This window comes from Thunnus maccoyii, chromosome 5 (assembly GCF_910596095.1).
Source record: "Thunnus maccoyii chromosome 5, fThuMac1.1, whole genome shotgun sequence".
In the NCBI taxonomy this organism is placed as follows: Eukaryota; Metazoa; Chordata; class Actinopteri; order Scombriformes; family Scombridae; genus Thunnus; species Thunnus maccoyii.
In genome coordinates, this window is record NC_056537.1 from 5,812,618 (window position 1) to 6,100,975 (window position 288,358).

At 40.3% G+C, this 288,358-nt stretch overlaps 6 protein-coding genes across 14 annotated transcripts in view; 1 reads left to right on the forward strand and 5 right to left on the reverse strand.

Annotated features, from left to right (window-relative positions):
- Window positions 1-15,884, forward strand: part of wnt2 (wingless-type MMTV integration site family member 2) — a 26,210-nt gene extending 10,326 nt beyond the window's left edge. For all 4 annotated transcript variants that reach the window (XM_042411128.1, XM_042411130.1, XM_042411131.1 and 1 more), the window contains one exon: window positions 11,541-15,884. In XM_042411128.1, coding sequence (XP_042267062.1) covers window positions 11,541-11,746 — 206 coding nt within the window. In that variant the 3' untranslated portion in view covers window positions 11,747-15,884. The remainder of the gene's footprint in view (window positions 1-11,540) is intronic.
- A 92-nt stretch (window positions 15,885-15,976) lies between these two features.
- On the reverse strand, window positions 15,977-80,978 carry LOC121896970 (suppressor of tumorigenicity 7 protein homolog). Of its 6 annotated transcripts, none has more exons than XM_042411119.1 (17): window positions 80,512-80,978; window positions 78,370-78,440; window positions 61,961-61,996; window positions 38,882-38,964; window positions 36,218-36,377; window positions 32,307-32,361; window positions 31,446-31,561; window positions 31,137-31,212; window positions 29,073-29,227; window positions 28,760-28,857; window positions 28,313-28,442; window positions 26,122-26,194; window positions 24,889-24,991; window positions 23,001-23,151; window positions 22,776-22,868; window positions 20,687-20,826; window positions 15,977-16,435 (listed from the first exon to the last, which is right to left on the reverse strand). In XM_042411119.1, exons 2-17 carry the CDS (start codon window positions 78,410-78,412, stop codon window positions 16,340-16,342), a joined length of 1,608 nt encoding a protein of 535 aa, XP_042267053.1. In that variant the 5' UTR covers window positions 78,413-78,440; window positions 80,512-80,978; the 3' UTR covers window positions 15,977-16,339. The 6 variants fall into 6 exon arrangements, with proteins under 6 accessions (XP_042267053.1, XP_042267052.1, XP_042267055.1 ...); XM_042411118.1 differs by having other exon boundaries at window positions 20,687-20,829; window positions 80,512-80,977; XM_042411121.1 differs by having other exon boundaries at window positions 28,313-28,427; window positions 80,512-80,973.
- A 1,375-nt stretch (window positions 80,979-82,353) lies between these two features.
- On the reverse strand, window positions 82,354-103,061 carry LOC121897709 (F-actin-capping protein subunit alpha-2). The gene is made up of 10 exons (XM_042412399.1): window positions 102,957-103,061; window positions 91,157-91,220; window positions 89,517-89,568; window positions 88,957-89,020; window positions 87,258-87,464; window positions 86,166-86,245; window positions 84,872-84,950; window positions 84,636-84,707; window positions 84,231-84,293; window positions 82,354-83,559 (listed from the first exon to the last, which is right to left on the reverse strand). The coding sequence occupies exons 1-10, from the start codon at window positions 102,993-102,995 to the stop codon at window positions 83,419-83,421; spliced, it is 861 nt and encodes a 286-aa protein (XP_042268333.1). The 5' UTR covers window positions 102,996-103,061; the 3' UTR covers window positions 82,354-83,418.
- Window positions 103,062-117,253: 14,192 nt separating this feature from the next.
- On the reverse strand, window positions 117,254-192,495 carry met (MET proto-oncogene, receptor tyrosine kinase). The gene is made up of 21 exons (XM_042412408.1): window positions 192,181-192,495; window positions 189,311-190,520; window positions 164,976-165,179; window positions 155,788-155,916; window positions 155,095-155,271; window positions 153,109-153,266; window positions 152,361-152,475; window positions 152,090-152,226; window positions 151,460-151,624; window positions 150,933-151,032; window positions 137,696-137,905; window positions 133,956-134,105; window positions 129,117-129,270; window positions 128,099-128,233; window positions 126,544-126,810; window positions 123,611-123,691; window positions 121,991-122,172; window positions 121,654-121,763; window positions 121,209-121,374; window positions 120,967-121,103; window positions 117,254-118,229 (listed from the first exon to the last, which is right to left on the reverse strand). Exons 2-21 carry the CDS (start codon window positions 190,517-190,519, stop codon window positions 117,923-117,925), a joined length of 4,293 nt encoding a protein of 1,430 aa, XP_042268342.1. The 5' UTR covers window position 190,520; window positions 192,181-192,495; the 3' UTR covers window positions 117,254-117,922.
- A 12,782-nt stretch (window positions 192,496-205,277) lies between these two features.
- cav1 (caveolin 1) lies at window positions 205,278-217,091 on the reverse strand. The gene is made up of 3 exons (XM_042413011.1): window positions 216,758-217,091; window positions 215,624-215,791; window positions 205,278-207,544 (listed from the first exon to the last, which is right to left on the reverse strand). The coding sequence occupies exons 1-3, from the start codon at window positions 216,791-216,793 to the stop codon at window positions 207,203-207,205; spliced, it is 546 nt and encodes a 181-aa protein (XP_042268945.1). The 5' UTR covers window positions 216,794-217,091; the 3' UTR covers window positions 205,278-207,202.
- A 3,060-nt stretch (window positions 217,092-220,151) lies between these two features.
- On the reverse strand, window positions 220,152-226,227 carry cav2 (caveolin 2). The gene is made up of 3 exons (XM_042413086.1): window positions 226,076-226,227; window positions 225,636-225,823; window positions 220,152-223,253 (listed from the first exon to the last, which is right to left on the reverse strand). The coding sequence occupies exons 1-3, from the start codon at window positions 226,223-226,225 to the stop codon at window positions 223,103-223,105; spliced, it is 489 nt and encodes a 162-aa protein (XP_042269020.1). The 5' UTR covers window positions 226,226-226,227; the 3' UTR covers window positions 220,152-223,102.
- Between the last annotated feature and the right edge of the window lie 62,131 nt (window positions 226,228-288,358).

Consider the following 288,358-nt stretch of genomic DNA (forward strand, 5'->3'; position numbering starts at 1 on the left):
TGTTTGCTTGAATTACACCTCCAATACCTCCAGCAGGTTCAACTTTCTTGGCATCTCAAACCTGCCCAACTTTTACTTTGGCTTTTCACTGACATGCGACAGAACTGGTTCCAATATGATTTATCAACTTTCAGTGTTTCTGTGTTTCAGTGCCAAATAGGTTCAGAGTCAAAGGGGCTTAATTTTTTTCATATTTTGTTTTATCTAATTCCAATAGGGATAAATAAGATCTTGAAAGATAATTCTTCAAACTGTCCTAAATGTAAAAGCAAAGAAGGAACATTTATGCTCATCTTTTTTGGCAGTGTGAAAAATGAAGTAGTTTTTGGAAAAACTACAGTATTCATGCTTTCACTTAATCAGTGTAAGATACTGAGGTCAAGGCAAAGCAAGTTTATTTGTATAGCACATTTCAACAACAAGGCCATTCAAAGTGCTTTATATAAAACATTAAAAGCATTAAGACAAAGTGCAAAAGAGACACATTATAAAAGGGCATTTAAACATAATTTAAAATAGTTATTAAAGAGTTAAGAGAATAGAAAATAATAATAAGCTAAAATTGAATAAGACAGATACGATTTGAGGATAAAAGTTACAGTGCAGGGCAAGAAATTAATCAAAAGCCTCAAATTTGGTTTAATAAAAGGCAGCCGCAAACAGCAAAGTCTTCAGCCTTGATATAAAAGAACTGAGAGTTGAAGCAGACCAGCAGTTTTCCAGGAGTTTGTTCCAGATATGTGGAGCAAATAAACTGAACGCTGCTTTTTCATGTTTAGTTTTTACTCTGTGGACAGAAAGCAGGTCTGTCCCAGACCACCTGAGAGGTCTGGATGGTTCATAATGTAGCAGCAGATCAGAGATGTATTTTGGTCCTAAAGCATTCAGTGGTTTATAAACCAACAGCAGTATTTTAAAACCAGTTCTTTGTCAGACAGGAAGCCAGTGTAAAGATCTGAGAACTGGAGTTATATGATCTACTTTCTGGGTCTTAGTGAGAACTCAAGCAGCAGCGTCCTGAATCAGCTGCAGCTGTCTGATTGATTCCTTAGGGAGGCCTGTGAAGACAGCGTTAAAGTAGTAAAGTCTACTAGAGATAAGTTTTTCCAAATCCTGCTGAGACATAAATCCTTTAATTCTTGATATATTCTTCAGGTGATAGTAGGTTGACGTTGTAGTTGTGTTAATGTGGCTGTTGAAATTCAGGTCTGAGTCCATGACTACACCAAGATTTCTGGCTTGGTTTGTGGTTTTTAACATTATTGATTGAAGCTAAGTGCTGACTTTTAAATGTTCTTCCTTGGCTACAAAAACAATTACTTCACTTTTATCTTCATTTAACTGAAGAAAATTCTGGCACATCCATCCAGATCGTTGATTCGTTCACTGCACTCACTCAGTGCTTGTATTGGACCATAGTCCCCTGGTGATACGGTTATGTAAATTTGTGTGTCATCTGCATAATTATGATAACACATTTTGTTGTTTTCCATGATCTGAGCCAGTGGGAGCATGTAGATGTTGAACATAAGAGGCCCCAGAATGGAGCCTTGGGGAACTCTGCATGTCTTTTTTTTTTATCCGCTCAAATGTGTAATTACCTACAGACACAAAGTAGTTCCTGTCCTTTAAGTAAGATTCAAACCAGTTTAGTACTGTGCCAGAAAGTCCCACCTAGTTTTCCAGTCGGTCTTGTTATATGTTGTTGTCGACCGCTGCCATGCAGCACTGAGAGCCAGTAATACTAAGACTGTAATTCTGCCACTGCATATGTTTTAGTGGATGGATAAAGTTGTGTCATGGTATTTAAATTGATTTTAAGTAGACACAGGGATGACACACATCCTGTCTAATTTCATGAATTTTGTCAGTGAAGATGTAGGTAAATTCATCAATTCATATATATAGACTGATGACAAATTAAAGGAAAAACCGGTACAGGTCTGAATGCTAGACCCCTACAGGGAGGGGATCTGGTGGCTCTGTTGTGCTGTGGGGGGGCATTTTGCTGGCATGGTTTGGGTCCATTTGTCTCCTTAGGGGGAAGGGTCACTACAAATCAATACAAAGTTGTTCTGAGTCATCACCTTTATCCTATGATGAAACATTTCTATCCTGATGGGAGCGGTGTCTTCCAGGATGACAGTGCATAGGGGTCACTGAATGGTTTGATGAGTATGAAAATGATGTGAATCATATGCTATGGCCTTCGCAGTTGGGGGGGGGGGGGGGGGTTGTAAAGGATGTTGTAACTGTGACGATTGTGTCAAAACCAGCTGAGGACTTAGTAACTACTAGTAGTAGTTAGTAATAGTGGAGGTGGATACTGAGGGGGGTTTAGGGGAGAAAATGGGAGTAGGTCAGGGGATAAGTTTGGTCCCTGCAGTGACCAGCTCTTTCATCTGGTCAGCGAACTCCAAGAGGGGGGAATAGGAGGAGGGGAGAGGAGGGTGACCTGGATGTGGTTTGGGGGAGGGGGTGAAGAAGGTGAATCCCCACAGGCGGTTGTTGGTGAGGGGGGTGGAGACTCCTCTTCCTCTTGGCTCTGATAACTCTCATGTTTAAAGCTGTCTTCAGACGGGGGCTGAGGGGGCTCTCTTTCAAGGTTTCTGCCGCATTGTGTTATGTCTTCTTGTTTTGATTCCTCTTGTCCTTGGCAGAGGGAACAGATGGGTGATGCAGGAAGTAAAATAGGTGAGAGATAAACAATTTTACTCCTGACTTGTTAAGGCAAAGTCTATCTGCCTTAAAAAGATGTCTGCAGTCCCAGAAAAAGTTGAAATTGACAATAAAATGTGGTGAATGGACGGTACATGCAGTTAAGAGCCATGTGTTTAGTGCCAACAGTCTGCTGAATCTCTCAACTCCTTTTCTTACTGGCGGTAGAGGGCCACTGATAAACACCTCAGCAAGAGCTGACTGTGTTCAACAGATCAATAAAGTCTTGTTTCAGCACTTCAGATTGTTGTTTCACAACATCATTGGTCCCTATGTGCACCATGATGGTTTTCACAGTTGGATGTGCAGCCATGATACGCAGGATTCTCTCAGTCATGTCAGAGACCATGTCCTTTGGAAAGCAGAGTACTTTGGTGTTTTTACTGCACATGCTTCTTACATCCTTTACAGCAAAGTCACCCACAATCAGAGTTTAAGTCCCAGTCGTTAGCTTTCCCTGTAGCCTCTTACTTTCTGATTTACTCTCAGTCCTTACCCTGCTGTGTGAAGACAAGAGGTTATCCAGGTCATCAGACGGAGATCCAGGGTCCTGCAGCAGTGGAGCAAATCTGTTCTCCAGTTGTACACTCGGTTGTTGGGGAGGTTTGCTGCTAATTCTCCCTTTCGCAGCTGTCCACGGCTGTGTCCTACTAAGAACAGGGGTTGAAGAGGCGCTCTGCCTGGATGATAACGCAGGCCAGCCTGTTGCATCACAAACCTCAGGACGCTGGGCTCTGCCTGTTACTCGTCCTCCCATTTCCCAGTAAAATGATTTATACTTAGGCTTTGCACCAAGAAGAGTTCCAGGGAGGACTATCACTTGTAGATTTATTACCCTGCACACAGCCCTCCTGTTTCTTGGTAGTCTTGTCGGTGGTAATGAGCCGTGTGTTAGCATGATCTTGTCCACTGTTTTGAGTCCATGGTGAAGTGGTGTCCTTCCCACATAGTCCATTCACTTCTACGTTCACTTCTAACCGGTGAATTTTGGTTTCCAGCGCTGCGATATTCCGTAGAAGTTTGTGGAAGTCATCGGTGGAGAAGGGAGGCATCTTGCTGCTCATCAGCTTTAGCTAAGTACCACATTCCCAGTCACTGCAGTACAGGCTTGTGCTATCGGTAGGCCACGCTCACGTTGTACTGAGGAGGTCATAAAAATGTTGAAATATGGCAATAGCCTACTATAGCTACAAAGAATTACAGTCCCAGTGATTTATAAGTATCCAGCAGCCGCTGCTTGTAATTTCTCGCAGAAAAAAAAACCACGAATATCATCAGAAGAATGCAAGCAGAGGCGAGAGCGAGCAGCAAAGCGTCTGCACTGTAAGAAAGCAGGAAGCCGTTCTCGCCTCGAGCCGTTCTCGTAGCCAATATTCAACTGTGTCTTTTAACCTCCAAGCCTGATCTCTTTCTAGATCTTTCACAGAAAATACAGGATACAAAATTTTGATTGTTCACTTTGCAAAGAAATGTATCAATGTATCATGATCAAGTATCACAATTATTACCATTAGAGAAGTTTTATTAGTCATTTTGGGACATTTTGTAAAACCTTTAGTTATGAGGACTTTTCATTATCCAAGTACATATTTCTTCTTTGTTGTTTTTTGAAAGAATGAAATGAATGAGTGTTGCTGACTATCTGGGAATCTTGCAAGCTGTATGTTGGCGTCTTTGTCTCAGACATAGAGAGATGACGCTGCCTTGCTTTTTGTTTGTTTGGGGGGGGGGTTTGTGTGTGCGAGTGGATTTGTATGGAGGTTTTGATTTGTGTCTCTTGACATGTGAAGGGTAAAAGTGTGACCTATTGACAATAAAGCAAAAAAAAAGGGGGGAGAAGATGGAAAAGAATTTAAATGTCATCCGTAGCCGAAGCCAACACAATTCACCTCCCAGCTCGAAGGCTGCTGTTGTTTACAGCATTAGACCAAAGCACTGGTAGACTTTCAACAGGAGCTCATAACAGTCAGGGCTTTCTGTCAGTCATTACTAATTACTTTCTGACATTATTACCTATTATTCACCGAAGAGTGTTATCTCATTTAGAGCTGCAATGATTAGTTGCTTAGAAAACTAATCGCCGACTATTTTGATAAGTCTGGTTCCAGCTTCTTAAATGTGAATATTTTCTGGTTTCTTTAGTCTTCTATGACAGTAAACTAAATATCAAACACATTTTATTAAAAGAATAAAATACATTAAGAGGACGAAGATTTGTTTCTGAGCTATTCTGATATACAATATCAACTGTGAATTCATTCTTGTCCTGACCTGTAGGGTGAAACAGTTGATAGAATGATATAATATTCTATCTATTTTCTTTATCACTGCATCATTACGGTGCAAATAATTAGATCTGGTGCCAAACAACATACTATAGGACTTCAGATATCTTTAGGTTGTGGACTGTTGGTTGGAACAATACAAGACATTTAAAACCGTCACCTTCAGGCTTTAGGAAACAGACATTTTATAGACTAAATGACTAATCGCTTAACTGAGAAAATGTTTGACAGATTAATTGTGTGTTAGTAAGTGAGCTTCTGTTTAACAACTGGATTGTGATTGGTCCAGCTCTTTCTGTTGTGTTAGCTTTTTGCGTTTTCAGCAATGTATCAAACTGAGCTACTAACATCAAACAGTAGATCTCGAAGTGATCCTGCAGCTCCGATACTAGTCTGTAAAACTCTCCCCGCTCTTTACACTTTCTTCTCTCGTCAGTAGTGACAGAATCATTATAGCTTGAGCGCTGTACAGAGGGGGGGGGGGGGGTGGATTTGTCTACGATTAAATAACACGCAATAAATTATATATGTAAGTCTCGGAACAAGACAGTGAGTGTGAGAATGAAAATGTTTGTGTATGAAAACTGTGTGTGAGAAAGAAAAGATGAAGAAAAGGTGCATGAGAGTGTGTGTGTGTGTGTGTGTGTGTGTGTGTGTGTGTGTGTGTGTGTGTGTGTGTGTGTTCCAGTGGAGGTGGATGCCTCTCAGGCAGCAGATGATCCGTGGCGATCGGGTGTCAGCCAGTTTAAGACCCATTACACACTTCTGTAGGCTGAAACCTTAGAGCACCACACATCGCTATAAATCACCACCAATGAAAACACACACACACACACACTTACACTCGAGGGTATGCTTGCCCAGCAAGGTGAGGCATATTTCGGGGGGTAGGTAGGATCACACGATACAATACAACACAAACGCACACACAAGGGCAGTTTACAGTGTGTCCTGTGCATATGTGAGACGCTTCTCTGTGGTCTAATGTCGACTTTTTCCTTCTGACTACGATGAAATGTCTCTTTGAAACTCCAGTAATCAGTAAAAGCCTCCAGACAGCACAAACATTGTGCTGTCTGACTAAAAGCGCCGTGTTGGCTAACATACAATAAACATACAATAACCCTCTGTCAGTTCAAACATCATGTTTATTGTCATTTTCCCATAAGAACTTTGTGCCACCAACATTTTTAGTAGAGCCACCGAAATTCTGAGGTCAAAAAGTTATTTTTTTGGATGAACTAAAGCTCAGAAACTAGATTGATGAATAGAGTCGACACAGAAAATAACACAGCAACTATTTTAGCTTTTATCAGGCAAGAAAGCCAAGCATTTCCTGGCTTCAGTATCTCAGATGTTTGTCTTCAGGTTCTTGACTGTTGATTTGGACAAAACAAATCAGAACAGGACTCTGGTGACTCGTGTTGTGCATCAGAGCTAAAAATCATAGTTGTATTTGTGAACTTGACCGTATTATCTTCTGATTACGGCTGCAGCTAGCGATTATCTTCGTTATCAATTAATCTGTTGACTATTTTCTCGATTGGTCGTCTATAAAATGTCAGAAAATTGTGAAAAATGCTGATCACTGTCTCCAGAATTTCATCTCTTTGTCCCAAACAAAAGTCCACAACCCAAAGATATTTAGTTTATGATCATTAAAGACTAAATAAACTGGAAAATATTCACATTTGACAAGCTGGAATCAGAGAATTTGGACAAAAAACAACGTTTAATCTATCATCAAAACTGTTTCTGTCGCTCAACTGATCGATTAATCGACTAATCGTCAGGGCTTTACTTCTGATATCTTCTCATCATCACTAACTTAATGTCACATCAGGTTCACGTTGTGTGTCTTTAATCCAACAAGTCAAGGTTTCAGTGTCTCACTCGAGGACTTTTTCGGAGTCAAAGGACACGTTTGATGTTGTAGAGAATCAAACCTGGGAGCTTTCAGTCACAGGACAGTCTGTCACGACATGCATTCTGTGTGCAGTTCGAATTTTCAGGCACCGTCATGGTCTTTTAGGTACTGAGAGAGTTTTATGACCTTTTAAGAGTCAATTAAACCTGCTCAGATATATTCAGAAGACACATGGTTTTCATTCGGAGTCTAGATGTCGGATAAAATAGTTTATTCATTTGACAACACTAGAGTCTAGTGAAGAACAAAAGTCTAGTCAGTCAAAACTAGACTTTTTGTTACTTTTGCAACCCCAAAAATTCACTTTATATTGTACTTGAACGCAGCTCATCACTCCAGCTGACGCTTGATATTGTGCTTTTTATTCTAGCTGCACAGTGCATATCCTCGTTTTCTTGTATTACTTAATTTAAGCAACATTCGATCCCTGTTTGCAACCAAGCTGAAGTATATCTAAAGTATTTTAACTTTTCAACAAAACTGAGCAGTTTAAACCTTTTGAGAGATCCTTTGATCTCTACTGAAATCATTTTCTGTCTAACCTCTCGATGGACCTCTGGAGGTCTCAGGGCCCCTTTTGGGAACAAGTAGAGGCTTCCCAGCAGACATGAAGGCGTTATGGGTTGTGTACATGTAAGCAGGAAGAGGTAACACACACACACACACACACACACACACACACACACACACACACACACACACACACACACACAGGGTCTCATGAGAACTTTACTTGCTCCCTCTCTAAGGACCGGCTCCTCTGGGACACACACAGAGTCAGACATGTAAACCGGCTCTGGATGGTGACACATAACTGTATGTTGAATCACCGTCAGACGCACAAACACACGATACAAACAAGCTCCCATGAAGCTCAATCATTTTGGAAACACACACACTTTGAGCGATCGACTCTCTTTTCTCTCTCTCTCTCCCCCATCACACACACACACATTGAGAAAGCACTTAAAGACATGCAAACTTGCCCTCAATCATTCTGGAAACACACAAACTGAATCCATTCTCACAGACAGATGGAGACACACACACACACACACACACACACACACTCGCAGGCCCAGAGCCCACAGAGATAGTGAGACGGCCCCTCTGTGCCTCTTTAAAGTGTGAAATCAATTTCCCTCGGCCCCGGCGAGGCTCAGGTGCTAAACTCATCTCTCGGCGCCCCCTCATCTTAATTCAATAAGCAGACGCACAGAGAGAGAGAGAGAGAGAGAGAGAGAGAGAGAGAGAGAGAGAGGGCTGCGAGGAAGACTCTGGCCGTGATGTCACCCCTAGCATCGCGGCATACCTCGGATGACAGGCGGGCACGCTGCCAGAGAGGGGGCGGGGCTTCGGGTCATGCCCAGACATATTACCTGGCGAGGGAGAGACGGTGCAGAGACGGTGCACACACACCGAGCGAAGCAGAATGTAAACATTAGCAAATTCCAGAACAATGTTCAAGACGGTTCTTGAAGCCAGTTCATAATTTTTTTTCGAAACCTTTATTTATACAGGAGAAGTCATCTGAACACACACACACACACACACACATGTTCTCCTTCAGTAACACTTTGTGCCTCACAGTCAGACAGTAACAGTCAGTCACACCTGCACCGTCCTCTGCTGTCTCAACAACATCTGCACCACAGCAGCCCAGAGGTTTAAAACACTCCAGGACGAGTTTAATCAAGTTTTATAATTCAAACATCTTCAAGATGATAACAAAACTAGGCAACAAAGTGAGATAAGCGAGTTATCTGAGGCTGCAAGGGTTTTCATCTGTCAAGTCTATCATAACATTTTTCAAATTCATTGTTTTTAATCAATTAGTTACCCATCGTTGTCAGACTAACACTTTAAAACCAGACATATGACGTTTACAGTTGTATAAAAAAAAAGAGAAAAACAGTAAATCTTTTCATTTGAGCAGCTGGTTACAGATTTTTTGCGTAATAAATGACAAACAATTAAATGATCGTCAAAATTGTGGTGGACTGGGGCGTGTAGGTGGTCTGGTGGTTTAGGAGGCTCCTCAGACTGTTGTCACAACTCTCTACAACTTGAATTCTGAACACTACAGAAAACGAACAGCTGGAAATCAACACATCCATTGTTACAGCTTCTACTGGATGGTATTCACAGCTAGCTGCGTAGTCGCTAACTAGCTGCGATCACTCGTCAAAACAATATCACGTCATAAACGGCTGCACCGGAGCTCGTAATAACACAACAAGTCTCTGAAGCTGCAGATTTTAAGCAGATATGATCAGAGCATCTGGGCTCCATCACAGCTACGGGGCTTGAAGTGTAACAATACACTGTCAGTGTCGGTAGTCGTGTCAGAGAGGTGCTGAATCGTGTTTTTGTTCTAATCACAGAATGATTCATTCTTAAACTCGACACAACAAGTTGCGTTTTTTTCCGCTGATCACGGAATAATTATCTGGAAATCTTGACGCGATAACCCAAACTGTCTTTGTTATGATCATTAGATCAAAACATGTGGTAAATATCTGTAACGAGGGGACGCGCAACATCTGTTCAGGCTGCTCATGTTTGACATGAGCAGATAACACATTGATATTATTGCTGAAAAAGTCCCAGTAACCCCAGTAAACATTCCTGTGGATGACTGGAGCATCTCTGACAGACTGATACACAACAACAGCAACAGCTGCAACTGACAATTATTTTCTCAATTGACTGATCAATCATTTGGTCCATAAAATGTCAGAAAACAGTGGAAAATGTCTGTCGCAGTTTCCCACAGTCTGAGCTGATGTCATTGGTGGCTTCAATTAGCTTTTTTTTTTTTGGTCCAAAATCCAAAAATATTACATTTGCACTATTATAAGACATGGAAAAGCTGCACATTCTCACATTTTAAGAAACTGGACCCATTAAAAGTTTATATGACCCATTTAAATTTATATGATGGATGAGTTAAACGATGAATGATTGTCAAACAACTTATTATTTTAGCTTTCTTTCTTTCTTTCTTAGGATCCTCAGTATGGTTATATAAAAGGTTGTTTTTTTTAAGATCAGAGATAGTTCTTATATGATGACGAGAAAACATCAAATGACCTCTGCAGGCTTCTGTAGTTTTATGATGAATTAAGATGCAGCAGTTCCCTCCTGCACAGCTCACACCTGAAACACCTGAAACAGACGTCTGAGTGTGTCTGTGGAGACACAAGGTGTGTGTGTGTGTGTGTGTGGGCAAGATTCAGTAGAAAAAGTGAGATTGTGTGTTATCAGTGAGGCCAGTCTACCTATAAAGTGTATGAGGAGATTGTGTCTGTGTGTGTGTGTGTGTGTGTGTGTGTGTGTGTGTGTGTGTGTGTGTGTGTGTCGGCGATGAATGTCTCCTATAAAATGAACAGCTGATGAAGAGTGGGAGTGCAGGCTGACGGCTCCTATCATCAATCTCTCATCTCTCCTTCGTCCAGCGTTCATCATCTTACCCTCCTCCTCCTCCCCCCTCCACCTCTGTCTCATCTTCAGTGCACTGCCAGCGTTATACTCTTCTCCCATTGGCTCCTGATAACCAATTAAACTCCACAGATTGGCGAGTCACATTCCTGTAAAGCCTAATGATGCTATAAACCGTTTTATGTATAAAATGCCTCTAAATCATACTGTGACAATGACTCTCTCACATTGTTTTAGTCCGGAATAATTATCAGTGTAGGCGTCAAACTGTTCCACCAGTTCATCTCATTTCGGAAGGAAAACACTGAAATGTGTTTTTTTGCATTTAGTAAACAAATGTAACGTCGGTTCAGTCGGTGCAGCGAAGCGGGAAATGAACAGCGAGATAAATCCTGCTGCTGCAGTAAAGTGATTTAACCTCAAGAAGCAATTAAGTTCATCTGATCTCAAACTGAGCGCAGTGTGTGTGGAAAACAGAAGCTTTGATTGCATAAGATGTTTACATTCTGTTGAACAAAGTGATCATAATGCTTTTGTTTTGAAGTCTCTGCTGAGACGATGTGAACAATGTTTTATTATTAAATTGTCTCTCTCACTTTATTTATTATCATTATTCTCCACCTTATATCAACCTCGGATCACTCAAGTATGCATGAGGTTTGCAGGTTTGAGTTTATATGTGTGTGGGGGAAATGGCACATGCATGGTTTTTGTGCACATTGAAGTTCACCTACATCACAATAAAAAGCATGTTATCCCATAAATACCCCCACTGGTGCTCAGCCATGCAGACAGTTTTAGTTTTATTCCTCCAGACTGATGCTGAAATGTTTTGATTTGATTGAATTTCATTGAAAAAATGACATTTTAAAGAAAGTAAACAAGGATAGATGAAGTGTTCTGTTGACTCTGGATGATCATCAGACTTTTCTACAGTCAGTTTTATTATTGATAAGTTTCTGTTGAGTTTTTATAATGTAGTTTTCCAGCTTTGAGTACAACAAATCAAACATATCAAATCAAACAATCTGTAGATGCTATTAGAGGTGAGTCTGGAGATAGTTGTGATTTTGGTGAATTGACCCTTTAATTTTCAACTCAAAACCTCTCTCTCTCTCTCTTTCTCTCTCTCTCTCTCTCTCTCTCTCTCTCTCTCTCTCTCTCTCCAGGGTCGATGGGGACGGGCGGGCGGGTGTGTAACCGGACGTCTCGCGGCGTGGACGGATGCGAGGTGATGTGCTGCGGTCGAGGTTACGACACGTCGCGGGTCAGCCGGACCACCAAGTGCGAATGCAAGTTCCACTGGTGCTGCGCCGTGCACTGCCGCGACTGCCACCAGCAGGTCGACGTGCACACCTGTAAGGGCCAGACGTGACATCACCGCGCACCGCCAACCGACCGACCGCTCAACGTTTAAACCAGCGGTTACGCTGCGTGACAAAACTACTGCTTCTGTACTGGTTCTCAACTGGTCTGTACATGTTTACCATCAGTCCACCGAGCTGTAAGTGATGATCTAAAGGATGTTTCAACTCCGTCTTTGGTGCTAATCACCTGTTACTTCAGCAACTGTCCTTCCCAAAGATCACCTGTCAATCTGACAGTACGTAGTCGGGTTTGTTGTTGAAGTTTCTGTAGGAAGTGCTCCTTTCTTTGTTCGGCCATGTTGTCTCTTTACTGCTTGTGTTAAGTGCTCAGCTGCTCTTCTTCCTTTTATTCCAAACAACAGAAGAAGGTAAAAACACATCACTCGCGCTCTTGAAATAGCTTCCAGACTTCAGATTATTAGAGCAGAAAATATAGAAGCTTTCATCAGCTGGTTTTAGGTTAAATAATTAACAGTAGTGAGCTGTACATGTATTTTAAAAAATATATCAATCAACACACAAACTAATTCATACAAACGTCTATTTTCTACACAGAAACCTGGTTTTTAAAAAGGCAGACGGGCTCAGTGAGATTATAAAAGTTCCCTCCGGATGAGATTTCCTTTCATTTTTTTTATCTTAAAACCCACTTCAGACTCCTGCTGAACTCACCCCACCAAAAATAATCTGGTGAACTACTGCTAATCTGACAGGAGATACACTGATAAAGTATCTTAATTTATCTAATCTGTTGTACTGTCGTCAAATCTGTCAGCAGAGAGAAAGATCTTGCCTTGTATCCAGTGCAGCGTGAGAGTTTCATACCGTTAAAACAGTTGAATGAAAAGCAGAAGTTAAACTCATAACAGATTGTAAATCTAGTCGGACATCATTGGTTTGGCAGATTTTCAGCTTGTTTTGTTGACTGTAGGGGGTTTTCCACTTATAACGGCACCTTCCATAAATCCTAAATTCATTTCACCTGTCTACCAAGCTTTTTTTTCCCAGCAACCTGTTCACAAACATCAAGTTCTCTGATATCGTGCGACATATGTTTTCAATTTCACAGCGTGACATGATTTGAACTCCTCACGAAAGCGAATAGATTAGTTTTTTTTGTCACGTCGGGGTCTGAAGAAGCAGAATTTTTTTTGCACACCTGCAGTTAAACAGGTGCGTCGGAGAAAAGACGGTGTGCAGACAATAATAGAACAAAGAACTCCTGCACGCTGTCTTCTGTGCTCGCAATTAAAGGAGGTTTATTGGGAACGTTTCGGTGCACAGACTGGAAATCTGATCGGAAATCACCTGATGAAAGTCTGTGTACTGAAACGTTCCCAATAAGTAATTCTCATTGCAAGTACAGAAGAAAAATATATATATATATATTTTTGGCAGGCATAAAAGTAATTATTTTCTTCATAACTTCTGCTTCTCAGTAATTTACAAGTAAATTGGATCATCGCTTTTATCTCATGAAACCGGCTTTTAACGTATAAACTAATTTTCACGTTCAGTGGGCTTCAGGTTCTCCACAAGGGGGAGCTGTTCAGTCAGTTCGAACTGCAGGTGTGGACTCGATGGTGTCGCCTCCTACAGGCAGAAAAAAGTAGCTTCAACACTTGTTAGAATTACAGGCAATTAGTGTTGAATAACGGGGGGATTTTGTAGCCGTGCTAGCAGCTTGACTCAAGTTATGGCAAAATCAGTCGGTCTGAAATATCTCAACAACTATTGGATGGATTTGCCATCATGCAGCCAGTATAAACAGCTGTTTATGTTACAAACAGACCTGAGATGATTACTGACAAACCGGGGGAGTGTGTTAATTAAAGAAAGGCTCATATGTTCAGAGTAAACGTTTCTTTCTCAATTAACAATAAAATAACCTGCACTCAGCAGATAATAGAAATCTATATGTTTATGGGTTAGAAGGGGTTAAAACTATAAAACTCACCTGCAGGTGGCACAAGTGTTAAAATTTCACCAGCTGTAGGAGACACGAACGTGTCAGCGGCTCGTTTGTTGTCGACGCTGCAGCTGCTTTTACTTACCTGTAGGTGGCGCAGGTCGCTCTGCAGTCGGGTGACATCAGTTGCAGCTGGTTTTAAATCCACTTGTCTTCTAAACTGTCGCTGTAAATTAAAAGCTTCTAAATTAACTAACAGAGTTAAAGTCGGTAAATTTGGACGTTGTGACCCTTTAAATTTCCAGCTTTGCATTTTAAAATCTGCTCGTCACACATGCAAACAATCAGAGCGATGGCTTCAGATTCACTGGTTAATTGTCGCTTCCTTAATCAGCACATTATTATGTCTGAGTTATGTAAGAGTTAGACATTTAGTTCACACTCATTTCAAGTTAAACACCCACTTTTCACCAGTACAAACTACTGTTCTGTCTCATCCGAAGGTGTAAATCCTCTGTTATTCATCCTGTCATTTCATTGTATTTATTTACTCTCAAGTGTGTAAAAATGTCTGAAGTGTATTTGTGAAGAGACGAGTGTTTCAGGATAACCTGAGTCTGTAAGTTGCACCTGAACGATCTGACGTAAAAACACGACCTGAACATCTGCACTCAGAAATAAATGACTTCACTAAAACCACCGTGCATCAATATTTAAAACACACACACAAAAAAAGTCACATTGGTTGTTTTTAACACTCTGCAGAGTTCAGAATATGCATTAAACCAGAGAGGGGTTTGTTTGTTTGTTTGTTTGTTTATGTAAATATGTGGTTGTGTAAATTAAAAAATCAGATGTATAGTGTATTAACTGTGTAACCGATAATTAACACACTTCATTTCCTCCCGCTGTGCCAGCCAATCACAGAACCGCATTTACTGTAGACGACCTTAAGCGGCTCATCACTAATCACAGCGGGTACACAAACAAGTTTAGCATCTGTTTAAAGTCAAATCAGGTTTATTACAACTTGAGTCTTATTTTTTTTTGTTCTTTTCAGTAATAATAACGTTGTTCTCACCGAGTTAATTTCATGGAAAAGCTGAAAACATCACCTAACTGCTCGTGTTTGTTGCAGCGTCGTGTTTACATGAACTATTAACCTGGTGAGAACAGATTACTGTAGGAATGATGGTCGAAACCACGTAAATAAGACACAAGTTATAATAATCCAGTTAAGTATTTCTTTTACTACAAATCATATATACTTCACTTTTTTGTGTGTGTATGGAGGCTGTAAGTTTTAGATTTATGGATGTATTTAAGCAACTGTCCGGGCTGCTTTCATTCATTTCTGTACAGCATGAAAACATCAAGTCTGCTTTTATTTGTTCCACTTATTTGATGGCGTAATTATTAGAGCTGCAACAATTAGTCAGTTGATTGGTTGATGGACAGAAAGTTAATCTGCAATTATTCTGATAATCAAATGCATTTTTTAAGCAAATATGCCAAACATTTGTTGGGTTTAGCTTCTCAAATGTGCCGATTTGATGCTTTTATTTCTCATACGTGATCGTAAACTGAATATATTTTGGTTGTGACTGTTGTTCGGACCAAATAAGAACCGTAAATCTTGACTTTTGGAAATTATAACAGGCATTTTCACTATTTTCTGACATTTTACGGACAACAATTAATCGAGAAAACAATCGTTAGTTGCAGCCCAGATAATGATGATGTCCTTTAACTGCAGATATATTTGAAAAGTCTATAGTGTGATACATCACAACAATAAAGCAGCTTTGACAAAAATAAACGCAGACTTGATGTTCAATATGATGGATTACACAACTCAAGTTAAAAAAAAATGTGTATGGAGATGAGTAGAAACTGATGGATCATAACAGCAGGAAAATGTTGAGAAGTGTACATGTTTTGTAGTAAACAAAACCCACTGGTATGCTCCTTTTTAAAGAAATCATAATATAATAATCAGTGGAGATTTTTAATAAAGTAGTTGCTGTTTCCGTCAGCATCAGTTTAATGAAGCATTAAATCAGCATCTGGAAAAACTTCTTCTTCTACCTGTGGATCGAGACGTTAGTTTGAGGATGAAAACACAAGTGAGGAGTTCAAATAATTCCTCCTCAGATAAACAATAAAAACCTACCGGGTTGTGTTTTGTGGTTTAAAAACAAGAACAACAACAAAAAAAAACCCAACCAGTGTTTGAAAAGCTCAGCGGCTCCAGATGACGGTCGGCTGTTAAACTGCATCGCTGCCCGTTTCTGAATCAAAATGGCGGGAAGAAGCTGGCTTGCAGCAATACACAAAAAGTCCTTTATTGTATTTTTTTGTCTTTTCACTTTTTTAATGATGGCAATTGATCACCTCTTTTTGTACAACAAAAGAACAGCTTTAAATAATTGAAAACCCAAAAAAATGCAAACATATCAAATAAAGTCAAAACCAATTCTGAATTCCGTTGTTTTTGCCTTTTTGTTTCATGCCTCCTCCCGTCGTCTGTTCTCAGTTTGGTTTGAACTCGTTAATCTTGGCACAAAGGTGTGTCAGTCCAGTCCAACGCAGCGTTCTGGGTTTCAGTTCAGCTGTTTCTGTCTGGATGGAGGTCGGCTCCTGGTACACGGGGTCTTGATTCTGGTCCGGTTCGGTTCGGTTCGGTTGGGGGTCAGATGCGGGTGAGTTGGTGCCAGAGGCTGGACGGCAGGATGCTCTCCACCTTCTCCATGATGAAGTTCAGAGGAGCGAACAGCGTGCTGAGGAACTGAAAGGAGACGGAGAATTAGAAAACACGACACTTTGATGTGTTCCTTCAGGTTACGGCTCACATCAGCAGGACGACTGACAGCTGAGCAGCTTCCTGTCCCGCAGGTTACCAAACACAGTTCATGACTTTTATATAAAAAAATACAAAAGCATCATTTCCTTCATCAGAATGACTCTTGAACTTTCAATGTTTTAGCTGATTTCAACATCCCTCAACATTAATTGAAATAGGTAGATATTAACTAATCAAGTAATTCATTTACAAAAAGTACAAAAATGGCCAAAACAGGTTCCCAGAGCCCAAACTGATGTCTTTAAGTTGCTAATTTTGTCTGAACAACTGTCCAAAATCAAAATTATAAAACATTTATAATGAAATAAAACAGAAAAGCAGAAACTGTAAGAATTTATTCTTGACTTCCTAACTCATCTTTCGACTGTAACACATCGTCCTCGTTTGTCTTAACAGCAGAAAAAAAAGACTCAACAGAAAAGACGACAGATGAAGATCATGTAATAGGGTTGAAAACTCTGGAAAAAGTTACTAACTGGACTCGTAGTTGAGATGACTATGAAACCATTTCTAAATCTCAGGAATTGACTTTAATGCTTCGCTTTTAAACGGACACAAACACTTTAGCTGCTACTGAGTCTGCTCGTCAATACGTCCATCTCCATGACAACTGAACAAACTCCCTACGCTAACCAAGACCCTGTGATACACCAGAAAAAGCTCATAAGTGGACCTTGAGTTAGTGAACAGTGAACCATAACTCGTTGATTAATTGACTAATTGTTTTATGTTGTAATTATTAATTAGTAATTTTTGAATTATTTGAAAAACAAAATGGTTTTATTGCCCTTTCTGTCCTCCGACATCAACATCTACACCTGAAATTCAAAAAGGTAATATCTTTAAAAAATAAAAAAGTCAATGTTGGCACTTAAAAATGTATTTTTAACTCCCAAAAAAGATTTGTGACCAAACATTTTTCCAGACAATGGAGCATAACTTTGCGCCTGCAGCCTCGACTCAGAGGACAGTACAGCAGACTGGTCCTCAGACTGGTGTTTTGGCAACAACCAGTGGAGAGGCTGAGGGGTGATAGGGGCTCCACCAGAGCCATGTCAGGTCATGGAGGTTCCCACTTTGTCAGATGGCAGATAAAAGCCATCACAGGTTTGTTAAAGAGAGAGAGAGGAGTCTCTTTTTAAAACACTATCTGTGTCGCCCGTCCTCTACCTGCATGATCCGCCTGCTAGTCGGGAGTTTGAGCGCTGACGTCTGCCTCGCACATCGCATCACACATCTCTGCTCCGGCTTCAAAGAGGACTTCAAAGTAAAAGGTGTGTGTTCTGTGTGTTTGAACTGTGTGGGCGGCAGCGAGCGATCGTCCCAAAAAAACAAAGTGTGATCCCCGCAGCAGCCAATGAGAGATCACGAGACAATACACTTAGCAATAACTCAGCTAAGTCAGAGCCAATTTAAACATACGGTGATTGATGTATTGTGCTGTTAGTCGAGGTAATCAGTGACATGTTGTCTTTTCATGAACAGACACTGGTTGGGATGTGTTTACACGTCAGTGAAAACCTCACCAGCAGTACAGATATGCTCAGTCAGGCTCTGCCCATCAGCAGCAGACACATCCTGAACCACTAAATGTCCACTTAAAGTCAGATAAAAGTTCATTAATTGATTAGTTGATTGACTGAAAATTAATAAGCAACTATTTTGATAATCAAATAATTGTTTTAATCATTTGTTAAGCAAAAACACTAGAAGTTTTCTGGTGGCAGCTTCCTGAATGTGACAGTTTGAAGCTTTTCTGTGTCATAAAACATGATAGTAAACTGAATATCTTCAGATTTGGACCATTGATCAGATAAAAACAAGACATTTCACAACATCACCATGAGCGCTAAGACATTATAACGGGTATTTTTACTTATTTTCTGACATTTTCTGGATTAATCAAGAAAATAATTATCAGATTAAGTGATAATGAAAATAAACGTTAGTTGCAGCCCAAGCTGAGACATCGAGATGTTGACAGGGATCAATGAATCAGATTAAATCTATTGACTGATATCAGGAAATGAATCTATGTGTAATAAATCTATGTAATGTCCCCAAAAGTGATCTAAGTAAATGTGTGTGTGTGTGTGTGTGTGTGGTCCAGGTATTCCTCACGTTGTGGGGACTCACCTCCCTTATGGGGACAAAAAGCGAGTCCCCTTAACGTAAATCATTAATTTTGGGGTGAAGACTTGGATTAAAGTTAGTTTAGAGTTATGTTAAGGTTAGGGTAGGTCTCCAAGAAATGAATGTAAGTCAATGTAATGTCCTCTGAAGTCATGGAAATGCGACTGTGTGTGTGTGTGTGTGTGTGTGTGTTCTCAGCAGGTAGATGGTATCTGCTGATAGTGTCACATCAGGCAGGAGAGATGAGCTCACCCACATTCCAGGGGAGCAGCACAGCGCTGCGGGGCCGCAGGGTGCAGGGAGGGGCAGGGAGGGGGGGGGGGGAGGCAGCGCCCTCCGCTGGCTGCTATGAATATAGGAGGAGGAGGGGCTGACAGCTGGTGGGGATGTGGTGGCTCATCTCTGCGTTTAGTACCGAGAATGCGAGACGATATTTAACATCTGCAGGTTCTTTTGGAATTCCTCGACTTTAAAGGGAAACTCCACCGATTACACACATCAAAGTCTGTTTCCAGGTGTTGGGGAGTAACTACTGCATGTGTGGAAAAAAGGAGTTTAAAGCCTTTTGTGGTTCCAGAGGGAGCTGCGTAAAATCTGATAAACTGTGATGTCACTAGAGTCAGTGTCAGTTGGGAATGAAGACTAAAAGTTTGACAATGAAAAAGATCCGGGGTGTGGATGTGCTTTAAGCTAGCATCTCCAGGCTACATTACCTGCTACTAGCATAACAAACCCAAATCTCTGACCAAACTGTCAACAGTTGAGTTGCACTGTGGGTAATGTAGGCCCTTGGGAGTACTCTTTTGATAAATCTCTTTTGCAAGGTTGCAAGTATTTAATAAAACACGTCTATTTACTTCACAACAGCACAGTTATCACCTGCTGCGAAACACGTGTTCACATTGTGGTGCAGCACGACGTGCACCAGGCAAAACTGTCTAAATGACTTTCAAATATACACCATGAGTGGCTGCAGGAGCCGACCAGCTCACCAACCTCAATCATAAGTAGAGCTGGAATGATTAACTGATTAGCTGATCGACAGAAAATTACCCGTCAGCTTTTTTGATTATCAATTTGAGTCATTTTTTAAGAAAAACTTTCCAAATTCTCCGATTCCAGCTTCTTAAATATGAATATTTTCTGGTTTCTTTAGTCTTGTATGATAGTAAACTACCATTATTGGACATTTTATAGACCAAACTAATCGTTTCATCAACAAAAATAATCGGCAGATTAATTGATGATGAAGATAATCATTGCTTGCAGTCCTGCACTTGTCTGGTGGCTGATTTAGTTGATGCTCTTAAAGCCAGTGCATCAAATTAAACAAATTACCTTCATGGTTGTCAAATATTAAACACGACCAGTAGTCCAAGAATGGACAAGGATTATTTTTTAAAAGTAGAAGTGAAATCATCCAATGAGAAACAAGATTAAAAGTCCAGCTAGTGACCCCTAGAGGCTGTAACGTCTCTATATGTTCCACAATATAAAAACATTTATTATACTGAATATAATGATTTTTGCATTCCTGGAGCCCTGACAGATGTGGGGTTGAAGATATATAGATTATCTCAGCTAGACGAAAGGTCATGGGGTCATTAAAATCAAATCAGTTTATTATCTTGGAGAAAATTTCACAGCAGTCTGTCTGTCAGGTTATGATGGGAACGGCACAAGCAGAGAGGTCAAAGGGTCATTGGATACATTATTCTATCCAGCAGATTTTATGGAAATCAAGCTATTAACTTGCAGGATTCCTTGTCATTTACCAAAGTGTGGCTTAATGGGAAAGTTTCATGTTAGAGAAAAGGTCGGAGGGGTCGCCGAAACTCAATCAGAGTTATTATCTGAGGACCAGAAACATCCACAGCAAACTTAGACAGTAGTCATGAAATCCTGCAGCAAATATGAGAGATATGAACTTGTATCTTCGTCTGTAACTTTCCAAACAAGGGAAACAAGTTATGGTGTTTGCGGTTGTGTGTGTGTGTGTGTGTGTGTGTGTGTATGTGTGTGTGTGTGTGTGTGTGTACTCACAGCTTTAGCAAACACTCCCATGAGTTCGGGGAACTGGTGTGTGAGCAGAGCCAGCATAGCGGTGAAGGAGCAGAGACCGGCTGTGAAGAGGATGAAGAAGGGCAGCTCCTTCTTCGGGTAGACTGACACCTCGTGAAACACTGCTTCCACGTGGGACACGGACACACACACACACACACACACACACACGCACACACACAGAGCACAAAGTTAGTTTTGAGTATTTTTTTTACACACACACATCTCAAAGTGTCCACTACTGGTTGCAGGTCAGTTAGTTTTATAACCATTTATTTGATAAAAACATTCTCGCAGTTTACTGTCCAGAAATTTAAATGTTTTTTTTAGATTGTACCTGCAATCACAGTAAATTAAATATTTCACAGAATGTTTTTTTTTTTTAACACTTAATTATTAATTTTTCCCCAATTCAATAAAATAAAACAGCATGAACAACAACAACAACAACAGATAAAAACTGAAAAATAAATGCAATACAACTTGACAACTGCATACTCCTCATGATGCAGGTGATATGAAGTCAATTTGAATATTTTAATATATAATATTTCTATCACAGATACATAAGCATGGGAGTGTATTGCAAAAACTCAAGGATCAATGCAAAGATCAGTATAACTAGAGTATCTCTACGACAGGATCCATCAGCAAAAAATAAAACAACAGAACAATACAGGAAACATGAATGTTTCTCTTAATAAAAATAAAAGTCAGGATTTCAACTCATATATGACACTAGCAATCAAGATGTTAGATTATCAACATAATCAATGACGGGAAGATTCTACAATGAAGCAAAACTATAGCATTTAACTGAGTAATGCAATGTTCTGTTAAAGGTTCACCAAATATGGACGTATATGGATCTGGATCTATTGTTTTGTTAGAGATATATGTGAAGGCTTCAGATATTAAGGTCCAGCAAAAAAAAATTTTTTAGCAAACTGAAAAAAGAATAAACTACCTAAACCTCTGACAGACATCTGGCACCTTCATGACTCCCAAACGCCAGACAGAGACGTATGTTTTTATTAACCAGCCGAACAAAAATCATCTTTATTTTTTAAAGAGTTAAAGATAGTAATTACAGACTAAATTTGAGCCTAAATGTAGTAACATAATAAACTCCACGTGGCTCAGCTAATAGCTGCTGTGTTAAAGGGAAGATTTTGAAGGCAGCAGTGTGTCTTTATGTCAACAGCAGACTGACGTACAGACATGTCTGATCAGGTTACTGCTAACATACAGCTCTATAAAGTCTGAACTGAAGGATCTCACATACATCAAACATGTGACACACATCGCTCCTGTTAGAGGAAAAACACTGCTGCTGCATCGGTTTTTAATACTTAAATCTACAAATTTACATGAATGTGTCTGAGGTTGTTTTAATAAGTTAAAAACCATTTTTTTAATGTTTACATCCACCCAGCTGCTCAAGCATGTATACATCCACAGACACACACTTCTCTGTGCATATTCAAACATGCTCACACTCACACACACACAGACACACACACACACAGAGCAAAGTGCGTTGCTGCCGGTGGCTGGAGGCCAACTTAATCAACTGAAGGTTTGTGTGTGTGAGGACAGACGAGCTGCTGAGCAGACAGCACGACGACACACACTCTTCGCTTACTCGAACTCACGAGAACCAGCGCTCCCTTCAGGAATTTGTCTCATCATCACAAATTATTAATGACAAATTCAACCGCTCGATCTTTTGTGCCAGACTTAAAAAATCAGCATAATTATTCTAAATGAAAAGTCTTAGAGAGACGGGAGCTAAAACGATCTGTTTCACAGAGAGGATGAACTCAGGGTCAGTATAAGATAAATAAGGAGGTTTTTTTTAACTGTGAATGATTCAAAGATATTCCAGTAGAGCTCCAGAATAAAAATATAGACCCTGAAATGTGCACAATACATCCCCTTTAAGACTAAAATCCAAACTGTATATTTGCTGCTGTGAAACAGAAAATAAAACAGATTTTAACAGTGTATACATTGGGGTGTATATATATATATATTAGTGTGTGTGTGTGTGTGTCAGGGCGTCTCTTACTGGGTAGCAGCTCTCTGTCTGCTGTCTCTGTGCAGATGGGGTAGGGATAGAACAGGTGACCCTTCTCCAGAGGATATGGGATCATTCTGAACGCTACAAAAACACACACAGAGAGAGAAGTGGTTTAAACAAAGACAGCTGATGACTCCTTTAAAATTGATTTGGAATGGCCGATGTGTGTGTGTGTGTGTGTGTGTGTGTGTGTGTGTGTGTGTGTGTACTCACTTCCTTCCCAGGTGCAGTGTAGCAGGTTGAGCGCCCCCTCCACCCTTTTCCAGTGCTGCAGGTGGAAGAAGGCGTAGGCGATGGCCTCGCTGTCGCCTCGCTTCAGGATGTGTTCTGGAGGAAGAATCAGACTCTTCATCTCCAGCAGATACTGAGGAGGAGACGAGAAGGAAGAGAGACAGTCAGACAATCACAGAAAAAGGAAAAGAGGACTGGATATAGAAACAGCTTTTAGTGATGGTAGTCCGTCTGAATTTAGAACAAATGGTCAATAAAACACAGCTTAGTAATGAAAAGAAAGCACACACGACCACAAGCTGCTTCACAGCAACAGTCTGAAACATTTTCTGATTAGACTTGAGCTCATAATCTGTACAATTACTGCACCAACCTCATCTGAATTCTGTTTCACTTCCCTCACAATTGGATTTAGTTTGTTACACTTCATCAGGATTTTTTTATTACTGTGAAATGTCAGTCTGATATTAAATAGCTGCAAACAGTAAGCGACTTTTTTTCTCTTTTCTATCTTACAGAAAAAAAATTATAGCTACTCTTTTGTATTCAGCATATAAAAAGGTTTTAGAGTTCAAAAGAGAAACAAAATGCATCAGAGAAGTGATCATTTTATCAAAGGCAAATGTCACAAATGCAACTCCATATCGATGTTTATTTTACTTTTATTCTGTAAAGAGAAGAAACTGGTCCAAAAACACAAACAGGAAACTCGCAGTCAATCAAAGTTTCATATAAATAGTCACTTTACTCACACAGATGATCATATATTCAGTTGCTCTGCTATGTTTTTCAATGATCAGCTGCATTTTACGGCTCACTATGAGCTGACATGTATCTGAGCTGTGTTAAGTTGCTGCTGATGCAAACTGAAAATTCCAGGTCACTGTTACTTCACAATAAAATCTTTCCACCAGTGAACCAAAAGGAGACTTTTAATTAAATTAGGGCTGGGTGATATATCAAATTAATTCAATTAATTTGAATTTTTGTGTTTTGCAAAATGTGCAAAATGTCTAAATTGTGAAGATGAAGTCATTGCAACATGCACAAAAAGTTTACTTTTAGTTAAAAAGTAACAGAGATGACAGCTGCTACATCGGCCGTTTTTAGTCCAGTAAACAGTTACACTACATGTTCACCTGCTGCAGTTTACAGGTCTGTCATGACTCCAGGTGGTGAGCTTTCTCTGGTTATCTTGCAATGAATTTAACGGAGGGACGGACTGAGAATGACTCTGCACACTGATCTGTGCTGTAGGTTTGTGTTAGTTGACGAGGTCTCATCTCTGGTTACTTTATTCAGTCTGTCGCTAACGCTAGTTAGCAGACAGCTAGCTGTCTAAAAACATATGATTGTTTCAAGTCTGCATTTTGCAGGCAAACAGCAACTGATAAAAATTGTGAATTAAGATTTTATTTTTTGGTTATATCTCGCAGCCCTAATTGAATTTATAGGAAGTGTTAAGTGTTTATCACAGAGTTGGTGATGCTTAGTGAGCAGTGCTATTCTTCAATAAAAACAGGTTGATAGAGAAAGGTATTTGGAGCTATTCATTTGAAGGATCACTTCAAATGAAAAACACTGCAGAGAATAATAGTGAAAGCAGAAACAGCCACAGTGAGACGTTAGATGAAGAGCTGCAGACAAACAGACTCTTACTGCGCTTTCAGCAAACGATAACAGTCATCAAGGTAAACAACTTATTTGACCTCGCCTTGCTGCGCTGTACGCTGCGCCAGCACAGCTTTAGTTCAAGCGTATCCTCATCATCACAATCAAAAGACAGACTTATACTGCGACCATGTGATCAGCAGTGTGATTTCACAGCAGGTGTGTGTGTGTGTGTTTGCAGTGTCGGTCTAAGTCTCACTTTGGGGACGTGAGGGTTGAACTCCACCGCTCTGTGGATGGCTTCTACTGCATTCATCTCTGCTGTGCTCAGCCCTCGCCTGGACGCTGCCTCTGGAGAGAACCTGCACACGCACACACACACACACACACACACACACACACCCACGCTAGTCAGTAATCTCACATCACCAGGTGATCAAAGTGATTTTAAAAATGACTCATTGAAATCCAAACTGCTCACTTATCACTATCCAGCTGCTCTACATAAGAACATCAAATAAATCCCTTACACGCAACAGAGTGTCGGTTTCTCAAGAATAAGATGAAACGTGTGTTTTGATTACAGTTGGATTATTATACATGTGAGAACCAGAGCAGGAAAACGCACCAGTAAATCACCAGTCGCTGCTTTTTATAAATGTTTTAACCCTTAATTACTGTTCAGGTCAAATTTGTCAGCAATAAAAACACCTTAAACATCGTTCATTTAGCCTGAAATTGTATAATTTTTCCTAAAGTGACCCAGAATATACAAAATTTTGGAGCAGCTTGACACATTTTTGAAAATAGAAAGTGTTTCAGGTTAAATTTGACCCGTATTTATTCAAAAATAATTCAAAAATGTTGTTGCTGTTCTTCACATTCAATAAAATGAAGTGAAATCATCATAGCTGTTATCCTGTTTTATGTCACATAGAACCAATATATGACATGATTGTGAATGTTTTTTTCTCCATAAACAAATTACTAATCAGCAGTTTATTAATGACTGATGAGGTACTGAATGAATAAAAAAGATATTTGAAATTTGGCATAAAGATACTGTGAATGGTCAGAACATGAACTGTAAATGAACATAAAAAGAACATACAGATAAAGTGATAAACAGATCCTCAGCGTGTGCATCTATTTACGTGTATAAACAAGCAACAGTGTTTTCTATGATTTTATCTGTGTAGCAGCAGCAGCAGCGTGATTGTATTATTTATTTTACTGTCATAAATAAGTCTACAAGATAGACACACTCACTTCTCACAATAACACTGATCAACCCTCCAGGCAGCCCTGTTCTAAAGAGCAAAATTACTGTTAACACACTGTTACTACATCATCGCTCAGCCCTGTTCTCTCATTCATGCAGATCGGGTCCCCGGGCTATTTTCAGCTCTATTTTAGAATCTTAAATAGCAGCAGAGGTACAGTATGTCAAGCCCTTGTTTGAGCATTGTAGCCGATGGAAAGCGATACTCACTTGTCCGATACCGCCCTGGCTTTGAGCAAGGCTGCTGTGTAGCATATTGTTGCAGATTTGGGTAAGCTAATATCTGTGGAGGAGACACAAAGCAGACATGAGGAGAGGGGTGTTTAAGAAAACCTAGTTTGGAATTACAGTCACAGGTGATAGTTAAAGAGGGGAGGGCTGCACTCGAGAAGGCTGCAGCCGCCCAGAAGGTGTTTGTGAATGAAGATAATGAGTTTGGGGTTTCATAGCTACGGGGTGTCAGCTTGATTGTTACTGGCTCTTATTTTTCTAAAAAAGGTTGAGTCTGATCTGCTTTATTTCAACGATTTAACTTGTAAAGATAACACCAACACGGAGCATTAACAGATAAATCTAGACTTTACCAAAGTGGAAACATCTGTTGTGTAAAATGCATCTGTTTAGGTCAAGGTTGTTTGTAGCTACTTACATACTGTATATTAGGGATGTGCAGAGGGCCCAGTATTTGTATTTGTATCTGTATTTGTTGAGGCAGCAAAATTATTTGTATTTGTATTGGAATAAAAGTGGAGAGAGGCTTAAAACTCCTGTTTTTGTTTTTATTACGCTTTTAATTTTAGGAAATAAAAAGTGTCAGTAACTCCAGGAGTGATGTCCAAATTAGGAAATGTGCGTCATGTAGCGGGTGGATGTGACTCCCCTCGTTGAGACCTGCTGATAGACGGAGCAGAGGAGCAGAGGAGCAAAGGAGGGAGACTGAGATGAGAGATGTAACCGACCTGCGCACCGAAAACAAATAATTTTTAAAATATTTGTATGAAACAAATATTTGTAAGAAACCCACTATTTGTGCTTTGCTGAATAATGTACATGTATTCGGGCACACCCCTACTGCATAGACACACTATCATCAGAACTACATCCTGTGTGTTAGTGCAGAGCTTCTCAAAGTAACTCCTGGACATTTCAGGTCATTTTATATCAATGTGATCTGTATTGCTATTAAAATGATTTTAATAACATTTTAAAAACAACTTCTGCTATGGATATAGGTCTGTATTATTAATTTCTCAATTAAAAAACAAAAATAAAGTTTCTCACTACACTAAGACTATTTAAGAACCTAAACTGAGTTTCTGATTTAGGACATTCATACTTGCATTGTTAAATCACTAAAAGCCTCTTTTACTGCATTGTAGTGTTGTTTTTTTTAATACCTCTCATTTATGTGGCTTTGTAGTGTTTTTTATTATATAATTTTTTATGATATAATTTCTATGATATACCTTTTATGATGGAATTTTTAATGATGTTTTATTTTTTATCACTTTTTAATTGTTTTTTTTTTTTTTAATTTATATTGTTCTACGATGCATCTTTCTGCTCCTTCTATACACAGCACTTTATAAAGCCTCTATGCCATATCTAATAGGCACATTTTCGGATGAACCCCTTAGTTGCACCTTTCTAGTTAATGGACCAAATATGGTGTCACCCATGTCCTTTCTTGGACACTCCCCTTGCCTCTTGGACAACAATTGGCCTGAAACCACATAACCATATATCCAAGCCATCCTTGTAGATGTCCCATTGGCTGATATGTGTCTATTTGTATATGATTGGTTGTCTTTTATGTTTTTTTTACCTTTTTTCATACCCAACTTACTTTATTTAAATGGTGTTTGTAATGTGTTTTATGATGACCCTGATGAAGGCCACAAGCCGAAACGTGTCGGTCAACTAATAAAGTTGTTCCTCATACTACAAGTGTTGCGGGAGTTCTCATCTTTCTACACTTCACAATATAAAGCATTTACAATAATAATAACTTAATGTGTATAACAACTTTCATACAAGAAATGCAGCTCAAAGTGCTTTTACAACAAAAGGTAAAGTTCTCTGTTTGTGGTCATATATCAATGACTTTGATGCTGTTGAACTGTATTGGATTATACTGATAGGTGTTTGTAATATTTTATCCATCCGATTTGTATGAATTAGGGTAGACAAAATATTAGAAACACCTCTCACAATACAATACAGCTCAACAGAACCACAAAATGACTATAAAATAAATCAACACCTCTCTAAAACAGATTAAGTTAAAACTGAACATTACAGATTTATTGCAGAGTTGTTGTATTATACTGTAGTTGAACCTATTAAAGATGCAAGTGAGTGTGAATAAAAGCGTTATAAACTCTGAGAGTGCGTCTCTCACCGTCGTACTTGGCCAGAACGGCCTGGACGTCGGCGTAGTTCTGGAGCTCTAGCAGTGACTCCAGCAGGTTCTCGTGGATGTTGAACATACTGAGGAGAGGGAACTCCTTCATTAACTGGAAAACACACAACTGTTGTTACATGTAATACCGGACAGGGGGCGACACATGCACAGTCAGCACACAGAGCTTTGGGTCATCACTATGCACTTATATTGACAAGTGTAAACCTTGTGATCTGAATGAATGTCGGGAAGAGTGTTAAAATCAAGTCTTTCATGTGTCTCTCTGTGATTTTCTCACTCCGGTAACCAAACTTGAAGCCTTTTGATGTTGTTAGAAATCAAAGAGCAACTTCCTGTCAATCCTCTGAGTGTGTGTATGTGTGTGTGTGTGTGTGTGTGTGTGTGTGTGTGTGTGTGTCTTCTACTAGCGGGCTGCGTACTTACATCTCTCATCATTTTAACTGCTTCTCTTGTTCGGCCAAGCTTTCTGGAGCACATGGCCAGTCTCCTCTTTATGTACACCAACACATTGGTGTCCCTTCCTAATGGAGATACATAAAAACGTAATTTAAACACATACAAATCACCGTTAGCTCGGTTGTTTTCCTTATAATAAAACTGGGAGTATGTTGAACCAGTCACAAGTCACATTTAAAATGATCCTTATTGGCTTGGGAGGTGAGCTAAAGCCACCAGGAAACAAGTATATTATTATTATTATGATGTGATTATTAGCTAGTGAGTGGATTATACTCACTGTGCTGGGCTTCATATTGTGTACCGTGGTGTTGGAGCTGCTGGCTTCGGCGGTAGCAGCCCTCTCCAGCTTTTAGAGCCTGTTTAAACAAACGCTCGGCCTCCATGATGGTGGTGGCCTCCTCCTCTGCCAGCAGGATGTATGCTGTTGCACAACTACAGGAGGAGAAATAAAGGGAAAGAAGATGAAGAAAAGAATGGTATAAAAAAAGACAGGAAGGATGACAATGAAAGAGACAAAAGAGGGGAGAGAAATACAACACTGTATTTATAATTTGCCACTTTATCTTTGAACGTGCGTCTATTTATTTCCTTTTTTTTGTAACCAGTGAATTACAAACTCACTCATCCTTATGGATGAATTCATTAATTTACCGGCTCAAAGTACAGGGAGCCTTGTTTGTCTACACAGCATGGCATCTGTGCACTATCAAACTGCTTTTACGCCTCATGTATTCGTAAGCAGCATCTGACACATCAATGAAGAAGAAATTTTCCTCTGAGTCAAGCTGCTGTCACGGCCTTGATGTGAGCTGAGAGCAACATACAAAACTGCCACAATACCTCTGCTCTGCCTTTCTAGTTGCAGACGTGTCTAAAAATAAATTCACGCTGCCTTGAAAACAAGTAAAGTTGTCTCCCCCCCCCCCATGAATGATGCAGGTACCCAGAGGGCCACTTAGTCCCATCATCCCTCCCACCTCCTCCCATCCTCATCAAAGTCAGACCAGAGGTGTAGCAGGTACAAGTTTGCAGTAGTGACCTCTGGGATAGAAGTTTGGGAATAAACATGCTGCCAAAACCCTTCTGTTCATCCTAAAATAAAGTGTTTGATTGAAAAAGAAACTGCAAAGATAAACCAAACAAATGTGATGACTATAATTTCAGACTTGAATCTGGACACCAGCAGTAAACGTGTTTGGTGATAAGGAGGCATTAGCATTTAATTATAGCCGCTCCACCAGTAAGTGATGTACCATGCCTCCAAGTTTTGTCAGAATTGCACCAGATGTCTACCAATAGGACATTAATTTGGTGGCAGTAGCCTCACAGTCAGACCTTGTGACCTCCAGACGACCTGAATCCCAAATCAGCAGAGAAAATCTGGCTGGTTAAAATAAAAGTTCCCCTCCAGACATGTTTTAAGACATTTAAAACTCCTCTGCTTGGAATAATAAATTGTGATATGTCAAAAAAAAAAGTTCAATTATCTCATTAAAAATGCTTAAAATGACATCTCCTCCTTCTCTCTTCATTGAAAAATACAGAATCTATAATTATGCAAATATTGTTGAATCAAAAATTTATCTGGATACAAAGTGTTTCTGGTCCTCGGGTTCAACAGGCCCACCATGTTTCTACAGTAGCCCTGAACGGACAAACCAAACACTGGCTCTAGAGAGGACCTTTCGTATTTTTTGCGAGTTTCACAGCCACCGCAAGTTCTCCTACATGCTTGGAAGGGGAGGAGAGTATTCAGTTGGTTGCAATCTGCAGCCTCACTGCTAGATGCCACTAAATCCTACATACTGGTCCTTTAAGGCAGATTAAAAAGATCCCCTTAAAAACGTCTATTGTTGCACCCTTGAGCGCGGTGTATGAGCCCCGTTTTTCCCAGTTAAAACATACATGAGCAAACTGAACTTCATGCGTGTAAAGCAGTTCATAACTGGAAAATGAACCTAAAAATCAATCTGTGTTTTCTGGATGAATAAAAGCTTTAAAAGGAAAAATAAATATTTGATGGGCGTTTTCAATACCTTGAACGGATTCATATTTTATTAATTCATTTCCTGCTCAGCTTGGTTTTCCGAATTTAACACGTCATCTGCTCCAGGGCTGCCCGACCGGTCTATTAGATATCATCGTAATGTTTCATTAACACTGCCGTTAGCCCGGATGATTTAACAGACACATTTATTTTAAATTGTACTTTGGTTTTCTTATATTATCACCTTCACTGTTTTAAAAGACCACTAACACTTCTAGCTGTTTTTCTCAAAGGACACAGTTGTAAATAGACTGTTACATTAGAGAAATGGGGACAAAGGACAGATGAACGTACTCTTCGAGCTCCAGAGCTTCATGTGCAGCAGAGATGCGAGCCTGTGGGTTCCTCTCTCTCCACGCCTTCTGCATAACTGCCGCCACACAAACACACACAGAGAGATAAAGTTAAGGATCAACATGCATGTGTTGTATATTCTTTACATACTGGGTGCTAAATAATAATTACTTGATCTTAACACAAACAACAAATTTTCAGGCAATAATCTGTTTTTGGAGTTTTTAATTCGACTAGATTGTTCAGTTTTATTTCCTTTGACTTGATAAACAGTCTGTTGTCTTTTTGCCTGGATGTGTGTTTACTTACTAGCATCAGCAGGCCGGAGGTGGTCTGAGTCGCAGGTAAAGAAGGTCTGGTGGTCTTGTGCTGACAGATTCATGTCGTAGTACGTTAGCGGTTCTCGACCCGTTACCCACGTATACCTGAACACCGGAACAGAGACATTTTTATAATAAGTTACTGACTAAGTGTTCAAATACACCTTATAACAGGAAATATTACATCGCCAACGAAAGAAACAGCAGGAGGGAGAAAAACCTGAGAATCTTTACTTGCTCAGATGTTCGTAAGATGTTAGATGGTCATTTAATAGTAAGAGTGCTGACTTAATTGTACTTGATTCTACTTGTCTGAAGGTTAGAGCTGATAGGACAATTACAACACAAGAGACATGACAAAAGTGGAGGATGACTCATTAGGAGGAACAAGAGGCAGACACATCAAAGAGAGAATAAAAGAAGATTGACAGAGAGAATACAGACTGGTGGGAACAAATCATACGGGACAAAAGAAAGAAAAAAAGATATCAGAGAAAGGGCAAAATAGACAAAAAACAGGGAGACAAAGGAGGAAGCTGATCAGAAAAGACATGACCAGAGGCGAAAAAAATGAATGAAACGAGAGGAAGGAGAGGAAGAAATGCCAAAAGAGATGACAGAAAGAGCTGGAGCTGAAGGAAAATAAATAATATTTCAAACAGAGGCAGAAGAAGACAGAAGAGAGAACATGAGGATGACTTATTAGAAAAACAAACAAGAGAGAGAAGACACAGAGATCAGAGAGAGGAAAGAAAAAAAGGAAAGACAGCGAAGGCGAGAAGCTCCAGTATTCCTGGAGGCAAACCGAAGCTCCGAACCGACTGCAGGTAGCTCCGCTGCCGTCACTCACCGATTATATTCAGCTCCTCGAAATAAATTCAGCGGATTTCTCCAGACTTTACATTCTGCAGAAGGGGAGACACACAGAGAGAGAGAGAGAGAACAATACAGATGATGAGTGTCAAGGGTAACGTCGACGCTGAGCTTCCTCGGAGCACTTCAAAAGGACTCGAGCGAGCGTTCTGCCATCCGCCCCGCAGCTCCCTGACTGGCACATCGACCTCTCTGAGATCCCGGCTGACAGGACAAAAAAGGCCTTAAAACTCTTCAATGACCAAACATGCTTCTACAGAAACTCTCACTGCTGTCAGGAAAACAGTCAGGAGCCCGTGTATCAGCACAGAAGAGATTAATGTAGGGACGCGGGATTTAACGATATATGAGGGTTTTGAAATGTCTCAAGAATATTTTGGACTTAAGTCACCTATAGAAGAGCTCGGATTTTATAATTTAAGATCAGTTTACTCATAATTAATATGCGTCAGCCTATGAAAACAGTTATGTATGTATGTATAAATAATAGGGATGTGCAGAGATCCCAGTATTTGTATTTGTATCTGTATTTGTTGAGGCAGCAAAATTATTTGTATCTGTATTTGTATTCGAATAAAAGTGGAAATAGGCTTAAAAATCCTGTTTTTGTTTCTCTGACACTTTACAGTAAGTGTTTCTTTTTTCAATCCATCTCCTGCAAACTTTACTGAAGTGCTATAATAAAATTGCTGAAGTATCCCTTTAAAATAGTGACTAATAGGGATGCAACTACTTAATCCATCAGTTTGTTTTTTGTTTTGTCTTAAACACATAATCAGACACATAAACAAGTGAAATATCTAGTTTTACAACCCGACTTTAAACCACGGTAACCGATTTGCATTCTGCTATTATTATTCTTCTTATTATGACTACGACTATATCTTAATCCTTGCTCGGTTTGTCTTGTTTTATTTATGTATTATGTTAATTTTCCTCCGTCTGTCCTCGTGTGTTTTATCTGTTCCCATCATCGTTGTATCTGTAAAAATCACTATTTTGTGTTTTGTTTTCTTACCAATAAAACAAAAAATTATATCTAAAATTTATTATGTATCCATTATTTTATATTTTCATTGTTTCACCCATAAACTGTAAAATAAATAACGAAAAACGGCCGAAGATGATGTTTTCAAAGTGCTTGTTTTGTTCATCCTACAAACCTCAGTTCCTGTTTTTATTAAGTCTTTTATTTATAAAAGTCATTTATTGTTTTATATGTAGACGAGGGTGAAGATTGAGGTGGTGGTGGTGGTTTTGGGGGGATATTGTTGTTTTTTTTGCTTTTATTGCATAAAGCACTTTGTATTTGTATTAAAAGTGCTATTTAAATAAAGTCTGATTGTTTCTATTCACAATTAAATAATAATATGAATCAGAAACATTTTAAACATTTTAGAGGCTGGAGCCTTGATATAATGACCAGCTAATAGGTCCAGCACTGGTCACCATCATGGCATCATGGATATGTGCACACCTACTGAATTCACACAGTAGTTCATTCTTTCATTTCGGATGCAAAGCTGTGAATAATCACAATCAGGAGACGTCACCTGAAACGGTCTGTGTTTGACTTCTGCTGTGACAAAGAAAAAAAAAGAAAAACGCTGCATCTCAAGCTTCAATGGAGACATTTACACAGAGAAGATTATTAGCGAGAAAACTGTGTGTTAGCACAGTCAAAATAATTACACTGCATTTCTTCTCTCCATCACTGGCTCGCTGATTTCATACAGAACACATAATCCTTCTTAACTCCGAGTTGTTTGGCTGAAAACAAAAGCGAACTGCGTCACGTCTCCACAGAAAAGTTCAACAATATGATCCTTTGAGAGGTCTTTAATATGTTTCTTTAACATAACAAATGCTGCTGTAAAAAAAAAAAAAAGCTGGCTGATTCATTTAATATATGCCTCATTATGGATGCATATGCAGGATAAATGTTTTTCCTGTATCATCCGCGATGGAACCAAAGGAATTATTCAGCACGGAGACGTCTCCTCTTTTGAAATGAATGAATTTCCATGGGGGAGCAAATACACATTCAACGGATTAACCATGATCAAAGCCTTACTGATGTAGAAGGGAAGCCAAAAAGTCGCTAAGCAGAGCTCACTCCCAGTAACTGTGGAGAATAATGCTGAACAGACTTGAATTTCTTAGATCTTCTTCTATTTTAGATCAACAGGTACAATGTTAGGGGTTGTGGGTTTGATTCCCTGTGTGAATTAAGCTGGTGAAGCTCTTCTTTAAACATACTTCTATGTCCTCATCATGCCTCAATCTATAATGCTGAGTCCATTTCTCCTTTTAAATCTACACTTAAGACCCATCTTTTTAGCCAAGTTTTTCGTTTTTTTGCTTTTTTCTGTATGTAAAGTGTCTTTAGGTTACGCGAAAGGCACTTAAAATCTTATTTATTATTATTATATTTTGGTGAAAGTAGGTCTGCAATCGTAATCAATTAATCTGCTGATTATTTTCTCTGACTAATCAATTGTTTGGTCTGTAAAATGCTTGGATACAGTGAAAAACACGTCACAATTTAAGATCACAAAAAAAACCAGAGAAAAACAGCAAATCACCACAAGTGAGAAGCTTTTAAACATTTTTGTTTAAAAGTAAATAAAACGATTAATCGGTTAACAAAATACTTGCTGGTTATTTTTCTGTCAGTCGATTAATCGTTGCAGCTTTATGTGAAAGAGCTTTTTTAAAAACTTGATTTAACTTGTCTTTTTATTGATCTTACCCTATTTTTTATTCCAAAAAACAGAGAAACCCATATTTACATAGAATACTGCATGTACTGGAATATATATACACTTACAGTACAGCTAAAAAGCTACAAACATTGAAATTGAGTATAAAAAGACAATATGACACCAAATTATAATTCATAAATACAATGTTTGTAAGGTTGTAATAATAAGTTTGTGTAATAAGTTGTCATTTGACCATCAGAGAAAACCTACAGCTGCTCCATAGACGGTAAAATATGAAGCGACTCCTCAATGAAATGTGAAGCACCCACAGTGAATTTACTAAGACGGGAACATTTTTTTCTGATTCACAGCAGGAAGCCGCACATTCAAACAAAACTCATTTGGTAGAAATATCTGAAATAATTGCTCTGCGTGGCCTCAAAGACTCATCAGGTGGCATTCATTCATGTCTGGATGCTTTGTATTGCAGTTTAATGTGTCAGTAGTACCAACATTTTTTGAATAACAACTTTATAAAAACCCCTATGAGTAAAAAAACAACAAATGTAAATGCCTTTTCCAAAACTACACAATAAAATCAGCCCTTTTCAACCTCTTCCAGCAGCTGAAAAATTGCTTTGACATTTTACAACATTTTGGCTTCTCGGCTCTCCTTTTTTTGAAGTTAACACAGCAGAACCGAACTGACGTGCTCTGTAGTACTGAGAGAGTGACCTGCGGAGGGATGAAATCTAGAGTGGAAAAGCTGAAGTGAGCAGGGGAATCCCAGCCAGCCCTGAGAAGCAGTTAAATAAAGAGATGGTGGCGGTGATGGTGATGATGATGACGACCATCACCACACTCATGGTGAGCATAATACTCATTCTTCTGTTTATGTTGTTACGTCGTGTCTGTGTTGTTCTTGCCTTTCGTGTGTTGTGTTGTTGCGAAAAACTGTTTTTGTTCGACTGACGGCATCCAAACATATGTTTATGGGACAAATTTAGTGTTGTTCCAAGCTTACAACATAACAGAAAGTTGTCTATTTCACAACCACGCAATTTCAAATAACCTTGTGCTGCAGATGACCTGCTGGCAAAGTGTAAGACACAATTAAACTGTGTGTACATGAACATATTTTTGATGCTGCAAACAGATGCACATCCCATCAATCAGCTCTTACCAGATACACTCTGTCGATTGGAGTCGGCCTCCCCATTACTGGTGTTTGAGTTGCTGGGGGAGCTGCTGTCCACTCCGCCCAGCAGGGGGCGCAGGTGGCTCACAGACACCTGCTCTATGAAGGACGTCCCATATTTCCTGAAATACCACCATTCAAAGATCTGCAAGAGAGGGGGGGGGGAGAGAGAGAGAGAGTGAGAGAGAGAGAGAGAGAGAGAGAGAGAGAGAGAGACGGAGGGAAACTTTAATTTAACGGTTCATATTACTTTCATTTAGTAAAAAGACACACTTTCAACCAGAGAGGAGGAACTAATCAGTGAAATCTGCTGTTTGGTCGGTCGGTCTGAGAGCCACTCAGGTGGTAGAACGGGTCGTCCATTAGATCCTGAACTACAGACTGCTCCTGACAAGCCGGCAGTCTGTGTGTGTGTGTGTGTGTGTGTGTGTGTGTGTGTGTGTGTGTGTGCATGGGTAAATGAGAGGCACTGTAAAACGCTCTGTTTTGCTCTCAGGCTAAAAGCACTGTAGACTGTAAGTGCAGTCCATTTACCTTTAAGCCTTGCCCCCCTGTGCTGGGATCCAGCAGCACTCTCCTTTAAGCATTCGTCAAACAAATTTGTATAGACTAGTTTCAAACCCATCGTCTTCCCTGTCGCTCCACTGGAAATACGACTATTTCAACAATATGAGAAGGTTTGAATCATCAGACCAGCTGTGGAGTTTCTGTAACACATAAAGAAATAATCTCCACATCCTTAACAACCACCATTAAGTTGCTTCTTTAATAAGGCACAGCCAGCTGCTCAGGTGGAGCTGCTCAGTGGATAAAAGCAGAGGACTGTAAGTATTAATGGAATTAATAAAGCCAGAGTGTTGCTCAAAGTGTCCGGTAAAAAGACAGATCACTGACGAGAGCGCTAAGTGTGCAGGCAGCCACCTGGTAAAGCTATTATACCGTCAGCCTCTGCCTGAGGGAGCGACTGATATTCAACTTTTGATGGACTTAGCTAGAACTCTTCTGCGGAAAAAATACCTAATTGGGACATAAACATCTATTCCAATTACAGAGAAACGACCAGTATCTCTCCAACGAAACCAATTGGCTTCCACATTCCTTAATCATTTCACAGAGCATGTGCAAAGCTTAACACCATTTCTAAGCAGCCTACGCATATTGGCCAATAGCCCGCAGGGAAGAGAGAGAGTGAGTTAATTAAGAGAGGAGCTATTTAAAATACAGACCAACCACTGTGGCACAGTTGGCTGTCTGTGAAGAACTTGAAAGAGAGATAAAATACCTGAATAAATAGGAATAGCCGCTGCTAAGAGTTTCATTACTTTGGTTCCCTGCTCTGATGATTTTGTCACAGTCTTGACGTAAGCAGGGACGACGTTCTTTACAAATCTGTGTATTGAGAGATAGTTGCAACACAACCTCGTCTCAGAAGATATCCAACATTTTCCACAGTTTCAGTCAGAGCGTCAATGGCTTGAACATTATTAGATTACTTTGTCTAGAAAATATTAGTAAATAGTGTCTTGTATTGTCTGACCAACAGTCCAAAACACTAAAATATTCAGTTTACTATCATGTATGACAAAGAAAAGCAAAATATCTCTACATTTAAGAAGCTGAAACCACATTTTTATTTTCTTTTTTGGCATTTTTGCTTAAAAGAGATAAAATACTTGAATCTTATATTTGCACGTCTGTGATCTTTGATCTAATACGGCGCGTTACATTGATGCAACTTGTATAATAATTACTATTATTATGAATAATTACACACTGCATATACTGTTTACTCCTGGTCATTATTTTGTTTTTCATTTCACTCTCTTCAATCTAAAATTTAAACCTGTAGCAGCTCTTCTCGCTTAGAATATATTTTACACATTTTTTGGGACTTAACTTTGTGTGTATTTTATGACTGTTATGCACCACAACAGCAAAGCAAATTCCTTGTATGTGCAAACCTACTTGGAAATAAACCTGATTCTGACCATGATTCTAATAAAAAATACCACTATAAGATCAAATTAGTGAGGTGTTTCTCCTCTACAGATGTCTATTATCCACATTCCAGACAAACCCTTCCCACCCTTTCCACTGTTTTCTCAGTAGATAAGCAGTAAAAACACCGAAAGTGTGTTGCATGGTGTGAAAAGACAGGAGGATATACTGCACAATGACAGCACTGGAGGCTGCCATTTCTTTGCACCTCATCTTATGAAGGACTAAGTGCACCTTGTGGCCTCTGAACCTGTTATTATTGTTCTAGCGAATCACATCCTGGGCTCATAAAGTCACCTCTGAAAATTATTCTTTGCCTTTTTAACATTATGGATGAGTAAGTCAAGTAAGAGTGCACAGTCATCAGCCCTGAATTGTGATTATTACATTTATCTGATGGACCAGAACAATGTAGAATGAGAATAACATGCATGGTTGTATTTATTAGTCAAAGGTCATCAAACCCATTGTGTTTGACAGTGTGTGCATCCAAGAGCAATTATATCAAGGAGGTGATACCTGTGCTGCATGAATACACTTCAAAATGAGTGTTTCTAGCAAAATGAATACAATAATCATGATACATTTCAAAACTGACATCATTATATGCTTCAGTTTCATCAAATAAGGACTGTAAATATAGTATCTTACCAATATGAGTCCTGATATGAGGGAGGAAGTGCCCGTCAGAGCCACGTAGAACTTGGGTGTCAGGGTGTTGAGAAACATGCTTACTGAAGATGGAGACACAAGAAGGAAGAAAGACAGATGGGTTAGCACTTACTACTAACTAGATTGCTTTAAAAATCTCTCTTCTACACCAAAGGATTCTTTAGGAAAGATATTTGTAGAATCAAATGCCGGATGTTCATGTAAAACTAGGTCACGTCTACAGAGGAGACCAGTAAAGACTGTGAGGAAAAACATCAAAAAGACTCAACGACAATTGCGAGACATAAAAAAACATTTCATGCAAAAAAAAAAAAAAAAAGCACATCATCCACATGCAGTGTTTGGCATTTCCCAAAGAACCCTGCTGCTCGGATGTGAAATTACACAACACCAGGGGACACGGGGTAAGCCTTAACTACAGAGTGACGCCCTGTGGGTAAAAAAAAAAAAAAAAAAAAACATGAGCTCAACTGGCAGTCTTAACTAAAAACACAATATTCACAAATATGCAATGCAAAAATGACTTTTACATGTGGAAAATGGCATCTAGATGATGTTTAGATCGCTGCTAAAGGCTTAGTAGAACAGAAACAGTGATCAACGTGTTCAGCATTTGACCTGCTGGTGGTTAATTTTCCCAGATTAGTTATCATTAATAGCTCAGCAAACGGCCTTGAACTCTGCAAGAGGCTGCAGACTCTCAAAGCTCACGGTTTAATCACTGATTGAACCGATGGTCAACGGGGAGATAATGGTGTCTACTCCTGTGATATATGCTTAAGAGTTCAAGTATCATCAGTACTGTCAGTAACAATAAGATATAATAGATGCCAGAATGTCTATAGGTTTAACTTCAAGCTCTTATCCACTGATCTAAGCTCTCTCTCCTGGAGGTGGGTATATAAACCCCAATGCTTAAGTTGGGTTTCTATACAATTTATTTCATAGTGCAACTTTTGTGAGATCCTGTGAACCGTAAAAATTATAACTCCGAGTGAATGATCCATATCAATCAAGCCTTGCGGTGAAGAGCTGATCCACGCTCCTCTCTTTTAACGCCAGCCTGCAACCATAATTATGGTACGTTTTTTTTTGCCATAATTGGGATGTATTTCGATTCTACCAGAGATGTTAGAAGGTAAAATATTTATAGTTCATATTTTCAGAAGGAACGTCTGCGACTGAGGTGTTGCAGCTGGTAATGATGGTAGTGAGATTATTACACTTGTTTCACGGAGGGAGTCTTCTTCTACCATCTGCTTTCAATTTGTCTTTTTAATTTCACAAACATCTCTAAGAAACAGAAGTTCAGATGATATTTGGATTGATGACATTTCCATTCATTATCTGACAACTGTTTTTTTTTTTTTTTAGTTTAAAAATCTAACAATACTGAAGACTGCAGTTTCTTCTTCTGATGGATTATAATTTTTAAAGCCTCCTTTGATTCTTTGAACAGTTGGTGACATTAAGATGGTTGCAGGTAAGGAAGTGCCTCCAAGGATTGAGTGATTAGTCACAGCGATCTGAGCTTGAAGGAAAGAAGCAGACTTACATAAGTAAGATCACATAGCCGGGACAGCTTATAAATAATGATCTGTTTAGAGAGATTAACCGCTAACTGACTTGTAGTTATCATATTACTGTAACACGGTGATACACTTCAACCAAATCCTAATAGCAGCTAAGAACAGAAACCCTGGAGCAGTATACGTAGTCAGTAAGAAGAGCATTTGAGTGCCTTCATTGATGCAATAAAAACTATACAAATGACAGCCAGTGAGCTACAATTTAATGTTTACATTCTTCAAAATGCATTTCGTTTGTCATCCCTGCTTTACCAAAACCAAACTGCATTTCTATTACACCTGTGATACTGACAGAAGAGGACAGACAGATAGAAAGTAGACCTAACAAGTCTTTGATGGGATTCTACACAGAGCATCGATTTTTACAGGGTAATCCAGAAATGGCCATGAAATCGTCTACATTAATTAATTTATTCATTTCAGATGTTAAGTATTTTCTGAAGAGCGCACTTTGTGTTTGTTGTAGTGGATAATTGTGTTAACCATCATCTCTGGCTGGATTGGATTGTTTTGTTTTGTTGGTACTTGATTGAATGATTATTAACCTTCTGAACATCAAAATATGCTTTTAAAAAGTTCATTACTATTGTATTTTTTCCCGAAACACTGAAGCAGCGTTACCTCCATCAGCTGAGTGACTGTAGGTGATTAACTTCTCTCAGACTTAAGAGCTACTTAAAGCGCTAAAACCTGTGGGTCTTAAAAGTAAGGACTCACACGGCCATTACTTTTAGAACTTTCTCCTAATTTTTAGCCTTAAGATGTGCTGTGGCCCCATGAGGCCTCAGCATTGTGAGGGAAAAAGAGCATGTAAAGCCAAAAGATTATTAACAATAAACTTGTATAGTTGATTAGTGTGAAGTCACCTTGTAGATCAGTCATTGCACCCCCAAATTGTACCAATTAAGTTAGGATTAAAACAGGAATAACAACCAAAACTACAAAAAATACAACCCAGGTTGTAAAGAAAATAAAAAAAAATCTTTTAAAAATTACATTGGACATCCCACTGATGTTTGGTGACCTGCCAAAATGTACCACGATTTCTGCTGGTAGCTAGAGGTGACCTCCTCCTCCTTCTGCATTTTGCCAAAGTGAGTGAGAGACTGTGCTAGCTGCAGTAAAGGATACTAGACTGATAGACCACGGGGTTGTTGGGGTTGTCATGTTAATTCCCTAGGAGTCACATAGAGGATCGGGGAGGGTGGGACAAAGACCCCACTCAGATGAACGCCTGCCTTATACACACACAGAAACACATGCGCACACACACACACAAACACACACGTGCAGCTGGACAGCTATTCAGTGGTGTGAAGTGCAGACTCTCGTCCCAACAGAAAAGGGTCTTTCAGCTTGGCCTGTAGTGAAACAGGCCTAACAGCTGTTGTCAGCCCGCATTGTTGAGAGGATACTGCTGTCTGGCTGGCAATGGACTGTCTCATCTTCATCAAGCCAATAACTGAAGCCATAATTGACATACCATATACTCACATAAATAACATAAGAGGGTGGACATGTTCCAAAAGTCACAGATGTAATCCCTAAAACATTCCTAACATGAAATCAGCTAGCAAACATTTGTTTCCAGCTCCTCAAATGTGAAGATTTTCCTACTTTTGTCTGCTTTGTTTCATTTTATATTGAATACCTTTAGGATTTTAACCACTGGGTGCATTTAAAAATATCAAATTGGGTTCTGGGAACATGTGATGGGCATTAGTATGTAAATCTTTGTGGAAGAAGCAGGGTTGCATGATCAGAAAAGAGATCTTCTCTCTAGTGGACGTCCTGGGTTCAGGCTCCACTGACAGAAATCTTACACCCTCCTTATATAATTTAATTACATAATCCTCGAGTAAAGGTGTGACATGAATTTCCCAATTGAGTATCAAACTAAATTAAAATAAAACGTAATCAAGCCTCTATGTCTGGTTCGTGCACACACTTACAGGATTCGCTTACAGGATTTGTAAAGCTGTAAAAAGTTAAAATAAAAAAGGTAAAAGATTATTTTTTTGTGCCACTGTGGTGCAGATTTCTAAGAACACTTTGTCCTTGTAAGAGACAGTTTAACTCAACTCTAAGATAACAGACTGAGCTGCATGATGGAAAATTATTCCACCAAGACTTTTTTTTCTGGCTTGGACTCTAACTGCAGCTCGCCAAGTGTTTGTAATCGACTTTTTACATTCGTATAAAAAAAAACTTCAGTGAGCAGAAGTAAAACTGCACCATCAGTCCTCCAACACAAACAGATACAACAAAGAAGAGTTTCTACCACCGAGGTTCAAAATCTGTCAATGCCAAAAAGTTGAAAACCTGCACAGCTGATTGTATTTAGAAAACACTTAATGCTGCAAGTAACAATTATTTTCATAATCGATTCCTCTGGCAGTTAATTTCTAGATTCATTGATTATTTTAAATTGTTAGGTCTATAAAACATAAAATTAATTAATCGTAAGGGACTGCAGATGAAAATTAGTTTAAGCTAACTGCACATTGTCCCAATAAATACAACACAACAACAAACAATGAAAAATGTCCATCACACTATCCTAAAGCACAAGGCAGCTTTATCAAATACCTTGTTTTGTCCAATAAAAAATCCAAAACCCCAAACATACTCAAAAAGCAGCAAGTTCTCAACCTGGAACCATTAAATCTTTAGCATTTCTGCTTAAAAAATGTCCAATACAATTTATCGATTATCAAAATAGTTGCTGATTAATTTTCTGTCAATCAACTAGGTAATCCTTGCAGCTCTAAAAAAATTTAACATTTGAAAAGTTTGGCTTCTTTTGATTAAATGGGGGAAAAACATGATTTATTCCTCAAAGTATATAGTTTTGGTATCACTGCCAAAACTCAGGTAGCATTGGCGCTAGCATAGAAAAATTTCATACTCTGGATAGGAGCATCTTCAAAAAGCCAGAAAATGTAAACACCAGCATCAGAAGATTTGGTCTAGACCATAATACAAGCTCACTTCTCTACCTCCATCACTGCTACCGCTGCCATGATGCTCGCTGACAGGGAAGCAGGCCCAGAGCATGTTGGGAGTGTAACATGATGAAATGAAGGGACAAATGCTAACAGACAGACTCAGGACTAAATGTCACCGGAGACAACAGGAGATGTGACCTTTACTGAAGAGGGGACGGTCAGCAGACTGCTGGTCTGACCAGAATGATAAAAGATACACACTGAGACACACACACACACACACACACACACACACACACACACACACACACACACACACACACACACACACACAATCCCTACATGTGCAGCCAGACACACTTAACTACAAACGAGAACAAATGACAGGTCTTGTTTCATGACGTATTAATGCACTCTCATGCTTTTAAAATCACTACCACCATATGTCTAAAAGAGGCTGACAGACACACACACACACACACACACACACACACATTCAGCCTTTGATGGGTAAAACTGACAATAATCAGTGACTTCAACATTTATCTCCAACAGAGTACAGTGCTGTTGGAACAAAGCTACTTGATATTAGTACTGACTGCATGCTGGCCAACTCTATATAGTGGAGTCAGAAAGTATTAGAAGAGTGACACATTTTGTTGGCTTTGTACTTCAACACACTTGATTTCAAATACTGACTGTGAGGTTTAAGTGCTGACTTTCAGTTTTGATTAACCTTGTAGGAACTGTGGCCATTTTAATACAGATAAACCCAATTTTACAGGCAAATATAAAACATCGGAGTTCTGTTACACTCCACATTCAACCATAAATTTTGGAGATTGTAGATGAAATCTGTCCTTGGCTGTTCAACCTGACACTGACCCACAAAGCTACACAGAAATTACTTAAGATCATCAATGTTTACTACAACACCAAAATGAAAGTCCAGACAGTTAATACAATCCAACATTTGTCATTGACTGGAAGATTGCTCATCTCATTGAAGCAGTCGCCTCGTGTCTGCTCCATATTTTCAAAGCATTCCTTTTCAAACGCTTCGAAAACATGGCAGCGGTGGAGTTTTACAGCTGACATATGGAGCTCAAACGTGAGTCTTGTAGTATGTTATTACAAAAGTCTGTGTATATTCACATGTGGGATTTGAGTATTTAGAAGTTTCTGTATCTTCAGCAAAGCGCCTGCTTTTGCAGCTTGGCAACAGCTTGGCAGATATAACCGCTGGACAAATGAGTATTGGACTGGTTTCACGAATTAAGTGGTATTGAAAGATGTCTTCTGTACATTTTGCTGATTCTAAATGTACCTAAAAACTTTGCTGCACCTTTCAGGGTTTTTGGAACAGAAAAGTACTGGTGGCGGGTTGTCTGGATACAGCAGCACCGCTTTAGGAGACACATTCATGTCAGATATTATCATAAGAAGCAATGTGTGAGTAATACAAGACAGTTTTGGGAGCTCCTGCAGGCCGCCTGCATCCTAACCTGTTTAACTTTCTGTGTTGTTGTCTGCAAATGTGTGGGTTGGAGGGTTTACTGCACATATAAGGTATAAATAATGTAAGCTATGAAGAAGAACTGTCCAGCATTATGAACAACATTGACAGATCTATGAAACTCCCACACAAGCAACAACAAAAACTCATTGTAGCTGCTGTTGGTGGCATACTGCTGTAGGAATACATCTCGGGGTTTCTACCAGCAAAACTTATCTTGAACAGAAGGCAGAGAAGGAAACACAGACAGAGTGAGTATCATCCAAGGACGAGGAGAGAGAGAGATAAGGGACTAACTCAAAATCTCTCATCTAAAATTCTGGAAATCTATTTTTGGGTTTCAGTAGAAAGACTTTCAAACAACAAATGTAGAGCCGAACTGGTACTTATTTTTTCCCCTTGTGTGGAAAAACACAAAAGGGGATCTAAGAAAGTACCAGCAGAGCAGACGATCAATCGAATGCGCAGTTGTTTTAGGTAATGCCAAACATAAAAATATAAAACCTACTCCAGAATACAGAAAGAGAATCAACCTAGAATTATGTGGTTGCCTGAATTAGAGAGTATAGCGACATTAGATCTCACTTCACAACTTTTAATTTAATTTTGGACTCATTTTGCAAAGTCTCTAAGAATTCAAAAAATCCAAAAAGGAGCATTATCCAAATGAAATGAAGCCTTGGCAGTCGAGACGCTTGAAACTAAGAAAGAGAGACATGAAATACTGGCTGCTAAGACCAAACAGATTGTGTGAAGTTGTCATTGCTTTTAACTGTTATATTTTATTCGATACTCAACAGGACAAAACATTATCCTAACTTTGTAAAAAAAAAATAATCTTTTCTTGAGTGTGATCTCTGATGCTGTCAGAAAGTATTGGAAGTTTCTCTTCGCTAGCTACAAATTGAGAGAGATGTCTTTTTTTATTTATTTTTATCAACTTCTGTTGGTTTAATTGGCGTCCAAGATTTGTTCTATTCAGTTAGTAACAACCACATATTCACTGTTTTCTTTTCATTTTTTTTCCATTTCTATTATGCACTCTAAATTAAATGCGATGGAATAATTGCTTTGTGGAGTCCTGAAATGCTTTGGCAATATTGTAATCTTCCTTTTACATCAATAAAGAAACTGGAAAGGAGGGAACGGGAGGGAGCGAGAGAGACTCATTTATCTATTTTCTTTGCTTTACTTGCTGGCTGATGGATAAGAACAGCTCCCTGGCTGTATTTCTTCCAAACAAAAACTGAGATGTTGTATGGGAGGTTGCAGAGGCGGACGGGCAAAATTTCTCACACAAACAACCTCACTATTTTTAATTATTTTCCATAACCACCAGACAACAGTAAACAAAAGGAAATAAACATATGGGACATCAATGGAAAATAAATACAAAGATTGAATGACGGCACCTTTCCCTACCCCAGGTTTAATCTAGCTCTGCTCAACAAGCCACTATGTAAACACAGATATCAGCTGCAGCTAGCATATCCCTCACACGCACATGCACACACACACACAGATATACAACTAAGACATAAAGAGGCAAGCAACACACACACACACACACACACACATACACAGAGCCAGCAGGCCTTCGCCCACGCGGTGAGTAAACCATCTACTTCATGAATATCAATACAAAATGTACAGGGCCACCTGCTGTACACAATACAAAGGCCATTTGCAAGGGAAAAAGATCAGAAACACAGCTACCGTACAGTTCCTGACTACACACAGCATGTCAGCAGCAGACCCAATGAAGCAACAGCATATTACTTACCCTCCATTCCACTGAAACATCCACTAAAGCCACTAATACACTGACAAGGCCTCTTTTTTTTGCCTTATAAATAAAAATCTCAGATCTCAAAAATCTTTAACAAACACTCAGTCAAAGTGAGATTTTTCTTTTCCGCTTTCACCAGAAAAATCAGGGGTTATGCTCCTTCACCACTGTCCAAATCCATACAGCAATCTAAGCAGCAGCTAGCTGTCTTTCATAGAGCACATTTACTACTGGGGGCCCCTGGTCTGGTTCGCTTTCCTTGATTGGCTGTTGTCTGTGAGTGACAGCGGGCCAACACAATTGTGAGCAAGCTCTGTCCTTCTCTCCTGCTAGTAACCCAGCAGAATAAGTACAGGGGGGTCTGTAGATACCAGGCCAGCCAATCAATAACATGGATTTTAATGAAGGGGGGCGGGGTGCTCCTTAGCCTCCTCTTGCAGAGGTAACCATGACAACCCCTAAATGACCCTACAGCAGAATGGAAGAAGGAGCCTCCTCAGTGCAGATTTACAGATAGCCAAGGCCTTCAGTCCTTCACTTTTGTGATTATTGTAATGGAAATATCTTCTAATATTTATTTACTCCGAGCATCCAGCCAGCATCCCTCCAGCCTTACAGACGGCCACTGACCAGCTTTAATGGTTCTACTGGGGGCTGAGAGCGTTGCTCCGGAGCCCCTCAGCATTAGTTATTAGGAAAGGTTGAAACATTATCATCATCATCGCTCTCACAATTCCTCACTTGATCCATTGATTAGAACCAGTGACCTTGTTCCTTTCTTTCTTTCTTTCTTTCTTTCTTTTCATAGCCTGCTGACATACTAGAGAAGGAAGACGGAGAGAGCCCGGAGAAATTAAAAGGCTGACAAGGTTAGCTGCAGTTCTTTGTTAGCGTTTGAACATGATGATGACAAATGCAGTGATTTTCTCAACGAGATCCGACTGAACCGATTCAATTATCACTGGGCTTCCTTGAAGATCCACCAAGAAGACTTATCATGCAGCAGTCAACGGCCGTGTAAATGTCCTTCTCCTGAATGGAGGAAGCAAGGCCAACGATACTATTAACTAAGGCTCAGATTACTACTCTGACACTATTCAGACAATGAGGATGATGCTGATTTAAATTTTATCCCCAGTTTCAAAACAAAATCAGCAATTAGCTCAGCGGGAATGAAAGGTTTCTAGAAGCCGGTACTATGTTAAATAATAGGGTAGACTGGGTATCAGTGTCACCACGTGTTAGATTATTGCAGCATGTGCCAGTTGGGAGTGTTTAAATGCAGGCGTTTACGCTCGTAACAATACTACAGATGATACACTCAATGGTACAGCTGCTGTATTAACAGCTGAATGGAGTGTTTGGAAAATGGTTGTTGCTTTCAAGGCAAATACCACCATGATGACGGACTGAAAACAAGAATAAAAATAGTCAGATTGAGGTCTGTATAATTTATTCCTCCTTTCATAGTAGACCTATAATTTTACAACAGTGAAATTAGACGTTTTCTTTGTTTTCTCAGGGAGAAAGAGGTTTTTTCACATGACAAGCTCTTTTGTTGTAACTCGAGCATAGTGTCCCTGCCCCTCTTAAAACCTTTCCAAGCAGACAGGCCCCGTGTTTCAGCCAAATAATATTCTCTCCATCCCATGCAGCCCCGGGTGTTAATCATATTCACTCATTCTGCAAGCTACCAAAAACTCCCCTTTTCATCATCAGCCAAGCACACATTATGATTATTACTGAGGGAGTACGCCAAGAACAGTGATGTTTTCATTTCTCCCCTCGCCCCTCCACCGCAGAGGGTCCAACTTCCAAGTTATGTGACTGACTAATTGACACCAGTTCGCTGCACGCTGTTTAGTTTATGTGGTTAGTCCCATTGAGTTGCTTTATCGATGCTACTGTGAGAGCTCTTCCTTACAGTGTTTGGGTAACTTTGAGAGCTGAAACTCTTAATGGATAATTTAATTTTCTGTCTGTTGAATGAAGTGACAGCTATTTCAACAAACGATTAAGTTTTTCTGACATTCTCTGGCTTTAGCCCCACAAATGTAAGGATTTACAGCTTTTCTCTTTTGTATATTGTTGTAAATTGAATATATTTGGGTTTTTGGCAGTTAGTCAGACAAAACAAGACTAAGATTTTAAGACATCTGCTTTTTATTCTGGGAAATTCTGAGGAGCATTTCTCACTATTTTCTGGCATTTTATGGGCCAACCTAATTAAAGGCAGAGTCAGTAATTCTAATCCAATACACTCTCCTTATGGCCCGCTAGCTGTTCATTCTGTGTGTGTGCTGAACAAAAACAACAAAAAAAAAATCTGGTGTTCATGCACAGCACTGGCTCTGTAAATGTGCATGTAAACACAGTGGCTCAGAGCGAGCCGCACAACACTATTCCAGCCAATCAGCAGGGGGCGTTCGTGCTCGTGCACAGGAGAGAGGGGAGTCATCAGAGCAGCTGTCTGTGTGACATGACAGTCTCCCGTCTCCAGCACCCGTTGAACGGTAGAGAACTGGAGAGAGAGAGGCCGTGGCCAATCCACAAGGAAAGTGTTTTCTCACAGAACAGATACACGTCCATTTTATTAAATATATCAATCCACACTGACGTTTTTTTAATGCTTTTTACGAGTCTGTCTCTGTCGCGTTTAGTGAAGCATAATCTGAGCAGGCAGCTGTTTTTATCACAGAAATATCCCGCTGTATATGTGTTTTCAACCTCTTAACCATATTTCTCTTTTGGTCGTTGCCTTGGCGATGCACGTCCATGAATTTGGGGGGGCGGAGCTTCTGAATGAGTACGAAAAGAGGGGTGTATTTGTTTGGTTGTTTAGTTCAAATATCAACAATCTTTGTCCAGAATGACTGACTCTACCTTTAATAGTGCTAATACAACTAGTGAGATAATCTAATAATCGTTTTAATCATTTTTTTAAGCAAGTACGAAGCTTTTAGCTTCTCAAATGTGATGATTTAGTGCTTTTCTTTGTCATACATGATATGAATATTGAATATATTTGAGTTCTGGACTGTTGTTTGGACAAAATAAGACCTTTAAAGACATTTTATAGAGAAAATGATTAATGGAAAAAATAATCTGCAGATTAATCACTAAAGAAAATAATTGTTAGCTGCAGCCCAAATAATTATTGTCCAGACAAAATGACAAACAGGAAAATATTGTGAGCTTTCTGTTGTTGTTCTGTGATCTAATTATTAATTGTTATGGGTTTGAATGCCAGCACCGATATATTGATGCTGCTAATAAACTATATTTTGTACCAGTATTTCATGTTCAAATTTGAACATTTTAATGTCAAACAATTATAAAGTGACTGAAAAAAGTATTTTATTCAAAAAAGGAGCCAGTTATCAGACCTAGAAGATGCCATTTAGTGGACACTTTGACCCAAAGTGGCATGGACCGCACACATACAGTACAATGTTTGTTACTGGAACTCAAACCCACTGGAATTCCACAAACGGTAGTTGCTATGCTTAATTTGTTGAGCTACATAGAACATTTGACTCAAAGAAATTTAACTATGCCCATGGCGAGTGTGGTGAGCAAGCTGAGACTGAATTCAAGAGCAACAGAATGACTTCACCTCCCGTGGCTCTGGCCAAGCCTATGATCATTAAAACTCAAGAGTCTGAGCTCTGTTACTGTTGGCACAGGCTGTGCACCGCTGAAGTTATGGATGGCAGCAGCAAATGGCCTGGGAGCTGGTCCTGTTTGTTGAATAGTTTCACAACCAGCCCCAGATCCATATATGGAGATTTTGAATGCCAGTGAAATGACTATCTATGATGTAAAAACATTTCCAGGTCTTTTTTTTTTTTTTTTTTTTTTTATAAATAGTTGTGATCTAATCTGAACATGCTGTGGTTGACCTAAGAATACAGTATTCAACAGCTATGAATGATCAAGGAAATAGGCCATCATCACAATTCACTAAGACAAGTAAATTCATCAAAAATTTAAAAACCGAGGCCTATTTCGTTTGATAAGCACCAACAGAGACTTGCTGCTCCGCTGCCTTTTTTTTTTTTTAGTGAGAAACAATGATGGCTTAAGAAAGACTACTAGCAGAAATAATCCACTGATAAGGAAGCAGATACATGTTGTTGATAATCATTTTGTTAAAGATCAGCTTCACAGAAGAAGACGTTATCGTAGCCATCTGATTTTGAAGGAGAGTTGCATCATTCAGGCAGCTCAAAAGGAGAAACAGACTCTTTGCTCCAGTTCAGACACCGGGGTTTTCACTCAAGTCAACTAGTTAGGTAATATTTCCCAGTAGTTTTTAATGTTTGGACACATCATACACAAGTATTACACTACAAAATGAAAGCAAATTGAAATTTTGCTGCATTCACACCTGAGATAACTACCCTATATCACAAAATATCCAATCCAAAAAGTAGCAAATGAGTTAAATTGTTCCTTTTATTTAGTTTTCAATGTCAAGATTTTGCACAGGATGGAAAAATACAGAGATGTTTTGGTCTTATAGTAAGTTTATTACAGGCATGCAGTGAGCTACTGCAACAACAACCATGTTTAAACTTTAAAATCCGATGCATTAGAGAGTGTACAAGCTTTATGGCGAGATGTTTTCAGCCCCTTTATCTGTTGGGTGAGGATTTAGGGTCAAAGGTCATAATCCATGGGAATACATTAGTGTCTCTTTCAGGGGATAAAAGTCCTTACTGAAGATCCTTTATCTAAAATAAGCCTCCTTTTTGGCTCACTCAACTTCCAGCCAACTATATGAGCTCAAGAGACAAAAATAGCATAAGTCAGCAGTTACCACAGAAACCCGATCACTCTGCCGGTTTCGCCGTTCTTACGGGGGGTTACCACAGCAACAGAGACAGCTGGTTGCCGTCAGAGTTCTGTTTGGCTTTCATCAAATGGCCAATTTCAGTAAGCACCTTATTCTGCTCATGGGCCCCGACAGCGTAACAAACAAATACAACCTGGAGCTACCTCAGCATGAGAGTTCAAAGCCCATTAGTGGCTTATCACTGCATTGAAAGATGATGTGATCTTGTCAGGGCAATAACCAAAATAACATCCAGCATAAAAATAAAAAAAACACATAATGGACCAGCGATGAAATAGCACTTATACAATGTTGGAGTGATATGACTAAAGGTATGGCCTACAGCAATCCTCCCACAATCAAAACAAGACTCCATTTCCCAGCTGCATTAACCTGAGCTCAGCCTTATCAGTTGGCATACCGCTTGCAATCTAACATTTATCTTACACAGAAATAGCCCGGTCTACAGTCAGTGTGGTGTTCAGGTTTCAACCAGGGCTAGGCCGGGGACACCCAAGAAGATTTCTGAAATCCTTATCGATCATGAAACTGCATGTAACAGTGGATATCACAGATTATTTAAACTACAAACTGGAAATGTGCTCAAACCAGATGATCAGGACAGAATGGTTTCACGTAAGCTGTTGGCTCTTAACTGTTATCCTTAAATTACTAGCAAATCTATCCCAGCTCACCTCACAGTAAACTTGTATCACCCTGGTTTTTGGCAGTCTTTTTGCTCCTTCATTTCCTGTCATCTCTATTATTGGCTCCATAATAAAAAGGTATAAAACAATTACGACTGTTTGTAGTGGCTCAGACACATACAGTATATGAGTAAATAATGTGGTTTAGGCTGATTCTACAAATTAATCTCACTTTTTCAAACCTTTGTCCAAGACTGAACCTCAATCAGGGTTTCCAAACAGCCCAGAGACAGTAAAGACAGTCTTGAACAGGTCAGGGTGTAGGAAGGCCATTGAGAAAATTGGAGAACTTGGGTTCAAACTTGGGTGCTTTTTGAAATGTGTACCGCTTAGGGGACTTATAAATGCTCCCTGCATAAAGAATATCCAGTGTGCAACTGTGCACTCATATACTAAACAGTACGGTAAAAGTCGAACAAACATTCATCCACCAACTGTTGTGCTGTTCACCCACACATGAGGAGGTAGCTCCATGATTTTCTAAATGTAGTAACAAAATCAAAACAGTAATGAACTACTGGCTACTAGGGTTGCGTCCGTATACCGGTTTCACTTATCATACCATGTACATTTGTACATTTTACCAGTTTTGTAAAAAAAAAAAAACATTTTTAAATGCAACTGAATGGACAATCTCACCCACACGTGCACATTTCCTGTCCTCCTCAAATGCTTGTCAGATTCTGCAACTGGCGCAACACACACACAAACACATGCAGTGGAGAAAACGGCAGAGAGAAGCAAGACTGATGCCACCAATCTCCACCCCCCCCCCCCCCCCCCCCCCCCCCGGAAAAGAAGTTGAAAAAATCAGCAGCGTGGGAATATTTTGGATATCGTAAAAACGAACACAGGGTTGTCCTTGAGGACGGATATCTAATTTGTAAAAAAAAAAAATGTGGACGCAGTGGCTGCCAAAGGAGGGAACACTTCCCTCCATGCAGATCAAATAAAGTGTTTAATCCTTAAAGAAAAAACATGTGAACGCTTGACCGTCGATAATAAATAATAATAAAATGCGCTATCGAAATGATTTTCCACATCCCGGCTCCCGGCTCCATCTGTGTTGTCTAACCTCTGACTTACAAACAGAAACACACTGACTCTGATCTGACCCCGTAAAGAAACACACACAAACTTTCCCCGGCTCGAGAGGGCTGACATAAGCGAGTGTGTGTGAGAGTTAAAAATACAGACGGGATCAGTCTGGCTGTGCTGTCACACACCTACAGGAAATTGGAAACTATTCTGATAATCGTTTAGAGCGCTTGTGACGTCATTTCTCACTAGTTTGAGAATTTTTACAAACCAAACAATTGATTAATGGAGAAAATAATCAACAGATTAATCCATAATGAAAATAATCATTAGTTGCAGTTGGATAAACAATAATTCAATGCTTTTACATTAATGCATGAGTAACAATAATCTAATTATATTATATATATATTAGTATAACAGTCAGAGGGGACGTTTTTCTGCATTGAGTACTTATTTTTAATACTTTAAGTACATTACGTGATAAAACTTCCATATTTCTACTTAACATTTTCAATGCAGGACTACTAGAGTACTTTCACAGTGTGGTATTAGTACTTTTATTTAAGAAAAAGGATGTGAGTACTTCCTCCATCACTGGTGTTAACATGCAAATCAAGTTTCTATACATGCTAGCATTGAAAAAAAATGTTTCAAGTTTCAACTATAATAAAGTGCTTCTGTTTTCATTCCTTTCAGGGTCATTGTAACTGATAATAATAATAATAACAATTGTGAAATATCATGAAACCGTGAGACAGTTATCGTACCATGTAAATCTCATCCCGTTGCAACCCTACTGGCTACGTTTTCATCTCGACAGCACTTTGCCATCCTAGCACTGTGGTGTTTACAGAGTCAGTCACTACAAACGAGTACGACCCTCCACATAACCATCTGAGGAAGTTATTATTAAACTGATAGTAACGCCAACAAAAAAGAATGCAATGTCACTGTTGGTCCCTTCAGTTCACATCAATGATAATAGGATCTCTGTTCCTCTCCAGACAATTTGACATCAGACAATCAATACCCCCCCCCCAAGGCTGCAGGACTGACTAAACAGGCTGAGAGTCACTGGTTTGAATCCAACATTTTTGCATTTGCATTGCATTTTTTGTATTTAGTTATTCACTTCCCATCACTGTGTACTAATGATAAAGTTTAAATGACTACAAGAAAAACAAAATGAACATCCCTTCAGGCAGGAATAACATCTTGTACCACCTAGAAAACTGCAAGTACTGACCTCCATTTTGATAAAGTGCAGGTTTATTGTACAACTAGTGAATCATCCGTTTCTTCCTCATAACATCCTGCAACATGTGGGCCAAAGGATAAAGAGCAATGCACAATGCAGTAGCCATTTACCCACACTGATGTTGGATTGGTGGCCTGAAAAGAGAGATGGAGGCAGGGAGGTGACATCTGATCAGGCCAAATGTTTAATAATGAGCTGTGTGTGTGTGTGAGAGAGAGAGAGAGTGTGTGTGTGTGTGTGTTTGACAAGGTAATTGCATTTACCCAGAGTTGTGTGAAGTAAATGATGTTTGTGTTCACACTGAAGTCAGTAAGGTGCATTTATAAGTGCTGCTCGCTGTTAAAAAACAGAGGGAAATGCCTAATGAAGGGCTGCTCTTTAAAGTCTAACACCCAATAAAACCGAGGAAGACATCACTACCGAAAGGCCTTTTGAAAAATCAAAGCATGAAGAAAGAGAGAGAGAGACAGAGAGAGAGGGGGCATCAGCGGTTGAGCAAGCTAGAGAGTGAACAGAACTAGCGGTGCTGGCGAGAACAAAGCCGGTGAATTAGATAAATAAAACGTTGTTTTCTGATTGTTTCAAGGCGGTCGCGTTCTGAGGCACAAATTAACACGCCCACGCCTCCGCGCACACCTCCGCTCCGCGCAACCCTGCGGGCAGGTGCCGCATTGCCGGATTTTGTGTGAATGCTGAGCTTCATCCTGACCGCCGTGGGCTCTCTGCTCTGTGTGTGTGTGTGTAGCTCAGCCCCGCCCTCGGTCAAGCAGACACACAGAGTCTCTTTATACGTTCATGACACACAGAGACAGAGAGCAGATCGGAGCATAGGAGAGAGAGACGGAGACAGCGATGTAACCTGGTCGCTACGCTAAGAGTCTCGACCCTGTGCTCTGTTATTGGCTGGGGGCTACACAACCGCTGCCCAAAGGCTGACAACCAGAAACATCCTGAACACAGCAAAATAATAAGAAAACAAGAAAATAAAGGCAAACACCACCACACACTTGTAGAGGGTAATAAGCGATGATTGAGAGGGATTACTTTTGTATGACTCTATACATTGTTTAAGGAAAATCCTGCATGGCATACCTTTAAGTCATTCAATATCTCTAAACTACAAAGGTTACTGTTTGACAAATGAGCGTCCGTTCCGCAGTCTTTGTTGCTAAAGTTGTTCCACAGGTAGTTTGCGTCGTCCACTCACATGTTTCGGATCAGATTCAGGCTTTAACATGTACAGATGTATTTGAGTTTGAGTAAGCAATGAGAAACAGAAGCAAAATCCTACTATTATTATTTGTTTACGCAGACTCTGGAGCCGGCGGACGCTTTCGGAAACTAACCAATCAGAGCAGAGTTCATTGGGAAGGGGGTCTTAAATAGACAGGAGTTAAAACAGCCCATCACCTTGTGTAATGATGGTAGTCAGCTGAGTCCTGTTGACCAATATGGAGCTTTAGACTTGAACTCAGCACAGACGGTATCAGGTAAATAAAACATGTCCAGCTGGTGATTTTCAAACTGAATTCAGTCTGGTGTTTGATTGGCAGCGCTGTCTGCTCTCCTCTGCTTGTGTGCAACTGGTCACAAAACTCAGGGCGTTTTATTATTTAAGCAACGCTGCTGTTCTGATGAAGTAAAACAATGTGAACATACAATGTCATGATCAATCAATCAGTTTTGTCACCTGAGCCGATGCAGATCCTGACACAACTCACATCGTGGCCGAAGCAGTTACTAGATGATGATGAGTATGCTGTGTAGCATTTGCTCTTTTTCTCTGAAGGTTAATGTCACCAAACCACTTCCACATGACTGGGGTTGTTTTATTTTTGAAACTGACTCCTCCACAGTGGTGCAAGCAGCAGTGTTACATTCGCTTTCATGTGAATCGCTGCTGTATAATTGTCAAAGCGTAAATACAAATGATGTGACAAATTTTTATCACATTAAGATTATACGGGTATTATCATGACCAACATATGCCACACATCTCCTATGTGTATTGCCAAATTACATGTTATAACTTTATATAAGAGTAAACAAATGGAATTTTTATTTGTATTGTCATTTGCTGAACTGAAAAGAATCAACATGTTGGAGGTGATTTCCTGGCTTTTCACTACCTCTATCATCTGCCATAATGAGGAAGGGGGAAGCGAGGCTATATTCAGAACCACCTACTACAGACTACCAAAGAACGCAGTATTACAGTATACTGCATACTGCTTTTCATGGTAGTATTCAGCATGAAACTGTTAAATCAACTTAATTTGCAGTATACTAGGCCAGGCTTAACCAGTTTCCGGGTTTGGAAAGTGAAAGTAAACAATAGCACGGCTAACGGCAACAGCTGAGTTGACTGACTGGTCTCACTCAGCCAGCAGCTCCTCATATCTCTGAAAACATCGGAGCAAATTTCCAAACAGCTGTTACTGGGATAAACTGAACACACAAATCTAAATGGTTAATTTCTTGCCTGAATTATAACTTAATAAAGTGACATATTAATAGTCCTAGAGCGAAAATTACAACAGCTTTTAGCCTGGTTCAAAATCTCTGCTATGTTGCTGTCCGCCGTTTCAAAAATGACCGGTTGTTGTCACCGTTCCAGTGCTTAGCATTGTGGAACTCGGTAGATGAGGTAGACTGGTTGGATGCATACTGGAGATTTTTTCCAAATTAGTATGACATCCGGGTATTTTTGGCATACTGCTCAGTATTTCCTCTATAATTGCACAGGCCTGGTTGGCCACCAGGCCAACGAGAGGCCCCAACGGACCAAAAAAAAACTTTTCTTTAATGCCAAAAATAATGCCAAACATCCATTCATTCGGAAATCAATAATCATTTGCGTTTGAGAGCCTCTGTGCGGCACTGTTCTGAAACATGAGTCAACCTCTGTGTTGTTTCCTTGGAAACTCTTGGAAACTTGCGATGTGAATGACTCGTCTCTTCTTGTCTCTTTAGGGTTTTTTCGGTGTTTACCACAAAAAACTCCTAGGGGGAAACACTGCTGCTGATTTTGCTTTTGTTTCATTCTGCATACCACATGCTAAATTTTGGCCAAATCAGTATGTTCTGCTAGTATAGTGGGTGGTTTCAAATGGAGCCCTGTTTGGTGCCAGAAAGCAATTCGGCACATTTCCCACCAAACCTGATCACTGACCCACAACGTACAATGCAGCACAGAAGTTGAAAGAGGCTTCCATTTTTTCCCCAGTGATAGTTTGACGATAGACTGTACACTGTGATTATACCAATGTCTAAAATTAAAATCACTGTGGCTTATTTATGATATAAACATTTTAACTGTTAAAATAATTCTATTATCTTGAGAATTGCGAGTGAGGCTGAACAGGACAGCAGTGTTTCAGAACTCCAGCCATGGATATGAGAACTTGCCAGGATTTTGTTCCTCTCAATCTGGATGTACTTGAGATCAGATTTTGGCTTATTAAACGCACAAATCTTACACCCCCGAGGTGCAGGTTGAGTGTTTTCCTCAATGACACACACTGCTGTGGAGACAAGACTTGTAGCATCCTAGTTACAAGCGTCTCTGTCAAAGCCAGATGACTCGATGGTCAGCTTGCACAATGTCATTATGACTACAGCAGAAAATCCTGATTTACACCATCACAGTTGGAAAGGCTCATCATAAAAAGTATAAAAGTCTCATATACTGTCAAAAACTATAGATTGCTATTTTAACATAGCCTCCAATTCCAGAGACTATTTCGCTGTATCAAACAAAAACTTTCTAAATGTGTCCAAGTTCATTTCCCATTTCAGTGTTTGCTGATGCAGTGTTCGCTGCTTGGAAATAAACTTGGACCCAAGCTGTTTCCTAGCAAAGCAATTCCAATGAAACTGCCTATAAAAGAGGCTCCACTTGCCTCTGAGTGTTTCAACAAATGCTGGTGAGTTTATGACCTAAACCTACAGACCTACAGAACCTAATGCCCATTTAAAATTAGTTGATGGGCATTTTCCAACAGTAAATGGGTATTATAATTTCGCCACATTCTGTTTGTTTCCAAGGTAATTTCAAAAAGCTATGAATGAATTTGCATAAAGCTCTGTCAACGTAAGAAACTGCCAATTTCTATGAAAATCAAACATTTATATCTATAATGGTTGGTGGTAGCAGCACACAACGACGACGTTCAGACCGACTTTAGCCCTGCAGGAAAAAACACAACCCTTTCATTTTATTTGAATGGGCCCAGTACGGCGACGCAGCAGGGGTGCCAACGCAGAGGGCTCCAACAACAAGACTAAATCTAGTATATGGCTGGATCATGTATGGTCAATGTGCGAAATTGTGTCCAATTTGTTACAGGGATAGTCAGTGGTAGTGTCTATAATGTGAATTTCTGGATATGAAATGTTCATCTGCAATTTTCTGTAGTGGTCCCAGTAAAACTTGTTGTTAAAGTTTACTGAACTAGCATATTACAAACGTTTGAATCAAAAAAGAAAAAGAAAAAAAGATAAATGCAGTTGCAAGAACAATACTTCCCACTCATATCTTGAGATGTTTGATTTGAAAGAGAACTTATTTTAATTTTAATTGAAACTATTCTAATTATTTGCTCTTTCATCTGCTTCTATCTGCGGATGTCTGTAAATATACGGCTTCATCCATATGTTTACATAGGATTAGCATGCTAGGCTAACAGTCCATCAGCTGTGTGACTTTATATCCACGCCGTGATGTCTTTCAGAGCAGAAACACCATCAACACACCTGTCACCTGCCCAGCACGGTGCTGTTAAACCAGAGACACCACAGCTAAACCTTATTGTTATACAGTCTATGGGCTACACACTGCACGGCACAGCTATGCTAACGATGCTAGCCACGCTAACTAGCTGCTAGCCGCCGTACAGGCTGGTAAAATGGATCCGTCGCATCTCTTTGGTGCTCCTGTCAGTATCAGAGCCTCCATGTGAGATGCTTCAGTTGGTAAATGTGTATTTTTAAAACTTTGCCTATTTCAGCTCCACTGTAAATGCCCCCTGAGGACGTCATTGAAACCGATACATTTTGAAAGGGCAAAAGCCAATTGGGAAACTCCAACACTGGGCCAGCCGACCAATGATGCAACTTTATTACTCAGTGAGTCAGGATTGACTATGTCTCACATGACAGTCTACTGAACCAGTGACATGTTCTGTATATTCATTGTGTGGTCACAAAGAAAAGCACCACAATCACCAAGTGAGTTTGACATTTACTATTGAACCAAATAATAATGGAATTTATGTATGTTTTCATGTGTTCACAGTCAAAACAACCTTATCAGCTGTAAAAAGCTGGCCACAGCTACCATGTACTCTTTTGAATCAGATCCTGTGAACTGTTACTCATTGGCCTCCATTCACTAATCTTCTCTGTATGCTGTATATGCACTATGGCCTTGGTGCAGCACCATTACCATTTAGTTTCCTACTGAAATACAGCACAGTTATGACTTTCTAGTGTACCTGTACCCAACTGATCACATAACAAAATGGAAAAACTAATAGTCCTACAACATCATAAGACAGCAGCAGGGTGTCCAAGCAGAAACTGCCTCATAATCAAACAGGTCACGCTGCATCTCTGGTATAGTCACCGTGTCCGTCAACAACAATACATCTTGTATATGAACTTTATTTCTCTGACATAATACTGTATAAACACATTGTCTAATTTGAAGCTGAAACACAGGGAATGGACACAACTACTTGACCTCTAGTATTTTATATCTCCTTGAATCCTTTAGGAACAAAAATGTAAGTAGGATGAGCGATTCCAGATTTCTTCTTATACTTCTCTTCTGTTGTTTAACACTCTATTCTTTCTTCATCACCATTCAATCTTCTACTCTACTGAAAGGCAAGAGTCAGCTGCAACAGATGTTAAAACATCTAAACAAGGGTTTTACTGAAAAGACAAGCATAAGCAGAAATTTGGAAAAGCTCAACATCGGCACTTATAGTCTAATTTGTTTTCATTAATCCTTTGCCATGATTACAAAAGACAGAAGACATGTAACACAATACGATCCCTACAACAATAAACCCTCTTCAAGATCTTTCAAACATGTATTCAGTGCTTGAAATAGATCATCACAACCTTTTAAAAGCTACAACAATTCCTGCAGGCTAAAAACCCCTGTAGACAATCTGCTGTCCAACTGACTTAGTGAAAGCATTAAGTTTGACCCTCAAATGACCTCAAATTTTGGCAAGAACTCAGACTCCCAGACCACAAGGACAAGACAACCTCGGTCAGGGGCTTTTTTGGTGAAATATAAAATGTGATCTGTACCAGGCTGCGCTTCCAGAAGACTCCACGGTGTCATCCACTCAGCTGTGCATTTTGATAAACAAAGATTACACTAAACTGTTCAGCAGGGAAGTGGTGCATGACAGCTCTCCCTCACAGTAACAGCCGGGACGCTAACACACACACACAACACAACACACAGCCTGTGCAGCTGCCGGCGTGCAAGCTAGCTCTGATCTGACGTCAAAAAAAAAAAAAAAAAAAAAATAGAAGTTACTTTTTTGCTCTGACTCTGCAGCCGTGACAGAATCAATTAGGTCAGCTCAGACTTCCTTGAAGCATAGAGCAGGTAGTGGAGTGAGGTATCATGGTATTGATCAAAGTGAAAGGTTTTCATGAGAGAGGGTGGGGTAGAGGGGGGAGAGAGACGTCGGTCCAACTACAGATCAACTCTTCTGAAGGAGGTTGGACACACACACGTGCACGCATACATACATATACATACACGACGGCAGTGTGTTATGTTAGCTTCAGTAGCGTCCCAGACTGGAAATGCTTCACTTGCACCTTACAGACATCTGACTGAGTGGGAGAAAGAGGAGAGAAGGGGTAGGCTGATGCGTCTGAAAACGATGCAACTCCGGCGAAAAGCATCCATCTTCTGACATTCTCACTCATATACACTTTCAACTAACACGCCATTACACTCAAGAGGACTGTAAATACATACTGACAGGACATGACTCCATACACACACACACGCACGCAAGCACGCACACACACACACACAGAGTAAGGCTGTGAGTGAGAGAATGCAAGGCAGGCTGTAAGCTCAGCATGACCAGCTAGCTTGTAGTGCCGACCCTCCGTGCTAAAATGGTAGATCCCAGATTTCTCCCCATGCAATCTGCCACTAGCAACCATGGAGGCAAAACAGGAAGAAGAGAGGAGAGGAGAGGAGAGGAGGGATGCAGGAATAGCTAGTTTCCTTTTTCCTCCTCTCCATGAGATAAAAACGTACACATAAAAATAAAAAGACACATAAAGATACACAGACACACGAGCGGCGGGAGGATGGTGGTGGTACTTACATGATGACTCTGTGCCGAACATGGCTGGATCGGGAGCTGTGATGGAGAGAGAGGAGGAGGAGGAGGAGGAGGAGGAGGATGAGAAGGAGGAAAGAGAGGAGAGAGAAGGGGGGAGGGTGAGAGAGAGATAGAGAGAGAGAGAGAGAGAGAGAGAGAGAGGGGAGGTTGATGAGCAGGCAGCTACACAGCGGGGGTCATCAAAGCAACACAATGCAGCCAGCCGGCCGTCGCTGCCTCCCAGACGGCCAGATGCCCCAGCTCCGCTATCCGTCGCTGCTTTAAAAGCCCTCCTCCACACACACACACGCTCAGTTAGTCCGGCCACAAAAAAAACAAAAATACAAGAGGCCTTTTGGAGGATTAAATCAATCAATAAATAAATATAAATAAAAAAAGCAGAAATCCTTCACAGCCGTGGCAAAGTGTGGTCAAATCCAGAGATGGAGATAACGGGTGTTTGCGGCTAGCTAACGCATCTCTCCTCTTTCTGCAGTCTATATTCTTCTTCTCATCCTCTCCTCTCTCGTCACTCTCTCGCTTCTCATTCCACTGTAGGATTTACTAATGAAGAGAGAGGAGAGAGGGGAGGGAGAGAGAGAGAGAGAGAGAGACGGAGGGAGAGAGAGAGAGAGAGAGAGGCTTTCCCGTGGAGAGGGGAGACAAGGGGGAGTGAAAAACTCAAAATCCGGTGAAGAGCCACGGCCACCGCTGCTGCTGCTGCAGCCGCTGTAAGACAATAGCTATGCAAACAGAGAGTGACGTCAGGACAGAGAGGGGGGAGAGAGAGAGAGGGAGCTGTAAAAAGACTGACTGACTACTGCTGCTGCTGCTGCTAGATGGGCAGAGGGAGGGAGGGAGGCGAGGAGGGAGAAGGGGAGAGAGGCAAGGAGAATAAGGGGAGTAAAGGAGGGAGATTGAGCACAAGAGAAAGACGGGAAGAGCGGGAGCGAAAAGGGTGCGAAGAAAGGAAGAAGGCAGCAAAGAGAGAAGGGAGGGAGTGGGAAGGGAGAGGAGAAAAAGGAGGATGAAGAGAGAAAAGAGGCAGAAGAGGGGGGGACAGATAAAGAGATACTGAGGGGGAGGAGGGAGGCAGCTGGTGCTGAGGGGGCACCGGAGAAAGAGAGTGGGACGCAGGCCAATCAAAATGGTTTGTCTACTTTGGAGCTAAAAAAAAAAAAAAAAAAAAAAAAGCCAACCGCTAGAGATACAACGGGACACACACACGCACACGCACACACACACACACACACACACACACACACACACACACACACACACACACACACGCACACACACACACGAAGGAGCAGTGAGGGGAGCTAGGGGCTGCAGTCTGTCAGTTGGACAAATTGAAAAGAGTATGAAGCCGAGCATTAGAGACTGCTGTGTGTTTACCTGCTGTTAAAACAACACACACACACACACACACACACACACACACACACACACACACACACACACACACACACACCTGGCCGTCAGTGAGCCAGGTAACATATTTTCTGCTGTAATAACAACATCATCAATCAAACCTGCATTCAAAGAAAACCTATCAAAACATACTCTATGTATACTTTCATTTAACTGTTAACGCACAGGTACATATTAGATTAGAAAACAATTAAACACCATAGAGAAATTTTAAAAAAACGTGAGCGGTCATTGCTTTAAAATGACTAAATAACATGCAGGTAAATCTACTCTAGCCTTCAAATCTTTTAATAAAAGTACATCAGATGTCTGTATTAGCGTGCTCCTGTCCCTACAGGCTCCAAAAAGCACTTTGTCCCATTTAAATGGACCCAAAATCAAATACAGACCAGGATTATCAGAAAATCAACAACCAAAAACAAACAAAAAAAAAAAAGTAGAGCTGATTGAAGTTGTAGTAGAAACAAGACCTCAAGAGATGAAATGTGTATGGACATAACATGCAAAAATTATATATGTAGCTATTTTCAGCTACTGCACATGGGCACCAACTGGAAGTAAAATGTATGTCAACTGAACATAAACACTAACGGTCGATCACCTCTTTTGATCAAGCTACTGTACACAAATGATGGTATTTTGCATATTTAATTTGGCAGCTGTTAACACCACCAAACATGTATTTATACACTCTCTATAAAAATCTGCATTATATAACAAAAAAAAAAAAGACTGTATTCAGGACATGTGAATCTTTTTAAGAGCTCTAAATCTAAATGATTTAACTTTCTTTCCCTCTTTAGGATGCATGGATACCCAAATGTGCTCGTAGTAAACCTGCTGCAAGTGATAAGTCTCATTATTGATGCATACTGTAAAACTTTAATAAAGACTGGAGTACGGAGCCTTTAAAATGTAGTGAAGTGCACACATAACCCAGTAACCATGCAGCAGTGGTGCACACTCTGGGACAACATATGAATGGGTACAGTGGTGAGTCTGTACAACAGCTCGCTAACCTAAATAGACGGGAGGTCAGCCGGACGTCCTCGTGGCCCCCGCTGTGAATGGGGTGAAGCTAGCTAGCATGTGGATTAGCTCGGCTGCTGAATAGAGGAGTGTGTACCGATTGAGGCCTGTGTTCTTTTGTGTCTCATACTCAGTCACCCTCCTCCTCCTCCTCACCCTCCTCCTCTTCCCCCCAATGTCTTTGTCCTTCAAAGGGACGCCTTCTCTCTCTCTCTCTCCTGATTCACTGCAAAAATATTTATCTTCCAAAACATTTCTTGCAATACTGGGTCAAAGTCTTTTAATAAGCTAAATCTGGTAGTGGGGTGGGATAATTTATAATGTAAGCTATCATTATTAAACTATTTTTTTTCCCCAATTCAATTTCATTTTTCATTAAAAATCATTTTGCGGGACACTGAAGGGATCCAAAAGTCAACCGACATACTTTTTCTATTTTAAAAATATGATTGGGAAACATGACAGAAAGGGCAGCGGAAAAACAGGCTTGAAGTCCAGTTGTGTTTGGTGAAGCACCTGCAGATGTTTTACATGCTTTGCACCATGAAATGTGTATTAACCTGAGTGGACGCACGATGTGAGGAATTAAGATAATTTATGTTTTGTTAACATTGAGTTTGGGGCTGCAGCCAACAATAATTTTCTTGATTAATCGATGACTTGTTTGGTCTATAAAATGTTAGAAAAAGGTGAAAAATCTTGATGTTTCCCAACCTAAAAACGTCTTATTTTATCCCAACAGAGTCCATAACACAAAGATATTCAGTTTACTGTCATAGACGACTAAAGAAACTAGAAAATATTCACATTTGAGAAGCTTGAGTCAGAGAATTTGGACATTTTTTTCTTAAAAAAATGACTCAAAACCTTTAATCGATTATTAAAATAGTTGTAGATTAATTTAATAATCGACAACTAACCGATTAATCGTCTAATTGTTGCAGCTCTATTTTTTTACACACTTTAAAAACTCACCCGTTCTCCATTTCCCTGATACAAATTCAGTGACATTTAAACTTATTCCCAAAGAATTGCTCAAGCAAATTAAACTAAAATTGGAGGCGAATATATAATCTCACCCAGTTGGCAGTTTTGTGGTATTTTAAGATGAATGTTCTTTGCAGAGCACCGCCATTCCCTCCGTCCTTACTAAAGACATCTCCGGGGGTCACGTTAATTACACGAGAGGGCCCCTCTCTCAAACGCTCCGTTGAGAGAGGTGAAGAGGAAGGCACCGGGATCTGTACGATACACTCTCTTCTGTAATCACATTCAGTGTGATTTGCTCTCACGTCGTTGGTATGATCTGAATTGGGATCAACAGCTTGGGGGGGGGTTGAGTGTTATGGTGCAGCTGTGATAATCACAGGGGCTGAGCAAAGCAGAAGTAATGGTTTGCACAACCCAGCTAAATATTCATCCACCATACGCTTGTGGTTTCCTTACAGCTAGCAACAAATTCTCTGGAAATGCATCGAACTTTGCTACTCTATGGTCGTAATGGCTTTACACTACCTGTCAGCTTCAGCCAAAACATCACCGCTTTACTGAGGACACACACACACACACACAGTAACAACAGGGGCTCACCACTGTTGAAATGACTTAATCTAATTCATAGATTTTGAAGCCGGCACAACCGCCCGCACAGCCCCACATTCGATAGAAGTCTTCTTCTGAGATAAACTAATTTAGTAACTGAATAAAATAATTGGACATCTGGCAGTACAGAGTGTGCTCCCCAATTCAGAGCATTTATAGGTTTGGACATGTGAAACCACCAAACACTCTTTGGAAGTTCTTTCTTGATAGAAGATTCAAATAAAATGCATTAAGGTGAAATCATATTTCCTGTGTATTTATTGTATTTGTTACATAATGAAATGTTAAAATCTATCATGAAATGCTAGCATTTTTTTACACGAGTGAACAGAGAGACAAAAACAGTATCTGTCTCCAAGACAGTGTTTGGTGATGCAGAAGTGGTGAAACTGAAGAGCCCCTCACTGTCAACTTCAGCCTCTTCCTCTTCAAAGTTTGTCTGAGTCACACATGGCCCACGGTTACACACACTGGCACCTTGCCTTACTCTCACTGGCACAGTGATAATTAGGATGCAAACCCATTGCCATAACAGTGGTGAAGCTCAGGTGAATGAGTTTGCTAATTGAGACACTATGTAATGGAACAATGCCGTCGTTCAATGAATCTTCTTCTTAAAAAAAACAGTGCTACTCGCCGCCTCTCTTCGGTGGAACTGAATTCACAAGCCATTTATTCCTGAACAATGCACACCTCACCCCGCCCCCGCTTCCATCACAAAGTACCACCCCGAAAAAAGCATCTCCTCCTGGTTGCTAGGCAACTGATAATAAGCGTGAGAGGAGTGTGGCCATCCTTCAGCGAGAGGGGAAAAATGAGGAGAAATATAAAATAGAGGAGGAGGGAGGAGAGAAGACAGTCTATTAGAACAACCCAAAATGAGATACTTCAGAGGACTTGACGTTGACACGAGTGTGTTGATAATGAGGCGTAAAGTAGCGCAAGCCATAAAAAGCACGCCGACACAAAAGGCCCAAACTGATCAAAAATCTAATCTAGTATCTGGCCTGTGCACAATAAGCTACATGCCATCCCATCCTTGACTTGTGTTACAAAGACCGAGCACTGATTAGACCCCCATATGTTCCAAGAAAAGATGACAATCGGGTACATATCCCGACATCTTCTGTGGAAGAATAAGGGCAGAAACCCCCATTCGTCCTCAGGCTACAATGACTAGTACCTCCTGAAATTCACCAGCCTCTTTTCAGCATTTCACCAACTCAGCAGAGTTTAGAAAGAGAACAGCATCTCCAAATCATGGCTTGTTCCCCAAACAATGTTTCTGCTTCAGTTGGCAACCCACCCAGCCAGACGCATATTTGCTGGTAGTCAAATTTAGCCTTTTTTTTTTTTTTTTTTTTTGACAGTGATTAGTGAAGAGGCAGACAGGAAATAAGATCAGAGAGATGGGTATGACATGCAACAAAGGTCCCTGGCTGGAATCGAACCAGGGACGTAACCATTTGGCAACTAGGGCGCTCCTAGATTTAGCATTTAGCTGGTGGTCATTTCCTGACCTGAAGAGATTAAATTTCCAGTACTTAAAGCCAGCTGGTGTGAAAAAAAATGGATTGTGCCCACCACATCCACCATGTAGACAACAGCAGGGATTGGCAATCTTTTGATGACCAGACAATCATCCCCCTTGTTTCCCTTTCAGAGGAACCAGACTCCACCACAAAAGGAAGGTCAGCGAGGCTTTGATTACCTCCACTGGGTCACAATTCAAATACAGCGCTATCATTCAGCTAACTGGGTCAGGAGAACTGTGACTGTCACTGCTGACACCAGCTGGTCAAAACGGGGAATTGTGTTTCTCCAGCCCTCCCAGAGCTGCTATTACAAGGCCACTGATGCATGGACAACCAATGAATTACAATTTCATGGTCTATGGCAAGCCATTTGAATATGCATTTTAAAACAATAAACCAAAGCTCGATCAACCAACCTATACATTATGGCTGAAACTGTAAGCTACACTTCCTTTGAATATTGTGCTTTTAAACAGCAACCAGGGTTCGACGTAACCGATGGCCCAATGGCCCGGGGCCAGTAAAAGTTTATGCAGACCAATCAGAGTCATGGGTATACAGTTTAGGACCAGAACAAAGCCACTGAATGAGAGAAATACAACATTATTTTCTGATTGTTTGATGGTGGTTACATCCTAAAGCACAAATAAATAACCATTAGGGTTGGGTCGATATCCAGTTTTGCCGGTCTGGTCCAGTCTATGCTGGATACCGGCTTATACCGGTTTGATTTTATGTGAACCAACTGAACCAGCTTTTGTCATTATGAGATGTCTAAGCATCTCATACGGAGGCTGCTGCTGTCCCCCCAGCTGGACACCAGAGACGAGCTGGAGGAAGTAGGCTGACCTGGGCTCACAGCACAGATCTCACCGATAACCCAGATAAACCCGGCCGGGCTTCTTACAGCTTCCAGCAGTCTGAGAGCAGCTTGTGTTTTGAAACCAACCCGCAGAAACAAAGGGATGTGATGGATCATTTTACCAGCCTGAACGGCGGCTAGCAGCTAATTAGCATGGCTAGCATTATTAGCATAGCATAGCCGTGCTGTGTGTAGCGGCTACACATTATTATTAGTGTGTGTTAGGCCTGACATTGCCTGAATTATCAATACATTTCTTCACAGACAGGAACCCACTGAAGTGAACGCACAAAGGAAAAAAAGACTAGTGGGCTGTCACTTCTTCTTCAGTAGTTCCTTTGAATAGTAGGACTAATCTGAACAGGTCCAGACAAGCAAAGCTCAGTCAAGGAGGATGATACTGAATTCAGTTTTTTTCATCTTTATCCAAGGTACTTTTACTACGCACATATTCTGTTTTTCCAACAGCGCTCTGCCTCATACTCACAAATTGATGTTGATCTCACAGGCACCAAAAAAACATTTAACTTGTAGAAAAAAAACATTTTTTTAAGATCACACATTCACCTCCTCATCCATACTCCCTGTCTGTCTCCTTGTTTGGTTTTGGGCACTAATATACTCTCACTTTTTCATAGAGGTGTATTTATTTCCACAGCCATTTTTCTCCGTAGTATTTTTAGAATCACCTGGGCTTGTTTTTGAGTTGGATTTCACCATTGGGATTATGTCCGGTGTCATATTTTTGACCACAGCCATATAATCCACCTTCTGGTATGGAAGGACCGACCTCCAGTGGCAGTAAAAATACTGTAATTTCAACCAAGCGCAATATTAAACTGCTGTGTTTCTCATACATTGATTTATTTGTGGCAGCTCGCCACAAAATCAACACTGACCGCCACATATTGATTTTCTATTTTTTTTTTTTTTTTACTATTTAAAATGAGTAAAATCTTATTTCATTGTAAGAGCTGCACTGATTCTCTCAGCCCCTCCTTGCCCCGCTCTCGCTCTCTGTCTCTCTCTCTCTCTCTCTCTCTCTCTCACACAAACACACTGATCCATCTGTGAATAGCCCCTCCTCCCCATGCACACTCTGAATCAAAACATGACTCTTCATGAGTCTTCGTGATGCAGAGAAGACTGCGGTCAAGTCACGCCATCCACACTTTGGGGAGGCACGGTCGCACTATCTCCACTTAAAAATCGTTTGCGCGTCTACATCGCTTTAAAGTGCATGGGCGCCGACAGGGACTTCATGTTGCATTCAGGTGCACCTTGTAAACTCTTAAATCTACATCGCTTTGTATGGCAAAGCGTGCAGGACTTCATGGTGCATTCAAGTGCACCTTGTATACTCAAGGCAAATACAGTGTTTCCCTGCTGCCTCTAACCAGTCCCATTTGCACAACTAGGGCTTTGATGTTTTGCTCACACCTTACAGTTTTTCCAGTGCTTTCATTATTTTTTCTTGGCTTGTTTGAGTCTAAGGAGACAAACTTATTTTAAACTCAGAGTTACTTCTGTTAAACATTTATGTCTTTTACTTGATCTGTGAGGGTTTCGTCTTAAACAAGCGCTATTATTCCCTACCGATCATTTGTTTAGGTTGTGGCAACACAAACTTTGGATTTGTCAGTGTTCATCTTTTGGTTAAATATAGAACTGCTGTATTATATTTCTAAGTTGTGTATGAGCATCTCATATTGCCTATAGTTATGAAATGTAGATGAATTAGTCAATAAATCAATTTGTCAATTATTCAAAGACAGAAAATTAATCACCAACAATTCTGATAATTGTTTTAAGTAATTTTTTAAGAAAAAAAAGTCAGAATTCTCTGCTTTAAGCCTCTCAGATGAATATAATACAAATTCATATTTTCCAGGTTCTTTGGTCTTTTTTGAACTGCGGATTCATATGTCTAACAACAACTTATGGGAAGAGTCCCAGTCTGGGTTCAGGGCAAAACACAGCACTGAGACTGTACTCACCAAAGTTGCCAATGATCTGCTTGTAGCTGCTGACTCTGGTTACCTCAGTAAACTATCCTGTTAGATCTCACTGCTGCTTTTGATACAGTCTATCATAATCTTCTGATGAACCGGTTAGAAACACTACTTGGTGTCTGTGGCACTCCATTATCATAGTTCAAGTCCTACCTCACAGCTAGAAAACAGCTTTAAGTCTCCCACATCCCCCCCTCTCCCACGGTGTCCCCCAGGGCTCAGTTCTTGGACCATTACTGTTCATTATTTACATTCACCCTCTTGGACATATAATTCATCGAAATGGCCTAAATTTTCACTGCTATGCTGATGACACACAGCTCTACATACACAACAAGCCCTTGGACATTCTACCACCATCCAACCTGACAGACTGCTTAAATGATATAAATGCTTGAATGACCGGCAGTTACCTTAATCTTAACCAGGATAAACCTGAGGCTATCCTTGTTGCCTCCCCAGCCACACTTTGTAAAATCCCCCAGCTAAATTTGGCCATCCCTGGTTTTATTACATCCACTGTTGCCGAGGTAAAAAAAATCTAGGTTTAACTTTAGACTCTACCCTCTGTTTTAACACACATATCAAGTATTCCTAATATTTTGCCCCTCTCATGTATGTTAATGGAGTGGACAAAATATTAGGGACACCATTCAACTACACCACCATCACCCATTACGTCCTTGATAATAAACATAAAGTAGAATTATCACCTTTCTGACAATGTCAACAAAAGTTGAAAATGTATAAACTTCGTAAATGTAGAATTTATGGCAGATTATGGTGGCAAATGAGACTATGATGGCAAATTAGATTGCACAGGTGTCCCTAATCAAGTGGCCGGTGAATGTATATAGTAGGGCTGCAACTAATGATTATTTTCATTATCGATTAATGTGTCGATTATTTTCTCAATGAATCAATTAGTTGTTTGTCGAGAAATCTCCATCACTGTATTCCAAGCCCTGATGTCCTTGAATGTCCTCTTTTGTCCCGACCAACAGTCTATACACAGATATTAAGTTTACTCTATAGAAGACTAAATAAACCAGAAAAAACTTGATTAAAAATGATTAATCAATTAACATCATCATTATAATTGCAGCTCTAATATCTATATGAGCTGTTCTGAGATGTTCTGAGATAAGTCACAGTAAAACCAATACTCCATGCTTTCATTTCCAAAGATTATCTGACTCTGAGCGCTGTTCAGAGTGTAGCGTTTCTCAGGTTAAACTGAACACAGCCTCAGGCAATGTCAACCACTCTGGACTAGAATGGGGGTCGAGTTACTCTACTAATAGACATGAAATCAAATACACCAAAAAATAAAAAATCTGCTGGGTGTTTCTATTGTGGTGGAAGAACTGACATGATCCAATACCAGTAGCAGACAATGAGTGTAAAACAACAGCTACTGCACAGGAAAGGTTATTTAAAACAAGACTAGGTCAAAACCTAGTATATGGCTGAACCGTGTATGGTCAATGTGCGAAATAGAGATAGGCGGTTTTAGTGTCCCAGTAATATTTGTCGTTTAAGTGTACTGGAGAAGCATATCACATGACATGGTGGAGCTACATTTGAGTCAAAAATAAAGGTATAAATCCCACTAATATCTTGGGATGTTTCATTTTAAAGAGGGCTAATTTTAATTATAACTATTCTAATTATCTGTTAACTGCCCCTGCTCTTCCATCTGTTTCTATCAGTAGATGTCTAGGAACATATGGTCTCATCCGTATGTTTACATAGGGTTAGCATGCTAGGCTAACAGTCAGTCCGCTGTGTGACTTTATATCTGCGCCGTGATGTCTTTCAGAGCACACAAACACCATAAACACACCTGTCACCTGCCCAGCACAGTGGTGTTAAACCAGAAACACTGCACCTACACCATGTTTTTATACAGCACAGCACAGCTATGCTAATGATGCTAGCCATGCTCAGTACCTGCTAGCTGTCGTGCAGGCTGGTAAAATGGATCTGTCGCTTCTCTTTGTAACCGCAGGTTGATGCTCCTGTCAGTGTCGGAGCCTTCGTGTGAGAAGCCTGAGTCAGTAAATGTGTGTTTTTAAAACTTATTTCGGGGCTGTGCTCAGTCTCAGTCAGCAACGGCCAATGGTGAAACTCCAACACTGGGCCATCCAACCAATGGTGTAACTTCATCACTCAGTGAGTCAGTCAGTCAGTTAGTGACGGACAGACATCCAGGGTTATAGGGCTGGTCTGTGGTCGGTCCAGCCAAAAATATTGCCCAATACTGCCAGTAAGTCATTATGCAAAGATATAATCTAGCTCAATTAAGCATAAAACTTACTTTGTCTGGCACTGAAATAAAATGTAAGAACACACCCGATGATTGTTTCAGGCAGGATGTCTCTAGTATTACACAGATTCTTGTAAATCTTATCATATAGTTTGGATAGATTCAAATATGTGCAGGCATTCAAATACAGAGTATGTAAATTGCATTGAAATACAGGCCATTGGACATGTCATTCATCAAACTGTCTCTGTATGCAAAATAGGAAGTAAAGATGAGGAACAGAGGGTGAGGAAATAACCACCTGCTTCATGTTAGTAACCTCTGACTGTGGCTGTTAGCCTTGTCGGATTAACTAATCTTTTTGGCATGCAAGCAACCATTGTGCAGGAATTTACTTTTAATTTAGTTACTGAAGCCAGAACCTGAAGTAAGTGTGCTTTTGTGGTAAAACTACACAGCTTATACTTTTATTATTTAGCCAACCTTGCTGTAAAAGTGCATTCCTCATTACATGAAGAATAGACTATAATCAGCACCTTTGCCCTAAGTCCCACAGTAACTCCTAAATGGTGAGGAAAATTGCCACAAAGACAATGTTTAGTGTAAGATGTACAGCCAATAGCTGGATTGCTGCAATATGGTAGCAAGTCATCATCCTTATGTTCCTTATGTGTTTTAAATGATTAGCTGGTTATCTACAGAATTGTTTTATTAACCACTATGTCCTGTAGACAGAGAGATTAGTTTCTTGCACTGCTGATCAGACCAAAATCTATTGTACATAAACACTGTGAAAAACTGGTTGGGTGTGATGTGGTAATGGTTGAGGGGTTTATATTCTCCACACGGCATTCAATTGTAAAGGAGACATATATACCATGCACATTTCCAGTTCTATATTTTTATTCTGCGGCTCTACTGGAATGATTTACAGTTTAAAAAAAACTCATTTATCTTATACTGGCCCTTCATGCAGGCCCTCAGTTCAGCCTCTGTCTGAAAAAGGCTGTTTTAGCTCCTGTCTTTTTAAGGTCCCCCTCCCGATAAGCTCACTCTGTTCTGACTGGCACCTTCCAGCTGCCAAGACGCATCCGGAAGGTGCGACATGGCAGACTTCTGGCAGTTCGGGAGGCAACATAAACAAACAATAATAGTAGGATTTCACTTCTTTTTCTCGTTCTTTACTGAAGAGTAATGACTGAGTGGACAATACAAACAACACATGGAACAACCTTGGTAACAAAGGCTACAGAACGGACAGCCATTTGTGGGCATGAGCAAGCAATCTGCACAAGGAGGAAATAGAGGTAACATTGCAAACAAAGCATTCAGAACAGACAGAAGCCTGGCTTTTAACTTTCGAGGAGCATATTTACATATGTTCACCTCCCATTTTGGACCTTTGACCATGTTTAACATAGACACCTGACATCATAACAGTATGAAAACGACATAACATCACAAAAAGGATGATTTGTCCTATTTAAATGAAATTAAATCTAATTAGGTGGTCTGTTACCCAACATCCAAAACTTTCAGATGGTCACTAACTGTACAAAATATTAGAAATCTTCCTGTTGCTGAGCTACAGTCCCTTTTGCACTTTGGCATAGATTAAAAAAAAGACTCTAAGCTGTTACTTATCTACCTTTCATCTTTCATGACTGATATAAATCTAGTGAGGGGGATCCATATGGGATAATGGATTTTATGTGGATTCACCTTATCATTGTACCTCACTAGCAGAGTGTATGACATTTTGGACAGTCAGTGTGCCTACGTAGCAGCCACGACCTTTCCCTCACTTGGCCAGAGCCTTCATTGGCATGGCGGGTCAGATATTAGAGAGCCAGCTGTGAGGGGTTCAGAGTGTTTGCCTTGAATTACCAGTTTGGGTGCTTCAAGGATGAAGGTGATCCAGGCTTTCTGTTCTCACTGGGAACAGCTGATTGAAAGCAGACAGAAAGTGGACGAAAAACAGACTGTGATTGTGGACTTTTTTCCAGGCAGGGCAGGGCAGCCTGCCCCGTCAAAGGTAGGGCAAACATTTCTGACTGAGATCGTGTTACTGAAGCAGCGCACAGGTTCTAAATAAAGGTTCCTGGCCAGTCTGATCTGGCTTTGTGGTGAATGTGTGCTGTGTCTGACTGTGTGTGTCACATCATTTAGCCAACTCAGAGAGTTTCTATGTATTTAAACCCAAGACTTTTGTTCTACAACTTTATTTTGGACTGGATGTTAAACACTTTGCATTAAACTATTCAGTGAGTTCTATGGAGATGTTCTTACTGCATCAGGTCAAAAAACATGCCCATACCTTTCCAAGCTTATATGTGTATTTAACAAGATTGTGGCTTGCTACCAGAGATGTGGAACTACCTTAGCACGAGCTTTACTGCCCCATCCCTGACTGGCTATATTGGAATCTTATTGCAGTAAAGAAGTGTTTAGGATAAGTCCTATCCTCAAAGAGATTTTATTTCTGATTCATGAATTAATTATCTGCAGAAAATTAAGCCTGGGAAAATGCCCTGCAGAATCTGTGTGAACTCAGATACAAGTTATTATCAAGGGTCTTCAAGGCAAACCTTGCCAGTATTCTCTACAAAAACATGAAGATGCATAATATGCCACTTCTACAATTTCAGCATGGCCTAAATGGCCATTGAGGGCTACTGGGAGTTGATATGGTACCACAAAATGGTCCATAAATCTCTCTTTACATGCTGACCTTTTGAGTCTTATGGCTGCACAAAAAATTGAGATGCCAAATCCAGAGGTGGCAACTGTGCCAGAAACTGCTTATTGTTGAGCTTAGCATCCTACACAATTATAAATGGGGTTGTGTTTCTTTAAGCTTCATTTAGTTCAACCTACACATTGCAATTTAAATGTTATCTTGAAGTACTGAAAATAAGTACAAATGCTGGTGTGAGAGTTTGGTAGGTGGATGATCATTTACGCAACACACACTCTGCACTGTAAGCATACAGGATGGAGATGAATTGCTGAAGCTAATCTATATCTACATTTGCAAATCGTGTTTGATGACTGTGCAATTTCTAACTTTTAGAACAGCAAGGTGCAGTCCAGTGTGAGCTTATATTAAAAATTTAAACATGTCACCCAACTCCAGGACAGCATGCTTTATTCACCAAATGTTTGCGGCCGTCCTGTTTTTATCAGAGTGATGTCTGAGGTCATTTCCAGTTTCTTTTTATACAGTTCTTCTATCAGTTGGTAAGGGAGATTGAGACTTTGCTGTAGCTGCCTCAAAGCTTTGGAATAATCTTAAACTTTCAAAGTATTTCCCCTCCATTGACACTGTTATGGCAAAACTCAAGACTTGCATGTTTTCAATGGCCTTTGGATGCTCTTAATGGTTTTAATATTTTTTTAGAATCTTTTATTTATTTATGTATCTTTCAATTTTTATTCGGTTTTATGTCTTACATTTGGGCATATATTTTGATATTGCCTTGTATTTTACCATTGCCTTTCATTGTTGTCTTCTATTTGAGCTTGTTTATGGACAACAATGGAGGTCTACAGCACAGAGGAATAAGATATATCAGGCTTTGGATACACACACAGTACTTGTAAGTTGGATGAGCTCATTGTTGGTTTGGAGATTTGTTGACAGTAAGAAAAACATAGAAAATCACAAGCCAAATCCTTTAATGCAAATATGTAATCACTCAGCCAATCATATAACAGAAACTAGATGCATAAAAGTACGCAGAGATGGTTAAGAGTTTCAGTTATTGTTCAGACCAAAACATAAAAATGGGCAAGAAATATGATCCGAGTGACTTTGTGAATGACTGAGAAACAGACGTGTTGGTTTGAGTATGTCAGAAACTGCTGATCTCATGCATGATTTCACACACAACAGTCTCTAGTTTACAGAGAATGGTGCAAAAACAGTAAAAGAACAGGAGACTTAGAGGAGACTAGCCAGAGTGGCTCAAGCTGACAGTAGTAACCTGGCATTACAACAGTAAATTGCAATAGGGCATCTTTGCACACAACACGCTGAAACTTTGAAGTGGATGTGATACAGCAACAGAAAACCACACCAAGTTCCACTCCTGTCAGCTAAGAACAGGAAACTGTGGCTACAGTGGGCTCATCAAAAATAGACAGTAGATTGAAGAAAAAAAAAAAAAAAATTGCCTGGGCAGACGAATCTTAAATTCTGCTGCAACGTGCAGATGGTAGCGTCAGAATTTGGCTTAAACAACAGGAACCCAAGGATCCATCTTGCCTTGTGTCAACAGTACAGGCTGGTGGTGATGGGAATATTTTCTTGACACACATTCGACCCCTGCATCAATTATTACCCCTCTTCTAACGGCTACTTCCAGGAGGATAACGCACCATGTCACGAAGCACACGTCATCTCAAGCTGTTTCCACAAACAAGCTAATGAGTTCAGGGTACTCCAATGGCCTCCACGGTCACCAGACGTCAATCCAATAGAACATCTTTGGGATGCGTAGCTGACAAATCGGGAGCGACTGTGTGACACCATTAAAGAATGTTTCCAACACCTTGTTAAATCCATGCCTGTATTGAACAATTCAGGCTGTTCTGTGTGCAAAAGGGGGGGTCAAACCCAGCACTAGAAAGGTGTAATTAATGAAGTCGCCAATGAGGGTACATCCTACATTGAGCTGAAGTACCGTCAGCAATCGGAAACATCAAGAGTAAATGTCAGGTTTCGGTATTAGTTTGTCAAATTCATACAGATAGAAACTGATCGTACAAGATACCACGATAGCAACAGGAGTCTAAATACACCAGAATGCACAGTAGCAACACAATGTGCAACATTTAGAGTTAGGAACATTCACCTTGCGGTTCTTACTACGCTACTGCTGTGGAAACAGATCTTTCCACATACTTTCATAAATCACTCTCTTTGACAGAGTTGTAAAAATAATCGGTTAAATAACTGGTAGTCGCAATATTTACACAGGGAATTCAACATGTAACGAGCCAAGATTTCTGTATTTGGGGAGTTGGGGGGGACTGACCTCATGACAGGTCAATGCAACAACTCACACTGAACAATCATGTCTATGCAGAATCTTAGTTTGAGAGAGGTAGAAGTCATTTCAGGTGTCAGAATTATTAATGCTGTGACTATTCCTGTGGAAAACTGCCTTTCATATCAAACTCAGGTGGGGAGCAGGGTCACAGAACACAGTTTCTTCCGACAACTGTAGCCCTATTATTTTAAATCGACACATAACATGGACATGAGTCTTGCTTTATGTGTCCCTCCTGCTGTTATGAAAGCTATTGCTTGCGCCATCTGAGAGGGACGCAACAAGACCAAGCAAGTTCTCAAGGGGATGCAGACAATCACTAACAAATTTAATAGAAGAGGAAGCATGTTAAGAGAAAGTGGCTGATGTAATAAACCGCTGATAAGTTTTGAAGGGGAATGCCACAGTTCATAGATGAAATCGTTCCTGGTACAGGGGAAAAGGAGAACTAAGAGAACACCAAATAAACTGGTGTTAGTGGGGAAGAGGAAGTGAAAGTATGTTATCGATGTGACACATTACTCTCAGTTTAAGGTTTTTCTATGAGACAAGGTCTGTCAGGTACAGAGTAGCAGCTGCTTTTCAGTTCTATCTTTCATCCATCTATAAACTTACCTGTAATTCTGTCTGCAGCAGAGAGCGATTCCCTGTAAGTCATTATTCAAATCTGATAAGGGGAGGCTGTGCTGAAATGATACATAACCAAGGTCAAAAATTGTGCTTTATCTCTATGACGTGGCAGCATATAAATAAACGCAGCACATTTAATGATGTGTGTTTTTCCATCCAAATTATACACTTTTTGAGAGTAAAATCTGGTATTTAACTTAAGCAGTATAGAAAAGGATCATTTAACTAAGAAAATCGTCTGTTGATGTTTATGACATTTTGACCCACCAGCTATTGATCCCCAAACAAACAAACAAACTAAAATACCTCAAATACCTCATACATGTTTTTGACAGAACTTTGACATCCTGGTTGTTTTCAGTGCTAATTTGTTCATTTAAAACTAATAATAATAATAAAATGTATGAATGCTCTACTACATCTAAAAGTCCTGCATGAAAAATCATGCCTATAGTACATAAGTATTAGCATTTAAAGTATTAAAGTAAAACTACTAATTTTGTCCCGATATATTATTGTTGTTTGATAAAATGAAACCAGTGGTAGTGCTGCCAAATATATGACATCATTAGATTATTAATAGTGAGGCATCAGTGTTAGAGCAGCATGTTACTGTTGTAGCTGCTGGAGGTGGAGCTAGTTTCAACTACTTTATATACAGTTAGCTACTTTAGTCCAGTGGTTCCCAACCTAGGGGTCGGGCCCCTCCAGAGAGTCACCAGATAAATCTGCGGGGTCGTGAGATGATTAATGGGAGAGGAAAGAAGAAAAAAACAAAGTTCTGATACACAAATCTGTTTTCAGTTTTTGGATTTTTTCTCTCATCTTTGGTGTTTGGTGAAATATTGGATCATTTTAACATTTACTGAAATGAAAGCATGTGAGAAGTTTAGAGGGAAAAAACACTATTTGGTGGAGCTGTTAACAACTCATAGACATGTGAAATGTGACCCCGACTACACACTGCTTTTTGTAAGACATCAAAAGCCAAAAAAGGTTGGAAACCACTGGCTTCATCTTTAACAATGTGTTGTATTTTAAAAGCTTGTTAAATGATCCATTCTGTCATAATATTCATCTGAAAAAATAACTAAAGCTGTCAAATAAATGTAGTGGAGTAAAAAGGACAATATGGAGTGGAAGTATAAAGTAGCATCAAATAGAAATACTCAAGAAAAGTACAAGTACCTCAAAATTCTACTTAAGTACATGCTTGAATAAATAAACTTAGTTACTTTCCACCACTCTCTGACATATAAACCTTCCTAACACCCATGCTTTTGGTTATGACTGTTCAGTTCCAACTCACACACACACACACACACACACACACACACACACACACACACACACACACACACACACTACTATTAGACTTTTCAACCAGCCTATGTGTGCCTAAAGGCTCTCCTGCCCTCTCTAGTTCCAGCCAGCTGGCTTTCTGAAAGAGCACATTCTTCCATCTGCTGCTCAGCACACAGTCACAGGAGACTCATCATTGGCTACTGTGAGAGCAAGGAGACACATAATGCCAACTATACCACTGAGCTGCTGTTGAATACCCAGCAGAGGTAAACACTTGCAGGTCCATAAGGCTATAACAGGTAGTGGCAAAATTTAGATCTTGTACTTTAAGTTGCTAATGATGCGTTCACTTAAAATGCATCCCTATCAGACGTCTGTCCCTCAGTTAGAGGCTTAGTTAACACACAAGCAGCATGGCTAAATAACACCTGGACACCAATGACATTGTAAACTCTGGAGTACCAGATAAGAGATATTGCACTGACTCATGATGGAGACCACTAATAACAATACACCGCTCTGCTCTCTTGAGCTGGCTTGTGCTGCTCCGGCAAGGAAAACTAATTACACGGTATCTCGGGAACATCCTATTGATGCTCTAATATGCATTTAACATTGAGGATTTCCATTTAAACTTGGCTAACTTAAAGTGTTAGCCACTCATTCTGCTTGCCAGCCAGCTAAATGCTAACGCGAGCTGGCTATGGTTGCAAAACTTTTCTTTTTTTTTTCTTTTTTTTTTTTTTAAAGTGGAGGCACTGTGAATGGCAGCGGTCGTGGGGGAAACGTTAAAGCAATGTGTGTCAGAGAGAGAGAGCTTACCTCAATTTATGTATGTGCGAAAGGCAGATAAATCCTTATTCGTAGCTAGCATTTCTTCCAGCAGGAGTTCAACATGTGTGTAGTATTCAGCAGCAGCGGCGGCGGCGGCGGTGGTGGTGGTGGTGGTGGCGGACTGTCTGTAGACGTGTCTGCAAACTGGGCAGGCTGGCTAACGTTAGCTAACAGTTAGCCACCGGCTCGCTAACCTGGACAGTTAGCTCCCGTCGCCTCAAGATGTCGCTGTCAACGATTTTTTTTACCTGTAATTCAAGGCAAGTTCAAGCAACACACACTCAAAATTGATTTTATAATATAGCTTGATATAATATTATACTTTTAAACAATACAAAACAACGACATAAATGAACAAATACACGCTTAAAAAGGAAAACTGTCCCCAAAATGAGACGAACGTTAGCTAGTTTAACGGTCAACTTTCAGGCAAATGTCCAAAATTCATCCTGTTACACTTTCACAAGTTATACCTGACAAAGTGTTAGCAAACTTTTATATTCTATATATATGTTTCTAAAACATATGCATACATCTGTGTAAATGTAATATCACACAGGTAGTTGAATAAACTTGAAGAAATGCTCTGTAGGTTTTTCCATTGTTATTGTTGGTGAATGCTTTATCTCATCTTTTTTTTTTGTATTGTGTTTATCAAGCTTTTTTATCGATCTTATTTATTGATTTTTTATTCCACATACAGCTCCCTGGTGTTTTTTTTTATTCCTTTTGTGTGTTGTATATTGTATTATTTATTTGTTTGTTTGTCTGTTAGCGTGTTGTGTGTGTACAACAGGCTGCTCCAAACTAATTGCCCCTAGTGGGATTAATAAAGTTGTTTGTATTGTATTGTAAGATATTTCCCTTGGATTAGATGATATTGCATCAGAAAATAAAATAGGTTTGTTATTGTATGTAAATAAATTTAAAAAAAGTTTGATATTGCAGATAAAGAAGGCTTTGGGGAATATTTTGTAAAAAAAAAAAAAAAAAAAAAAATTCCCTGACATGTCATGCCACTATTATCAACATCTTCTGTTTAATATTATAAGACTTTATAGACAACAAACTAATAATACCAACACTTTGATCTCACTAATTCTCAATCACATCAAGAGTGGCTTTTTTAAACTCAAATCTGAGCTATAGTAATGTGTGTCAAATGGAAATAGTACATATTATTTAATCGGTTGAATTTATAATACAAAAACAAATGCATCATTTATTTTACAAGCAATGCATTTATGCTGCTTTAAATGACCTAATCTTTATTCAAACCTCAAACCTGCAGTTCCAGCGCCGGGTGTTCTCATTATCCTTTGACTCAACACACCCAACTGAATTTGTATGAATACTTAAAACCACACAGTCTCATTTGTCACAATTTCTCATCTTTGCCATTTTCAATTTTAATGTGTGCAACTTGCTAATTATGATGCAAATCCAGGTTCAGGAGACGTTTTTGACAACTGATATTATGACACATTTATTATTATATTGCATCAGACTCAAAGTGTCTTCAGAGTCTCCAACATCTAGGCAACATTATAATTTCATTGTTGATGTTACAACAATGGACTATATAACATGTAAGGACAGTTGTGATATTGTACAGTCATATCTAACAAATTAATCTTTAATGATGTTGATCCTTACAATAAAACTCTTAGAAATAATGCTTGTTGTGTGATGCAGATGTAAAAAGTTTAGGACCTCAAACAAAACCCAAACTTATATGAGCTTTTCAATATTAAACCTTGAGTTTGATTATAATTTCTCCATCTCTACATCACTATAAATGGTATCAGAAAGTATGAGTGACTCAGTGAATAGAAAATTTGTTATTTAATGCAACATAATTGTGACTGAATTACAATTAATCTCATGGAAATAAATCACCAAACTGACAGACAGGATGTTTCATACAGTTATATATTACAATGTGCCTTGTTATATAATACAGTCAGGTTCTGTTTTTTTTTTTTAATAAAAATAAGCACTGGAGGAGAAAGTGATACGTTTCGATTTTATTGTAAATTGGACATTATGCACATTACTTAGCGATTGATGACTTGTTAATTAAGCTTGTTAAAGTGGTCGCTGAACTCCCTGCGCTGAGTGAGAGTTCGGACGATGTCAAGTCAAAAAAGGCAAAAATTTAGCCAAGGAGAGCGTTGCGAGCTTGAGATCTCACATACGGGGACAGAACGGTGAGGGGGGCAAGTACCAAAATAAGGGGACAAGAACATTTGAGTGGCTGACAGTGGTGACTGCTTGTGCCAAAGATACCAGTCAATGAACACAAAGATCTTGTTTTTTTTTTTTTTTGTTGTTGTTGTTGAACGTATGGGTCGTAAATCGTAAAGTGAAGGGAGTCTTTTTCTTTCAGACTAAACATCTGAGCTCTTTTTGTAAATGCAGACAGGTTTTTCTCCCAAGAATGATTTGTTTCACCATCATTGCAAACTCAACCGTTTTTTTCAGCAGGTCAAACAAAAGGCGTGGTCTCACACTGACACAATAAATATTGCACACGTGATACTGTATTCTAATAAGGGTGTTTTTGCATACAGGTGTCCGCCCCTCTTTTCCTATGTCTTGTAATATTTCCTCGGAGTTACATTTTTTTCCCCAAATACGATTATCGTTATCACCATATATTCGATATACAGAAGAGTTAACGGTGTCTGTATAAAAACAAAATAACATCAACAAAAGTAGACATCCAATGTGTAAATTTGACATCTTGCTGTGAGACCAAACCTTTCATTGTCCCCCGTTTCTCTAATTTTTGTACAAAGACGATACAACTATCCAGTCATGCAACGTTGTTTGGGAGGGGAGGGGAGGGGGTTGGGGTTGGGGAGGGGGGTGTCTTATGTTTCTCCGTTGTTTTTAAGCGTTCTGCATCTCCTTGCCGATCTTGTAGCTCAGGATCTTGTTCCAATCGATCTTGGTGCGTGTCACAGGAAGCTGGCGGCGTAAGGCTTTGAAGGTAGTGTCCGACATGGTCTGGTAATTCTCGTTGATGGCCGTCTGGAAGGAATAACGAGAGGAGAGGAGATGAGAATATATTGTAAATTAATTTACTTAAAAGTCACTTCCAGGTTTTGTTTTTCAGATGTTTAAAACTTTTATTGGATGACAACAAAACTTTTAAGAGGCTGCAAATATCCATAAATTCTCCCTAATAGCCCAGATTAGAAAAATATGACTATTTATGTACGACGGTGTTTCCCCCGAGCTTTGTACGGTCAAAGGCGGCCTTCATAATTCCTTTTAAATGAATGAATTTACTTGCAAGAGCAGATTTCTCTATTAAAATACAACGTCCGCATTTATCAGTATGACTCAGCTCACTATCTGTACAAGCATAAGACTTTCTGAGGAAAATTCTGTGCTGCAGTGCGAAAGTAAAGGATGCCATCATTGATTCCTACAAGAGTAACACATGAGATCTTCGTGATGTCTCATTTTTAGCCTCTTGCATATCTTACCCCCCCCCCCCTAAACTTAATGAAAGTTTATTGAATTGAATGTCCTAACAAGTGTAGGAACGCTGACTGTAAACAGTGTTTTTGTTTTTTCTCAGTTCTCTTCCTGTATACACGGGTTAAAAAAAACCACAACCTAAGATGATAGTTCAGTTCCCCAGAAACAAACAAAGTCTATAATCAGCAGAATATGCGCTTCTGATTATGACATACTTGATAGTCGTTCTCTGCAGCCTCCATGATCTTAACAAACTCCTTTGCGGTTGAAGCCTCGTTCTGAAAGAAAGACGAGAAGATAAGAGAGAATTTATTTTAAGGAAATAAGTGACATAAACAAAAGACTAAGAAGTTGTGCTTCACAGGATACACAAACACCACAACACTGCAAAGTGGGGAGTTCTCAGCAGGAGGAAAACATTTTCAGGAGGTTTTAGAGCAGATTTGGTTATAGTGGTACAATCATCATAAATAAATAAAACAATGTTCAACATATAAGATGTTATGAGATGTATCTGAGATGACTAGAGTGGTATCTGCTAACTCCTGTAGCTTATATTTGAGGTCCACATCTTCATCAAATGTCTGCGTGAACATAAAATCTGTTCAGTTAATACTCACAGAAATTGACATGGACTCCTGGACCTCTTTGTGGCTCACCAGCTGAACGTTGCCATCCTCATAGTAATGAACCTGGAGAGATGAAAATGTTTTAAACTCAGTTAATTCTGTTCAGCCTAAATGATATAAATTATAATAAAAGCTTTGTACGCAAAGAAACCCCAAAGCATTCTATGAAAACATCCTTTCAAACTCGCTTGTCTCTTCAAAAAAGTGAAGGATTGAAAAGAAAATACCTGGATTTTCATGATTCCTGCCACTTGAGTGGTGGAGGGAGAGATTGTAAATTTCCATTCTGACCTCCAGCGTCCATTCCTGCGCAGAGAGGAGGAAGAGGAGAGGAAAACCAGACTTTAATAGCTCATTACATCTCTTATGACCGTGTCACACAAAATTAGGGGAAGTCGGCAAAAATAAAAACTCAGCGTCGCTTTCAAGTCACGTCCTCGTTGATATTAGACTGAACTTAAAAGCCTCGTGTCGGCTTCAGGAAATAGAAATATTCACCACGCTTCTGTCAGCTAACACGAGATGTTATCTGGAGATCGACACAGAGTTAAGTTGTTCCTTGTTTGAATGACCTTAGGTCACAGCAGTTAAGATGTTGTAATAATTAAAATAACTAATAATTGTATTTGCAAATATTTAAATGCTTGTATACTCATCATCATACAGACTTTTTAGTAATCAAAACAAGTTCTTGTGACAATCCTTCTCTAAAATAAGCTGAAAGTTGGCCAGTTAGTCATATTTCCAAGAACGTCAGTGTACTATTTTAAAGCAATAAGGTGACGGAGGTGAAGAGACGTTTCATGAAAATCTATTTTCCTTATGATTATGCAACTGTCTGCCCCCAAGTCTACTCTCATAATTACAATAACTGAATCCGAGTCCTTTTTATTTATACATTATTCAGCTTGGATAGAAAAAAAAAAAAAAAACTGGAGATGAGAGAATATATATGATGTCAATTTCATGTTCATAATTTTGCCCTATGGCTTCCTGTGGGTAGCAGTCACATACTGGAGCTGTGGGATCATTATACCCAACAACCTATAAGCCCAGTTAAAAACCCAGCAGCAAAGAGGATTGGTTCTTATCCAATTAGATAAACCCGATCAGAAACAGCTCAGCGACGCTTATGAGGACCAACAGCCCGACGCTTTCGGAGTTAAGTGCCAATTAATGTAATGCCTTTGAAGCGTCTCGTACAAATAAACCAGCATTTGAGGCTTTAAGCTTGTTCAGTGTATCAATATCTTTTTAAAATGAAGTTTGATTTAGAAACCGTCGCTGGGAATTCTACAAGCCCTGTTGTTCTTTTCTGAAAGAGAAGAAAAAACCTTTCCTTTTAAGTAAAGATGACACTCTCGCTTGTCATCTTTACTCCATGCTAAAAACAGGAAAGGCTTGTTTGGAAGCAACAAAACAGCTTTGAGTGTCTAATGTGTTTCCCTTCAACAACAACAACAACAACAACAAAAAAATGATATATCAGATGTCAAAAATCCTACACTGACTGAAACATACCAGAAGTTTTTTGGTTGAAACTGATGGCACTCAATGCACACAATGATGGTTTGATGTCCGTCAATGGTTTTCCCGTAAATCTAAAAAAAAAAAAAAAAAAGAGAGAGAGAGAGAGAAGCAACAACACGGTGCTAGTTAATGACCACTTTATAACTAAGTAATTTACTGCTGTGCATGTGCAACAATTGAATGAGACAGTGGTTTGTGGTTAACAGCTACACGAAATTATGCTCACGCTGACCTTAAATCCGACCGAGACAGTAATACATAGGAACGTGTTCAGAGGCGATTTGGCAAACCGCACGACACGTCCACAGTATTCTTTTGTGTGTCTGCAACAGAACTGTGCTCTTCACTTTGCATTAATAAATTAGCAGCACAACAGAAGCTTTATGGAGGAGACTGCAAGCATTTCTAAACACTGTCCGACTACAACTTCTTTTACCGGATAACAAGAATGACTTGTTCTTGTTATCCACATTAGAGGAATACATGGAGATAATGAACACTGGTAAACTGAGGTGTCAGTCAAAAACGAAAGAAAGAAGTAGATAACAATCTCACATATAAACTCATCACGTCCTGGGAATGTTTTGTGATGGTTTATAAAAATCCTCTACAGCAGAATCAGGTCAGGGTCTACTACAGAACAGCACTCTGGGCTGGAGGGTGTTCATTATCTTGCTGAAAGAAACACAACCGGTGGTGGATGCTCGGTCACATAGGAGCTCGGTTAACGAGGGTCCGACAGCGAAAAGACAGCTTGATACTTACCGCGCTACCATCGTCGTTCAAGGCTATTATTCTAGACGTGAAAACCAGGCTGTAGCTTTGATGCACAAAGAGTGACGGCTCATTTCTATTTTAAATTGGTGAAAGCAAACTTCTTATTTTTGCAATTAAACAACCTTTTTATATAAAAGCAAAGCATAGCCCTGCTTTTTAGCATTTTACAATGTCTTTGCTTAAGCTACAAAACACTTGCTGTTTGTGTAATTGTACACCTTTAAAAAAAAAAAACAACCTTAACAGTCAGATCACATTCATCCATTGTTAGAGATTGTTTTGGAGTAAACTGTTGTTGGGACGTACGGTGCAGACTCCGTTGGGGTAATGCTCCTTAACGTAGGCCCTGACGGCCGAGTCCACAGCGCTCCTCCAGCCCTCCAGGGAGCCGTCGACGTCATGGGGCCGGGGGTCGCTGGCCTCCTTCCTCAGGTGGTCAAACTTGAACGAGATCTTGTTCTTGGGGTCCAGGACCCGGCCGTTCCCAAGGTCACCATGCTCTGTGATTAAGACCTGTGAGGGAAAGAGAGAGAGAGAGAGAGATGGCAGGAGAAAGAGGAGGAAAAGAAGAAGAAAGCAGAGATAGGAGTGGCGTGAAGAAGAATGAGTGAAGAGCAGGAAGTATCAGGATATAATAGGAATGGAAAGAAGGAATGAATAGATAGCAAAAACAACACAGAAAAGTAAGAAAACAAACACAGACAAGGGATTTTGTGGAAAAGAAGAGAGAATCAAGATTAAATAAAAGAATGCAACAAGAGAAAGAAGAGCAATAAATAGAGAGGAAATTGGGAAATAGGACAAAGGAAGACAGGAACACAGACGTCAGCCTGAACTTTCCATCATCTGTCTTCCACCTCGACACTCAGCGTAGCCTGCTGGGTATCAGACGGGGGAATATCAACCCGTGATGTGGGAACCCGGGGACATGATGACATCTTTACATAAGACATGGCAATCATTACTAACACTAACACACGGCCTCGTTCATTCGACGACTCGTTAAACCTTCACAGGAACTCACAGGCGGTGAGCACAATGACACTAAAATAAAAGATGTGTTTGTGATCTACTGTAGTTTTCCCGAGGACGCAAAAGGAGAATGAAGGGACTTGTTTGATCCTTTCATCTAATCCCCCCCCCCCCCTCTCTATTTTAATACCCATGATACCATAATATTAGTGTAATTATAATAAAAAAAACTGAAAGAGCTTGTTGTTTTTCCCTGCACTCCTGCCTCTTTATGATGCTGGTTATCAGTTATTGGCTTTTATTTCCATTGTTCCAACTGCATTTATTATGTTATGCTGTTATATAAAATATGCTGTATATATATATACACTCACTAGCTACTTCATTAGTACACTCTCTCTCTCAGCTCTGCCATTAATTCCACTTTTATGAAACTTATACATTGTTGACATTGTCAGAAAGATGATAATTCTACTTTATGTTTATTATTCAGGTTGTGGTGGGTGGTGTTGGTGTGCTGGAGTGCATTATACTGAATGGTGTTCCTAATATTTTGTCCACTCCATTAACATACATGAGGGGGGCAAAATATTAGGAACACCACCACCACAACATGTATATATATATATATATGTCATGAGCTTTACTGCTGGTTCATTTTGGTTCATTAGTTTAAAGAAAACACTATAAGTTGTCCTCTCCTCTAATAAAACGCTGGTTAAACACCTAACAGTTAAACTCATATAGTTTATGAACTGAACTCATGTTTTTCTGAGCTTCAGAAATACTTTTCTTTCATGGAATCAGCATCAGCTATAGCACAATTCAATCATGAATGAAATAATCTATTTTGAATAATTTAAAAAAATTATTTTACTGCACTGCGATGTCAAAACTATTCGTGAAACATGAATAGTTTTGCAGTTTGTAAAGTTATACATATGGTGCGGCAGCGATGGATTCTCTTTAGATATGAATCAGAGAACAACGCGCTCTGAACGAGACGGACAGTGTGGACAAAGCTTTAACTCACCTGTTCTTCATAGCCATCGATTTTCACCGGGGTAAACTGGTCCAAGTTGTACTGTGCAAATGCACTGCAAGAAGAGAGAGAACAGTTACTTTTTACATACTTTATTGTTTATTACTCAAGCATTTTTGCACAGAAAGAGGACTGTGGATTTTGATCTCCATCTCTTTCATTGGAATCATGTTAAAGGGATTTCTGCATGGCCAGTATGGAGAGGAGGGACAATTATAGCAACAATTAAGTCTTTCAATGTACATATGGGCATGTGAGTATTGTTTTCAGACAGGCTTGACAAAATATGAACCTTTCATTTAAGTCATATTCAGTCATAAAGGAAGATTCAATCTTACTCATTTTAATCTGATGCAAATCTGCCACAAACATGAAGTACAAATGACATCAAGCTACGTTTAGTGAAGTAATATTTCCCTACTAACTATACAGTATAAAACACAATTTGCAGAGTGACGGTGTGTCTGTTTGTGACCCATGTTTCAGTACTTTTTCCCAAATTTAAAAGCGAATTTTCATGAGCAGGAAAGAGCACAAGAGGTGAGACTTACTGCGCTGCACCTTCCCTGAGAAGATTGTCATTGTTGAGCAGCAATCGCACATCTGAGGAGGAAAATTGTGAGATTATTATTGAGGAGAGAGGAGAGCAGAGGAAGGAGGAGAGGAGACAGGTAGAGCAGATTAGCCGCATGACACACACACACACACACACACACACACACACAAAAACAAAGCTGCCTGCAGTCAAGTCTTTGCAGCATTTTTGCCGGGGGGGGGGGGCTGAAGCAGACATGGTAGATTAGCTCAGTGGAAAAGGCTGTAAAAATCACACTGAGATGAAAGGGGACAAAGTGGCAATAGGGGACTGTGTTTAAGTGTTGGTGTATTTGTGTGTGGCTGTCAGACTGTGATAAGAGGCAGACAGACAGCCCCCTCGGTGCTCCTCTGAGGTGACGACATTTATCGAAGCGGGACGGGGCCAAAACGATGCCAAAACACATACACACGCTTTCTCTCTCTCGAGGGGCGCTACTTTGACAGCGTGGTGTCAACGCCGGAGCTGCAGGGTGAGCCACAATTTGACCAAAACATCACAGTGTCGTTTTTCTTTCTTCATGGCGACAGCTGTAACAACTGATGTGTGACACATAAACAGGAATGTTTTCCGTTTCAGCTCCTGTTTAGCCGCTGAAAAAACACTTTTTTGGGGGAGACTATTTCCTTTGTTTCACAGCAATAAAAAAATAACTAACATGCAAAGTTAAGATGTTCTTTAAGCCACTTTAAGCAACTTCCACTTTGGCTCCACCCAGTGGCGTTATCAAAGAACGTTACTTTTAAAAAGGAGGTTAAAAAATGTCATTACCACATGGCAGAAATGGGAATAAGTCTGAATCAATGTCACCCTGCAACCGCATGTGGGTTAAAAACTGCAGCAGTCAGTAACACTACTTCAATACGCCCACAGTAACCAAAAGAAATTCTTGGTTCATCTGTCAAAGGTGAGTCATTTCAAAACGGGACATTTTGACACATCATAACAGGAAAGCACAAGTGTTACTCTTGTCTATTCCTCCATTGAATTGCACTAGTGTGAGGCAGAACAGGACAGTATTTTGGGTCATAAATGATAAGCTTTCCATGTCAAACTCTTCCTTAAGAGGAAGGAGGCAATGGCAATGCCTCTGAATCTCTGAACAGATCTGATAGTTGGCAAAACTCTACATTCATATACCAAATTACCAAAAATGTCAGCCAGGACAATATATATTTGCAGAAACCTTGTTCTGAATCCCTAGTATTAAAATCCTGTCTTCTTTCCCATATGTAACACTCTGTAAGTGATAAAACATAAGATATCCAGAGCATGCTGTGTTCAAGTGCATACTAATAATCTGGAACAAATAGTACAGTCATATAAGTGCCATTAATTAACTTTTAAAAAGTCTACTGGCTCCAGACAAAAGGCTGTTTTTCTAATCACAGGGCATTACTAACAGCTTCCTAAATACTTTTCATACGCTGTAATGAATCAGTGCCTCGCAAAATCATACATTATATTCTAAGCAATAACATCAGACTTTTTTTTATATATATATATATATATATATATATATATATATATATATATATATATATATATATTTAAAAACACACATTATATAGAGGAAAATAAACAGAGAGGACTCACCATTGAAAACTTCGTTGAACTCTCCTGGTGGGGCGTGGATGACGAAGTTAGCTGCTATGCGTACCTGCAACCGGAAACAAGGTACAATGTCAAGCCTGGAGGTTGCTGGTCACACTTAAATCTAGCATCACAACATCAGGAAGTGACATCATATACTGTCCAAAATCTCTCCAGCATATACATTTTTTTTTAATTATGTATTTTTATAAGTTTGTTTCCCTTTTTTATTGACAATTTGGAACAGGCAGTTTCCACAGTTGGCCTGGAAAATGTGTCTCAACAGCCTTTTTTGCTATGAAATTTAAGTTTGGTCTCCTTTTTAAGTTTGACCTGCAGTCACTCTGAGTACATCAACTCTATGTAAACACTGGATATACATACAGTATATGCAGTGTGGCCAACAGAGGGTGTAATGTTACTGTGTCACTGGTGTGGAGGGTGGGGTGAGGCTGTCAGAGTCTCTCTCTCTCTCTCTCTCTCTCAGTCTAGCACAGCACATCTGAGCAGTCATTTTTCCCCTTCCTCACTTCTCTTCTGCTCGCTGTACCACAACACTTCCTGTTTCCAGGTCACATGTCAAACTGACAGCGAGACGACAGCCCCTCCCTCCCCCGCATAGTTCACGACCATATAAGGACATAAAAATGTGCTGAGGACTCCTAGTACGCGCTCTCTCTCTCGCCCTACCTCTGTATCTTCCTACCTCTCTCTATCACTGGTGGGCTCAGCCAGGTTTCCCCTGGTCTCACAAGCTGGCATATCAGGGAAAGGTGTTCGTATGTGTGTGTGTGTGTGTGTGTGTCCCGTGGGCCCTTATTAGCAGTGTGTGTATACAAGTGCTCTGGCACTCGCGCAGAGCTGCAGATTGATTTTTTGCTAATGAGCAATGCTGAGAGAGAAAGGAAGGCACTCGGGGAGGTACATGTGTGTCTGTGTGATGTTGAGATCAAAGTTTATCAGCATTAGTCTAATCCGCTGTCATGAGATCATCATGACCCACTTATATTGGACTCTCTAAAATTCATAACACAATGGAGGTGTGTGTGTGTGTGTGTGTGTGTGTGTGTGTCGTGTGAGCGCACGGCACATACACACACTTTGTTAATCAGCTTGTGGAAAATTGTGTTTGTGATGTGAAATCCCTGTGGGAAGAGTAATTTGCATTGGGTCTCCCTCATTACACTGGGCTGCTGCAGGGTAAACAGACTTTCCACGTACAGAGAGCATCTTCCAGACACTCCAGGGGCCTGATCCAAGATAAATGATGAGTTACCTGGATGACTGTGCTGATTCAAAACCAGAAACTCCTTCAATCTAGACCATAGACTGATGTAAAAAGGTGGAACAGGCCCTGATGAAGCCTCATAATTACACTGAATTGCCATTTTGTTTCACTTCATTGATTCAGCCTCACGTTGTGTTCATAGTTTTTGTTGTTGAGAGGTGGATGGGGGCGTATTTCGTTCTGTTAGTAACGGGTAACACGTCTGTCTCGCTAACATCAGAGTCTGCAGTAGTAATTGTTAACTACGTTCTTCACACTGATCAAAGAAATATGTCGATTTAAAAGCTGTTGTTTCTGTATTTCTGTCTTAAAATGATTTGTACACTTGTTCAAAGTCCACGTACGTTTGCACTTGTTGCCATTTTTATAAAAATGCAGCTGAGTAGCTATCCAGCTATGCAGGAAGTTGACATCCTCATTCATAATCCTTGTCTGCAGAGTTCTGTTTGGTCTACTGTTTCTCTGCCGTCAAACCTGAGATGACTAATGTTGTTATATTAAAGTGTGTCATCTGCTGAGGTTCATATCACGGATACATTTGAAAACATAATATTCATTTCCTCTGTTTTTTTTTCTCTGTTTTAAATTGAATCCTTTTAGATTTTGGACTGTGGGAAATTGCGATGGACATTTTCAACTCTTTTTGACATTTTATAAATGAAATTACTGGAAAAAAAAATCAGCCACTGTGATAAGGAATAAATGTAATTTTTCTATTTTGATACAGAAAATCTAAATATGCTAATGTGGACATAAAAATGTCTCCAGTATCAGATTGATCTACATTAGTGTGGACATGGATTGTTTCACAAATTTATCTGGTAATAAACGTCGAGTATAGCAGTTATGGACATTTTGGAACATTTAAAAACGATGACAACTGCTACATTAATTTGATTTTACATGAACATTTAGGAGGCTGTGTGAATGACAAGATAAACTAAGCGCATCTCAACTAGTCCAAATATCTGACACCGATTTGAACTCTATGCTCAGGTCTGGTTTCAATAAAGTATATTAATAAGAGTTCAGCTGGACTATTATAATTACTGTTAGAATACAGATATACAGTTTCATAGCCTGATTTAACAACATTATATGATGTTTTTTAATGTTTTTTTGTGTCTTGTTTTGCAGTTTCAAAGTAACGCAATACTGTAATGGTATCTATACATCCATTTTCAAATCTGTTTATCCTCTTTAGGGCTGTAGAGGGGCTGGAGATTATTATCCCAGCATGCATTTAGCAAGAGATGGGCTTCACCATGGACAGGCTGCTAGTCTATTAGAGGGATAACACGCATAGAAAGACAAATACAGTCAAATATGAAAATTTGGTTTCGAATTCACCTAAAACAAGCAGGTCGGAAAGCCTGAGCAGGCCACTGTAATGACACTTCAGATGGTGATGAGAATTAAAGTCTGAGTGCTTAAAATACTGGCTTAAAACATGATCAACATCTAGATATGTTGATCATATGCCCGATTAACTGTGTAGCGCCTACAGCTAGGGAGAGACCAGTAAACACAACAAAGGAATGGACACGGATGGTGTCACAATCATATCCAACAGCAAAAAAAAAACATCCTAACTTGTTTTAGGGTGCATGGAGAGCAGAGGAGATGAAGCGAAAGGGAGTTTGATGTGGTTCAAAATGAATCATTGACAGGAGAAGGAGGAGGAGGAGGAGGAGAGAGCTACTCCATTAGCAGATTATGAGTCAGGCATTGACTGTTAAAAGCCAGTTAAAACACTTCCTCTTCCCTTTAGTAACTGGAAAAGAGCCTACATCCTTCTTTGACTATACAGTAAGGCAACATATGAACATATATATATAAATGATAAAATGACATAAAGACAAATACACTCACTTTTCACTAAATTTTGACATAAAACTTGATTTTTTTTAGACATTTTATCGACTGTCAAACAAACAGAAGCAGAAACATCAACTTCTAGACAGAAGTAATTACAGCAGGGCTTCACTTTTGAATGCTGAGCTTCAAGGTTAAGTGTTCTTTTCATTTTCAGTCTGTTACGCTGGGACACGGCCTGCTGGGACACTCTGGAGCTTCAAGACCTAGTTTTTAGCCTTGAGCGCCGACTGTGACCGCGCTCCGTGACGAGCTCAGACTGAGGCGAAGGGTCTCTGCAGAGAATTTCATTAACTAACTCGAGAGTCTTTGGTGCTTGAAGCCTGTCAGATAAACCGTGCTGTGTAGTCGTACTGAGATAATTCTGATTGACTTTATCTGGACCTGGTTGGGCTTTCACACCAGATAAAAATCAATAACTTTGTCAAATCGTTACTACCTCCACCAGTGGAGCTAAAAGGTTGTTTTTAACTGGATGTGAGTGACTGTCAAGGAATGAATGAAACAAACTTCCTTTGGGGAGCAGTTGATTGAAATTTAGCAATAATCTAATACCTGGGATGCACTGTAAGCCTTTTAAACTAGTGCTGACAACGTTAGACTATTGATTGATTAGTCAATCAACAGAAAACTGACAGTTACTTTGACAATCCTTTAAGTTATTTATCTTGGTGAACAGAAAACATTGATTCCACCTTCTGAAAGGTGAGGATTTACTGCCGTTGTAATTGTTTTTCTCCACTCTTGGTCAGAAAAAATAAGACATTTTGAAGACATGCAGTCACTTTGGGCTCAAAAAACCTATTAGTGTGGATGTAGTAACACATGAACATATAGACTGCATCCACACTAATACCTTTTCTTTTTAAAACCTATAACTTTTGCTACGTTAACGCCTGGCGTCCACACTACTCCGGCGTTTTCAAACTCTGTTTTCAAATGCTGCTGACCCAGTTCTAGTTTGAAAACTTTATTTTTGCTTGAAATAAGGGCTTTTCATCTCGCATAGACGGTTCTCTTATCTTTCTATGGATTCTCGGAGGGTAGAGGTTAAGGAATCGGCATGCGGACAACCGAGGAGCTGGAATAATAACACTGACAGACACACAGACAAAGAATGTGGGACATACGGACCTCCTGTAGTGTGGCATTCTCATGTCTTTGTGCTCACTTGGACACCAGCTGGTCTCCATTTTCTTTCAATTTATTCACTGTATATTCCTCCTCATGTTACCCAACAACCACCGCTCCCACCGCACAATCCCACGAACGCCGACCTCACCCGCACGACACCCTTTCTTAATCCCAGAAGGACACTGGCTGAAACTGAAACCGCACCGTACTAATCCTGACATCGAAATTCGCCTTATCATGCCGATCCAGATTCACGAAAACACTGGTAATATATTTAAAAAAAAACAAAAAAACAAAAGAAACAAGAAGTGAGGCGATATTGTGGCCTGCAGGCGTTTTAAGCTGCATCATCTCCCCCCCCCCACCCCCCTGAGTTTGATCCCCTTCCCTGGCGAGCCTCCATCTCAATATCCTACATAGAAAAAGGAAAAGGGAGCCTCGAAATGCTACACCAGAGACAAGGCTTAGTTTAAAAAGAAAACCAATTTAATGTTGGTGAAAATGGAGGTTGGGTGATGGGTGCAATAATTTATGAATAATAAGTCCACAGTGTGACAGCAAAGAGAGAGAGAGAGGAGGAGGAGGAGGAGGAGGAGGAAGACTGTCAACCAGCCACAGGGTAACTAGAAATGTTCAAAATGAAGAGGTGGTGGCTGGTTGGATGAAGATTAGATTGAAGAGGGCAAATAAGTGTGTGATGTTGGAGATAAGATTGTTGATTTACTGATGAGGGGAAGGGGTGGGGGGGTTCCTAACAGTAAAGATCAAGACTTTGTTATTAATAGTTGTGGCACCATGTTATACAGAGTAATGACTTTCTGGGACACTGTGCTCTGTTTTATAGCAGGCCCTGCTTCACATTCACTCAGACTGACACATTAACACCTGCTCTAATGTCCAGCCACGAGTTCACAGAGCTTACTGCTAGTTTTAAAAGCTTTAGCCCATTAACTACCAAGCATATAGACGCAAATCTGAAGATTTCCTTCCTTCTTTCCCATTTCAGTTCATCTGAGTATTAATAAAAAAAATGTGAAGACTTCCGACTTGCTTAAAAGTTGCTTGGTAATCATTTTATCACCTTTATTTTCCTGTTAAAAAGGTAAAGCTGTTGTGTCTACAACAAAAATCTTCTGTGATTTTTTGTTGCCCTTTCGGTTATAAGCTGAGGATGTAAAATGAAACCAAGCAAACTATGTAAATGTGGATGTGTGTGTGTGTCAGCCACAGTGTCTTTTTTTAATACTAGTAGCTAAATTTAGACATTTTAATATCCTATCCAATAAAATTGCCTTTCACAAGTTACCAAAGCCAAAAAAAACAAAACGTGATTGATAGAACAATCAGTTAACAATCCATATGTTGGGGCATCAAATGTTGCATACTGAGGCAGCAATCAATCTTGTGACCTTGCAGTTACTGGTTTGCTCTGCTGCATAAATACTGAACCTGAATGATATCGCCTTTGACTACTTTAGATGAGCTCGTTTGTCACCTTCAGCGTACATCCCAACGATTTATCCTTACACAGTGCCGGTGAAAGTAGTGTCGTTTTACCCAAAGCAGCTAGCTGTGCAATATACGGAATATCTCTGGGTTGCATTACAACCTCCAGTATGCAGACAGCACGCTGTAAAAGCCGCTGGTCTTAACCAATCATCGTTAGCATTTTATAGGAAACTCCTGGGTCAAAGCAGGGGGCATAATGGGGTTTAAAACAGATCTAGAGAGTTTCTCAACCTTCTAGTAGCACAAAAAACAGCTGTCAAAACTATCCTCAGGAGAAAAAGGTGAGTTTTCTGCCTGGAGATCAGCGGCTGTGGTGCAAACGGTACGAGGAGTGAACATTCTGGGTGTTGCAGACTGAAAAGCGTGCATAGTTCTGTCCTCGTCTACAGATTTCTGACACTGCTGCAGGCACGTACAGACAGCGCTCCTCTGTCTTTGCATTCTTTCAGTTAAAGGGAGATGCCACTAAATTTCAGCACTCAACGAAGTCTAAGACAGCGGTTCACAAGCCGAGCTCAAGGAAACACACAGGGCTGTTGGGGGTTTCCAGTGGCTCTGGTTTGGTTTTAGAGTATTATTAATAAGGATTGTATTCTATAGATGGAATCTGCTGCAATCTTTCATCAATAATGCCTTACTGTACCATGTGACTACATGCATTTTTCACATGGTTGGCCTCTGTAAGAATCGAGCCACTAAATCTGGTATAGTCAGCTATATGCTCTCACTAATTAGCATCATGATCATGAACAAAGGCATTAGAGGTTTCAGTTTACCTTCTCTGACACGGAAGTTAGCCGACATGTTATGCTAACTGCCAGAATAGCTGAGGTGGTCAGGGCTCTTCTAGCAGCGACAACAAACCAACTCTGCTCTTAAATGTATGCAGGATGCATTCAAATCCTTCATTGAATACGTCTATACTCTCCTTCTCTGGTGGCTTGTTTTTTCCTGTATGCCTACCAACAACCTAGATCACACAAACACATATACACACACAATACAAGTTCATTCTTTCTCCCTTTCAGTGCTGGTGAGCAAAACGATGGAGAGATAATACATGAAAATCAATGAATCAATCAATGAATTCACCAGTCAACAAATAAACTTGTAAATTTTAGTCACATTGTTTTTGACATTGGTCACAAAATGCAACTAAGAGGTTGCAGCGTCGAGCCCTGCACACTCACACGTACTGTACGTACACTAACAACGTCTAGCTCACAGGACTGAAAATAAAGAGAAGTTTCGGATGTACGCAACACACTATTTCAGACACTGCTGGTCAGATTTCCTCAAATCTAAGAAGAAGAAGCGCTCTGTATCGTGTCTCTATGTGGAATCTGTTTGTCTTTTTTAGCTTCCTCATTTATTTCTGCTCACTAACAGCACGTGCTCTGTTCTCCAGGCGGTTCATATAATATACCACATCGACTATAAAGACGTTACAAGCTTTGCTCAATAATCTGGCAAACTTGTAACAAACTCCCATCAGGCATCATTTCATATTATATATATATAAGTTATTGCTTGCAAACAAAGTACAGTAAATGGTAAGCCTCTATGAGTCTGTTTTTACACTACGGTGATGATTTCATGGCCTACCGATTCACAACTAACATGAGAAAGATTGTATGTTATTAAAAGCATCTAAGCGTCATCACATCAATAAAGTCTGTGGAGAACTAAGACTATAAATATACCATCTCACGCCCTCGTGAATATACGCCTTCTCTTGAGATTATATATTCTTACCAAACCACTTTTTGCAGACATAGAGGTCTAGTCTGAAACAGGAACTTCGGCACAGACATGCAGGCTCCTTCACAGACATTTGGTTAAAACAAAAAAAGAAACCTTTGGTGTAAAGATAATAATGTAAAGTGTAAGCTATAGTGAAACAAAGTGGGCAGCTGCCACTTGCTTATAAATGTGTCTACTCTGTCAATTAATTTACCAGATGCCCCACTATTATTTTAGGTATTTTCATACAATAACAAACAATCAAGTTGACAGATCAAACAGTCAAATTGCTTGGTTTCTGGTTCTGGTTCATGCACAGATGTTTAAGTACAGATGAAGACGAGTCGACGGCACTCAGATTGAGTAATGACAGTTTCCTGTAATACCTATGTGTGGTTTCTTTGCTGTAATCAGGAAGCTAGCAGGCTGGTTCCCATATGACTCAAAAAAAAGACTCCGTGCAGTATTTTGTATCTGTGGCAGAGATGAGACTCTCTTCTTGCTGTTTAATAATTTAAAAATGGAAGAGACTGTTTAGTAATTTCCAATCAGCTTTTGTGTCTTTTTTTGGAATAGCAGCGTGACGCACAGACGGCTACAACGGCAACAAAAAAAGAAAGAAATCCCTCAGTCCCCTGAGGGGACTGAGAGACAAACCTGAAACCATTTATTATATCTGACACAGACGCAGCGTTGCTATGAAAAAGCGACGGCCTTGGTTACCTTTTCTAAGACATCACGGGTCATCACAGTAATGTTGGATCATACCGAGCGAGGATTCTCTCAAAAGCAATTCAATGTGAGAAAGTATCATCGGTGGAGTGAGGAGAGACACACATCATGACAGTAACTAGTGAATACAGCTAAATGATAAGTGCCAGACTGCAGATACATCATATTAGTGTATAAGTCGACCGATAAGTAACGAGAAATCGCAGTAAAGAAATGTCACAATAGGTTTGAGGTTATTTGGAAACAGAGTTTACATTTTTGTCCACCAGAGAAGACTGACAAGTTCATTTCTCAACTGTAAAATGTCCAGATTAGTGTGCATCTTAGTCACCAAAAGAAAAAGAAAAGAAAAATCAGAGGACTCTGTATCAGTACTGTTTGTTAATGTTATGGCCTTATGTTAGAAGCTGTTCATCGTTATCTGATTTAAATAAATTCCAGACAAGTATTGATTGGTATACTAGTGAAATTTTGGAAACTACTGTCTGCTGTCAGAGTGTTAATGTAAATGCTCTTTCCTCCAGTCTTTCACAGAGCTGCACAAAACAGGACCGAGGGCCCGCAGCAGCAGATGGTTTGACTGCTCTGAGCTAATGCACCGGAGAGACGGACTTCCAAGTATAAAAAACGCGACTGCAGCGTTTGCATGGAAACGCCGTGCTTTTAAACAGCACGACAGAGACGGATGCGTGACGTGACCCGCTCGGTCCCGCGCCGTTCATATTCAGAGCAGGAAGTGAACGGCTTTCACCGGGCTAAATACTGCGTGATATTGGCTGCGCTTGGTTCTCTACCGAGGCAGCTGGCAGGTTGCCAACCATCATTCTTTTCAGCTCTACAAAGTCAAACTGTCTGGTCAAACTGTGAAAGTGGCTAGACTGTCATGGAAACCAGTGTGGTTAAATGATGACAAAAAAGCTCCACAACACTCACACCTACGTTTGCGGGTGTCCCCATCAAGTTTTTTTTTTGGCCACAGATCCAAGTCACTTAATACCGAGTCCCAATCCAATACTTGTATTTTCCCACGTAATACAGCTGCATAAAGCATATTTCAAGTACATTAAACTGATTAAAATCAATCTTATGTATATGCTTGACAATTTAAATAGCTCTGCAATGCATTAAGAAAAAAAAATGCCTGCATCCAAGCTGTTCCTTAAGGTTTTTTTTGTTGGCTGTGGCTCCAAAAGCTCCAGAAAACGGCGAAACCTTGCATTCACTACCACGCCGATGGGTCGGTCATCCAAAAGCGACGAATTCAATTACCCTCTCTGTGATCTTTCTGACCTTGTTGCAGTCTCAAGGAAATTTCTCTCTCCTTTTAAAAGTATCCTCTGGTGTTTGTTGCTTCGGTGCAGCCTTTCACTTGAGTTGACTCACTGCATACCGTTGAGTGTTTTTATTTTTTTAGGTGCCATATCAAATTGAACGCAGCTCTGTTACTACCGCTTTGCTAAAAATGCTCGCGTTGCAGACTCTAGAAGTGGTTGTTGGACTGCTTTTGTTTTCCAATTTTAAATATTTCCACACTGCAGATATTTTAGCCGCAGGTATGCCAAAGTACACTTCTGTTTACTCCGACACCTGTGTGACAGCCGACGTAGGATAGGAGGATCGGGTTTAGGTCCTTACTCAGTATAACCAATACTTGAGGTCAGATCAGGACATCCCTACCTAAGTTGTTACCAGCTTTTACCGTAGCTTCATGTCATGAGCAGATATCTGAAACATCGCTTGTGGTGAAGTTTGTGAACATCACAAAATGAAAAAGTGACTACAATCACCTTACACGCCCAAGAAGCCCTGTAATGAAAAGCTTAGCTAACAGCTGATGCCTGTGTGTTGATGAGGATGACGCGGTCACACCCACGGGTCAACGGGCTGCCTAAACTCTAAAAATCTTCTGACTCAGACTTCTGTGGGGCAGAGCAGAATAAAACCAGGCCTTGTTCTGACACTGAATGGTGGATTACATAACTTTCAGATAAGTAACTGAGGAGTTCACAGCCCGGTTTATTATGAAGAATGTCCATAATGGTTTACTGGGATATTAACAAGCTTTGTAGGAATTTGTCTGTGAGCTCAGGATAGACACAACACAGTGTGTTAGGTACACATGTACACAAACCTCCATGCATATGAAAACATTAAGAATTTCAGTAAGGCTGCAACTATGGGTTATTTTTAACTATTTATAAATTTACCATGTTTTCTTTATTTGATTGTTGAATCATTTAATGCACAAAATGTCAAAAAAAACAATGTTAAATTCCTTCCACAAGTAACCAAAACTCACAGAACTGTCTAAAAATTGCTTACAGAGTCTGATCAGTAGTGGGGGAAAAAAAAAGTTCAGTTTATGATGTAAAACTTCCCGTATGTAAATTAGTAACCAGCAAATTCCTAGCATTTCTACATATTAACTGACTGAAACAAACAATTATCAATTTAGCCTAACCAAAGAGTAAACCAGGCTTAGCAGAGATTAAAAAAGTACAACGAATATGAGTTTGCAAAATAATATTAACCCATTTAGCAGGATATTAAAATAAAGTACTAGTCAGATTCGTGTAGACAGCTCAGACTCAAGCAGTGTGTGTGTGCTTCATAGAGAGAGAAAGCTCTTTTAAGGAAATGAGAAAATGAACAGTGCAGTGCTACCAGACACTAGCAGGGCTGTGTAAACCCCGCTCACAAAATGAGCTTCGCTACCTTATTTGCATAATAGTTTTCGTTTACTGTTTTTTTTAATATAATAAATATTAGTATCAGCTGTAGCCATAGATTTTTTAAAAAGGTAAAGAACACCTGTGTTTACAGTTTTAAACTATAATTGGTTACTGTAACGTTATATGTGGGGTCGTTTGCATCATGTCAACTGGAGCACATAGTTCTCACATCTTTTTACTGACCGTGAAACACGGTAACAGAGGTACAGCGGTTGGCTGGCTAGCTTGTAAGTTAGTATGCCTATGGTCGCTGTCATATGCCTGACTAAATCATATTTTGTATATAGAATAAATTATCAGCCCTTTTCCACCACTTCCGATAGTTTTACGGTGTAAAGGGAGAAAAGCGGTGTCAAACAGCGAAAGGGCGTGTTAGTGTAGCTGTCTGCTAGCAGGCTGTGGCTATGCTAAACTAACTAGCTAGCGATCTTTGATGTACGAAAACTTCCATAACACAAGCAACCAAACACACAGCGGAGAACCGACGTGTCCAATGAACGAAAATCGTACGGGAGGTAAGCTTAGGTGCATTTACAATATGTACACGGTTCCTATTTTGAGTCAGGACCGTACAAGGAGCCTCCGTTTGAGATTCGCAAATGAGCGGAAGTTGAGCTAAAAATAATAAGAGCAGAAGCAGCAGCGGCTGTGCTGAGGCCTCGGTTTTCTCCACATTTCAACAACACGGTCGACGCCGGGATGCACGGCGAGAAGGACTCAAATGCAACTCGAATTTCGAGCGCTAACGTCCCCCGCTGGGCTTTATCTAGTGATTAAATCGGCATCTTACCTTTTCCTCGTCGGATAGCTGCTCCTCATGATCCGCCATCTTTTCTTCCGGCACCACCAGCTTGTCAGAGCCCCGTGACGTCACCGCATGGGTGGATTTCCAGCTTGGCTCAGTTCAGTGTTCCCAGTTTGATTGATGCTCAGTCACAGACTGTGCAGCGGTAGTAGAGATAGTTCATGGCCACACGAAGCCTACATATTTGCATAATTCAGTAATTGATAATTGATAACTGCACTGTTTGTTTTTGGACAATTCATTTATGCATCATGGTCGATGGTAACATACTGTACACGAGGTCAAACTTGATTTATGTGCTATTTGTATATGTGTTTTTCACCTATATAGGAAAAGGCCATATCAAAGTCATCACTGCCATCTCGAAGTCTACATTTATAATGCCTAATGAGATATTTAACATCCGTAGTTGAGCTCAGCGCTAATAATCATGACAACAGACACAATAGGTTGGCTTAAAAAGTCCCTCATACAAACTCTGAGCTGGGGAAGACTGGTTTCCAGTACTGTGCACCTAACTGGAATGAGCTGCAACACAGCTTAAAGATAGTCACTTACTCCTCTGAGGGACTGAGCTGATATATATTATTTAGTGAATTTAGAATATTTTAATTAGTGTGTCTGTGAGTGTGTTTGATGATTATTTTATGATTGTGATGTGAATGAGCGGTCTTATTGTGATCTCATTTATCTATCTATCTATCTATCTATCTATCTATCTATTTGATTGATAGATATATAGATAGATATATAGATAGATAGATAGATAGATAGATAGATAAGCTGTTCTTAGGTCACTCTTGCAGAAGAGATCTTGAGCTCGATGAGATATTCTGAATAAATAAAGCTTAACATACTTCTTTTGTGTCTTTCTGGTTTGTTTTTTGAGCTGCTGTATTGCAGAATTTCCCTCCAGGAGATCAATACAGATACATCTTATAAATTAATATTGCAGAGTTGAGCTGAAAAATGTTGTTGATAAATTGCCGACGGACAGAAAATGAATCTGCTGCTATTTTGATAGTCAGTTAATTGTCTCTTTTCAAGTAAAAATGCTAAACATTCACTGACTTCAGATTCTCCAATGCAAGGATTCCTACACTGTTCATTATCATATTCGATATTTAACTGAATATTTTTGGGCTCTGGACTGTTGTTTGAACAAAACAAGCAACTTAAAGACATCCCCTTAGGCTACGGGAAATTCAAATGAGTATTTCACAATTTTCTGACATTTTATAGAAAAAATAATTAATAAGCAGCAGGTTTATTGACAATACAGTCATTTTTAATTTGCAGCCCTATTGTGAAGTGAGTACATCTAAGGTTTATATTCAAATTTAGAGGCCTAGCTGGTCAGTTCAGTAAGTAAGGTTTCCTGTGCAACCGGGATGTGACCTTGCAAAAGTGCTTGCTTCCCTAAAAATAACTTTACTGAATAAACAGTCAAACTGAAATGTTCATTATTTTGCAGATGCCCTCCTAAAGCCCATAAACATCCCTGGAATCATTAATCCTCACTTTAGGAACCGCTGGTACAGGATAACCCTTCTTATGTGAATTCTCCCCCTGACAATCCATAGTTTAATTTTTCTTTTGCCAAAATGTCAAATCCCTTTCTTTCATGAATTCATCATTTGCATCCTCTCACAGTGTAAATTGTGCAGTCTTAAATTTAAATGTGTTTCAAGTACTCTATATACACCTGGGACTTGTTATCACCAGTCAACACAAATACTGTACATTTCATGTTTATATAGCTCATCACATTTACACCTGAGAGCTGCCAGTTCAAACATCATGTATCACACTAACAGGCTATTTAATGCCTTGCTCAAGGGCACATTTGTCGTGGCACTATTTGTACCTGACAGCAGCTGTTGAAAGAAAGCATTCCTCTAACATCCATCAGGAAAATGTAATGTTTAAGGTATAATTATCTTCTTCATCATCACAATGGAAGCCCTGTGATTTAAACCACTGGTTCAGTCACCATGTGTAACCATGTTTTCTCCCACTAGATGGCGAGCTAAGACTGTTTTCTGAAGCTGAGTTTTCCCACAGAATCATCTCCCTGTGAGGGGGAATGAGATCAGTTTCAGTGCCTGACTCATTCCTTTTCACACCAACAGCAAAACAGATAACAAGTAACTCTATACTTAATACTAAAACCCGCAAGTCACACTCACACAGAGAGAGAGAGAGAGGGAGGGAGGGTGAGACAGAGAAACACAGAGAGAAGGTTTTGTTAAATATTATCACAGATGGTTGAATCATTGTTGGCTTTAGGAAGTTTGAAGTATTCAGTGTGAGCACTAACAAGAAGGAAGTCTGGGTGACTGGAGTCAGTTAACTCATGTTTCACTGTATCCTCTTTGTAAATGCATCACTTGTCTACATATGTAAACACAGACACACACACACACACCCTTGTTTGTGTCACTTGCATAGAGATCACTGACTTATGCTCATTCCCTGGAGGCTTACTCTAACCTGACCCATAATTGCTAGCCTACCTGTAACCTTTACCCTAAATTTAACCTAAGCGTAGTATTACAAAAAACAACAAATTCTTAACCATAAAACAAATAATTAACCTTGTGAAGAGCTGATTTCTGTCTCCAGATGGAAGGTGAGTCCTCAAAACATGACTGTTACCAACAGAGATGACTATATACTCATACATAGTGAGTATTGACTTCAGTCTGGTAGCCTTCAGTCATGGAAGAGGTTTTCAGACCCTTAACATAGATTATTTTACTAAAAGTAGGAATAACACAATGAAAAACAGAAGTATTATCAGTTTTATAGGTATAGTCAGTATATGGTGAAAAGAATCTAAGCTCAAAGCTCCCTTTACTAATGATTCAGAGCTTTCAACCACACCTCACAGTCTTTATGCATTCATTTAGGTCACATGATGACACCTGAGCCGGCTCCATTTGCTAAATAAAGACCATGAGATGGGAGAAAAGCTCAGAATTATTCGCAAGTGGACCTCTTACACTTCCTTCACCACTTACAGTATGTAATTGTATATTATATTATTGCATTATATCCGCTAATGCATTAAGGTGTAAACATATTTGTAGCCGGTCAAGGTGGAGCTAATTTTAGCTATTTTTCATACGTGGGTGGTTAATCTATAAGAGTAAGACGTACTTAGTCATGGTGTACCACCTTACTTTTGCCTCTTACTGTAGCTAGTTAGCTAGCTGACTGAGCTGCTTCTCTCCAGGCTGCAATGGAGAGCCTAAGACAAGAATAATCATACTGTAGCTCTACTGTAGCATTACTAACATGTCTACAGTCACATCACAACAACTCTATTTTTCTCACTAGGTTGTCATTCACTGCAAAACCTCCACTGAACTACAATACAAGCACTTAAAACTAAACTGCTGCCTGACGGCTACGATCCTTCCCAATGCCCTGCCCTTCCCCTCTAAGACTGTAATTTATCCCTCCTTTGAAAAGACTCAGTGTTCATGCGATGCCAGCTCTGTTTGTTTAGGTGGGGTCACTTCAGTGCTCACGTTGCCACTGTATTACACCACTATTACAGGGCCACAGCGATGAGAGAAACGATGATAGTAATCTACGTCTTGCAACAAGCCTGAGTCTGTCCGTCCTTCACCTTCATCTTTCATCCATGACTCTTCTTTGCACGAAACAAAAGAGTCCTTTACCATACACCGTTATTGTATCTATCATTACAGATCTACAGGAACTAAAATTCGGCTCTGTCACGTTTTAAATCCTTTCAGAGTCTTTCCTGCTTTTTTTTAATCAAACTGTTTCTCAGTTTGTCATTTTCATTTCATTTCAAAATCCCATTAAATACAGGTCTTGGCTGTCTCTGTTGAAGATTTGTTGTGCTTTACACCTAAATTATAATTGAAGAACCCCCAATTTATCATTTTTGTCTTAATCTCCCTCTTGAGGCCCCACCATCAGCACAAGTTACAGAATAATTATGCTGCTTCAGATTTGGGATGATGAGGCATGCTAGAGGATCAAACTGGGGGATTTTAGAGGCCCTGTAATTTGCCTTGAACTTGAATGGCCTGCAGTGCCGCCATTGTGTCGACACTGGAGCTACTCATCACCTCTGGGGACCAAAAGGAGCATTGAGAATTCTGCATCTGAAAAAAGGGGGGGGGGGGGGGGGGGGGGGGGGGCACTCTCTGACTCACCATCAGCCACTGATTAGTCACCACAGATACTCATTACACTGTTCCCACTTGCACAATAATCACCCAGAAGATTCAAAAGACACTAAAACGTTGAGATATTAAAGATGCAGTTTGATGAAGGGTTAAGATTAAAAAAAAAAAGTAGCTCCACTTTTGTGTGCAAGTATCATTTTAGTTATTCCACGCTGACTGATTGTGTCCCTCTCTGTTCGCCACGCCAGAGTATCAGTGTGAGAAATGTCTTTTTGGCAGTGCATCAAAGTCTAAGGAGGCAGTGCCATAGAGACGATAGAGACTGTATTTCCACACCTCCTGACAGTATCTAGTGCAGTCTGCTTTGTGCAAGCTCAATAGCTGCTTGTGTTGAAAAGTGGTCAGCAGTAACAGAGATGGATGAGGGTTTATGGTGTTAAAAGCACTGATGAGTAGGAACTTCGGGGTTAGGTCAGGTGGCAATTGTGAGATGATATATGCAAGATGTTCTTAATAAAAATGATTTTTATCACCGTAGTCTTGGTTAAAACTTGCATGTCAACAGTGTAATTTTCTTATAAGCAGTAGCCGTGGTTGCTGGAGTTTATCTAATTGCTTAAAAAAGTATTTTATTAAGCAATGAAGTTCAAGGATTTAAATTTCCATTTTGGGATTATGACATGACCATCAACATGAAAACTTAGGATCATATTTTTAGCCACGCTAGTGCAGGATTGTCGTGAAATTGGGTGTAAGTATCCACTGAGTCCAGAGGATTAATTCTACTGACTTTGGTGACTCTCTGACTTTTCCTTTAGCGCCACCAGCTGGTCAAAGTTTCCACTCACTAATTGAAATACTTCAACATCTAAAGGATGGATTGGCACAATTTTTGGTGCAAAAACTTATGTTCCCCAGAGGATGAATCCAAATGAGTTTGGTGATCCCCTGACTTTCCTCTAGCGCCATCATCAGGCCATTTATTTTTTATAAATTACTGTCATACTTTATCTTTATCTAACAGTTTTCTTTACAATGCGACAGAGCCGCTAACGTGGCTGTTGAGTCTTAGTCTTGTTAATCTAAATCTAAATCATCCTTGACCTTGGAAATCAAAGTCCACTTACTGTCTTGTTCTGCAGCTTTCTACCATAAAACAAGGTGTTCGTCAGCTGGTGGAACTATAGATATTCAAACTTTTACTTGTGTCAATGTTAACATGTTAACAAGTTGTACAAATAGGCCTGGATTATTTATTTCCTCATGTAAGTCTACAAGTCTCTTTTAGAGCAAATGCACTAAATGAACATTAAACTTTTTAAAAATGTTCCCTTTGATGTATTGCTTTTAGTCTTTTTTAAAGTTATGTGTTAATTTCTTTTCATGTTGTTGGTTTTTAAGTGTACTGCTGTCACCTGTCATGTAGAGATACATGAAAGTATCTTATTGCAATCTCATTAAACTTGAACTTCTTTCTGGCTGAAAATGTTGAGACATACTGGTTTACAAAAGCACCACCCCCACCCTCCACCCTCCATATGGCCATCTGGGACTTTGGTGCCCCACTAAACCACAGATATGGGCTTTCAACGCCAGTCTGGCTGTGATCGCACTCCCCTGGAATTCCTTGGTACACCAGCACTCCCAGTCCTGATTATCAGTCCTTTCACAGCAATTTCATTTTTGTGTGAGCGATTGTGGAATTATTCTAGTGAGGAAGCTTCAAACCACACTGGAAATTTAAGAATTTAAGTTCACATTATTAGATGAACAAGCATCTTAGAAGCTTGCAAACCAGGATGAAATGATGTTAAATTCCCCTTGTGTCAACATCGTATGTATTATATTTCTCTTTGAAATACCACCAAAATTCTAATTAACATCCCCTTTCACCTACAAGAATGTGGCATTTGCAAAAACCTTTAAAGAGTTTGAATCTGCAAACCGGAGAGCCAGAAACATAAAATCTCAGCAAGTGGAAAAGAAAACTTTTCTAAACTCATCTCCAGGGTTGTACAATAAGATCTGCTGACCTTGGAGGAGATCGGATGCTGGAATGAACATCCTCAGCCAACAGTCCGGTAGGTCTGACTTTAAGATGTGCTCACCCTAAAATACCTGGACCGCATGTTGAATTATGGATTTAGGCCTCGCTCACACATGCATGTTGAAGCTGAAGGTGAAAAAGTATGAGAAGAAGCTCACATCTGAGTTGTTGTTGTCAGGTCGGTCATGATAAATTGTGTCTGGCAAGGAAAGATAGAGAAACTTACGCCACAGTGATCAACTGGAAACACACATTGTGATGATTAATTGGGAGGGAAAATACAGATATCATGTTATGTTTTAACAGAGTGTTGCTTAAATCATCTGGATATTTTTTTTAAATTTATCTTAGAAATACCGAAATAAACTTCTTCTTTAAATGGAAGTGTATGAGAAGTTTTGAAATAAAACTTCATGTCTCAACATGCAAAAGGTTGCAGACAACCAAAGGACGTCCAGGTGACGTGGGAGGAACCCATCCTGGTCAAACAACTGGATCCTGAAAGGGTGGACAAAATAATGCAAACACTCAAAAGGATGTAACAAGGAGAAGAAGCAAATCCACTTAACTTTCAGAGGAGCACCATGTCATTCCTGAAATCTGTGGCTTGGGGTACTGCACTCGTCTTCAAGAGGAAAATTAGAAACCCGTACTTGCCTCTCAAGTTTATTCAAAAAAAAGTTCAATGATGTTCAGATCTGCTAATTAAAGGGATCATTAAAGGCATTTGATTTCATCCTGGTGTCCATGTAAATAATCTTAAATCTGTATGAGGGTTATCAGCCTGGAATATGGAAACATAACAAGGGGAAGAGCTTAATCAATCCCACAATATGGCTGCTGATATTATCATGGATCTCCGCCATGTTTAACAGGTGACAACAGATGTGAGCGCATCCTTTGGCCGGGTGTAAACCTGTCGTTAAACAGTGCAAAGCATAAATTATCAGACTCTATTTACTTTTCTGCATTGCTCTGGCTTCAGTTTTTGTGTTTTATACCAGGCGCTGTGTCTCTGTGTGTGTGTTGTGCTTGGATAGAAGCGGTTTTCCAAATGGCAGTCCCGCCATAAATTCAAGCTCTGTGATGTTCATGATGTAAAGTTTTTACGGCTCACAGAGGTGCTGATTTAATCCCGACAACATTTCTGGGGCTTCTGTGGCATTTAGAAATGATATCCCTGTCACTGAGCTTTGATTTGCAACTGCTTGTTCTCTTTTGATGAAGCAGTTTATCTGGCTTATTCTGTCCTCATTTTAGAGTTGTACATTTATCATTTAGCCGACTGATGCATTACACATAAAATACTCTACGTCTTTCTGCACTCTTAAATAAAAGTTTGGAGGGTGAATCAGAAAAGGCACAGGATCTTCTTCAGGGTTGCTGCACCAGCAAGTCACGCACAGACTCTGGCCTATTTAAAACACAACAGAGGAAGCTATGTTGGATCTGAGAGTAAAATAACCAGCAGGTGTTCCTGATACAGAAAACGAAGAATATCAACAAGAGATGGGAAAAACATTTTCTCCTCCCAAATAAATCACTGTACTGCACTTTATTCTACTATAAGGAATCAATTTGCATTGAATTTTGGGATGTTTTTCTCTCTTTTTTTGCAGAGAGACTTGCATCTTTAGAACTCTTTAATTTGTCCCATGATTTTTTATGAATTCACATATTAAGTCAAGTACTACTAGCAATATTTTATAGTTATAAGTTAATATCTACAGTACGACTCACTGTTGCAGCTGCATGCGCAACAATACTTCCTTTCCTTTTGTCCATTATTTTGTCCAGTGCCCATATGGCTTAATGAAGTGTCCTCATTAGATGCATGAACAATGCAACAACAGTGTCAACAGGGGGCGCCAACAACTTAAAAAATAGCCTCTCAGCTCTGGCGTTAATAAGTTTGACCCTGATAAAGCTTCAATAGTAACAAACCATTTAATATCTGATGAAAATCCTTAATGGAGGGCAGCCATGGTATTTGTGGTATGTGTGTGTGTGTGTGTGTGTGTGTGTGATGGGGGTCGGCGGGGGGTTCTTTACCACCCCGTGCCATCTACCTCCCTCTTTTCTCTCATGCCAAAACTCATTAACAGTTTAATGAGTGTGAGTTGACTCAGCAGGTCAGAATGTTACTGACTGGCTTTGGTTGTTATATCAGATGATGGGATTTGTGTATCAGTGTGTGTGTGTGTGTGTGTGTGTGTGTGCTACAGTTAAACTGTAACTGAAATTTGTTTTCTACCAAACACTGTCGGTAGACTTCAAAGGCTTAAATGGCTGGAAAACATTTCTCTTTTCTTCATTGTCTAAACTTATACACTGGGATCATTTCAAATTAAAAGTCAGATACAACAGACTCAGGTTTCCTTGAAGGGAGGAAAGGTCAAATATATGAAAGATCAATACCTTTAGAAACATCTTGAAACCACTCCTGCAGCACAATCACCTTCTGTATGCTAGGAATGCAGTAGTGGATGTATGTTCTGTATCACAATGATCACAATGATAAACTTCTGTGTCAAGTAAAAGTCCTGCATTCGAAATGAAAAGTAAAAGTATGAGAGTATGATCAGAAAAATGTGCTTGCAAACAAGCAAAATTGCCCACTTGAGAGTGCTTTATTGCATTATAACCACAGATGTACTCAACTGTAAGACATTTTAACATTGTAGTTGTAATTCCTATATGGGTGATTAATCTGCTGTATAACAATGCATTATATATATATATATAAAACCAAAATGTGCAAAGAAGCTACTTAAAGCTGTCAGATAAATGTAATTGAGTAAAACATACAATATTTGGAAGTATAAAGTGTTGTGCTATCAAGCTGCAATAAAGATCATGATTCAAGCTCCAATTAAATCAATTGAACCTGTTTGAACTCAAGCTGACCACAGTCACAGAAACAGGAAACTTTTAACCGCCACCTTTCAAGCCTCAGTGTTCAAGACTCAAAAGACAGATTCTAGTCGGACTGTAAATCCTGTCACAGTGTGCTTACATGCAAGTATGTGTGAGGGTGAGTATAGGGGTGTGTTTGGGATCAGCGGTCCCTCCGACATGCATACCGACCCCGCTGACTCACCTGATGACTACCTCAGAAAAACCTGCATCCCGTTTAACTTTCCACTGTGATGCTATCGACAGCCGCACCTGCCCTCTCTTTGAACATGCGGTGTGGTCGTGTTTTTTAGTACGTATCACTTACGACAGGAGCCAGGCAACATACACACAGACACAAAAACCCAAACTGGGGATGGAGGGAGGTTGAAGGGGGGGGGGGGATTAAAGCCTGTTGGTACTGACTTTGGAGGAGATTAGGAACAGGGAGTGGAGAGGTTGCGTTGTTGTGTTGAGGTAATGTGTTTGTGTCACCATGTAATGAATAATGAGATTACATTAACCTTTGCATTTTTTAAAAAAATGGCAATTTACTTAGTGAAAAAACACAAAAGAAGATCCGTTTTGCATTATTTTAAACCAACTACATTGGTTTAGGTGAAAACACTTAATGGAACTACCTTACACTGTGACAATAAAAGCAACAATTTGCTTTTAAATGCTTTCTGTACTCATTTCTGAGCCGTTACATGCACACCTAAGGCTTTACTACGGCCAAACACAAATTGAAACTTGTGATCTGAGGAGACCAGTAGCAGCATTGGAGGCGGCGGAGTGAAGGATTGAGATTGAGGAAGGATGAAAGACAAGACAAGCCTGGCGTGGCAGGCGAGAGGGGTGGATGCCTAGAGTGATATGCAAAGACAGACATGCCTGATTCTCGTGTTAGCTGAGGCTTAAAAAAGGATTTCACCGGGATAACTTAAGTCTTTGGACAAAGATACTGCAGCGTGTTGGTTAGGATAGCTACATCTGAACGTGCATGTTCTCCTGATGGCCTGGAAAATTCCACCACAGCTGCTCTGTGTCTCTCAGCCTGCAAGTCTGAGAAAAAGAAATGTAAAGGTTTCAATAATATGGAGTCGAAATAAAGGAAAAACTATCCTATCCAAGTTTTTTCTTATCTAAATCGAGGATAGAGGATGATGTATGTCGCACAGATTGTAAAGCCCTTAATGCAAATTTGCATTAAGGGAATTGTGTAATTTTGGGCTGTTTATAAGAACATTAGGTCCAACTCTATCCATTGCATAATCTATAGACCTCAAATGACTGCAAGTGAAAACATAAAGGTATTGTTATCAGATTATTAAAAAATGCAGCAAGCACCTTGACTCACCTTGTCAAAGTAGACATGATATGACTACAGGCGGTAAAAAAAACATCCACATACCTAGTACGTTTCTCCGGAATTAAGATAAAGAATTACGATCCTCTCTGTCATACCCACATATTTTTTTAATTTTGTACAATGGAGGATTTAAAAGCCCCCTAAGGTCATGATGACATTCAACTAACACATCAAAGATCTTGCAATCTTAAAGTTCAGCCAAGATGAAGCAAATGTTGCACTGATAGTTGCTTCATATGCTGTGTACTTGCTCTGTTTGTCTAAAAATGGAATAATACTTGTATAACACTTCCATATTTCAAAAGTTATGACAGATATTGTAAGAACACTCCTAAATTTTGATTGCTTGCAATATCTGGATTTATTGTACTTTAACTCTATTGTAGTGATGTTGCCGAAAGATAAAAACTTTATGACTTATTGCACAAAATTCTTTTTTTTTTTTTTAAAAAAACCCACCAAAATCCTGTATGTCAAATCTTTTAACCTTGGTCTATTTTTCATATGCAAGTCTTGTTTCACTGGAAAAACAGAACTCTCTGACTTGTTGTTGAGCTTAGTGGCACACATTGTAAAAATGACCTCTACATAACACCTTTAAAATCTCTCTCACAACACGACCATCTAGCTGAGACTATTGTGAGACCATATTTGGTGTGACTTTACCCAAGTCCCAGGTCGCCAAGCAACTGAAAGGACAACCTATCCTGAAAGCCACAGTCACGGCTCAGTGAAGACAGAGGGAGGGGGGAAGTCTAGACCACAGTACTTAAAGGTCAAAAGAAGAGAGGGGAGCTAGAGGTGAGGGGTTAGAAGTCATCACCAGCCAATGGGAACAAAAAGGGTGAATTCCTATAAACAAAGGCAGACACAAAAAGGCAAGGACTGTGTTCTCAAAATGTTATGCAAGTATGAAGTGCGTCGACCCAGCGAGAGGCCACATAATCATCTATCTTAATCCAAATAATGAGTTTTTAAAAATCCCTGCTGTTTCCAGGCATGCACGGGAAAACAGGAAACGCATTGTAATCCGGAGTAGCTGCAGATCCAAACCTTGGCTGTGTTCTGCATGCCATTTGGTCAATTTGTGCACATATTAATCACATTGAATTCTCTTTCTTTTTGTTTTTGCATCTCAGTTTTTAAAAACCTTAACCCTTTAACATCCACCTGGTCGCCGGCCAATCACTTAGGCCAGTTGTAAGCGATAGCATCACACAGTAATGAGTAATTGGCACAATTTGGCCAATTGGAGATGATTGGAGAGGTTCGGGGACAACAGTGACACCACAAACTGAAAACTCTCTAGCTCCCATAAGGTTAGGCCTAGAGGTCTGGAATTTTATACAGGTTGACAAGATGTAGAAGGTATATGGTGTTCTGCATAGTTCTGGCATAAAGCATGTCCTAATTAGTGTTATTCAAGTAAGACTCATTATAGACGAGGACCAAAAACACTTTTTTGAGCCTTATTTGAACTGATGTAGTTTAGTTTGTGTTTTAGCCACATGCTAAACAAGCACATTTCCAGAAACTAGAAGATGTCACTTGTCAAATGAAGCCTAATACATGCATCATGGCCTTGCAGTTCTTCTGTTATAAGCTTTTTCATTTGGGTATGCCAAATAGGCGAAAATTCTATAAAAAGGGTGGATGTTAAGGGGTTAAAACCTGCATTTAAAAGTTTCCCAAAACCTTCTTGAGTGTGTCATTGCACTTTGAGTATAGTGTCTTATTTATTGTGATGGAGGAATAAGCTTTACCTTTGCCTCAAGAACAGGTTTGATCAATAAAACACACGAACAAGTCGTAGAAACAAGATATTACTCTGATAGTATAGCTTTATTACACTGACAAAGTTGATTTGACATTACATAGGAACATGTACCTCAGGATTTTATTTTTTTTTATATATAGACAATAAAATCATACATACACACACACGTAGAACAGACAGTGTTAAGCACGGGCAAAGTGGTGTAGAATCACATGATCAAAGTGACAGCAGTGTCATGTGGGATGTGAGGCGGCGTTAGCTACAGTTTAACTGTCTGCTCTTTACTGTTCACACAATAATCCAGCAGTGATGATCATAAGCTAATGAGCATCCACTCACATGTTTTATAAGACAGACCCACACACGGATCCCTACGACCCCCCCCCCTTTCTCTCTTTATTTACAAAATGGCAGTGGTTCGTCTCGGAAAACGTAGGATTGATTAGGTGGGCTTTTGTTCGTTTGTAACGTGGCACTATTCGCTCACCGCTGGTCTTCTCGTTCGACCAGATTTGAAGAAGCTCATCATCAATACAAAAATATAGTACAGCAATTTTCTTGTCATAGCAAACATTCATACCTGTCTGTCAATGGCCCAGTCACATCAGCAGCCATTCAAAAAAAAAAACAACAAAAAAAAGACAATCTGCTACACAACAACGATAAAAAAAGGGGGCTCTGACCACACCAGTGTTTGCATGTTTCCACTCATATTTACACATATTTATGAAATTACTAGTTGATTACTGCAGCAGACTGATTAGGATCTTTATACAATTCATGAATATGTTTTGCTCCACCTCCCCCCCAAATTAATGTTAGCAGGAGATTCTTCAGTTGTCAATATGATCATCAATCGGCATGACCCGATGTTACATTATGAAGTAGTGCACACTTAAAACAACCAATCTGCACTTTGACTGCATTAAAACATAACAATACTGTAACACTGACAAAACTTAACACAGACTGGATGTGCACAACTCAAAAAAGTTTCAAGAATCAGCTAAAAGACTTTATTCTAAAATGAATGGGAGCCGACGGTTACCTGGAAAGGTGGGCAAAACATCTGTACATGTAAAACTGTGTATCATGCTTTTGAAAAAAAAATGGTCAAAAAAGTGTAAATTTACATGATTTGTAGTTAAGAGGCTAACATTTGCAAACACACTGGTATGTTTTTTTTTTTTTTTTTAACATTAAAAATATTTCTTCACATGACTGCACAGTTGTCTTACAGTGATACAGTGATACACAGCTGTCACTGTCACATTAGTGACACATTCATGGTTTGAAGCCAGATGAGCACAGGAACCCTTTCAGGCAAAATATTTACTTAAAGCTCTGAGTGAAATCTTTAGGGAACAACAAGCTCTTGAAGATTCAGTTTTGACCAATAAAAGACTGAATATTAAAGAGTTTTTAGCTCTCTGGCTGCGAGCCTTCATGTCCTTTGCTTATGTGTATCATCTTATCAGGTACAGGATGTCTCTTTGTCCATAAAATCTAATTTATGTCAAACAGACACAGATCTGATATACAGTAAGCGACTTGGACAGTTCATCAAACCCCGGGGACATGGTTCTCATTTGTTCTCCTTCTTCTTTCCAAGAGTATCTCAAAGCTTTCAAGTGTGTGCATGTTGTCAGAGTTGTACTGTTTTGACAGGACGTTTCAGGTTTAAATATTCTTTAAGAAAAAAAAAAAAAAAGAAAAGAAAGAGAAAAGACGCTTCTAACCCTTTTCACTCAGAAACATCTGGAGATTCCATGCAGGTGAGTCACGGTGAAGCAACGAGATGTTGTTTTTTTTTTTTGTTCGAGCACATTGACGGCTAATCTTCCAAAGATAATTATACTAATAAAGCATCCAGTGAACTGCACACAGGCAGCAGGTTTGTTTTACACACGCCACCTTACACCTCTACACCGCCGTTCCCCGTGTTGCCTCGTCTTTAACGGCATCCACCTGAGGCGCCAAAATCTGCCATTGCGGCCTTCGTTCTCTCTGGATGCAGGCGCGGGGGGGGGGGGGGGGGCGTGCGAGGGTGGCGTATAGTCTTGTATTTGATGCGGAGGTGTGACATTTTTTTTTATACAACACAATACATGGCCATTTGTCAAAACATTCACATTACAGATAGCGAAAAAGGTCCGAGCCACAAGCCACGTATTGAAGCACACGCCGCTCGGAGATGAGCGGGAAACATGGAAGTCTGTCCCCCCCTCCCCCCTCCCCCCCTTTGCGTGGGTACAGCAGTCAATGAGACGTTCCGGGTGTTTGATGAACGGTGTTGTGCTTCTGCGACGGTGGCTTTGTCCGCTGGGAAGTCTACGAGGAGGCGTTCCTGTGCCTTGTAATCGTCTTGTAGGGAGACGCAGGAAAGCTGACCTCACGCTCCTCGGGGTCGATGAAAGGTCAGAAAGGTCGGTGGAAATCGATAAGGTCGGCCCTATGGTTCGGTGATGCTCGAGAAGGTCAAAAAGGTCGACGATCTATGTACATTGAGTGAACAGTCGAAGTTCCGTAAACTGTGTGTGTTTTTCCTCAGCATACAGTGTCCAGTGTTTGGTAAGTACATACAGTAGTTCTCAAACAGAGTCTTCATCACCTTCAATTTTCCTCCTCGCTTTCTCTCTCTTTCCGAGTCTTTCTTTTTCTGCCTTCTTCCTTCCTTTCCGTCTTCCTCCCTCAGGTGCAACAGTCTCTCTCCACGTGGCAACAGAGGGGGGAGTGGGATGGCAGGGAGGTGGAGGTGGAAGGGTCGGACGAGGAAGGCGAGAAGGAGGAAGTCGCGGTGGTGGAGGAGGAGGAGGAGGAGGAGGCGAGGAGGGAGGGGTAAGGGCTCATCTTGTCGATGTTGACGTAAGTGGTGTTGAGCAGGACGTAGTGCTCGCCGCTGAAACTGGAGAAGATGGCGGAGATACGCGACACCAGCCCGGAGAAGGAGGGACGCCGCTCCGGTTTTGGATGCCAGCACTCGATCATCACCGTGTAGCTGAAGGGAGACGAGAGGAGAGGAGTCAGAACAAAACCAAGGCAGGAGATGAGCCTGACAACAGCTAATGTGTTTAGCATATTTAAAGGTATACTATGCAGGATTTTCCTAAAAAACTATAGATCCCTCTCAATCATCACTTATGACCTACTAGAAGTGTGTGGCGGTGCCTTCTGCCTGTCTTTTCTTATTATTTTGATGTGTTCGGGCTGCAACCTTTGGGCAGTGGGTGTGTAGCCCCCAGCCAATAACAGCCTGCAGGGTGTGAGTGTATAAAACATAGCGAGCAGGTGCCAGATCATAAGCGTGCATCCAAGAGGAAGCCACGAAAATGGCGGACTCAGTGCCGATGTTCTGCTTGTTCGACAGTTGTTTGATAAATTGCTCGTACCGTCTCCCTTACTGCCGGATTTTGTTGTGAGCCTTCGTAGTCGACTCGAATAAAATCTGTTTCATTCTGTCTGCTGTGATCTGCAGCAGAGTGCTGTCTGTTCTGTGTGTGTTTGTGTGTGTGTGTGTGTGTGTGTGTGTGTGTGTGTGTGTGTGTGTGTGTGTGTGTGTGTGTGTGTGTGGAGCTCGGCCTCACTTTCGTACAGAGAGCAGAGGAGAGAGAGGTTGCGCCGGGGAGGAGGGGTCGACTTTGAATGTTGCGTTTACAAAATAATATTAACCTATGTAATGGGAAATTTCACTTTTTGTGAAACTTTGGCAAAAACTGATCTCTACTGACTTGCACAAAAGTAGTGCTGAAATGAATGATTTCAGATCAATTAATTGTCAAGTGTATTGTGAAATTTAAATATTTGTTTAAATCATTTTTCAAGCAAAAATGGCAGACACTCTCTGGCTCCAGCTTCTTAAATGTGAGGATTTGCTCCTTTCCTGTTTCATATCATTGTAAATTGAATATCTTTGGGTTTTGGTTGGATAAAACATATAATTTAAAGACGTTTCCTTGGACCCTTTCTTACTATTTACTGACATTTTATAGACTAAGTAATTCATCTACTAGTCAAAAAGAATGTATAATTATGAATAATTTAATTCATCATCATTATGTAAAACCTTGTTTTTATAGTTTCTGAGCTTCACTGCAGTCAAATTTGTGTTTGTATTTTCATTTGTGATAAGGTTTCACATCTGGTTTTTCATTTATTTTTTTTGTAGCAGCAGAAAGCTCTCCACTTTTAGATTTTTCCATGTAAAAATAAATAAACTTCAAGCCAACATTTGCATCTTGAAACCCGAGTGGCAACCTCATGTTTATTTTTTTTGAAAAATAGATATTTAACGGTTCATTTCATCATCCAGTAGCTTATAAACCTACTGTAAGTTATTATTCCCTCAAAAGTGGTTTGTGTATGAAATTGAAATGTCTTACGACCACTAATAATTTAAATGTGTCTCAAAGATAAGTTTGATTATTTCAAGCCAGGCTTCATTTTTTATCATTTCGCAACAAAACTTTTTGCCCCGTCAGAGGTTGACATCCCTGATATTGCCGTTATCATGTTTCTCCCTCTTTCCCTGATTTGGCAGCTCATCTCTATCATTGTTAAAAATTAGGAAAAATGGCCCCCCATTACTACACGTCAAAGGTATCTGCCAGCGTCCGCTATCACTAAAACAACCTGTGAACGATCATGAGTGAGGAATTGCGGGAATGTTTGCAGACGTGCATCACTGCCGCTGCCGCTCTCAAATCTGACGTTGCTGTTTAATTTACAGCTTGGGAACTTTGGGCCTCAGCCTCCCTCACCTGAACACTCCCACTCCCCTCTCACTTCCACACACACACACACACACACACACACTATAGACGTGCAGTGTAACCTCGTGATGTTATCTGTGCGGTATGAGAGCACACTTGGCTTTCGTTTCACAGTACCAGTGGGTCAGAGTTTAGTGGATAAGGACATATTCAGATACTGTTGTGTTAAGTGAGTCGATGTGTGTGCTGTATTGACACTGAAATACTTTCCTGTCATTTCACATGTGAATAAATCACTTCACAACTTGTTTTATCAGCTAAATGTTTCTTACGTCTTTTGACCGAGACGCAGCATTTGACCAGAACCTGTTAAAGTGTACCTGAAACAAATCATATTGTATCCATCTGGTTTCACCGCGGCACAGCATGAAACTTTGTTTGTCTGATTTAACAGATCCAAAGAAAACTAAAGATGTTGTTGACAGCAAAAACCAAGAGAGAAGTGAATCCCAGCGGTGCCAACGCTGTCCTGATTGATGTGTGATGTCGAGGGCCAGCAAACCTTTCCAAGTACCACAGCAACGAGCGCTTAGCAACAAAGCAAGACAAATAAAAAAAAGAAATGCTCTACTGGTATTGGATTTCCATTTAAAACTTGCTTTGTGTTTTGAGGTAAGACAAAAAAAGTGACTTATATTTGACCCGCGCTTGTGATGAGATATCTCGCTCGACTGCTGAGACAGAGGAGCTGTGAATATGTTTTGGACTCCCGCTGATGTAGGTGATAGATGGTCTAAAGTTGAGTGTTTTTTATTTGTGACTTCCACTGCTTATACAGCTCATTCACCTTCACTGTTTTTCCCTGCCGCACTCAGACTCTATCTTTCACGCCGTGATGTATTTAAGTATAGCTCTACAGTATATCACTCACGCTAACTGAGCCGTGGCTTTGCTAAAGGGGGCGAACGACAGTCGAGAAAAATATGTTTAGATATAGTCTGAGTATGTGTGTTCGAGTGCACTTACAGCGCATCGGGGCAGAACTCGGGCTGCAGCAGTCTCCTTCCCTGCAGCAGGAACACGGTGATGTCGAAGGAGTTCACATCAGAGTAAGGTGGGGCTCCGCGGGTCATCAGTTCCCATAACAACACACCAAACGACCACTGTGGGACAAAAACACAAACATGCATGTTGAATTTGCAAGAGGAAGTCAGATGATATAGACTCGTTTCTTAACGTGTTTTGCACGTGTGACTGTGAGTCCTCACCACGTCTGACTTGGTGGTGAACTTGTGTGTCTGCAGACTCTCCAGAGCCATCCATTTGACGGGCAGCTTGACTCCGCTCTTGTTGTGGACGCTGTAATATTCTTTATCGTACACGTCTCTGGCCAAGCCAAAGTCTGCAACCTTCACCGTGTAGCTCTCATCCAGCCTGTCAGGAAGAAGAACTGTTACTTTCTACTGTATTGTTTTTTATTCTTTTCAGCTTTTCTCTTTGCTCCTTGGTCCTGGTCTTACTCTTTAATTCTTTCCACTTGAAACTTTTGTACACTGTTTAACATTTTCTTTTCTAAGCCTATGTATTATTATGCTTTTTCTGTTCTGTTCCTTTTGCAGCCGTATTCAATTCTATTTTAGTCTGATCTACTGTAGTTTCCTCTGTATATAAATATATGTCAATGCAAAGTTGAATGAATAAATATGAACTCACATGCAGTTCCTGGCAGCCAGGTCTCTGTGGACAAACTTCTTGCTGGCCAGATACTCCATCCCTCTGGCCACCTGCAACCCGAAGCCCATCAGGTCCTTCACGGTCGGGTTCTGGAGAAAAAACACAACCATCAAACGACTAGAACACAAAACTTAACTTGAAATCATATCTGCAGTATTCCAATTTGTCATGTTTGATGAAACTATAAAGGGATATGGTATAATTTTTGGACGAGAATCCTTAAAATTTCAACAAATTATGCATGGTACTCTGTATTTGTACCGGGCTTATGCAGAAATTATCGACATGTAGGCATCTATCTTGTGTGTGGTCTTACGTGTCCCTCATCGCGAATGAAGTTTCTCAGGTCGCCATGCTTCATGTAGGGCAGAACCACCAGTGGAGAGCCCTCCGGTGGCAGGCAGATCCCCAGCAGAGAGAGAACGTTGGGGTGACTGAAGTCCTTCATGATGATCCCTTCCTTCAGGAACTGGGACACCTCTTCCAAGTCTGTGATGCCTTGTAAAAAAAACATCAAAACTCATTTCAATACTCACTTTGGTGCTGAATTTTTTGAAGAGTCACAATTCTAGAGAGCAAGAAATCTACATGTGGATTATTTATCTTGAAGCGTCTTTCAGACTAAAGTGGAAGTCAGGGAGCAACTCTGCTGTCCTGACATCAGTGGGAAGGTCATTCCTTATATACGCTTGGGGGAAAAGGGATGAGGATGGAAATGGAGAGAAAAAAAAAAACCTCTCCGAATACCCTCAGACCTGACCTGACCCATTCCAAATTCCCATTTGCCAATTGCATCCCTGCCTCTGGTGTCCCGCTCTTTAGCCTCAGTGGCTCTGCTGTAATCTGGTTAGAGATGGGGACCCCTTTTGGCCCCAAGAAACCAGCTGATTAGCCTTAAACTGAGGTTAGACCACGAACATAGCGAGAGATGACATTTGGTTTCAATACTCTTGATTTGAAAATTAAAGAGGAAAATTACGTTATTGCTGTGTGGAGGATGGATATTCCTTTGTGTATGATTCACTCATCGTTCTCAGGATAAAGAATGTGCCTTTCAACTAGTTGTCATAGTAAGAGTTATATTAGGATAAAAGCATCAAGTCAAAGTCCCAAATATAACAAAAGAAAGCCAAAAACAATGACAGGATACCCTGGGACAACACTCAAATCAATAAAAGGTTCAAATCCCAGTGGACTAAAACACAGCAGGCTGTATTTGGCGGATCCTTTTGTGACTACACGGCGCTTTCCACCATATCTCTCCAACATCAATCTCCCTGTTCCAAGTGACAGGTTACACGATTAGGAGGGACCCTAATGCCGTCCTCACCATTGGATGCTCATTCATCACCATCGGCTCAGCCAAAAAGGATTCAGGGCTCTGATGAGATGAGATCTTTAATGCTATTTGTGCGTTGTGATATCATACAATAAGTATGCAATTTAAACAGATGTAGGATGAAATAATTATGGTTGGATGTAAATATGTTTGGACAAGGAGAGAGTGTGTTGAGTTGGTGTGTGTGTGTGTAACTTGGGATGTCACCAAGCTTATATGGAAAAACAAAATATCTTCTCAGGAGGAGAGGTACGTTTTGTTAACCTTGAGCTAATGACAAAACATGGCTTCCCATGCAGTCAAGACAGGAGATAAATATAATTTTGTAGAACATTGCGTGCTTTTATGAACTGTTTTAAAATAAGTTTCCAACTTCTAACTTTAAATGACAGCAGAAAAACTCCCTGCTAGATCAAAATTCAGTATTGCATTTCAGTAAAATCACTTTAGGTTGTCCAGGGAAGGGAAGGGAAGGGGTCATGATAGGGGGAAAAAAATGCTTAGCACACAGTTGTTGTATCAGTAAAGCAGAAAAATGTCACTTCCTTTATTTCTCGGGGGTTTGTTTAATACATTTAAAAACGGATTTCTACTTACGGTTCAGAGACTTGACGGCGCAGTGCTGCTTCTGCCCGTCTGGCTCGAGTAGAGTTCCATGGAAAACACAGCCGAAGTGACCTGCAGGTAGCAACATGATGTGTTAGTCAGAATTAGTCAGCATCAATGTTTTCAAAAGCTCATGTTCGAACCTGTTAATGCCTAAATAATTACTCGTTAGCCCTACACAAAATAAACCTGTCTGAAAGAAGTCCACTTTAGAAACATAAGATGCACCACTTTCAGTTCCAATGACGATGAGATCCGACTGCAAAGAAGGTGAACAATGAAGCCCGTGTCAGTCTGCAAGAATCAGTTAGTACTTCTACTTCGGGATGTCAATCAACGGTTTCTTTGATTTTGCATTTTGTTTTGTTTTGGACCTGTCGGTTGTTCCAAACCCAGACAAACCAATATTAGTCACTATTGCAGCAATAAGGACACAGGTCCTCACTGGTTTCCCTCCTCTCAACATGGGAAAGTGCATTCTTTGGAAAGAACGACTAAGCTGGAGGTACTGCTGCCGAGAATTGAATCCTACTGTGTTTTTTTGCGGTGATGGTTGGTATCTTTGGCCTGTGCCACCTGTGCACCACCTGTGCATAAACAAATGATTTATTTGCTGGAAAATGTTCATAGTGTTTGGTACTGGAAATTCAGTTACACACACTAAAAAACCCCTGAGGCCCAAGCAGAATAGACAGCTGGCTTGTCTTTTGTAGCCATAAATTTGATGCATCACTGATGAAATTGCAGTTCCACCACCTGAGTTTCACTATGACTAAGTAACATTACTAGAGCACGTTTGTTTTGGCAGTGTATGAAAGGACAATGAGACCTGCTGACAACTGGAGTCCAATTCTTTGTATGTGTGAACATACTTGGCTAATAAGACTTGAATCTGACTCTGATCATATCTTCTCCTCCATGACTTATTGCTTAATATACTCGTAGTCCAGTAAGTAAACTGCACTTTCTAAATCTTTCCCATAAATGGTAAAAATTGTATGGCATCAGCTAAATTACCCACTTGGCTTGCAAAGAGACATTGCAGGCCATTTTTGGATTCTGTGCAATCAGCAACCTTCATCTACATCTTGGCTTGTTGAAGCCTTCTTCTCGAAAGAGCCACTATGATTAAGTTCCTGCATCCTGCCAGTTGGCTCCATGATCACAGCAGTTCCACTAATCTCATATTTCTGTCCACTGTTTATACATTAAAAAGAAGAAAAAAAGGTTTGGAGCAGAAGCTTCAAGGTGATTTCAAGTACCTTCTGCAGCTTTTTGGTCACTTTGGTCCACGGAAAACGGTCGGGTTGGTTAGAAAACAAGCACATGTGACTCTTCAAAGTGAGTTTCGCCTGTTTTCATACCTTCAACAGCTAATTCAGATTATCTAAAGTTACCATCACCCTCACACTAAATCTCCCCACACAAGTAACCCAGTATGAAGCTTTATTCATTAATACCCTACACAGACTAATAGCCTACGCCAAACCCCTTTGAGTTATTGTTCATTTTATTGAATTATATCTCTTTTTTAAGACATGAGGGCTTGCCCCAGACTGGGAGGGGTGCAAGAATAAAATGAGCGCAGCATTCTCCTATCACGTCCCCGCAGATGGCCGTGGGTGTTGGATTACGACTCCCAACAATGGACCCTGGGAATACTAGCTGTGAAAAAAAATCATCCTACGCCACAAAATTCAGCCGAGAGTGGTGGTGGTGGGTGGTGGTGGGGGTGGTGTTGAGGGGGGGGCAGAGGACTGTGTTTGTGACACTGAGGGGTTTTGGGGGTTTTGATGTTTGAATTTGATCTGTGGGTCCTACTTAAACTGCACAATACACTGTGATTTTGTGTCTGCATGTCAAGGTTGCGGTTTGATAAAACAGGCAGTTAAGCTCTTCGTGGGTGACTTTCTGTATAGCTTAAAGCAAATCTGTGGTTTTAACCTAAGCTCAGTGGACAATAGTATCGCTCCACATCAACTACATTCCATCATGGATTGTTTGCATGAAAATAATGTCTTCATTATTGTTTCTCTTTTTAAGTATAGTATGAGTTCAGCCTGAAAAGAAGTGAATATAATTAAGAGATTGTTATGTAATTGACTGTTGACTGACCAAACCAAATAACATCTGTTATTTTGCCATTTGTTTTTTGTATATTTAGGTCTTTTTTTGTATAAGTGTTCTCTTTTTTGCTGCATATTTGTTCCTTTCATGCAGATGCCTGACAGTGCAGTCATATAAATCTCTATACAGTGTCAGAAAACAGGGAATGATTACGTACTTGTGCAGTTTAGATTATCCGTGGTTACGAATACACAGTGCATAAATACATTAATGGTGCATATCAGTGTTTATACAATATGTGGTTTCAGCTGAACACTGGTTGGTCGGGATATCTTTCATGCCTTATTGAGTTATTTAGCAATCTCTATTGTTTTTCATTTTTATTGCTCATCTGCTTTATGCTGCTGTAAAAGGCTATAAACCCCTTCATAAGGCTCTTTAATGCATTGTTCAGTGATAATTGAGCATCATCTGCTACACCGGTAATTTGATTACTGACTGACACAGCAGTTTGTATCGGGCTGGTTCCTATTACATGACATTTTCATACAAATACGTGTCTGCTTTTTATTTTCTATGGGAAATGACTGGCCTTTTCCTGAGAAAGGAAGTGATGCATTTTAAATGTTCCATTTTGTAAAATAAGCATGAACAGCATATCAGCAAGACCGAGAAAAGACATCAACAGTGGAGAAACTTAAACATCAGCAACACTGTTTGAGAAGTGCAACATTTCATCAACCCCAAATATCCCACTGGAAAAACTCCTGTGGATTTTGAGGATAATCATTCGGAAAGGGATTGTTGATATGTAATGATTTGGAAATGATCTGTTTTAACAGTAAAGACAGACTGACCTCTGCCGATGACCTGGTTGAGGTGAAGCAGCAGCTGCTCCCTGGCGATCACCACATGCTGCACCTCCGTCAGCAGGTCCGGGTGGAGACAGGACGGGTCGATGTGGACCGGGGCCATCAGCAGGGGTGACACCAGCTCACCTTCCATTCCCAAACCCATCCCCATCCCACCTCCCAGTACCCCCAGCCTGGGGGACAACAGCTCCCCGTTGCCCCCGTAGATGGGAGGAGCTCCCCGGCATGTCTCGGGCCTGTCGGTGCCCTGATCTGGAGGAGCAAAAGAGAAGAAGGGTCAAAGGTCAGCGACTGTGTAAGGAGGGGGGCCTCCAGAGGTCAAGGTGTGTTACATGATCAGAGTAGGGCTACTACAAAGGCAGAAAGGAACTTGAGACTGTAACGGAGGCTAGTCAAGCTGGAAAAAATTAAGCTTCTGAATTTGTTTTTGTTGCTGTTAGTGGAAGGATGGAAACGCAAAGAAACATACATGCAAACTTATCTTGTTTTAATCTAAAAACAAGCCAGAACAGAAGGCAGGGCAGACGTAAACGCTAAGCTCTATGAATTCTCATTCTAGGAATTTTTCAGCCACTGATCCTGCACCACAACTCTCCCTGAGGACAAGCATTAGTTCATTAGTAAGTCTACCTTCTCAGATTTTAGGGCAGGAAAATTGCTTTTTACCCATCACACTCAGGATCATAACACGAGGAGTCCCCCCCTCCCCCCATCACGCCCTCAGGATCCCAGCATAGGGAACCAAAACCACAAGTGACTTTAAAGATTACATCAAAGTTTTTGGAAGGATGTCCTGTTGGTCAGCTTACTTGTGGTGAGAAGACAGACTCCAAATATCACCTGCGTGCTCTCGGCAGTTTGTCTGTGTGCCGACACTTGAGTGATATATAATTAAATGCAGTTAAATCTTGTGTTTGTGTGTCAGAAACGGGTCAAAATGACATAAAATATGACACACAGTTGAACAAGCCGGGATGTTTTCCACGTGTTCGCAGGAAGTGAAGCGACAGAAGACTGTGTGTGTGGCTAAAAATCACTACTAGCAGCTCCTGTTTGCACTTTAACCACGGATGTAACAAACAACAATCAGCGGACTCCTTCTGATACTGAAAGAATGTATAAACATGATGAGTCTTAGGTAAGATCTGAGGTAAAGATTAACTTCTTTGCTACATATTCAACAAATTTAAGCAGATACGCAAATCTATGGATGTTCAAAAGATACTACTGTGAAGGAAAGATTAAGTTGCACTGATTCTAACATTATGTGTATTATGTCTTAACTTGATTCAGTAATGACTCTCAGAAGAAGGGGCCAGAGCGCTGCATCAATCAGGATTAATTCATGCATTAGCAGGAGGCGTTAACACTGGGGTACATGGATGATTTTAATTCTAAAAATCTCCCAAAAACCTACATCCTTTCAAGGCTACAGCTGTTGGTTGAGCATTCAGCCCTACAGGGAGGGAAGCAGGTAAATGGGAAGTCGGGAAGAATATGTCAGGTGGGGGCGGGGGCGGGGCTTATCTGTTTGACGTACCCTCCAGCAGGGTTGTTCTATAGTCGACTGACTCGTGGGAGACCATTTCGTTAGTGGGGCTGACGCTCCTCGCGTTAGCCAGCCTGTCCAGATGCTGGATGTGACCCCGGCCATCATACCACACCTCAGATAGATCTAGAGACAGAGGGGGAGGAGAGAGGCGGGGGTACAGAGGGAGAGATAGAGAGATTGGGATAAGGATAGAGAAGCAGAGAGGAAGAATTTTATAGGAATGGTGAGAGGGAGAGAAAGGGTGAGAAGAGAAGGAGGGAAGTGAGAGAAGGAAGAGGAGAGGAGGAGAGATCAGAGAATTACTTAGCAAGGCAAAGCGTTCCCACCGATGCACCCAACAAACAAACCTACTGTCAACCCACCAGGCAAAACACGACCCAGCAGGCACACATGCACACAGGTTGGAAAAGAGTCACTGAACTTGAGTTGCAAGTATGCAGACACACACACACACACACACACACACACACACACACACACATACACACACACACAAGCAAATACACATCACTAGGAGTCAATTAACTTTTAATGCAACTATGACTGACTTATAACTAATCTAGGGCCTTCACTACATGCATACAGTATATGTATATTACAGGTATGTCTGTATACTGTATGTGCCCTATAGGCATCTATATTTTCCTTTCATTTCTCTTGTTATAGAGGTAAATTACATATAGAGTATATACTGACTGTTTTATGTCAATTTATTTTGATTTCTTCACATATTTCATTATGTTTGGTGAATTTTCTTTGTTGTTGTATTTGCCTCTTTATGACTTTGTTATGGCTAAATATCTGAATTGCAGCCAATTAGCAAATATTCCTGTTAAACCTAGTTGTAGAAAACAGATCATAGTCTGATTGACATCATATTTCTGATGTGACATCATTGTCTGTGTTTAAGATGCCTTCATATTCAGTACGTCGCAGCAGTAGAAGCAAACCGATCTTTTTTTTTTTTTACTGTGACCCCTCTACAACCCGACGTCTCTGCTCTTACCATCGATGTGTTTGTTCCTCCTCCACATGAGCAGCGTTCCCAGCAGCAGCAGCAGCAAGCTGACGAACACGCAGCCCACGATGAGGCCCGTGTAGTCCTGCTCCTGGGCCAGCGTCACTTTACCCAGATGTCTGATTGTGTCCGCCTGGCGCCACTGAAAGAGGTGAAAGGGGTCGTAGAGTGAGAGAAGTAAATGTTAATAACAATAATAAGTACTATTGACTTTCTTTTTCATCCACAGGGAGGTCAGAGGTCAGGTACAGCTACTGAGCAGTTGGTAAAGATTCAGCGTAGGGGGCTCAGTGTTCTGAGTCATTGTTTTGATTCTGCACTTTCAACTTTAATAGTTTTTGACAGTGTTCAAATATGTACTGGGTGAACAGTGTAGGACTCATACACAGTCCCAGAGTTTTAGGACAATGCTGTGGTAAAATTATCCTTAACATACAGAAAAGGCAGCAAAGCATTTTTTAAAAATGATCTCATTCTGTCTCCTTTTTTTAACAGTTTTGTGTTGTCAGCTAAATCACCTGAGCAGGTGCATTTGCTTCTTGCTCGACCAGACTGAAGGCAAAAAGAACCATAAAAGAAGAACATGGCTGCAGCTAAAGCCTGTATCAGGTCTGTAAGTGTCTGATGTCTTTGGGTTGGAGATCTCAGGCAGTGACAGACTGTATATGATCTGACACCCAATATTAAATATGATCATTTAATTAAAAGATCCCCTCCAGACATGTTTTAGGACATAAAAAAATTCCCTGCTTGGAATAATAAATTGTGTCTGACATCTTCAGTTATCCTGTTAAAGATCATTAAAATCATATGGCAAATATTTTTCATTTCAAAAAGTTTAACTGCTGAACATGAGATGTCTCCTACTTCACTGAAAAAATCCATCCTCAGTGTTTGTGCACTGGAGGCTTCTCGGGTTTCCACATCACACTTGTGCAAATCGTATACCGGCCCTCGATTGGCTCCGAACTAGTTGTGAGATCACAAATCATGCTTGTAGGTACGTGCCTTAAACTGAGATTTAAGGTGAGCACGGATAAACTCCCTCTCTTCAGCAGATGAAACAAACTCTGCAAATACATCATTCTGCACAGTGAAGCTTAAACATCCAACTGAAGGAATAATAAGCAAAACACGTTTTTTGACTGGAAGGGGACTTTAAGTTTACATAACTTGTCCAACTTGTTATACTTTCTGTCTCAAATAAAAATTGTAGTACTTTGTAGTAAAGAGCCCAAAAAAATGTGTTACTGTCCTCATCCTTACAGATCGCACTATAGATGCTTGATAAACAATTGTTCCCTCTCTATATGTGACACAAACAGTATGTCATGCACGGCACATACTGTGCATGCATGAGCGTTTAAAGGGCATGAAACTGGCATTCAGACATATGGTATGCAATAACCACACGTGCACACACACATACACAAACATGTCTGTTGCCACAGTCTAGAGGCAGATTACATCAGTGATATTGCTTCTACCATTATTAGTTTAGTGGAAATGAGGTTTCTACTGCTGCCTGCTGCTGCAGATGGGACAGTGTGTATAAATAAGACTGTCTGGGCATGTCTGGAGGTAGGGGATATATTAATGTGTCTGTGTGTGTGTGTGTAGGTCTGTGGAGCTAAGGGATATTGGCTGACCCTCCCCAGAGATAAAAGCTTTCCTCTGAAGGCCAGTTCACAAGTCAACAGCGATGAGGCTGATAGCGTCTGGTCTGGAGAGCACCACTGTTTCACCAGAAGGTGACGACTGGATATTATCTTTAAGGACGTGAGGACGTCTGAAGCGCAGTATCAATGTTAGTTTGTATCATAAAGGATTCCTCTTATCAACCCTCTTATAACCTGCTGGGGTGTTTGGAGGGTTTGTTTGTCGCAAACAAGGTTGAAATTTCAGCTCACAGAACAGAAAATAGGAGTTATACTATACTGTGCCTGTATCTGTGCGAGCTCCAGTGGTGTATATCATCTGTGTGCGATGTTCACAGCACTTGCAGAGTTATTTAGTGGATGGTAATCTCTCTTTCCCTCGACATGCCTCACCTATCTCTTCTTGAGTTTGACTTCTTACATTTGTAAGGAATGTCTTTTCACAATACCCTCAAATTGAGCAAGAACTCGAGGATAAAATCAGCAGTAAGAGCAGAAAAGTGGGTCTTATCGAGGGTTTTATCTAGTCAGGGGAGAAGGACAGTCAACCTCTTATAAAACATAACTAGTATTGTATAGCTACATTGGATTTTAATGTAATTTAAGCATAGAAATTTAGGTACGGTCTCTCTATGATGGATTTTGGTTCAAATTGTTTCTCAGGAAGACAAAGCTGTTTTGTGTCCAAAACCCAAACTCCACTGTTGATATTCAAGATCAATGACACATTTCCTTCTGTCAAACTCAATTTAAGCTGCTGCTGATATGTTGATACATAGTGCTTGTATATTTTGGGCAGTTATAATAAGGAAAGAATCAAAATACACCAAACAATAAAACTGACCCAGAAACAGAAGGTGAAAAGCTAGAAGCTTTATCTGAACTAGATTTTCTCTAAAGAGCAGAAGAAACCACAAACTATCAAACTGTCATAGACAGTGATATGTTATGTCTTATCATTTTTATGTATTGTACTTACAAACTAAAATAAAGGCTATAACGAGGTTGACGGCGCTGTTGAACTCTTTAAACTCTACGTTTCATAACGAGTAATTCCACACTAGATTTAAAAGTCTTTTACTGCCCTCTCTGGTTGAAAGTTTCACGACTGTTTCGCCTCTGATGATCACACGCAGCATCGCTAATGGATGCGGTTGGTTGTGATCAAAAGTGTAACCTGAAAACACCCCACGGAGTACTGGGGTACACCTGTACATCACTGCAGCAAGCTGAGAAGTTAAACCACTAGGGGTCAGAAAAAACAACATTTTCAGGGGTTGTTAAGTGACTGTTTAATCCTAAAGTAAACGCAACATTTATTTCAAAAAAATGACCTAATGTAGTCTTTCCTATTTGAAAGGTTTTGTCATTAATGAGACAGACTGTGATGGTTTTTTCTGGTATTTCCATACCGTATGTCCCCTTCTCACGACTCAAGGGATGCTTGACTTATATTAAAGTAACAAGACAGCTGGATGCTGAGCCCTTTCACTCAACACACTGTGTAATAAATTCTCCCTGAGCTGGTTTTTATAAGGGACTACATAAGGACAGGAGAGTTATTGAAGTTTCCTGTAAATGATCTGGAACCCTGCAGGAATGTGGTGTTTTCCATGAATTTCCCAAAGCGTGGAATGACGAGCTCAATATGGATGATGGCGGAGGAGTGATCCTGTGCTGCCTTACTGGGGGCTCGTACAGTTAAGCCTGACTTTACTTTGTGTTTTATGATTTATTATTTGTCAATCTGGGATCATCTGATTAACGGATACATTGAAAATAGAGAATAAATAAATAAATATATAATAAATGGAATAAAACATGCATTTATAACAAAGCCAAATTCAACGTCTGCACATTCTCCGTCCATCTGTCAACGCTTTGTGTTGTATTGTTGCTATGTGGCAAATATTTCTCCTTAGAAGTAGGTGGTTGTGGTATAACATGATACATTTTATTGCTGAAATTCCTTCTGTGAGCCTGATAATACAAACGGCAGAGAATTTTCATATAAATGCATTATAAGCGGCTTTATAGATTTCTGCTGTATTTGTATCTACTTGTCTCAGAGCAGATGTATGATACAGGATATCTGTTTATACACCAAAAGCTTCACATGAGTGTATTTGTGATCATAGAACTGTGGTAAATGTTCGATCTATTGCAATCGCTGCAAAAGTTACCAATCTTAATGAGTTGTTTGTTTCCATATTGAGCCTATAAAAAGGTTTTTTATTCATAAAACAGGAAATAATTCTGCCAGTGCGATATAAAAGGATTTCACCCGTTCCCGATGTAGTTTCATTTTGTTTTGAAGAATGTTCTGGGAGGGAATCTGCACTGGTTTAAAGAAAACTACACTTTCTAGTAAATGTTTGAAACAAGCTGATCTCAGCGTATTGTTTGAAAAATAATTTTTGTGATATGTTAATACGGTTATCTGGTTTTGGGGGAAACTTAATTAGTTAATTGACTTTGTAACAAGTCTTTACAAACTCTAAAATCTAATACCGCTTGTTATTGGAAAAGAAAACAGTTTGTTCTTCAAAAGCATAATGAGCTAATCCACTAACATGCAAATGATATTCATCTGCAGCTTCAATAAACAGTTTCACACACCATGACACACACGCACACACACACACACACACACACACACACACACACAAACACATACACACACACTGCACCGCCATCCAAAACACCACTTCAAACACACACAGAAGCTTTCCTCTGCTGTCAACACACAGGAAAGCTGGAACAAGACTTCTATTGAGTGGAGTAAAAGAGGATCTATGTGTGTGTGTGTGTGTGTGTGTGTGTGTGTGTGGGTGTGAATGTGTATTTGTGCTGAGCTGGGTGTCTCTATAAACAAAAGGCTTAATTAAAGAAAGTGTCTTTGTTGACCAACTGCTGCGCAGGGTATAGAGAGGCGGTGTGTTCACCTGTGTGTGAATATGTGTATTTGTTTATGTGTCTACATCTATATCTTTATTTAAAGGGTGGTGTCAAAGTACATAGTTTACCTTAAATGAAGTAAAAGATAACCTAAAATAAAACTGACCATAAATGCTGCTTAACAACAGCAAAACATAATGAGCTTTTCTTCTCTTTAGCAAACTGAAATGCAAATTTCACGAGTCTTGGTGGTTCTGCAGGTGTGTCTCACCTCCACCTGCAGCTCCTTGGAGGTGGCGGCCTGAAGCTCGGTGGGAACGGTGCACTCCAGAGTGTTTCCGACCAGAGTTAGACTCTCGCAGCTGTGGTTGGAAACAGTCAGAACCTGACATTTCATCGCCTCCCTGTCCATCCGGTCACCCTGCAGAAGGGGAGGGAGGAGGAGGAGGGGGGCCGAAAAAAGAAGATGGGGAGAATAGTCGGAAGAGGAAGGAAGTCAGGAGGAAACACAGAAAAAGCAGGGGGATATAAAAAAAAACAAACAATGATGTCAACAAAATCTACAAATTCTGGATCAGTATCATTATAAGCGCCTATAGTTAAGGTCAAGAGTCAAAGGTCAGAGCAGACTGACAGCAGATGGAACACAAACTCAAAACTTTAACCTAACTATGTGTGCAACTTGTGAATAAACACAACAAGCACACTATGATAGAGGCCTTACTGAATAGCTCTACAATATTTCAAGCCTGTCTTAAAACCAGCCAGGTGTCCATATGAACACTGTAATCATTCCTCCTGTTCACCCTGACCAAATGTGCTGACAATGTAAGCGACGGGGAAACAAAATCCACAGTCCTTTTCCGTTTTGAGCAAAATTTTAAAAGTTTTATCTGAAGATAATATGAGGCTTCAGCTGTCCAAGTTAGTCAAATAAAGTGGATATCTTCCGCAGTTACACCCTTGTTAGAAAAACATTCTCTCTTTATGACTCGACGGACAGTGTTTTCCTGTTCAGCTGCGGTGGAAGTATAGTAACAAAAAGAGGAGATTTGGCACTAAAAAGACTGACAGATATCTACATGATTTGACTCATTTGGAGGAAGGAAAGGAAACATCATCTTATCTGATTTTGTCCCCCATCATGTTCATACGGGGATCCTGACTATTGTTTTTGGACAGGTTTGAAAAATTGTGAACCTATCCTTTAGGAGGGACTTTAAATTATTGGATAATCTTGAGTCCCTGTTGTGAAGAGGAGCGTTTAGGTCCTTAAGGTGTGTTCAGACTGAATGCAAGCCTTATTTTAGAGTCAACATCATTGTGTATAAAGACAATGCAAGATGCAAGATGGAAAACTGAGGGTAATTAGATCCCATCTTGGGGGCCTTTGGTTTGCTTTTGGGCCCTGAAGCATGTACTTGAAGTCTTCACATAATGTAACCAAGTTGTACAAAGTTAAGAGTGTTGGATGATTACTGCTGGTGGGGATGCCAGAGAATGGGGTGGGTGAGGGGGCTAATGAGGATGTTCCCAAAGTATATCTGCCCCAAGGCCTCCCTGGGAATGAAATCTGGCTCTGTACTTTGGTATAAAGTAATCACAGGTCACATGGTTGTGTTCTTTCCAATTGATAGACTTCACATAGCAACACTGAAGTCCTAAACACTTTGTCACAAAAAGTATGCAAAGCTGCCTGTGCAGCTTGTAAACAAGTTACAGGACTTTTAAAGGTCCACTAAGTGACACAGGAACATGGTTGATATGAATAAAATGATATGAATTTTATAGACTGGAACCATATTGTTGTTGCAAACTCATAGCTGTTTATTTAGGATACACATGAATTTGGAAACTGAAGATTTCAATCATCATCAGGTTGAGAGGGGATGTCTCTTCTCTTCTTGGCAGAGTTTATCATGATTAATAATGATTAAAAGAGTATAAATTGAGCTTGTTGCAGCTGATATGAGTAAGACAGAGTGACTTATTCTGGTCTTGTGACCCTCAGTGGGATGACTACAACCCCCCCCCCCCCCAATCCTCAAGATATGACTGGAAGCACATACAGCTATTGTCCACGTGAGTGTGTGTAACTGAGTTAGTGAGCATGTGTTGTTTGATGGGAAGCTGTAAAAGAACGCAGTCTATTTTGCTCTTCTGTCTTCTGTATTTTCTTCTTTCAGACTTACTCTTCATTTTTTTTCCTCTGATTCCCTCTCTCTTTCACACACACACACACACACACACACACACACACACACACACACACACACACACACACACACACACACACACACACACACACACACACACACTTGTTTGAGTGCAGCAGAAGGCAATAAAGAGAATGATCAGATTCGTTGCGTGACAGCTTGGGATTTTCCAATTTGACACAGAGTGGAGACTCGCACCTGTTCCTACACTCACTCTTTCTCTCTCTCTCTCACACACACACACACACACACACACACACAGAGAGTGCACGTTGGCAGTCTACACAGCAACATAAACCACTAATTCATCCACTTGCATGCAATTAGGACACACAGAAAGACAACACTTCGAAACAAGTTCATCCAATACAATCCTTATTCAGTGTGTTTCCCAGCTGTCGGCGTGACAATTCTGTACACACTGCAGAGAAGAGTCATTAAAGTTATTAAAAAGCCGTCACAGTAATATCAGACACTCTAAATAAACTGCTATGATGATAATTGTAAATGAAATGCTTCTGAGTCTCCCGTGAAGTGATCGCCAGCGATAACAACCTGGACCCGAGCCAAAGCCAACACTCCTTCATGTGCTGCCATACTGGCGCGGAGCAGTCAGTCAGAGCTAAATATTCCTTTATTTGTCTGTTATTAGCAGCCATTTTGGGGTTGAAGTTATCAGATGGCGCTAAATGAGCCTAGCATTCGCCCTTTAGTGGGGGCCATTGCAGGGCATGGTTATCAGATGGCGTTAAATGTGGCCTGTTTCGGTGCGATGCCTGGTACCATCCCCCCCTTGGATAAAAAAACTGGGGGTTTGTCTGGGCTAAAGGGAGGGGATGAAGAGGGGATAGAGGTTGGGTTGATGGTGGATTTAGCAAGCGGGGCCAAGGTCACGTCTGGGAAAAGAGTGAAAGAAAAAAAAGAAAGAAACAGCTAGGATCCCCTGCGAACGCTTCGGCACAGCTGCCACAAACCGTCGAGCTGCAGTCAACAAAAAAATGAAAGAAAAAAACTAGGAGAAATATGTATTTCATTGTGTTTGTAAAACAGGCTCTAGGGACTGTCGTGGGTTGTTTGAAAAGCAGCATTAATATGTCAAGAGCTTTGACCTCGGCAGCCAGAACAATGCAAGTCGACTGAGAGAATACATAGAGAGGTATAGCAATGGTGGAGGGATTGGGAAGGTTGGGGTTGGTTGCTGTAAACGATGGGAAACAGACTCCATTTCCTGTTTTTCTTTCAGTATTGTTTCCTTCCCCATTTGACCTGGGCCATAGATGTGTTGTACGTGTGAATGTGTGTGTTTGGATCAGGAGGCAAAGTGCAGAATGAACATCGACTTGGTTCAATTTTATCTCATTCAGTGAAGTTCTATAAACAACAGCTCTGGATTAAAATGAAATGTCTAACTGTTTACATTGTAAAAATATAACAAATCTGTGGAGTTTCTTGATTTTGTGAATCAAACGCCGCAAATGAATCTCTGCAGACCTGTAGCAGTGTTGTATAATTGCTGAGATGTTGCAATGCTGTATTTCTGCACCTCTCCTGCTCTTGCTTCTATAAACATGATTTTGAGTCCTCTTAAGCAAGACTCTTTAGGAAAAAATTTTTCTTTAAATATTTAGCAAGGTCTGTTGATCTGTGGCAGACCTTTGACCTTTGCTGACATCTACTCTTTGGCAGTTTGAAGCTGAGAGAGCCTGAAATTAGCTGTAATATTAAGAAAGTGAACAGTGAGAAGCTGACAGTAGAAGAGTGATGTTGAAATAGTTTACTATAGACGCTTTCTCACCTTCAGCTCCACAATGCTTTTGTTGTCCTTGGATGTAAGCTTGGGGTCCTCGAAAAGGGGGTCTTCCACGTAGATCAGATCCCATTGTTCTGTGGAGTAGCCGTCCAGGACGAACGCCACCTTGGTGACCACCGGCGGTGGAAGGGCCAGTTTGGCCAGAGATGGTGTGGTGCATTGGATGGATGTCCGGTTCTCCCCGTACACACAACTCTGGAGGAGGAAGGCGATTGGGAACACAGACAAACAAAAGACATACAGGTTGAAAATATAGTACGTCTAAGCTGCAGATTCACACACATGTACATGTAAATTCAGATTTTCAGAAATGAGAGCTGCATTTAGTGCACACACAAACATTAAGATTGTTTTTACTGGCTTCATTTTGAGTTTGACTGTCTGCTTAACCGTGCTGGGCTGCTTTCACACATGTACACTGTTGTTCCAAGCAAGCGGCAACCTCCTGGGCTGAAAAATGAAGCCAATGCGGAAGTGCCAAAAAACTGCAGTTCCTCGAATGGCCACTTGAGGCTGGCTCCAAGTGAGCCAATCCCCATAGACCCTCATGTTAAAACGCCAGTTCAAAGTTATGCATAATTAAGGACGTGGACACTTTGAGTGACAGGTTGTTGTTTGAGCAACTGGGTTTCATTAGGCCCGCCTCAGCTCCACCTCTTGGCCCGTTTTGGATTAGTCAGGAGTTAGGTGGAGTCAGGCACTGCCAAGATGGCTTCACAACAGCTCTTCAGAAACCAATGGGTGATGTCAAGTTGGTTACATTCATATTTTTTAAAGTCTATGGTTCCAATCAGTGGTATGTTAAAGGACATTTGTCATTAAAGTGCAGGTTTTAACAATTCTTATTGGGAAATGATGATGTTGACACATGTTTTGATGTAAGGAGGGCAGTTGGATAGCAATTTGGTCAAATCACAACTGAAGGAGGCACGATCGCCTATCACCCCTCAATTTTCTTCTTAAGGGGGCAAATACTACATTTTAACTGCACACAAACTGAACCATATACCACAGCTGGACTGGAACCAATGCCAGAAATACCTTTTTCAGGTGGATCCAGGTACAATTTCCTAGAACGCACCTGAATTCAGATGAAAAGATCACATTAACAAACTTTTATTCAAATTGGATTTAGACTAAACTATCAAGACTGGAACCTTTTACCAACCTACAACAAAAACATTTCTAATCCAAAAAGTTTCAAAGTGTGAGTAAAATATATATTAGTAAATATGGTGTAATGTAAACATCTAACATCTGACAGACCCCAGGGAGACTAGCAACCATGTCAGTGGAAGCTAATGGGGATCCTCTTCACAATAAACAATAAACTATCATTGTGAAATCACACTGTTCCCTAAAAACTGCCCTCCCTGCCATATACTGAACATTAATCTCCACCCTGACCTAAAGAGGTCAGTATACTCCAAGCGTTTGTTGGATGGTGGAACAGCTTCGGAAACCACCACACCTTTCCAATGACTTGAAAATTTCTCTTTGAAACTAACAATCTGACTTTCACGTCCACTTCATGCAACAATTGGCCAGGTGCGTAAAGGTTTGAAATTCTTCCTTGAGTGCTCTTTCCTCATTCTTTACACGACTATTTTTAGTCACTTTTCATGTGTAAAACTGAGTGCAACACAATGAATGCCTTCCAGAAGATACAGTCTGGAAATTCTTTCTTATCACCATATTTCAACAATTATTGTCTATCGGCCCGCTCTGATTGCCAACTTTTCACCCCACAGGGTCAACACATTGTTTGAACTAGTTCTTTTCCAACATAACCTGACCCTAAGGCTAGTTACATAAACCCAATCTTAAATCTAAAATAGTCCCATGGGGAAGTAAAGATTGTTGTGCATGTTGTAATGTTTTTCAGGACATTTTGGTCCTTTAAAGTACATTATATGCATAACACATAAATATTAAACTTCCCTTCTACTCCTTCTAATGGCAGCTCCCTCCTGGTCTTTACTCATTGGTACAGTACAGCTATGCAGTAATCCTCAATTTGGCAGCTTCTTTTATACATGATATATGAGACACCCCCTGTTTTCAGACGCTGTGGTGTTTACACATGTGGCCTGAGGGCAAAACAGATTTTATACCATGTTGGATTCAGCCCAGGTAGGCCTCCTTGCTATTGTGCTCATTAAGACCCCTGAGTGAGAGACAGAAAGCATGGAAAATAGAAACACCCAACGCCTTAAGTCCTTTTTATTGAGGTGTGGCAAAGTTTCATCATGTTTCCAGTGAACGTGGGTATCTAGCTGGGATAGAGACTCTGAGGTTGGTGTCTCTGTGTGTTTTCATGGCAAAAATTTAAACCTTATATGAATGTGAAAGTTTTTTGGCCTTTTATTGGCTGCTCAAGAAGAGCATCTCTGTGAAAGCTGGACTTCGTGTCCTAGTTTGCTCATTTATTTTGTGTAATGTTTTTTTTTTTTTTACCATGTGCAGTTATTAGGAGAATTACAGCATGCATTGTTGGGTGGCACAAATCCAGAGACTCACATAACAGAAATCCACTGTGAACCTGTGCAGAGGAGGAAGTATGGTAAAGGTCAAGTAAGAACCAATCAAGTGTAAGCGGTGAGCTAAGCATCTCCAGCTGGATACCAGCAAGTAGTTAAGTAGCTTTTTAAATGATTAGTCAGAAACATTCTCAAATTTAGTTGACTTTGGCTCAAAGCAGCTTCCCTGGCAGTAAGAAGTCCTTCTAATGTGAGACAGGGAAAACTAAAACCACAATGGGAATAGAGTTTTTTGGACAAGGCATAATTCTACATCTGTGCAGAACAACTTACATGGTTGTAAATATACATTTACAGAGAATCAATGGAGATGAAAAAAAGCTCTGTGCAGTTGTGTGGTGACAGACCGGTTGGTGGTCTGGAAGATCAAGTAATGGTAAGTCAGGACATAAATTTAGTATTTGTTGGGTGAATGTCAACAATGCTACGCTAACACAGCACTTTGGTGTTAACTGGCGAGGTTTCTAAAGTCAGCATAGTTTCATTTCCTCCAGTCATGCATCTACTATACCTGAACATCTAGCATCAATCTTTAACCAAATACACAAATATCAGCATCAGACTTGTTGGCTTTTAGAGGGCAATTAGAGATGGTTAATTTAAAAGCTATGGGAAATAAACTCACTGTAAATATCTGCACTGAACTGTGGTGGTTGTGCCGTTACAGTATATGTCTTTGCACCATCCCACTCAAATGAAGCTTTTGATGAAGGCTTGAAATTCGACAGCAGCAACGAGTTGGAAACACTGTGTAGTAAGTCGTAAAGTCACTGAGCCATACACAGCTTTATAAACAGCAAGTGGAAGGAAATTTGGGGAGGGCGCAGTCTTTTAAGGGAAAGGCATTCAAATGGGGGTGTTACTGGGATACGGATCTGAAAAGGGCAACATTCCCAGAAACACAAAAATCAATAGACACCGACTAAAAAGGGTATGAGAAATAAATGGGTGCACTAATCGGAAAGCTGTTGTTGATTTAAATTGACAAGAAAAAGCAACAGAAGCACTAAAGAGGCAAATTGTGATTATAAAATAATCGGTTATCCCAATTTCTGCCTGTCAACATGCCAGTTAATTTTTTTTTTGGATCACAGCAGTCATTTTTTAATTCATGTCTAGACTCCAGAATTAAGTTGACATATTTCTGTGGTTAAAGATGATGCCAGGAGAAAAAGCAAGATGTGTTTTCTGATTGTGGAGATTGTGATGGTAATGTGATGTGATGTTCAAGGCAAGGGACAAAGCCTGGGCTTTTATTTTTTTTTAGAAAACTCAGAAATAAACGTACATTATTGCATTCTGTATGAAAAGGTTGTGTCATCTCTAACAGTGAGACGTGATGGGCGTTGGTTCCTTAATGGCTACTTTGTGTCATATGTTTCTTCCTTATTGAACTGGTCCTATAGTCAATATTCAACTCATTCAAGCCATTGGCTGATACTCGAGGTGCAAACACTGAATTTGGGAAAACTGCTTCTAGTTTCCGTGCTGCACACACCTGGAACACTTTGCATCATACATTGAAACATGACACAATTGTACCTGTAGGTCAATTTAAAACCATGATTACAAACTACTCTGCTCTTTAATGCAACTGTTTTTGATCTGTGTTTCCTGACACTCGACATCGTTGTAAATGAAGGCACGCCCTCAGTGAGCTTCGAGTTTAAATAAAGGTTGAATGAATGAATATTCCTCTCCTAGACAGGTGCGCTCGGAACAAACCAGACTCGTTTGGCTGCGCAGTGACAGATCAATGTTGATATTTGCACTGTGGTAACAGCCAATGATAATGAGTGTTTATCTTTGGGGCTACAAAGATAGATGTGTCCTTGAGTCGATACAGCATGACGACAGGAGGTGGAAAAAAAGTGTTCAGATCAATGTGCATCTCGTAACCTTTGAACGCAACAAACGCCACTTTGACGCTGTTGTTTAGTGAGTGGGGGCTTATGTTGCCATTTAACAGACTCTTTTACAAAAAATACTTGTGCACGACGAGCTTTGCAGTGCAGGCAGCCTAGCTAGCAAAGCTCTGGCTGCTCTTTGGTTGCGTGACCCTTGTGTTGCATGTCATTGTGGTCTCTGAACAATCTTCTCTTGTTGTAGCAGAATATATCAAACTTAGATGTACAAAATTCTGTGTGCAGTGAAGTTTTCTTCTTTAGCAACTTTCTTAAATACTATTTTTGAAGCCTTAAAGACTCGGAGAACCTATTTCCCAAGTCGGATTTCTTGCGTGAGAGATAAAGTCCTACATGAACACACTATTGTCTTAGAACAATTTTGGTAATTTGAAACAGAGATATCCGTTTGCCTATCTTGGCAGAATTTCACATCTGATCAAACCACAAGCACAAGATGGTTTCTGCATGTCAAACTCTAGATATGGATGTTTTTTCCTAACTTCACTGTCAGCTATATCATGAATATTTCAAATTTTACAGAGATACTTTAAGCTCTAGTTGTTAATTTCGGTTTTCATCTTGTAAAATATAATTGGATGGTTGTTTTGCCTTTGTGCCTTTGTGTGGACTACTGAATAAAAAGAAATGTGGACGCAGAAGCAGAAGCAGAAGCAGAAGCAGAAGCAGAGGCACAATACAGTGTGTTCAGATTGTAATCCTCCAAAAAAAAACAAAAACAAAAACCCAAACTGGTTGAAATCTGACTTCTGAGATTTTGATTGAAATCTGACCCCCCAGAGTGTTGCTCCGACTGCAGTAGCAGCAGCTCTGTTGAAGTGTTGCTGAAACTTCCTCATGCACTTCCCAATCCGACTCCCTAGCGAGCTGTAAGAGCGCAGATGGACGCACGCACACATAAAAACACACAAATGTACACGCATCCACAAAGGCTCGAACGCCAGCACATACAGAGACACACATGCATGCATATAAAACGTAAATATATGTGCGTGAGAGTAACACTGGGTCACCTAACAAAAGCAATCCAATTAACCTTCCTCCTCCACACACCAATAAGGAGCAACTACAGCAAGTCCGGAGGGTAAACCCCCGCACCGCCCCCCTTCTACCCCGTCTCCCAGGGGTGCGGCGAAAGGAAAAATATCCTGTGAATTAGTGGAAACCTCAGTCAGTTTCATTGTTCAGCCAATGTCTCCTCTTATTTAAAGGGAGAGGAGGTGAAGGGCTGTAGGTTGGGAGCAGCTGTAAATACAATCGGGCTGGGAGAGCCGGGCAGCGAGCGGGTCGTGAGCTTTACTGTGGGGGTGATGAGAGAACCAGCGATCCCGAAAACCTCCGCCGTCCCAGAAGGATCATTAGTGTAACAGCCTGCGAAAAAGCCAAGTCATAACGGAGCTCCCACGTACAAAAGTGCTTGTCAAATCTAGAATGATTTATATCGGCGGCAGTTTTACGCTGTTTTCCTACCACGCTGCGCTGTGTTGTGTTATCATTTACTCTGGATTTGAGGTCTCCGGTTCAGCCGTGTCTTTGCTTGTTATCTTGATGTTTTAGGTGTAAATTTCATTCTTTTCTTCTTTTATGCCTGTTTTTTTCCGAACTGCGCTGTAATGTGTTTTGCATCTTGTCCTTTTCGTATGAATGTGTGCCATCTGTTTGTTTTCTCAAGACTTTGCTGTCATGTTTAACGATTGTGCAAATGAACTTCGGCGGACTGCAATCAGTTAAATGATATTTTCTGCATTACTAAGTCCAAAAACTACAAAATCTCTCAGATGTAATTCATTATTTGGCATTTTGAAACTTTCATTTAAATGAGGAAGTTGGATCTGAGCCCATGCTGTAAAACCACAGCAAAGTGATGACCAGATTTCCAGAGTTGGAATGACGTCCTATCATGATCGTGTTTATCTTAGTTACTGTTATGTTTCAAATTAGCTCATATTAATGCCATTGTATTTTCTGCCCATAAAAAAAACAACTACTAGATGACTCCATTTATTGATGTTTTCACAGACTTTAACATTACATAAAACATTTTAAACAACAAAATTGTCCCACACACTCAAGTATTATTAGCTAAATGTGGTTAAAGTGTCAAAAGTATAAATAGTCAACAGTAGAAAATGTCAAAAAAGCATTTAATATCATATTACCGGATAATTATTATAGATGCATTAATGTGTATGTAGCATTGCACTGTTTTAGTTTAAGTGGAGCGAATTTTAACAATTTTACACACTATTAAGTGGTATAATATGCAAGAAAGTATCATATTTTAAGGTCTCATCATATGTTTTGTGTGTAAAATCTTAATCTGCAAAGTGACTTGTGATGAGGTCAGATAAATGTCACTGAATTATAGTGTGAAGTGAGTATAAAGGAGTATAAAGCTGCGCTAAGTACAGTACTTGAAAACCTGTAACTTGTAATTAAACTCCGCCACTGTCCTATGTGAGAGAAGAATGTCCTTTGTGTTGCTGCATGTATTGGTTACAAAGAGCATGTTATAGGCTGAAAAATGTTACATACCCATTGTTCATGTTAACAATAACATGCATCCCCCCCCCCCCCCCCGACAGGCTCGAAAAAAGATTTCAAAGGCAGGTAGAAATTTGTTCAATGCACGGTCATCATTCAACTGAAGTTAAAACAAGAAAAAAATGAATGTTTGATGTGTTTACATGGCAACAAGGAAGTGTTTTCTGTCTTGCAAATCTGCTATTTTTACACTGATTAATTTCACATTCATACATTCATTCTGGTACCACACAGCCACGGTCTTTGACTTCTTGGCGGGGGGGCAGGGTGGGGGGGGGTTGAGGGAGGGGGGCATGGGAAAGGAAAGAGGCTTCATGAGGCATTCAGGTGTCAGCTGGAGGGATTTATCCCGCTGGGGTGAGATAGGAAGAGGAGTCTGACACTAAACAAGCCAATTTATGAATTCAGGCGACAGGTGTCTGGCTACGGTGAAGCCTCTAGTTAAATCAGAACTATCTGTGATGGTGCGGCCCAACAAACCGACGCTGGCACAGAAAACATCCCTCCCTGGGCTTTGTGTAAGGAAAGAACTCCACTGTAGTAGTGTGAAAATTCACAGCTCACTTTTTCTCCTGTTTTTTTTTTTTTTTTGTGTATGAGGGGTCTCTTTCGGGTTTGTGACCGTGCCAGCTTTTCACAACGGATAATAAAAAAAAAAAAAAGAAAAAAAAAAAAGGTCTCTTTCATGTTTGTGGGAAAGCTGAGATTGGCTGAGACCAGGCTTTACAGGAGATCTGAGAGGCAGATATCAAGTCAACAGTGGCCGTTTCTTTTTTCCTTTCTTGTTCTGGCTCCAGCTGAGTCTCCTGAACCTCTCTCTTGTTAGTTTTTGCTCTCAGCAACCTGCTCCGCTGTGAAGATCTCATAGCTTCTCGTACGACCGGAGAGCAAAAAATTCACAGAACTGAACCGAACATCGTTTTCGTGGCTCAGCTTCCTGACAGAGACCGAAACCGATCGCAGACGGCCGTCGGTTTAGGTTTATGAACGCGGCTCTAGAGGCATGACAGGCTGGCTCGCATTACCCGGAGTGCCGTTCCGCTGGCGATGGAAACCTCTGGGACGTCCGTTTGTGAAAGATCATTGCCTCTATTTTGAAAGGTTAAGACAATAAGACACTTATGCTGTCCCTTCCCAGGCTGAGCCTCAACTCATCCCGTTTACTGGAAGGAATTTAACAGGCGACAGCTGGGGCCCTACGGGGCATGATCCCATCCTAAATCATTAGTAATGATAGCCTTATTTTATACAGGCCTCTTGCTTCACGCTCTCTCTCTCTCCCTCTCTCTCTCTCTCTCTCCCTCTCTCTCTCTCTCTCTCTAGGAAGTTAGATTTTTTCCCCTTCCTCTCTGGTTTGTTTTTTCAGTTTCGACTAACAATAAACCATCAAGGTTTCAACACTCTTTCGGTCATCATTGAAACGTTAAATCTTCACATCTTAATAGAGGGTTTCAAGAAAGTTATCTAAGTAAAATCCTCAGTTTGCATGTTTTTTTATAAGACAATCACACAGCATGTATTTCTGACTTGAAAGTGAATCGAGCCGCTGCCCACTGTGGTGTAAACTCACAGAGCTCGGTGAACATCAATGACCCTGAAGTCACAGGTGAAATTACACCCGCTAAACTTTATACAGCTGGAATAAACCTGATGTTTGGTCATTTTTATAGGTCTGATTTGGTAATGGAAATTTTGATTTTCTTTTCAGCCTATCCATCAGTCAGAAAAATTAGTGTACGTTGATGCATATTAAACCGTGGAGGGAACGTGTTTCTGATCGGTTTACAGGTGTCACCACAGACACAGTTCCAGCCTGTTTAACTAGCGCTCTACATCAATGAACAAAGTTTATTGAACTGCAGGTAACCATAGCAACATTGTCTCGGTTTGTCCTACATTATGTTACCAGTTAACTCTCACTGATGCAACAGACTGACCCAACTGACAAAAACAAAAACAACTTCACAGTGTTAAGTGGTAAAATCTGGAGAATAATGGAAAACAGTCTTATTTTATGTGTATCAAGAAACTTTGCTGTATTTTATCACAAGACACTGTATTAAAAGGACACGTTCACAATTTTTCAAGTCTGTCTTAAAACAGTAGTCAGGTGCCAATATGAACACTGAAACAGGTTTTTCTTACTGTAATCATTCCTCCTCTTCATACTGACCATTAGAGGATTATCTCCAAATTTGCTTATAATGTAAGTGATGGGGGACAAAATCCACAGTCCTTGTTTTGAGAAAAGATGTGTTTAAAAGTTTATCTGAAGATAATATGAGGCTTCAGCTGTCTGAGTTAATCAAATAAAGTATAAGACTGTAAAACGGTTTCACAGTCTTTTTAGTGGGAAATTCCCTCTTCAGTATCTCGACAGTGTTTTCCTGTTCAGTTGCGGTGGAAGGGTCAGAACAAAAAGAGCCAATCTGGCACTAAAATTATTAACTTTGGAAGATATTGACTTGATTGGACTAATCTGGAATAGCTGAAGCCTCATATTAGCATCAAATAAACTTTCTTGTACAGAAGAAGGACTGTGGATGATCACTTTCATTATAAGTGTATTATGAAAGGATCTCTTAATGGTCAGTATGAACAGGAGGAATGATTACAGCAAGAAAAACATGAGTCAATGTTCATTTGGGCACCAGACTGTTGTTTTAAGACAGATGTGATAAATTCTATCCAGTTTGCTTTTTTTAAATTCTTCAACTGTTTTTAACCTTCTATTTATCCAGAGAAAGGCGTCTTGACACACTACAGTTGCACAAAATCCCACCTGGAAACATCCAGGTGCAGCAACATGGAAGGTTTTACGATCCAAACTTCCATCAAATCAGTACAGTCAATTACAACGTGATTTAGAGTCGTATACATACGCCAACAGACAGGCAACAGAAGGCTGGTTTTCACTCCACAAGGCTAACATTGATTTCCTTGAATGAACAGTAGCATATAGAGCAATGTAAACATGGGATTCTTTACCACAGTTACTGACTACATTAACACAGAAATCAATGTTTAAAAAGCAAATAAGGAACATCGTATTTGTAGGATGTACTGCGTGTGCAGATTTGTAGTTTTTGCTGGTTTACTCATATAAAATAAATAAATAAATGTGGACCCCGGGAAGACTGGCTGTGCTTTGAGGATCCTAACATATAAACAAACAGTCATCAACTGTTGGCGCTCAGAGCGGCTCACTGGAACAATTGATAGTTAAGTGTTCAAAGATGGCTTGATAGCAACTGCTAACAAAGGGGTCAGTGGTAGATAAAAGTCCAGATACACGCGTGGTGAAATGGGGATTCGAACCAGCAACCATTGGGTCATAAGTCTGATTTCAGAGCTTTCGAGCAACGTCTATTAAAACTGTTTGTGAGTAACGAAGCCTGAGCTCCCGGGAGACCCATCAACCGCTGACCTGAACACAGGTCAATGACCAGGGAAAGGGAAACTGAAAGATGAGACACCAGGGAGTGTTTGTGTGTGTGAGACAGAGAGAGAGAGAGAAGGAAAAAATTTTGTGTGACTAAGATTTTAGATGCAGGTCTTACTCAGTGAGAGTATGTGTTCTTTATAGATGTGTGTGTGTGTGTGTATTTACTGAGTGTATTATTATCTCCTGACTGAACCTGCAGCAGCGTGTGCCTCAGGATGACAGATAACATCGTTACAAAGCACTACCTGTCCTCAACCCGCCTCCCTAAGGCAAACATCACACACACAGTGAGAACAACACACCTCTACTGTGTGTAAAGAGATGTTTGTTTGTTATGACTCACATAGTAAAATGTCACTCATGTTCACACCGAAAAAACAGCCACATGTATCATCTACTGAGATACAAGTGTTAAGAATCTGCAGAAAAAGTGTCGAAAATTTGAAAAATGGTGGAAAGAGTTTTAAGATTTTTTTTACCACATTTATGGAGAAAGCAGTTAAAGCTGCAGAGCCCGTTGCGAGATATTTTCTGCTCCAGTTGGAGGACTTGATGAAAGGTTAAAGTACTTCTTTACATGGAGAAATTTTGTGCAGTTAACCTAATAAAAAGTGCACTTTTCTTTCAAAGGATGTGGTATCATTTCAGCAGCAACTGCGATGAAACCCAAGCTGTGAGACTATTATTTGAGAGCACTGTTAAGAGTGGATCAGGGGGTCAGTAAGTCCACACAGTGAGAAGCCACGGTGGGTAGTTGCTGCGGTCAGTATTATTACTTCAGACAGTGCTGAATTTTTTTTCTGGCTGCAACCTAAAAAAAATCGTTGGTAGGATTGTACAACACTGGCCAGAGAGTTATCTGGAATATTTGTCTTATCTTACCGAATGTCTGGATTATGAATCGATTGGGGGTGTAGATTTTCCCCCCTACAGTTTTACTTCTGTTGAAAATGAAAGTGCAGTACATTTTTAACAGAAGTAAAACTGCAGAGAGACAAAGTGCAAAGAAATAAACAAGATCTGCAGTGAGAATATTTCAGAAGAAGTCGACTTGTTTCAAATGTTTTCTTGTAAGTTTCGCTTCTGTTAAACATGTGCTGCACTTTCATCTTTAACAGAAGTAAAACTGAATGGGAAAATGTGCATCCCCGATGTACTGCAGAGAGAGGAAGTGCAAAGCAAGTGACAAGATCTGCAGTGAGAATATTGCAGTACTCAAGTCGACTTGTTTCAAGCATTTTCTTGTAAGGATAAGGCAGGTATATGCACTGGAATTGAGGGAAATTAACATTTTGGAAAACACACAAAACAAGCTCAATTAAGATGGAAAATGTACTGTACTGTGCTAGCAGATTGCTTCACTTGCTTTAAGAAAAACCTTTAAAAAACTCAGTTAAAGAAGAGATTTGTAGCTAAGAAGCTTGACTAATATGAACAAACAGGTGGGAACAAGCACATTCAGCCTGAAACTATGCGCAGCTCTTCCTGTGTCCACCTACTCCTGTCTGAGTACGCCTTTAACTTATGACCAGGATGGCTGAAAGTCTGACTTCATAAAGGACATTTTTATAAACATTAAACACCTTTTTTAAGGCTCTAATAATCAAGTAACATCAATTTCAGGCATTTTAAGGGCTTGCAGACAGCGTGGTGAAAGGCTGGTAAGTGTCAGGGTCAGATAATTTAAAACACCTACAGGCCGTCGTTATAAAGGCGAGTCACTCTGAGGCAGGGATGACGTCTTTGAGGCATGCGTGTGTGTGTGTGTGTGTGTGTGTGTATTATTTTCCTGCAATAAGTAGAATAAAGTCTGACGGAGGTGAGGAGAGCCAGAGCATCTTAAGGCTTCACTCTGCTACCGTGCCTGAGTCAGAAGTGACAGCTGGAGTGCACAGATCAGACTGTGGATTTTCCATTTCCTTTGTTCTTGCGTTGGTCTGACACTTTAGCTCTTTTCCATTTTTCTTCTAGATGGTTTTAGGGGGTGTTAATATGTTTAATGACAATACCATGCATGTTACAAGAGTTTATTTTCCCATTCCGCCTGCTGTTCATCATGTCATCTTTAAAATAGATCTGTTTTTTTTTTATACCAAATAGACACAGTATGTAAATCAGGAATCAAAAGTTCCTTTGTCATATTCATGTTTGCATTTCCACTCATAAATCACAAAAAATAGGCAAATTAATGGATTTAAAACAACAGTTTCAATTAGGATGTAACTGTGATGTTTTAATGGGTGTTGGAAAGGAGACATGCAGAGGTGAAAAACAAGATCGAAAACATCAAAAAGAGAAGACGAATAAAACAGCAAGAGTTTTTAACAAATAAACTATTTAAAAAATCTTAACAATCAGCAAATTAAGTCTCAGTTTTGTTTTTCTTGCCCCTGTTGCTCTCTCTCGCTTGTGGTTGACGAATCACCCTCGTACAAGAAAGTATTACCTCATTAGAAGGAACTTTTCGGAAGGCAGGAAACAAAACCTGCACAAAGTTCTTGCAGTGAAAATGTATGGAAAGTATCTACAAATATTCATAGTTTGCAGGAAAAGTTCCTACGCTCGAGGATCTGGAAAGGATCTACGCTGTAGATGGCTCATCAGTTGCTCCACCAAGGCTTATATTGAACTCAGATTGTGCACAGTTCACATACAATGTTATAACTCTGTAATACAAATCATTCTGTCAGTGCGAGTGCTACTTTTTTTTTTTTTTCCAAGTGATGGATATCTCATTTTGGGATATGAGAAACCCTTCTTGTACTTACCACATGGAAGACCTCAGCATCCTGAGCGGTGGTGAGGACCATCTGGGGCTGTAGACCAGACTGGAGGAAGAAGCCATGAGCCGACACGGTGCAGCCTCCGCTACAGTGAGGGGGATGAGAACGGATATTAGCGTTAGCATCAGACAGAGACACAGTAGATTCCCACAGGGAGGGACCTGCTGTTAGCATTAGCAGTTTAGCCACTCGTCACCTCCCACTCGTTTCCTCTTGCTGTAAAACTAAAACATTAATCTGTCTCGACTCATCCACAGACACTCTCAGTCACTTTTTGCCTTCACTTTCTCTCTCGTACCACCTGTGAGGTGAAGAGATACACGAGACCGCAACATTTGAAGGAAATAGCCACTGACATTGACAAAGAGTGATATCCAAACCATGCCTCAAAACCCAAAGGTACCGTATAAGCAGCTCAGCGCTGGTCACCGCACAGATGTAGAGAATAACGCTCTGTGGACTGACTTGAAATGTAGACTGAAAACTCTTCTCTGAATAAATATAACTCTAACCTGATGAAGGAGCGTGAGGGCTGGATGCTGTTGATGATGGGGTCTTGGTTGTAGGTGAACAGCACCGGGGCGTGACGCTCCACCGAGTCCACCGTCAGCTTCACAGGTTGCTTGGAAGGAACGGCGTTTGGAGGCGTCTTACACGTCAGCATGTTGGACGACAAGCTGATGGTTGAGGTTAAAATGAGGGTGAGGGGAGGGGGGGGGGGGGGGGGGCGGCGAAGAGAATGATAGGAGATATTGTTGTGTTAGTTTGTACAGTGGTAGCCATTGTCCAAGTCCCTATTCATGCATTTTTCCGACATTAGTTTAGTGCTACATATGATCACTGCTTAAGCAGGAAAAAGGAAAAGAGAAGAATGAGGAAAAGTGTCAGATAAGACAGAAAGAAAGACTTTTGCCAGTCCTTCATTGGCACAATTTCCTAAATTGACTATAATGTTGAGGCATATTTGTGAGTGACAAAAACAATTCTTATGCTTCAACTATGTTCAACATTCAAAAATGTCTTCCTGAGGAACAAATAAAGAAAGAAAACAGGTCACTTGTAATTCAAACTGTGTTTTGAAAAGCTTGTTATGAAGTAAGTGAGACAAGGAGAGGAAAAAATTAAAAACGGAGTGTACTGACCTCTGGATCTTACAGACAGCCTTCCCCACAGTCACCTCTTGCTTGTTTCCAGTATCCAGGAAGGCTCCTCTGATGGTCAGCATGGTGTTTCCAGACTTCGGCCCGAACGACGGGAAGATTTCATTGATCACAGGGTCCTGGATGCAGAAACCACCAGAAACTTTCACCAAATCTGTCTAATGTTTAGATACTGACTCTTGTTTAATTATTTTATACTGTCTTCCACATGTATTTTTTTTTAACAAAGTGCAACCAAAAACACAATTCTTACCACAAAGGTGAAGCCTTCAATCTTGGCTACCTTGTGGCCACTGGTGACCTTCACTGTGTGTCCTGATGGGGTGAAGTTCCCGCTGAACACTGGGGAACACTGCATCTCAGTCCACCTAAACACAAACCCCCCAAGAAACAAGACACAGACCGGGCATTATACCCTACCACAGCCATCCAGCATTTATCCTAATTCAATGATCATGTCCTACCCTGGAGGAATGCACGAAGAGGTCATCTTCAACTGGGATTGGGTGGGCAGTGTTTTTTTTATTTTTTTTCTAATTTGTAATGAGGTTGTTTGTAGCAAAAGGGGCTTTTGAATGGGGACATTACCCCAGTGGATTTGGGAGAGTAAGGAAAGTCTGGATGCAGCGATTTTTCCCAGCAATTTTTCAGTTAGGGGAGTCATGTGTTGAATGAAGCAGCCTGCAGTATTCACGGGGAAGGTGGGTGGGAGGGTGGGGGCTTCTTAACATTCTTCCTTCAGCACAATAAGCCCTATTAAACCTGCCCTGCTCCTATAGGAACGCCAACGTATGGGTCCCTTTATCTCATAAACACTCACCACTTAACACGCACCCTGTCTCTCAAAGGTGGCTTTGCAGATACAGTGTAGGAACAGTGTGCTCTTTTCAAAATGCATACACAAAGCGCGCAAGCATAACGTGCACACTGACATACAGACGCTAGTACGTCTCTCTACATGGAAGCTGTATGCTCCCTGACGCTTACACACAAACACGCACCTGTTGATGCTGTCCTGTCTGGGCAGTTTGCAGGGAGCTCTGGCCACCTCCACCGTTACCAGAGAGGCCTTGAAGTTCTCCGTCTTGTCGAAGCCAAAGTTGCGCCCGCAAATTGTCACCACTGTAGAGCCTCGTATTGGTCCAGAAGTCGGCCAAACCTAAAGCAAGCATGCACAACAAGTATTTGATATTTTTAACATTTACTTATCAGTCTAATCATAAGATGAAACACCAGTGGTGACCTGTTTCATATATCTATAACATATCTTGGCATAATTTGTTCTTTTATATCAGCGCTGTATTAAAACTAATGTTTCTCCGAGCTAATATAACTGTCTGCTTTGTGTTTCGTAGAGGAAGATGCAGCTTTCCTTCTCATTTTACAAGGTGTATTGGTTCTCTCAAGAGGAAAGAATCCAAGGCACTCTGAGTCTTGTGGAATAATAATAAAAATCCTTTAATAACCAACACCACGATGAAGGCTTCCAGCTGAAACACGCTGATGTCAGCCATGTAATATTACAAGCTCTTTGTTATTATACCTCAAGACTCAGCATGCCTTAGATTTTTCTCCTCTTGTTTGCTGTTATTGTGGCCCTTGACTCCAAAGAACACCTTCGTCCACTGAGTGTGATTTAAAAAAAAAAAGCTTTTTGTTTCTTTAAGCAAAGATGCACCCCAGATTCTTTCTTTCTTTGTCGTATTTGTTTTCTCATTGTCTTTACTGACAGAATAAACAATATAGATGTGACTTTTCTCTCAGTCTTTCCTCCATCAGACACTACAAGGATCTCATGTATCCTGTTTTGTACTGTAAAGAAACCCTTTTTTTTTCTGCAAAATGCAAACTTATAACATACAAAAAGCTTATAATACAGTGCACAGACTATCCTATCAGCAATGGTGTCATTTGTTTATGGTAATTAATGCTTCTCAGTGAATGTGGTAATGATCTAATGATATTAAAAATGCCAAAATATTGCACATAGCACATTTAAATACATGAATGTCACTCCTCTTAAAAATAATGTTCTAGTGTTGTGCTGTTGTTCCCAATGTAATTTTGTTTATTTCTAAATGAATATATTCGTATGTTCCACATATACTTTGGTATTTAATTGATGTTATATCTAATTTCCAATCACTTACACTGCAAGGAAGTAATGTAGATGAGAGTAAGGACAAGAACACCCTGATACTAGTTGGAAGAAAAATAAACTATGATACCGGGATGATGACACCCAATTAATAAATGCTGTGAAAGTTAGTGAGTTACAGCTTGTTTCAACATTCAGCCTGTTAAAACAGTTCCAGATGCAGAGGTGTTTTACAGGTTCTTGCTGCCTTTTTGTTGCATTTAAGACAGTGGCGGTAGCTTGTTGTTGTTTTTTTTTATTTATACAGAGACAGTCTAACAGCATGAGGTGCAGCATTAAAGTCAGAAAGAATGAACACCACCCACACTGAGCTCAGTAAAGTCTCACAGTGTCAGAGTGAAGTTGAACAGCACAGTGCCGCGGTAAAAGCTCTGCTATTTCAGGAAGGACCGTGACCTTCAAAAACTCCACACACTGTAGCAGAGACAAAATACAGTCCAAACACATACAGATCACGGGTTCAACACACAGGTTACATGAGCTGTTTTTGGAGCAAGAACGGAGGGAGAGCAGTTAGAAAGCGTTTAAACAAACAAAGTTGAAGCCCGCAGTGTGCTCACATGATAAGTGTCCCAGCAAACTGAGTCAGCAGGAAGCTGAAAAGTTACCTACGTTTTCTTTTAGGTTCAGGTTATTTGCACAGTGTTGAAAAAGCAGTGAACTGAGAAAGGAAGAACTGATAAGTTTAAACACACAAGTAGAAAATGGGGATTAATAATTCTCACATTGCAATCATGTTTTGAAAAAAATATTTGGCTCGCAAAATACTGAAAGTAACAGTAAGCTTTGTAACCTTATTATCACCATGGTGACAAGTCGCCGTAGTTACCTTAGTGATGACAGGTGTGCAGTATTCCTGCGTCCAGACAGAGGAGGAGGGACACTGGTTGGCTCTGGTGCAGCGTCCATCACACCAACCACATTCTGTCACCCGCGCCGACAGCAAACAGGAAGTACATGATGTCAGCTGACCACAGCCGGGTCCAATAAGAGGGATCTTAGTGATCTAGGAGGCGGAAAAAATTGAGGACATCGAGCTTAATATGACTCATAGAATGTAATAAAGAGATCTGTGTCAGAGAGTGACAGACTCAGACTTTACTACATTTTGTTGTTTTCATGCTTGCAAAATTGATTGAATGCTGTGCTCCTGTGTATTGTGTGTTTCCCCTAAGACAGAAATGGATAACAAGAGGAAGCCAAAACATGTGGTTGCGGAACCTTGAGGGTAAGCCTCTAGGAACGAAATTCTCTTTTATCTATTGCATTAGCTCCATTTCAGTGTTGTGAAAGTGTTTTTGTAATGATTTCACTAATGCAAGAAATTTGAAAGTATTCTGTTCTGTTCTATTAATTATGTTATAGTTCAGAGATAAACACACAACAGTTTAAATCTACAACAGCAATCTGGTATCTAGATGGCACAACTTTTCCTAGATCCTCTTTCCATTTTGCTGAAGAAAGGACTGCTAACGAACTAGAGGTGTGTTTGCATCTATAACGTCTGTGGTTCTGAACCCACCTTGTTTCCTGTGGCCAATAGCAGGGCTCCATCTGAGTGATCATCATTAAGCAGCGCCACGCTGGAGGACACGGGCCTCGAGTCCAGGCGAATGTTGATGTGGGGGGAGGCAAATCGGGAGAACAGCACCTGGAAGAGGACGTTATAGGTTTTCAAAAAATGCAACAACATCATCGTCATTACAGCATAGCTCGTCCTTTTTTTTTACAGGAGGAGTAATAAAGTCAGCTTTTCACAATAGAATAGGCTAGAAGCTAGCCAAGTAGAGATGAGCGCTAACAGAAACATTAAGAGAAGAGGTAATTACACACCATTTAAAATGCTGTTATAACAAGAATGCTATTTTGTATGACACTTTACTTGCCAAACCATAAATACCACCTCGCAGTTGTATGCCTCCGCCAACCAGTTAAATTGTCAAGACTCATATAATATTTGTAGTGAACACTTTGAAGGAATTCAATAATAAAGGTATTAAAAGTATTTTCCTTGTATGTGTTCACATGCTTGGCCAATAAAACTGATTCTGACAGAGCACAAAGTCGTAGCCATGACAGTAGACGGTGCTTCAGATATGGATGTTGCTGCAAAGAAGCTATAAATTCTAAAACATGTTCAAAACATCTTCAACCCTGCGGGACAGAAGATCTATACAATCGTCACAGTTTCAAGGTGGGCGGCCGAGATTAGTGTCACCAATTCAGTATCCGACCAAATGTGAAATATGGTCCCAATTTCCCCTCCTGTTTCTGAGTTATGACCTTGAATAATGGCCAGAAAAGTATTTTTGCAGAACATTATGATGTCACAGTGAAGTTGCCAAATTTGAAGAAATTCCCTCAAGGCGTTCCAGAGATATCGTGTTCATGAGAATGGGACGCACTATCTCGCCCGAAAACATAAAGCCTCCAGCCATGGCTGTCGCCAGTGCGGAGGCATAAAAACAAACTGTGTCGGTCAAAAACCTTGATTAAAAAAAACCTAGATGGACATTTTTGGTAGTAAAACCTTACGTGTTCTCTAGAGAAGGCTCGACATAGAGTGGGAGATATCATAGAAACCTATGCTCATGCCTTCAAAACTTTATTGATTCTGAAATAGTAGTTGATGCAACTCTGAGGAACTCCACATTTACCTCTCTATTCTTTATTGTATGGCCTACTGTAGTCACTCATTTGTATTTGACAACAAATAAGATCAATATTGTAGAGTAAATCGATATTTTCCTTTCCACAATCTAGTGATTGCACAATGTGGATGCAGCCAACCTTCCCTAACAGGAGTAAAATGAAATGTGCAGCATCTGTTGCATAAGATGAAGTGTAACTAAATCAAGTCAAAGAAACATAAATCACGAGGCTCCTGGCAAGATGCTTTTTTGAGATTTTTTATTGACAGCAACCAGCGAGCGGGTCAGCTGAGGACACCTGCTTATAAGGGTTGGATTTTGTTCAAATGCCATCACTGTTTTTCATTGTTGCTATGTTTATTTGGAATGCTTCACAACGCTGCACGCTGATACACACCATGAATTAAATACGAGGGAAAGATTATACGGAGCCAGGAATATAACTACAATAGATCCACAACATCACCTGAAACCAAGTGAGCCCTTGAGGATGAAAAACTGGAAGACAACAACAGGTTTTTTTGGTGTTGCGCCAACACACCTTGACTAGGATTTGTGGTAGGAAAATGATCCAGAGTGTGTCATCTTTCCCTGGCTAATACCTTCACTAGAGCTTGGCTTCTTTTAGTGGGTCCATTGTGTGAATCAGTGTCGTATTGAGATAATATCATTATAATGTCTCCTTTTACCAGTGATGTACCATCAAAAAATCTGTCTTCAAAGGCCTTTCTCACTGTCATGGCATGAAAAGCACAGATGCAACACACTGTTATTAGTGACACCTGTAATGTCCGCCATGTCAAAGGTCTATGAGATTGGTTTAGAGGCAGCACTCATTATGAGTCACTTAAAAGAGAATTTGGATAATATTTTCCAGGAACTTGGAAAATTACACATGAATATATTTGAAGCTGGGGCATGTTTTTCTTTTTTTTTACTCTTTCCATTACTTGGAGGTGATGTCACCAAGAACAACCACTGAACTTTCTGAACTTTTACAGTAGCTATAAAACATTAGTAGATAGTGCATTTTTTAACTATAAATGTTCCTATTTATTCCCAAAATAAACCTTTATATTTGACATTTTGGGAAATTCCCGTTTTGTTGTCTTTATGAAAGTTGAATGACAGCAATATCAATTTCATCTCTGTGTGATCTGTAAAAACATTGGTCCGAGTCCAGGACCTAGCTTGGCATAGCATACGCAGAATACCAAAGCAGAGCAGAAAGAGTTGGCTTGTGAGCTATAGCTCCATAAAAGTCTTATTACCATGTTTTTGTGTGTATTTAAAATGTGTAAAAATAGAAAACAAAAAAATGAATGATGTTATAAGCAGTTAGCTTACACACTGAAGCTATCTGCCAGTTAGCTGAGGTTAATAGTTGAAGTTAGTAGTTAGTCTAGCTTGTAATGGTGACTAGCTTAATAAGATGCAACATGTAAATAAGACAGTTTTGAAGTTGTTGGAAGGAATTTATTTTGTCTTGGTGGAAGCTTGTTATCCCCCTGCTTCCAGTGTTTGTGCTAAGCTAGGCTAAACACCCCATGGAGCTACTGTATTCAACACGTAGGGATTAAATTGATGTTGGTGTTGTCATCCAGCTCTCAATAACACAGCATATAAGTAATTTCTAACAACATCAGAGTATTCCTTTAATAGCAATTGCAAACACTGCTACTAATGAACAATCATTTTAAATTTGCTACCAGTTAGCAGCATTTCTGTCAGATTCAACCGACACGATTGTACTCTGCCTACTATCACCCAAATCCTGATGTGTCCAGCCTTTGATTCACCTTCTCATAATGTAAAGTATGAGGTATAACTTGTAAGAGAGACTTTCCATGTAGCTGTGAGGCAGTGGTGCATTCTGGGTAATGATGGGGCGTGGGGGTGTTGAGTGAGTTGACAGGCTGGATTTGGGGCGCTGAACCAAAAAGGGTGCAGCCGCTGGCGGAAACGTATACTCTGAACATGTTGGGAGGTGTTTCAGAAACACACACACACACACGACAAAAACACAAACACAGAAGTTTGCTCACATGCAACACACACTCACTTATCATCACACCTACATTTTCAATTATACACACTTGGTCTCTGCGGACTATCTTCTCACATGCAGGAGTCACACACTTTCTCCGACAGTAAAACATAAACACAGATGCCCACGCATACACACAGAATAACAAACACACCACACTGAATTTCTCAAGTCTTTCCCTCTCTCTTCCTCTCTCTCTCTATTTTACACACACACACACACACACACACACACACACACACAACACACAGTCAACACACCTGGAACAGCATTTATCATTTGTGGTTACACTGCAATTACAGGCCTGGGAGCAAACAGAACAGAACAGGGTCTCTAATGGGGTGTGTGGTTGCTCTAGTTACATGAAGCTCTCTAAATTACAGCATTCCCCCTATCTCACACACACACACACACACACACACACACACACACACACACACACACACACACACACACACACACACACACACACACACACACACTCTCTCTCTCTGCACCATTCATTCATTCATTCATTCATTCAGTCAGTCAGTCACAGGATGGAGCTGCAATGAGATGCATTGTCCCAAAACACAGCACTACATTATGCATTATTATACTGCATATCTCATACACACACACATACATACAAAATAACACACCTGGCTGGCTGTAACACACTGACAAGACTCTACAGGGATCGGAGTAAAAAGGTATTTATGTGTGTGTATGATTAACTGTACTTGGCAAAACTCTGTAGAATGCACTGCAAGATTTCTTTTAGTTGTTAAGTCACCCTGCGTCAGAGCGTTTAGTAAATACCTAAAACACTCTGCATTGTAAATTTAAAATGTGATTTTGTTGGTTGGCTGAAACACCGCTCGCCCTCCGCTCGCCCTCTGAAACGCCTTGTTTTCAAGCATCATTCCTCCCACTGTTTGAGCCCCATGATCAACGTTAGCTTTGTAACAGCGAGTATAATGGGTGGCTTTCCTCTGGGGACGAGGCCATACAACAGGCATCTCTCTAGGGGTAATAGCAGTGTAAATTACAGCTTATTGTATTAAGCAGACGGGGGGAAGTTTGGCCTATAAACTGTTATTCCCACAGTGGCCCGACTGAAGCTGAGGGAAACACTTCCTGAGCCAGAATGGAGTCCTTTGGGGGAAAACAACGGCCTTTTTCTTTCACTGCCTTTACTCCATGTTCCTCTCTTGCCTCGTCCGCTGGGAACGACGAGGAAACTGAAATGCATGAAAAGTTGACAGCTTCTTTTTATTGGAGTAACAATGAATTGACCTGCCATTGCAAAGACAACCACCTCTCGGATTCTTGTTGTTGCTCGGTTTTGGATCGAGAGAGCAGGTGGCCGGAAGGTCGTCAGTTCATATGCCAGACTATGAAAATCAAGGAACGAGACGCTGCCGTCTATCCTGGATGTCTTTGTCCTTCAAAAAATGTGTTTTGCTTATTTTTACTTCACCTGGAGCTTCGCTGTGCTGAATGATGTGTGTGTGCAGAGTTTGTTTTCACATTCGTCTGCTGAGGAGGGAAAGTTTCTTTCTCTGTGCTCACCTTTAATCTGAGGTTAAGACGTGTACCGACGAGCATGATCTGTGACATCACAACAAGTTTGGAGCCAATTGCGGTGCAGTATGCAACTTACATAAGTGTGGTGTGGAAACTTGAAGCCTCCAGTGCACAAACACTGAGAATGCACTTTATAGTAAAGTAGGAGACATCTTGTATCCAGCAGTCGAAATTAAAAATATTTGCATATTCATGTCCAGCTGTTGTAAAGGAGTGCACCGCTGCAACACAAGTTGAGGCTGAGACAACAGACTACAGTAAAGAAAGGATCAGCATTTGATCTGGTTTATTTTAGCTGATATCAATCCATTTCCGGGGGGAAATCCTGAAGACCAAAGATGTACAGGGCAGTTTAAATAGGTAAACACATGAACGAGAAGCCGGATGTCCTAATAAAAGACAATGAAGAAGAATCGCTTCATCCATTCTTTTCATCTTTACTTTTTCCTCCCCTGGTCCTCATCTATCTCTCTATTATCCTGCTCTTTCACTGCATTCCTTTCTCTTGCTCAGCAAATTTCCTTTGTTTTCCATGGTTTAAGTCTAAATTTTTTTTTTTTTTTTACCATATTTCCTGTTTTGTCTGTTTCTCTCTGTATTTATTGCGTTTGATATCTCCCTCTCTGTACCTTTCTCTTTCTTTGTTCTACCTTTCGTTCTGACTCTATCATTAAATATTTTACCTGTGTGATAAGACAGAAGCCTGAAATAACAAGGCAATAATGTTAAAATAATGTTCATTTTTGTCCTGCCACAGATATGTCTCCCTCCCACACACTGCAAAAAACTCCCTCTTATTAAGTCCTTTATCTCCATAACTGAGTTTTTAAAGTCTGATTTTCTCAACACAACTGAAAAAACATCAGTAAGATTATTTTAACTGGTTTCCAATCCAAATAAACGTGCACAAGTGTAACGTAGCACAGAGAACTGCCTTATTCTTTCTTATTTCAAGATGCAGACGCTCTTTTTTTTCAGAAAACCATTGAAACAAGTTGATTTGTATTAGAAACTAGTTAAAATAAGGTTTTTAAGACAGAAGTTACTGTCTTTTAAAACAGAAAATTAAAATGGAGAGAGTTCTACAGTGCAGGACAGCTGGTCTCCTCTTCAGAACTTCTAAAACCCTTCAGCTAAAACTATGAACTTCAGCCAATTCAGCCAACCATAAAAAACAAAAAAGAAATGAAGTAGGGTCTGGGAGGAGGAGGAGGAGGAGGAGGAGGAGGAGGAGGGTGGGGGGGTATAGTAGAGAAACACACAGCAACAGCTGCACAGGACTCTCAGAGAGTAGAAAATGCCGTGCGAGGGAACGTGTCAGCGAAGCCCGCCGTTCACCATTAACGTGCCGTTCAGCTTGTAAGCCCCCTCGCACCCCTCTACCACCGTCTCTACCCTCCCTCTCTTTCCGTGCAGCTGTCGGGCCTTCTTTCCACGTCTCTCTTGCTTTTTTTTTTTCTCCTCCATGCATGTCTTTTCATTCTTGTGTTTCAAAAACACGTGAGGTAATTCGACTTTTACTTCATGTGTTTCATACCACTTACGGCGCTACGGCCTTCTGCAGTGGACTGATGCGCAAACGCGACATCGCTCTCTGAACTTCACTCTCCGCAGCTGTAACCGTTGCATGCATACGGTTGTGTCGTTAGAGTGGATGGACAAAATAATTTAAACACCACATGAAAAGGATCTTCGAGTGAATCACGGCATGAGACGCAGCTACACGGTGCTAGTCATACTGAGTTAATTGAGCTGAAAGCCAAAATGATGTATTTTACCCTGATCAGCACTCTTCAAAACAACAACAAAACAACAGTAATACAACTATAAACAGGCCAAATCCACATTTGAACTGCAGGTGCACTTGTGCTGCATGCTACAAAATATTTCAATATGCTATATCGCAGTCTAGAAAGTCATAACTACATCCCGGTGAGCATTGATTGAGTGATTTGCAGGTTAAAAGGTGTTTAGACTGGAGCTGCAACGATTAGTTGATTGATTGTTTAGTCGATAGACAGAAAATTAATTGCCGACTGTTTTGATAAATGTTTTTCTTTCCATCCACTTCTCTTCAGCGAAGCGAAAGCAAAGTGATCCTGTGTTTTAAATGTGAAGATAATGTTTAGCCATCCTTTCGTTTACAGACCTTTGAGTGGCATTATCATTAAATTTATCGTTAATCATTACCATCTAAATGTTTTTAATGAATCATTTCCTGTAATTCCTTCTGTTTAGCCAATATTGGTTTACCGTGTGACTACACATGCTGTTAGCTTGAACTGTCCATAACATACTTACCTCATGCATCTATCTGTGTATTTGTCTTATACACAGATACACTGGTGTCTTATACACTCTCCTTCATACCTTGGAGAGACGGTATGAAGGAGAGTATAGCTCGCTGTGAAAACTCAGAATAGGCTCACTAGGAGGACTCTGGGGAATAACAGTACAGTGAAATCATAACAGTCTGCGAGGGATGTAAACAAGATGTTGGATTCTGATGTCAGCGGCACTAACAGTCATTGACAGGTTCACTAGCCACTGACCGGTCCCATCTTCAGCAGCATGACTCAGTTGACAACATGGAAAATAATGATACTGGAGCCAAAGAATAAGCAAATGCGGATTCAAAGTCACCCTCTATTCGTCCCCTGAGGTTTTCAAAGCTATCCTCGACATCATCTGCCAGTTCATCTGTGTCAACCGGGGCCAAGCATGGCAGCGGTTCAAGAATTAGCTGAAGCAGTAGCTGCGAGAGCCAGGGCAGCCCTATGCACCCGTTTTAACTTCTCTACTCTGGCTCCTTGTAAAAATCCAGAATAGAACGTAAACCTACAAAAACGTTAATGAACAGGCGCCATCGTATCTTAAAGAGCTCATAGCACCTTATTACCCCACTACAACACTACGCTCCCAGAACGTAGGCTTACTTATTGTTCCTCTGAGCCTCTAAAAGTCAAACTATCAGGCTCCTCTCCTGTTGAACCGTCTTACAGTTTCAGTCCAGGCTGGCAGACACCCTCTCTACGTTTAAGAGTAGGCTTAAAACTTTCCTTTTTGATAAAGCTTATAGTTAGGGCCGGCTCAGGCTTGCCTTGGACCAGCCCCTAGTTCTGCTGCTATAGGCCTAGACTCCCAGGGGACTTCCCATGATGCATTGAGCTCCTCTCTTCTCCTCCCCTTCTCCATCTGTATGCATTCATGTACCATTAATGCATGTTACTTACTTGGCATCATCCCCAGAGTGCTTTGTGCTTTCTTGTCTTGCAGGAGACCTTCCGCTGCAGACCGACTGGTGTCCAGCTTGACGCCCACCACCGCTGCTGCTGCTATTATTATTATTAGTCATTTTTACCCACTGCTACTGCTTTTATTATTAGTCATATCTATATTATTAGCATTGTTTTTATTGTTATTATTGTTGTGGTTCTCTGTGTCTCTCACTACCCTCTCCCCCCTCCCTCTTTCTCTTTCAACCTGACCGGTCAAGGCAGATAGCCGCCCATCTAGAGCCTGATTCTGCTCAAGGTTTCTTCCCATTAAAAGGGAGTTTTTTCCGTGCCGTTGTTGCCAAATGCTTGCTCATGGGAAAATGTAGGGTCTCTGTAAATTAAAGAGTACAGTTTAGAACTGCTCTATGTGAAAAGCGCCCTGAGATAACGTGTGTTTTGCTGCTATATAAATAAAACTGACTTGACTTGACACATACTTGTATATTCATTGTGGTTGAAGTGATGCAGATTCCAGTTTAGTCTAGTACATTTATATGCAAATGGAATAGAAATAGTTTAAAACCTTCTAATCACTGCTCCGCATGATTTACACTTACAAAACTAACACCCTCCTGTCAGTGATTCATCTGTGACTCATCAGGTTTCCTTTCATGTTAACAAAAAGTTTATAAGTCTCTAGTCACTGTCCCATCTTCCTTTGACTCACCTCATGACTTTATTCCCCTCAAAGAAAAAGTACTGACAGACCAGGTATGAAAGCCTGAAAGCAGCTAACAAACATTTGGGAAGGTGGAATCCACCGTTGGTTTGTACGCTGATAAAGGCAAAATAGACTGTGTTTGCTCAGATGGCAGACTGGAACGTGGGTTTTTTTTTTTTTGGAGACTCACTGAGCACAGGTCAAAGGTAAGCAAATTGTGCAAACAGAAAGGTCCCGGGCTTAGTCATACTTTCCCTCAACCTAATTCTAGCAGAGGCACCTGCAGCTCACACTGTGTTGTCTCCAGCAGGGTGCTTTCACTCCTCACGTACCAACATCCTATCACATTTACATGAACAATGAGAGGGGGGGAAAGGCTCTGGCCGCAGCAGCGTCAGGGTCTCTATTTACGTCTAACTGCTAGTATTGTCCATGCAAATTAAGTTCCTGTCGGTCTTTTAAAGGCGTCTATTCATAAAGGACAGAAAAGCTGAAGTTCTTTACCTGTATGTGGCGTCCGTCGGCGGTGCCCAGGTACGCCACAGCACGGCCGTGGACTGGCACCACGGTGATGGAGGTAACCAAGGTGTTTGTTAGTTCCTTGTGCCAGTACTCCAACCTTTGTACAAACTGAGTCACCTGCAGGCGGTACTTGCCCTCTTTCCCTTCATGGATTCCCTCATGCGGGTCACAGTCATCTGATGAACTCTGCAAAGAAACCCAGGCATCAGAGAGAGAGAAAAAAATAAGCTCTTTATGCCATGCTTCAAGAATAAGAAAATATACAGTTGAAATACTGGTGGTGAGAGTGCTTTTTGTTGTGGTTACAAGCATGAGAGTGATATGACATCAGACGAAGCCACGAAAATGTCAGCAACATCGATTTGGTCATGTTCAACATCAAAAAACATCCTCTTGGGAAAGTAAACTTCAGAGTAGTAAACTTGCACAAGAATAAGCAAGCAGGTAAGATGCAAAAATAAATAAGGCGCAGTGAAATCATACTTTCTGGGAATCATCAGGAGGACTGGATCACTTTCTCCAAACAGATTGCTTTCCTAAAAACTACTCGTTATATAATATCATGTTGAACTATCTCCTTTCATATCTAGCCAGATGGGGGAGGGTTAAGAGCCGAACCTCTTAAGCCCCCCTTAGCTACTCTTTCATCAGGCTGTGCTCGTAATGGAGGTCTCAGTGCGATAGTACCTCTAGAGCAAGTATGTGCTTTGTTGAATAGAAGTTTGTGGATTTCATGGGAAACAGCGAGGAGACTTTTATGCTAGTTTACATTCCACGAACTAAACCCCACTTTTTCCTCTCTTTCTCTGCTTGTGTCTCCTCTCCTCGAGTTTAGAACTGAAAATCTGTCACTCCGGCTCTCCTCTTTGGTTTTCAAACGTCGCTGGGTTGTGCAGATTGTTGTGTCTGGACCCTTTGGAGCATACAGTGAACGCACAGACTGTAGCCAGAGCTGGATTCAGGGCCTTTTCTCTATCAGTACTCCCCCCTCTCTCCTTTCTGCCCAGCCCTTCTCTCTCTCTCTCTCTCTCTCTCTCTCTCTCACTGCTCTGGCTCTTTTTGTGTTTAGTCATGGCCTCCTGTCCCAGCCTCAGGTTTCATTAATTATTAATGACCCAGAGGGTGGCAGGCCTCTTGTGGCTCTTAAGGTCCTTGACCTGGCCGCTTGACCGGGCCTGAGTTTTCTGTTTTCTCAGCTTCAGAGCATGATGACCTCTTCACTGGAGTCACAGGAAGGGCTAGAGGGGGGGGGGGGGGGGGGGGGGGGGGGGGATTACAGGTAGACTGATTACAAATTACTGATGGACGCTTTCATCCAAACTGCCTCATGGTGATATTAGAGTTTCTAGTCGTAGCACTGAATGCTTTGTTTTCCTCACAGAGATGTTCATGACCTTAGCTGTGACCTTTTATTTTGAAGTAATAACAGATCTTATTGCATCAAACTCAGTTAGTTTTAATCATTTACAGATTCGTGATCTCTCTCTGCCTCTACCTAAAACACTCCCTGGGTCATAAGGCCATTATTTGTGGTTTGTGTAAAACATGCTGCATCATTTGTTTAGTGTAGATCTCAAAGGCGAGCTTTGAAGATGAGAACAATGGAGGGGTAATAAATCAGGAAAGGTTTTTTTTTTTTTTGTTGTGTTTTTTTTGTGACGTTACATAGCCGAGATGAACGGGACCACACGAAGAGGAAAGCTGAGGAAGGCAGAGAAACCTGGCAAACCGACAAGCGCACAGAAACAAACCTTGGTTAAATTAAATGTCCTCAAGGCCGGTGGCTGCAGTTAGAGAGACAATGGTGAAGGCAAACACGGGGAAAATATGGAGGAAACTGAAAGCTGGCAGAAAGGTTGGAAGTTTTTTAAGCCCGAAATGCACAGCTGTGAGATGGTTCAGCCAGCTGATCTGCACTGAATTACTTCGGTGTAAAAGAGAAGAGAAGTAGTGCGAATCGGATAAGAGATGACAGTTTGTGACTGAATTTGATTTGGACAAAGCTACAGACATGCAAGACGAGATGGGCGTTTGACGTATGAGAGTTAAAGCAGAATAAACATCTCCTCTTCTTCGTCTATGTGCGTTTGTAGTGTTTGTGTAAGCACACCTTTACGATTCGTTTTAAAATACGATCCATCATAACTCCTGTCTGCACTTTCAGAACGCGGCGGCCAAACATTGAGCAAACAGTAAAAGAAACATGGGAATCTGCCAAAGATCCTCTCACTTCGCTAAACTAAAAGCATATAGAGACGTCATTGCTCCACAAAACACTGCAGAGATTATGCCACGCAGCTCGAAAAACAGGCCTTGGACTGATTATTTTCAGAGCAAACAAACAGGACTTTGGGGTGTTTGTTAAAGCGGAGCAGGATGATGGGAGGGAGAACTGGTAAGGTCTCTGAGGCATTCCTCTGCCTCTGAGAAGGTATTCCTGAGGATCAAGAGAATGAAATTGGACAGTGGAAAGGCTGTTTTGACAGGATTTCGTTTGAAGCTCCGCTGTTGTTATCCTTTGCTGTTTCTTGGCACGGAGACAGACGGTTTTAGAGGACGTCACGTCGACTCTGACATGGAGGCAAACAGCTTTTTCGAGAAAATAAAGTCTTTGACATATACTTTTTTTTTTTAATTACAGGAGTATGAAGTCATTCATGACACATTTAAACCAACCTCTATCGTCAACCACGTCCAACCAAGTCCAATTTTCACGATGCATTGTTTGAATTTACTAACCTGGGCTGTAGGTGGCAGTAAACAAGCCACTTTTTACTAGCTTTTGCTGAGAAATATGTCCTAGCAAAGACAGAAGATCCTGCAGAATGTGTTGAATAGTCATCGAAATGCCATCTTGTCAACTTTTCTTTGAACTGTAGTCCAGTTTTAATAGATGGCTAGCCCTTTTATTACCTGCAGGTCATCAAAACCACACATACTTGGGTGTGCTGGTATCAGTTGCTTCAACAAACCTTTGGAAATAACAATCCTACAATCCTTCTACATGAAATCAATTTCACTTTAATTAGCAGCTCAGCTTAAGGCTGAACAACATGCCTGCACAGGGCCGGAGCTGAGCCGTGACAACTGCCTACAGTGTGCAAGTCCGCATTTATATCTCGCTAGCTAGATGCATGTTTCCTGGTCTGTTAAAACAAAAAAAAAACCTTGATTGTAAGTTTAATTATTTAAGCTTTCAACTAATGCCGGCTTGGGTGTTTAATTACAGCTTGTGTCATAACCAATTTCACACCAGTGTTTTGAGACTGAATAACATTCGCCTGTCAGAGGGGCAACTGCTCTTTGCTTTCACTGCCAATAAAAATGTGTTCAGTTCAGCGATGCCACAAAGAACAATACATAAATCAGTCAGCAGATTAGTCTGAAATTGCTGACACAATACCTGAGCATTAGAGTATTACCAAAACAAATCTTATGAAGCATTTGGTGTCAGCTGTCTCAACAGGTTTTTGATACTCGGTAATACAGACACATACCTTATTTTACTCAATGTCAAGAAAGTATGACCCCTATCCTTAATGGAGGGGTTAATAATGGAGTAATGAATCAATAACATCACATGAATCTATTAATATTGATTCCATTTGAAGTGTTAGGTTTAGGTAGTTTAAACATTTCTCTTACATTCATGCTTTGGAAGATTTACAGCGTTGGAAAGTGTTCCTGATGTTCGACATCTTTCAGGCCACTTTCTGACCGTGTCTTTCAGCCGTAGAACAGGCACCGTGGGGCACACATACGTGAGATATTGTACACCTTTTTGCCCCATACTTAACTAGCAACCATTGTCCCCCCAAACAACAGCAAGGCTATAGGGTTTCAGTGTTGTGGAGCTCCCAAAGCCTGCAGCACTACTGGAAAGAGGCAAAAGAGGGGTGAAAGGTGATCTGCGTGGCTTAATGTCGTTTTCATACTCTCACTGTGGCCCCTGGGTGATGTGTGAATAGACACACCAATGCCTATGAGTTATAAACTGTGGACTGGGTTACTGGCAGAAGAGGATTTGAATACAAACACTGTCACTGCCGTGCAAAAATAGGGTAAAGGCGCTCTCGCTAATGTACAAAAATACACATGGTGTTGCGGAGGCTTAGCCCGAGTTAGCAGACTTGCACACACGCACAAACCCACGGAGTCTGTCTCGTTGCTGGCCACTCAGCTGGCCCTCTCACTGGAATAACAGACCTTTGACCTCCGAGTTGCTTGTGCAATTGTGCGATCCAGACAGTGGAGAGGTTTGGTTGTCATCGGGGTGTGTGGAAATGCGTTTTTCAGAGAAAGTAAAATGCAAAGGAATGTGGACTGCGCGTAAGGCTGTGTGTGTGCATGTGTGTGTGTGTGTTGGGGGGTGGGGGTATTGTTGCGGTAATGTTGGGACACACACTACAGCGCTCCACCTGGACTCAGGGTGCACGTTACTCTGCAACCTGACTCTCAGAAGTTGTAATAACCGCGGTGTACGTGTGCGTGCGTGTCTAAGTACACAGGTGGCTAGTAGCTGCAAGCACATGCAACCATGTGTTAATGTGTGCGTGCATGTGCGAGTGTGTGCTGTTGTAGGGGGACTGTCAGGGTGTTAGGGACAGTTAAGAGAAGCTGACAATAGGGCTAGGACAGACCCTGGCACTCACAGTGCAGCTGGCCTTGCCTTCGGGTGCGGCCCCCCCCACCCAGACGCCAGGCAGGACTACAGCTTTGTTTATAATGGGGCCCTTGAGGTGGGCACGGCCACAGGCAGAAAATGGCCTCACGCATAAACAGATATGTAGAGATTACAGTAAAATTAGACATCCTGTTTCTAAGAAATGTGATAAATACTCATGGCTTAGCAAAAAAAAAAAAATGTAGAGAAAGAGGAACGTAGTTTGATTTCATGAAATGCAGACCTCTATGATATACTGAAGACATTGTAGAAATGTGGTACTGATAATATTGATATATCATTGTAATTGTCAAGTGCAGTGTTTAGTCTAATAGATAAAGACTGCATATATACTACTGTCTGCAGACTGGACAGTGGAAACTTTCCATGAACACACTGAAGATTTGGAAACACTATTTCAAACCCATTTGACAGCTTTTTCCAAAATGGGTTATCGAGCTTTTGAAAAAAATAAAAAATAGAACTAAAGAGCAAAAAAATTTGCTCTTTTTTGAAGTCGATAGTTTGGGTGTTTTTTTCTTATGCTTTGCAACATACAGCTGCTTGTTGTATCCAAAGATAACGGACGCTCCGTGTGGTCAAAACGGTATCTTATGGATTATTTTTGGTCAATTACCACGTATGAATGTTTTCCAAAATGGATACTGTTCTGGAAACGACAGTCATCATGGAAGTCACTTACTGTGGCTGTCTCAGTGCAGCGATGCAGAGAATTGGATGTGTCTTAAATCACTGGTTTTCTAAAAGACATCCTTCATGTAGAATTCCACAAGTGTCATCTGGCAGCGTCCAAGGCCGCAAGTAGCAACTACTGAGATGTCTTTTCTCCGTGCATGAACGCTGAGATTAAATACAAGTGCAGTGAAGGAAAGTCGGTCCGCACACTGGCTTTTGCAAGCTCCTCTAAATTTAAGGCCGTCATCATCAGGTAGAAGATCAGGTGAAGATAAGACTGTACGCTGCTTTCTGTTCTGCACACTATCCAACTTCCTTAGGAGTAAGACATTAAAACAGGAGGAAATACATTACGTTGTACCTGCGCTGTGCTGTAGGTGTCACCACTGGCTCCACAGCTACACGACTGGGTTCAAACTGGTGCCATTGAGTTGCATTATGATAAATGCAGGATGGTGTTTTTGGAGCATTATTCCACCACATGAGTCAACTGGGGGTGGCTGAGGCTCAGGAGGTACAGCTGGTCGTCCGCTTATTATTACCGGATTGGCGGTTCGATCCCGAGCTCCTCCCGTCCACATGTCGAAATGTCCTCGGGAAAGACACCGAACCCCAAATTTTCCCCGATGCTTAGGTCGGCACGTTGCGTGGTAGCTTGCTGCCACATGTGCGTGAGTGAATAGGTGAAGCACGATATAAATGCAGCCATATTTGCCATAACCGAAGATATTCGAGTCGTCCATCATAACTGTTTGCTGACCTTTCAACACAAAGGAAAAAATGATATTCAGTATGATTTATTGTTTTCTTTTGTGTAAAGGAATGTTAGCGGTCTTTTCATTATTCATGCCCGCAACATGTAATTTACATTTCAGAGTTCATGCTTATTTCAAGCCTGTGTTGGGAAACTCTTTCCCAGAAAAAGAGGTGGGAATGAAAATCCTTAACTTTCCAAATTTTTCATTTGTTGCCCACAATGATGTACTGCCCACAAACAACAACTATCCAAAAACAGCCCACAGATGATGGCATAATTCCCTTCCTTATTTTTCTAATAAGTGCAACGAATCACTTCCTGTGCAAGTCTCTTTTTTTTTTTTTGTTGTTGACCAAACTAAGAATTCTCACGCACTGCTAGAGTTTCTCTTGTTCAGCCAAGATACTGAAAACAAGATCTTATTGTTTCATGAAAATGTTAGAGGATTTTAAAGCCTCTCTGTTTCTCCCCCTTTCCTCCGACCCGTCCTGTGTTAAACTTTGTCCTCTCACCCACCTATCCTCCTCATCCCCCTTCAATTCTTCTCTCAACTAACCACCTTCCTCTCTTTTTTTTTTCTATTTCCTTTACCTCTGCGTGCGCACACACACACACACACACACACACACACACACGGTCAATTTGGCTGTTAAAATAATCTGTAGGTGTGTGAGTATGTATTTGCGTGTGTTCTCCAAGCTTCTCCCACAGAGGAACAATGCAGCTTCCAGCCTCTCAGCGCCTCTAAATCACCTTAACCGTATGAAAGCTGGCTGGTTGAACGATGATCCCGCGTCTTCTGTCTCCCTCTGACTCCAATAAGACACTAAAATATCTCTGAGAACACAGAAATGATTTTTCATGGATGCTTGACACAGCGGCTTCTTTTCCTTCATATATGAACATATTTTTCTCGTCTTCTTCTCGGAGATCTGGAATTTATGTGATTCAAAACAAGGGGAAGAATGATGGACTGCTAGGTTCGGTGAACGGGGGCCAAAAGACACTATTTCTGCCCTGTCTGAGACCTGCTTTGATTCCATTTCTCCTAAACGGCAACAGCACATTCTTCAAATGAGCTTTCCAGAGTCGCTCCGAAAAATCCACAGTTCGGTCAGACTGACACAGTAGCTGAAGTTACAGTCTGCAGATCAAAGAGGATTAGATAGGTCAACGCCTTAATACATTCTTATATCCACAGATAAAAATGAGATATTAAGCAAGAATATTTTTCACAGAAGAAGAGTTCTCATAATCATTCAGGCCAATTTATGATGTATTTTACATGGCAGATAGTTGGCTTTTCCGTTGATGATTGATAATGAGGTTACATCTATGCAGCTCTTAACCAAGGTGTTTCATAAAAAGCTCCTGACATATGAGATGCATTACACCGTATAAACTCCGGCTTGTCATGCTTGGCGTACATTTTCCGGATGAAACATACAGTAAAACACTCCTGCAGGACTCATATGTTTCCTCCCTGACATTTATTTGTTTAAAAACCGAGGTTACATCAATATTTGTGACATCATCCTTGCTGTGGCGAGGACCCTCATGTCGGTTATTAGTGGCTGCTTGTAACGTCAGAGAGGGAATTTCATACTAAAAAGACTGGAACAGATGCTCCGTATTTCAGACCGCTGAAGTCTCATATTAGCCTCATCTGAACTTTACAAAACATTTTTGCACTGAGGGAGGGCTGGATTTTATCCCTCATCACGTACGTATATTAAAATTGTTTTAAGAAGGGATTTCTTCAAGGCCAATACGGACGGGAGAAACAATTAGAGCGACCGATAAGTGTTTTAATGTAGCTTTGGGCTTGTGAGTATTGTTTTAAGACAGACTTGAATAAACGTGAACCTATCCTTGAAGTTTTATTATTATTACCTCAATAATTCACAGCATTTGTAGGAGACCTATGATGCTTTTTGTGATTTTCTATTATTTTTATACTGTTATGATGTTGGCTGTCTATGTTAAAATATGGTTCCTGGGGCTTCCTGCAAGTCCCAGACAACTCTCTACGGAAATGGTGCAAAGATAAACTACAGCTCAATTATTACACATATAGCCCAGAGTGACTGGAGAATGCTACCCATCAAGAATTCAGGGTTACATCAAGATGCATACAGAAAGCATCAAATGCCTACAATGTGAGTATCAGGATTTGTACTCCAGGACACCAAAATCACCAAAAAAAAGCAGTTTTTCAATTACTGCCATTGGCGTACATTGTATCTAGTTCTGCAGACTGTTTAAGGTATTTGAAAGGTCTTCCTAGAAACAATATCCCTATCCCTTTGTATAATTCACAGACCTCACTTTGAAGTGTTTTTACTGGAACTACTTTGAACAAAAGGAAAAAGGCCATCAAGACGGTTATCTTAAAACCTGGACAAGTAAAACCAGAATTATCTGCATGGACATCTACTTCTAGGTTTGTTTTTCTGGTGAACCTACACCTTGAATGTTAGGGAGTTTACTTTCACATCAGATGAATGGTGTAGGTATCAAAGCACTTTTTATGTATAGTCCCCAAGGGTAAAAATGACTACAAGTATAATGTGGATGAATATGGACATAAACACCCCCAGACACCCTGTCCTTATATTTTCTGACTGCGCTGTAACTAAATGAGTAATGACACGGGTTAATTGTCAGAGTGCAAACAAGCACTACATCATGCTTTGTTTTTTCAGCCAGCTTATTACTCACTGAGGACGTTATTTTAGAGCATTAATGTCTTTCTGAGGTCAGATCCATCTCCAATCTGACAGCTAAGTGGAACGATCGCTCGTTTTTTACTAAAGCAGCTGCCATTCCTACATGTGCTCTTAATTCCAGAAACACTTTAAAGTTTAGTGTTGGGGCTGCTGCGCGGTCTTAGCGCCACTCATCTACACATATGGCTTAATTAGCATTAGAGTTACTTTTTATTTATTGATTATTACAATCAGAGAAGTAGCCTAAAAGGTGCGTCTGTTCTGCTGTGTGCCACCATGCAACAGTATCACTGAAAATGTCAAAATAATTGTCCCTTTGTGTCGAGAGGGCCTACTGTACATTTGATTTGAAGCAGGGATATGCACATTACATTACTGCATAGCTCTCAAAAGATATAAACTGACATTTTTCAAGGTATTCAGCCAATTCTTTTTTTTTTCCAGAATTCCTGCTTCCAAGCAGTCTGGAATAATCAAATCCATCCACCGGTGCAGACACTTGGCAGAATCTTCACAGTGAAGATTTCACTGTGAGCAGAAATTGCCAAAAACAGCTCCTCGGGCCTTCTCGCTACCATTTAAAGCATAAGGCATTCATGACTATAAGTGGCTCTCTCTGCTTCTCATTTTTTTCAGATCTAGGAGGTGATTTTCTGTCTTGGAGATATATTGATCTGAGGGAGCCTTGCTCATACATGAAGGAAGGCAGGGAAACAGCAGCAGCTGGAGAGCTGTGGCCCAACAGCAGCCATTGAGGAACAGCCAGATAACCTCAGGTTGTAAACAGCCCTGGCCTGTGTCTCAGCAGCAAGGCAGCTTATCTACCAAGGGTCAACATAAGGTCTGAACACGCCGGGATCCTCATCTCAGCTCCGTCTTGGATGAAATGAGATCACTGGCAGGCGTTGCGCTGGCAGATACACTGTGCTCGTACTTATACTAGAGCTAAGATCAGAGCCAGATGAAGAAAACCAAACAAATACGACTGCGGAGCACCAGCGACAGCGCGGGAGGAGGAGGAGGAGGAGGAGGAGGAGGAGGAGGAATCTGAAGTGTAGCGGTGTGGAAGAAAATGTTCTTCGCAGGGAATGTACTTTTTTTTATTGCTCAGCTGCACTGCCTTTCATATTTGCCCCTTTTCAACAAGTGACACAGAAAAGCAAATGTAATATTCCAGTAGCTTTGCATGGAAACAGAAAGAGCTAAAAATAAGGGTGAAATCCCATGAAAACACAAATAACCGAAACCTCATCAAAAAAGTTCTGAAAACAGCTTTTTTTTTTTTATAGAAGCAGATCTTTATGTAGTCGCCGTAAAATATTTCACTGCATAGCGTGACAGCTTGCAGGTGGCAACCACTTGTGCGCTTCAGAGTCTCTCTACACTGCGTGATGAAGAAAAACAAAAGACAAATCAGCATTCTGCCTCTGTCCTCAGAAAACTGACCACGAGAGCAACAAGGCATCATTGTGCTACTTTTTCACACTTATAAAATCTCCTGGAAGTTGGCATCTTGCTTCGTGGCGTTGCTCAATCTCCTTCTCACACACACACACACACACACACACACTCTTACACATATATCAAAGATCTTCGGGTCTCGAGTTCTGAATAATAATTTTGCTGCATCTGCTTGTGCTCACTTACTGAGATACCAGGCCTGAAGCCAGAATTTTTAATACTCAGGACTGGAAGGAGGACTGAAGGATCTCTGTATTCTGACTTCATAATCAGAGCTCAGTTCCATGTGCAGGCTGGATGGTGATGCAACTCAACATTAACAATAGTTTCTTGAGGTTAAAAGCAAACTGGTACTCAAGATATTTGTTTTCCAAAACAATAAAAACAGCAATTTTCTCAAGTTTGCAAAGCTAACACAGACTAATTCTGTATTCCTATAAAACTAAAAATAGCCAATAGCTGTTTAGGGAAAGTACTTTAAAAGCTATTTTAAGACCTTCTTCTCACTCCCCTTGAACGAACAGTTTTGGTAGAGTCCAGCTGGTGATGAAATAGAGCTGCTTTTGACCGTAAAACACATTGTTCAGTTCCGAGAAAAAGCTACTCAGCCACTCTCTCAGGTGTGAGCTTGCCTTCCTCCCGCAATATGATTCAAGCAGGATCACCGGTGAGGAGGATAAGATCAAAGCCTACGGAGACAATATCTGCAGTGTCCCAGGGATTGACTAGATAGCTTCTCTGTTTGTGGTGCATTGTTTAAGAGCATGGCGAGGTGATAAAAAGCCATGCAAGTGTGCGGACAGAGAGATGGGGAGGGAGGGTTTCTTCTCTATTCACCTCTTTTACTTAAGCATACAATCAGGCACAATCATTTGCTTGCATTGTGTTGGGATTACTGGTTGAATGGAATGGGAAGGAGGGGGAAGGAGGGGGAGGGGGAGGGATTAGACCTCATCTGATGTGACACCTTCTCTTGGAATGACATGGTGTCTGCTTCCATTTGGTTGAAAAATGTAGGTTACTTGATAGGTTATCTGTGTATTCAGGAAGCCTGATGGAGCAACAAATCAATAGAAATTAAACAGATTGTCCAGATCAAAAGAAACCTAAAGGGTCAGTTCAACCAAACAATAAAAAACTTTCTCACTTTCCTCTAGCGGTATCCAGCCATGCATAAGGGTTTGGTTTTATTTATCATAAACGACCATGTTATACAATAGAGGTGAACGTTTGTGATGCTCAAGGCTTTGAAAAGTCAACGCAACAAAGAAATCTTAAGATCTTACGAAATCTCCTGAAAGATATATTATTTTATCTCACAGCAACACGTAAATGTAATTTTTCCAACGCTGTCAGCACCATAAATTGGATTCTATTCATCTCCATAGCATCGGGGTAGTGGCTGAAATCCCAGAGACGGATAAACAAAACCACCTGCATAGCTAGACTCCACTAGAAATATGTGAGAAAATAAGTTATGCCATTTGTGCGAACCGACCTTTTAAGGACTCTTCAGCTGCACGTATGGCTGTTTATGGAGGTAATTTTTTCCATGCATGGAGTCAGCTGACCAATTGGGTGGCAAAATAAATGACAATGTGTGTATGTCAGTGATTATGGAGCGGCTGTGACTGAAGCGGTGGAGCGGGTCCATAAATTATGTCCTCGAGCAAGACGCTGAACCCCAAATTGCTCTTCAATGGCTGGGCCACTGTCTCCTTTCTCCTCTTCTTATTTTCTCCATAGAGCGCTTTGAAATAACCGCTTTAAAATGAAATATAATTAGTTGAGTTGACATGCAGCTACAGGATGAACTGGTTAGAGCATGCAAGTTTCTGTCCATGTTGCTTTGTGGTATCGACCAGGTCACCACCCAGACTGTCTACGTAGACAGGGTGCACGCTGCCTTTTCATGTATTCGCTAGTCTAAGTACTAAAGCTTGAGAAATATGGAGATGAGGTAAGCTTTCATTTCTGTCCTCCCAGCGTCTGTGGTTGCAGGCCTGCGCGGATCATTTGCTGCTCTGGTGAACTTTGTGATTATGAGCGTTTCAAAGGGCCAGACTCAGACCTTATGACAAAGCTTGAAGGATCCGAAGCCAAGGAAATGAGAGCGATCCGGGGTCGAGGTGAGGCCGCCACTCAGCGCAGCAGCAGCAGGAGAAAAGGAGATTGCTCTCGGTCCTTCATTTAGAGCACGGGGGATGACAGATAAGCATCCGCACGCCTCATTTCAGTAGAGAGCAGGATATCACCATGTGGTGAAATGGAAGAGTAGGAGGCATGCCGCTGATTAGGAAATAGCTCTGGGGCCTTGACTCATAAGCTCAGTCGAGCAGAGCTCCTCCATATCTGACACTGAACAAGTGTATCATGAATGGCTTCTGGCACTGCTGGCAAGTGTCTGGTAAGGAAAGCATTTATGAAATCCAATCAGAGATGAGTCTGTCATCGGGGTGGTATTTGAGGAAAGTGTCTCATTTGCGAGACAGCGTCAAAACAAAAAAAGCAAGATGACTCTGCCCGCAACGATCACCGCAGCACTTTGTGTAATTGACCAGAAACAAACAATTTCATCCATTAAGCATGCACAGCGGAGGATATATTTACACATTCACGTTTCAGATGCAGTCGGGTCGCAAAAAGATAATTATTTTTTACTATAAATACATTTTTGACTAATTAAATGATATAAAATGTAGATAAAATGTTGGAAAACTGTGAAAAACGGCCTTGTTGAAATTGTTAAATAGCTTTTCTACCAGTTTTAAATCCAATTTATAATAATACAAAACAGAGAGAAGCAGCAAACCTGAAAACCTGAACAAGTGACAGATGAGAAGAGACAAAACAACAAATGACAGCTGTTTATCTGACACAGACATAGTTAGCACTAAAAGAAATCTTATCAGCTATAGCCTAAGTTTAACAGTATTTGGCTGATGGTGGCTGGTGGTAATTTCCCACCCTGCTTATTGGAAGACAGCTTGCAGGCACTGACGGTTTGCATATTTACTACTTTACCCTTTATCTAGGGAACAAAGATAAGATGTGCATACAAAAGCCTTAGCAAAAAGGATCTACACACACCTCCAGCTTTCCAGCAAAACAAGAAACTGAACTCCTCGGCTAATTATTAACTCTGCGGATCCAAAACTAAATACTGACATTGAGTGAATGTGAAATCATGTAGAAAATCGCCAGGAAATGCCTGCAGACACGAACAGACACAAAACAGGGCCCCGATACCGCCGAGATGGGCGGATAGTGTCGAAACAGACTTGCTGCAATCCTTGCATGACAGATTTATCTTAAACTATTGAAGAATTATGTCATCTGTTATTTTGTGAGGGGATCATTACGCAAGTATTGAACGAGATAAACGACCCATTGCAGCACAAATCGACTTGTGGCTCTACATGATTGGCACAGCGTGTGTTTCAAAAACAGGTGTAAGTTTTTCTATGACACCAATAACGTTAGATGAAGTCCATGTGTTTGTGTTTATTTCCTGACATGCTGGATGTAGATGCTGACCGAGCCTCCTCCTCCTCCTCGTACAGAAACGACCTGCCTGGACACGGCCGCCACGTGACGCAACGGCCCACCTGAGGGCGGCGGGCACGCACAGCTGCCAGCTCTCACCGACAACACACGACACGCCATATGGACAATCAGAGTGTGTCGGGTCAGGGCATGTAAACTGTTTTCCATGATGTTATAACACACGAACTGTAGCTTACACTGGCACGAACCTTGTTTTGCACTCGCTGACATGGCTGATTATGCGCTGCAGCTGCCAATCACTTACTCGTCATTGATTATTTTCTTGATTAATCATGATTAATTGATCATTTGGTACATAAAATATAAAAAAATTGTAAAAAGTTATATCAGAGAAGAATGAATTTTAAGTTTTTCTGAATTTTTTGCCTAAAAAAATACTTTACTGCTGCTTAAAGTTCCTTCAATGGAAAGTAATAGTAGTAAAAAGTGCAATGTAAGTGAAGTGCATTTGTGTTTTTTATAAATTTTATGCGGCTGTGGTGAGCTGATCTACGTCTGATCTGTCAACAAACCAACATAGTTGTCTTACTCTACCGTGTATGCTCTTGTGTGTGTATGCATGTGTTAAGATCTGTGTGAAAAAGTGTGTGTTATGAGATAGATGCAGGTACCGAAACACGGTCGATCTAATCTCGTTCTCATTACAAACACACACACACACAAACACACACACACATACACACACACACACACACGCAGTGGTCTTTATCGGAGAGACTGAAGGCTTACAAGGAGCAATATGAGAAGGACAGGACCGGACAAGAACGTAGTATTTTCATTCTTTTGTTGATTCCCGTATGCTGCTGGAGACCTGCCCGCCCGCTGAGGAGCACCGCTGGGTCCTACACCCGTCTTAATGATGGCACGGACAGGCTCGGGCATGCAGGACGCAATCTGTGACATCTGTTGTAAAAAAAAAATCCACAGCAAGGTCACTGATGTCTTTTGATTCGCTTTTATAATTTTTCTGGGTGTCACATCATCCTATTACAGGAGGGAACAGCTACAAGTGTGGCATAAATTCTGAAATCTACTACTGCTATTTCTCTCTACTCTGCACATGTGGCACTTATTGCATGTCTGTCTGTCCTGGAAGTAGAAGTGAAATGGAAAACTGAGTGCTCAATCCAGCGTAGTGAGGTAAGAAAGAAAAAAAAAAAAAGAAGCAGATTTACAGTGAATGGTAATGCATTTTCTGGCTGCCAATCGTATAAATGGCACATTATGTAATGTATTTTATCATGTGAGCTCCAACTGCCTTGTCTAGTGGTACTTAATCAGCAAAATTGAAGGATTTAGGGATAAAATGTCAATAACAAATTTCCGTAACGAGATTAAAAGGTCACAGGACCGCACTAACATAAAAATGACATCTCGCTATTCATCTTATCTTATCCCTAGGGTGTTATATATTCTTTGCAGCATCTTGACAAAGAAGAACTTCTGGATGATGATAATGTTGACGTATGTTTACCAGCCCCAGTAAAGCCTAATACAGAGGGAGAGTTCAAGCAAACAAATACCAGCTTAGTGATGGCATGAGCAGGCTCGGGCATGTGGGGCTCTAAACCCTCACATCCCCAGCAGCACCCACTGAATCAGCAGCACTACTGCTGAATGCAAAGTATTAAGTGCATTTATCGTGAGGTTGCTGTGGGTCTAATTATCTGCAACTCTCCCAACTGTCACTGGAAAACTACAGCACATGCACAAACTATCACTGATACTTTACCTGATGACTGATTGATCAGTGATTGCTGTTGTTACGGTACATCTCCTGTCACAGGAGGCAAAGTCTGACACATGTAGTTTGCAGTGTTTTCGCTGCAAGGCAACTGATGCAAAATCATACATCTCCCAAAAAAGTAAGAATAAATTCCATATGACAGTTTCATGTTAGAGCTCACAGTGAAATATAGATTAAGAGCAGATGGGCTGAGACTGAAGACAAAACAGTTTGCTTTATGTTCCTACATATTTACTATGTGGCATTTCTCGATATGTCATTCGTGCTCTTTCATGATTTTATCATCTTGGTCATCTCTTTTCCTTTTTCTTTTCTCACCTTCTCCACAGATCTTTGTAACTACTGTATGTCGGAGTAATCAACTATTTCTCGAGCAGCTTTTAAAGGCTTTTGAGAGAAGTTCAAGTCAGGATGAAAGTCTTTCAGAACAAATCTGAGGTCAAGATGCAACTGATCAAGCATCTGAATGCTGCCCATTAAAATGACATGGGATCTTAGTGAAAGAGATCAAGTGCTTTCATTGTACAAAGCCTGGTGAATAAATATTCCAGATGTGCGATTATGAAAATTAAAAACATATCACTGAGCTACACTGCTACACTGGGTGACATGTTCCTTTCCCACAAGGATTACAGTGACCTTAGTTTGTTTAAAAACGGCTCAAAAGACTAATAACAGCGATCATGTTTTCAGTCTCCAGGGAGAGGTACTGTTACAGCGGTTTGCTAGCTTGTTGAGCTACATATCACAATCTCTCCACTTTGCACGACACTGTAAATTTCTCAAAGAATTTCAGTGCAAAGTCGAGAGGTTGTGATATGTAGCTATGGATGTATAATAAGAGCTGGATAGGGCGCCGCCGCTCAGCCTTGCAGCCAATTTTTCCCAGTGGCCACTCGCGGTATTGCAGCGAAAAATCTCCCTGTGGCCCAAAAAGGATTTTCCCCCATAGACCACCATTGTAAAAGAGACACCTGTAAAACTGTTGACAGGACACTTCGCACTGCAAACGTCAATTATGACTCTTTCTATTATGAACTTTTGATCCATGGAGGTTTTATGTTTGTAAAACTTTCCTCAAGCCGAGAAAAGCGATTTAAAAACCAGTAACGTCATCACAATGTAAAGTCTATGGGCCGAGCGGGAACTCGCGGGCGGGGCCAGCGGGGGGAAACACTACTGCGCATATTCAGCGGGCCGCACAACGTGGAAGCAAACCCGGAAGCTAGAAACTTTTTTTGGCGAATGCGCCAGGCGAACAATTCCTATAGGACTGAATGGGGGCCATTTTTAGTCCAGTATCCAGCTCTTATAATACATCCGTGTATGTAGCACGACAAGCTAGCAAAGCTCTCTAAATGGATCCACGTTCCTGTGCATGTGCAGCGGTGTCCGCCGTACACAGAACTACTCTCCATTGACTGAAAAAGTGATCTCTGTTTGGAGCCATTTAAAAAAGAAACCTACTATGACTGCACTCTTCACAGTGAAGTAATATGTCACTCGGTTCAATGGTGCGGCTCATTGATGAGTTTTTTTTTATAGTTTTTGGAAGACAACGTAGGTGTCTGTCTCAGAGACATAGTTCTATTTTAGGCTGCTTTACAATCTGAACAACATACAACACCTTCTATCTTTGGCAACTCCATTCAGAGAAAACATTTTTTAGAAATCCTCTCATGGGATAAAAGTTGCAAACTACATAAGATCTGTTGCTCAAGAGTTGCATGTAGATGTTGTTAAAGCAAACCTCTACTGCATGCTCTGCTCTACATTCTTTTACTCAGCGCTGTATGCAAATAAACTGTAATCTTATCTTATTTAGTGACCAAACAACTGACTGGAAAAGTCTTATATATCTTGGAAGTCATATAACTGGTTCCTCATTCATAATCAGAAATTATTAGGAATTCCTTAACAGTGTATAATAAAATCAATGGGCCTCTGTGGCATCTTTTCGAGCCAGCGTTTAAAGCTTGTTCATTAAAACAGGCCGGCTAATTAAAATGACTGTCGGTCAAAAGCGTCTCCCAGCTGGAATTATATTACACACACTATAATCAATCAGGCTGAAGATTCAATTTAAAAGCAATCAGCATTTGGTGGGTTTTCTCGAATCAATGGTAATCCGATGATAATTTTGACCTCGAATGTGGCCGTTCTTTATTTTTAGTCTCAAATGTTCCTTGCTCCCTCAATAGACTTATGGGAATGGGTACCAGGCGTGTTGGGGTCACTCCAAACCCCTGTTATGGCTCTACACACTACATTACCCAGCAAATGGCCAAACATGGTTTTTTTTTAAAGTGATATTGTCAAGCCACAGCACATTCTGGGGGATTATATCAATTGTTTTAAGAGCTTTTTTGAGGAGGGGTGGAGAACTACTGGAATACTTGTCTCCAAAAAACTATGTTAATCATATTAAATCTTTACTCAATTCAGGTTAAGGCTGAAACTAACAATAATTTTCATTATTAATTAATCTGTTGATTCTTTTCTTGATTAATTGATTAGTTGTTTGGTCCATAAAACGTCAGAAAATGGTGAAAAATCTCAATTACAACAGTCTAAACAGTCCATAACCCAAAGATATTCAGTTTACTGTCATAGAGGACTAAAGAAACCAGGAAATATTCATATCTGAGAAGCTGGAACTAGAGAATTTTGGCGTTTTTTTCTTTAAAAACTCAATAATTGGTGATTAATTTTCTGTCCATTAACTAATCGATTGATTGAGTAATCCTTGCAGTGCTAATTCAGGTCAAGTTTTGGTGTACATGCTTGAAAAAATAATTAGAATTAAAGTATCGTTAAGTGCCCAAAAACCAGTGTGTGTTCATTGTGTGCACAAAAATTGGCGGATTACTCCTTTTACATAAATAAATGAACTCATTATAAGTTCAACCTTTTGATATTGTTTCTACTTTTGCTCAAATCAAACAATTGAGTCAACTGCGGCCTTTTTGAGTGGAACTACTGTTAAGTGCCTCTGCTTGTATAAATACAGTTCATAGCAAAAGTAAAATCATTGGAAAATATTCTAAACTGTGCCTAGAAAAGTAGCATAATTCCAAAAAATCTGCTAAAGCACAGTAAGCTGTAGTTACGCTCCAGGTCTCATGGTAAAGACTTGTAATTATTTCTTCAATGTCACGTTCTTTATGTAACCGAGAGCTGCCTGAGGACAGAAATGGCCCTAAAGAAACAATAAGAAAAGCAGATTTGTTCTATCACGTAGACAGCCTAAAAGAGGGCCACTCATCATTACAACATTTATCATATCTTGCTGCTTAAACTGGAGTTAAGAGGCACGTCTGAGCTGACAACCACCACTTAAAAACTTCAAAACATGCTCTTACACTGAGATTTCAACCTCAGCCAGATTCCTCCTAGAGAGTTTTTTTTCTGCCAAAAATACAATTTGGTGGAGCAAACGACAAAAATAACCTGCAGTGTGCTTAAGTATGCCTCCATCGAACAACTTTTATGAATTTATGGCGGCGCTTATCTCTTCCCAAACCTCATAATAACAGAGTCTACCTGCCATATGCCACTGAACACTAGTCGTAAATCTATTAAGTACTGCTATGATTAGATCCATTAAGTCCAAGCTTACAGCACGTGCATCGGATGGGACAGTTGCACAATGGGCTTACCGATTGTTTCTTTACCTGGCAGCTGAGGACAAGAGGATACAAGAAAGACGGTCAGCGATAAAACTTGAAAACGGCGTCACTGAGATAAAAGCTCTTTTGGCTGCAGCGATTCAGCACTTAACCTGCTGCGTCTGTGTGTTTGGAGGCTCATACTCAGAGATGAAAATATTTGGAAACAGCAGATTTTTGTGCCATTTGTCTGTGCTGAGTCTACTGAAAAAAAACAAAAGCCAGCACTCTGGTTTTTAGTGTGTGTATTTAATGGATATGTGTGTGTCTGAGTTACTGAAAGAGGATCACTAAATGAAGTTAATATTGCAGCTGCAAAAGGAGGAAGTCAGCATAATATAAAAATCGTGTTGTTTACAGGCTTATCAAAACATGCCATACTATACAACACAGAAGTTAGAAACAGAAGGATTCCTATGATAATTACACACTGTACAGATGCTCCTGTACCTCCAGCAAAACTGATGTCATGCCTCACATCAACCCAGTAATTGAGTGAGTCAAGAGGAAAGAATGTCTAATAACGGAATAGTACTCTCATTCAGTCAGTCACTCTCGCTCGTGAGTGATCGAAACAACAGTTTTCATATCGCCGCTCGCTGTCAAGAGGTGGAAACAGACAATTACTGTTTGGGAGTTCAGGAAGGAAAGGTTTGCTCAGCAATCATCACTCGGTACAAATAAACTTTTGTTTGGAGCCGCCATAGCATCAGGCGATAGTTTGTTTGATTTGTAACACTGTGATTTAGTATTTAATCCTGTGCACAGTAGCTCAACAGGCTCTCTGAGTTATCGGTTTACAGCAGAGGATGGCTTCTAGCTTTTTCACATTCCAAAAACACCGCAAAACGTCTCTGTTAAGCATGACATCAGAGAAAAACTTGTCACATCTGTTCGCCAAAAGATGCTCAAGGAGCGAGGAGGCCCTCAAACACTGAACGTTTTTCATCTGGTTCCGACGTGCTCTGTGACAAAAAATGTGCCAAATTTGCAGCTGTCCACCAAAAAAAAAAGTGCAATATTACTGGGTGAATACAACAGGCTTTAATGTGGACCACAGACTTTTGTAAAAAGCTTTGATCATATCAAAATAAAAAGTCCATAAGAGATCATTTTGATCGATCAATCCAACATCAACCCAAATAAAAAGGCTCTTTGGTGTTACCGATGCAATTTCCACTTTCCCACAGGTGCTGGTAACAGGTGGGGGTCGAGGGGAGGGGGAGGCCTCGCCAGCATGGCCGGCTGCCACGGCGGGTCGAGGGATCATCTTCCGCCCAGCTGCTGATGCCCTGTTATCCCTGAGCCATTCATCACGGCTCGCTGAGAGTCAGATATGCGCTGCCCCCCGAACCCCCACCCCCCTGCCCCGGCTCCCCAGCATTCCTCGCTTTCCCCAGTGGATCTCCACTGCTGATAGCTGTCAGGACCCCGCTGATGTACCCAAACACCCACCCACCATGTATTTGCATGTATTTGCAAAGCTGGTTTGAATCTGTTTTAAGAACTGAACCACATGTCACTTTCGTGTTTCGTGTCTAATCTCTTCAATGCAGTCTGCGCCTTTAGAACCACTACATACTACGGGCATAACAATGTGTTTGCAATTATTATGTGTACTTTTTTCTCCCCCCTAAACATTTTGTTATGCATATAGTTTTAGATTCACCTTTCCACTCGGCCACTAGTTTTCCATTAATTTCTGAATTGTATGAAAGTCAATTAGTAGAGTCTTGAAGCTTGTTTGAGGTGTGTAATCCATCACAGTGAGCATCAAGTCTGCATTCCTTTTGTCAATTGTTGCATGGTAATTCAGTTTAAGTGCAGATTGATTTGTAGCATTAAGTCTTTAAATCACCTGTAATGTACTTTACTCTGTAATGATAATGAAATGTTGGCACGAGTCAAAGGAACCCTCTGGAATTTTTGACCACTAGTAACGCCATGGAGACATATTTTGATGAGCGGTTCCCCATTTTGTTTGTATGTGACACACACATAAAGTATCCACACAAACCCCACGGATTCACGTTCCAGTTTCACACTAGTCCACTACTAGTGGACAACCAGGAAACATTGAAATGCACCAACAAAAAAGCAGAGGAGAAGAAGAAGATGACTGGAAGTTGGTGTATGGCTGTAAACAGTGCAGGTTTAGAAAAAATAAAAACATATTTTTAAATCTGCTTTGCAAATATTTTATAAAAAAAGGAAATGCATTCATTATTAGACCTGAAGGACACACATAACATTCATTACCAAATGAATGGAAACAAATGCAATGTTTGGAATGGTCGTAAAATCTATTGAAATTTCTAAAAACACAGCAGCATTGTTTGCAAAATGGTTAATTGCAATATAAAGAGTACAAAATGTGTGATAAATAAATGGGATAAAAACATACAAACCCACTGCTACAACCACACAAATGCTTTATACCTACAGTGTTATGGTACACAGTCGTGGTGTGCTGCCAAGTTAAAAGCAGCAATAAATGTTCCTACTGTGGACGCACACGCAATGATGTTTAAACTAGTCTGCTGACAGCAATAGAAAAAAAAAGTTATAACCTTCGCAGTAACACACACACACACACACGCATACACACACACCCAATGTTTTGACAGAAGTCTTCGTCGGGAGCGAGCTAGGTGTTTGCACACGACTCTAACATTAATCCTGTATGTGCTTGCCCTTTTACAACATATTTACAGTACAATATATCCAGGAGACTATGGCAATCCACTGCCTGACTGGTGATATACTGTACCGACTGACGCTGAGGTTAAGTAAAGATGAAGTCAGAGAGGCAGCGGCTCAAGTACACATATTGACGGACCCTTTTGGCAGGGTGGTCGGCAGTTAACTTCATGTCACTATTGATCAGGTGGTACAACTGATTGATTGAGTCAATGTTGATGGATTGGAGGTGAGTGAGTAATGGCGGGGGGGTAACGAAGTGGCTCGCATCAGTATGGGGAGGGGTGATGGTTACTATAGTACAACACATATGAAGGTTTATACACATTTTAGGGCCACAATGTATAGGATGAATTAACTTAAATTAAGCCATTATATTCATTATATTCAGAGGAGATTTTGTGATTTTCTGTCATTTATATACTATTATAATTTGGGATATCTATGTTAAATACTGTCAAAGTTCCAAAACTTGAGGTGAACCTATGTAAAAATGCTCCCTGCAAGTCAAAACCTGCCTTGAACGCTTCATTTGCAATGTTTCTTTTACTTTCCCAACAAGATGACATCCGTTCCGTTATCTTTGTTGCTGAAGTCCACTCTCATATCCCAGATCAGATTTCGGCTTGAACAGGTGCGGATGTATTTGAGAAGTTTATATTTCGGACGAAAGAGAAAAGAAGTGAAATCCGTTTACTATTGTGGGTTTACATAGCCTCCAGAGCTGACTGAAGCTTCCTGAAGCTCGCCAATCAGAACAGACTGGGCTCATCGGGAGGGCGGCCTTAAAGAGACAGGAGCTAAAACGGCCTGTTTCAGACAGAAGCTGAACTGAGGGGCTGTATAAACGGCCAGTATAAGATAAACAAGGAGTTTTTTGGATCTGTAAATCATGTAAAGATATTCCAGTAGATCCACATACTAAAAATATTGACCTGAAAATGTCCCCTTTAATATTTACAAATCCTTTGCAGTCAATAATTGTCTGAAGTCTCCAACCCAAAAACATCAGCAGACCTTTGATATCTTCCCTATTAATCCTCTGTAAGGCCTCGACTGCAGTCATCTTTACTTTTTGCTTGTTACCTGGCTTTTTTCCCTCAGCTTGGTCTTCAACAAGTGAAACACGTCATGATCAGTTGGATTGAGTGATTGACCCGATCATTCAACTGCTTTCCTTCTCTGTATGTTTAGGATCATTGTTATGGTACTTTGTCCTAAAATGGGGAGACTATGTATAAAAATGGCTACGAGTCCTACACTCTTCACCAAATATGGTTGTAAACAACCTCAACTTTAAGCCAGGAGTCTACATTTAAGAGTCAACATTTCAGTTCATTTAAACTCCAATGCATTGGAGCAATGAAAAATGTCCTACTGTTCCACAGACTGCACAGTACACAGCAAGTAAGTAATCCATAAACATGAAAGAGGATATGAAACAGACATAAAAGTCATAGTAAACACTGTAATCAGAAGTTTCTTTCTTCACATTTCCCTGTGAGGCAGATGTGAATGTACACTCCTAACCAGAGAGGTCAGAGGTCAAAGGAACAATTCAGGAGCAAGTCATGCTTCAGTGTCTTGCTCAAGGACACTTAGACAGACAGACAGTACACATACTGGCTGCCTGAACCTGAGACCACCCAGTTACAGGACAATCTCTCCAGCAAACAGGCAAGCCTGCCTGCAGCGAATAAACAGCCAAGGCTTATAACTCTAAAAGATGAAAACCAAGCTGTGAATATACAACAGATGACTGACTGAGGCTTTGATCATGATGATGCTGAAACTTTGTTGTGATCTACAGAGACTAAAATTGTGTTTTTTGGACTCCATCTATGTCGCTCTGGATAAAAAGGTCCAAATGCTTAAAATACCGTTGTTGAGCAAAGAGTTTTGCAATTTAGTGCGTGGCATCATCCTTCATGCGCCAAAAAAACACATTTTTGGCCTGGACTTCAAGACAGATCTTTGAACATACCAAGTTAGTGCAGGGTATATATTTGAAACATCCTCAAATACATTAATTGGCATAAAAATATAATGACATGTTAATACAGCAGTAGCCATTGTAGAGGTCACCATTGAACACAACTTCTGCTATTGCAGTTTATTGACTTTCAAAACTTAGAGCTGAAATCTATGATCAGGGCTCATTTGAATAATAATAATTTATTCGTATTTACTTTGAATACAAAAACTTTCCTGGAGCAGAAACAACTTTTGTCCTTTGTACATTAATTTGTTTACGCCATTTTGCAATGCAAAGTGAGAGTTCTACAATGGCTACCCTGTCACAGTCGCCTCAACCCCTCCAAGCACTTACCACATTGTAGCAGGTCTTAGTGTCTGATCCAGTGAAGTGATACAGGTCTACTGTGTTGCACCTCTGCATGTACATCTTGAACATGTTGTTGATGTGTTTCAGCGACATGATGCAGACGGCTGAATTGGGGGTTGGCTCCGGAGAGTTCGGCTTTCCGCGGGCGAAGGCAGCGAAAAGCACGTCGTCGCCCTCCTCCACCTTCAGCTGCTTTTGCAGTTCGACGTCATTGCCCACCTTAGTGACGTAAGCAGCTTGGAGGATGTTAAACACCTTCACAGCTTCCGTGGAGCGTCGTCGCCTCTTATCGGTGCTGATGCATTCTAGGGGCATCTCCACGTAGCGGCGGATGTCGAGGTCGGAGGAGCACATGCGGACTATGCGGGTGTGGTAGGCCTGAGAGTCCCTGCTCACCCTCTGCACAGTGAGGAAATAGGTGAAGGGTCCGCTGTGGAAGGAGTAAACGTATCGCAGGTAGTAGTTTCCACGTAGAGATGGAATCAAGTCCATGTATGAACGGCTGGAGAAGAACGTGAAGCCATTTTGGCTCGTCTTCATCTTCCGCAGGGAAATGGTGTGGGGATGTGTTGTGCCGCCTGATACGTTACTCATGCCGGGAATCTCAGAGTTTCCAACAAAAAACTTGATAACGTTGCTCTCCACGTTGAGCACCTGAGAACCAGAAGGGCTGACCACAACATCTGAGTTGCTTGGTTGACCCTTGCCTTGTCTCACCTTGTCTCCAAAGCAGTACACCTGTTCGTCTACAGTTTTCGGGCTAATGTCATCATCCAGGACGTGACGCCGGCAAACACCGTTGTCCGCCGACCCGCAGCTGTACAAACCCTTGTCATAAATGTGCTCCACCACCAAGGCGATGTTGTGGTTGTCCACCCTGTCACCACCGCCTGTGCTGTTTAGTTTCCGGCCGCAGGTTTCATTGGCAAACAGCGGCCCTGTGTGGTACTCTGACAGCTTCGTAAGATTTGGCGCCAAGGCGTAGATTCGGTTCACGGCCCCGACATAAATGATCCCATCCAGCGTCACCATATTCTGAATGGTGAAGTTAGTGGTGAAAGTTGGGAGCTCGTAGGTGACAGAGAGGTTGAGTCTGGATGTCTCAGATGATTTATCGCACTGGCCTTGCACACTGGGGCACAGGGCCCACAGCAGCAGGATGACATGAACGGCTTCCAGCGGGCGAAGATTCATCCTGTTCCAGAAAGAGGAGACATGAGAAATGAGTAACACATCCCTGCTGGAACACAAAGCACTACAAACATTCATCATAGATATCTCTGAATAGACTGGCCTAGATTGTCTGGAGTGTGAATGTGTGGAAAAAGGGCACAATCTGTGTGAGGAGAAACAAGAGGGACATCCCAATCCCTTTTTAGATTTGTAAATAGGACTCTGTGAGGGTGTAAAACCAGGGTTTACCTCACATTACCACAAGCAGTGACACCAGTCATACTGAAGTGACTGGAGTCTTTATAGTGACACAAAGCTTTAATATCAGTCTCCCAATCATCACGTTTCTACTTCTGACTCCACTGACCCTAGACAAACCAGTAGTCAGAGTTGGGTGAGCACTTCTGCGGTGCTTAGCTCCGTTCCCAAATGACCACAGCGCAAGGCAAAGCAGTGAATCACCAAGAGAGCAGTCCGCTCTGCAGGGCGACACAACCACGAGCCTAAGTTTAGACAGCAAGAGCCCAAGGGAGCAGAGATAAACTCAATTAAAACAAAAGAGGTGGGAGGGAAAAGGCAAGAGGGACCGTCCTACAAAATGATAAATAACCCCAACAACTAAATGGTAATCCACTGAGAGATGCTTTTAGTGGAAGGAGGGAGGGAGAGAGAGAGAGCAGCACCAGAGAATTTGCAAAATGTGCATTTGCCTGTTCCCTATCTGGATGTGGTTTTAGAAGTAAACCAAAACAAGGCAATAACATCCAGCACCGTAGGTTGGTTTTATACTCATGCCCACAGCAATGCATACATATCCTCACTGAGATTCCCTAGTGTACAATTTGACTGATTTATGACTGATTTCTCACAGTTAGCAGCTCATTGGGTTTTGTTTTTTCAGAAGCAAGTCAGTGGTCAAAAGCAGGCTTTAAAAAAAAAAAAAAAAAAAAAAAAAATCATACCACCACATAAACATCCAGGGAAAAGATTTAAAGACAGATATAACTAACAGCTGCCTGTAGGCAAACTCCTATGAAAGTTTAGAGCAGAAAATATCACCAATGAGGGCCAAAGACATAAAGAGGTCTGATTCAACGCCATCGGAAAATAACAGTGATGTCATATAAAATAAACACAAAAACGAGTATAAGTGAAAAATTAACTCACTATAAAAAACAAAAACAACTTTAAGGTCCTATTATAGCGTATTACACAGTATATATATATATTTCTTATACTAAGGGGATGATGTGATGAATAGCAACTTGTTGTGGTCTAAAAACATGAGTAATAGGGGGCACAATATTGCGCACCTGCACCAAACACAATAAATTTACAGCCTCATTGCACGGCTGTTTTTTCTAAGGACAAAAGGTTGCGTGAAACAGTGAAAATGTTTTCAGTTTGAGAGGAAAGTGACTCATGGCGAAAAGTCTCAGAAAACACACATGGGAAGTTGGTAAAATGGTGTTCAGAGCCAGAAAAAACATTTCAAAACAGGCTGTGATATCCAAAGTTGGTGTAGGAGGAGGAGGAGGAGGAGGAGGGGGCGGGTGGGGGGGTCAGGGGTTTCATGGTCGGGGGGGACATCTCTGTTTACGCATCAAAATACAATTCAAGACTCAAATGAAAACATAGCAAAGTCAAGAAACTGAGAGAAAATCCAGAGAGAATAAACTCACCTGTTAGCGACAGTATACGCTCCCTTGGCTCAAATCATATTCCGCTGGTCTCCTCAAAAGCGGGACTTCTTGACTTTCTCATCAAATCCAAACTGATCGCTGTGGATTTTCTCTCTTCGCTTTTTTTTTCTCTCTCTCCGTGAAAGAAAAACTCCCAAAAAAAAAAAAAGATTTTTTTCTTCCCTCCGATCTGACTTTGTCTGTTTTCCTGTAATTAAACTCTAGTTTGTTGCTCGCCAGTTGAACACGAACCAGTGAGACTCAACACTATCTGACTGACCGCATCCAGCAGACACGCTGCTGCTGCTGCTGCTGCTGCAGCTCTCACATCAGCCTCTGTCGTGGCGCGTGATGCCCCGCCCCCTCCGGCTCCAAACGCAGTGACGCGTCCAGGTGCTGAGCCTCATCTGTCTGTGGAGCTCAGGTGAAGCAGACACGCAGGTAAGAAAGCTGGAAAACTAAAGGGAACTGTGTATTATGAGCTTTACATGGATTATTATGTAGAACAAAACCACCAGTTAAAACAAAACTTTACTTTTTTTTGGAGAAACACTATTCCGTTTTAATGCATCATTTAATTATATTTATATCTCATTTTAAATGTCACCCTTTATGTCCTAAAGGAAGTGTTAATTCTTTATTGCCTAACATAAAACAACTCAGTTTGGAGGAATTTATCGACCAGATCCATCCATTCCTCTGAATAAGGGTGTTTAGCCCATGAATAAAGCTTATTTTACAGCATAACTGAGACTACTAATGTGCCCTTAACACTCCATAAATGTTCAAAATCAAAGAAAAACCAAGGAAAAAGGGTCACACTGACAAGGAAAGTCTTCCTTTCTTCTTTAAGTTCCACCTGACTCTCCTCCAGAAGCCCCTGTGAGTCAGAATACTGGTTGTCATGTTAAAACGGCTCACTCAGCCATAAATAATGAGCTAAGTTATAAAGCCTAAACCAACTGTGTGTGTGTGTGAGTGTGTGTCAGCTATGAATCACAGCGGGCAGCACAAAAAATTCCTTTGTCCCACTTCCTGAAAGGAGGGCAGTTGGAATGAAGACTGGAAAGCCTGATAACAGAGTGCGGATGGAGAATTAATAGGTAGGAACTGCTGAAGAGCAGCACAGTGGCTGTTTGCGCTCACTTTCTGTCAGACACGGTGACATGTGAGGGGTTTTAATGAGACAGACAGACGTGGGACAAGTGTGTTCAAGTGGCTGGACGAGTGATGTGACGGAATTTGTGACGTCTAAAACGCAAAACGAGACATATCACTCCGTATGTGGATGTGATACGTGTTTGAGTGAGGTAAAGCGTCATTAAAGACTAATAGTTTCCTCTCTCATCCCCTTTTTCCACAGGTTTTAACAACACAAAGGCTCAGCTGCTTTTAAACGTCTACTACATTCATTTATTCTTAGAATTAAAACTGGCCATTCATAACTTTACTTAGGGACATTTTCGGTGCAACCCCTTCCGTTTAATCAACCTTTCTATTCTCAACTCCCTGATTTCCCACTGGACAACACTGTCACCTCTGACATCACACCAGAGAGCCCTTAAACTGTCAAATGAGTGCATCACCAACCTTTATGTCACCTCAAAGGACTGCTGACAAGGAATCTTCATTTACACGTCACAAAAACGTCACTGAAAAGAAATTTAAGTAGCAACATATTAAACCAATATTATTAATAAAGAAAAGTATACAGCGGTTTAATTGAAACACTTAATTCTGTGTAGACAAATCAGAAAGATGCATTTTTGGAAAGAAATACAATCTAAACTTAGTCTTCAGTATCAACATGCAGCTACAGCCAGGAGCCAGTTAGCTTAGCTTATCACATTGATTGGAAACAGGTGGAAAAAGTTAGCCTGGCTCCGTCCAAAGTTTAAAAAAAGCTCACAAATCAACACGTTGTATCTTGTTTGTTTAATCTGTACAGAAATGAAGTGTAAAAACAACCATTCATGGATTTATTGAGATCTATGTTTTGGAGTATTTCTTTTCACGGTGCAGTGACTTCTTGGAGTTTTGTCATCACGCTGTGAAGTGTAATTCTCAAAATGTTGAACTATTCCTTTCAGTTCACACATTGAAAAGCATGATTACGGTCCAATTTAAGCTCTAAAAGCAGGCTGTTGTACCGGATGATGTTAATGTTGCATGCAGCAGACAAAGGTCATTAGTTTCATCATCTCAAACAGCCACTTTCTCAGTGAATCTTATGAATCCCCCGTTGTATCACCCTCACCTTTTCATGCTCACTTTTATGAAGTGATAATGTTTGAGAACATCAGCTAACTGCCCGAAACGTAAATTCAATGTACGTTCTTGTAAAAAAAGTTCTCCTATAAAAGTTAATTGTCTGAAACTCAACCTTTCTTTTTATTTCTTACTGATGAGCCAGAGGCTTCACAACACACTGCGTCACTCTCTGTAGCCTGTGTTTATTAGAGGAACTGTGTTTTGCATTACCTCTGGGCATTTCTGACACAGTTGCTAAGGGGTGTGTCTAACAAAGGGTGTGTGTGTCTATACCGGAGGGGTGTGTCTTTGTGGTTCCTGTGGTGGTAAACTCTGCTTTGGCTTGAACCCTTGTCTTGGCGGGGAGCAGAAGAAGAAGATGAAGAAGAAGGAAAGGGTCAGCTCAGTGGTGAGCCTCACACTGCTGGCATGCAGAATGTAGAAACCCCGACGTATGACACGCGCTGTAGGAATGATCTGCATCCTGTGACCACAACACCTGCAGCATGACAACTATGCACTTTCTATTTTCTGTGCATGTTTGTGTGTTTCTATACATGCTCTACAGTGGTTGAGATGAAACCTAAAAGGAGATTTGGTGTGTGATCGTATAAAGTGGCATGAAGGGTCAGTTCACACACATGACAGTTTCTAAAAGGAGATGTTGCTGTTGAGTTTTTTGAAATGTGATTTTACAACACTGTGTGTGAGCACCATAAATTAAATTCCATTCACCTCTTTTATACTTGGGTGGAAGCAGAAATCTCAGAGACTGATACACAATACGGCTTTCATGTGATATGATTGAAAGCTCCAGAACAACCACTAAATGGACCTGTGGTAAGACTGTATTGCCAACTGTTGTTTCAAATCTCATTTTCTAAGACAACACAAACCAAAAGTCCTTAAAATGCTCTTAAAAACTGAAATTTGAGCATCTACTGTTCCATGACGACCAGGGATACTCCGCTGAGGAAGAAGGTGTGATATGATTCAAAGCTCCGGAACAGCTACTAAATGGACTTTGTGGTGAGACTGTTTATTTTCAAATAGAGGATATCGTCTTATTGATTGGTGTGTTTACATCATCTTTCTTCCTGTTTGTCTTTGTTCTGGAGGTTGTGAATTAACAAAAGACACATAAGTCATCTTTTAACACATCTATGGAAGGAGGACAGCACACACTTTGGTCACTAAACACAACAAGTTTGAAAGCAATAAAGTGAACTATAGTCAAACAACACAGATGATAAAATCTCCCAAACTCTGTCATTATTTGGTTAATATCAGTTATCATCTTGTCAGAACAGGTGGCATAATATTTGGGGTGAACTGACCCTTTAAAACCAACTCCAACGGCATGCATCTGACTTATGTTGGCGCCATCTGCTGGTCTTTGACGTGAACAGGAATTTTTGGTCTCCAGGGACGTGACGGGAGCCTCGGGGTCGGGCTAATTTCGAAGCTACTGAGATGAAAGTGAAAAGAGAAATATTGCAGGGAGGAGCAGGGAGGAGCAGGGAGGAGCAGGGCTGCACTCAGTCTCGGTTTCACCATTTCTGTCATCCATCCCCATGCGCCCAAACCTAGTCCAACTGAGATTATTTATCACCTGCAGGGTCAATACAAACCCTGGTTAACTGCTGACCGGGACAGTTATCTCTGATTGATGCTCTTGACCCATCAGAGGCCCTGGCTTCCTCATTCTGCAGATGGACTCTTTACCTCTCCCACTTTCCTTTAGTTCAAAAGAGGGAGGGAGTGGTAATTTCCTCCTTCACTCCATCACTCAGCTGTGTATCTCCATAGACGAGCTTCTTCAGCAGGATTTTTAAAGTTCATGACAGATAATGACAGAACGGGTCGTAGAGGGGTACATGAGAAAAAGGAGGTTAAGGGAGGATTTACAGCTGATTCTCTTGTCTGTGCTGTATTGGTTCTTAATGAGAGAACGGTTCAGCGTCTTCATTAAGGACTCATGGCTGCTGAAGCTCACAAATATTCAATATAGATGCTTATAGCAGTAATCTGAGGGGTTTAAAAGTGTGACTACGACTGATGAAAAATACTATAGTGAGATTTTTTTCTACTTGGGGAAAAAGTTGCACCTGTTTATAAAATCTTCATCTGTCCTGCAGCTGCATTGAATTAATTATGGTTTATTTTTTGCAACTGCAGATGTACCAGCTGGTATCTCTGCCTCATTTATGATGACTGTTTAATGGCAGTTATAAACACCCCAGATGTGAAAATGTGACAATTATATCAAACTGATAAACTGACAGGTCTCTCTTCACTACTTTTTTTTTTTTATTCCCTAAATGATTTTGTCATCATTTCTTTCAGCAGGGTGGTGTAAATCTGACATTTAGCAAGAATGATTTCATTCTCTGAAACACATCTGCAACTTAACTCTATTGTAGCTGTTGAAAATACACATCATTTGTTGTAGTGTCCACATAATCTTGTCCATATAGTATATCTCAAAACATGGGCAAGGAAAGCAAAAACAACGAGTCTGATACCTCTGCTTCCCAGGACAGTGCTTCAGGAAGTTTTGGAAATAAATGTAGTCATGAAACTACAAACAAAAAGGTAAATATCTCTGCAATTGTTAATATAAATTTACTTTTTCTTCACGTTATTTTTCAGCGGTGTTATCCTCTTATAAATGCATGTCTTGATGACTTGATGGTCATATTGTTTCCCGCCCAGACAGGAAACTTTTGTCGCCTTTGTGTTACAGTGCAGCTTCAGCGGTCATCAGACCACTCTGCTGGAAGGCTAGACTCCATATTTTCATGTCTAAACAGACAGATCTCATCTTCCGTTACCTGTTTGTCGGATAGAAACACTCCTAATGAAAGAGGAAATCAAAAGATTACAATCTCATACATCACAGGAAATGGTTACTGCAGTAGCCAGGCATGAAAACTGCTGCGTCTGTATCTGACAATCTGTCCAGTCATGGATGGAGCCACAACAGAGCTCATATCAGGACCCACCGAAGGCCATCAGTGGATGTTATAAACATAATAAAAAAAGCAACGGTATCATCAAAAGAAAGTGCACACATGGCTTCTGCAGAATTTACACCACAGAGTCCATCAATATCCCCAAAATGAGATGCTGTACAATACAAAATAGCTCAGTGGGTGTAACGTGGTTGAGTTTCAGCTTATTGGACGGCTTTTAAGACACATTTTAAACATTTACACGGCTCTCAAAGTGACCGAGAATGACTCAAAAATGCCAAAGAGATTCGGTGTTGCTCAGACAGACAAATATCAGAAATTTAACTTGTTGCACATAGCAGTTAATTTTGATTTACTATAATAGGACATCAGTTCTGTACACTGCAAGAGAAAATCCACTTTTACTCTGGTCTAGTTAAAGTAACCCAACTACAGATTTACAAGACAAATGTCTTTGCTCTTTGACTGTGGTTACTGTAAATTATGTTTATTTTGACATGCTGTTTCTGTAATGTAATCAAAAGAAAAAAAAAAAAAACCCTACTGCATTCAGTATACGGGATTGCCGCTCAATTTCCATTTCCTGCCAGTCTTGTCTTGTTAAACTGTTTATAGGAGGCCTTCAAGAGCTCTTAAACTCTCCCGTCCTGGTTGTTTATCTGTGGAAGCTTTGACTAAAATAAACCACACGCAAGTACCAGTGAAATCACAGCATCACATCTGGGCTTTATGCTGCATTTTTGTGCATATTCTTTATAGTTATTCACCTCTTCGTTGTTGATATTTTAATGCAAACACTAATCTGCAGCAAGTATTGATCTTTATTTGGCATTTTTATAGCAGTAAGTTGTAACAAAGTGAGTGTTTTTGTGGACAAACAGAATAACTATCACCTTTACATTGATATAAGATTATATTTTATGAAGTTTTATTTCTGTAGATTACAAAACAGAGGATAATGATCTGAGGAAGATCATGTGATATAACTGAAAGCTCCAAAACAGCCACTTAAATTGGCCTGTAGTGAGACTGTAAAGGCAACCGCTGTTTCCAGAATGAACTTTTAAGACAACACGGACGAGAAGTCCTTACAAACAATAGAACAATAGAAAACAGTGCATCTCCTGTTCCATAACAACAAGGCAAACTTTGCTGAGGAAGGGGGTGTTAACATGATTTCAAAGCTCCAGAACAGCTACTAAATGGACTTTGTGGTGAGATTGTTTTGTCAAATACAGGATATTAACAAGATATATCTCCTTGACGGGGGTGTTACGTCATCTTTCTGTTGCTGTTTGTCTTTGTTCTGCAGGCTGTGAATTAACAAAAGGAAATATAATTCATCTTTTAACACATCTACGGAGGAGGATAGTAGAGACTTTGATCCCTTGACACAGCGAAGCAGTTTGAAAAGCAATACAGTGAACTATATTCAAACAACACAGATGATAAAATCTCCCAAATTGTTTCATTTTGTTTCATTAAGTTATCATCTTGTCAGAACAGGTGGCATCATGTTTTGGAAAGAATTTGTCCCTCTTATTGTCACTTGTAAATGATAGATTCTGTGGCAATCAGTGTTACATTTCCATAACCAAAGTATGTTTTACTATCAATGAACACTATAGTGATTTAATCTATATTCATAGAAAATTCATCAAGATGATGGACGATGAAAATAGGAGATGAAAACAGTGAAGTGCAACCAAAAATTGAGAAAGAATCAGTAGATGAAGATATCAAAGATTCCCCCTGTGTGCTCTGATGTATTACGTTGTCCAACACTTGACACACAGATGTGGTAAAAGTGACGTATCCCTTCAAAGAGCGTACTGACTGACGGAGAACCAGGTGTTCCAGGGGAGAGAAGAACATCTGTAAAGAGCTGGTGTGGTGCACGCTGAGCCGCAGGGGATGTATCTGCGCCAGCCTTCCTCTCGCTTGATGTCATAGCACGCTTCATCATTTTCATTATTCACTACTGCAACAGCTGACGGAGCGTCACGCCAGAAGAAGATTGTTCCCCCTAAAAATGCTGGATGCGGATTTGATTTTCTCTAAAGGCCTGTTTTCATTTCAAGTCCGATGACAAAGGAGCCTCTGTCAATTCATCAACAACCAGATTTAAGGAAATTTACGAGAGTGGAGGAAAAAAGACATTCTGTGCAGGACAATTAAGGAGTAAAATAGCAAAACAAATGTAGCACAAATATGAAAAAGCAAAGGTTGTTCCTTTCTGCTTGATATTAAGGCTTCATAACTCATCAGAGGTGCCACAAACAAGCTCACACTGATATGTCAACAGCATGCTGAGCTAATTCAGGTATATTAAAAAAAAAAAAAATCAAGTTAGGGTTTATATTTCTCAGTATATGCTCCTCCTTTGTTTTGTGCTTTCATTTTTGGTATTCATGTGCATTTATGTTTTTATGTATGGCTGCAAGGAGAATTTGCTCTCATTGAGTTCCAATGAAATGAATTATAACGGCCGACTGTCATCACAGAGAAACGCAGGTGAAAAATCACATTTAATACAAAAATATCCAGGTGCAGAAAACACAACACAATATAAAAATAAGAAAACAAAAGTGCATTATGCAAGACATAATTAAGACCATGGATATAATTGACATCTGTCTTATATTTACAAATTTGGATAAAATGCCCTGCAGCCAAACTGCCTGAGAGAGCTGGTTGTGTGGGCGAGTCAGGGCAAACCAGGACAGCAGCAGTAGCTTCCCTGAGGGTTTGTTTGTTGAGACCAAATAAAGAGGACATGCTGGAGAACACACGGGGTTTTGTGTGTGTATGTGTGTGTGTGATTTGACCCAAGAAACCAGCTTTGTTTCAGCTGCAGATGTCTGTTAACAGATCAGAAAGGCCAGCGCTGGACTGCAGATGAATGTGTAGTCGGTCAGCGCCCACTGACGGTTGAGAAGCATCAGTATCGGGCTGTATTCTGCAAAACAAACATATTGTGTAATCAAGAGAAATTTGAAAATATCAAACAATATTTGAAGGCTAAACAAAAGTTCTTGGATCCGGTAAATCAGGCCACTTAGAAACACATCTGACCCTTAAACTACTAGAATATGCAAAGAAACCTCAGAGACTTTAGATGAAGGTTCACTGAATATTCTCAATGTTGGAAATAATACAACATGAATTCTCATGAATTCTAGACGTGTTTCTTGTCTGTTGTAGCTGAAAAATAGGTTGAATACCTTACTTAGACAAATCAAGAAAAACTACATCAAAACAAACTTAATAATTCATGCAAATGGTGCATGACAAGATTATTTATCTTGAATGAGAATTTCCTTTTTGGGATTCTAAAATACTTGAATTTCTCTCTATACAGTCTATGTTATACAGTATTTATACATGTTAATTATAGGAGAGGAAGGAGTCACATGGAACAACCGGACACATAAAACATCTTTGTCATAGGACAGAAACCAACTAATCAGAATTAGATTAATCACTTGACTGAATGACCTGTTGAGGAAAGCAGAACAAACACCTCAGAACGATCCACATTAGGAAAATAAACACAAAAAGGTGAACGGAAAGCCTAAATGTACCACATAAATTGTCAAAAGGTAGCAGTGCTGCTTCCTGGGGTCAGGCGTCAAGCCTTAAAAGTTTTCAGTTAAACAAAACCTACAGAGCTGAAGTGACAAAGATGTTAAAGTATTCTCTTCACCACTATATTCACAGGGAAGGTGAATGTTTCTACTTGATGTGTTTTGACAGCAATAAATCACACAAAATCACTGAGAACTCGCTCTCTCTCTCATCGCTGATGTGTCTGCTGCGAGAGGAAACAGCTGCTGATGCTGCAGCCTTCCAGGTGGTTAAAAGCCACAATGTTTATGTCACCTGGTCTCTGTCTTTCCACTGACGAACACGACAGACTGAGTCATCCGGAACCGAGGAGAAGAAAAGAAACCGAACGTCATGTCTTTCTCACGTTTGTTACATCAGTTATGTTGCTGCTATTTCACTCTTAAAGGACACTTGTACAGCTGACAACCAAGGAATTTAGGTTTAATCTAATGTGGCTCTCACATCGAGGGACGTTAAATGCCTTAATGAATCATCTAACAAGGGCATATAAATTAGTCAACACTTTAAAGGAACACAAATTAAAGGAATTACTGGTACAGGCCCTCTAAGGGGACAAGTGGATCCAAACCATGCCAGCAAAACGTCCCCCACAGCATAACAGAGCCACCAGATTCCCTCAGTGTAGGGGTCAAGCATTCAGACCTGTACTGGTTTTTCCTTTAATTTGTCACCCGTCTGTATCAGTGAGATTTATTTATGTTTAATAGGCAATATCTCCCTCCACTGGCAATATAATGTGATACAACACAGCACCATTGAAGCAATTACAATAATTACTCCGCACATTCAGTGGTCTGGTTTATTCTGTTGACACTAAACATTGTCAGGAAGTCTTGTCTGTCGTGACTCATGGAAGCATGAAAAAAAAGGGCTTGTTAATAAAAGACTCTTTAGACCTACAGTTTAGAATATACAACACTATATGGACAAATGTATGTGGATACCCCTGTTTTAATGGTTCTAGGAACCTTACTTTCAGTTAATAGAAATCTTAATGATACAACATACAATGATATTTTAGACAATAATGTGCTTCCAACTTTGTGGCGACAGTTTGGGAAAGGCTCTCTTTATGGGCCAGGCTCATAAAAAAATAGTTTTTTTCAGTTTGATGTAGAAGAATTTGACTGGTCTGCACAGAACCCTGACCTAAACTCCATCTATCACTTTTGAGATGAACTGGAACACAGACTGCGAGCCAGACCTTATCGCCCTATCATCAGTGTTGGACCTCACTAATGCTCTTGTGGCTGAATGGGAGCAAATCCCTGCGGCCAGCTTCCAAAATCTTGTATAAAGATTTTCCAGAAGAGTGGAGACTGTTATAGCAGCAGATTGATACTTATGGTTTAGAAATAGGCTATTAAACAATGGCTGTCCACATACTTTTGGCCATATCGTATATATGCATTTCTCAATTCAGCCCACTAGAGGGTGCTGTTGCACTATAAAAACTAAGGTGAGCGTCTCAAAAATCAAGTAAAGACAAATGACTTTTTATAGTAATACTGCTTGACTTTAATATATAGCTGTACCAGGAAAGCAGAGACACTGCCCAGTTCTAAATTAGATATTTTTCCCAGCATCTCATTTCCATTCTTATTCACAGGAGGCTGGAGCTTTTCCCTGCTAGGACAGGTGTCCACCCATCCTTCAGGCTCAGCACAGATATCCACGACACTCCCATTCCCATCATTTTGTTGTTTAGAGCCTTGAATCCACCTGACATGCATGTCTTTGTGCTGTTGCAAGACACCCACATCATGCACACTCACTACAGAACAAGATTATACGCCAGAGTTTCATTCTGGGAAAAGACAATACGGACAACTGAACCACCACAAACTCAAATTATTCACCTAAAGTACCACACAAATTTGCATTCTGCATTCTGTGCAGTTTTTAGAGTTTTGGATGTATTTTTCTTGTGTTTCAGGCATCCATTGATTTCCATTCATTTTTTGTATGGTATAAAAATCAATTAACAGATTCTTGAAACGTGCTTCAGTAGTGTCCGTCCTAGTGTACATAAAGTCTGCATCAATATTTGTCACCAATGTTGATGACTGGAAACTGAATGGAAAGAAGTGCTGCCTTTAAAGTAAGAGAAATATATCCAAGAGAACGAGATATCTAACACAAAAGACAAACTTACCGCCACACAGAGAAGTACTAAGCTACTATAGCAGTTGCTGGTAACTTCTCACCCTGGTTGTATCAGGTCACTGCCATTAGCCACTGTCCAATCCTGTCGTCTGCATGGAAGTAACAGGACCATCCCTGTGCTCTCTCATACTTCCGTTATGTCCAATTTGGTCCTGCACTGCAAGTCATTGGAAATTTCCCCCTCTGGAGCAACAATGAACAGGTTTTACTCTGTTTAGGACCTTTAACTGCAGCTTGCCCAGTAGCTCTCAGTTGTGTCTCTGTTGTGGTCCAGCTGGAGCTGTCTGAGTGTCTGAGTGCAGACTGTTGAGGTCGTGTCTGTCTGTACAAAAGCCACTTTTAGTTTGATATTTTTTGGGTGTTCAGAAGATTCCACAAGCTGTTTTTCCTTCTTTCTTTAATCAGTTTTTCCTTTTGCTTTCTGTCTTTCCATTCTCCCAGCATCTTATTTGTGATTTAGTATTACCATGTTGAAATTTGTCTATATTATTCGCTTACATAACGCTGGATAGGCCCAGCATTCATGTTGTTTATCATAGTTTTAAGATATTTCCACTGTTAAAAACTTTGGCCCATCTGGATAAAAAATATTCTATCCCTTGCACATTAAAGAGGAAGAAAGGGGGCTGTATCTCCTCACCTGCTTTGTACAATTAAAGAAAAATTAGCCTAAAATTATTAATATATACAAATGTACACTATAATAAAACCTTCAGTTTTGTAAACTGAGCAAGATATGTCACTTTGGCTACTGGCTTTGCTCAGATTGAGAGATAAAATTGCATCTTGAGAGACAAGTCTTTTTATTGTGCAGCAGATGGAATATTTTTCATCCAGACTGACTGAGAAGTCTGTGAGGATTTTGGAAATTCTTACACTAAACAGCCAAAAGTATGTGGACATTCCATATACTTCTGTGTACTTTTAGTCCAGGGCTGTTTTTTTTATGGTTTGGGTTAGTTTCACTTAAGGGAAATCTTAATGCTACAGCATACAATGATATTTTTAGACAATAGTGCTTCCAACTTTGTCCCTTTCCTGTTTCAACATGACAATACCGCAGTGCACAGCCAGGTCCATAAAGGAAAGTCTATCCCAGTTTGGTGCGGAAGAACTTGACTGGTCTGCACAGAGCCCAGTAGCCAGGCTCCAATATCTGGTAAAAAGCCTGAAACTAGAAGAGTGAAAGCTGGTTTTGCAGCTGTTTTGGAATGAAACGCTCATCGAATGAATATATGCGTAATGTCTGGGTGTCTACATACTTTTGGCCTCTGTGACTCAAATGTTATGAAAATACATAACCAGTTGGACAAACTTTTTCATTCAAGGGAAAGAGAAGGTGTGTTCAAACTCTTGACTGATACTGTATATGGGAAGCGTAAACTGTAGCCAGGTTACTACCTGGAGGCAGCATTAAACAGCTCGTCTGTACCATTTTTCTACTGTATCCACTTTATCTTTAAAAATCACCCTTGATGATAAACAATGAACCACTGTTAAGTCGACTTGACTTCATTCTCAACATGTTACTGTTGAACAATACAGTTTACAGTGAATGCTTGTCTCAGGCTGTGTATTTATGTGCCTGTTTTTGGTGTAAATTAACTTGAATACAGTCAAGAGACTTGAAATCAGTCTCATGAGCATTGCCCAACGTTTTTATTTGTTTCTCATGTAACCATGGAAATGCTGTGCCAGGGTTGGAAAAAAAAATGCTATGAGCAACCCTGCAGGCATTAGGCCTTACTGTCACTGACTCATATAAATGCTAGTGAAGGTTTGGAGGGCACTGCTGCTGGGAATGATCTTTCAGCCGCTGTGCTCCAGCTTCATTCTTATGTTATGTTATGTTATGTGTTTTTTCCACAAGTAGCTTCAGCTGGCTGGTTCCTGCAGCACAGATGAATGAAACCAGTATCTACTGTGAATCATTACACAATTATGTCCGCTATGACTCATCATCACAAGTAAAAAAAGAACAAAAAAATCCACAGTTAATATCTGATTTCATGATGGAGAAACACATGCTAATGATCACTTACAGCGTGGATTAAAAAAACATAAACAAATGCACACTGGATTATATTAAATTTTAATGTGCACAGCGTGGTATTGTACAGTAAAAGCAAGGAAGGAAAAAATAATAATTTCTTATAAAAATATCACCTTTAGAGCTTAAAAAACTCAATTCAAGAAACAGGTGCTATGATATTACCATCCCTGTGAGAAGACAGCAGGTAGACTGAAGGTGACGGAGTCAAAGCGTGCTTAAGTGTCTTGATAAAACATAACCCTCCCCACCCCAGCCCATCACAGAAACCCCCCCCTCCCCCCCCTCATCCATCCATCCCTTCACCCATCTCTGGGGTGGGAGGTGTCAGCTTGATGCTTTTCAGCATTGTGTCCACAGTCAAAAAGTTGGGGAAGCGGAACAAACTCATCAGGGGAGAATCAAGAAAACAAAAGACAAAAACAGGGGGAGGGTGCAAAATTATGACCAGATAACAAAAATAAAAATCACACATTCCACCTCATATTGTCTTTATTCCAATGCATTAACCTGTGTAAGTACCACAGTGCATAAGAAAAACTTCCACACAAGCTCGTAACTGCACGCTCTAAGTGCAAAGTGTGCAAAAGTAAATGTTAGTACTCTACTACCTTTTGCAGATGAGTTATATAGAAAGGAGATTTACATTAGTGCTATTCACTAACAATACTTTCCCATAGATTAGTGCACTGGAATGAGGCCATAGCTTAAGTTTTATCAGGGCTTATCTTCTGCATAAACACCCATACAGTACATATAGGACATCAAAACAATGGCATTGAAATTAACCCCTCAAGTTCTTCATATTTATACTGTAGAAAAAAAGCACATGGAACTATGATGTGTGCATTTAAAAGCCTTAAGCCTCACTGATAAAGGACAGGCGTACGTTGCTCTGAAGAAAAAAACAAAAAAACAAAAATAAAAAAGTGAAATCCAGATGCTAACATTCTCTGTCACACACTCATGTGCTCATGAGGATGATTGTGATGAAACCTGCTCTGAAAAATGTTTTTTTTTTCGAGGTGGAGGCAAAGTAGGGAAGCTGATGCAGAGAGCAAGTGAGCTGAGATGCAGAGGTGCGGATCATTTCTGCCTCAGCAGGCAGCATGGCGGGCGTGACGGTGGCGGACGGCGAGTTGCTGGCAAGGCGACGCAGGTGGCATGCAGGAAAAAGGGCAGGTTCAGTGTGTCAGACTGCTGGAAAGCCAGGCGGAGGGGGGTGGGGGTGGGGGGGGGGGAGGCTGGGAGGTTGGTTTTGGGGGTTGGAGGTCAGGGGGGGCAGAGGGAGGGCGTGGCTGTGTGGTGCGGATTGGGGGTTGTTTTGTTTTTGCTGAGTCAGATGGAATTTGGCAGCGCTCATCTGCTTTGACCTGGCCAACGCTGACATCCAACCATCCGGCCCGGCCCAGCGGCTCCAAAAACAAACACAAACAAGCGCGAGAGAAGACAGTGATACACCCTGACATCCTCCCTTCACATGAATCAATAAAGTGATAAGCTATCCACAGAAACGGTAAAAATGGAAGGAATTTACATCATGTGGCAAAACTAACAAAAAAAACTAGTTTGGAGCTCGGTTGCTTGCTAGAGAAAATTAACAGTGAAGAATAAAAAAATCTAGAACACAAACAAAACAACAACCCCCCCTCCCCACCCCCATAGAGCGACCCTTTGATTTCCTGTGCCCTGTTTGGTTACACCAGTACTGGAGAGAAAAAAACAGCTGGTAGAAAGAGGCGGGACCAGGTGCTGTGTGACCACACCCCCTCATCTCCAAACATCCCCCGCCCAACTCCGGAAACGTCTCACCTCTCATTTCCCAGAGGTCTTTTTTTTCTTCTTCTTCTTCTTTTTTTCTGTTCTGACTTTTCCCTCCATCTGTGTTGCTCCAGCCCTACAATCCTCCCTCCCCTCTTTCCGTTAATCCTCCTCTTCCTCTTTTTGGACATTACATCTCCTTGGTTATGCGCATTCGGATGCTGCTGAGGCATTTGCCCACGGCCTCGAACAGCGGGTCGCAGAAGGTGTGCACGCAGATGGAGTAGACGCGACTGACGCACTGGATCTCGATCAGGTAGCTCTTGACGCATGGCACCACAGCCCAGATGTGCACGAAGGACAGGATGGCAAAGAAGATTCCCCAGACCAGCGCCAGGGGGATGCCGATCAGCGCCGTCAGCAGCCGGTAGCACCAGTACTTGGTGACGGTGAAGGTGGTGAAGCTCGCTTTCCACACGCCGTCGAAGCTGTAGGTCCCTGCAGGCTCGGCGATAACGTCCTCAAAGTCCACCTGAGAAGAAAGGCAGAATATGAGTAAGAACATGTTGGCAAAAACACTTCTTTCAGGTCCAGATTTATGTATTATAGAGCCAACAGTATCATTGTTCGATGGAATGAATAAACAAATGAATTGTTGACAAAAAGAGTGGCATTTACGGCAAAGGTTATAGTTAGATTTGGCAAAAAAAGGCTCTGCTCTTTTAGGCAGCTCTAAAAAAAAATCCAAGCAGCAACTGGGAGTCTGCTGAGAGGACTAATTACCCCTTAACCAACATACATAAACATCAAATCCAGGGTTAGCAAAACTAAAAACACGAGGAGGAGTCTGTGTGAATCAGCAGAGTGATAGCATCAGTAATGGGTCAGGTTTTAATGGCTATTCTCTACGCTTGTATGAATTTGATTGGATGCTACTAGTCAGCTGATAGCCAAGTAGCTGATAAATGACCTGGAAGAATGAATTTAACAGCTGTTGCCAATTTGCTAATGCAAGCCTGACTTTAGTTCTCTGGCTGAATTACCACAATGTATTTTCCATTGAGTTGATCAAATGTAATTTTTAAACGCTTTGAAGAGGACAAATGAAATTTCGTTTACCCACATTAACTTTGGGTGGCAGCAGAACTAGATGGATATCTTAAAACCTTGTTGTGTTCAACTGAAACTACCATGGATTGATAACACTGTATATAGCAAGTAGCAACTACCACAGCTTGAAACTGAAACTGTGTGTGGAAGTACCTTAAAGTGCAATGCAACAGATGTTCACTGGATGCTGACACAAACTGACTCCCATTCAAAAAGCCTCAACTTCTCTCTAGAAGTCAATCATTTTCTTCAAAGAGTGCTAGTTCTGGAAAAAAAGTCTAAATTCAGGCCCTCTAATAAGTGTGCTGGTGGCCATTTTGGAAATTATAATAAGATTTGAAGACTTAATAGTGGTTTTGATGTCTGCTGTGTGTGTGTGTGTGTGTGTGTTCCCAGTAAGCTAGCGTTATCTGTGGTCTGAGGCACTCCTTATTAGGAAGGTTCTGACTCCAAACAGAAAAGATTGCGTCAACGATAAGCATCCACTCTGGACTTCAAACAGGCTACAATGCAAACCAATGGGTGACATCACACATCGCTACGTCTGTCTTTATATACAGTCTACGCACTAGAGGTAAAAAAAACACTAGTAACCACCACTCACAAAAAGCAACTTGTACTGTTCCAGTAAACAGAGACAGCCAGTACCCCAACATTCACTTCATAACTCGTCAATAGTATTTCATAAGAGGCCCGATATGGCGCAAATGAAAACTTTGCAGTCTTTAGAATCTGAACTCATTATTTCCACATAAATCAGCTACTTCACTCCCTGTTGATGTGTCAGTTTGCAGAGATGGAGAAGAGGGTGGGGGGGATTCCTTACAAGATTTACATTTCCCCTCGCAGTGACTGGTACAGTCTAACCGCCGACATCTGCCCCACCCAAAATACTGATTGCTTCACACACTATCTCTGGCATCTGCTTTGCTTCTTGCAAATCAACGTGAGGATTTTAGTCTTCACACCACTAAATAGATAGATAGATAGATTACAGTTCATCAGAAATACTGGAGACTTTTTAAGGCGTTAGTTCTTGAGTACTTGAGGTTGTATGTAAAGATGATTTGCTGATAGATAAATGTATAAAAGAGATCATATTTGAGGCTAAATCTGGATCAAAACGGACAAACGAAATTTCAACTATTTTGAGGTAGAATGTTGGCCACAGATGGACAGGATGTAGCCAATAAAACATTGTCAGAACGTTGGCTGCTTGGTCCTAGAAGCTTTTACATCTGCTATTCTATACACTCAATGTGTCTTTCTCTGGAAAAAATCTTGTGGTGCAGAGCAATGGATGTGTTTCACATTTCTGGTTTGGTGTGGAATAAACAGGAATAAACCTACTGATACTCAAGGTTTATCATCTTCCCCCTATAACATCCATATCAACATTCCCTATGACAAGGGATCTGTGGGACCCTCCTTCTTTTCCTCCACCTCCCATTAAGGTTAGCCAGGACATTGTGCTTCTCCTCACTGTAAACACATTTCTTGGGCCTTTAAATGGGACGATCTGTGCAACTGTCCGTGACCCGACTGGTGGCAACTTGCACACTGTAAACACAATGCAGACCGTCCCTCTCATGTTCTACACCGGCTTATGAGCACAGTTTCAATATTTATTTTACAAGTACTTGGAGACTGTGTCTTGTCTAACAGACCAGTTGAGTTACTGAGGGGTAATGGGGTAATATCTATAAGTCATGCAGATATTATCCAGTGTCACACTGACGGTGAAATGGAAAAGTGCTTCGTCCTTAGATACTGTCCACTGCCTGGAGGATGTGACGCCCACTTACACAAACCGCTTGCTGACATCAGACAAAAAGACATTATAGCTTATTTTTACCATTGTTGATTTCAGTTTTCAAACTGAACATGGTGTCATATTTTTGTTCTCTGAAACCATGTTTGAATAGAGATAATTATCAGAATTGAAGACTGCAAAACTCTTCATCTGTTAAAGAAAAGTTTGACATTTGGAGATTTGCTCTCTTGCAAAGAGTTAGATCAGAGGATCTCTCATATCTGTCTGTTAAATAAGAAGCTGGAACTAGCAGATAGTTAGCATAGCTTAGCATAAAGACATGAAACAGGGGGAAGCAGCTAGCCTGGCTCTGTCTAAAGGTAGCAAAATCTGCTGACCAGCACCTTTACATTGGACTATTTGTTCGCTGGGTATAGTGACTTCCCCCCATAAAACCACAACTTGTCGTGTTTACATTTCGTTTTTTGTTTAGATGACAGGAAACGCTGATAACGTGTTAATAAGTAAGCTTTAGAGGTGCTGGTGGCTGGATTTTCCTTACTGTTGGACAGAGCAAAGTTCCAGTCTTTATGCTAAGCTAAGTTTACCTTCTCCCAACTCCAGCTTTAAAATTTAAGAGTGGTATTGATTCTCTGATCTTGGCTAAGCAAGGAAATGGCTAACCAAGGAAATGGCTAAGCATAGTTCCCAAAATGTTGAACTAATGCTTTAAAAAAATAAAGAAAATATCTGTGTCTATATCTTGAACAAGAAAAAAAAGACAACTCTAGAAAACAGTTAAAAGATTTTAGAAAACACGTGAAGGATTTGAATTTGTATCACTTGTTCTAAGAAAATAAAACTTTAAAAACTCAGTTGCATAGAAAAAGTAGTTGATGACTCATGAATTGCATGTATAACTCAACATAAGCACCCAAATCCTAACACTACAAATATCTAATATAATATACGCTATATAATTCCAACGTTCACAATTCAAAATCTCTAAAGTATGGTGAATACAGAGTATAAAACACATTTTAGGGTTTAATTTATTGCTGTTATTCATTATGTAAGAGTGAATGTCATGTCCTGGACATCTTATTTTGGAACACAGATCCTCAAGTATCCCAGTAGAGATTTTTTTTTTTTTTTTTTTGCCTTGAAACAGCAGCTTGTGAGTCCAATTCTTTTACTCCAAGCAGGCTGCATAAAGCCTCCCTCACAGCACTGGTGGAGCTCACTACAGCCTTATAATATAAATCTGACTGCAGCCACAAAACCAGTGCGGCGTCCATTTAATTTTTCCACAGCTACAAATTTTAAAGTGGACCAACTCTGCGCCAGTTTCCAGAACTTTGATTGAGACTAAATGAGAGCCTTCTGCAGAGAGGCACAAACACAGCCACAGCAGGACGGTGGAGATTTTTTACTTCATAAAGTGAAGCTGTTTGGTGTGCTTTACTTTCCAGGTTTTTTAGTTTTCTAAAATGCTGCTCTGTAGGTAACATGAAGAAAATCATCATCATTACCTGATATGTGGTGCTTTATTAACAGTCTGTATTAAAAAAAATCATCATCTTACAATTTCAACAGTGTCATTTTATGCTTCCTTAAGAAGAGGTTGTTATTCTGTTAAAATACTCTGTTGTTAATTTGGATTTTGGCAAGATTGTGAGGAATAAATCACACAGAAATTTCCATTTACTCCAACATGATGTCAAATAAGTCAAAAATTGCAAACTGTGTCCTCTAACTTCAACCGTTATTGGAGAAAATCAACAAAGTGAGCATTCACATTACAAAAAGCATTTAGAGCAGGATACTAAAACGTCTTGTCCTTTTACTGCAGCAGCACAGCAGTTGTGCTGAGACATGAGTGAGGATCCTCTGTGGTCCCGTCAGAGGTTTGATATGAAACAATGGAGTCTCGGGGTCAGCATGTGACCAGTTGGCAAGGCAACAGTAGTATTGAGTAAATAAGGCAATGTGCTATTTCCAGAGCTCTATCTTCAGGCTGCACCATGCTTGAATAGGCAAAGCAGGTCCCAGGAGGAGGTCAGAGTGTGCCACGTTAATGGACTCTTTTGTTGGATCGAGGGCTTTGGTAGTCAGGGGAAATGTTTGGTTTGGTTCAGGAGACAGATTAGGATGATTGGCAGCAGTCATTTGTCACTGACAGACATGGACCGAGGATTGTTTTTACTCCAAAGTAGTTAAGTAGTTGCTTTTTTGATTCATTCCTGTTTTGACCTTTACAAAAGATGCAATGACCAGCCAATTATATCATAGTTTAAAAGTTTAAACAAATCTGTAAAAACCCCTTTAATTATTTTTTGTGATGCAACACACCTTCTGTATATATTTTTGCAGTATCGCCATTGTCTTGTTTTAAATTTACATGACATTTGCATGGAAACAAATCCCAATGCACTGAGTTTGAAGATTTGCATTAGCACCAGATGCGTCATCGCACAGAGCAGTGTGTAAGCCTTCAGTTGTGATAAAAAATTACAGAAATGATAACGACTAGAGGTATGAGATTTCAACACAACGATGAAAATAATCTATAATCACAAAAAAAAATATCCCAGAAGGAGGTGGTCAAGTAAAAATATGATGAACAGCCAACCAAACATAGGCTTTATAGTTCCGATCCTTTTGTTTCTACTGCCGGAGCTCAAACTTCTCACAACTCCCTCTCAAAAATTTCCTCCAGTGGGGGCATTTTCACTCCTCTGACTGCCGGGCTGGAGCCCTTCCTCTCTGCTATATAAAGACCCACAACTTCACTGGAGGAAAAAAAAACTCCCTTTGCAGGGTAAACTCCACATGCATGTCAGTAATGGAACTTGTTTGATGTGGCCAGGTGATTGAGACCAGCTGTAGCAGCTACAGGAGAACAGCGTGTATACCTTGGATTACAAGAATGCACCGTTGTGTGTGTGCGTGTGTGTGTGTGTGCGCTACATACAGAACGCCTGAATGCACGCTATACACATTTAAGTGTGAGTAGTGAGTGTGTGTGTGTGTGTGTTGGTTTTGGGGGGAGGGTTGCTGGAGGGGATTCCCTGCTTGTGCTTTTCATTGGGGCACACCAAACACACGCTTCCACTTGGCATAACTGTTACATTGACCTCACAGCACCTTGGAAATGCAGTATACAGCACACTGTAAAAAGTACAGGCTCATCAGAGTTTATTCTCAGATCCATAGGGAGACACTTAGCACCTTTGGGTTCCTCACGATGGAAAATAAACCAAAAAAATGTTCTCCACATGTGTCACAGGTGGCTTGAAATGCTAGGGGGGTTAGGGGGGCTAAGTCAGGGTTTGTTAAGCCTGTATGAGGGGATTTCTTAAGGAAATGTCTGGCTTTCTTAACAGTATAGTTACCAACAGTGGTGGATGAAGTATTCAAATACTACCATAATGTAATATATACTGTATACCTATATACCTATACTGTAAAAACACTCCATTACAAGTTCAGCATTTAAAATTTCATGTAAATGTACGTAAATATTATCACAAAGATGTACTTAGATTATCAAAAGTGCTTATTATGTGGCCCCTAACAGTCTTTACATTGAATATAATAAATATTGGATTATCATTAATGATGCATTGTAATGCAAGTTGCATTTTGATGCCAAAATTGACTGACAGTGATCTTATGTACTATTCTGTAGTTTAATTTACAGTGTAAATTATATGCTCATTATACATGTTTGATCTTAATCTGTAAAGTAACAGCAAGTAAGTGGCTATAGCTGTTGAATAAATGTGTAAAAAGTGTGACAGTAAGCTGGAGTTGTTTTTGAATTATAAGTACAAGTAGCTCAGAATTACAAAAGAAGTTTCTCAGCCTCTTGACGGCTCATCACAGAGGTTTTAATTTTTACAGTGTACGCACATGTGACCTCAGATAATTTCACCAGCCGTCTGCTGAGTTGATTAGAGAGGGGCAGGACAATCATAAAGCTGTATTCTATTCTGAGACTGGACGGAGAGTCTGACTCACTGTCACAGTGGAGGAGAAAGGAGAGAGACAGACACAGAGAGAGAGAGAGAATAGAGTGATAGACGAAGTAGAGACAGACACAGACAACTGGAAAAGTCCAAAAGGACGACCTTTTCCCTAAATTTACCCCTAAAATCCAGGTCTTTCCTTCTCTTCAAAGAAAGGAGCTTCTTCAAACTCTCCTTGGTAAAACAGACATGTGGCAGAACTGGAAGAAGAATGAGTCTAAACACTATATCTGCTGGTCATAAGCAAGACATGCTTTGCGTTTTCTTTATTTTTACACCAAATTGACCTTCTTTCCCTTACAAACCTATGTAAATGTGTGACATGTGAAGTATATTTAACATTTTTATCACACGTGGAGAACCGCTTCACACATATTGGCACATTCGGGATAAATTCACATGATAAATGCACATGAATTGCAGATATCTGGCATGTAAAATACAAGACATCTCATGTGAAACAGCATCTCACCTGTGATACATTCAGCTATAGTTAAATGTGATTTCTGGACATTTTGCATGTGATAAAACTCACATTTCACATGTAATTTATCTCACTTTCAGTAAATCACACTTTTACACCAAGTATGTACATATATCACTGTTTTTAAGAGTATTCATTACATGCATTGTTTACTTTATTCTGTTTATATGTATTTTTGATCAAAACATGACAAGAATCAACTGAACTACTAAGAAGCCGTTTATTGAGGAGGATCTTTCCAAAATGTCAATTATAATTTGAGAGCTGATGCAGCCAATGAAGAACACATGGACATTTGCTCCACTGACGCAACTGCAAGCATGAAGGGAGGGAGTAAGGAGAAGTGTAGAATGGGAGGAAAGGAGGGAGGAGGGATGGGGAGTGGTGAGGGATATCCCTTCAGACTTAACCAGCTACTTGGGTGTTTCCCTGTTTTAACAAGGCAGAGTTCAGGCATTTCAAAGAGCTGACCCCTCCTGTTCCACGCAGCGAGCTGTTTGACCCCACTCTGATGGAAAAACCTGCCCCAGCTGGAGAACAGCGCGGCCGGGCTCCCCCACTACCATGCAGACGCGTCAGGTGGCTTCCAGCGCACCACTCCTCTGCTGCTACAAACCGTCTCCCTCTGCTAACTCCTCTCAAAAAATAAACACTCGGTATTTACGCGGACAGACTTCTTTCTTATGGAAAGAATTCTACTTTCCCAACAGAAAGGCGTGTGCAATAAAGACGGTGGGGAAATGTGTGTTCCAACAACAGGAAATTCGTAATGTTTCCTCTGTGAGGATGTTCAAGTATTCATGTCCATCGCTCAAACAGACGCACAGATATTTACGTATACGATAGCTCTCCATTGTATCGCCTCAATGAGCTGAGAAGCATTTCCCTAATAGGGGAAAGTCACTGAGGGGGGACACGGCTGGAACCACTGCGCGCAATACAGTGCGCAGAGGAACCGCCGTGCGCCTCTCACTCACTCACTCACAGCCGCGCATAACGCCAGTTTGACAGCTCCTACCCTCCAGCACAGTCACCATAAGTTTATTTCAGTTTACTGGGATTATCAGGCGGCTCCACTGAGCAGAAACACAGTGCACACTCTGCATGAGGTATTTAAGGTGAAGTTATAGTTTCAGCTTGACAGGAGAGTAGAGAGAAATCTCACAACAGATGCAGGTTTAACCTAAAGTTTAAGTTTAAAAGTGAACAAACAGCCCTCCAGGTTTGACTCACCTTGACAACGTCTTCATTTATGCGTTTGGGGTCCCGGTTGACCAGGTCGATCTCTTTGGTGTGGACATCCTCCATCGTCTTCTCGTTCAGACTGTCGTTGTCCATGTCTTTGTTGTTGGGTTTGTATATGTTCCCTTGTTTTCGGATGAACGGCGAATGCAGAAATTCCTGTCAGGATCCAGAGGAGGCAGAAGAAAAAGAGAGTGAAGAGGAGGAGGGATAGTGTGCAGTGCGCTGAGAGGGAGAGAGACTGGAGCTGCGAGTTACCAGCCTGCCCCACAAACAGGGATGGGTTTAAATGAATAGAAAATGAAGCACCACACCCCTCAGTCCATCCGCAAGGGGTCCTCACCACCCAGTGAGAAGTTCAACATAATATGATACAGTTGATTCAACAAGTGCCTGTGAGCATGACAGCATTTTCAAGAAATGCGTAAAAGCGCATATCCCAAACATAAAATAATGCTCCCTGTAAGAGTCTTTTTCTGTATATATTTTTGACATCTTTTAAGAAGTAAGGATTATCAACTATATTTACAACCAGCATTGTGAATATATGTTGAAATTTAAGTGAAACATGTAAAAAATGTGGCAGGTTTCCATGTCCATTGCTCCAAAAGTCAGTGCGTAAAGACCTATTTGGTTCCTACAGACTTACTCTGTTCTCCGTGAACATAACAAGCATATTTTGATTTAAACTAACAACCATATGGTTTAATTAGATAATGTTATAGTATGTGCATGATTTACAACTGAAATCTTGCATTAGAGAAAGTTTATGGGTTTGCTCTCCGGCTTTTACGCACGAAAACTTCAACTCAAAACAAAGTAAACAAAGTAATCGGTTACTTTGTCAGTAACAGTTTGAGCTGGTTAAATCTCACCCCTACATGCTAATGCATACTGAATGGTCCTTCACATTCACTCAGCTGGTGTGGGAGAAGCGTTCATGACTAGGTGCCAGGAAAAGATAATGATTGTGATTGTGAAATGGCGTTAAATAAACCGAAATGTTCTTCAGTAATATGAATTATGAGCGAGTTTAATCAGCTCCCGGATGAGGAAAAAATGTGCGTAAGATAAAAAACTTTCAGCTAAAAATAGTGCCAGCTGTAGAGGAGAGCCATACTGTACCTCTTCTGTTTCGCCGTCCTTCAGTCCTCCTGTCATGCTGTCCTCAAGTTTGAAGAGATAAGCGGAGTGAAACAGACAAGGTAGACAATATAGAAAGCCGAGTGGGAGGCGTGGAGGGAAACTGAGAGGACCGGGGCTCTTCTCGGGGACTTATAGTGATACAATTCCTGCCCTTTTCGCCGAGCGTGACCGGAATTTAATGCCAGAGCTGTGAGGGAAACCTTCGGTGATTCCTCGGATCCCACACTGCGCGTTTTCACAGCTCCGGAGTCACCTGTGAGCAGAGACAGGAGAGCCACAGTGCAACCTGCACTGCTGGAGGAGAGACTGACGTGATCTCAAGCTAAAGGGGTGTTGTAACTGGCGTGGAATTACTTTATTTGGGGATTAAGGCAGAGTATAGAAACCCTTTTGTTCAGTTAAATGTGGGCGTTAATTGGGAATGGCAAGGTGTGGATACTTGCCATACCCTGGGGTAGTCCATTTCAAGTGCCTATGATGGATAGAGGAGATCAAGAATGATATACCACAAATCACAAGTCATGTATAAATAAGAAAATAGAGAAGTTGTCAGAACCAATCATTTAGGTATTTCAGCAAATACAGAATCCTCTCATCTGTTGCTTCATCTACCACCCAGAAAAATAAGTTTCTAATAATATTTCAACGCTTTAAAGAACCTGAGTTTAGCAACACTCAAACTGTTGTTTTCCGCTTTGCAAGGTTGGGAACCCATGCTGGTCACTCAGGTCTGTTTACATTCTTTGTATCGGCTCACCTTGGAGTAACACCAGCTGGCACACTCTGCTGTTTTCAAACAGTAGGTGTAATAGGAGCAATTTGTAGGTGTGTCTGATGGGAGTGACCCTCAAATAAAACAGCGTCACTTAAAAAAAAAAAAAAAGTTGTTTTCAGGCCTTGTAGAGTTCTCATTTGCATTTTTTTATTTAATGCAGAAGAGTAACATGCACTGAGGTCCCACCTTTCCTCGTGCGCACTGAGCAGGTTCAGTGATCATCACAGTTCAATGAGGAGTTACTCCTTTTGACATGAAGTTGTGTGTTTTCTTCATTCTGTCACTGATTCTTAGATGTCCTGTGGTATAAATTATATATCTAATGGCTTTATTTATAATTTCCTAATGCTTTATACATCAAATAATAAGAACAACTTGTGGGTTTCCAGGTTGTGTTGCTGATGTTCAGTCATATATTTGGTAATAATGCAGTTATAAATGTTTGTAATCTGTTTATAAATGCTCAGGACCTTTCATGAACCTTTTAATAAGCCATAAAGTCTGCAGTTATAAAATAAATGTTGATACTATAAATCATTAATAAAACGATTTTGTTGTTGTTATTTTTTTTGAACATATTGGGGTCCAGATGCACTGAGATTTTACAAAAGTTTAGTGGTCAAAGTCAGTTTTTCTTAAACTTAAGTGCCAGATAATTTTTTCTTAACCTTGCTAACCCAAAAGATGTTTTTATTAATGATTATATATTATATATTACAGTGACATTGTTCTTTAATATCTCTGAGTCAGTGTTGCCACACCTTTTCTTTTGAAATCTGCTCTATTTTCACTACTTCATGACACTTTTTGTTTCAAATGACTTATTGAACCTGCACATTGAAGAAGGCATCAGCCAAAACTATTGTGCATGTCTTTCTTCTGCTTTCTATATAAACAAACACACACCAAATAGAGAATATTAAAGGGTTAAAGACTTTTATTGTTTGCGTTCAACCGTTCGTATTTTATTGGCTTGTATTTGCTGATTCTGCTTGTTTTGAAGTACCAGTCAAACAAGGGCGAACACGCGACTCTTTACTTTATTGGGTGTGGCATTGAAAACAGATCAAAAATAACCAAACGAACACCTGCTTCACATACAGATGTTATGCTTCTGAACAGATTACATCAGGACTTTTTGACCTGAGGCTAAAATCTTTGCATACTATCTTCTATATATCTGTAACCATATTGCACAGTATACTTAAAATATGCTGTTTGCACCATATAGATTCCATAATAATTTGGTGTCAAAGTTCACCGCTCTGTGCATGATGATTGCAAGCAGACATGACTTTTGGAGTTTAGGATCCATCAGGCACCGGCATGTAAAAAGTGTTGTCAACATGTGAGTTTTCCTGAGGCCTCCACCAGCACCAGAGCATGACAACACGAGGGGTGAACTGTGGTTGCATCGCAGGACGAGATCTGCGGGACTTCATGCTCAGGCGGTTTAAGTTTATGATTAGATTATCAAAAACATGCAAATGTGTCAGAGCAGTGACAGAATGATTTGTTAATAGTATTAGCAACAATATTAGTGGGAGCATCGGAGGAAATATGAGGAATAAAGTAACAGTTGTAGTAAAAGTAGCTGTACATTATTTACATTTCTTATCATATTAACTTTACTACTGCTATAATCATTTATTTTTAAATGGCTTTAGGTCAAAGGTCAGGGCTCCCAGCAGAATAATTTACCCTACGTGTCGACATTGACACAGTCTCTGCCTAAAGGTTAGACAAGTCAGGTTGCCATAAGGACCATAAGGATAAATCTGGGTTGGGTCTGAGCTGCCCTTGAGCAAGGCCCCAACCCTCAGTGAAACTTCCCTGAACAAATAAAAGGTTAAAAAAGTGAAGTCAATGTGTTCAATTAACTTGTATTGGAAAAACAACATGCTGTTTTATTTCAAAGTGGGTTGTGATTGGCCAATTTCATTGCTGCACAACACGACACTGGAAAAAAAAAAAAAAAAAAAAGGAAAACATGGAACATATCTGTTTTGCATACTGGGTGAAGGACTTGGTACCCTGAATTGACCCTCTCAGGCAGCACGTCCTCCTCACTTGTGGACTGTATGTTATTGTAGATGGTTAAAAGTAAAGGTGAGAACTGTAGCTGGGTCTTTTCATCATTTAAAAAAGACAGATAAAAACAAAAAGAAGGTGTGTCTGAGATGCTCAGCTCAGAGAACAAAAGACTTCTGTACTGTTATACCGCTAAAGATAATTAGCATGGTTTTGCTTAAGGACATTTAAGCAGCTGTAGTAATAGTATCAGTAGAAACGGTATCACAGCACTGTTCACACATAGAGTACAGAACATCACTGATATAGAAATATGCAAATACACCTGTATGAACGAATATATTCTGTGTAAGGGGAATCGAACAGGTAGCGATGCTGTGCAGGCCTGCAGGTCTAACAGCGAAGCCTCAGGTCATGTTCCATCGACCCATAGCTCATCTCTGTATAGGAAAGTGTCTTATGCAATCTCAGCAAAGAGATTTATGAGACCTTTCTGGCACTCAGCTGCATATTCCAAACACACTGATCTCCTGTGACAGAAAGAAAAAAACCACACATGCAGAAAAATTACCTTGAGTACAACTGTTTTTATTTTGATCATGAAAAAACACATTTGGCTTGCAGGTTCATCCTATAATGAGTATATCAATAGTCTGAGTAAAGCAACAGCTAAAAAACAATGAAAACACTTTTACTGACTAATGAATGTTAGGTAATGACATTTTTGTCCAAAATAAATACGCAACCTTTGGAAAAAAATAACTTAAAGAGTTAAACGGCTGAGCTGAGGTTAGTTAGTGCTACATGCTGTGGAGGGGAGAGAAGAGGCTTTAGCAGCAACACACCTGTGTCTTCCACTATTGCGCAACCCTACCTTCAATTTCCTCTTAGAGCTGAAAAACTGAACACAAGCATGTTGGCTGGCAGCTTGTCAGCAGTCTGACATCCATGCGAGGATTAAAAACGTTCTGACGGGACTACTGAGCTTCAGTTGTCAGCTAGAATCCAAATATCACATCATACAGTGTCTGACTGCTGTTTAGAAATCGGTGGCGAAAATCCCCTACGATCTGCAGACTTCAATAAACAGGCAGTTCATGTATCTGTATTGTGGATGTGTATTTTAGTAGTGTTCATTTTTACCTCTCTCTTAATTGGCGGTTCTATCTTTTTTCATGGCGATTAGCCTGTGATCAGTCTTGGCTGTAAGGTTAAAGTTCCACTAATTAATATTTCTTAATTAGTTTTGGTTTTATGGCACGCTCACTGTATGTTTCAGTCCCGTTTCTCTCCTCAGCTGTGTTTCAAAGTGTAGCAGATCAACCCTCTGTACGCTACCTGCCCAGCACCCAACAGCTGACAGACAAAGTTAGCAAATTTATTCTAACAAAAGTGGAACATCTAGTAGCTTAATAGCCAGATATGGTTCTCATGAGTAAAAAGGACCACAGAAACACATGTCCGAATGACTGCCAGTGTTGCTCTGTGTCTTGTTGGATGTTTGCAGATAGCAATTTTGCTGTGGCCCAGATCCGGCCCATGTATCGTGTGGAATGATGGCACTTGGGCGGTCCGCTCCTGTTTCCCAGAGTTAGGCCGCAAGCAAGCCGTAGCAACGCCGTATATCAACCAAGAACAAACCAGATAAAGCAGAACTGGTCCACATCCAGTGAAAGCACCACATCTTTACCAAAAAAGGCCCACATTTGATTTGGGATTTTTCAGCCATATTTGCTATTTTACATGTTGTGCTGTTTCAGGCTTGGATCCATTTTGCAGCACTGCATCATTGCCTAAAGTGGCCCATCTTTATATGTTATCTGGGAAAGCTTTAATATGTCAGAGATGTGTGTTTATCAGCTTGTTGTGGAGTTCCTCTGCAACCAACTGGCCAAAACTAGAGCTGGAACGATTAGTCGATTAATCCATTAGTTGCCGATTATTAAATGAATCAGCATCTGTTTTGATGTCGTCTATGATAGTCGACTGGATATCTTAGTGTTGAGTTGAGTAGACTGTTGGTCAGGACAGAAGAAGACATGTGAGGATGTCATCTTGAGCTTTGGGAAACACAGATATTTTTCACCATTTTCTGGCAGTCAGCTCAGTTACTGTGGCACTCTTTCTCTCTAAATTTAAAGTTCAGATTGTACAGCTGTTAGCAAGAGGAAACTGCGCAGGCTTGTACTTGAAACTCAACTCTATCTACGCTACAGCAAAAAAAAAAAGGGCAAAAGTCTGATTTTTTCTGCAAGTTTGTCTCTGGAAGTAAATGAAAATCAAAAAGCCTTCTAACTACTGTAGCAGCATTGCGGCGTCCAACAACAAGCACTTCTTTAACAATTAAATAAGCATGTACCGGAATCTCAGGTCGACCGAGGCTTCAACTAAACACAGTACAAAACGTGTCCTTCATCACTCTGAAGTTACTCAAGTGAAGTCCTCTTAAGTCAGATTATGCCAAAAATGGCTGCCAAACAAAGAATTGGTCATTGCATATAAATAATAAATTAGACAGCCACTTCTCTGATGATATCCAATCCATGTTCAATAATATCTTTAAATCTATGTTAAGTTTATTTATATTAGATTCATACCAAAGCGAGCGCCTGGTAGTAGCCTATTGTCAACGCACTGAGATCAACACAGCAGATAAAATAAGCAACAAGCTGCATCTTAGTATTTAATAATCCTTATAAACGTCTCTCTAGCAGAACTCTGATTCGGTTCATTTCATTCAACCTCTAGCTGAATTATCTGCAATATATACAACATATAAAAAAGAAGCAGAAATATTACATCTCTCAGCAACTCAGCAGTATATTTGCCTTTGACAACAATGTTACACTCCGTCTCTCTCAGTACGAAGTTATGGAATGACAAGAATTTTTTTTTTTGGTCACAATCAGCAAAACAACTCCATTTTGGGTGGTGCACATGAGCTCTTCATAAAGTCCCACACAGTAAAAATGTTTATCATTGACCATTTATGTTCTTATAGAGATACATCTATTAATTGATTTGTAGGTCAAATGATGTCTCAGCATTTAGGTTAAAACAGGTCTAAATTTGGTTGAAAAGTGAGATTTTTTAGACATTTGGTACATATATCTGGTATTTAAACAGCATGTAAATGACTATATTTCAATATGTATTAGGTCCTAACTACACATTGAAATATATTCATTTAAATTAAGGTGAAACAACAGTTACATTTAACTTGTTGACATGTAAAAATGTCCAGTTTTAACCCAAATGTCTTTCCGCTTTTTACATTACCAAGAGTGAATGACCTGCATTGAGACCAAGATGTCTTATAAACTAAACACTAACGTCACCATTTTGATAAAATCTTAATCTTACAGTTGTAAATCCTTTGCACAGGATTCTGCAGGAGTTTATGTTTTACTTTATAAAGAGCTCACATATTCCCCCTACAAGTATCATTCACCCCCTTTTTCCTTTGGCTCCAGTTTGTCCTACATTTCTTCCTCCTTGGGGACAGAGAGGTGTCTGCATCAGTTCTCTGTGGTTTTAACCTGAATGGAGGACAGGCTCTTTCCCATGCTGTAGAAGAGCGGCGTTATGAACATGTCTGTCAGGCTCCTCCACACCACCTGGACCGACGGTAACAGCATCAAGAGGCTCTGGACTACGGGCATCACCAACCTGGAGGGTCAAAAGGTCATTTAAGAGTCAGTCACTGATAAGTTATACTGACAGAGAAGACGATTGGTTACATGAGACTAATGTTTTACTAGGTCTTGGTTAAACAAACAAGTTGGATATGGTGAGTTGGTTGCTTTAAATCATGACCAAGATCGTTCCCTAAACTTAACCACATGATTATTAATGTAACCATGACCATTACTTATTGTAGCCCAAACCGTGCTCTTTTCCTAACCCTCATTAAGTCATGTTTGTGCCTAAACCCAACCAAACCTTAACCATAGTGTTGTCACACCATAAAATGTTATTGAATATCAGCCCAGACTTCTTTTATTCTGCCTGGTTCTCTAAGCATGAGGAACTGCTGGCAATCAGGGGTCAGACTCTCCTTGTAGCCATGAAGTCTTTAATTTTAAGGGGTTGTTTGTACAAATCACACTTCCATTCCTAGCAAGATCTCTCAGAGAAGGATTGAGACTTTCAGGGGTTTAAATTAGCTGTAAATAAAGCCTTTATTGTGGCAATTCAAACTGAAAACTTTTCTATCACTTCTATTTTGGAGTTGAACCAAATTGTACTAAATTTTCCAACATTTCGCTGGTTTATTGGTTCATACAGTATTGAGACTGTTGTCCTGCAGGTTCAGGTCTTAGCTCAAGGATGCTGCTGATGAATATAGTTTGGAGACTTTTCAGTCCACAGCTACTAGGCCAACATTCTGTCCTTGCATCCAAAAATGTGACAATATAAGTGTGTAAATATCTGTGGCTATTATCAAAGAAGGTACTTTCGGTCTTCCATATTTATTCTAGGGACACATAATTGAATATGCGTCAACATCTGTTCTCAAGGTGCTGTGAGTCTGACTTTTTCTTCTCCATTCTTGTCACATATCTGGGATTTAAAGCTATTTCTATGCATCTGTATCTGTGTTGATACTCCTGATATTTCTGCAGAATGGCTTACAAAACACGTCTTAACAATAATTTAGACATTAGAACAAACCTCAGCAAAGATTATATTGTTATTAAAGGCATAAACCCTATTTTAAAAACATTCTCCAGATAGTGTTTTATATGATTTTTGACACCTATATGTTTATGTTCCAATATCCACGATTTAAATTTATGTCTGGTACTTGGTATCCTATCACCCACCCTTATTTACTTATCTGTAAAGTAGTTTGTATGCCTCTATAAAGAACTGCAACGTATTGTAATCTTACAGCGTCAGAACTTCACTCCATTGTATTACATACAGTGAGAAGGTGTGTCGTGAAAGCTGTATTCTCCTTTTGAAGTAGCACCCCTCTGTGCAGTCTCCCTTCCTGACATTCCAGATGTATTGACCAGCTCAGCGTCACCGCTCGGTCCTCTATTGATGAATACCCGCGGTGACTTCCTTCTTCAACATCGTGGTTGAAGGAATCATCCCGAGCTTGTGACCTCACCTAGGTTAAAGGTCATGCGAAAGTAACTCTACAGCCTATATCTGCATCAGAAGAATGTCCCACTGTGGTCTGAAAATAGGCCTCTATTGCTGCGAGAATGTCAGCAATCTGGCGAAGGGGCAATGAGGCGTTTTTTTTTTTTTTTTTTTTTCCACTACCAGTGGAACTCGACATTCCTTCCAACTTTCCATAGAGTGCTTACTTCTTTGCGTAAAATGTTGTTTCATCAAGTGTTAATAAATGGACTCTTTTGGTTGCGGTTGACAACGTATGCATGCATGAATCGCCTGATTTTTTTCTCTAAAACCTGGAAGCACCTGGTTCGACTCCTTGCACGAGCAAATGGCTGACATAAGCATGACATAATCATCCAAATAAAGGTACAAAAACAAAACCCAGACGAAATCTTTCAATATTGCACCGCGTGTGACGTTAACTGTATAAATAACTTGTGTCAATGTTTGCCTTATGAGTCAGAACAAATATATAGGCAAGTAACAGCGGCCCCTGAGGAATCCCATAATGTTTCTTTAATGTTCCCACATGGGGACTAACTACAAAGTTTTAACTAGAATTATCATACTTTAATAGTGTTTTATATAATTTCATATCACTATAATACTAATGTAATGTTTATATTGGAATTTATAGCCTGTTTGCAGCACTTTTTTCAGTATCTTTTGGTAGCATTACTACACCTACATATATATTTACTGGAACTCATATTTTATTGGTCATCTTTATAAAACTTTAGATTAGTTTTATGCCTCATGGATTCACTCTAATGCTCCTATGACACTTAATGTGATGTGCTACTTTCTGAAACATACACATGTTTCTCATAAGGGTTACATTTGGCACAGTGCCAGATATGCCAGACTGCAAACATCACCATACAGAAAACCTGTAGGTTGAGCAGAACTTCTCCCTACCAGATGTGGATGCAGCTGAGCACCCCGAAAACCAGTCCGAGGATGAAAGCCATGGGCACCGCCAGCAGCGTGGTCAGCAGGCGGTAAAAGATGAATTTGATCAGCTCAAACACGGCGTGGCTTCCTATCCACACTCTGTCGAAGCTGTGAGAGGAGAGGGGCTCCGCGATGACATCTTCGAAACCAATCTGTGGGGGGGTTCACACAAGTTAGGGGCGCACAATGAGCTTCAAAGAGTTAGTAACACTGGTAGCAATGTGTTTGGAGATGATGGATTAACGCGCAGGCGGCTACTTCCAGGTATTCGCGGTGCTGATCTCACAGTTTGTTACATGGAAACAATACGGTCACATTAGTTGTGAACTGTAGATTATTCTACTTGACAGCCGCGACCTTCTGTAGTGTCACTTTTAAAGATTCATTACACACAAAGACTTTACCTTCAAGTGCGCGTTGATATCGTTTGGATCTCTGTCCGGCGGCGCTGAGTACACCTTCCCCTTCTTCGACAGAATGGGTTCTATCGATCTGTTGAACTCGTCTTCGTCCATAATTATACTAGTGTCCGATTTCTCGTTTTCCAGACCCATGTTTTCCAGTCAGACGGGTCAGACGGTGCGGGGAGAGCAGCTGGTGATGGTGCGCTCCGCTCTGTGCGCCGGACTGAGCGCCACCCCGCCCCGTATGGTAAGCAGCGCAGTGTGGGGCAGAGGAGACACAACAAGCTCAAAGTCACTTCCCCAGAACATTTCAAGAGCTCAGTGATGACTGACACTATTGTGCAGCGTACTGGTCTCCATAAGCCATGGAGGCCCAGGCGTCCAGCCGAATACACCAAACCATCAGCATGTGATTAAGCGTGATTAGTGAAGCCCTACCTGCAGGCAATTTTCTTTTACAACTTAAGCACTAATGTTTTCAAAAAAGTGGTGAATGTAGTTGAGACAGTCTATTTCTGACACAGATTATGTTTTGGAAAATGTAACCATTTGTGCATTTGAAATATTGTGCAGAAAAGGTGTTAAAATTTCCTCCCAGGTCTTGTGTTGTGAAAGAAACACCCAAAAGTTTATTTTCACAGCGCTTTGTAACTATAAAGGCCTGCAATGGTTGCACACACTGTTCTACCTGTTGAGTTGATTTACCACAAATTTGTTTTTTTTTTTTGTTTTTTTTTTTTAGCTTTTTGGATTTATTGCTCTCTGGCTGTTTCATGCTCTGAACACAGTAACCAGCCAACATTGTTGGAATACCTGCAGGTCTTCAGATGTCTAAACAGGAACCACAACAGCGAGACATCTTCCTCGGGCGAGGACGGAGCACTGACCCGACACTGTGACCCGTGAGCAACACACATGATGTGTGTAAACGTGGGAAATTATAAGACTGTGGGATGCAGTCATGTATGTAAGTGTGCGTGTGTAGGGTAGGCGGGGGTTATTCCTGTTTTACATGTGATGTCAGGTTTAAGTTTTTCTTAAAATGTGTGGGTGGAAGGGTGTGTAAAGTACATGTGACAGAGAGTAAACATATATGCTTGTGCACGTGTGTGTGTGTGTGTATCACATATAGTTGGAGAGAGTTCTCTAAAACTCTGACACGTCTGATTTCAGAGTTCCTAAAAAGTGGATATTTTTTGAGTTTTACTCAGCAAACATATACAGTATCTCATGTTGTAAGTTCTCATAATATCTCATGAAATTTCAGCCACAAAATAACTCAACTACAACTGTCAGATACATCTATTAGAGCGAAACATGCACTGAAGTAAAAAATCATTAATTAATACTATATTTCTCTCTGAAATGTAGTAAAGTAGAGTATAAAGTCTTGGAAATGGATATACTCAAGTGGCATACCACACCTGTAGTGCAGGTATACCCTGCAGATAGAAATTCAAGAATTGTGAAGGAACTATGCATCTATAATGAGAGCTGGATACTAAAGATAGTGTTCATTCAGCGCATGTGCCAAAAAACTTTTTTTTTTTCTCCTCCTGCTTTTGCCTCTGTGTTGTAAAACCCACTGGCACATGCGCATTAGTGTCTCTTTCCTTGGCTTCAACCAGGACCCGGGACTTTATACAGAGATGACATCACACATATAAAAATAGCTTTTCTAGGCTCTGGGAAAGTTTTACAAATATGCAACCTTAATGATTTTAAACAGCATAATACACAAACTAACAAATGACCTTGTATGTTTGCGGTTGGAGTTGTCCTGTCAACAGTTTTACAGATGTCTCTTTTATAGTTTTGGTCTGTGAAGAAAATGCTTATGATTCTGTTGCAGCATTACATGGCCCATTGGGGCAACTTGGCAGCAAGGCTGATTAGTTGCATCATGTCCAGTTATCATCCATGGAGGGAACTGGAAGCAGAAACACAGTGGGCAGGGCCAAAGAACCAAAGTTTTCAGAGCACAGCTTTTCAAATTGTCAAACCTCAGAAAAGTTAAATGAATTGTACTCAACATACACTGTAAATATAACATAAATAAACTGCAATGTAGTTTTTAAAACATTTATGAATTGCACTAAAATGGAAAAGTTCTTTGAATTGTATTATCAGCTATGCTAGCTAGCCTAGCTAGCCTAGCTAACCTAGCTAACTGGCTTCGTTGCATTTTCTGCAAGTAAGAGATTGAGCTCAGCTTCCTCCACTTTTACCACCTGACTTCCTCGCTGGTCTTCAATCTAATATTACATAACCATGTAGCCCTAAAATCACTGGCTCTTAGATTTGAATTTAACTTGACTAGTAAAATCTAAATTTTACTAGTCGAGAGCAGCTCTGCCTCTGTAAAATGTTTGTCTTATTAACAGGCCAGTCTGCCTGCAGTCCTGCACTTTTGCATCTCATTTGTTGATGCGGCAGGCCTAGCATCCTGCCTATTTAAGGGCAACCTATAAACAACACCCTCCTTTGTTTAGACACCAGGCCCTGGAAATAACACACAGAGACACAAAAAGTAGGCCAGGGGACAGTGAGTGACAGCGAAGCAGAAACACAGCAGGCAGAACAGAGGGATGCTGAGCATTCAGAGCAATCAGGGTGATCCCCAGTCCAGAGCATGGCGACAACACAACACCACAATCCTCCTGGATTAACACATAGAGGACAGATAAGCATTCAGCAGAGGGGGGGTGGAGGGGTGGGACCAGGCTGGCTGGCCTGAGGGTGAGGCGGGGTGGGGGGGGGGACAGTGTTGACATGAGAGTATGTGAGTGTGTAAAAGGGAGTGCAGCAGAGGAAATTATTGTCTTTGGTTTGTGTTACTGATGATATTTGCTAGAGTTTACTGTGCTAGCAGCAGAGCCTAATAAGGACAGAGATGTTGGTCATTGAGTCTGTCAACACTGTGGTCAGATATTTCAACAATGGCCAAACTAAAGAGTAGTCACAAGAAGAGGATTCCTAATGATTTTGGTAACTGCTTGACCTTGGACTGGATCACCAAGATGATTATTTCGAATGTATTTGGCTAGCTTGTGACCTAGGGCTACCATCAGGTCACAATGTTCACTTACACAAGAGATTGCATGAATTATAGAGAGCACATTCATGAATCCTTCACAGTTTGGACTCTGCATGAGTGTTTTTATAGCGCTACCCTCAGACCAAAATGTTAGCTTTTGATGAAAGATATCTTCTGACAGTCTGTTTGCTGTAACATTTGCTGAGTACACTGATGATCCCAGTAGGATAAAGCATAATCAGTACGTTCTTCTTGTGTTGAATACTTTCAACATGTTGCAAGAACTTTAGTTAACAGTCTTAAAAAGTACCATATGATAGAACTCTCAACAAGAACAAACATTATTATAAGTTTCAAAGATACAAGCAGTATTTATAGGAAGTCTAACATACTGGACACACACACACACACACCAGTGGCTGATGCCCCACTGGACTTCAGCAAGTGTTTACACTTTATCCCTCAGGGTCGCATCTATCAGCTGCTCTTTTATCCAGAGGCTCTAACCAGCTGCAATGTTACTGTTTATCCCATAAATACATCATGTTGTGGTCTTCACTCATTCATGCTGCTTATGAACAGTTCTTCCTCAAAGGCAGACTGTTCCCATCCTGAGTCAGATATTGATGCACTTTGACAGGAGTTTGTACACGTCACTTTTTTCTTGAGAACTGAGCTTTTTAATCAGAGAACTCATGTGAACTTTAACTCGAAAGCTTCTAGAGTTGAGTGTATTTGACTGGCAAGATGGAGGAGACTGATATCAGGACAGTTGACAACCTGTTGTCTCCTTGTTATCTGGTTGTATTTTGGCTTATTGGTAAACTTAACCTGGTGACACAGTTAGTTGTTAGACAATTGATTGGTAAAGCAAAGATCGCCATGTCCTTTATTTTCCTAAAAGTATCACAAACAGCAATGAATGTAGCTGGTAAAATCTGGAATTCACACATGTCAAAACGCATAACCTTTATTTTACAGGTACTTTCATTTTATACCAATTTCCTAGAAATTCAGAGTAATTTGCTGGTATTAAACAGTAAATTTTACAGCAATGGTGGTATAATTTGGTATAAATTATAAGAAAAAACAGAAAAAAAAGTTTTAAATTGGTTTAGTTGGTAACTAACTCTCAATATATTTGGGGTTTATATTAATATATAACAATTCTTTGAGTGACAACTAAGTATGGTTTAGCTACTTTTAGGAATTTATGGAAAATTTTCCTGAATAGGAAAAGGATCCATAAAATAAATTGTTACCGAAATTGTTGATTGCATTTTTTAAAGAACAATCTAATATGCTAATATATCATTTGACACAAAAAAATATACACACTAAAAACTATTTATTATATTACTATATAAATGATTGCAAAATACCTGTAATATAAAGGGTTACCACAAATCCTTGTATACAATACACATCCTCCTGAACCACTTCATTATCATTGTTAATTTCAGTTTGAATCAGATGAGGTATGTGTGTCAGTATTTGTGTCCAGGTGTTGAACGCTGCAGCTTCACTACAGGCGTCAGCTGTTGACCTTCCTCTGGCCTGCGAGCCTCTCGATCCTGCAGGTTAATATTTAATGAATCCACCAAACAGCCACATTCCAGGACGTCCCGGGCGGCGTTCCCTCAAGGATCTACGTCCTAATGCGGCGCAGCGTGGAACGCTTCCTCTGACTTCATGAGGAACAAATGCTTATTTGTCCAGGAGTTTCCAGGGGGAACAATGATATCAGCGCACCCAGAGTGCACAGGGATTTCCTGTTATACCCAAAGGACCCTCATCTCTGTGGTCTGAAACACACATCACCTTGAGGACAGCGAGGGAACGAGTGTGCTTGTTTGTCTCCTAATTTGTGCAAATATCTACAGTATGTGTGTGTTTGCATTTAAAGATGGATTTATGTATATGCATGTGAGTGTACACGTGTATATAGACATGTGTCTGCAGGTGTGAATTTGAGCTAAAAGGAAACACCTAAATTTTCCTTCACTCTGTCTCAGGAGGTGTTTTTGTATTCCAACAGTCAAATTTATTTAAATGTTCAGACTTAATCTCACATTCCATCATACAATGGTTTCAAAGGAATAAAAACACACAAATAATAGAACAAAACAGAACAGAAACAATTCAAACAAAGAAAACAGCAGATCACATCTATTTTCATTTCAATTTTTAATAAGAAACTTTTATCTAAAGTATTTATTCCCCAGATCTTAATAAAAATCACTTCTGTCTTGTGATTTATTGCAAAAAATCAACTTAAATCACTAAAAATACTGACGTCAAGTTAATTATGTCTGCAACAAATCATGGATTTGGCTCTCATTTGAGCCAACCCAGAGATGTTGTGTGTGAAAACATATGATAAATGAAACCCAGACTGCCAAACATATAAACCCAAAATTTCCACCAGAGTGAGAAAAATATACAGCATGTCAGGTTTCATTTATCTAGGAAGCTTTTCTTGATGGAATAGGTTCGTCTTCAAGAACAACAAAGGTTGCGAGGACTGATAAAAACTTAATAAAGCAGAGTTTGTGTGATAATCTGTGTGTAAATACATATATGTGTGGTCATTTCTATATTTATGTGGGAGCACACACATGCGGTGTACATGTTCTGTAGTATATTTATCTTTATACATGTAGTGTTTGTATGAGGTTGTCTGTTTAATGTAAATTCCTTCCATGATTCTGTTAGTGAACGCCTGCAGAGCGGTTTGCATGTGTTCTGTGTGTATTTATTTCTGTCAGTTCAGGCATGTGCAGGCTCTTCTGGGCTGATACATGGGCAGGAATATCTGTTTTGGAGAGTCGGAGGTTACTGGCTGTTCCGTAACCTGAAGTGATAATCTGTACTTCTCTCTGCTTAATTACATCAGATCAGCCCTTAACTGTTTTTGGCTTTTGGGCAGAGGAGGTGGAGTCTACCAGCCTGGCGAATGGCATCCCCAGTGCCAACTTTCTGCTTCTCTCTCTGATGCTCTGACTCATTTAAAATTCTTTCCAGTAATAATGAATATTGCTTTCTGGCACAGAGCTGCTGGTAAAGAGGTGTGTCTGTTAAATAAAAGAAAATGACCCTGGCTAAATCAAACCAAGGCCTTGCATGCATCAGTCACACACACAGACAGATGTATATTTTTTAAAATTAAAATGCAATCAAGGACTCCAGACTCTTGAGCATGAATCTAGAAGAAACAATACAGCTGTGATAAAAAAAAGGAATTAAAGTGAAATGTACACATATCACAGGCACTGATATAACACGCAAAAGGCCTGTAATAACTCCGACGACATATGAAATGAGGTTGGTTTCTTACTGCTATAGAAAGAAACAGATCATTTCAGCATCACCTCTCATCTTCTTCCATTTCTGTTTTTCCTGGAAAGCTAACAAGCAATTCCTGAAATCGTAAATCTGTCTAGTTGAGTCTCTTTGTTAAGATCAATGTCCTCACCATCACCGGTCACGGCCCTGAAAGGACTGATGGGTGTTGGAAAACGAGGCAGAAAAACACCGAATGTGCAAGAAAACAACTTTGAGAGTGAGAAGAATCCTAAAATATCCCTTTAAGATATTTACTTCGCTGATATATTATGATATTTAATACACAAAGGCACATATTTACCATAAAAGGAGACGATAGGAGGACTGATCATTTGGTTTTAGAAGTGAACTGTAATTAGAGTACTAATTTTGGTTCAAGCAGGAAGACTGTGCAGCACGTACTGTGAATTAAATTTGCATAATAAAATGATATGACATGATATACTACTGCTGCGTGAGCATGTTGACATGTGACTTGTGAGTTGCTTGATAGAAGAATAGAAGCAAGACACTGATCATTCCCATAAAATGCAGCAAAAACAGGGACATTTTAACCAAGATTTTTGGTAAACTACACTGAGTTTTGGAAATTTGTGACATTACTCAACCTGCAGATTAACGAGAACCAAAACTTAACCTTACTTACAAATATATGTTATAAAGCAAGAGCCAGATATCCATTGGGTAATAAATTAGCTGAACAGCAGCCAATGTAATGCTGTTACATGCATCTCTATTACAAATAAAACTTGCCATTCATTGCTGTTAGTCAAAATGACCTTCACAAGTTTAATGCATTCTATGAAGACACCAGTTTTAGTGCAAAAACTGTGTCTGTGCAGTGTCTAAATGCATTTTCAAAAGCAATAAGGCACAAAAACTCAAGTCAAAACAAACACTCTTAAATAAACTTAAATAAGTTTACTTAGAGACTTCAAAAAGTACCAATTTTCTCATTTGCAGTATCAAAAATAGAAGTCTGTGAAGTATTTATATCGGTGTCTCTGCACCTCTCTTCCTGCAGCATTCAGATGTGGTGGATGGATGGAGGGATGAGAGGGGGTGAAGGATTTTGGAGGGAGGAATGTCCTGACAGGCCCCGGCATAGTGAGGCACTGACTGTCACATTTGTTCTGAGCGGTGGAAAAATTTCACAACAAGCTTGAAAGCCCCTCAAACCATTTTCCAAAATAGCCCAGATCTGTCTCGCAACATGTGAGACGCCATCGGTAAACTGAGTTTTTTTTCAGTGTCATCTGTCCTTGTGCTCTGAATCTGCCTGCTGCGAATGGGAACCGCCTAAGTCAGAGTTCCCCTCTTCTTATTATACGGGTTGAGTACAGGCCAATCTGCATGAATGAACACAAAAATGGCTTTCCAAAGCCAGCAGGGCTTTAATTCTCAAATTTGGAATGGTAATTTGCTTAATCATACTGTATATCATAGAAAATACATATTTCTGATTGGCTGACAGGTGTAAATCCTTTAAACACTTCAACCACTATTAATTCATTACACAAGGTACAGTATAGGCCATTACATTTTGAGTAACCATAGTGACAATACTTGTGATTGATGCTACAATACTACACAAAAGCTCACTGAAAGGGATGTAATAATAAGTGAAAATTCCCCCCAAAGTTGTGGTTTGAACACAAAACTACCTAAATTTCCTTTTGCACTTGAAAGAAGCCATGATGCAAAGTTGCATTCACTTCAGAGTCTGAGGTGTGTTGATCCCAGTATTTATATTTGTATCTGTATTTGTTGAGGCAGCAAAATTATTTGTATCTGTATTTGTATTCAAATAAAAATGGAAAGAGGCTTAAAAATCTTGTTTTTGTTTTTATGACACTTTTAATTTTAGAAAATTAAAGTGTTACAATAAGTGTTCATGAATAAACTACCTTACAAAGAAGGTCCACACATCAGGTCTTGAACTGGAGTCTCCCAGATCATAGACGACTGATTACTGAGCTAAAACTTTACTCATGGCTTCATTGCAGACAGACCTCTACCTATTTATACACCCGCAACAATGAAACAGCACATCGTGTAATGTGTAGGGAGGAACTTCAAAGGCAATTATTGCTTTGCACTTTTCATTTATTGCCTATTTTTTACAACCTAACTTTGTGGAAAGGAGAAGGGGAACAACAGGTTATGGAGAGTCCCTTAGAAGCACTTTGCTTGTGTCAGTAGTTGACCTTTATCTCTGGGGAACACCCCCCAACAAATATTTTTTAAAATATTTGTATGAAACAAATATTCATATAAAACCCACTATTTGTGCTTTGCTGAATAATGTATTTGTATTCGGGCACACTCCTAGTTGATATAATGAATTTGATGGGGAAATGCAACTTTGCTTCGGTTTGTGGCTTTCTTTGCCCACTTATGGCTTCATATCAGTACACCTCATTGTGCATTATTGCTTACAGTATTTATCACACATACTTCAATGCATTTCGCTGGAGGGGTCTGGGGCAGCCAGGTGTGGCACCACTGGAGCATGTACAAGTGTTCAGGGTTCAGAGACTGTTCGATGAAACTTTAAAACACATGGAAAAAGTAGTTGTGATAAAAACCAGGGGTGCTGCTGACTTGTATAATGACTGCTTGACTTCATATAAACAAATGAGAATGACTTTATTACGAAGTTGTGAACCAGAATTGAAAGATTGATGCCATAAACTATTCTTTAACAAAGAAATGAACATGTATGAGTCATGCCTCCACACGTCAGTTCACTTGGTGACACCATTTCCTGTTGTTTTGTTGGAAATGAGCAGACACCATCTGCTGCTATCATAAGTAGAAAAACAAACATTATAAAAGCTGATGTGAGCAGTTTTCTGTTACATTAGATTTTGATAAACTTGTATGTGTGTGCCTGTCACACAGGGTGCAGCTGGCTGAAATCTGTGCCCTCCTGCCCTCTGGGTGAGTGGTTTGTTAGTAGTTATAGTGTTGGTAGTCCAAGTAAACCAGAGCTAATTCATGCACAACCTTCAGTGCGCCACACGTTGACAGAGTGATCAACCTCAGGCCTTGATCATATGTCTCTACTGTGAGTCTGTCGCAAATGCATTTCATAGCAATTGTTTATACAAAAATGCTGGTTGTACGCATTCCATATTGTAAAGGCTTTTCATGACCAAAGGTCGGAGAGAACTTAATACATGTGTTGAAGTGTGAAAGCTGCTGTGAAACTTGGATGCCCTGCAGAAAAGCATCTCCACCTCATACCACCAGTTTGAGCTCTGATGTGACTCAACACCAAATCTGAGAGCTAAAGCTGTCACTCATGTACACTCAAGGTAAATAATGTAATTGGTTGACTGTGTTATATAAGCTTCAGTGTCATTATAGTATGAATACTGTATGAATACAGTAACAAAACACTTGATCTGATGAAAGCCGCATTGTTGTGAACCTTGTCAAACAAGAAATACTCCCTATTTGAAGCTGCTGCTGCATTATGACATGTCACATAACCAGGCATCAATGCTTTTTATCCTTTTCTGTGCTGTCAAGACCACAGTAACAGTAATAATATCTCAATAAGCTAAAGGCAAATAATTCTGAATAATGATTGTCCCAGTATTAAGAACACACAGATTAAAATCATGCAATCATACGTACTGTGGGTCAATACATGTGATGGTTAAGGGTTAACTTTTCTCTGAGGGCAGCCATTCAGACAACGTACGTTCAATCTATTGTGTGAAGCTGTGAATGAAAACATCCACCATATGGCACTATAGAAAAGTCAGCATTGTTGCTTTGATCACATTGGAGACGATTATTGCCAGGAAAACATTTGAAAAGCTTTTTGATCACATTTTAGTTTGCCGCCTTTTTGCTGGGAGCACTACCCGTAAAACTGCCTCTTGTGTCATCACCCTATAGGGTTCATGACTGTAAAAATGGAAAATATTACCTCACACTGAGCAGGAGATGTGCGTACACCTGTCACTGCTTTTTTCCCCTTGCTGAAATCTAAACAACCAGGCCGACAAAGACCCTAGGGGGAAAAATCATCACTCGTGTCTTTCGTTGTATGGGTTGTTATGCTTGTGTTTATTGAAATTAAAAAAAAGTCACTAATGCAGATAATTCTAAAAGAGATAATGGCAACGACATCATTTGCACTGCATTCCCTCTAATCTTTTGGTAACACCCTGTCATTCCAGGATTGATAGAGATTTCACGCCTCGTGCCAAAGGGATGTAATTTCCTCTCACGGATGGTAGACAAAGAATTACTCTCTTAAGTGATGAGTGTTGGCTCCAACCAGGTGGAAGACACTGATGTTTTTCTCCCTGCTTGAAAGTGATTCTGTAGCTGCAGATCATGTGAATATGAAGGATGACAGCATTGGAAGGTATGCATAGCAGCTGTTGGGTCATGCACAGTACCACACTGGTACAATGTTTCTAGTGTTGAGTCAGCCAAGGCTGACAGTTCAACCGAACAATTGGCAACCCTAATTTTCTCTTTTCTAGAAGGGCAATTAAGCATGAAAACAAAAACCGTGTAGCTCAGGGTAGAGTTTCAACTTTCAATACAGAATACACACACACACAAGTGCTCAAAACAACTTTTGGGAGAGGCTCAGCTTAAATTAAAACAGCCTATTTAGCTTTGAGCACTGTTTAAGTAAAAAATACTGCAATGTAAAAGTACTTAGTTAAAAGTAAAACAGTAAACTGTACTTACAGTAAATTAAAGATGTATTCCCAACAAAATGTACTTAAAGCAAGACTAAGTGTATTTTTAAAGAGTTTATAAGCATTTGCTCAATTCAATTTACCTTGTGAGGCAGCCTGATACGTGAGATCATGACATAACGAGATTACGTAAGAATCCATCTTGTCAGGCTTCAAGTTATACGCTTGTTACTGAACCACCGGTGGTTCGGACCAATCAGCGTCCTGTGAGGATTCTCGCATTGATCTTGTTATCTCGCGAATACAGCTGCCTTGCAAGGTAAGACGGTGATAGACAGATGGTTCATCCAATTACCTGCCAAGTATTTTTTGAAAGTGCCTTCTCTTTTCCAGACAGTTTCCAAGGACGACTTCTCAGATGGTTCTGTGTAACAAACCATCTGGCGCCTCAGGTTACAATTCAATATGCTTGGGTTTCACTGCTTCAGCCTTATTTGGTTTGATAATGACCAGTGGCTTACGGTGGCTAATGTTAGCAAACTTTAGATAGATATTACTGTATAATCAACATTACTTTTTCACACAACACAACAGTCTTTTTTTGACTAAATGACCCTCTTCTGCTATTACACTGTGTTCTAACATTGTCTGTTATCTCATAATTGCCACTTTTGGTCACACTGAGTGCTGTTCACTAAAGGTTAGAGAGGCTTTTTTGCTCTAATTTCACACATAAAAGTTTTCATTATGCCTTTCAGAGTATATCATTATTGATACATTATCTGTAAGCAACAACATGGTGCTACCTCAAACTACTATGCTACTACAATCTACTCTAGTATGTAGTAGTATATTTTACTTGTGTATTTTATGTTGATAGATGTTTAGCAATTCATCATATCTTGAATTTAGCATATGTTTAGTAGGTAACAAGACTGAATCTAAAGTCATGTTAGTGGCTTTATGAGGCTGTACTCAAAAGTGCACCTGTGCTTTAAGCTAAATGCTAACATGCGCACAATGACAATGATAACATGCTAATGCCAAGCAGGTATAATATTTACCATGTTCACCACCTTAGGTTAGCATGTTAGCATGCAAATATTGTGCTAATTAGTACAAAACACAAAGCGCAGCTAAGGCTAGTGGGAATGTCATTAATTTTGAAGGAATTTGAATATAAACCAAAGTAATTAAAAAAAATATTCTTTACTTGATAATGGCATTGCAATAAAAGTTAAGGGATCATCAAAGTGATTACTATAGCTGTTGAGACATTTCACTCCAAACTACAAATATGAACCTCATGGTAGCGCTTAAGGTAACGTCAAAGGCTCTTTAGGTCATTAGGTAACATCAGCTGGGAACTGTGAATGTTTGGACAAGGTTTTGTGCCAATTCATCTAATAGAGGTTGAGATATTTCACTAGAACAGTGAAAAAAATTGACCTGCTGAGGACACTAGAGGAAAACTCAGGGGATCTCCGAGGGCAGTATGGATTCATCCACTGGGGACCATGATGATCTATACAACATTTCGTGGCATCAAAAAGTTAAGATATTTTAATCTGCACCAAAGTGGTGGATCAACAGACTGTCAGTGCTATCGCTAGAGCCATGCTAGCCTGGCAAAAACCCAATCTGCAAGGTCACCAGTAACTGTATCTGTTAAATAAATGTAGTGAAGTTAAAAGTGAAATATCTCCCTCTGAACAGTGCTTTTGACTGGTAGAAATGGCAAAAAGTAGAAAAACTCAGTTAAAGTGCAAGTATTAAAATACAGGGTTTTCCATCTCTGTGCAAAGTGTTGCCCATCTTTATCAGATCATGACTCATAAAATAATCTGATCATGAGTCTTATCTTGATCCAATTGATGTAACTTGTTTTCTAATGGAAGAGCCATCATGTTTTTATGTTGGACCTAATCTCCAGACAGCAACAGTAAAACCTTTGTTCACATTGAGTCAGAGGTGAAACTGTTTATGAAATAACTCAGTGGTGCAGCTGCACATTTTCACAATACCAGGGACTTGAATGGTGCCAAGTTTCTTCACTCTTGTTCCATATCATTTGTCATTTGCCTGTTTGACTGTTGCCAAACGGTACAATACACAAACTCCGGTGCCCCTTGGCTGTCCTTGTGGCACAAAAGTTTGTCTCATTGGAAATGCATAATAACAAATACTTAAACCATTTGGTGGGCATGTTGGGGCATATTTGAGACAACATGTTTGATTGTTTGTTCAATAAAGATATTTCCACTGCACCTACAGTAGAGTTTGAAGACAGATTCTGCTTCCCCAATGAGATGTGGCCCAGTACCAGGCTGCGCAACAATTTCTACCAGGCTTTGTGGAGATTATATGATTTGGCAAAAAAAAGCAAAATTATAACTGGGTAGCTTTAGAGGCTATGTGTGTGGTAATTATCTTAAACCAGGCACAGTGTTTCTATGCTGTATCTTTCCTCATCACTCATCGTCACGCCCCAGGATACTGATTTTGGACTTCAGTAACTCATTTAAGTTAAGCTACTTGATTTCCATGCCCTGTGTTTCTTACTGTTGTAACCAAGTGAGAGTTTTTTGGAGGAGAGGTAAATGTTATAATATCCTAATGAGCATAACCTTTACACAGGTTGCTTATTTGTTGTGTCCTCCAAATGTGGACAAACAAGGGCTGTCTTTTCAGCTGTATTTGGAGATTGAAATGAGACAGCTCATGTTACCCCACTGCAACGTCTTTTACCACAACAGACAGTGGCCTCATAGAAATGAATGAAGAGGTGTTTTTTTATGCCATTATATTGCTATTCTTAACATAAGCATTAGGGTTGTGATTTGGTTTGATTGTAGCCCAAGAATGTTGTTGCTCAGAGACATGTGGGCCCACCCAAAGGAGTATTCAGGATCCATTAGAGATGACCAGAAGTGTACTTGGGCTAATCAAAGAGATAAATGCACACTAGAGGGGTATTTGGAGGCTACATGTGCCACTGAAGTACCCTTCTAGTTTGCTAATACTGTAGAACTGAAACACATGAGATACATGATGTTTGTTTATGTGCCTCGGGGCGTCAGACATTTCCTGTTTGACAGGCAAAAGGCAAAGGAAATCACATCATATCAAATCTCCAACATTTATAATACATAATTACTTATATGTCTTATTTATATTTTCCAAGAAAGATTATATAAACTCCATCACTCAGGAGGTTCCCGCTTCTTTTAACCATAAAGCCTTACTCATGCTTTAAACCTTGACACAAATAGGGGCTGGGTTTGACACACCCGATTTCTCCATGAGAATCAGCACATCCTCCATCTGCACCAGCCCACGTATCCCAGACCACAGCAGCTCTGACTGGAAGCTCTGAATAACTGTTTAAAGATGCCTGTTTTTTTTCTATCTGTATGCTCCATCATCTTCCATCAGGCAGAGGAATGCAAGGGCCGGGCTTTTACTTGGCAAAAACAAGATTTGTGAAACTGTGCAACCACCAAATATAGCAAACATATTAGAATAATTTTCCTGACAAATATGTTGTCACTCTGCTCATTTAAGCGAGGAGTGTAGTCAATAAAGCTCGGTGTAAACAGTCTCTTGTTTACTTCAGATGCAATAGAGAAGAATAGAATTGCATGGCCAAGAAGAGCATAATAGAATTGCTTCCAAAATGGAAAAAACACAGTAGAATATGATATCCATCCAACCATCCAACCATCCATCCATCCATCCATCCATCGTTCAGGGTCACAGGAGGCTGGAGCCTGTCTGTGCATACACTGATGAGAGATGAAACACACTGGAGAGGTCTATCCCATATACAGTATAAACACATATAAACACATTCTCACATACAGGAAATTTCAAGTTTCCATAGCACTTGACCTTCATGTGTTTGGACTGCAGGAGGAAACCAGAGCACCTACAGGAAACCCATAAAGACATGGGGAGAACATGCAAACTATACAAAGACAGGCCCAAAAATGTCAGTACCCCTCAAATTACAAAAAATATGCTTTCTCACTTTCGTCCACTAGTATCTAACCATGCAGATAGTCTTTGTTTAATTTGCAGAGGTTTTAAGATTTCCGCTGCCACCTCAGTACAGTGGAGTTGAATGTGGACAGGTGCACCAGTAAAGTTGATTGTAGTTGGTTATTGCCAATGTTTATATGTTGATAAGTTTTACAGTTTAGTGCAGTTTGCTCAACCTTACCACCAGATAAGAACATCAGACAAGAAAATATTGTGGTCATGGCAAATAAAAAATGATTAAGATTAGGCGAGAAAAACACTTGGTTAAGGAAAGATCAGTTTAGTGCTACATGAAAGTGAAACATGCTACACACCTATACGCCAACCTAACATCCACACCTTGTCTTTCCACCTCATATAAATAAATGGCAAACCACTTATTAGAGCCATATAGAGAGATATTTGTAAATAATTTAGATTCTGCTGTATTTGATTTGCTAAGAATAAGCAGCTCTCTAGTTTCCTTGCAGTATGCTTAATTAGAACCAGTAATCAGCTCTGGCTTATGATTGGTTAACACAAGCTGCCTACCCTAACCCTAACCCTAACCCTTTTTAATCAACTAGTTGGACCTATGGAGCCAGGAGACCACACTTGTTTTTGATCATATCTAATGTGCATTTTGTTGTGTGTTTTATATGTTTTTGCTACCATGTTTCATTATTTTTGTATTTGAAGAAGATTTTTGTTCAGTAGATGGTTTAAATGAAGAACATGGACTACAGAGTTTTATTGGACTACAGAGCACACGTCAACTATATGCTTGGACTCTATAGCTTAAGTGGGCATTTTCAAGAAATAGACAAAGCCAAATTTACACTTCTCTCTCCTTTGGTGAACTTTGTCATTGGATATAAATTGTAATTTATTTTTGTATTCTGTTCTGCAGTAACACAGGAAACTTGAGGAAGATTTCTTTAAAATAAAACTGGGGAAAAAAATCTAAATCGGAAAAGTTAAAAAAATGTATTTGTGGGCCGTATTTAACAAAGAATTCTGAAGATGTTGGACTCCTTCATGAAATTGACTCACATGGGCTCACAGGCTCCTAGTTTGAAACCCTCAGGCTAAAACAATAAAGCTGCAGATAAACCTCACCCTCAGCATAACAAATGTATTGAGTTACTAAGTTTCCCCGTTGCTATTGTGACAAACATTGCTGCTGATAGCAAAGGGATCAAAGAGCCTTGCTGAGTCAATAATGCTGCTGATAAATCTGCACAATTGCTGACTGCACTGTCTTTTCTGTTGCCTTGGTAAGCAACATCACTCTCGTGCAGCTACACAGAGCTGTAAACTTAACAAATGTATATGTTATTGAGTCAGTGTTGCCATCCTGACCCTCTTTGCTGATAGCAAATGGATCAGAGTGCCTGACTGGGTCAATAATGCTGCAGATAAACCTTTAAAAACACATTCTTTATTGACTGTGTGAGGTTCCCTTCTCTCAGTGTGCAGAGGTATTCTCATTCCTGAAGCACTTCCACACCTGATACACACATGGTGGGTGTGGCGGATTGAGGAACCAAGAGCCAATAGACACACACACACACACACACACACACATACACATACACACATACACTACCTCCCCGGTAGTTTTCCACAGAAATCTAAACCCGGGACGTGAATGATGTTTTCACACAAAATGGCCACCGCTGGATAGCGTTCAATACAGCACAAAGCAGTCCTTTAACATGTCGAGGGAAATTTGCTGTTTTAATGATGCTACTTTGTGGCAGGGTCTCCCCCTCAAGACAGAGCATGCGGCCCAGTCCACTTTTCATAAACACAGCGCTGCATTGTCCAGATCTGTCTGCAGATACATCTCTGCACTTTTCAATGGTCAATAATCCAGAGAAACACTGAACAGTGCTTTTAAGACACGGTACCCTACAGACCTTGAAAGTCATTGACGGCTTGTGACTGCGGGGGAATAAATAACTGTAAATGTTTGTAAAAAAAATAGTAGAAAATAGCGAATAGCCTTGAAACAGTACAATTCTGTCTGTCCAAAAACACTGATCAACACCGCACATCCTGAGAAAAAGACTGCGATGAAGATTTGAGATGATGCAGCAGCAAAAGTCAGTCAAAATGCATCAAATGAGACCTGACATTTGATGTTCAGTTTCACTTTTAAGGACATCCTGCAGAAGACTGTGCAGGCTGCACTGCTGGTGGTATAGTCTGGTATCCTGTGTATCTTTCAGGTTTTGTGCAGTTTAAGGATAAAAAATAAAATGAGATCTAAAAAACTGTGTGAAAATGAATAAAATGGCCTGGAAACTTTTTTTAAATTAAACTCCAACACCAAACACTAAGATTTATTCAATACACCTCTGTATTCCTGACTTTTCTTCATCCTAATATCAACACTCCACATCCTGAGGAAAACACTGTGATGGAGGTTTGTGTGGATACGGAAGTAATTTGAAAATAAGAAATAAAAAGAAAGGATTCAAACTGTATTCATTAGTAAAACCTTTTCAAATATTTGAATATCTGGAACCTGTTGTTTCATCACATAGAGCGTACAGGATTGTTCAGGTTCTATTTTGGTTACTATCTCTACGCACATCTTCTAGGTTTGAATGGTCTGGGAGGCTCGGCTGGTTGCCTTAGTAACGCTGATGATAAGAACAAGTATCTGGTTCCCATTTTATTCAAATGATACGTTGTGCTGAGGAATCTCCCTGTGGCGGAGAAATGGAAGGAGTGGTTGCTATGCTGCGAACAGGCGGTTGCCATGTTGGGAAGCAACCGCGCGGCCAGTCAAACAAACATCCCTTCTCTGAGTCACAGCCTCCCTCCCTCCCTCCACTTCCCTCCCTCCAGTCCATGGAGTTCCCTTGCTAAAATTGTCCTGACTTGCCGTTAGTCTGTAATTATGCTGATTTCTCACTCACTCACTTTCAGTTCCTCTCTTATCCTTCTCTCTCTACTTTCTCTCCCTCTCCGACCACACCGTCCAAGCCCAGACACTGCCCACTCTGTTACCTCCGCTCTCCCTTTTCCTGTTCCCTCCTCTTGCGCACCGTTGGGCAGGTTTGACAAAACAGCTCCTGGATGATATTTTTAGGGGTCGCTCCCCCTCCACCTGCCCCCCCCCACCTCCCAACCCTCTCATTTTCTTTCCACCTTGTTCCACAAACAAGTACTCCACTCCACTTCTCGAGGAGGAAAACTCAATTCGTTCACTCATTACAGCCTCATCTGGCACGCATAGTTCAATCCGCTGACCAACTGCAGCTGTTTTTTTTTTGGTTTTTTTGCCTTCTTCATCAACAGACGAAGAGGAGATGACCAGATCATAGCGGTGTGGTGCCATTTTTAAAGAGAATCTGCCGCCATTTAGAATTTTCATGCAACTTTTAGGATGGTGCTATTGCTGAGAATGATTTGCGTGTCGATAACCGGGATTAAGAATGATTTTAGGCAACAAGAAGTGAGGGGTGCAAAGATGAAGCTGCAATACCTTGAAAAGATATTTCAATTTTTCTCCCTTGTGTGTCTTCTTTTGGTTTGATTAGGTTCATTGGGTTTGGTTCTGAATCAGTTATTTCAATTCTTTCTATGTCACTTTGTCTCTAGTGACAATTTAAATAAAGAAGACAGAATGTATTTCTGTTTGTTGTTGTTTCTTTTCATGTTTTTGGGTATTTTAATCTATAAAAAGGCATCTGTTTTATGTGAAGCAACTAAAATGAATAAAAACTATGACATTTTCCTCTATAATACATATAGTGAAGTAGATTTATTAAAGTGGAAATAAACAACTATTTTGCTTGAACTTATCATTATGGAGTAAATGTTGGTTGCACAGTGTTATGGTTATAGAATAATGACACCATCTGTATTTAGTCTTCACTATGCCATTCTGTTTGCCACCGTTTATGACCTCCCAGGAAAATGAGGGCTTGATTTACAGCACAAAGGGAGTGCGTCAACCATTACGCAACCAAAAGAAGAAGAGGATAGCTATCAGTAGCTATATCTCATAATAATTTGTCAGGTGGCCAACCTCTTTCTATTGTCTTATGATAGATATGGAATATGGACCAGGCAAATCTGATGACACACTATTTACATCTGCATACGCTACGTTTTAGTTGCATTGAGTATACTACTTGAATAAACTTCTTTAACTTTGTTAGCTACTGTAGCAAACGGGAAGAAAGCCCCCTCTAGAAATCAGCTAGCTAAGCCAGCAGCCCCGCAGCCATAGAATAATGGATCAGCATCCAGTCACGTTGGCTGTCAAACTGATTCACTTGTTTATATGAAAATCATATGAACAAATATGAATCATATGATCTACTTGTTCATATGAAAATCAATGGACAGAAAATACCGCCATCTCGGTTGTGTAGTTTCTTTCATTTTGTAAAAACATAAACATCCTACCGACCCAGTTCGCTTTTCTCAACACATACTAAAGAATTTCTATCTGCTTTCATGTCTCCATTATAGACTAAATGAATGAACAAACTCAGGCTTTTCCTCCTGTTTTCTTCAAACGTTACTCCCCCTCCACCCCAACGCCAACCCCTGCTGTAGTTACTTGTTTGTGAGAAGCAGTAATATGTTATTACTATGCAATGCACATCATTACATAGTTTTTGCCTTTTCATATATTCAATACAAAATTGTGACAATTTCAATTTATCTCTTCAGTGAACATGCTTCTTTCTTCTCTCTTATTTCCAAAGTGGTGTGGAACATTTCTCCACAGAGCTCAACCCAGTCACCGGAACAAAACGTTGGCATTGTACGTTTCTGCAAACCACAGATACGTTAAACGTTTCCGTTTCAATGGTGGCCATTATCAGTTGAATAATGATGTTTTATGATGTGACATCACTGTGGTTAAGGTCTGGTTAGGTTCTGGCACAACGACCACTCGGTTAGGGTTAGGGAAAGATCATGGTTTGTGTTAAAATAAAAAAAATAAAATAAAAACGGCTGCAAATATCCCGAAGTTTCAGTAAAAACACCCGGTTTTGTCGGTTGAAACGGGAAGCGGGCATTGGTTTCAATGTGGTCTCGATCCGTGCTGTCTGCTGATTTCCAACTTTCTTCCAATAAACTTCCTAACCATCCACCGACCCCTCCTCCTCCTAATAAGAAAATCAGCTCATATAGATCTCATGTCAACTATGTCACTTTAGAAATGTTGATACGGTACATATTACACGTGTTGAAACATAGATATTCAACATATCTTGGTTGGAAACTTGTCGTTTTCCACTTTAAGTACATATAATAAAAATATTTTGTACTTCAACATAGTAGTAACATTGTAGTACCTCACAGTACGGTACATGAATAAATATAATAAATTATTGATCTTCATTTAATCTTTACTGAACAACAGTATTATGCTGCTGCCATCAGCCAGAACAGTACAAGTTATTGATTGCCTACATTTCCCAGCATTCCTTGATTCTCACAGTAACATTTTCCTCTTTCTACCTGTGTTCATTTTTATTCTGTTGGATGGCACAGACCTGCATGTAACGTAAAGTTCATAGCTCGGATTCCTAATGAAACTAAAGTGCTCCTTAATTATATTACAACAGCATCTACATACAGTACTGCCAACTGCCTAATAAATAAATAAATAAATAAATAAATAACTGAAAAGGGAAGTCAACCAAACCAATCAACCCATACAAACACAAAAAGAGAATTATTAGTTTAGGTTTAAGTGTCACTTAAATTGTCTTAATGTCAGTTTGCTGGGATGTTCAGTGTGTAATGACGACATCCAGGGTTGACCCCAGTGAAAGGTCATTGGTTGGTTAAACTCTTCTGGAAACAGAGAGTGTTCCACTTGTCATCTAGCCTTTGTGTTTGAGGGCAGGGCTTTGGACTTCTGGGTCTCATTGTTACATGTATGTAGCCGAGGAAAATTCCTGGAAAAAGAGGAGTGTTAAGAGCGAGCAGCAGCACACATATCAGACCACACACTTCCTCACTTTAGGAACGCAACCTCGCAGCGCTGGTGGGAAGATGGGCTCGGCTCAGAGTTCAAAGGCCGCACCCGGCGACTTCTTACAGGAGGAAAATAAGGAGTAGAAGCAGGGGGAGAGGAAGACGTTGCTGCGTGGGAGCAGTCGGTCAGTAGTGTGCAAGGCCTCTGCAGACAGAAGCTGGAGCTGGAGATAAGAAAATGAGAAATGAAGAAGATAAAGACATGAAAATGTGTCCAAAATGACACATTCACCATCTGGAGGCCCATTCCCGCCAGCCAAAAAAAAAAAAAAAAGTTGTTAGAAACACCAAAAATAAAAATATTCATGCTAAGTCAAAATTTTTAAATAATATGCCAAACTTTTGACTCACTGTCTAGTAATTTTCACTGATAAACCCAACGTTTTTGGACAATTCTGATAATTTTTAACATCTCTTTTTTTCTGGCATAAATATGCTTCCATAATTAAGTGATTTTTCTGCACAAAGTCAAAAGAAATGATGACTGTGATGACACTTTGCTCTGTATTTTACATTTCTGGCATTGGCGAAGACACTTTAATGAGTCTGACAGTCAGCGGTCAGAGACACGACACACTAACAATAACTGGAGAGAGAAATGTTATATGAAGACAGATAAAAGGATGAGGGTTGAGCCCAGGGGAGATTTAAAAGTTTTTGCAGCTTTCCTGTCCCACAAAACCTCAGTTGGAAATTGTGGGACACCACTTTGTTGTTTCGGCACGTATCGTTGGTTTTGAATGAAAGTATGACACAGTAGTTGAGTCTTATAAGTGGAAAAATCATTGCCTGAAGACAAGGGTAATTTGGCAGAACTGTGCCGACAGGTTGGTGGAGACATGCTGAAAAACAGAATGAGAGACTAAAGGAAAGAAGGAAAATAAAGTTGGGTGTGGCAGATATGGTAGGGTCATTAACACAGATGGGGATTTTAAAGAAAATAACCACACTGCAGGCTGATGTTTATATGGTGTGTGAACTGGGAAATTCACAAGATGCCTTTTATTTGAGCAAATTTAAATTAAAAGTACAGTCAGAATCACCACTCTGATGTCATATGTAGATTTGAAAGGATATGTGGAGCTTGCAGTTTGGCTTTCCACTCACTTCCATCTTTTATTTATTTTTTATTGGAGCCAGAAAATCATGTGGTGTGACACCTGTCAATCAAACAATTACACCCAAAGAGAGAGAGAGAGATATTGTTTTGGAACCAGCATTTATTGTCTTACTGTAAATAAATGAATGAATAAATAAATAACTACATAACATAATACTGTACTGCATACTTTTATATGTATATGTTTATGGTGTGAAATGATTCCCCATCACATCTTCTGCATTTACTGGGAGACACAGACATAATTACTCTCAGGGGTTTATATGTGATGTAAACAGTGCCTCTAGTGGAGAAATGAAAAAGTAGAGTCATTAGTAAGAGAAGGACAGACAGAGAGACTCTAACCTGTTTTGAATAAATTAAAATTTATCCGTGTGTATGTTTGTGTTTGTGTGTGTATATATTCTCCATTTGTGAGTCTGAGTTTTAGACCTTGATGCTGAGTAAGTCATGGCTTTAGGGTTAAGGTTAGAATCAGGTTTAGGTTAGGGTCAGGTTGGGGTTAGGCATGTAGTTATGATGGTTAAACCACATCGCTAACTATATGTTTCTTATTATTGGCAAAACTCATTGAATTGATCTTACTGACAAGTATCAGCTGCATATCAAAAGCCTCATATATCTTATTCCTCTGAGCCACAGGACTCCATCATTTCTCATTTCTTTCCATCATGTGAAAGCCTATTTAGGTCAATTGTAAAGCAAGTAAAGCACGTTGCATGTCATAGTGTATTTACTGTATGATGCAAATTAAGTTTTCCCTCTCCTGCTTACCTCTCCTCATCCAGACTCTGTTTGACTGACAGCTTCTCCCCATACAGTAACAGTTTGTCCATTTTGTTTGTCTTTGGACTATACTCCGGTGTTTACCGGAGCAATGCAGCGCTGCCACGCTGTGTAATGTCGCTGACACGCGGAAACTGTCAGACTGATTAGGTGCAGCCATTTGTCCTGACACAAGTAGCGCCTTACTGCAATTTGTACATATGAGTGTTTATGCATGTTGTCATTTTGTGTGGTTTTATGTGTGCACTTGTGTAAATTAAAGCCAGGAGTCAGTTTTCTTTGAATCTTTGCTGAAAACCTTTATTTGAAAACTTTTATTTATACAAGTGAGCGGAATAACATCTTCCCAAAAATGGAAAAATAATTTTCACAATCAAATGATATATCTCAATGATGTGATGTATCTGCATAAACAGCCATCATAAACACATTAGCACTCTTCTTACGTCTAATTGTCTCTACTCAGTGTTTTGTTAAACGGTCAGAGAGTCATTATTCAAAAGGATTATTGCATTCCAACAAGCAGATGTAAAATGGCAGCAAACTAAAACATTCAGTTCCTTTTATAGAAGACATTCTTTATGCCTTCGTCATATGAAAATGAACTCCAGCAGACATGTTGCACATGATATTTTACTTCAAATTGTGTGTGAGAGTGTTTATTTCGAGTGTCAGCTATTTTTAGAGTAAATGTCTGCACTTGTCTCAAATGAAGTTTCAGTTTTAACCCGAAAGGTCAAGACCGAGAGAGAGAGAGAGAGAGAGAGAGAGAGGGGAAAAAAATCTGGGCTCCTCATGGGATCAAACAAAGCTGGGAGAAGAAACACAATCTATCATTCTCTGGGCACACGAGGCAAAAACACATTGGTTCACATCCAAAGACTTCTATTAAATTTAGAAAACTGTCCAACTTGAATTTGTCATGTAAATTGATGTTTTTCTTCAGCGTGTTAAGCACTTCAGCCCAAAGGACGAATTAAAGATCTTACATTTTGGGTGTTTCTGAATGTCTGTTTCTGTTCTCTAAGCTCACATCAAAAGTTCACTTGAGTGATGATGACCACAGACTGGACATTTAATACTGTTAATGAAACCTGCCTTGCCTGTATGTGATTAGTTCTCATACTGCAATCCTAACCTTATTTGTATAATTTCAAATCTGTTCAATTTCTCATGGCATTTTGAGCCTCTGGCTATCGTTCTTGTCATGTTCCGGCTGAATCACTCCCAATAGACATAGTACTTAATAAAAGCAAACTGTGTTACTCATAAAATCCCATACAGAACTATTTGGGATTGAACTTCAGACATTCTGGATACGAGACAAGACTCGCCCTGCTGCCCCCTTGAGCATAATCAAAGAGCCAGCAAGAGTGAGTGGGATCTCCCTGATGTGAAACTGATCACCGAAATCACAGTTAATATCACAGCACTTATAAAATAATTGAAGTAAGTGATAATATATATAAAGGTTACCTGATAATATGACTAGATGGCAAACATCACAATGCAAAGGAATGACATTTGTAAGTGTAAGTGTATTATTGTACTCATGCTATATGGTACCTTGGTGAAGAAAAAAAAGGTTGGCTATGTTCAAATTCTTGATTTCTCAAAGTTTATAGTCAGTTTAACTCATGGTTAGGTCCAATCCTTGAATATGATTGGGTGGCTTGTGTCCATTAAGTCCTGGTAACCGGACATAGACTGTATAAAAATATGGACGTAGTCACCGTGACGTCACCCGTTGGTTTCTGAAGAGCGGTTTTGAAGCTCAAAGCGAGCCGCTCCGGCTGTCGCCATCTTGGCAGCACGTGACTCTGCCCAACTCCCGGCCAATCAAAAATGGGCAAAGAGGCGGGCCGAATGGCTGAAACAAGCCACCTAGCAGCTGGCGGACCTGTCACTCAAAGCATCCATGTCCTTCATTATGCAGAACTTTATGGCTTAATAAAATTTAAACGGGTGAGTTATAATAAGATTTCACCCCCTGTACAGTTGTAATGAAAGGGGAAAGTAGTTATAGAGACCAAAACCGTTTTTTTGCACCAGGCTGTAAACATGTTTTGGCATTTTAACATGGGGGTCTATGGGGATTGACTTGCTTTTGGAGCCTCAAGTGATCATTCAAGGAACTGCAGTTTTTGACACTTCCACATTGGCTCCATTTTTCAGCCCCGGAGGTTGCCGCTTGTAACCAGACAATAAGCGGGAAACGATGACGCGGGAGACCCAATAGACAGCTACAACCTGCTAGGAGATCATGTGACTGACAGAGACAGCCGAAAGCGTTAGCAGGCTAGTTTTCATTAGCCTTCCAGTAGTTGTACTGTAACATTAGGTATGCAAGCGACAAGATAACACGTATGTTAATCAACCAGCCGTTTGTCTTTCTCCTCTATTTAGTTTGGACAAATTGTGATTGGTACAATGCAAAACATTTACAAATGTTTAAATAATGAGAAACAAGCTAAACACATGTGGCAGCTAACCTCCTTCCAAAATAATACATATTTATGGTATGAATATTAAAGCTGGAGTGTGGGACTTTTGTCTCCCCCTTCTGACAGTGAGAGTCAAAGGTGGCGTTCAGCTGTGACACCCCAAATGACAGGCAAATAGAGAGAGGGTCAGTAAAAACGGATATAAAAACGTATTTTTTGACAGTACGATGGCCCGTACCCCACTGGCTGTAACCTACTGTTGTGGCTGTAAAATGGTGGATAAACAGTTTTGAGCACTACACAACCCCCACGAAATGACTTGTTTCACTATCAGAATTTGATCCATTCAGTCCTATAATATTTGGAAAGTCTAGAAGAGCTGCATGATTAACGGCCAAACAGCCAGCGTGAGAATGTCGCCCGCGCAACATGAGATTTAAAAACTCTGTATGTTGTGAAATACAGAGAGATTTATCTGGTGGTGATAGGCTTAATCAGCATTATGTGAACTTGTTTGGCAAGAGCTTGAATGAAATGGATGTTCATTTATATGTAAAAGTTCTGTGCTGCAGGTTTAACATGACATTTAATTTATCAGATTTGGAAAACATGTAACGATCCCTTCAGTATAACTTTACAATTTATGTATCATTGTTCTATTGAAAGAATTGTCCATCAAATTCTTTAATGTGTCTGTCTGTCTGTCGCCCAGCAACACTTCCACCAACCATCTGTTCAGAGTAAAGTAAACACATGCCAATGTAGAAAAAACACAAAAAATGTCATTTTTAATGATTATTTCCAACTACAATTTGTCCATTGTAACATTTTTTATTAAAAACTCATCAAATCAACAATGGCAAACCTGTAGTCGGTTTGGTTTATAAGGTAACACATCTTACATCTTACACCTACCAGCCAATCAGAAACAAGTGTTTTCCATGGCTATGGAGTAACTAAACAGTCCAGTTTGATTGATTGATGCTCTAAAAGATGATTCACTTTCCTAAATAGATAATACAGGATTTGAAAATGAATTTAAAGTTTAAAACACATATTCCATAGTGACACAACATGAACAGAGATTTGTATCTCTCTCTTATAGGTCAACTTTACCGTCATAATGATCAACTCAGTATTGTAATTTTACATGGCAAACATTACAGACTTCAGACGCTACACTTCAGTAAGGAGGTTCAGTTTCTAAGATTACATAAAACTCTCTGCACCTCAGATGAGCTCACGCCATAGGAATCTCACCTATTCTCTTTCAATCTGTCTCACCCTCAAACAGAAACACACACAAACACACACACACACAGTATCTCGTTGTGCCAGCGATGTCAACATCGTGCCAGAGCGAGACAAGCCTTCCTCAACATTCCACTCAGGAAGTAGTGTAAGGCAGATAACGAGGGAATGGGAAGAGGGAGCAGTGTGTAGTTGAATGTGCGTGTATTTGTGTGCACATCAGCCATAAAATCTTGGATAAGCAACTCTAGTGGTCAAGCTAAGGCTAATTAATAAGAACCAGGAAGTGCGAGATTTGTTTTCTTTGTGCAGCTGAACATGAAATTAGAGGCGTTATCTCGGCCCCTCAGGCCCCCGGTTGGACTCTCTGAATGTAATTTTAATGTAATCACTGTAGGAAAACTCAGGTCAGAAGTCAGGCTGTGGAACAACAGCCCTGCAGCTAGAAGGGGTCTTGCTAAAGGACACTTTGGCAGGATAGGGTATAGTGATACTTGCTAAAATTGGCTAAAGGAATGTGCAGAGGGCCCAGTATTTGTATTTGTATCTGTATTTGTTGAGGCAGAAAAATTATTTGTATTTGTATTCGAATAAAAGTGGAAAGAAGCTTAAAAATCCTGTTTTTGTTTTTATTATGCTTTTAATTTTAGAAAATTTAAGTGTTACAATAAGTGTTCATGAATAAACTACCTTACGAAGTAGGTCCCCACACCAGGTCTCCCAGATCATAGACAACTGTGCTGACTACTGAGCTAAAACTTTACTGGATCACCTCATTGCAGACAGACCTCTACCTATTTATATACCCATAACACAGAGACAGCACAGCGTGTAACGTGTTGGGAGGAACTTCAAAGGCAATTATTACTTTGCACTTTTCATTTATTGCCTGTTTTTTTATAACCGAACTTTGTGGAAAAGGAGAACAACAGGTTATGAAGAGTCCCTTGGGAGCACTTCGCGTGTGTCAGTAGTTCAGCTTTATCTCTAGCGAACACCCCCAACTCCGGGAGTGATGTCCAAATTAGGAAATGTGCGTCATGTAGCAGGTGGATGTGACTCCCCTCATGAAGACCTGCTGAAAGACATAGCAGAAGAGCAGAGGAGAGAGACTGAGATGTAACTGACCTGCATGCTGGTATTTGACATGTTTTTTTCCTGCCCGAAAACAAATAATTTTTAAAATATTTGTATGAAACAAATATTCGTAAAAAACCCACTATTTGTGCTTTGCCAAATAACATATTTGTATTCGGGCACACCCCCACTAGCTACCTTGCTACATCCATGAAACTTTGCAACAGAAAAATGGCAGCAAGCATAAAACAGACCAAACAAAGCTGCAAAGGGTTTTTGAAGGTTGACTCTTAAATTGGCACAAGCCCAATTCTTGGTCTAAGAACTACTGTACATACTGTATGATACGAACTAAGGAGTAAAGACTAAAGACTGGTAGAACTGGGCTAACATCTAGGACTAAGACATCATTCAGTCAAAAAATAGTAATTAATAAATCAATTAGTCTAATGCATTTAGTTTGTATTGTTATGGCAATACTAAACTTCGTAGAGCTCCAATAATATTTGAATAAGCAATGAAGGAAATGACTGTGCAGTGTAAAATGGATTGCTTGCAGTGCTGGACCTACAGAGAATTATTGACCAACGGCAGCTCTACTGAGCTTTTTAGCCTCTTTTACCTAATTGCTTTTGGTTTTACAGCACATTCACTGCTACGAGCTGATGAAGTAAGTGAAATATCTTGTAGCTAAAGAGCCAGATATTTTTCTCAGGAGTTGGTGGAGACCAAAACAGAGCGTAAGGAGAGTCGTTATTGAACTTATATTCATCAGGTGACCAGAAACATGTGTGATTCCAAGTCAGTGCTAATGTTACTCCATGGTATGGAAATTGTTTGCTAACATGTTGATTGATGCAGCTTTAAACAGTTAAATTGCATACATATTCATTATTTTTAACTGAAAAAGAAAATTTCTTGTCTTACTTTGCAATACAAAGTAAGACAAGGTCTGTCAAAAGACAAAACAAATCATTTAAGCTTGTTAATTTACACAAAACAAAACAAGTTTTTGAGCTGACACAAAATAAGTGCAAAAGATTCCCTTAAACCTTTGTGGTTTTACATTTATGTGGGTGGTCAAATCAAATCTGCTCATTCTGCTAATGCCGTGGGTGTAGGCAGGTCAGGTGGGCTCATTCACCCATGTACATTTGACAGACACTAATGGCCCTCCATGTTTTTCTCTGTGCAGCCTGTCAGTCTGTGCTCCATTAACTGTCAGTCTGTCTCCACAGTTGTTTTGTTCCTCTGTCATTTTTAAACCTCATTGCTTTGCTCTTCACCCTGTCACCTCTTCATTTCTATCGCTTCATGTCCATTTCTCGCTCACTTGGTGCTTATCACAGACTCACTCTTTATTTCCTTCCCCTCAACTTCTTTTTTTTTTTTTAACAAATTTCTCTTTCCGTCTTTACATGCCCTGTTAACGTTTAGCCACTAACATCAGCAGACCGAGGGGTAGGTGCATAGTAGTGTCTATATAAAGACTCCCACCCAACCCACCTCCCCGCCCTCCCCCTCCCCTCTCTCGCCCCTCTTCCCCTTATTCCCACAATCCTCTCTGCCTCTCAGCCCAACCGACCGACGCAGAGTTTCCTGGCCTCGGTTCAGGAAATTGCCGCTCCAAAGAAGGAGGAGGAGGAGGAGGAGGAGGAGGAGGATGGAAACTTAGAGACGGCTGCTTTGCCTTGGATACAATAATAAAACACACACAAACACACGCACACACACAGAAAGAGAGTGAAAGAGAGAGGATGCACACACTGGCTGCCAGTGTAATCAGTCTGGGTGTCTCTGTTATCAGGACATAGTGTGGGAAAATTTAGACGCTTAAATGAACAAGAGAAGGGAAGGTAACATGTTGGTGGTCTTTAGAGGACAACAATGTGAATATTTTGGATAGGGAAGACAAATGGTTGAAAGAGGAGTGAAGGAAGCTATCTATAGCCAATTTTACACAGCCTGTTCAAGGCGGGAATGCTGCGCCTTAATTCCACCTTGCTGCTCTGTTTACAAGGTACGGACACTGAGTGGGGGGGGGTGAGGTTGCGCTGCCAAGAAGCTGGTAGTAACAGAGACTGATCGACATCAGCCGGCACAGCGAGACGGGGAGCTGGCAAGGAGATGACGATGTATACGTCATGCCACACGCCACATCGACTGTATATAAATATGGACGCCATGGCAGCACCCCAAAAGTGAAGTCAAAATATCGCCCCCTGGTGGCTGGGTGCAGTGTAGGACATAAATGTTAGCAGATGGGACATGAACCGAACTAAAAAATAGTAGTAAAGATGGTTTCTGTCATTTTAGGTAGTTCTCATCACGACGCTGTTTGTCCAAGTGTTCATATTTATGAAAAGTTTGTTTTTAATTAGGTATTTGACAATATAAAAAGGGGGTGTGGCATCATGATTGACAGCTGTGACAGCTACTCTCAAACCTCCGTCAGGTGATGGGACGGCTGAGGGGGCATGTCCCGCAGGTCATCATCTTGCCGCCCGACTCTACAGTGCAGATTCTGGCTCCAAAGCAAGATGGCAGCTCCCGGAAAGGAGATATTTTGGCTTCACTTTTGCAAAGTGGTAGGAAGTGGGGACGCATCGTCCATATTTATATACAGTCAATGGTCACGCCTCTGAATCTAGAACGCCAGCATGCTATGTAAAAGCATACACGGGGGCAGCATTATGCCGGCTTTGTTTGGTTCAGTGTAAAAAAGCGAAGGCGGCTTAATGACGGATCGTCTACAACAACACTTATCCCCCCATGTACAATGTCCTTTCATCCCTCCCCAGGAAATTTAACAACCAATCACATTTGGCCTCATGTGACAACTCCAATGCCTGTCCTTTACACTTGACCTCAGGTGATTCCAACGACTCTAACCACTGTCATTAGAACAGCCAAAAAGACTAACTAACCAAGTGGTATCAATGACTTTGATAACGACCCCACAATGGTTAAATACCTGGGACTCCCTACCAGTTAGAACTGAAGAAGCCCCTTGGATGAGGGTCAAAACATCTTCCAGTATCAAGTATCATGACCTGGATGACTGAGAATCTTCATGCTCCTTGTCACTCTACCTCATGCTCTCCTTTCCTCTCATTCTTGATCTTCCTCTCTTTATCACGCTTGTCTCTTGTTCTTTCTCCCCATCCCTTCCATCCCTCTCTCTCCCCTTTTCCTCCGTTCTTCTACAGCCCTGGTCACACCAGAAAGTGGCATGGTGAAGTTCATCCACATGTCCTTGTGAAATAGGCAGCGCTAGAGTTGGTGAACTGCTGTGGCTGACGAACTGATAGCTAACACGCTAGCCAGCCAGGCACATCTCAGCACCAGTCAGTCACAATATCTCTCAGATTCAAGAACCGTATTTATACCATCGATTCCTGTCTGTAAACCATGCATGCCTCTTTTGTGGAGGGTTGGATAAAAGTGACATAAGCCATGATAGCTTGCTCAGTTTTAGACTCTCTGGTTCTCAGTTCCCTCAAAGGTCAGCACTGTCAAGACTTTGCTGTTGGTACATAGTGTGACTTTTCATCTACATTTCATTTTGAGATTTATCCACTCTGCAGACCATTTTCAAAAAGCTCAATTTTAATTTGAGAAAAACAACCAGCGCCTACATAGAGTGAAAAATAAGCCTTTTACAAATTCAACCAGATCAGTGCAAATGTAACTTTTTATTGCTTCTTTCTCGGCTCCCATTCTCTCTCTTTTTCTCTCTACGCTGTCATCATGCTATTTATTAATTTCTCCTTCAGTTTCTCTCTATTAACAGCCCAGCTCTGTCTCTCATCTCCTTCACCCTCTAACTAAACCTTCTTTTTCCTGGTCCTCAGCAGTGAGAGAAGAATTGCGTCTTTCCTCTGCTGTTCCTCAGTACTGGTGACTCAGTCTTGCCTTTGAATAACAGAGTTCCCTTCTTCCTCTCTGTGTGACTGGCCAATGCAGTGTGTGTGTTCTCTCAGTGTGTGTGTGTGTGTATGTGCGCACACTAATACCAGATACTCTTAAACATAGTGAGAAACAAAGGGCAGTGTGTGACAGAGGGTTCACTTTATACAGAGTGCAGTGTTTGATAGCAAGCACATAGCAACACTACCGCCAGGACTACATATTTTTACCACTGTAGCAGTAAATCGATATTTGAAAGTTTTCCTTTACTTGTAATCTTGGCTCCTAATTGGTCAAGTCCCTCAAAGTCACCTAAAATGGTCCATGCAGAAAAACATGTTCACTTTCAGAGCCCTGGAAACACAAAACAATTCCTGTTGCTATTATAACTTGTACAACAACAACTGATTTACTGATAAAAAAAATGAAAGTGACTTTTGCGTTGACTTTGATTCAACTGATTTCCTCTTTTCGTTTCGTCTAGTTTCCGAGTCTTAATCTTGGGGATTGTTAGTTAAGGTAAACAGAATAGGAGTGCACCAGCATCATGGGTTGAAGGTATAAAGACACACATTGTTTGACACACAATTAATTTCACTATAAGCAGGGAGGGCTACAGTGAAGATAGGAGTGCCCGTTAATCTGCTTCTCATCTCTCACTACTCCAACTGGGCTTCCTCTTTAACCACGCCAGAAATACATTGGCCCACACTTGGCTTTTTGAAAATCTCTCACACAAATGCAGACACGAGGACAACACATGTGTTTCAAGTCTAAAAACGTGTGCACATATACACACATTCTCTCTAAAACACACATAGGCAAAGACACATGGGCAGCCACAGACACAAACAGACAAACAAAAACTTTGCTAATTCACTCAGAAATAAACGGACTCACTTAGTGAGCGACTTGCACACAAGCTCACGTTCACACATACACACAAGCTCACGTACACACATAGTTCCTGACACACTCACTGTAAAACCACAATGCAGCGAGCCAGAATACTCTGCAGCTGACGTATGTCCTGCCCTGCCACGAACACCCCCTCCAAGCTCCTTTTCTGTCAACATTGGTGTCTCCCCTTTTTCCTCCAGTTGTAGCTTGTTGGCAGCGGGTTGCTATGACAACACTGGGTTGCCATGACAGTGGTTACATAACTGAGGGATGACTGGCTCTCCCCACCCCCTGCTGTTCCTGTGGGTTTGGATGCAGGACGGGTTGGGATACTGTTTTACTGTACTGGGCTCTTGGACAACATGATGATTACACACCGATGGGAAGCGTTTCAATCCAAATTAAGGCATTAGAGGAAAAAAAAAGTTCCACAGAGAAAGAGTAAATAACAAGCTTCACTATGTTTTATAGTTTGCAGGCTTTTTATGATTCAAACTGGCTTGAGTGGTATTTTTAACAGAGCATGATTCCAAAATGAGAAATATGTTTGTCGGAAAAAAGGTGTGACAGTTGTAAAACAGTGAGAGATGGGTTGCAGAGCAGCGGTTTGTAAACTGCAGTCCAAGGACCTATTTGACTTTCTGGAATGGATTCTAAAGTTAATTTAGTGGCATGTTCTTCTTGTAGAGAAAGCCCAAATCTTGCAGGTTTATATTTTACAATGAGATATTTGTCTGAAAAACATCCAACACAGTCTGTTTCAATCTGACAATATTCCCAGAAAAGCTGCTATTCCAGGTCGAAAACCAGAAGCAGGTAGGTTCACAGTTATTCAAGTCTGTCTTAAAACAACAGTCAGGTGCCCATATGGACACTGAAGGAGGTTTTGCTTGCTGAAATCATTCCTCCTGTTCATACTGGCTATTAAAATGCAACTTACAATGTAAGCGATGGGGGACAAAATCCACAGTTCTCGTGCAAAAATGTATTTAAACGTTATTTGGAGCTAATATGAGGCTCCAGCAGTCCAAATCCATTAGTGAAATAAATGAAACCATCACAGACACATTTGACAGCCTCTATCAGCATCTACACTGCATTTTAAATTATGAGCCTAAATTCAAAAAAGTGCCAAAAAATTAGAATATTTCACGATGCACACTGGAAGACAGTGCAGGACTGTATGTGTGGTAGGACTACGCATGTATGTTTATCTCCTATAAATGGGTAAATTAATTAAGCAGCCTCACAAGAAATCTGTGCTTTACAGTAAAACAAAAGTTGGTTTAATGCAACAGAAAGATGATACTTTCTTTAAAGCACAAAGTGAGGTACAGCTTTGTGAAAACATGACATATGAACCACCATAGACATAGGTATTTGTGTTGGACGGATAAAGATGATCATTTGTCAGTATCAGGGTTTCATGAGACCAACTGTTTAGATTTCTTAAACAGAATGAAAAGGGTGTGTCATTGACATACTTTGATATGTAATTATCGTTTTTTTCTAAATATTTGTTTTCATAAGTAATGAGTCAGATCGTCTGAAGGACACTCCAGGAAAAAAAATCTAAATGTTTGAATAACACGAACTCAACAGGAAAAAAGGCAAGAGGCGGGAATGACTAGCAATGTCATCTGCCACATGTGAGGGAATTCCATAGGAAGCAGGGGAGTTTGTCAAAAGCCTGACAGGGAAACCCTATCATCCCATGAAATTCCTTCCAAAGCCTCTCACCACACACTCCCGGACACAGGCATACTGTAAATATGCACGCACACACACACAACCACACATACTCACACATACACACATGCTGAAATATACAAACATAAGCATTCATGAGGCCTCCCACACTCTTTCACATACACACAATGGACTTCAACTGAACCACATGGTAGACAGTAAATGTAAGAGCCCAAAGGAGGGAAAACCCATGGAAAAAAAGACCACATAGTGGATCAACAAATGAGGACGTCACCATCCCTACACATTTGAGGACACCCCTGTGGCCACGTGGTGCAGTCCAGATGGATGAGCGAGCTGGGTGATGGAATATATTTTGTGTGTTTGGACACGTACAGGTTGGGAGCAGGGATTTCCTCAGCCTGTTTGAGGAATGTAGCTCCGCTAATGGGGCTTCGGTTAATGTGTGTAAATCTGTCCATGAGCCCGGTCATGAACGCACACACCCTCATCCTCTGGCTCACAATGTCCCGTGTCAGAGTATTGTATGCCGGCCTGGTAGCGGCGAGGATATGACGGCATGTTTTGGAGCGCTAGGATGTGAAAATGATACCCCAGAGAGTGTTCTCTTGTTACTCAAATAGGCCTCAGCTGGCTGCTTACGTGTATTGTCACCATACGGGGGGAGGAGGAGGAGGCGAGGAGGTGTACAGTAGAGAGGCTTGTCAAGGACTCCCCCAATGGATTCTCTTAACAACTTAACCAGGAGGGGAAAAGATCAGAATACGGTAGGGGAAATGATCCCAGAGGGTATACTCTACACAGTGAACTTTTTCCTTTGCGCTGACAGAGGAAGCTGTGTCATGGGTTGCTAAGAATGGTTTGGTGTGATTGGAAAGGCCTGCCTTGTGTCTGAAAACAGTCATCACAGAAAAATATGTGCCCTATTGACATAGCTGAAGCCTTGCAAGGATTTCCTCTGAAAGAGTTTTGTTGAATCAATGCTTAGATGGACCTTTTGGTTTGAGACCAACACCTACCAAGTCTGCTTGGTTCCTTCATAGTAAGTAAATCTAATCATTTTATGTTTTTCACTAAAAAGGAAACTAATTGGGTGTCAAAAAGATTCAAGAAACTGACAAAATGACAAAATACATCTTTTGGTTTTCTGATCTGACATGCCTATTGGCAGAATGATATGATTTGTTAGTGTCTTCCAAAGCAAACAACTGTTACAACAACAGCTATGGTTAAGGTTTGGTTAGGTTTAGGCACAAACACGACTTCCTTAGGGTTAGGGAGAGGTCATGGTTTGGGTTTGTGGTCATAGTTAAACAAAACCAAAATTGACTGATGGTAAGAATCAGGAAGCATTAAAGTCCAACGAGACCTCCTCCATCTGTGGACTCACAGAAAACAAGATTCATAACTCCTACGGCCACTCAAGCACATATATGTTATTATTGGACATTGCTGAAATGACTGAGGCTGTCGTTTTTTCTTGGGAGGACAGTTTCCTTGGAACACATGGTTGCAAGTTTGAATTCCTGATGAGTAAATTGTTGTGTCTAAAATGAATGAGTAAGGCTCAGCTGCTACCGTCAAGGTGCCTTTTAGCAAGACACTTTACCTCTTACAGTAAACACTTATCTGAAAGTGCATCACAAAGTGAAATGCTGAAATGCTGGTTGCTAATTGCATAGAAAAAAGTGTTTCCACACAAGTATGGTAAGTACGGTAGATCAAAGTTGAACCAGAGGGTCAATCTGCAAAATCTAGAGGACGCTTACAACAAACACATTGCAGTTTTCTCTTCCAAATAACTTTGGTAAATCTGTGGGGTTTATTCAGTTTGTCTTTGTATGCCACCACTTCCTAGATGTTACATTTTTGAGTAAAATGTTATTATAACTGATAGGACTGATGACCAAAATTGAAAATATAAGAAATCAGGTTGTAAAACATGCAATTTTCTAGCTGGAAACTTTTTTTTTTGTCAAAATCTAGGTGTAATGTGTTGTAGTGTGCAGCTGGCAGGTATGAATACTCACAGTTGTATGACTATAATGAAAAGGGATAGGGCTATAGGAGCTAACAGTACACAGTGAATTTTCCCTGGATAAACACCGGTTGAAAACAGTTTGTAGGCACTCTATGATATGCCAGCACCACATGTGGGTGTAATCACACGTGGTCTAGGTCCTCTCTCCCTCTCTCCCCCTTGTTAGAGGGGTAGCTGGCACCAGGCCCAGATCGGCCTTGGTTTCTAATTAATTCACTTACTGAAATAATCTTGTTATCTTCTTATGATCAAAGTGTGGCCTACTGTCCCCAGTTGACCTGCTTATTCACCAAATGTTGCTCCCGAGCTAATGATCAAACTTCTGGTGGTAATTTGGAGGTTTCCATTGCCGGGAAATGCCTGCTTTTTCTTTTGCGTAACTGGAGGGTATAGGAAATGAAAAGCATTGCCTCTCTACTACCATAAATTAAGCCATAAGCTAAGACACTGCAATGAGTTGTGATCATTCTGGTTCACATTGTGAACTGTAACAATTATGACTAAACCAATCACAAGGTAACAACTTCAGCCCTCATATAGGCTGTACTCACAGTGCTTTGGGCTAAATGCTAACTTCAGCATGCTAATATGCTCACAATTCATCATCTTAGTTTAGCGCGTTAGCATGGTAAAATTCGGTAAAGTACAGCAGGGGCTGATGGGATTGTCATATTTGCAGGTATTTGGTCACAAAGTGGACAAAGTGATAGTTTGTAGTGGCGTTAGAGGAAAAGTCAAGGATCACCAAAGTCATTAGATTATATCATCTGGCAACCATGAATGTCTGCACAAGATTTTGTGTCACTGCACTTTGTAGAAGTCAAGATTTTACTGGATAAGTGACACATGTGACCTCCTGGTGGCACTAGATGAAACTTCAGTGGAGGACCAAAGTTAATAGGATTCATCCTCTGGGAACAATGAATGTCTCTACAAAACATCAAATAGTTGTTGAGTTGTTGTTGTATTTTTAGCTGCTAGCTACTGAACCAAACTGAAAACTATACAAAAATAAAATACATAGTAAAATAAATCAAAAAATATCTGTCTTGTGACTGATCTTTGTAATGCATCTATGATATATTATGATAACCCTATTATACACATGTAAGGAGGCCCTGCAGGTTAATTAGCGGGGGCAGTGGAGCAGCTGTCAGACAGTGTAAACTTTCCATGTTAGATGAGCAAATGTACCTGACACAAACTTCATGTGATGGAATGCAGGGAATGTCCTCAGGCAAAAGGAAAACAGCTGAAACAATAGAGTGGAGATAATATGGAAGACACGTTTACCAGTTTCAGTCTGCTGGTTTCATCTTGAGTGGGAAGCATGTCGGGCGTGGCACAAATACACACACAGACACACAAAGCATTCACACAGATTCATGAACTCTCCCAGGATATATGCACAAACACATAAACAGGAACAAAGACACACACTACTCACCACTTTTGAGTCCAAACACACATACACACACTGACAGAGTGTGTTCACAGTCTGAGTGGCCTGAGCACCACAGACAGAAGCATGTGTGGCCTCAGTGACTAAGAGGAGCTGCAGACATTAATTCCTTCCACGGCTCCATGGTGCTGTGCATTGTGAAGAGATACAATTTATTACAACGAGAGGGGCCAAGTGTATTCTCCAAAAGCCACACAGAAACACTGAAGCTCCTGTTCATGTGTCTTGTTCAAAGAGAAATGGTGAAGCTAACACACGCACACAAGCTTACATCGTGGGAAAAATATAAGGACCTTTACACAGAGAGTTCAACTGGTTGTTTTTTTTTCCATTAAATACCGTATTCTTGATTTTTGTCATGCTCAAGTAGGGTGGAAACTGTACCTGGAAAACCAAAAAGAGCCCAACTGCATTTTACTGTTGTTTTTAAAGGTCTATTTTGTGCAAAATGTGCATCATTTCAAAAGTTTTCACCATAAAATCATGTAAAAAAGACCCATGGTCTACTGTTGAAGAGGATGAATTTCTGCAGGTGGTGCTAATCAAACAAAGTGACAATGTCACTTGCTGTTCTCCTGATTATACAGAATGAAACTAAGCAGAATTACTGAAAACTCCTCTTTGCATATTTTCAGTTCACTGTTGTTTTCAGGGCCTTGTGTTTCCAGGGCCTTCAAATGTTAGGGTTAGGGTTAGGGTTAGGGTTGTTGACATATTTGCTTAAATCAACTATAATCAGTAGTTTTTACAATTACAATGTATTAAATGACAATGTGTGCACTTTATAGGGATTTTCAAGCTAATTGTTTAGCTGTCTGGCCCTAACTTTATTGTTTTGGATCACTCTCCTCCTGACTGAAAAAACACTCAAAAAACCCACCATACACCTGCTCAGCATAAAACAGCAGACACAGTTAGCAACTAGCTGGTGAACATAGTGGAGCATTTAGCAGCTAAAGAGCCAGATATTTCCCTCAGGAGTTGGTAGAGAGCAAAAACAGAGCTAAAAGAGACTGAATACTGGATTTACATTCACCAGGCGGACAGAAACATGACTCCAAATGAATGATAATGTTGGAAATAAGCAACTGTTATCAACTTAAAAGGTGATGGTATGTCAATGTCATGTTCACAACTTGTTTCCACTGTCCCCAAGTGGCCAATTTTTTTTTTAATGCAGATTTAATTCACAGCTGTCTCAGGGTTGCACATTCACAGTTGCACAAGTCATATGAAATCTCTCCCCTCTAACAGTTGCTTCTTTCTTGTTCCACCCCAGCTTCACACAGGCTCCACCCTTTTGCCCACATTTAAGTTTTCTGACTCTACTCAAATAACAAGAAGTGATGGGCAATGCCACAATTTTTGGTTTCAATGAAATATCGTGATAAACACTACACACTAACCACTTGTCACAGCCAGCCATTGACACCACAGGAGTGGTATCACACACTATGTCCATGTTTTTCAGTCAATGGTCCAAAGAAAAGACTGAACTGCTATACCTAAAACATGTCATTCCATCACTTTCCCGTGTTGTGTGAAATATTTCATTGAAAGTCCATCCCGCATAAGAAATATACTGTATCCATAGCAAAGTACCAGAGCAACCAGCTCATTAGTACACACTGTCAAACAACAGCTGCATCTCGTCATCACCACAGCTGTCCACCTACTGATAGTGATATGTTAGGACATTCCTAATCTGCCAAGACCATCCCTGAATCAGGACATTCAACATTCAGTACCACCTGGAGACAGGAGGAGGATGGAGGGGGCAACTCAGTGGCAGGGCGGGGGTCGTTAAAATAACTCGGTACTGAGGATATTCCGTGTATGTGTGTAGTAAGAGTTGCTTGGTTTTAAATGCATGAGTTCAGCTGGGGAATACCTTTTTATTAAAAGTCAAAGAGATTAAAGAGGAATTTTCCAGTGACCTATGTGTTGAACTAAGTCTGCATGTTCCAGTGCAAAACACTAGTATCTCTGAATCACCAGTTGCCAGACTAATGTGTGTATTGTACAATTGCAGGGAGAGAAAAAAAAACAGATTTTTCCAAGCAATTTCTCTTGGGGATGGAGCCAAAGTGCAGCAGTAACACAGCAAGCATACTGCAAAAGGTGGAAACTCTACAACGGCTGCATTTGTCTTTGTTCGTGTTAATACACATGTTATACTACTATATGTGTACACGTGTGATTTCAACACTCCTGGGGCTGTGCTTTCATGCCTCAATGACTTTAATTGAGTCCAATCATGGAGGGAGAGCCCCACTTTGACATGAATAAGCCCATGACATTGTGGAAAGTGTGTTGGTTGGCTCAATAGACGCCTGTTTTCAGGGACACCGGGGGGTTATAACGGGCCTCACAGCGCTGTCTGTTTGTCTGGACGGCTGGTTGGGAAACACATGACCCAGTCAGCGCAGGAGTCTGCCAGGGTCACCGTAACACAGATCTGGGCTACAGATCGACACGTGAAGCAACTTGTCAAGCTGAGTGTGATCTACTTAGAAAGAGGAAACCATTTCTTGCAAATTGCTTTAGCAATCAAGGATATAAAAACGCAATTGTTTTTGGCAAACACATTATTTTTTTTATAATTTGGGTCTTATTTGTGTAGTTTTGGTCTTTATTTTTATTTAACAGCTAATTCTTACTAGGGCCTTTACCTTTTTAAACAAATCTCCAGTGAAAACACAGGGATTGTACACAAATGGTCCATCATTGCACAGTAAAACCACATGCGAGCACAACTAGAGCCGTTTGCAGCATTGGCAATATTGGCAAGTGGTTAGACACCAGACAGAGAGCCTAGCCAGCAATATTTATAGCTTGCCGGCTGATGCACACACTCAAAATTTGAGTTTGTCACTATCACTTTGATAAGCCTGTAATAGTTATACTTACACCTGTTGTAAGAATGTATTCTTTTGAAGTTAAATACCAGTAACACTCAGCCTCAGGAATATGTGCCCTGCATCTGCAGTCTCCAGTTTTTGGATGTACGTGCATAATTTTACACATGGCTCACAGCGGTAATCTTCTGACAAGGTACCAGAAACGATACTTAACCTTATGTTCTTTTTCTGAACAGTTAATCTGTTTCATACAAATTTCAAGCTTATATAGTGAGATTATTTGTAAAGCAGTGACTATTTTTACTTCCAAATCCTTAGAAGTAAAAGGAGTCTGGGGATTTACTTGTAGATCCCCAAAACGCTGGAGTTTTCTCTGGCTAATGAAAGTCTGTCGTGTCAGCAGGAGGGATTTCTCTCTTTATGTAAGTGGCTGGTTGCCTGTCTCACGGTTTTCACCGTAGGATTGTTATGCACAAGTACTACAATCACATGACCTATGCAACCTTTTAAATGAAGTAATTAAAAACAGACAGTAACAATTGAAACATGTTTTCAGTATTAGCCCTGATTGTTTTCTAAAATAACTTTATTCACATCATGAACACACTGACAGGAGTTTTAATCTCCCCTTAAATGTAAATTGAACACTCACTATATGCATGTAAAATTAACCTAGTAAGCAACTAATAGGAAAGATGGACAATAAAAAAACAAAGCTCAAGTAGAAGAAAACAACAGAAATCACCTTTAATTCCAACCTTTATAAATAAAACAAACAGTTCCATAGTAGCAGCAGTCATTTTTAATAATCAATAGTGATATATTGGCAATCTAAGAATATCCTTAAAAATGCTGCTGGAAAAAAATGTGCCGTGGGATTTCAAGAGAAATCCCCGAGCAAACTATATTCAGAGCTGCACTCTGAACATAGTTTGAGTGTGCTCTATATCCATTGTTTGTGCAACGGTTTTATTACTGAATGAATAGTTAAACCATTGTCTGTGTGCAGTGCTCTCAGTGCCTTGAGGAAGTTATGCAGTAGGGAAAACTGAAAAGACGGGGACAAGCTCAGTTCTGCCCATCAAGCCTGAATGTGTCCTGACGACTACCTAACTCACAGAGAATGAGAGGTGGGATGAAACGCCGCCAAGAGAAAGCTTTTGATACGTCTCACCTTTATCAGAAAAACAACAACTCTCAAGATGCTGTCAGAAAGATCAAAGCTGGCCAAGTCTCAGCAAAGCTTAAATGATTAACCCTCTATTTTCTCAAATAATTTGGCTTGGGCTTCCATTCTCTGACATCAGTGTTTTTGGTTTCTGATGTACTAAAACTAAAATATACTTTCTAGCCATATCTTGCCTCTTTGTAGACAGGTCAAAGGTCAAATTCAGGTTTACATCAGCACCCCTAAGCACTATAAAACCCTGCTTTCACCCCAGTGAGCTCTAACACGCTTCCTTCACCTCCCAAGTATGAAAGCTATGCAATAGGAAGCCAGTGTTTGGCATCACAGCGCTGACAGATGATGCAGAGCAGGTTGGTCCAGACAGCTAGAGCTCACTACATGGATAGATAAGACACCTTGTACACATGAAAGGCATGCTTAGAATCCCAGTAAACATTGTTTGGACGGTGACGTCGTGTCCCCGGCCAAAAATGGTTTCCGGTCGGATGCCAAAAACAGCAACATGCACAAGAAACTCAAGTCAAATAGCGGACATGTGCACATATTTGGAATACAGATATGCATGTGTGAGTATCAATTTCTCCTTCCAATGAATATCATGTCTGGTCCAATTTTGGTTTAAAAATTGGTGTGAGCAGACGGTCACAGGGTGTTGTCCGCTATGCGACACATCTATGGGTGTTTTGTTTTCATATTTTTCATACAAAAACCTTTATTTTTATTCATTAATTGGTTGAGAGCAGATTGTCCGAGAGGGACGTCTTCTGCACATAAAATCAACGTCATTGGGCATTATGTGTTTTTAACAGTATAGCTATGAAGTGGGCTTTATCTGGGTTAATAAAGGTTACAAAGGGTTTATTATTGAGTCACATATCTTCATCATGGATGAATTATCTTCTTTTTGATCATTCCTGTTTGATTTATAAGTGTAGCCCATCTTGTGAGAATACACATAGTTCACCACGAGAGTTGCTTTATGTTGGCTTGTGTGTTCTGTGACGCTCATGTCGATGAAGAGCTCAGTGATATAGAGCCTCAGTTTTCCTCACAGAGTCCCGACGAAGATTGTCAAGCTGTTTGTATCCTGGAGTTAACATTAGCATTAGCCTGCTGCAGCGCCTCAGTGGAAACTGGAGAAAAGTGCATTAGATGGAATTAATTGTTAGATTATCTACAAGAAGCTGTACTTTTGATGGTCATACTTTTCTGTGTTGTTTATCCAAATAAAATACTGTTGCTTATCAATATTGACTTGGTGTGTTTCTGTAAAAATGATGCATATATCTTGTATTGTCGGTAAGACAGGATGTTGGTTGGACCATTTTAGAAAGCAGAACATATTAAGTTGTTAATCTGGACATATAAGATGTCTAAAGCTGCAGAATGCACAATGTGCCCATTTACTTTAGCAGAATAGCTGGATAGGCCTACTGATGATAGTAATGACATATTTTGATGTTGCTGTGACGCCCAGAAATGACGTCCAGCTGGTGGTGAGGTAACGTCTCAGACGTCAGCACAATCTCCATTTTGGAACTATTTTTGAACATATCAAAGAGTGCTCAGTGGACTCCATGGCAATACTCTGCCTGGAGAAGACAGCTACAGCTGAAAGAAGAAGAAGACAAGACAATCTCAACTTCCTCTCCTTGGCCTTGGAAGAGCTGTGATGTGTGTGACGTAGTCTGATCTCCATGAAAGTAATAACCATTAAGACTTTGAAATCATGGAAGAACTGGCTTCCATTTAATCAATGAAAGGGACAACAACCAGTAATGTTTTATTTGCAGAGGTAAATACATGCATGCAAAAGTTAGGACTACAGTAGGAAAAGTTAGTCAGTGTTATGAATGATGGGCGTCCTAATTTAACCGTGAAGAATGTTGGCCTTTTAAAGAGGATGCAGGTTAAAGTGACCCAGAGATTGACCCAGAACAAAAACTATTATCACATTGTATTGAGCTATGCAAGTCGTAAGTCACACTCACACACCTTTCCACACTAGAACTCCATCTGCTGATCAACTCAACAGATACGCAGCCATGTTGAAGGCATTGCAAGGTAAGTTTTCCAGGCGATTTGAAGACTTCAAAGCAGTGGAACTTGAAATGCTCACAATCTCCTCTCCTTTTACATGCGATGTGGACAGTGTTCCCTAGCGATGTACGACTCATAAACTTGCAGTCTGATGCACTACTGGCACAGCACTTCAGATCAGTGCCATTACTGACATTTTACTCATCTCTCAAAGAGGAGAACTTTCCACACATGAGGAGTCTAGCTGAGAGGATGTTGGTTAGGTTAAGGTTAAGGTTGTTAAGTTGTGGCTTTGTTCCACCGTGCAATAAATCAAACCATTCTAATAGGATGTTGTTTGGAGTGATTTTCAATATATTAAGAGCTGAAGAATAAGTGCACAGTATGTTGTCTATAATTTAATATAGTAATAAAATTAGAGGTTATGGCATGACAAATTTTGTTTGGCCCCCGGCAACAATCTTGGTTTCTCATGTGGCCCGCCCAGGAAAAATAATTGCCTACGCCTTGGATAGGGAGATGAGAAAAACAGAAGTGCTGCACTGATTCACCTTAAAGAAGAATATATATACTCCAAATTAGAGCCCTACAAATGGCAAGACTCATCACAAATCTATCAGCGCAGGTGATGGGAAGAGACCGTCCGCCCAAGAACAACGACACAGTAGATCGTAATGTTAGTTGGACAAAATTGGCTTATATTTACATTTGAGGAACAGATGCCATCTAGCAGCTGTAGTAATTATGACCTGGAGCAGTGGCAGAGTTCAGATGATGTATGTATATTCCTCACTGGGAGGAGGAGGGCTGGTTGGTGGTTATAAACCAGCAGTGGAGACTGTTGTTTGTCTCCTGTTTCCAACAATTGTCACATTTCCAGTCAGGACCGTTACTACAATCATCCCCTAACCATATCCCTGTAATTATTATTGTAGCCATGACGACAAAAGTCTAACTCTAAGGAAGTAATAACCCACACCATATGTTTCTCTAACCTTAACAGTGATCAACAAAGTGATCATTTTAATCCAAACCATGATCTTTCCCTAAACCTAACCAAGTGCTTTTGTGACTAAACTTAACCAGACTTTAACCACAGTGTTATCACATCATAAAACATCATTATTTTTTTAACAGTGATTTATAACTGTTTTGGAAAGCACAGACAAATGATGCTGTCTCGCTGATAACAGCCGATAGGGGCGCAAGATTAGAAAGAAACGCTGCCATGTGTTTTGTTCTGGAGTCACATGGTCGAACAACCTATTTGGTTGTTAAATTTGGAGGACTTGTTGGATGGGAGAGATGCAAGAAAATAATGCCAGTACTGCAATTTTCCATAATAATTGTTTTTATAGTTGTCAGTTTTATGTATTTTTTCTTATTTTAATAGTTAGTTTGATTGCGTATTATATGTTTGTAGTTGCTGTTGCATGACATGAAAAGCAGAAGATGTGACTGATATTTACTGTTACTGTCATCTTTTATACCAAATATTATCACAACCTTTTTATTATCACAACTCTCTAATAACATTTTGCCCAGAGATCCTGATATTAATTTCTGTATATATAATAAATAATCCTTTTCTGTGGGAGAGATGAACTCATAAAACCCTGAACTCAACTAGTGAATAGCAGGTTTGTTAACAGAAAGGTTGCGGGTTGAAATCCAGTCTGCATTCCTCAAACTTTTGTTCTGTACTCCTTAAGATACAAAAAGGAAACATATTTCTTTATGTCGCACTTTAGTTCCACACTTCCATGTTTAATCTTATATTTCCACGTTCTAATGGGACTCCATATATAACAGTCTTGTCTGCTGCACAATCTTTGCTGCTGATAAATGTCTGCAGCCTCAGAGAGTGGTAGTTTCACAGTTTAACTGCCTCTGTGATTTATCTGGCTCTGGGCCCCTTTCCAAAAACATCTTGAGGATAAAATTATCTTATAAAAGCCATTTTACTAAATCATCAGAGATTATCAACGAGTCATCTCTTCTTGTTTTCTTCTTTGGCATATTCAGAAATCTGGAGTCGCTATGAACTACAGCTTTTAAGTCTAATTGTTTTTGTTCATTTTTATCTTTTATGTTTAGTTTTTGCATGACCTTTGGATTTGAACTGTATGTGAAGTATAAGTTATGATGTAAAAATGATGTAAAACTTAGTGATGACATTAAAATCTTAAAATGTCGCTACCTAAACCAATCCATAAACAAACAAACAAACAAAAAATCCCCCTGCATATAGCTTAAAATGGAGAAATTCAAATAGGGTGTCATCACTTGGTAAGTCCCTGTAATCATATTCAGATATAGTTGAGGGAAATCTAATGAAAATCCCCAAAGATTAAGCTTGGACCAGGGTGTGGATTGAGTATTAGTTTGCATTCCCATTGGTTAACCATATTCATCACATAAAGAGCAGTAGACAGGAGAATCCACTCAAAAAGCCACATAGATCTTTATACCTGTCAAGAAAAGATGAGCTATGACAACCGCTTCTACAGCACTTACTGCAGGTCAAAGTTTAAGAATCCTCGCTCATTTTTCTTGCTTCTGATCTTTGTTTTCCTGATCATTTCTATGAAAGGAAAAGCCAAAGTGTGCAATAACAACATTCCCATGAAAACATTCTTTCAGTATCGACTGGTGCACCAAAAAAAAACACAAAGACAAGTCAGACCCAGACGGTAATGTTTGCGGGAAGTCACAGAGAAAAGTAGTCAATCATTTTGATGGGATAATGTCTCGGGATAACATTTATTAAATGTTCAGCAAACAGTCATGTAATTATGAAAAATTAATCTCTTACACAGACATTAATTTATACCCTGTACTCATGTCAGGGAAATGAGCTGGTCCACAGGGATATATGAAGTAATTACAGCTCTGAGAGTTTCCTTCAAGGGTTGAATAAGGTAGAGTTTAATCTATGTCTTCTTATCTGTGTCTACATTTCTCTCTATCTGCCAGCAAAGCATTGATAAATGAATAAACTACTGTACATTTGTTTTTCTTTGACTCAGTGCATGTGTATGTGAGTTTCCTGCAGCTATTCATCAAAAGGGGGTCGATGGAAATGTTCACTCACACATACAGGAGAAGTGTGGATTTTGGCACCAGCCGGTGGCTAGGAGAGTGGGAGTGGTCGAGGGTCAAAGGTGACAAGGTGAGAACCGGGCCAGCACTGACACCAAACCTTTGCCGTTTGCTCATGGAATTTGTGAGAGAGTGTGGAAGGCTGAAGGAAAGTTCATCGGTCTTTCATCTCTCTCTCGCGCTTCCTTTTTTGCTCCATTTATGCTGTCAGAAGATGACTTCATCAAACAGAGGGATGGGTGAACGTAGCTGCGAGTAATGAAAGCAAGGAGGTTGTTGCAGATACTTCCACATGCGTCCCCCGCTTCAGTATAGTCTCGACCATGAAGGGCGCAGCATAGAGAAACATTAAAAAAACGTAGACTTAAAACTTTAAAATAAAGTTACCTAAACAAACAAACAAAAAAACATGTGGCATTCCCTTAAACACATTTCCCCTCTACAAATAGTCCCTCAAAGCATTTAAACATCCTCTTATAAAACTTGTTGTTCAAACTGTTCAAGTTAATTAGGTTTTCTGTTGGCTGCTGAAAGGCCGGCGCTAAACTGGATTACTGGCTTTAATTTGGATGAAGACGCTGAAGGAGTATGAATGGTTTGGAAAACTGAGAAATGGCTTGGCCAAATTAGAGAAAATCTCAATCAGCTGTGTTGAATATTTTCAAAAAGTATGAATGGGATTTAAAAGTAGAATAAAACTCCTAACGTATGAAAGATGTGGAACATTTTAAGGTCTGAATGGAGTACAAATCAGTAGATAAGAGTTGTAAATGTATGAAAAAGTAGCTGAAGTAGTATGAATAGTTGGAAATGTGGGAAAGGGATGAAAGATGCAAAATATAGACTAAGCAATGAAAGAAGTTCAAATGGGAGCTTTAGAGCAAGGACTTAAATGAGCTTAAGCTTAATGAGATGAAGTTGAGGTTTCTTTAATTGTCTTTCTTGGAATAAATATAAAACATCAGCTGAGGTCTAAGCCCTGACAAGAGCTGATATAAGTACTTTTATTTTGATAAACTAGGTCCATCTCTAGTTTCCTGTTGACCTTTAGTGACCATAGTGTTAAGCCTTTAATGAGCCTCATCCTGAGCCTCCTGTTAAGATACAGTTATGCTATGGGGAGAGAGAGAGAGTGAGAGAGAGAGTGAGAGAGAGAGAGAGTGTGTGTGTTTGTGTCAGAATGTGCATGTGAAGTGTGTGAATTGTGTAAAATGTGTAAAGTACATAATGGGTGTCTGTGTCCTTTAAAAGTATAAGAAGTTAGATAGAAAGTAGTATTTGGGTGGAATAAACCTTTAACACTATAAAGAGTTAGATGGAAAGCAGTACTGGGGTGGGATAAGCCTTTAAAACAATAAGTCGGTAGACAGAAAGTGGTATTTGGCTAAAGGACTGAAGATATACATTAATTAGGTGAAACTCAATGGCTGAATCCAAGTGTCTGGACTTCAGCACACTTGCTTGTGAAGTCCGGAGTGCTGTTCACATCTGCAGTTCAACTCTGTAAAAAGGGGCCTCAAGTGCACTTTCTGCAGACTTCCACAGAGTTGCTTCAGGTGCAGAATTCACCAGACTTTGTTCATGAGTTGCCCCATAATTCATAGCAATATGGATGTGATAAGGTAACAACAATAATGATGTATACATGTCAATGGCAACGATTGAGGTCTGAAGTCTTGTCTCATTGCACATTTTATCCACTCACACACTTGTAGACTTGACATGAGCACTTCAGACATGTCATAGTGTTTATGATCAATATCTACAAAGGCCTTGTACAAGAGTCTGGGGGGTGGACATGCAGGTTGAGTCAATAGGTGTATTTATATCCACCTGTTTTTATTTGCAATTTGCATATAAAAAAGCTCAGTGGAAACTCTAAATATCAAAAAAAAAAGTTTTTACTCTTGGCTGAGGCAGAAAAGCAGCTGCAAATGCAAATGCATCGATGAAAGCAAAATGCAACAAAAAACAGACTTAGAGAATAAATCATGATGTACATGAAGCATGTGACTTCATGTCATTCTTATTCACTTCAGAAAAATACATCAGATCTGTGTGGAGTGATGAATAGACTGTATTTAATCCATGAAACAAACAATAATGCCATATTTCCATCATGTTTCCTGTGTTGTTTTTCACAGTTTGAGGTTTTGAGGTGCTATTTTAATTACGTTGTCTTTTTTAGGTCAGATTAATGCCACAAGCTGTTTATCTCGACGACCCAACTCCTAATATAAACATAATATAAAATTCATACTACATTTGGATTGAAACCTGTGTAGAGACCGCATCTGTGTATGTATGCACAAATCATATTTTGGAGTGGCTTTAGGTTTTATTGAGGAAAGACTAGGTTAAGGGTTAGGCTAATGTTTAAGGATTAAGGAATGTAGTTCTGATGCTTATGGTTGAGATAAGGGGCTAAGGAATGAATGTACTCAATGGGAAGTCCCCATAACAATAGCAAGATTGTGTGTGTGCATGTGTGGTGCAGGGAGGAGATAGTAAGAAGAGAGACAGAAAGCAGAGAAGGAGGAGAGTTACACAGAAATGATCTTGGGCAGACCTGTAAACATCACACACTCCTCACCACCCGGCCTTCTGTACACACACACACACACACACACACACACACACACTACTCATATCCTGGGTTAAAAGACTTGGCCTTGGAACAGATGCAGCTATTCACTGATCTGTGGGAGGGTTGACAACAAGACAGAAGGAGTGTGTGTGTTCCTTCATTTGTCTATATGTGGTGTACATATTGTTTATCCACTGTATGCCTGTTTTATACTGGGATAGTTGGAGTCCTAACCTCAGTTTAATTGCCCCCGGTCTTCTGCTTCTCTTTCACACTGTTTACTACTGTTACCATCCATGGTGTGTGTGCTTCCTGATGAAAGTGTTAGCAGGAAATTATATTGGCAGCTGTTTTATTCGAACGCAGGGAAAACAAACATAGAGGCGGGCGGAGCCAGGTGAGCAAGACTGAATGAACTGGGACTGTCTGTATTGGCTGCAAAGAAGTAAACAAGTGACCCTCTTTCACTACCTTGGAAAACATATCAAGCAGCATCTGTGATGAGAATGCTAATGGCAGTTTCAGTTCAGTCCTGAATTCTAACTAGGGTGTTCTTCTTGCTGGTTACAGTTTGAGTAATGCAAAAACTAGTCCACAATAATCATTTTTTATAAGTTTTTTTTAAGTGTTTCAAGTTCTCTTACAATGACTGAACCTATACTATACTACTACTACTACTACTATAGGGTGGCTGTGGCTCAGGAGGTAGAGCAGGTCGTCCACTTATCGGAAGATTGGCGGTTCCATTCCCGGCTCCTCCAGTCCACGTGTTGAAGTGTCCTCGGGCAACATTTTGAACCCAATATTGCTCCTGAAGTATGGGGATGAAGGTGAATGTGTGTGAATGGTTAGTTCCTTCTGATGGGCAGGGTAGGACCTTGCCTGGTAGCCCCTGTATCCATTCAGTGTATGAATGTGTGTGTGTGAATGGGTGAATGTGGAATGTAGTGTAAAAGCTCTTTGAGTGGTCAGAAGACTAGAAATGCGCTATAAAAGTACAGTCCATACTGTCTTAAGCATGTAACCAGGAAGTAACAGTATACTGTGGCCTATATCACGCCAGAGCTGTTTTCAGTCATAGTGAGCACATGATTCAGTCAGTTAGTGCCCGGTCAGTATGGTTCAGTTTACAGGATCTGCTACTTGGCTGAAGTGTAACTGTGAGTCACGCACAGAAAACTTAGCTGCCGATATTGTTCAAGGAAACACAGGAGTGGGAGAAGTGGATTAGGAGATTCGAGCATTTCAGACTGCCAAGTACTTTGAACAATAAGTCTGAAGGAAACCAAGTAAATACAGTAGTGTACTGCATGGGGAACGAGGGTGATGACATGCTACAAGGGCTGGACTTAATGAGTGAGCAGCACCAGCGATAGGATGCAGTTAAAAAAGCATTCGACATATTTTGTTCAAAGACAAACACCATATATGAACTGGCTTAGTTCTACAACACAAGTACAGCAGCCTACTGAAACACAATTCATCACTGGTGGAAAACTGTGAGTATGGGGATCTGCATGACGAACTTTAGAGAAACAGATTAGTAGTAGGTCTTAAAGATTCATCACTGTCACACAGGGGCTGCAACTCAATAAGGACCTCACCGTCATGAAAGCTATCACAATGGCTAAACAGTCAGAGGAAATAAAGTGATTGATTTTAGAGGAGAAATGAGCGCTAGTAAAGCAGCTACTGATAATGTGCACATTAAGAGAGGGAAACAGCATAAAAACAAAGTCAAGGAACAGAGACAGGGACAAACAAAAGCAAAGAAAACAGAGCATTGCAGGGCGTAAGACAAAGCATGCCCAAAATGTGGTAAATCACCCTTTCACCCAGCATTTCAGTGCTCAGCTAAGCATGGAGAATGCCACAACTGCAGTAAACAAGGACATTATGGGAAAGTATGTAGGTCAACCAGCACAGTGAATGAGATTGCAGAGGATGTGGATGGACTGCTTCTAGGAGAGGTGAAGGAACCATGGATGGCTGACATCAACGTAAGAGGCAGCAAAGTAACCTTCAAAATAGATACTGGGACTGATGTTACAGTCGTTCCCATGCAGGTGTTTAAAAGAGTCATACACGGAGATGGGAGGCTAGATAAATCCCAGAAACCGCTCTATGGTCCCGGTGGAGCAAAACTGACTGTCCTGGGGTCAGTTACAGAGGAGCACCACAGAGAAAATCTTGGTAGATGGAAGAAGTAATGGACTGGCTTTGGTGGCATGGTGGTAGCCGTGAAAAAGAACAAAGAGGAAGTCTGCCTTTGTGTGGACATGACTCCCCTCCCTTTTGTAGACCAAACCATAGCCATGCTCACAGGGGTACAATATTTCACTAAGCTAGATGTGAACATGGGTGTCTGGCAAATTCCCCTGTCTAAAGAATCAGCTCTCTATACCACCTTCATCACACCATTTGGGCGTTACCACTTTAACTGCCTGTCTTTTGGTATCACCTCTGCCGCAGAACATTTCCAGGACAGGATGGTGACTGAGGTTACTGCAGGCCTAGAAGGTGTTGTCTGCCACATGGACGATACCCTCATCTGGGGTACTACAAAGGAGCAGCATGACGCTAGGGTGCACACTGTCCTGGAGTGAGCAGAAAAGGCAGGGGTCACACTCAATATGTCAAAGAGGTGAAGTTTTTTGGTTACGTCATCTTAGCTGACGGCATGATGCCAGATCCAGGACAAAACAAGAGCTGTGCAGGACATGAAAGAGCCAACAAATATAAGTGATCTCAGAAGCTCCCTAGGTATGGTGAATCAGTCAGGGAAGTTCATACCAGATCTGCCTGAAAAAGACAAACCACTAAGAGACAACCGGTGGTGCTAGGGTCACCACCGGCACCCTCAAGCATGAGCTCTCCTCTGCACTGGTCGTCTGGTTGTACAACCCTAACAAGCAACTGACAATATCTGATGCTACAAAAGGATGGAGAGATTTGGTCACCAGTCGCTTATGCTTCCAGGTCGCTGACAGACACAAAGCAGTGATATGCTCAACTGGAAAAGGAAACACTAGCACTGACTTGGACTTGTGTTCAGCATCGTTCAACTACATTTTGAGCTGGAAACCGGCCACAAACCTCTTGTGAGTCTCTGAGGTGACTCACTGCCACCTCAGATACAGAGATTCAGGATGCACCCAATGAAGTACTCCTACACAATCACACACATGCCTGGAAAAAGCCTCACAACAGCTGACACACTCTTGCTCCCCACTCAAAGATGGTGCTACACAAGCTGACAGTGACCTGAAGGAAGATACTAATATCTACATCGAGGCTGTGCTGGACAATCTCCCGACAAGTTAACAAGTTATAGATACCTGACTGAGCTTCATGAGCAGCTGTGTGCTGACAGTGTTTGCACACAAGTCATGAAATACTGTGTGAAGGGTTGGCCAGACAAGAGCCACTTACAAGGACACTATTTACATGAGAGAGCAGTTCTAAGTGTGCATGATGGACTTCTCCTGCATAGCACAAGGTTGGTTATACCAGCTAACATTAGAAATGATGTACTTGAGAAAATACTCAAATACACAAGGGTCACCAGTGGGTGTTACAGTGCAGAGAACGTGCTAGTCAGACAGTGTAGTAGCCTGGACTAAGCAGTCAGATAAGTGAGCTAGTCCTTAAATGCAGAGAATACATCAAAGAAAGTGTAAATGCAAAAAAACCTCTGATGCCGACCAAACTTCCAGACAGGCCCTGGCAAAAACTAGGTGCAGATCTCTTCACTCTAAGAGACAATACCTATTTGCTAGTGGTAGATTATTTCTCTAGATATGTAGAAATAGCACAGCTCAGCCCAGCAAGATCTACAGATGTGATTGTTCATCTGAAGTCAATGTTTGCATGACATGGCTTCCCAGAGACTCTCATAAGTAATAACAGCCCACAGTTCTCTGGACATGAAATGAAGGAGTTTGCGGTTGACTATGGCTTTGACCATGAAACCAGCAGCCCTAAATACCCCCAGAGTAATGGCGAGGCAGAGTGCGCCATTCAAACTGTTAAAAACAGAAAGGGTCTGAATGCTAAACTCAAAGTAGTCTGTGAAAGAACCCAACACAACAGACATCAGCTCTGCGTGAAAAAACATAGCCCTTTCATTCATTTAAAACGAGAGCAGTTCGTTAATGCAGAAGGGAGTTGAACCAGGCTCAACTTTTGCAACAGTGCAACGTCATCCAGCAAGGCAGTGTGTTGGCCAATCACATACATGCAAGCACACAATCCAGGTGGATTACCTTGTAACGTGAACGCCATATTTGACTGTTTACTTCACAATCATTGCAATGAAAGATAAAACAGTTGCCGCTGTGATAACTTTTCAGTTGGAAATATCCTGTCTGTAAGTATTACAAACTGCTGTGCTGTGTTTTGGCATCTGATAAACCTTTAATGCATTAATCTGTAGCTCCAATTGGACTTCCCTGATTGTATTTCATTGTCTCACCGGTACCTCAAACAACAAGCCCCCACCAACGCAACCCCTTGCACTGTTTTAGCACAGGGCTGATTTTGGTGAGGAGACATTATGCTTTTTTATCATCTATTGTCACATGTCTGACTGTAGACTATGTTGCATCTCTGTTGTGGCGCAGTTAGGCTTACACATTTGGACCGCTAATATAATAGCTCATTCCATTTTGGACTGTCGTTCCCTTAAGGGACAGCACCATCAAAATGATTTGCTATTGGTCAACAGAGCATTCACTTGTCACCAAAGGAGTTTACCAAAATAGAACTCTTGTATGCTTCGGCAGGGGAATCCACTGAATGTGGTGATGCAACTCAGATGAAAAATGTTGGTCCAAAATTTAGCTGTTATAAATGCTGATATGATACTGATGATTCATTATGCTCAGGTCAGCTTGAGCATTCAGTGTTTGGACTTGCAAGACTTACAAGATTGTGGACATGTTGTTTCTTGGCCCTCACAAAGGTTTGGGGAAGCATGACTAATTTTTAGGCAAACCTAAACCTTAATTCCAGCTTTGGGCTGAGCAGCCATGGGAAAGCTTAAACAGCCTTGATTTTGGCTTGATTAAATGTATTTGTCAAGTATGTGTTTTGGAAGAAATTCATCAGCTGAAGGTTTGCGTGTCAAGAAACAAAAATGTTACCCTTAAGCTGAAGGAAATCACCAAATCAAAGGTTTCACATGATGAAAAAGGGTGATAGTATGAAGAAACGTATCTTCCATATCTCATTTCCATCACCCTTCCCTCTCTTAACCTTGATGGGAGTGGTCAGGGAACCCCCCTTTATTTCCACCACCACCACTACCTCCTCCTCCTCCTCCTCCTCCATGCCTCCACCCTTCCTACTCCTCTGTGAAAGTGTATCAAAACCAGCCTAGATCCTCACAGAGAAAAGACATGAGTGAGTATAAAAAAAGAATCAGCAGTCAGTTTTTATGACCATACAAGGCAGCCTCACATTCCTGCCTCGGACATTTACAGGCTGTTTAAACTCTGTTCCTGGTGCTTGCCAAAACTCTGGAGAGGAATTCTTATCTAGCTAGAGTGCACGAGCCATTTATTTATTTATTTTTTTACTATATGGAGAGAGTTATGGGAGGATGATGAGTGATGGAAGTAGGAATGACTTTACGTAAAAGGTTAATGGTGAGGGGTGGAGAGAAAATTAGGACAAATAGATGTAAGAGAGTGTGAGTGTGGAATGAGAAGTTTCCTCTCAAAAGCTGACTGACTCTGAGTGACGGATTGGATGAGCTCATTGAAGACTGGCTGAATGCCTACATGTTATCTATTACTATGGGAAGTTAGGTTTGGAGATATAAAGATTGCTTTATAAAGGTCTACAGGCTGCAAGGATTTGAATTTACACAGTGGGTTTCTGATTTTGGCATAAGAAGTGATTTAGACTACATATGAACAAATTAAACGTGAAATTGGTTTTACAGTTAGGTTTTAATGGCGTATTTTAGGTGCTTCTCCACACACAAATCTCAGTTACACTTGAAATCTCTTATCTTAATATAATCCAGATATAATTTATTGAAATTCCATTTAAACCAAACAATTCAGAGCATCTTCATTTACCAATTTGTAATGTCTGTGTGAATATGGATCGGTAATATTTCGTGAAGAGATGATCCATTTCTTGGCTATCTTGTGACGCTCCAGCACATCGAGATGGCAGATTTGGATCCAGTCCAGGTGCCATCTTGGATGCTTTTACACTTCTTCATGGTCCTTAGCTTTCCAGTAGCTCTTCAACCAGCTAAGTAGCTGTCCAAGTACATGAAGTTTAAATGTATACCTAAATGTATTAGGTATTGAAATGACCAGGGGAAACTTATTTTTTGATACAGAAGTTTCCTCTCAATTAAGGTCTAATGACTGAAGTTGCAAGGATTTTTTTTGATGTTTCTCTGTGTTTAGTGTGTTGGCTGATGCTGTGATCAGACAGCATGACTTTTATCTTTCAGGCTGGTCAGTTTGTCAGATTAAGTGATCACGGTCTTGCCGTAACTTGGCCTAGGGACATGTCAGACTACACATTGAACACTGATCAATATTAGCTTCCACAACCTGCATGAACTGTTACGGTGATCGAGCAGGAGGGTCCGGACCTATGGGATACCATGGCATTGTAGATTTTAACTAAGTGAGAGAATGAAAAAGCATATCTGACATGCTCGTTTTTCTTTCGGAGTTGTGTGAAGCATCATAGAATCTGTTGTCTCCTAATATAACACACTACACAGGTTGAAATGACGCCCCACATCTGATGGATCAGACCATTTCAGGCTGACATCATGTCCAGTCCGATCCCTGCATTAAACATAATGCATGTTATTTAGATCTGAAATCTTGCATTTATGAAAAGGGAGCCAATACTATACACTATACTAAAGAAGACATTAAGCAGTAAGAGGTTCACTGTCTAACTCAAAGATGCACATGAGTGGTTGTAGGGATCTGTCCTTTGTCCTTTGATATAAATAACTGTCCTCCCCATTACCTACACTACATTTTGCCTTATTAGGCATTTTCAAGCATAAGTTAAAATCATTGTTGATGTATATAGATTTCATCAGTGTCACTTTGAACAAAAGGTATGATCAATATTTTGAAAGATACTTATATTCATTTGCATTTATTGCACCTGGAGACTGAAGTGATTCTGATTAGATATACAATCCAAAATGCTACTTTTATTATAATATTTGACCAGAAATGTCAGTTTGGGAGCAAAAAAACTCTAAAAACTCTAATTTAGTATTACCTTTCACAAATTGTGATGCACACTTACTTTAGCTTAAACTAAGTGTCTTCAGTCGGAGGCTTCTTCAGCTCTGCTGCAATAAGGACTGTTCACCGCCATAGCCATCTACAGTGACTCCTCCGCTGAGTGGCAATGCACAATGGACATTTTTAGATTAAATTTGCGCATTAATAGCAATATCTTGCCATAAAGTTTAAAATTCTTTTTTTTAATTCTATTTTATTTTATATATTTTTTATTTAGTATTGTACTTTTTTAATGTATTTTTGGTAATTCACACACACACACACACACACCTCATTTTGTGTGTTTTTGTAAGCTATGTGTGTTGTTTTTTGTGGTGTGTTGTTTTTGTCATTTATGTGATAGCTGCTGTAACACTGAAATTTCCCTTTGGGGATATCTATCCATCCGTTCATCCATCCATCCATCCATCCATCCATCATCCTCACACACCTACATAGACACACTCATGGACACCTCTTCAGTATCAGAGTGCTGTTCCATGTCATGAGTCTCTTCTCTGTGTGTGGATGATTTTTTCCACTGCTCCGTTCTGCTCTGCCTGGCACAACAGTGGACTCCCCTCATTAAATCCAGATGTAAAGACAAACAAATCCAACAGGCTTTTATATAGACACACACATGCTGGCATTCATGTATGCCCCTATGTGTGATGAAATACATACATCCATATGTATGACAAACATTCTGGCTATAAATGTCATGATATTGTGCTCAGTTGGTGGATCGCTGTTTGTCTCTTCAAGTACATTTAAACTGACAGATTGTGTATTATTTGCGTCTTTAAAATGACATTGTCAGATTAGAGATATCTTGTGAGATAACAATCGTAGTTAGCAAGTGATTGATAAGTAACAATTGTGCTTATTTTGTAAAGGTTTATCACACCCATGGTGGAGCCACACAGGTGTTTTCACTTAATTTGGCTGATTAGACCTCTCATAAGGACTGTGTGGGTTTGTACAGACTGTGATAGCTCTCTCAGTCACCAGTTACACCTGTCAACTTACACCTTTGTCATTCTTATTAGTACGTTGGGGGTCTGTGATCTTATGTAATTGCCAGCATACTGAAAATCTGCCCAACTCTTTTTCACAGCAGACATTTTGACAGGGTAAACACAGGTGCAATTAATACCATTAATAATGGCTGAATCCCATTTAGTTTTTTACAACTCCATGTCCCTGGTATAATGCATGATGGCTCACAGGTATGGCTTCCTTGGGCACTTGAATGGACCACAAAGCCAAACTGATGCATTTTGTTGCTGCAATAAATGGTTAAAACCATAACGTGAGAGTCCTGACTAAAACAAATGTATTATCCAAGAAAAATATGAACATATCACAGGAAAACGAGGAAGCACAAACATCTGAATGGATGTTGGAAGGCTAATAACCACACTTCAGATTCTCTCATCTGATAAGTTTGTTGAAATGCAGTAACCAAAATTTTCCCTTGTCATCCAGCTTATGAGAAATGACTGACCTTCTGATGACTTGTATCATGTTGAGGGCAGTGTGGGCCCAGGGTCAATGATCAAATGAAAGAAAGATTAAACTTGCTTTGGTGGATATGTAGTTTTTGTCTCAATATAGTCAGAATTGTAAACACTTGGCACTAAACTGTCCAGCTCTGATGTGTCCGACATTTCTGTCTTCAGTTCATTATGGGTCTGCTAAGCAGAGCTGGAAAAAGTAGAGATTTTTAACTCAAGTTCTGCCACTTTAAGTACTCGAGTTTTTTTCCATTGAGTAAATAATTTATTGTCTGTTTTTGATTATTCCTTGTGTTGGAGATGTGATTTTTATTCTTTCACCAGTTCATTTGTGGTGGGTAAATGTGAAATCTGAAAATTAAACTTACTAAAGTTCAAAATAGTGAGAGTAAATACATAGAAAACTGAAAAGCCACATCACATATTTTAGAATAAGAGTATAAGAGGAGCCAGGTCTGAGGGTTGGTTTCTTTTGAGCAACTTTAATGTTGAACTGAATCAAAATACAGTTTTAGGAAGAAAAAAAAAAAAAAAAAAAAACAAACAAAAAAATCCCTTGGAGCTGTTGAATGGTCAAATGGCAAAAATGAGTCATGCACACAAATGCATTCAGCACCGGATACTAGCAACTCCCTTTGTTATCAGAATACTGCTGTTGTTATTCAACAATAAATCAAAAAAATTCCACAACAACATTTAGTATTTGCAATCCCACTGACAAAATTGGTGCATACAAGTCAAACCAACAAAAATATATTGTTGCTGTTGTTATATGAAAAAAGACATATTTCAACTTTTCATATCTATGTTTTGTTTTGTGCCCTCTAATCCAGATAAAAACATAGTATCACCATCATCATTATGTGCTGTAACCTTGAGTGGAACACTGATTTCCTTTTTCCAGCTTCCATCTTTGAAAAGAGGAAGAGTGTGGTTGACAATAGCAGGAAAGGGAAACTTGTAATGAGAAGTTTGGCTTTAGCTACTATGTTAGCAGTCAGGACAGTGCAGTGGCAACAGGGAAATCATTTGCACATGTAGATAATACATGCTTATTCTTTGTAATCATACATTTTAATCTAATTTTGTCCAATTCACAGTAGCTGCAGTTCTCTGTTGTGATTGTACGTTATCATGTTGAAAAATGTATGATAACAAGAAACATTCTCTCAAATTCATTATGCTGTATATAATGCACTCCTGTGACTTTCTCTTCAAGTACATACACAGTCACCCAGGTATGGCGACATCTTAAACCTTTCTGAACCGCTTTCGACAGCAACCTGGATGAGTGAACTCCCTCCAGTATCAGTTAGACCCTGCTTTAAAACATGCTAAGGTCACATGAAGATGAACTTAAATTAGGATGGTTAGACTCAATGGTGAATGCAGAGCAAAGAGGTCTGTATTCATATTTCTGCACAGCTTGTAGCCAGAATGTTTAACTGAAACAAATATTGCCAGCTGTAAAATACAGCTGTTAGCTGGTGAACTTATCATGAAATGCAAACAGTAACCAGGAGACCCAAAGTCAATATGAAGCAGGTTTAGGTCAATAAATGATGGCTAAAACCAGGATCCGTCACTGTCAACATTAAACTAATTTGTGAATCCTAGCTGCAAATCAGTTATCACTTCCGCTTCAAGGTTCAAGGACAAACAAATAATCTACTGCCACACTGGTATATACTCATTACAAAGCTCATTATACCAGAAAAGAGTTTCTGGATGGATGAAAGATGGAGGGATAACTTTGTTATTCTTGGATCGTTAATGTTAATGAAGCAAATCCTGCAAGCCAGTTCAGGCAGCCCAACTCGAGTCGCTGCTCCACTCACGTCATACTTCTTTCAATGCAACATATATCCAATGCACCGTGTTACCAGCTATCTGTTGAGTTAATTTGTTATCATCATCACTCCCCACTTGAACTTGATATTTACTTGTGGGGGGTGACAAACAGACCTAGACGCCAAACTGTACTGTACTTATTCTCCATTTATGTAATATTTTATTCATTCCACATGTGTTTGCTGACTTGAAGTGGGATAAAGTTTGGACCTTGGGTGGTACCACAATAAAAGCCCATGTTGTTATCAAGGGTTGGACATAGAACTAGACACTGGACTGCAAGATGGTGCCCATTCATTTCAATGAAAGCTTCTCCTGTGCAGCCAACAGAACGTGTGCATTAATGTCTCTTCTGTCTGCTCAACCCGTAGACTTCACATTGAGATGTCATAGATATAAAAATTGTTTCATGGTTTAAAAATTCATAATACAAAATGTAATACATGATGTTGTTTGCAAGTTTGAGTGTACAATCAAGACTTTCTCAGATGTTCATATTATAATGTTGAAAAAAGCTTTTTGGGCCAGAGAAGATTATTTTGTTGTGCACCATGGTTTGCCAGTAGGACAAATTGTAAGCAAGGCTGACTTGCTGTCAAAATCCCAGGAAAAGCACTGGGCTGTGAGCTGATTTTGACATTGTGGTCACTGTTGGAATTGCAGGTCACATGAGGCTCACTGGCCCAAAAAAACATTTGTTTAACAAATACTCCAAAGTGACTCTTTTTATTATCACAATTTGAGTCATCATGCCATTCATGCCAGCAGGGAGTCATAAGGCTCAGCCAGAGAGGGACTCTAATAGTCATGCTCTATGAGCCCAAAGACACAAAGCCTGGTAAGCAACTTTCATTGGAAATAATGGGGCACCATCTTGGAAGACGGTATCCATTTCTCTTAATATAGCCATGGTTTTTCCTTTGTACAGTGGCCCTTTTAGGACAGTTCAGAGTTTGTTAGGCTCAGACTTAGCTGAACGTGTAATGTTTGGCATGTGCTTAGCATGAAGCTGATGGGAATTGAGTAATTGGTTTGAGTGGTATCCTGTCCTGAATTACAGTTGTCTTTATAGAGATCTGGAGCTGCATTGAGAACCATTGTTGATGTGGCCCTGTAGAGCCCAATGAGAAATTTTATTTGATAAAACAATTAAATGTGACTTTAATTGAGCTGCTGCAAAGATCAAACATGATCCTTAATAACTGGATGTTCTCTAACCACTGATTTGCTCTTCCAGAAATAAACACAATCAAAATGTCTGGACTTGTCTAAGTAGCTATGGCAACACAAGCTTCCTGACAACTGGCACATTTTGGCTTCCTCATTCATGGGTGCTGGTTCACTGTGCTTAAAAATACCGACCAGTGAAAACTGAAGAACAGTGGAGCCACCTCTCTGTCGAAAGTAATATCATTAGTACTGGTTTTTAGTGTAGCGAGTACATAGTTATAATGAGACCATATGAAAAGTCTGACAAAGTGATGACTGGAAGGAAAACTAATCCAAAGTCTGTCACTCGCAAGGTTTTGAAAGAGAACTTTTTCTTTTACTCTTACAATGGGCACAGAATGAAAGCCCTCAGACAGTACAGGAAAATACATCAACTGAACAGGAAGGATGATGGTTAAAGCTGTAAAGATGGAGCTCTGTTAGACATTTGCTCAACAGGTGCTTCCACATTGTGCAGAAGATTTTAAAGCCTCAAAGCCTTCCTACAGACTTGTAAAGTCCATTTAGTCCAATGCCCAAGCTCTAATTGATAAAGCACATGTCTTTAGGGATGAGTGACTCCTGCTGGATACATCAAAAACTTCCCAATGTTTTAATGGCCCCCAAAGTAAACTCCACAAATCCTCATTTTCAAAGACTTTGGATATAGGAGCCCACATTGATGTCTATATAGAGACAGAGATGGGTACATAAATTCTGTACCTATATAGGTACTTACTTAAGGATTTAATTCTGGGAGGCTTTATTCTCCATATATTTTCAGACACAACAGACGCTACATATACTGCATCTGCTACATATACTGTTTCTGCTACATATACTGTATACAGCTG

Bases quoted from the DNA above. Each gene is read 5' to 3' on its own strand.
- LOC121896970 (XM_042411118.1), bottom strand. From the start codon at position 78,412: ATGACTTACAGGGAATCGCTCTCTGCTGCAGACAGAATTACAG. The intron at 36,378-38,881 runs GTAAGATACTAT...CCTCTCTTGCAG, and splicing joins TCATATCAGGACTCATATTG to ATCTTTGAATGGTGGTATTT. The intron at 23,152-24,888 runs GTGAGACTTAGA...TCTCCTCCTCAG, and splicing joins TCAACCCTCACGTCCCCAAA to TATCTGCTGGAGATGAAGAG.
- LOC121897709 (XM_042412399.1), bottom strand. From the start codon at position 102,995: ATGGCGGATCATGAGGAGCAGCTATCCGACGAGGAAAAG. The intron at 89,569-91,156 runs GTGAGTCCTCTC...TTTCCTCCTCAG, and splicing joins GTTCAACGAAGTTTTCAATG to ATGTGCGATTGCTGCTCAAC. The intron at 87,465-88,956 runs GTGAGTTAAAGC...TTTCCCTCACAG, and splicing joins TCGATGGCTATGAAGAACAG to GTCTTAATCACAGAGCATGG.
- met (XM_042412408.1), bottom strand. From the start codon at position 190,519: ATGAATCTTCGCCCGCTGGAAGCCGTTCATGTCATCCTGCTGCTGTGG. The intron at 134,106-137,695 runs GTGAGAAAGCGT...CCCCTTCTGCAG, and splicing joins AAAGCATTGTGGAGCTGAAG to GGTGACCGGATGGACAGGGA. The intron at 121,375-121,653 runs GTGAGTTCATAT...TCTTCCTGACAG, and splicing joins CTGGCTGCCAGGAACTGCAT to GCTGGATGAGAGCTACACGG.
- cav1 (XM_042413011.1), bottom strand. From the start codon at position 216,793: ATGACAGGAGGACTGAAGGACGGCGAAACAGAAGAG. The intron at 215,792-216,757 runs GTACAGTATGGC...GGATCCTGACAG, and splicing joins AGGACGGCGAAACAGAAGAG to GAATTTCTGCATTCGCCGTT. The intron at 207,545-215,623 runs GTGAGTCAAACC...CTTTCTTCTCAG, and splicing joins TAAATGAAGACGTTGTCAAG to GTGGACTTTGAGGACGTTAT.
- cav2 (XM_042413086.1), bottom strand. From the start codon at position 226,225: ATGGGTCTGGAAAACGAGAAATCGGACACTAGTATAATTATGGACGAA. The intron at 225,824-226,075 runs GTAAAGTCTTTG...ACCCCCCCACAG, and splicing joins ATATCAACGCGCACTTGAAG to ATTGGTTTCGAAGATGTCAT. The intron at 223,254-225,635 runs GTAGGGAGAAGT...TTGACCCTCCAG, and splicing joins CTCAGCTGCATCCACATCTG to GTTGGTGATGCCCGTAGTCC.